Source organism: Microcaecilia unicolor, chromosome 9 (genome assembly GCF_901765095.1).
Source record: "Microcaecilia unicolor chromosome 9, aMicUni1.1, whole genome shotgun sequence".
In the NCBI taxonomy this organism is placed as follows: Eukaryota; Metazoa; Chordata; class Amphibia; order Gymnophiona; family Siphonopidae; genus Microcaecilia; species Microcaecilia unicolor.
The window spans coordinates 203205613-203493970 of record NC_044039.1 but is presented as its reverse complement, the minus strand read 5'-3'; the positions used below and the strand labels follow the sequence as shown (position 1 = coordinate 203493970).

Genomic DNA, 288358 nt, shown 5'->3' with positions numbered 1-288358 from the left:
GAAAGGAGGGCCACTGGGTATGGGGACAGGGGACAGGAGGGTCACTGCTGGACTGAGTGAATGGAGGGAAGGGGAAAGGAGGGCCACTGGGCATGGGGGCAGGGGAGAGGAGGGTCACTGCTGGACTGAGTGGATGGCGGGAAGGGGAAAGGAGGGCCACTGGGCATGGGAGCAGGGGAGAGGAGGGTCACTGCTGGACTGAGTGGATGGCGGGAAGGGGAAAGGAAGGCCACTGGGCATGGGGGCAGGGGAGAGGAGGGTCACTGCTGGACTGAGTGGATGGAGGGCAGGGGAAAGGAGGGGCATGGGGACAGGGGAGAGGAGGGTCACTGCTGGACTGGGTGGATGGAGGGAAGGGGAAAGGAGGGCCACTGGGTATGGGGACAGGGGAGAGGAGGGTCACTGCTGGACTGAGTGGATGGAGGGCAGGGGATAGGAGGGCCATTGGGCATGGGGACAGGGGAGAGGAGGGTCACTGCTGGACTGAGTGGATGGAGGGCAGGGGAAAGGAGGGCCACTGGGTATGGGGACAGGGGAGAGGAGGGTCACTGCTGGACTGAGTGGATGGAGGGCAGGGGAAAGGAGGGCCATTGGGCATGGGGACAGGGGAGAGGAGGGTCACTGCTGGACTGAGTGGATGGAGGGCAGGGGAAAGGAGGGCCACTGGGTATGGGGACAGGGGAGAGGAGGGTCACTGCTGGACTGAGTGGATGGAGGGCAGGGGAGAGGAGGGTCACTGCTGGACATGGGTGGATGGAGGGCAGGGGAAAGGAGAGCCACTGGGCATGGGGGAAGGGGAAAGGAGGGTCGCTGGGTATAGGTGCTTGCAGGGCAAAGGGAGAGAAGGGTCGCTGGACATGGGTGGATGGAGGGCAGGGGAGAGAAAAGAAATGCTGGACATGGATGGAGGGGATGAAAGAGTGAGGAAGGAGATGAGATGAGGGAAAAGGAAGAGAGGAGAAAAACTGCACATGGATGAAGAAAATAGGCAGAAGCTGAGGACCAGAAATGAAGAAGATTTCTTTCTGTATCACAAATCATTTATACTTTATCAAGGAATCTATTGGTTCAATTTAAATGAACATTCTACTACTATTTGGGTCAGAATTGAGCAAATATCAAGGGACCCTATTCCCACCCATCTAAATTGACCTACCCACCTAAAAGGTAGATCCTGAAGAAAGAGAGACCATCCCCGCCTACAGCCTCTCTTCTGCAGTCGCCAAAAGAACCTCCTGTTATTCCAGTATTTTGTCAGTGTTACCCAATTCCGTTTAACCCACAAACCTTGAACCCCCCCCCACTACCATAATTCCCAGAAACATCCTGTCCCCTAGTCCCATTCCCCCCCCCCTCGTCCCCCCTCATCCCTCTCCTTGCCCTTATCCCCAAGGCGTTCCCCGATGGAACCATCACGCTAACCACGCCTCCCCCTCCAACCTCCCTAGCAAAATAACGTAAATTCCTTGCCCGCCCCCTTACCTACCTTTTACCCCGCAATATTCCCACCCATCTAACAATACCCACTATATTGCCGCAGTGACTAAAACTTAACCTAATCATACATATCACCCATCAATGCCTCTCTGAGGCCCCCTTTTACTAAGGCGTGCTCACGTTTTCAGCACCTGCTAAAATTCTGGGCACTCTAAATGTTAGAGACGCCCATTGGCATCTCTAACGTTTAGCGTGCCCACAATATTAGCACACGCTAAAAACACGAGCGCACCTTAGTAAAAGGGGGCCTGAGTTTGGCAAACACTCGACACTCCTTGGCATAAGTCCTCGCACATGTCTATATAGTCAACTTTTCAAAACTTACAGCAACATTTCCAAATTCCTTTTTTTTCATTATTTTAGGTGGCTACTAATGCAACATTGTTTTAATTCATCTCGCATGCTATACGATATAAAAAGTGAAGTGCCATCCTTTCCTGGCCGTATGGCTTCTTCCATATAAAAAATCTTCTTTCTCCCTTAGAAGTCCTTTTACTAAGGTTCTCCGAAAAGTGGCCTGCGCTGGTGTGGACACGTGTATTGGATGTGCACAGGTCCATTTTAAGTACTCCTGCAAAAAAGGCCTTTTTTGGGCCGAACATGGACGTGTGGCAAAATAAAAATTGGCACGTGTCCATTTTGGGCCTGAGATCTTACCGCCAGGCTTTGACTAGTGGTAAAGTCTCACGCGTTAACCAGGCGTGATAGGCTGCAGAGAATACCTTCTCCTGCTTTAGACTCAGCCTGGCCTCAGAATGACATCCTATAGTATATCTCCTATCAAACTGAGCTCTCTTTTTCATCAAGCACTGCCATTTCCTCCCCTCACCCTCCCTCAGACAGTTTGAACTTTGTGGGTGTGGCTTGTATCTCTTTCAGGGAGAGAAAACTAACAGCTTATAGCAGCAGCTTCAGAGAGCATTTTCCATCTCACAGATAGGCTGCAGAGAATACCTTCTCCTGCTTTAGTCTTAGTCCCGCCCACCCTACCCCTCTACCCACCCACCCACCCCTACAGTGACATGTCTTATATAACCTCCCTATCAACCCACTCATTACTTTTACCTCACCCATTTCTATTCTTCTATCACCGTCTCCCACTATTCCAAAAAGAGTTACACCTAATCACACTGACCACCCTTCAACATCTTCAGTCCTTCTGTGACTGTTCTCTTGTGCTTGACTGCTTAAATATTAAATGCTTTACTTTTTGTCTATTTAGATTGTAAGCTCTTTGAGCAGGGACTGTCTTTCTTCTGTGTTTGTACAGCGCTGCGTACACTTTGTAGCGCTCTAGAAATGTTAAATAGTAGTAGTAATGGTCTACATGCATGCAATGCTGATTACTGCCCGGTTAGCGATGCACACCATCAAATTTCCAGCGTGATTAGTGGTCGCACGTAAAAAATGAAATTAGCGCCCGAGCCACGCGGTAGCTGGGCGGTAATTCAAAATTGATGCTCCTAGGCACCTACATCTATCTTATCTGTCCCCTTCTCCTCTACTGCTAATTCCAGACTCTGTTCCTTTTATCGTGCTGTACCTCATGCCTGCAATAAACTTCCCGAGCCTGTACGTCTAGCCCCCCTCTTTGGCCGTTTTCAAGTCCAAACTTAAAACCCACCTCTTTACCACTGCTTTTGACTCCTAACCACTACTCACTTGCCCTGTCCTTTAACCTCACCTTTTATTCCCTTACCCTTAATTGTTCTGTCTGTCTGACTGTCTTATCTAGATTGTAAGCTCTTTGAGCAGGGACTGTCTTTTTTGTGTATGGTGTACAGCGCTGCGTATGCCTTGTAGCGCTATAGAAATGATAAGTAGTAGTAGTACGCAGCTTAGTAGAAGGGCTCCTTAATCTTGGTCTACAAGAAACATGGGATCTTGAATTGAACTGCAACTTATCCACTGAACATTGGTCAGAATTTTGGACCAGTTCTAGAAAAGCACTCTGTTCAGCTAGCTACATCCAGTCAATGTTCTTCCGATAACACATAATCGTATGGACTCCACAAAAAATGTATGCTGCAAACTTAGCCATTACAAATCTCCGTTTGTCATACTCATCAATACAAGGTGCCCTTAAACACGTGGAGGTGACATTTCAATCCCAAAAGAAACGTCTATTGGAAAACATCCCAAAATAGTGACACCATAGTAGGTGGCCGAAAGGAATGGTGGGGGTTGGGTCCTCCACTAACTGCTTCTGCTCTTCCTCCCCTGCAGGTGGTTCCACCCTTGTGGCCTCTCCTCCCTCTGCTGCAGCCATGGTGCTCTCCCTGACCCCTCTGCTGTCACAGACTCGCCCTCCTCTGGCTGAGCTTGTCTGACATTGCTGTCTGGATGTCTCAATGCCACCTGAAATTAAACATGACCAAAACCAAGCTTCTCATTTTTCCCCCCAAACCCACCTCCCCGCTCCCCCCGTTTTCTATTTCTGTTGATGGCTCTCTCATTCTCCCTGTCTCCTCAGCTCGAAACCTTGGGGTCACCTTTGACTCTTCTCTCTCCTTCTCTGCTCATATCCAGCAGATTGCCAAGACCTGTCGTTTCTTTCTTTACAACATCCATAAAATCTGCCTCTTTCTTTCCGAGCACTCTACCAAAACCCTCATCCACACCCTTGTCACCTCTCGTTTAGACTACTGCAATCTGCTTCTTGCTGGCCTCCCACTTAGTCACCTCTCCCCTCTCCAATCGGTTCAAAACTCTGCTGCCCGTCTCGTCTTCCGCCAGGGTCGCTTTACTCATACTACCCCTCTCCTCAAGTCGCTTCACTGGCTCCCTATCCGTTTTCGCATCCTGTTCAAACTTCTTCTACTAACCTATAAATGTACTCACTCTGCTGCTCCCCAGTATCTCTCCACACTCGTCCTTCCCTACACCCCTTCCCGTGCACTCTGCTCCATGGATAAATCCTTCTTATCTGTTCCCTTCTTCACTACTGCCAACTCCAGACTTCGCGCCTTCTGTCTCGCTGCACCCTACGCCTGGAATAAACTTCCTGAGCCCCTACGTCTTGCCCCATCCTTGGCCACCTTTAAATCTAGACTGAAAGCCCACCTCTTTAACATTGCTTTTGACTCGTAACCACTCGCCTCCACCTACCCTCCTCTCCTCCTTCCTGTACACATTAATTGATTTGATTTGCTTACTTTATTTTTTGTCTATTAGATTGTAAGCTCTTTGAGCAGGGACTGTCTTTCTTCTATGTTTGTGCAGCGCTGCGTACGCCTTGTAGCGCTATAGAAATGCTAAATAGTAGTAGTAGTAGTAGTAGAGCTGACTGGCCTGGTGGCTGCCTACTGAGTCCCTCATCCCCATTGGAATCAGAGTCAGTCTGTTGTACCCTTCTTGATCAGATCCATCCATGTGTACTTTATGTTTACTTGATTGAGTCTGCGACCGAAAGATTGCGTTTGTTCAATCAAAATGTCTTTTTATTTTATTTCTCAAAATTGAATTGTTCTCACAATACTGCCGCATGCTGTCAGCTATTACTCGCGACCCCTGACGCAGGCGCTGGGCGCCAAAACACGGACCGTATTGGGTCCATTCAAGCATTGTGTCATCGACGTATATGATTAAAGACTTTATCCCCCTTTTTTTGAAGGCCCTTGGTGCTTTTTGTTTTGGTTTCTGTTTTTTTGTGCTTATACTACAGTTGTGAGGACTGCCATTGTCTGCCACCACATCCCACAGTAAACGAGAGGGGAGGTATTGTACACTGTGAACCTCAGCAGGATGCCAGACAGCCACAAAGGCAGGTGGGTAACTGAAAGGACAGTGGGAATGTAGTACAGGCCAGAGTGAGTGGCCTGCAGTGCATCATTCGGTGATTACTGGCTGCCAAATGATCATCCAACGTAACACCAGAAACACTCTCCCCGTTTGTAAGCACCAGGTCCAGAATAGCGCCATACTAGTACTACTACTATTACTAATCATTTCTGTAGCGCTACTAGATGTACGCAGTGCTGTAAACATTAACATAGTAACATAGTAACATAGTAGATGACGACAGAAAAAGACCTGCACGGTCCATCCAGTCTGCCCAACAAGACAACTCATGTGTGCTACTTTTGTGTATACCCTACTTTGATTTGTACCTGTGCTCTTCAGGGCACAGACCGTATAAGTCTGCCCAGCACTATCCCCGCCTCCCACCACCGGCTCTGGCACAGACCGTATAAGTCTGCCCAGCGCTATCCCTGCCTCCCAACCTCCAGTCCCGCCTCCCACCACTGGCTCTGGCACAGACCGTATAAGTCTGCCCCGCACTATCCCCGCCTCCCAACCTCCAGCCCCGCCTCCCACTACCGGCTCTGCTATCCAATCTCGGTTAAGCTCCTGAGGATCCTTTCCTTCTGAACAGGATTCCTTTATGTTTATCCCATGCATGTTTGAATTCCGTTACCGTTTTCCTCTCCACCACCTCCTGCGGGAGGGCATTCCAAGCATCCACCACTCTCTCCGTGAAGAAATACTTCCTGACATTTTTCTTGAGTCTGCCCCCCTTCAATCTCATTTCATGTCCTCTCGTTCTACCGCCTTCGTATCTCCGGAAAAGGTTCGTTTGCGGATTAATACCTTTCAAATATTTGAACGTCTGTGTCATATCACCCCTGTTTCTCCTTTCCTCCAGGGTATACATGTTCAGGTCAGCAAGTCTCTCCTCATACGTCTTGTTACGCAAATCCCATACCATTCTCGTAGCTTTTCTTTGCACCGCTTTGATTCTTTTTACATCCTTAGCAAGATACGGCCTCCAAAACTGAACACAATACTCTAGATGGGGCCTCACCAACGACTTATACAGAGGCATCAACACCCCCTTTCTTCTGCTGGTCACACCTCTCTCTATACAGCCCAACAACCTTCTAGATACAGCCACCTCCTTGTCACACTGTTTTGTCACCTTCAAATCCTCAGATACTATCACCCCAAGGTCCCTCTCCCCGTCTGAACCTATCAGACTCTCGCCACCTAACACATACGTCTCCCGTGGATTTCTATTCCCTAAGTGCATCACTTTGCATTTCTTCGCATTGAATTTTAATTGCCAGACCTTAGACCATTGTTCTAGCTTCTTCAAATCCTTTTTCATGTTTTCCACTCCCTCCGGGGTGTCCACTCTGTTACAGATCTTAGTATCATCCGCAAATAGGCAAACTTTACCTTCTAACCCTTCGGCAAGGTCACTCACAAACATATTGAACAGAATCGGCCCCAGCACCGATCCTTGAGGCACTCCACTACTCACCTTTCCCTCCTCCGAGCTAACTCCATTCACCACCACCCTCTGGTGTCTGTCCGTCAACCACTTCCTAATCCAGTTCACCACTTTAGGTCCTATCTTCAGCCCATCCAGTTTATTTAAAAGCCTCCTGTGGGGAACCGTGTCAAAAGCTTTGCTGAAATCTAAGTAGATTACGTCCATAGCTCGTCCCTGATTCAATTCTCCTGTCACCCAATCAAAAAACTCAATGAGATTCATTTGGCACAATTTCCCTTTGGTAAAACCATGTTGTCTCGGATCTTGCAACTTATTGGCTTCCAGGAAATTCACTATCCTTTCCCTCAGCATCGCTTCCATTACTTTTCCAATAACCGAAGTGAGGCTTACTGGCCTGTAGTTTCCAGCTACTTCCCTATCACCACTTTTGTGAAGAGGGACCACCTCCGCCGTTCTCCAATCCCTCGGAACATCTCCCGTCTCCAAGGATTTATAAGCAGGTACTGTTATGGTATTCTCTCCTGACCTGAAGAAGGAAGGGTTGAAGGCTAATCAAAAATGTATTAAAATCAGTCCAATATAAAGGTATCACCTTATTTTCTATTTTGTTTCTTATGTGCATTAATTAACCTTTATTAACACAGCTACCACATTACTTTATCCTAAATTAAAAATAAAATTATTTTCTGTACTTTTGTTGTCTGGCCATTTACTTTTTCTAATTGTGTTAGTTCTAGTCTCTTGATTCTGCTTTCCTTCATCTTCTCTTAACTCTCTTGTCAGAGTTTCCTGTCCATTTGTCATTTTTCTCTCTCTTTTTTCTTTGTTTTCTTCAATTTATTTTTCATCTCTCTCTCTATCCAGATTTAGTTCATTCTTACTATTGTCTTTAATTTCCCTCTTTTTACTTCAGCTACCTATGGCTTTTAATCTTTTCCTCTTCCTTCTCCCCATTCCCCTTCCTCTTATTCTCCAGTCTTTCACTAACTCTATCCTCTCCCCCTTTCTATCCAGCAGCCCCCCTCTTTCTCTCCCTACCCTTCCATCCAGTATCTCTCCTCTTTCTCGCCCTATCCTTCCATCTAGCATCTTCCTTTTTCTCTCCTACCCTTCCATCCAGTGTCTTCTCTCTTTCTCTCCCCATCCTACCCATCTACCGTCTCCCAATCCTTCCATCCAGTGTCATCCTCTATCCCCCTTCCTTCTAGTCAGTTCTCTTTCTACTGTTTTCCATTCAATGCCCCCCCCCTCTCTCTCTCTCTCTCTCTCCCCATCCTTCCAGTGTCTCCCTCTTTCTCTGCATCCTTCAATATCTTCCCCCTCTCTCTCTCCCAACCCTTCCATCCAGCGTCTTCCCTCTTTCTCTCCCAATCCTTCCATCCAGCCTCTCTCTCTCTCTCCTCCTTCCCATTCAGCAAGTCCCCTCTCTCCCCATCCTTCCAGTGTCTTTTCTCTTTCTCTCCCTATCCTTCCATCCAGCATCTTCCCTCTTTCTGCCCGCTCCTTCTAGCATTTTCCCTCTTTCTCTCATGCTTTTCATCCAGCATTTCTCCCCCTTTCTCCCCATTCTTCTCCCCAGCAGCTTCTCTTTGTCCTGCCTTTTTCCATGGCCCCTCTTTCTCTCCCCATCTTTCCACTCATCTATCTCTCTATATCCCTCTTCCATCCAGCATCCCTACTTTAATTTTCTCCCCGCTGATCGCTCCATTTAGAACCTCCTGCCTCCCTCTTCATGCCCTTTCCCCCTTCCCCTTCTTTCTCTTCCCATCCAGTGTGCAGAGTTTCCTGGCCACTGCTGCTTCTCCCGATGAGCAGCAGAGGCCGCGGTAAAACAAAAAAAGAGCGGGACCGCAGCAGCCTTCAGGCATGCGATGTCGGCTGTGCCGTTCTCTGCCTCCGCTGATGTCAGCTTCCCGTTCCGGGGACAGAGGTCTGACAGAGCTGACCGCGCATGCCTGAAGGCTACTGCGGCCCCACGCTTGCTTTTCTCGTTTTGCCATGGCCGCTGCTGCTCAAGAGAAGCACACATTAGAACATTCAAATAACAGAGATATGATGGTAATGATTTTCTGCAATATAGCTTACCATGTAAGCTTGGTAATTCCAGGCTACCCCAAACTCAGCCCCTGGACTGGCCTGGTACTGTTTGGATAGTGTTGAGGTGGTCTAACTGGATTTTCCACAGCAGTGCCTAGGCAAGCACTATTTGAAATACAGTTATGTCCTGATAAGGAGGACTATTTTTTTGGGTAAGAGTCGCTCCTGCCTGGATAATTCCCACTGAATATCAGACCCACGTTATTTAACTGTCTTTGGATCATTAAAGATACGTGCATCTTGTAGATGAAATTGACTTTTCTGTAACACTATTATTTTCCTGCTCCTGTGATCTGTGCTGGAGCATAAACAAATCTTGTCTAAAGCATTTCTGGGTATGAAAAAAATACTAAACAGAACATAATTTCTATCCTTTACAAAAATGATCTTGTATGTAAAGATCTGGAAGATTCTGCATTGTAAGGGCAGTAGAGACCTCTAGTGGTGTTACTGAAATACTGGACTTTGACTTGTGAATACCCCCTATCATTTGTAGAACAAGGGAAGGGCTCTCCTGACCGGTGGACTATTGGTAGGAAACCTCTATTTGAAAGAAAATGTGTCTGGAATAAAACCCCAGCTCTGTTTGAATTCTTCGACGTCTGCTTCCCTAGCCATTGTACCACTCAGTAAAGGGAAGAAGTTCTTTGGTTTATTTATTTGGGTTTATTTGCCACCTTTTTGAAGGAATTCACTCAAGACAGTGTACAGTAAGAATAAATCAAACATGAGCAATAAAAATATTCATATAACAATACAAAGTATGGCAAAGAGGCTTATTTTCAAAGCACTTAGCCTCCCAAAGTTCCATAGAAACATATGGAACTTAGCCTCCCAAAGTGCTTTGAAAATATGCCTCATAGTATACTACTTACAATGTCAACACAATACATAATAGAACATTTTAATTGACAGTGAAGGGTATAAGCAAAGATGGAACATACAGGGGCCCTGTTACTAAGCCGCATAAGCGTCTGCAAGAGCCCAAATGGAGTTACCGCCCAGCTACTGCGTGGCTCTTGCGGTAATTTCATTTTTGGTGCATGGCCGATATGCGCGGCCAAAAATTTTTTTTTTAATTTTCGGACGCGCATATCGGATGCGCACCAAGTGGAATTTGATGCGCTTAAGTCATTACTGCCCGGTTACCGCGTGAGACTTTACTGCTAGGTCAATGGCTGGCGGTAAAGTCGCAGACCCAAAATGGATGTGCGGCAATTTTGATTTTGCCACACGTCCATTTTTGGCAAAAATTTTTAAAAGGCCCTTTTTACAGGCACTCTAAAAAATGGATCGGCGTACGCCCAAAACCCGCGACTACACCGCTGCTAGCCATTTTTCAGCGCATCTTAGTAAAAGGACCCCATTGATAGGTAAGAGAGTAAAAGAAGTTAGAAAGTAAGGTGACTAATTTAAAGACAGATGCACATGAGGTCAGAGAGAGGGTTAAATATCATCTCAGCTAGGGTAGGAGTGGATAAACATGTCCCGCTGCAGTATGTGCAGCCCGAGTCAATCCTTGTGTGTGTGAGTGAGACTAACAAGTTAGTTACTTCTTCCATTAAAGGCCTGGTTGAAGAGGCAAGCTTTAACCTGCTTCCTGAAGTAGAGATAGTCTTGTGTTAAGCAAAAGCCTTTCAGGGAGTACATTCCAGAGTGTGGGGGCTACTCCAGAGAAGGCTCGCTTGCAGGTATCACCTCGTGTAATGTCTTTTGGAGAGGGTGTGATTAGTGAGAGGACCTTAGCAGTGGCGTTCCTAGCGTGGATGGCACCCGGGGTGGATCGCCTATGCGCCTTCCCCCCCCCGGGTGCAGCGCGCCCCCCCCCCCCCGCCTGCGAAATGACACCTTCCCCCCTCCCTGGTGAAATGACACCCCCTGGGTGCACGCTGCTGGGGGGGGGTGCTGCGGCGCGCGCCTGTGAGCTCCGACTTCGCGAACTTCGCTCATTCGCTGCAGCTCCCTCTGCCCCGGAACAGGAAGTAACCTGTTCCGGGGCAGAGGGAGCTGCAGCGAACGAGCGAAGTTCGCAAAGTCGGAGCCCACAAGCGCACGCCGCAGCACCCCCTTCCCAGCGGCGTGCACCCGGGGCGGACCGCCCACACCGCCCCCACCCCCCCCTTGGTACGCCACTGGACCTTAGTGTCCTTGGCGGTGTGTACAGGATCATCCTATTCTTCAGGTACTTGGGGCCATTTCCTTTAAGGGTCTTAAAGATCAGACCCAGAGTTTTAAATTTAGCCCTGTATTGTACTGGTAGCCAGTGAAGTTTTTGCAAAAAATGATGTGATATGGTCACGTCGCTTGCAACCTTCTATTAATCTTGCTGCAGCATTCTGAATCAATTGGAGCTAGTGCAGGTCCTTTGTAGTCAGACCTGTGTAGCGTGCATTACAGTAATCTAGTCTTGATGTTACCATGGCATGCACAACTGAGATAAGATTTACCTTCTTGATGTAAGGAGAGTGGCAGCGTAGCTGTCGCAAATGGTAGAAGCAGCTCTTGAAGGTTGCTTGGATTTGGGGAATCAGAGTTAAGTGTTGAATCTAACTGTTTTCCAAGGCTCCTGACTTGTGATTTGAGGGGGAAGTTCGTTCTTCCCAAAAGAGATTTTGATGTCAGGTATATATCCACTTGTGTTAGGGACCCAGAGAAGCTCGGATTTGCTTGGGTTCAGGCAAGGTTTGTTGCGTTTAGCCTATTCTTGAATTGATGTTAGACAGTTAATAAGTTTATTCAGGACTGTAGGTAAGTCAGGTTCAATGGGTATGAGTAGCTGCACATCATCCGTGTAAACGTAGAACTGAGTATCCATTGACTGAATCAGCTTCAGGGCCGCCGAGAGGGGGGGGGGCAGGGGGGACAAAATTCTCTGGGCCCTGGCCTCCAAGGGGGGCCCGGCCCCGCAGTCCCTGGTCTCACATGCCCACCCTCGGCTCCGTCGACTGTCCATTCAAATCATAGCGCCTCACCTCCATGTTAAAGCGCAGCAGCGGCAGATTGCCTCCCTTCAGGCCTTCCCTCCCTGTGTCATGCCCTCATCTGATGTAACTTCCGCGAGGGCGGGACACAGGGAGGGAAGGCCCGAAAGGAGGCGATCTGCCACTGCTGCGCTTTCACATGGAGGTGGGGCGCTACGATTTGAATGCAGGGGGCCGGCCCGGTGGCGGACCGAGGGAGGCTGTCAATGGGGCCGGGGGTGGCTTTGCCTCGGCCCGGCCTCTCGGCAGCCCTGATAAGCTTGAGGTAGATATTTAACAGAATAGGTGACAGTATCGATCCTTGCGGTACCCCACAGGTCAGTGCCCATGGTGGCAATGAAATGCTGCCAAACATTATAGATCGTTGCCTGTCAGATAGGATCTAAACCAAATAACTGTTCCATTGATACCTGTTTCTGTCAGTCGTGCTAGCATGATATCATGATCCACAGTGTCAAAAGCTGCTGAGAAATCTAGCAGTACTAACACAGATGTGAATCCTCTGTCTTGGTTACGCTAGGTACCAGACACTGTAGCAGAAGGAGAAAAGGAATGGCTTGCAATGATAGGACTGCTGGATCTACAAAGACAGACTGACCAGTGGTGCTCCAATCTGGGTTAAACCAACTCAGAGAAATTACAGCAGAGTCTCATAGGAGCTGATAGTGCTGAATAAACAAATAAGAAACTGTAACTGTCTGATATTATTTTTGCTTTCCGCCTATTTCTGTAATATTTTGCTATTGTGTGAATTTGTTCCTTTGTGCAGTGCACTAAGCTTTTGCCCAAAATAAAAATATAATTTTAGATCCCTGACTAGAAATATCTAACTGAAATCAATATTCAGAATACTGCTGCTGTTTATTGTTACTGGCGATCGTTATCCAGAGGACCAGGAAACCCTAACTAAACATGAAGTTTCTGATGGTTGTCAGCAGTTGTCACACTCCTTTCAGCTCCAGCACTCCAGATCTGTAAACCACTCCTTTTCTTGATAGTTGTTTTTAATTTCAATACTGAAGAACAGTTTTATTTTTAACTAGTAAAAAAGGCCCGTTTCTGTAGGCAAGGAAACGGGCCTTAGGCAGGCTATCCCCCCCCCCCCGTGCTACGGCCCCCTCGAACCCACCCCCTCCCGCGAACCTGTCGATCCCCCCCCACCCCGTAACGCCGAAAACTGTCGCCGCCGTTGTTGTGCTACCTTCCCTTCCCATAGGTTGTTCAATCATCTTCTTAGAAAGTTTAACTCCGTGCGTCTGACGTCAGACGCACGGAGTTAAACTTTCTAAGAAGATGATTGAACAACCTACGGGAAGGGAAGGTAGCACAACAACGGCGGCGGCAGTTTTCGGCGTTCCGGCGGGGGGGGGGGGATCGACAGGTTCGCAGGAGGGGGTGGGTTTCGAGGGGGCCATAGCGCGGGGGGGGGGGGTGACAGCTGATTCCAAGGCAGTAGTAGGAGTAGGGAAACACCTCCCCTTGCCTTGGAATCAGCTGTGTTGACGTCAGTGACGTCCCTGCGTGTCTGCCTCGCAGACCACTTGCAGCCAGGGACCCATGGTCCCAAGCATGGAACGTTGGAGGTGAGAATTATTATATAGGATCAGGTTCTGGATAATGGCCAATAAGAATCCAATCACTAAATAGCCCCAGTCTTATTGAATACAAAATATCTTTATTAAACACGTGTGCTTCAAAACCTGCTCACGTGTATTTAAAACCTTTATTCACAAACAATTCTCTTATATCTTTCATGCTCATTCACACCTTATAGTACCTGCATAGAAAATCTATAACAAGGAGGATTTATATATACATAACTTTCTTGAATATCATTACACACTGTGTCAAAGTTCATGATATCTCGTCTCTCAAAGAGGCATCACAGAATTAGAAATAAGAAACCTTTGCATATGTCCATTCACTCTGCTCTTCCGGTTTCCGGTTTCACATGAAGTGAGCAGGTTTTGAAGCACACGTGTTTAATAAAGATATTTTGTATTCAATAAGACTGGGGCTATTTAGTGATTGACAATACGAGTGCTCCAGCAGCTCTATTGAGTCCCTAATTGTAAAATATTATCAATAAGAATCCAGCCAGAACCCCAAAATTATTTTCCTCCCAGGTACTGGCACAGTAAAGTTAGCTCTGTAGCACTAGAAGTGTGACTTCAATTAGTAGCAGCACTTCTCTTCAAACCAGATAAAATATTATTTTAATTCAATGCCTGGCAACAGCCTCTCAAATTATTTTAAACTGCCTTTAGCTGGGCAGCTTCAGACTCCTTCTCACTTTAAAATGAGAAGTGAATTTTTTTTCCTCTCAGAGGATTGTCAAAATTACTTTTTCAGAATCTATTTCTGTACTTCCTGAATTATTTCAAGAGAACAATTTAGACTTCTCCTCTAATACACTGACTAGAAGTCAAATAAATCAAATCGCTCTCTCATCAGAAGCTTTCTAGCGGTTAACTAGCTTCTGTATACTGTAAGCCCAGAAATGATTTAAAAATTCAGTTCTGGACAAAAATTTCAATTGATTTCGTTTATATTTCCTCACAACTTATTTAGATCAAGTCAATTAACTATTTTACTTACAGCGGGGGGGGGGGGGGGGGGAAATGAGGGGGGCCTATGCTAAATCTGTAGGGGCCCATGCCCCTGTGGTCCCACCTAGCTATGCCCCTGGTCTATACTCACCTCTCTGGACTTTGTAAGCCACATTGAGCCTACTAATATGCGGGAAAATGTGGGATACAAATGTAACAAATAAAAAAATAGAGCCTGCATAAAGAGTGTCTTTGACCGATGAAGAGGCAAGCAAGTCATGGGCTGATAGCTCAAGTGTAAAGAGTTGCCACTGAGGTCATGGATATATATATAAAATATTTAAAAATGATGAAAGAGTGTTGAGCGGCTGTGTGATCATATAACCAGCCAGCATATCTCAGGGAGCACGAGCCACCTCTGCCTTGGCTTTAAAATCTTTCCAGACCTCAAAAATGTTTACTTTATATAACTTTATCCAGGAGCCGGTATCCTTACCTGTCTCTTTTATTCAAATGTGCCTGCATGAAAAATCATGCCGTTTCCAGTCTCTCTTGGCCTCCTGCTTCCCTGTAGCCATAGGGGCAAAAATGCAGGCTTTCCCATGCGTGTGCAATCGCGCTTTATTGCGATTTGTGCCCAAATTTGTGACCACTTTCAAGGGACCCCCTCTGGGTCCTTACCAGCAGAGATGGAGTCGTTACTTTTGAAAAGCACTGGCTTCAAAAGTAGTGATGAAAAAGTAGAAAGACTTATCCAAAAAAATACTCAAGTGAAAGTAATCAAGTACAGCTCTTAAAACTACTTTTTTTTTTACTACAAAGTAAAAAGTATTTTCAACCAGTTGGACCACTAAATCTAGTATGTTTACAAGCAGACTTCCAGGTGGGGTCACAGAAGGCCCTTCCTAGAAAAAACAACAACACCCTGAGAATTCCAGTGGACTGAAGAACATTAATACACCAAAACATGCTGGATTTGCACAGATCAGTCCCGCACAGACACTTGATGCTAACAGAATACTCAGCCTATTTATTTATTAATTATATTTGTATCCCACACTTTCCCACTAAAAGCAGGCTCAATGCGGCTTACATAGTAATAGGTAACACAGAACTTTGTTATGTAAAGCAGGAAATTAAGTATAACATAATAGAAGGATGGATGGGTAGGTAGGTAGAGACAGGTGATAAAGAGAGGAGGGTAAGGTAGGAGATAGAGTCTGGGTCAATGTCGTTTTCTCTTCAGTATATGTAATGTAGATGGGTTCAAGAGATTAATCTGGGTCTTTTGGGTAGGCTTGTTTGAATAGATGGGTTTTTAGTGCTTTTCTGAATGGTAGGTGGTCATGGATTGCTCGGATAGGTCTAGGGAGAGCGTTCCATAGACGGTTGCCCAGGAAGGAGAAATTGGATCCATAATAAGTTTTGCACACATTTTAATGATATGTGTATCATGTAGATGCAACTGGCTTACCAGCAGAGATGTTTAGAATAAGTAACCACAAACTAAAACTAGAAATATGTAGACAAATTAAACTGAACCCCTGAGATGCCATATTCTGCACACAGTGTAAAACCAAACAAAACAGAAACAGTGACACATCCCTTTGTATGCAAAATACAAAGAAAGCAGACGTAAATTAAAAAAAAAAACTTACATATTTCAATTGGTACATTAAAATTTAACAAAGAAAACAAACAAAAAAGAAAACCGCACACTCAGCCTTCCTGCTTCAGTTATACGGTCTGTGCCGGGACTGGTGGTTGGGAGGCGAGGATAGTGCTGGGCAGACTTATACGGTCTGTGCCAGAGCCAGTGGTGGGAAGCGGGACTGGTGGTTGGGAGGCGGGGATAGTGCTGGGCAGACTTATACGGTCTGTGCCAGAGCCGGTGGTGGGAGGCGGGGCTGGTGGTTGGGAGGCGGGGATAGTGCTGGGCAGACTTATACGGTCTGTGCCAGAGCTGGTGGTGGGAGGCGGGGCTGGTGGTTGGGAGGCAGGGATAGTGTTGGGCAGACTTATACGGTCTGTGCCAGAGCCGGTGGTGGGAGGTGGGGCTGGTGGTTGGGAGGTGGGGATAGTGCTGGGCAGACTTACATGGTCTGTGCCCTGAAAAGGACAGGTACAAATCAAGGTAAGGTATACACAAAAAGTAGCACATATGAGTTATCTTGTTGGGCAGACTGGATGGACCGTGCAGGTCTTTTTCTGCCATCATCTACTATGTTACATTGTTATTGGACTAAGGGGTCCTTTTACTAAGTGGAGGAGTGGTCTAGTGGTTAGGGTGGTGGACTCTGGTCCTGAGGAACTGAGTTCAATTCCAACTTCAGGCTCAGGCAGCTCCTTGTGACTCTGGGCAAGTCACTTAACCCTCCGTTGCCCCATGTAAGCCGCATTGAGCCTGCCATGAGTGGGAAAGTGCAGGGTACAAATGTAACAACAACAAAAAAAAGCTACAGCAAAAAGTGGATCACAGTAGTGTGGGTGCATGTTTTTGGCGCACGCCGGGTCAGTTTTTACCGCGTATGGGGAAAAAGGGCTTTGTTTCAATGGGCCTGGAAAAGGGCCTGTGGTAAAATTGAAACCAGCAAGAGCTTATTTACAGCCTGAGCATATTCATTGTGGATATCCTGAAAACCTGACTGGCAAGGGGTACTCCAGGACTAGACTAGAGCAGGTCTAACCGAATCCTTCAACTCACAAAATGGAAGCAGGATCTTCCTCAACACCTTGCCGGTGACTTACTGCAGTTTCCTCTTCTTTGAAACATCTCCATCCTGAGGAGGTCCTCCCAAATACAACAGTACTCCTTCTAGACACTGATCCACCGCTGCGGTTCTGCTTCCAGGTGAAAGGGAAGCTGTGTGTTCAATAGGGTTCAGTTTCCGGCACGTTGCGCTAACCGGGCGGTAATCTGCAGTGTACACGCGCTTATGATTCCCACTCGGTTAACGCTTGAGACTTTTTCCAGCCTCTATGCCAACCTCAAATATCATACCCAGCTCCATGACAGCAGTATGCAGGTCCCTGGAACAGTTTTAGTGGGTACTGCAGTGCACTTCAGGCAGGCGGACCCAGGCCCATCCCCCCCTACCTGTTAAACTTGTGGTGGTAAATGTGAGCCTTCCAAAACCCACCACAAACCCACTTCTAGGTGCCCCCCTTCATCCCTAAGGGCTATGGTAGTGGTGTACAGTTGTGGGTAGTGGGATTTGGGGAGGGGGGTTTGGGGGGCTCAGCACACAAGGTAAGGGAGCTGTGCACCTGGGAGCTTTTTCTGAAGTCCACTGCAGTGCCCCCTAGGGTGCCCGGTTGGTGTTCTGGCATGAGGGGGACCAGTGCATTACGAATGCTGGCTCCTCCCACAATCAAATGGCTTGGATTTGGTCGTTTCTGAGATGGGCGTCCTCGGTTTCCATTATCGCCGAAAATCAGGGACGACCATCTCTAAGGTCCACCTAAATGTTGAGATTTGGGCATCCCCGACTGTATTATCGAAATGAAAGATGGACGCCCATCTTGTTTCGATAATACGGGTTTCCCCGCCCTTTCGCAGGGACGTCCTGCGAGGACGCCCTCAGGAAAACTTGGGCGCCCCGTTCGATTATGCTCCTCCATGTTACTATGTAAAGGCAGACAGGAAGTAACAGACATATGTGTGTGTACGCAATTTTTGCGAGACTCATATGTAGGTGCAGAAAAAGAGGCACCACTGATATGTGCTGACACTTCCAACTTTGTATGGACATGCACACAAAACATATACTTATCATGAAACCTCTGTGTGCACATGCCCAGCATACTTTCTCATTACCCACAAGTTTTCCGTGCATAAAATTTGCATGCCATCAGCTTTTTGCATGGTGCAGTATTAGTCTCCTTTTATCTGAGGCGTACTGCAATAACCCTGTGCCTCTGCTGTTAGACAAGGTCTTTACTGACAGTCTAAAAACCATCCTGCTCATAGGCTTCTCTGGCACTTCAATGTCTCTTCAACTGAGAGCAGAAACCACAAATACACAGTTGCACACTTGTTATGTTAAATCCTAACCAGGGATCCACAAGCTTCAGGAGCCTAGAGATTACTTCGGTCAGGTGCTGGGTCCTAAGTTTATCTGTTTACCCCAGGTTTATCCCTTTAATAAGGACAGCAAACACTAACTCCCCCTTTCAGCAAGGGCTTGATTGTCTGGATGAGTCAAAATAATTATGCAAACAAGAAGGAAATTATATGTTACAGAACCTTTATTTCAGCCCAGTGGGAGGTTGATGGATAAGCATGCAAAACAAATGACCTCGCTGTGGATTCCACTAAGAAGCTCCTGGGACCAGTATTTACTTATTATACAGTTGGTTCAGTACTCAGGTGGAGGATCTCCCCCACTAATTAGCAAACTGAAATCGGCTGGGAATAATATGGACAATTTACATGCTTCGAAAGAGAGTTACCCTTTCTGTAGAAATCCCGGTTAATCCTAGGCTGTCCAAGTTTTTCTGCGGGTGCTACATGAACACCTAGGGACCTGAAGCAGAAAGATGCTGCAGTGTGCCGCGTAGGCGCCTACACGTGCCCAACGCATGCCAATTTGGAACTACTGCGTGGCCCAGGCGCTAATTTCATTTCGTACACGTGTCCACTACACATGCCGGAAAATTTCCGGCACGTGGTGCTAACCGAGTGGTAATTGGCAGTGTACGCGTGCTTATGATTACCGCTCGGTTAATGCGGGAGACTTTACTGCTAAGTCAAAGGGTGGCGGTAAGGTCTCAGGCCCAAAATGGACGCACGACAATTTTAATTTTGCTGCATGTCCATTTTCAGCCAAAAAAAGAGGCCTTTTTGAAGGCACACTGAAAAATGGACCTGCGCGCGTCCAATACACGCGTCTACACCAGCACAGGCCATTTTTCAGCACGCCTTAGTAAAAGGACCAGGGGCTTAGCTACGTGGGGCCACAGGCCCCTGTAGATTTGGCCCTGGCCCCCCACCGTCAACCCCTTCGACCCCCCTCCCCCCCCGGTCGGGTACCTTTGCTGGCGGGGGTCCCCAACCCCCGCCAGCCAAAGTCCTCTTCTCCAGTGCAGCCACGTTGCTGATCTGCAAGACTTCTGTGAGTCTGACATCCTGCACAACAAGGGACACAGAGCATTTTATTGTATTTTTTATTTTTTGTTACATTTGTACCCTGCGCTTTCCCACTCATGGCAGGCTCAGTACGGCTTACATGGGGCAATGGAGGGTTAAGTGACTTGCCCAGAGTCACAAGGAGCTGCCTGTGCCTGAAGTGGGAATCGAACTCAGTTCCCCAGGACCAAAGTCCACCACCCTAACCACTAGGCCACTCCTCCACTGTTGCTACTGTTTGAGATTCTACATGTTATTCCACTAGCAACATTCCATGTAGAAGTCGGCCCTTGCAGATCACCAATGTGGCCGCGCAGGCTTCTGCTTCTGTGAGTCTGACGTCCTGCACATACGTGCAGGACGTCAGGCTCACAGAAACAGAAGCCTGCGCGGCTGATCTGCAAGGGCAGGCTTCTACATGGAATGTTGCTAGTGGAATAGCAACGTTCCATGTAGAATCTCCAATAGTAGCAACAGAATCTCAATAGTAGCAACATTCCATCTAGAATCTCCAATAGTATCTATTTTATTTTTGTTACATTTGTACCCTGCGCTTTCCCACTCATGGCAGGCTCAATGCGGCTTACATGGGGCAATGGAGGGTTAAGTGACTTGCCCAGAGTCACAAGGAGCTGCCTGTGCCTGAGGTGGGAATTGAACTCAGTTCCTCAGTTCCCTAGGACCAAAGTCCACCACCCTAACCACTAGGCCACTCCTCCACTGTTGCTACTATTTGAGATTCTACATGGAATGTTGCTATTCCACTAGCAACATTCCATGTAGAAGTCGGCCCTTGCAGATCACCAATGTGGCCGCGCAGGCTTCTGCTTCTGTGAGTCTGACGTCCTGCACGTACGTGCAGGACGTCAGACTCACAGAAACAGAAGCCTGCGCAGCCTTCTACATGGAATAGCAACATTCCATGTAGAATCTCCAATAGTAGCAACATTCCATGTAGAATCTCCAATAGTATCTATTTTATTTTTGTTACATTTGTACCCTGCGCTTTCCCACTCATGGCAGGCTCAATGCGGCTTACATGGGGCAATGGAGGGTTAAGTGACTTGCCCAGAGTCACAAGGAGCTGCCTGTGCCTGAAGTGGGAATCGAACTCAGTTCCCCAGGACCAAAGTCCACCACCCTAACCACTAGGCCACTCCTCCACTGTTGCTACTATTTGAGATTCTACATGGAATGTTGCTATTCCACTAGCAACATTCCATGTAGAAGTCGGCCCTTGCAGATCACCAATGTGGCCGCGCAGGCTTCTACATGGAATGTTGCACTGGCAACATTCCATGTAGAATCTCCAATAGTATCTATGTTATTTTTGTTAAGTGACTTGCCCAGGCTCAATGCGGCTTACATGGGGCAATGGAGGGTTAAGTGACTTGCCCAGAGTCACAAGGAGCTGCCTGTGCCTGAAGTGGGAATCGAACTCAGTTCCTCAGTTCCCCAGGACCAAAGTCCACCACCCTAACCACTAGGCCACTCCTCCATGAGGCTTCAGCAAGCACCACTGCACAGGATTGAATATAAGCAGTATCAAGAGAGAATTATTCAAACTACAGCTATACAATGCTGGGTTTCACAATCGAGGTGGAGACACAAGATCTGCTACGAACAAGACAAAGTCAAAGAAAAGGAGGATTAGCGTGATCAACAGGACTCTTCCAAAGAACCAAGGAGACGTAATGATGAAGTAAAAGTCTTTAATAAAAAAAGGACTCAACACGGCCCATCTCTTCTCCCTTGCTTTTGGCGCCTAACCACCTTCCCCATTCATGATACCTACACTGACTATATAGTTTGTAACCTTTAGATTGTAAGCTCTCTTGAGCAGGGACTGTCCTTCCCCATGTTTAAACTTGTACAGCGCTGCGTAACCCTAGCAGCGCTATAGAAATGCTAAGTAGTAGTAGTAGTAGCTCAGTGTGTGCTGATGGGCAAAAAAGCAATTAGAATATTAGGAAAGGAATGGAGAATAAAATGGAAAATATCATAATGCCTCTGTATCACTCCATGGTGAGACCACACCTTTGAGTATTGCGTGCAGTTCTGATCATAGTAACATAGTAGATGACGGCAGAAAAAAGACCTGCATGGTCCATCCAGTCTGCCCAAGAAGACAACTCATGTGTGCTACTTTTTGTGTATACCCTACTTTGATTTGTACCTGTGCTCGTCAAGGCACAGACCATATAAGTCTGCCCAGCGCTATCCCCGCCTCCCAACCACCGGCTCTGGCACAGACCTTATAAGTCTACCCAGCACTATCCCTGCCTCCCAACCCCCAGTCCCGCCTCCCACCACCGGTGCTGGCACAGACCGTATAAGTCTGCCCAGCACTATCCCTGCCTCCCAACCTCCAGTCCTGCCTCCCACCACCGGCTCTGGCACAGACATTATAAGTCTGCCCAGCACTATCCCCGCCTCCCAACCACCAGCCACGCCTCCCACCACCAGCTCTGGCACAGACCATATAAGTCTGCACAGCACTATCCCCGCCTCCCAACCACCAGCCCCGCCTCCCAACCACCAGCTCTGGCACAGACTGTATAAGTCTGCCCAGCACTATCCTTGCCTCCCAACCTCCAGTCCTGCCTCCCACCACCGGCTCTGGCACAGACATTATAAGTCTGCCCAGCACTATCCCCGCCTCCCAACCACCAGCCCCGCCTCCCAACCACCGGCTCTGGCACAGACCGTATAAGTCTGCCCAGCACTATCCCTGCCTCCCAACCTCCAGTCCTGCCTCCCACCACCGGCTCTGGCACAGACATTATAAGTCTGCCCAGCACTATCCCCGCCTCCCAACCTCCAACCCCGCCTCCCACTACCGGCTCTGCTATCCAATCTCGGTTAAGCTCCTCAGGATCCATTCCTTCTGAACAGGATTCCTTTATGTTTATCCCACGCATGTTTGAATTCCGTTACCGTTTTCATCTCCACCACCTCGTATCTCAAAAAAGATATAGGGGAATTAGAAAAGGTACAAGGAAGGGGGACCAAAATCATAAAGCAGATGGAACAATTCCTCTATAAGAAAGGCTAAAAAGTTGGAGCAGTTGAGCTTAGAGAAACAATGGCTAAGGTGAGATACGATAAAGGTTTATAAAATCATGAGTAAACTGAAAACAGGTAAATGCAAATTGGCTGTATACTCTTTTGAAAAGTACAAAGAATAGGAGACCATGAAATTACTAAATAGTATATTTAAAAAGAAGTCAGAGAAAATATTTTTTTCACTTAAACAACAATTCAGTTCTGGAATTTGTTGCTGGAGGGTGTGATAAAAGAAATTAGCATAGGTTGGTTTAAAGAGGTTTGAACAAGTTTCTTGAGGAAAAGTCGATAAATTGTTATTAACTATCTAGTCTCTGGGATCTTGTCGGGCACTTTTGAACTGAATAGACTACTGTTGGAAACAGGATACTGGGCTTGATGGATGTTCATTCTGACCCAGAATGTCAGTTATAATGTCAGTTACCAGGCCCAGGACCACACTGTTTTGGCTCCAACCTATTCCTATCCTGCGCTCAGGTTTCTTGCCTGCATTTCCAGCTTGCTATAAGCAGTGGGCCATCTTCAAAAGCTTTGTCCACACACCAGCTAAATTTTGACCAGGTAGATTGTTGTCTCTATAGTACCTGGTTAAAAGGGAAAGGGAAATGGGACTTGATATACCACCTTTCTGTGGTATTTTGCAGCTACATTCAAAGCGGTTTACATATATTCAGGTACTTATTTTGTACTGGGGCAATGGAGGGTTAAGTGACTTGCCCACAGTCACAAGGAGCTGCAGTGGGAATCATACCCAGTTCCCCAGGATCAAAGTCCACTGCACTAACCACTAGGCCATGGTTTAACTTTGGTCACTCATCAGCAGTGATACTCAATGCCAACCAACCATATACCGTGGTATCAGGTGAGTTCCTACCCAGACAGTTCACGCCGAACAGTTCACACCCACTAATTCCCCCTGAGACAATTCCCATTAAGAACTCTCCCTCCCCCCCCCCCTCCCCCCGGACATGTCCCACCCTTCCTCGCCTGTAGTTTCTTTCTTGTATCGGGTCCCATAAGTCTTGGCGGTGCTTTTTTTTTTTTACGGCATCTGAAACAAGGACGTTAGAGCAGCTTACAGTTGTACACAGAGAACGTATAATAATAACTTTTCATAGGTAAAGTAGTAATTTGTTATAAATCACATTGTGTCATTTTGAGGGGCTGAATTAGGTTCAAACCTAGTTTGGGGGGTGTGGGGGGACATTGCCCCCCCCCCCCACATGAACTGCATGTCTGGAAGGGGAAAGGGATGTGTAAAAGATAATATTGTGTGTGTGTGGGGGGGGGGGGGGGTGAGGGTGTACTGCCCCCCCCCCCCCCAACGATTTGGAAGAGAAAAGGGAAGGAGATTATTTGTCGTAGTGTTTTTTTTGCGTATGGTGGGAATTGGTTCAGTGGGAACTATCCTAGGTGGGAATTGTCCAGATGGGAATTGGTCGGTGGGAACTGTCCAGGCGGGAACTGACCTAGAACCTATACCCTGATAATTCTGGCTGTCCAAATAGCTGCACTAAAGCGAAGTGATTAACTTATCCAGCAACCACATTAGGGTAAGCAGGGCTCTTTTTGAGGGGGTACTTGGGGGTACTGAGTACCGGCACCTTTTCCATTGTCTGCTAAAATTGACCCATGGTCCCCAAGATTTAGTGAAAGAGCTCAGGCTCTACGCACCAATTCCGCCTTGCCGTAGATTCTGTGACTGGTTGCAGGGGGCCTGGCTATTGTGGGGTGGGTCCCTCAGTGATCACCCCACCCTTGAATGGTGGCCTAGCATTTGAGTACCATCACCTTTTTTGCTAGAAAAAAAACACACTGAGGGTAACAAGTTAAGTGGCTGAATACTGCACTGATATAAATCAGTAGGTTCGTGTTGTTTTAATGAATAAATCTGAGCTGATTCTATATGCCCCTATTAATTCGGTCATTGTGTAGGCACCCTCTTGAACTGTATGTTTATTTAACTTGCATTTTTATCCTTGTATTACTGTACCTGACCTAGGATATTTTAGGGGGTTGACAAGTAAAAAAAAAGTTCCCAAAGTACATAAATTGAAGAAATAAAAATAATTCCTTAATTTTACAAATACTCTTGTATGAGAGAGATGCCTTCAGATCACCGGTTTTTCTATGCTTTCAACAAAGAAGAAATTCCGTCTTTCTTTCCTTGACCTTTGTGCCAACAATCTCAGTGTCAGACCTTGTCTTCCTGACAATGCCTGAAGAACTACCTCTGCCCTATTTCCAGATGTGATGATGTCATCGAGCAGTGACACTATCCTATTAGGGATAATGAAGGGTAGAGCAAAGTAGGTAATGTATTCCACAGCTGTTAGCAGGGGCACAGGTCTTAGAAGCCACACACTGAGCATGGAACTGTGGAGATCCCAAGGAGCCTCAGACTCAGGTCGAGCGCTAGAAAATCTCTGTTAGTATCATAGCAATATAGTAGATGAGGGCAGATAAAGACCTCCATGGTCCATCCAGTCTGCCCAACAAGATAAACTCATAGCATAAGGTATGATGTGATACTACATAAGCATACTTGATCTTCATTTGTCCTTGCCATTTTTGGGGTACAGACCATAGAAGTCAGCCCAGCACTGGCTTTCCTTCCCAAGGGAAACCTTTCAAAACCTATTACAAACAATGGTCCTAAGTCATGCAGATTACTGCAACGGAATCTATGCGGGATGCAATGAACAACTCATAAAAAAACTCCAGACCACCCAAAATACAGCAGCCAGGTTGATATTCAGCAAAACACGCTTTGAAAGTGCCAAACCCCTTCGAGAAAAATTGCATTGGCTCCCAATCAAAGAACGGATCATCTTCAAAATCTGCACTCTAGTCCACAAAATTATATATGACGTAGTCCAAGGATATATGATAGACCTCATAGTTCTACCAATAAGAAACAGAGTCGGGTCTGCAAGATCATACCCTAAACCTACACTACCCAAATTGCAAAGGACTGAAATACAAAACAACCTACGCATCTGGCTTCTCCTACATAAGCGCACAACTATGGAATGGCCTCCCAAAAGCTGTGAAAACAATCCACGACCACTCGAACTTCAGGAAATCACTAAAAACCAACCTCTTCAAAAAGGCCTGCCCCAACGATCCTACGTAAACCTCGTCACCCAAAACACAGCATGCCTAATGATCTTACTGGACAACATACAATCTTCATCCCTTCCGACCCTCCACATATACCTCATTCGATCACTATACAACCTTTTTATTTGCTATCAACCGACTAGGCAAATGCCTTAACGGTACTTTGTAAGCCACATTGAGCCTGCAAATAGGTGGGAAAATATGGGATACAAATGCATCAAATAAATAAATAAATTACTGTTGTTGCTATCTAGTCATTGCAAAGTGTGTTTGGTTCCATGCCTTCCATACATGAATCTTCTGTGTTTATCCCAAGCATGTTTGAATTCCGTTACTGTTTTCATCTCCACCACCTCCTGTGGGAGGGCATTCCAGGCACTCTATCCGTGAAATAGTACTTCCTGATGTTATTCCTGAGTCAGATCCCCTGCCATCTAAATTCATGTCCTCTAGTTCTACCACCTTCCTGTCTCTGGAATGGGTTTATTTGTATATTAATACCGTTCAAATATTTGAATGTCGGTTTCATATCACCCCTGTCTCTCCTTTCTTGCAGGGTATACATCTTCAGGTCATCAAGTCTCTCCTCATACGTCTCATGGCACCAACCCATTTTCGTCACTTTCTCTGAATCGCTTTAAGTCTTTTTACGTCCTTAGCAAGATAAGACCTCCAAAACTTAATGCAATACTCCAACTGAGGGCTCACCAATGACTCGTAAAGGAGCATCAATATGTCCTTTCTTCTGCTGGTTATACCTCTCTCTATGGTCCCCAGCATCCTTCTGGCCCTAGCCACTGCCTTGTCACATTGTTTCATCACCTCGAGATCCTCAGACATCATCACCCCAAGGTCCCTCTCCTGAGCCGAGCTTATCAATGTCTCTCCTCCTAGCTGGTACATATCCTTTGGATTTCTGCACCCCAAGTGCATCACTCTGAACTTCTTTGCATCAAATTTTAACTGCCAGACCTTTTACCATTCTTCAAAAGGTCTTTGGCTGAATAGAATCCTGGAACAATAAATAGCATACATTGATTGGATCATGTGTAATGCCTATTTAATGGTATATTTATGTAAGGCTTTAAGCCTAATGTTAGAGCATTGGGCTGGGAACCAGATGGCCCAGGTTCAAATCCCCACAGCAGCTCCTTGTGGCTTTGGCTAAATCACATGAAAGCAATTTATAAGGTGCACCAAAATGTAAGCACCATTTATAGAATAGGTGCACTTATGCACATATATGACATCAGTAATTAGCATTTACACATGTATTTATTTATTTATTTTATTTATTTATTTATTTATTTATTGCATTTGTATCCCACATTTTCCCACCTATTTGCGGGTTCAGTGTGGCTTACAATACATTGTGAATGGTGGAAATACAGTTTGTTACAACTCGGTTATGGATTACATTGTGAGTGGTTATGCGAAAACAAAGTTAAAGTGTCGTTAAGGGAACAGAACAATGGAGAAGAACAATGGAACAATGGAAAAGAAACAACGGGAACTAATAGGGCAACTGAACAGTAGTAGAAGAACAATTCGGTATAACATTTTTCTATGAGTAGAGGTATAAATGTGATAAAAATTTACGGGGGATGGGAATTCAGAAGAGAATGTATTGTTGCATTACTAATAGTGTGTGCGGACTTAGTGTTTTGATTCTTTCAGTAAATTTTATCAAAGAGATGGGTTTTCAATGATTTGCGGAAGTTGGTTAGTTCATAGATCATAAATGCTAGGCACTAAAATTGCTTAGCACATTAGCAAGGATGGATCATGGGCATGTCTCTGAGATACACGCATAACCCAGTGGCGTCCCTAGGGCGGCTGACACCCTGAGCGGATCGCCGATGCGCCCCCCCCGAGTGCAGCGCCTCCCCCCCCCCCCCCCCCCGGCGATACGAACCCCCCCCCTCGGGTGCATTTTTACCTGCTGGAGGGGTGCCGCGCACCTGTCTGCTTCGTTCCATGCTCCCTCTGCCCCGGAACAGGACCGCACCCACCGCCCCCCCCCTAAGAACACCACTGGCATAACCTATAGAATACAATAGGTTACACACATTTCAGGGTACGCTTAGGCACCAACAGCTACAAGCACCTTTGACCTAGAGTAACTGTTGATACCTACCTTTAGGCATGCCAGTGCTGACTTATGCTACTATTCAGTAATGGAATATACACAGGATGCAAAGAACAACTTCTAAAGAAATTCCAAACCGCCCAGAATACAGCAGCCAGATTAATTTATGAAAAATCAAAATTTGACAGTTCTAGACCCCTTGGTGAGAAACTACACTGGCTTCCAGTAAAGGAACGAATCACTTTTAAAATTTGCACCCTGGTCCATAAAATTCTTTATGGTGAAGCCCCAGGTTACATGGATACCCTTATCAATCTGCCATCGAGGAATTCTTGCAGATCATCCCGTTCATATTTAAACCTACATCATCCTACCTGTAATGGTCTCAAATATAAATCTACTTATGCTTCCCCCTTTTCCTTTATTAGCACTCAACTGTGGAATGCATTACCTAAATCTATGAAGATCATTCAAGATCATCTGAACTTCAGAAAATCTCTTAAAACCAGCTTATTTGGAAAGGCTTACCCTAATGGACCCGTCTCAAATCCATAATTCCTGGAACATGACTAATTTATGGACCTCGTGGACTCTATTACCCTTCCCCTCTTTTCCCTCATCCCTTGTAATTACTATCTTTCCTATTCACCTTACTATACTTTGTCTGTTTGTTTACCGGATTGGCGATTGCCTATACGAACTGATGTTTTTTTTGTTGTTGTTGTTACATTTGTACCCCGCGCTTTCCCACTCATGGCAGGCTCAATGCGGCTTACATGGGGCAATGGAGGGTTAAGTGACTTGCCCAGAGTCACAAGGAGCTGCCTGTGCCTGAAGTGGGAATCGAACTCAGTTCCTCAGTTCCCCAGGACCAAAGTCCACCACCCTAACCACTAGGCCACTCCTCCACTGTTGCTACTATTTGAAGTCGGCCCTTGCAGATCACCAATGTGGCCGCGCAGGCTTCTGCTTCTGTGAGTCTGACGTCCTGCACGTACGTGCAGGACGTCAGACTCACAGAAACAGAAGCCTGCGCAGCCTTCTACATGGAATGTTGCTAGTGGAATAGCAACATTCCATGTAGAATCTCCAATAGTATCTATTTTATTTTTGTTACATTTGTACCCCGCGCTTTCCCACTCATGGCAGGCTCAATGCGGCTTACATGGGGCAATGGAGGGTTAAGTGACTTGCCCAGAGTCCCAAGGAGCTGCCTGTGCCTCAAGTGGGAATCGAACTCAGTTCCTCAGTTCCCCAGGACCAAAGTCCACCACCCTAACCACTAGGCCACTCCTCCACTCCCATAGCCACATTGAGCCTGCCAATGGGTGGGAAAATGCGGGGTATAAATGTTATAAATAAATAAATAAATTCTATAATGGCATCTTGGCCCCACGATGCTATTATTGAATTGCCACTTAATGCATGGCATTGGGATACCTAAATCTTGGCGCCAACTTACCTATTGCTGTTCAATTGTTCTTCCTATCTTGCTCTAAATTTGCAAAATTGCACTTCTTGCATTGTAACTTTACTACAGTATTATTGTAAGCCACTTTGAGCCTGCAATCAGTGGGAAAATGTGGGATACAAATGTGACAAATAAATAAACTTATACAATTGCCACCGTAACCCTCCATATCTTGGGTGCAATACTGGGCGTATTGGCCAGCATCATCATAGTGGTTCCTCACACCGTGCAGGAGAAGACAATGGCAAACCACCCCATGAAATGGGGCTCTTCATTGTGGAGCTACCAGGAATCAACTCTGACTCAAGGACACATCATAGTAACATAGTAACATAGTAGATGACGGCAGAAAAAGACCTGCACGGTCCATCCAGTCTGCCCAAGACAAACTCATATGTGTATACCTTACCTTGAATTTGTACCTGTCCTTTTCAGGGCACAGACCGTATAAGTCTGCCCAGCAGTATTTCCCGCCTCCCAACCACCAGTCCCGCCTCCCATCACCGGCTCTGGTACAGACCGTATAAGTCTGCCCTCCCCTATCCTCGCCTCCCAACCACCACCCCCTCTTCCCCCCCACCTGCTCTAGATCTGGATGTGGCATATATGCATAAGTAGTAATTTTAGCAAAATCCACTGCTTTTAGAGAAACGATGGCAGCAGGTGCAGATCTGAAAGAATAGCATTCTGGTCATGGTTTGGATGGACCTTTATGAGGGAGCAGGTGTAAATACACATGATTGCATGTATTTTATAATCTACACATACAATTACACCTCCACTCATGCTCCTCTGATTCCATCCGAAAACTTGCCTCCACCAAACAAATATACAAGTACGTGAAATCTTGCCATTGCGTGTACTTTTACGCAATGATTACTGGCACTTATTACATAAAATTTAAACCATAAACCATATGCCATTAATCTCTTCATTTACGTATCTAATTGGCTCACAAATGTTAGCACCTGCTTTACAGAATTATCCTCTAACCCCCCCCCCCCCCCCCAAGATTATATACATGGCACCCAAAAGTACACAGGATCCTGAGATCTGCAAGCAAATATATTAGTTAACAATCACTAACTGGTTAACAATCAATTATTTATGTTAATTGTTCTAATTTGGATTTGCACATTGATCTGGCTGTGCACAATTCTATAACGGTCTGCATCCAAATCCTCTCATGTGCAGCCCAAAAGGGGGTGTGGCTATGGGAGGGGCATGGATGGCTCAGGGGCATTCCAAAGAATTACGTGCAGTGTTAAGTTTTGCACCAGGCTTTACACCAGGTTTCACTTGATGTAAGTCCTCATGCCCCAAGGAGCCCTTTTACTAAGCAGAGGTAAGCCCACCACGGACTTACCATAAGCCAATCTGGAGTTACCGCTGGCTCAACGTGGGCGCCAGTGGTAGTTCCACCCCCAGCGCGTGGCATTTCTGGCGCTAGTGGAAATGTTCAAAAAATATTTCCATAGAGGGTTACCTGGCAGTAATCGAGCATGGTTGATTAGTTTAATGATGTTGAGTGCTGTTTAAAGGCACAGACGGTGTAATAAAAGCATTTTGATATAAAGAAATATGTTGGAGTCTTGTGTTAGTGGAAGAGTAATCGAGCAGCACCGCTTGCTACCTGGTTACCGCCAGGTTAGCGTGGAAGCCCTTACCACCAGTGCTCCCCCCCCCCCCACACACACACATGGCCGTTTCATATGATCAATCTTACCGTATAGCCATGTCTTCTTTCAGCCTTTATACCCGCTGTGGTAAAAAGGGCCTCAGCGTGCGGCAGAAATGGCCCTCACTGCTAGTTCAGGGCCCTTTTTACCACAGTTTAGTAAAAGGGCCCAAAAATTGGATGCTGGAATACACGGTAAGTGCTAATCTATAAAGAGTGCATAACCCGCAGCACCATTTATAGAATAGCACTCAGCGTAAATTTTTTCCCCGCGCCATTTATAGAATAGCACTGAGCATAAATTCTTTCCCAGTGCCTACTTTTTGGTGCCATTTACTGAATCTGGCCATAAGGGGAAGGGAAATGGGACTTGATATACCACCTTTCTGAGGTTTTTGCAACTACATTCAAAGCAGTTTACATATATTCAGGTACTTATTTTGTACCAGGGGAAATGAAGGGTTAAGTGACTTTCCCAGAGTCACAAGGAGCTGCAGTGGGAATTGAACTCAGTTCCCCAGGATCAAAGTCCACTGCACTAACCACTAGGCTACTCCTCCACTCATTCCACCAATAAGAGTCAACCTCACCAGTGATGTCACAATGGCTTGATTGCCCAATACTTGACTCACTTCTGATATTGTGATGTCATAAGGGAAAGGGTGAAAGGGAAAATGGAACTTGATATACTGCCTTTCTGAGGTTTTTGCAACTACATTCAAAGCAAAGTTTACATATATTCAGGTACTTATTTTGTACCAGGGGCAATGGAGGGTTAAGTGACTTACCCAGAGTCACAAGGAGCTGCAGTGGGAATTGAACTCAGTTCCCCAGGATCAAAGTCCACTGCATTAACCACTAGGCTACTCCTCATAAGTGCCAACAGTGTACAGTTCTGAGGAGTCTTTGTAGTAGTCGGAGATTAAACTAAGCTAAATCCTAATTATGCAAACCACACATCCCCAGATGTATTTTAGTCAAAAGATGCAGTACAGCAGCATAGAGAACTTTCTTAAGGAAACCTAACTAACAGGAGAAAATTTGTTTTTAATCTGGTGTTTACAATTCAAATTGGTGTACAATTTCCTGGGGGTTAATGTTTCATTTGATTGACATTTCTGCAGGAATGAGTGGCTTTGTAAATTGAGAAGTGAAAATCACTTTTGGTCATCCCTGGCGTACATGGGTTATACTATTCTGCATCAAGGGGGTCATTTTAGAAGGCACTTCAGCATTCAGAACTGCATTTTATGCACTCAAGTGGAACTGCACCAGTTTACATATGTAAAAATAGGCACAGAAAACTCAAAGCTGCTACTTTTATGCAATATACATGTAGCTGTTCCCGGTGTGGGGGGAGGGGGAGGAAGCGCACATATGTTGTCTTTATAAATACATCCAAAATTCCAATCATCACACCAGGGGCGTAGCCAGACGGACAATTTTGGGTGGGCCTGAGTCTAAGGTGGGTGGGTATGGAATTCATGCCCCCCTGTCCCTAGCCCCCTTCTGCTCTGCTTTGCTTCTCTCGCTGCTCCACCTGCAAGTCCAAAATATTAGATACCTGAGCAGGAGGGGATCTACAAACCCTGCCAGATGAAGGTTTCCTCCTGCTCAGGCAGTCAACGCACTTCCAGACAGCAGCCAGGAGCACTTTCCTCGAGCTGATGCCACAGCCAGCAGGCTGTGCGTGCATGAAAACTAAGCACGCGCAGAGGGGCTGGTGTTGGTTTCAGCTCGAGGCAAGTGCTGCCAGCTGCCATTTGGAAGAGCACTGGCCGCCTGAGGAGGAGGGAATCTTCAGCTGGCGGGGTTTGAGGATCTCTGCCAGCCATAGCAAGAGTGGCACAATTTTGGGTGGGCCTGAGTCCAAATAGGGTGGGCCCTGGCCCAGCCAAGCCCATCCATGGCTATGCCACTGCATCACACGCTGAAATTCTACAGTGACTGGACATATTTCCCCAGATTCTATACATGGCACCTATATTTGGGCACGCTGCCAAGTCGCACACATATCTTAATTGGCTAACAAGCCATCAACGAGCAATTATAAGAACATAAGAATAGCCATACTGGGTGAAATTAATGGCCCATCTAGCCCAGTATTCTGCTTCCAACAGTGGTCAATCCAGTCACAAGTACCTGGCAGAAACTCAAAGAGTAGCAAGATTCCGGAATCCCAAAGAGTAGCAAGATTCTATACGGAATCCCAAAGAGTAGCAAGATTCCAGAATCCTAAAGAGTAACAAGATTCCAGAATCCCAAGAAGAGTAGCAAGATTCCATTCTACCAATCTCAGGGCAAGTGGTGGCTTCCCCCATGCCCATCTCAATAACAGACTATGGACATTTCCTTCAGGAACTTGTCCAAATCTTTTTTAAACCCAGATATGCTGTTACCACGTCTTCCGGCAGCACTTAACTATTCTTGATTGAAAAAATATTTCCTCCTATTTGTCTTAAAAGTATTTCCATGTGGTTTCATTGAGTGTCCCTGGGTCTTTGTAGTTTTTGAAATGGTGAAAAATCGATTCACTTCTACCCATTCTACACCACTTAGGATTTTGTAGACCTCAACAGTATCCCCCCTCAGCCGTCTCTTTTCCAAGCTGAAGAGACATTAATTGGCACCAATTAGGATTTGCATGCGCATCTGGCTGATCACTATTCTATAAGCCGGGTGCCCAACTCCCATAGTGTGCAACTTAAAAGGGGATTTGGCCATGGATGGGACATGGGTGAGTTGGGGAGGGGGGCTCTGAAAAGTTGCATGCATTGTTACTGAATAATGGGCCAGCATGCCCAACTCGGGCGCCAGCATTTACACCAGGCTTCAGCAGGTGTAAGTCTGGCACCCAAAGTTAGGGAGTGGGACTCTACGCTAAGCACGATTCTATAAGGGGCAAATGCCCTGTATAGAATTGCGCTTAGTGCCAGTCTTTTCCAGTGCCCAAATATGGGTGCTATATATAAAATGTGGCCCATTAAGTTGATCTGTGATATTAAGTAAGATGCTGACGCCATCTTTCTCTCTTTAGAGTTAATGGAAGATGGACCAAAAAGTTGAGAGTTCTCGGACATAGATCTCAAACAAGGGCAGCTGAGGGGGGAGCGGGGGGGGGGGGGGGGCAAGATTCCCTGGGCCCGGCCTCTCAGGGGGACCTGGCACTGGGGTCTGTCTCTCTCCTGCTCCTGTGTGTCAGGACCCGGGTGATTGCATTAACGCGATAACCCGGGTCCCAGCACACAGGAGCAGCAAGAGTGACAGACCAAGGGAGGAAAAGAGAAGACGCAGGAAGGTAAGGTGGTAGCAGCCTGAGTGTAGGGTGGGGAGAGTGGAGAGCGGGGAGCGGGGAGCAGCTTCAAAAAGAGACAGATGAGGGGAGATATGACTGAGGTCTACAAAATCCTGAGTGGTGTGGAATAAATAGAAGTAAATCGATTTTTTTACTTGTTCCAAAAGTATAAAGACTAGGGGACACTCGAAGAAGTTACATGGAAATACTTTTACAACAAATAGGAGGCAATATTTTTTCATTCAACGAATAATTAAGCTCTGGAACTGTTTGCCAGAGGATATGGTAACAGCGGTTAGCGTATCTGGGTTTGAAAAAAGGTTTGGACAAATTCCTGGAGGAAAAGTCCATAGTCTGCTATTGAGACAGACATGAGAACCAACTGCTTGCCCTGGGATTTGTAGTGTGGAATGTTGTTACTCGGAGATTCTGCATGGAATCTTGTCATTCTTTAGGGTTCCAGAATCTTGCTATTCTTTGGGGTTCTACATGGAATGTGGCTACTCTTTGAGATTCTGCATGGAATCTTGTCACTCTTTAGGATTCCAGAATCTTGCTATTCTTTGGGGTTCTACATGGAATGTTGCCACAATTTGGGTTTCTGCCAGGTACTTGTGACCTGGCTTGGTCACTGTTTGGAAAACAGGATACTGTGCTAAATGGACCATTGGTCTGACCCAGTATTGGTAAAGTAAAGTAAGCAGATAAAGTTATGACAGCATAAAGCAATATCCACTAACTGAGCAGCAGTCTGAATATCAGCCAGTGCCCTGTTAACTTCTGGGTGAGCCCACTTACCTGGAAATACCAAAGCCTGGACATGGCCTGGCATTGAAAATCCAGTTTTAATTCAGCCTGTTGCTGTCAGTCATTTAAAAACTGCTGACAGCCATGGGTTGACTATCACCCCCTAAAGTTGATTTTCTGAATCCAATTTTGGACGTTTTTCCACAAAACGTCCAACAATCCAGTAGCGAACATGGCCGTTTTCAAACCAGAAAAATGACCAATTTTTTTTGTTTAGAAAATGGCCATTTGTTAGACCTTTTTGTGCTCATGCGTAATCTTTTAGGAGCATTTTTGTAAAAAAAAAAAAAATCCACAAAAAATGCACAAAAACAACCATTGCAATGTCAGAGTGGGGGTGGGGGCAGCATTCTTAGTAGACTGGTCACCTAGACATCCCAGCATAGCATTGCGGCACCCTAGGGGGCGCTGCAGTGGACTCAGGGCCGTGCCAACACGGTAAGCGAGGTAAGCATGGCAGGAGGGCGCCATCCTCTGGGGGGCGCACCGTCGCACCATGCTTACCTCGCCCTCTTCTCCCCAGATCCTTTTCCTTTTTTTTTTGTTTAAATTTACCTCTGTCCGGCGGCGTAGCGTCAGTGAGAAGGAGGCAGCGCTCCCACGCCCCAACATGTCTACTAGTCTTCCCTTCGCTGTGTTCTGCCTTCTTCTGACATCAGAAATGACATCAGAAGAAGGCGGGACACTTAGCGAAGGGAGGAAGACTAGTAGACACGTCGGGGCGGGGGAGTGCCGCCTCCTTCTCACTGACGCTACGCCGCCGGACAGAGGTAAATTTAAACAAAAAGAAAAGAAAAAGGATCTGTGGAGAAGAGGGCGGGCAGTGTAGTGATCGTTTTCGGGGGGAGCGGCGGCGGCGCGGTGCCAACAGGGGGGGGGGGCGCCGGAGACCCTAGGCACGGCCCTGAGTGGACTTCATGGAAAAGGTCCCAGGTACACATCTCACCGTTACCTCCTTATGTTATATTATGATCCCTCCAAAACCCACCAAAAACCTACTGTATCCAACTGTACACCACTACAATAGCCCTTATGCACTGCTAACTCCAGACTCCGTTCCTTTTATCTTGCTGCACCATATGCCTGAAATAGACTTCCTGAGCCCGTATGTCAAGCTCCATCTCTGGCCGACTTCAAATCTAAGCTAAAAGCCCACCTTTTTGATGTTGCTTTTAACTCCTAACCCTTATTCACTTGTTCAGAACCCTTATTTTATCATCCTCACTTTAATATTCCCTTATCTCTTGTTTGTCCTGTTTGTCTGTCCTAATTAGATTGTAAGCTCTGTCGAGCAGGGACTGTCTCTTCATGTTCAAGTGTACAGCGCTGCGTACGTCTAGTAGCGCTTTAGAAATGATAAGTAGTAGTAGTAGTCTTGGGATTCCGGAATCTTGTTACTGTTTGGGATTCTGCACAGAATCTTGCTACTATGGGATTCCAGAATCTTGTTACTGTTTGGGATTCTGCACAGAATCTTGCTACTATGGGATTCCGGAATCTTGCTACTCTTTAGGATTCTGCATGGAATCTTGCTACTCTTTGTACTTATCCCTTATTTGTTCTGTTTGTCTGTCCTAATTAGATTATAAGCTCTGTCGAGCAGGGACTGTCTCTTCATGTTCAAGTGTACAGCGCTGCGTACGTCTAGTAGCGCTTTAGAAATGATAAGTAGTAGTAGTAGTCTTGGGATTCCGGAATCTTGTTACTGTTTGGGATTCTGCACAGAATCTTGCTACTATGGGATTCCGGAATCTTGCTACTCTTTAGGATTCTGCATGGAATCTTGCTACTCTTTGTACTTATCCCTTATTTGTTCTGTTTGTCTGTCCTAATTAGATTATAAGCTCTGTCGAGCAGGGACTGTCTCTTCATGTTCAAGTGTACAGCGCTGCGTACATCTAGTAGCGCTATAGAAATGATAAGTAGTAGTAGTAGTTATGCCTGCAGATGTCACCTATATATAGGTATAGTAGGATTTTGGTGGGTTTGGGAGGGCTCACACTTTCCACCACAAGTGTGACAATTAGAGAGGGCTTTGGGCCTGGGTCCCCTTCTCTACAGTCCGCTGCACTGACCATTAGACTACTCCAAGGACCTGCATGCTGCTCTAATAGGACTGGCCATAGCATCTGAAGCTGTCATAGAGACTGGTATGTACTGTTTCTTTCACATCTTTGGGGGCTGGGAGGGGGTCAATGACCACTTGGGGAATAAAGGGGGTTATGCCTTAATCCCTCCAGTGGTCATTTAGGACACCTTTTGGGCACTTAGCTGTGATTGAAACAGGTCTAGCCCAGATGTCTTAATTTTGGCCCCAGACATTTTCAGTTTGTTCCATTTCTGCAGAAAAACATATCCTTTGGTGGCACCACCCCTGTCCCACCCAAAACACGCCCCTTGAAATTTGGACGAACTGTGGACCAAAACGTCTAAAATCAGGGTGTTGAAAATTGCAACTTGGACATTTTTGAGAGAAAAATGTCCATTTGCCACCTTATGATGTTTTTTTGTACATTTTTTTTTGTTTTTAAAATGAGCCCCTAAATGTACATAAATTGTAAGCAGGACTTTGTTTTTCAAAAAGCCTCTTTAAATCACTGGAGCATTTGGATTTGAAAGTTTTGTTTTCTGATGTTAAAATTAGTTGGCGCTCTTTGTGGGATGTGTTTGCTAGAGACCTATCTGCTGCCCCTCACTATCTTTCTACCCTCATCTCCCCTTACGTTCCCGCCCGTAACCTCCGTTCACAGGATAAATCTCTCCTCTCAGTACCCTTCTCCACCACCGCCAACTCCAGGCTCCGCTCATTCTGCCTGGCCTCACCCTATGCTTGGAACAACCTTCCTGAGCCCTTACGCCAAGCCCCCTCCCTGCCCGTCTTCAAGTCTTTGTTTAAAGCCCACCTCTTCAATGCTGCGTTCGGCACCTAACCCTTACCGTTCAGTGAATCCAGACTGCCCCAATTTGACTGCCCCTATCGGACCGACCGTTCACTTGTCTATTAGATTGTAAGCTCTTTGAGCAGGGACTGTCTCTCTTTGTTAAATTGTACAGCGCTGCGTAACCCTAGTAGCGCTCTAGAAATGTTAAGTAGTAGTAGTAATATATTTTCAGATAAATGTGAGCAGGATGGATCCAGGCATGAAAAATACTGTTTATGATAGCACTAGAAGACGGCACTTATGGACTGCATCTGTATTTAAGACACAGATACCTTTACACATTTAGATTAAAAAGTCCCCACACGTTGACTGTAATGAGATTTGACAAAGGCATTTGGAGGTTGTAATTCAAATGTATTCTTTTAAAAAAAGATTTAAAAAAATAAAAAAAAAACTTCCAACCTTTATTTATATGTTACAGGGCTGGAGCAGAAAACGAACAGGCAGCTATTTGGTCTCAAACCATAATTATGATTTTAATTTGCTGAGCGTCTGAAATCTAAAAGGCCTGCTCTTTAATCCTGTGAGTCCTTTTCCCACTTTTCCAGAGGACCCTAGATTAGTTTAGTATGCTTGAAAGAACCTGTAATTGCAACCTCTCTTGTTGACACATCAGCTTGATGCCACACAGAGCCACGGATCGGGGACCACATCCTCAGCTTCATGTGCCTGACAGGTCCGGCGTTAAGATGTTCTGAATTAGATTTGAATTACAACCGCTAAATGCCCTTGTCAAAGTTTGTTATCCCTGACATTAGCCATATGCATTTAACTGACTCTTCCTATGGAAGGGGGTAGAGCTTAAGTAAAGGCATACTCTCCGAAGCGTCACACAAAATTGTCAAAATATAATTGAGTTAAAAAGTAAATAAGGCAGAAGGACACCGATCTTTGCTTCTTCTTTTGCTTTGAAAGAAAGCCAAAGGACAATTTAGTGGAATTTTAAAAGGAGAACGCATGTTCCCTGGAAGGAGCTTCTGATTACAAAGCAGAACTGTCCAGTTGTAGGAGAGGCAAGACGCCTGTCTTTGTGTTACAAATCTGTGCTTGTGATTTATTTTTCTTCTGTTACTCAGCTCTTCTGAAATCCTGGCATGGAGAATGAGTCATACGATATCATATGATATAACACGATGTAATTAAGGGATAATATAAAAGGAACGGCAAGTTGTGGTAGGATGATGGTCGCCCATTGTAATATATAGAGCTGGGGTTTCCATAGGAAATTAGTGCCAAGAGGAAGCCAAGACAGTTATCGAGAAAACAAAAGGCCATCCTGCTACAGTTCGGCCTTTCCAGTTTCCACAGATGACTGGAAAGAGAAACCCAACAAGAAGCAAGCCAACTGCAGTTCGAAAACCAACACCACCTAGAGAAAGTGTTGTCCCACGGCAGAAGCTCTACGTTGTCCATGAAGAATAGGTGCAATATCATCGTTCGATAAATTGTATATCACTGAAAGAGCTCACAGCCTGCAAAAAATATATGGCTGTTGTTACTGGAAAACTGATTTTTTATTGATTCTGAATAAATCATGGCCTGATGGCAATGCTTTCTCTGTTCTCTCTGTTTCCCATGCTTAGAACTCCCACGGTAAAGCTAACGGCACAGAACCCACATCACTGGAACAGTGCAGAAACCTAGGTCGCCACGCTGAAACGAAATGGTATTCAAATTATATGTGCGCTGTAAAAGTTGAAAGCAGGGGGGGGGGGAAGTGCTTGGCACATGGGCGCAGGCCAGGGGCGTAGCCAGACCTCACGGTGGGGGGGGGGGCAGAGCCCGAGGTTGGGGGCACATTTTGAGTGCTGCCCCCCACGCCACGCCTCACCTCCTCGCCTCCTCGTCGCTCCCCCTCACCTCCTTGCCATTTCCCTTCACCGCCTCGTCACTCCCCCCGCAAAAACAAATACTTCTTCAGCGCCGGTCTCCGGTGCAGCCGCTGTCGCAGCCCTGCTCTTCTTTCTTCTTGCTCCTCCTGTGCACGCTGATGCTCCTTTACATGACGTAAAGGAACGTCAGCGTGCACAGAAGGAGCAAGAAGAAAGAAAAGCAGGGCAGCGAACGCGGCTGCGCAAGAGACCGGCGCTGAAGAAGGCTTCGGCTGGCGTGGGTTGGGGACCCCCGCCAGCCAAACCAGGGGCCCGGCCGAAATTTGCGGCGGCCCAGGCCCCCGTGGCCCCCCATAACTACCAGAAAGTGAAGCACACATTAGAACCTGTTTTCTGTGCCTTTAAATATAAGCTTTTCAATTTTTTCTTTCACTTGGAAGGCTTATATTTAAGCGCAGGAAACAGGCACCAATGTGTGCTTTCACTTTCGAGTTTGCTCTGACTCGTACACATTCATCTCTCACTACTGGCGCTTAGGGGATTGCACGGGCTTCCTTCTGGTTCCAAATTAAATAAAAACTCACAGATTTTAATTAAAATCTTGTGAGAAATCCTCTCTTCAAACACCCTAATGCCTGCTGTGAGCTGGTGTTATTTTTTTCAGCAGTAAGGGCAGCTTTGTTTTCTGCGCTGTTCTCCGAGCATTGGGAGGGAATAGGAAATGGCGCCATTAACTTCCGTTTCACTACATTTGCATGCTATTTGGCATGCAATCCTTGGCACGCATATTGTCTCCCGCACTGAGTATTCTGCACTCACTAACACCGGTGCTAGTCTGGCACTAATCACTTTTAGCGCTGATGTTACGTTTTGAGCATCGGCTTGCTGCAGTTCTATAACCCCCCTACCATTGCCACAGAATATGGCTCTTGCTGTGGAATGTGATCAACACAGGACTGCCCTACCCTGAGGATGCCGCCAGAGGGCGCTGTCCTAGGGAAAAGACTGGAAAATGCCCTGATCTGGTCACTAGAGGGAGCCAAAAGGGGTACACCAGTGGAATGAGCTGAAGGGACAGCTAGGGGGTGCTCATGGTATAGGACTTGCCCTTCCCTGAAGAGACCACCAGGGGGAGCTCTCAGAGTAGGTGAGGGAAAGGTGGAGACAGTTCTGGGCCTGGACCTTTCTGGAACCAGGGGGAGGGGCCTAAAGAGGTGGGGAGGATTATTAGCCACCCTATAAAAAAGAGAGACAGACAGACCGACCTGGACCTTGACAACCTAGCTCCTGGAGGAGGAGGAGGAGGAGGAGGAGGAAGAAAAAAAAAGAGAGCAAGACAAAAAAAAGAGAAAAAGATCCCAAGGTACTTACCTGGTATGCCTTTTGGTAGTAATGGAACTGGGTATTATTGGAAGTTGAATGATATGCTGGAAAGAAGTTGTTCCCCACAACACTGGAGCAGGGTACTAATAAAGGGGATTTGCATCTGGTATAGAATGAATTTGCATATTGATGAAAGCTGAGAAACTAGGGTTATATTCCCAAGAAGGGTGACAGGTGGCCCATCAGGGGTACCGGAAAAGTGACCTGTTACCAGAGGATACAGCAGGGAGGCATGTTCACAAACTGGTGGTAAATGAGGGAGTCACCCTAAGTTAAAGGGGAAGTCCAAACATTGAGACCAAATTTACAGGCTACCATAGAAGAGCCTTGGCTTTAGTTCTTTCTCAGAAACAAAGTAGTAGTGAGCCCTGGCTGAGGGCTTGTAATGGTGGTTAGGAATCACCAGAGGGCCCTCAGCACATGAGTACCCCCAGGTACAGGGAATACAGAAAACTTTCTCTGCCACTTTCCCCCTCCCTGTGCAGATCATGGCTGACAACATTTTGTCTTCCCCCACAACCAGTATCACTGCTACAAAGGTAACTTTCTTATACCTCAGGGCCTTCTATCTTCCACTCCTGCTGTGATGAAGCAAGTGGAGCAAAATCTTAGAAGGCAATTCGGTCAGTGGGTGCCTCTTTTTAGGCATGCCGATGCCGCTTTGGTTGTGCAATACATCAAATCCCTGACACTATGCCCTATGCCCTAATGCAAGGAGCGCTTATTTGATAGTGTCATCTGGGCAAGCAGATTCCTTTATAAAACACTAGTGTAAGTCGGCATTGTCGTGCTTACACCGGCCATAGATCTGTGGTGCATAAGTGGAAGACATGCAAAACAAAACACAGAAGAACAAATCTCCACACAAAAAAAGCAAAAACAAAAACACAGCCGAGAAGGCAACAAAGCTGTACTGTTGTTGCCTTTGTTATTCTTTCTTGCTGTAGAAATTTCTTATTCTGTGAACCGCTGTGAATTCTTTTTTTGTTTGAAAGAACAATCGGTATACAAGACTCAGATAGAATAGAATAGAAAAGGCACCTCTAGATAAGTCGACACGGGCCGTGTTTCGGCAATGATGCCTGCTTCAGGAGTCTCTGAGATCATGAAGAAACGAGAATCCAAAATGGCACTCAATACAGAGATAGCATATGAGGGCAATAATGACCCTCTCATCGAAAGTCCCTTTGCTCCACTTCCTTTGGTCAACTTGCACTCCCGCCACCCTCTCGTATCAGTCTGGACATTACTTGTTCCTCTGCCATTAGCTGTGATGGTCCCAACCTTTGGAACTCACTCCCTCCACATCTGTGGCTGGAACCCTCCTACCCCAAATTTAGGGTTACCCTTAAAACCTTTTTATTTATTCAAGCTTTTCTGACGACTACATAACATAGTAACATAGTAGATGACAGCAGAAAAAGACCTGCACGGTCCATCCAGTCTGCCCAACAAGATAACTCATATGTGCTACTTTTTGTGTATACCCTACCTTGATTTGTACCTGTGCTCTTCAGGGCACAGATCGTATAAGTCTGCCCAGCACTATCCCCGCCTCCCAACCACCAGCCCCTTGATTTGTATCTGTCTTTTTCAGGGCACAGACCGTATAAGTCTGCCCAGCACTAGCCCCGCCTCCCAACCACCAGCCCCTTGATTTGTATCTGTCTTTTTCAGGGCACAGACCGTATAAGTCTGCCCAGCACTAGCCCCGCCTCCCAACCACCAGCCCCTTGATTTGTATCTGTCTTTTTCAGGGCACAGACCGTATAAGTCTGCCCAGCACTAGCCCCGCCTCCCAACCACCAGCCCCTTGATTTGTGTCTGTTTTTTTCAGGGCACAGACTGTATAAGTCTGCCCAGCACTAACCCCGCCTCCCAACCACCAGTCCTGCCTCTGTTCACTTCCTGTCCTCTTCCTGTTTCTGTAAATCTTACTGATATTCATAAATTACACAGAAGTCAGTTCTGACCTTTGCAGTATATCAAGCACTTGTGTAAATAATAAGTTGCTTAATCTTGTCTCACAGTAGTCTGAGCTCCCAATAGATTTCTCCCTAGTACATTTGGTTAAAGCCTTCAGTTGTGTCCATTGTCCTTTCAGCGCTCACGACCCATACTGGAGGCAGACGGTAGACGTGCCCAGCGCTAAGCAGCTAGCGCAGCTACATCACCATGTGTTAACCAATTAGCGTGTGGATAGCCCTTCCTTACTGCCTAGAAAATAGGTGTCGGTAAGGGCCACGTGCTAAAGGGCCACTCGCTAATGGGGAAATTAGCGTGTGGCCATTAATTTTAAAAATGGGGAAATGTGGCCATTTTACAGTCATAAGAACATAAGAATTGCCATACAGGGATAGACCGAAGGTCCATCAAGCCCAGTATCCTGTTTATAACAGTGGCCAATTCAGGTTACAAGTACCTAGCAAGATCCCAGAACAGCAAAACAGAATATGCAGTGGATTTTCCCAAGTCCATCTTAATAATGGCTTATGGACTTTTCTTTTAGGAAATTATCCAAAGCTTTTTTAAACCCCACTAAGCTAATTGCTTTTACCACATTCTCCGGCAATGAATTCCAGAGTTTAATTACTTGTTAAGTGAAGAAATATTTTCTCCGATTCATTTAAAATTTACTACTTGGTAGCTTCATTGCATGCCCCCTGGTCCTAGTATTTTTGGAAAGAGTAAACAAGGAATTCACTCCACTCATTATTTTACAGACCTTTACCATATCTCCCCTCAGCCATCTTTTATCCAAGCTGAAGAGCCCTAGCCACTTTAGCCTTTCCTCATAGGGAAGTCGCCCCATCCCCTTTATCATTTTCGTTGCCCTTCTCTGTACCTTTTCTAATACCACAGTCATTCTAAAAGTGGCCTCAGCATGTGGGGAAAGTCTCCCGCTAGTGATGGTGCTGTCCACTTTTTAGCGCAGCTTAGTCAAAGGGTTCTACCACAAGGCATGGCTTTTTGTGGCTGCATTTTGGGAGATAATGGGCTGATGCTGAACAATGTTTCTTATAATTTATAATATAATGAGGACATTATATTATAAATTGTCTCAGCTTCTTAGGAGTAGCCTAATGGTTAGTGCAGTGGGCTTTGATCCTGCCAACCTGGGTTCAATTCCCACTGTAGCTCCTTATGACCTTGGCCAAGTCTCTTAACCCTTCATTGCCCCAGGTATAAAAACTTAGATTGTGAGCCCTCTAGGGACAGAGAGAGTACCTGCATATAATGTGTACATCTAGTAGTGCTATACAAATGATTAGTAGTAGTAAACATTATCCTATATAATAATTTGCACCTCCAACGTTCCATGTCTGGCTGCCTGGGTTCATAACATCTCCTGACGTCAGCCAGCCTCCAGTGTTTCATTTCTCCTCACTGTCCCGCCCTCGCGTCAAGATGTAATGACATCAGAGGGCGGGACAGTGAGAGGGAAGGGAACGCTGGAGGCGAGCTGATGTCAGGAGGGATGTTACGAATGGAAGCCAGCGCCAGCCAGCCAGAGAATGTTCAGATACATAACGAGAGGAGAAGAGAATCGCGGGACATCGAGGGAGGAAGGGAAGGGGAGGGCAGAGGAGATTTGATGGACATGGATGGGATGGGAGGACAGTAGAGGAGAGAATCGCGGGACACGGATGGGAGGGCAGGGAAGAAGAGAATCGCTGGACATGGAGGGGAGGGCAGGGGAGAGAGAAACACAAAGCTTACATGACAGCCTTCCTAGGGCCTGTTTTATTGTTGAGGAAACGGGCATGGTTCCGCTAGTATACAAATAATAAATAAAGAAGGACATACATCTATTTCAGAATGAGTGTTTATGGACATTTTGCAGAAAAAGGAACCACCTATCTGGAAACAAGTGAGATTTACCATGAATCTGATGTGGCAGATGCTCCATTACTAAAGTCTACCAAAGTATATCATGCCAACCAGATAGATGAGAAAGGGAAAAGAGAGGGACACACTATTTAATTGAATAATGAGCTAATTAGCGCAGATAATTGGCTTAACAACCAATTATTGGCATTAATTAAATTTAATTGAAATACACATGTGTAAATATAGGTGTGGAATCTGTGCCTAAATTTTAAGTGTGAGTTCAAAAAGGGGGCATGGAAATGGGAGGGTCATGGGCGGAACGGGGGTGTTTCTAACATTTAAGTGCGTTGCTATAGAATGGGGGGGGGGGGGGGATATGCGACTACCATGTTTCAATTGGTGCAAATGGTCATGCCTAAAGTTAGCCACGATTCCTGGGCAGAAGCGCAATTCTATAAACCACACCTAACTTTAAGTGCGGTTTATAGAATAGCGCATTTTCGGCGCCAGTTGTTTTGGCACCATATATAGAATTCACCCCTTACTGCCTCCTAAGTAGGAGGCGGTAAATGCTCCTGCATTCATATTTTTGCAGGTCTCGCGTGCTGATGGCAAAATTAGCAGGGGACCAGCAAAAATAAAACTGAAAAAAGCTTTATTTTAGGGACTTGCTAGAAATGGACAGGGCAGGGGAAAGTCCTGCATTAATACGTGCTAAGCCCATTTTAAAACATATTTTTAGTAAGAGGACCTCTTAATTAGCAATATCGTGCATTATTTGCAAAGAACACAGCTGAATTTTGGATTTTATTTTTACCACTACACATCTAAAATATCAGTGAGCAGCAAAGCAGGCAGATGCATGCAAAGTAGCTCGCTATTATGCAAAATGAATATGACAGGTTATAATAAACCTCTCAAGCTGCATATGTTCATGAAAAGTGAACACCGTGTCAAGAGCTATTGTTAACTTTCCTCCCTGTGAGCATCGTGCAGCTAATGTATAGCCCTGAAAATAAAATGAAAGGAGCCAGTGGTGTAGCACGAATAGCCCTGCACCTCACAACCTCTTTCCAAAATGTGGGCCTCCTCCTGCTCCCATCCACCCTCATGATCCTTTAGCAAGTATTCAAGTCTAACCACAGTCCCTATTAAAGATAAGGAAAAGGAACTTGATTTACCACCTTTCTGTGTTTTTTTGCAACTACATTCAAAGCGGTGTCAGGAAGTATTTTTTCACGGAGAGAGTAGTGGATGCTTGGAATGCCCTCCCGCGGGAGGTGGTGGAGATGAAAACGATAACGGAATTCAAACATGCGTGGGATAAGCATAAAAGGAATCCTGTGCAGAAGGAATGGATCCTCAGGAGCTTAGTCGAGATCGGGAGGCGGGGCTGGTGGTTGGGAGGCGGGGATAGTGCTGGGCAGACTTATACGGCCTGTGCCAGAGCCGGTGGTGGGAGGCGGGACTGGTGGTGGGAGGCGGGGATAGTGCTGGGCAGACTTATACGGTCTGTGCCAGAGCCGGTGGTTGGGAGGCGGGGCTGGTGGTTGGGAGGCGGGGATAGTGCTGTGCAGACTTACATGGTCTGTGCCAGAGCCGGTGGTGGGAGGCGGGGCTGGTAGTTGGGAGGCGGGGATAGTGCTGGGCAGACTTATACGGTCTGTGCCCTGAAGAGCACAGGTACAAATCAAAGTAGGGTATACACAAAAAGTAGCACACATGAGTTTTCTTGTTGGGCAGACTGGATGGACCGTGCAGGTCTTTTTCTGCCGTCATCTACTATGTTTACATCGTATATACAGGTACTTATTTGTACCTAGAGCAATGGAGGGTTAAGTGACTTGCCCAGAGTCACAAAGAGGTACAGTGGGAATTAAACCCAGTTCCCCAGGATCAAAGACCATTGCACTAACCACTAGGCTACTCCTCCACTGGTTGATGAAAGAATCATCTTGTTTTTAACTATTTCTAAGACCACAGCCTGTTGAATTGCAGGTTGTACTTATCATCGTAACATTGTACCGATGGTATTGGGTTGCTGGCTGCTAATGTTTGATTTTTTAAAAATATTTAGGGGTGCTAATAGATTTCCAACTAACATTTTCAGATCAGATTTCTAGTGAATTGAAAAAGGGATACGTTATATGGTGCCAGCTTCAGGCCATTAGGAGTTTTGGGGGTTTTTTAGGTGTTGTGGCACTTTGTTCTCTTATTCATGCTTTATTAATTTCTGTGAATGACTGTGGCAATATCGTGCATGCAGGTGTTTCTGCAACTAATATAGAAAGGCTTCAAAGTTACTTTGCAGAATGCAGCACTACAGCTACTGGGTAGGGCATGTTGTAGAGATTATATACCCCTATTTAACATAGTAACATAGTAGATGACGGCAGAAAAAGACCTGCACAGTCCATCCAGTCTGCCCAACAAGACAACTCATGTGTGCTACTTTTCCAGGGGCATATCTGAGATTCGGCGGTAGGGGGGGCAGGGGCTAGAGTGAGGGGGCACATTATAACCCCCCCTACCGCCGCCGCCCCCCCCGCCGCCGTCGTCGTCGTCATCGTCAACCCTCCCCCCTACCGCTGTTAACCCTCCCCCGCCTACCGCCAACCCTTTCCCCGCCTACCGCCGTCACCTACCCCGAGGTCCGCTCCTGCCGTTTTTTTTAACTATTACTTCAGCTGAAGCCCAGCCGAGGTCTTCTTTAACTTCATCTTCATCCTCGTGCTGTTAAAGCTGCATGATGCATCCTTCCAGTTGGACGGAGTTTGACGTCGCAGCAGGTTGACGTCCGTACAACGTGCTGCGACGTCAAACTCCGTCCAACTGGAAGGATGCATCATGCAGCTTTAACAGCACGAGGATGAAGATGAAGTTAAAGAAGACCTCGGCTGGGCTGGCGGGGGTTGGGGTCCCCCGCCAGCTGAAGTAATAGTTTAAAAAAACGGCAGGAGCGGACCTCGGGGTAGGTGACGGCGGTAGGCGGGGAAAGGGTTGGCGGTAGGCGGGGGAGGGTTAACGGCGGTAGGGGGTCCAGGGCGAAATCTGCGGGGGCCCAGGCCCCTGTGGCCCCACACAGATACGCCCCTGGTGTATACCCTACTTTGATTTGTACCTGTGCTCTTCAGGGCACAGACCGTATAAGTCTGCCCAGCACTATCCCCGCCTCCCAACCACCAGCCCCGCCTCCCAACCACCGGCTCTGGCACAGACCATATAAGTATGCCCAGCACTATCCCCGCCTCCCACCACCGGCTCTGGCACAGACCGTATAAGTCTGCCCAGCGCTATCTCTGCCTCCGAACCTCCAGTCCTGCCTCCCACCACTGGCTCTGGCACAGACCGTATAAGTCTGCCCCGCACTATCCCCGCCTCCCAACCTCCAGCCCCGCCTCCCACTACCGGCTCTGCTATCCAATCTCGGTTAAGCTCCTGAGGATCCTTTCCTTCTGAGCAGGATTCCTTTATGTTTATCCCACGCATGTTTGAATTCCGTTACCGTTTTCCTCTCCACCACCTCCCGTTGGCTTCCAGTAAGGTTTCGTGTTGAGTTTAAAATATTAGTGTTGGCCCATAAAGCTCTTTATGAGAATGTTCTATCCTATCCAGTGCATTTTATCTAGCAAAAAAGGTGCCGGTACTCAAATGCTAGGCCACCCTTCAGGGGTGGGGTGATCACTGAAGGACCCACCCCACAATAGCCAGGCCTCCTGCAACCAGTCACAGAATCTATGACAAGGCAGAATTGGTGTGTTGAGCCTGAGCTCTTTCATTAAAACTTGTGGTCCATGGGTCAATTTTAGCAGACACTGGAAAAGGTGCCGGTACTCAGTACCCCCCCCCCCCCCCCCCAACAGAGCCTTGTTTTTATCACATGTAGCAGTGATTTTGATTTCTACAGGCATTTCTTTTTTCTTTCATTTAGGGGGCTTATCAACATGAGCTATTGTTAAGACATGTTATTTTACTGTTAAGCCCTGTAATTTGCTTGATTGTTCTATACTTGGCTCACTTTTGATAATGTGATGTCATAATGCCTCATTCCACCAATGGCTAACAGCCAACCTCATCAGTGATGTCACAATGGCCTACACGTGGGTCCCTTTTATCCAGTGCATTTGTTCTAGCAAAAGAGGTGCCGATACTCAAATGCTAGGCCACCCTTCAGGGGTGGGGTGATCACTGAGGGACCCACCCCACAATAGCCAGACCCCCTGCAACCAGTCACAGAATCAATGACAAGGCAGAATCGGTGTGTTGAGCCTGAGCTCTTTCATTAAAACTTGCAATGCATGGGTCAATTTTAGCAGACAACGAAAAAGGTGCCGGTACTCAGTACCCCCAAGTACCCCCTCAAAAAAAAGCCCTGATCCTATCTTGCATCAATGGCACTTTTATACTTGTCAGGAAGACTTCATTTGAGATAGAGGTTTTTTTTTTTGTTGGCACCAGCATTATGGAATAAGTTACCAATTTCAATATGAAATGAAGAATCTTTTAAGAAATTTAAGATATTATTAAAATGTATTTTGGGGGGTGGCTTCTGGTCTTTCTGATCAGGGAGAGGTGCCTGATTTCACTAGGGGTAGGTCTGTTTGTATCTATTTGATGTTAGTATGTCTACCTTTCCTTTCCTTCTTATGTGATTTTTAAGTTTTGGAAAGGGAAAAGTTACAATCAAAGCAGTTTACATATCATGTTTCATTAATTTTTATTGATAAATAACCGTTAAGCACAATTCAAATGAACAGTACGTTCAGCAACCACCATATGAACATTCAGCACGCACAATCGTAAGCAACAGCATTGTCATCCTATTTTATATTTTATTCCCCCCCCCCCGTTACAATACCTTCCCATACCTCCCTTCCCCCATATCCCCCAACCACCCACCTCCCTCCCCCCTCCCAGTGCTACCAAGTGGATTAACAGTTCAAAATGGAGCTTCTCCCCTTAGGAGGTAGAGTAGCCCAAAGGGGCTCCCATTTAGCCCAAAAACGAGTCGCAGGAACACTATCCCAAACCTTAATCTCACATCTGTCTATTCTCGTCTGTTGAATCAGCTGAATCCTTCATGCTTGCAATGAGGGGCCCGAAGGGGAGAGCCAGGACCTCAGTATGGAATTAATCCCAAAGAATGCAGTTTACATATTATATACAGTTACTTATTTTTTTACCTGGGGCAATGGAGCCTAAAAATTCCACGTGCCGACTAAGCGTATTCTATAAGTGGCACCTAGATTTAGGTGTGGTATATAGAATATGATTAGTTAATATTACAGTGCCTAAAACTACACGCCCCCATGTACACCAAGAAAAACATGGCGTAAACATGGCGTAAATCCCGGCACGTCGATTTACAAACACTGGGCCATATTCTATAACTACGCATGTAAATTTCAGAACGCCCATGGGACATCCATTTCCCCACCCATAACCACGCCCCTTTTTGCCTGCGAGCATTAGAATTTAGGCATAGTACGTTATAGAATACGCTTAGTGAGTTGTGTGCGTAAATTCTAATTATTACCAATTACTGCTCAGTATTGCTTGTGAAGTGCTGTTAACAGCGCTTATTGACTTGTTAAGCCAATTGACTTACTCATGCTGTTACAGAATACGACTGGATTTCGGCGCAGATCTCTAGGTACGCTACATAGAATACGGAGATTACTGACTTGTCCAGAGTCACAAGGAGCTGCTGCTGATCAGGCCTCTGCACTAACCATTAGGCTTCTCCTCCACTTCTAAACCACTGCGATCTAATTTTAAGCCTAGTATTGTAAATCCCTTCAAGCTGCGCTAGCAGCTCCATAGTAATGTAGTAACATAGTAAATTAAGGCAGATAAAAACCTGAACGGTCCATCCAGTCTGCCCAACAAGATAAACTCATTTTACATGGTATGTGACACTTTAAACACGAGTTTGATTTGTCCCTGCCTTTCTCAGGGCACAGACTGTAAAAGTCTGCCCAGCACTGTTCTTGTACTAAGTTCTGAAGCTAACATCGAAGCCCCTTAAAATTTACACTCCAGCCCATCCCTATCTATTCAGTCACGATCAGGGCACAGACCGTAGAAGTCTGCCCAGCACTGTTCTTGTACTAAAAGTTCTGAAGATTCTGGAATCCTAAAGAGTTACAAGATTCCGGAATCCCAATTAGTAGCAACATTCCATGTAGAACCCCAAACAGTAACATAGTAAATTAAGGCAGATAAAAACCTGAACGGTCCATCCAGTCTGCCCAACAAGATAAACTCATTTTACATGGCATGTGACACTTTATACCCGAGTTTGATTTGTCCCTGCCTTTCTCAGGGCACAGACCGTAAAAGTCTGCCCAGCACTGTTCTTGTACTAAGTTCTGAAGCTAACGCCAAAACCCCTTAAAATTTACACTCCAGCCCACCCATATCTATGGGCATTATCGGCTCCTGTGCGATAATGCTGATAAAGCTCATTCACTTTGAATGGGATCCATCAGCACTGCTGCATGGGAACCACTAGTATGGCTTGATAAAAGAGAATAAAAATAAATAAACAATAACCCTCCTCCATCCCCTCCATTCCACCCTATCTTACGTCCCACCCTCCAGATTCCCAGCTGAATCGCTCCATGGTGCGACCGCACCTCGAATATTATGTTCAATTCTGGTCGCCGCATCTCAAAAAAGATATAGTGGAATTAGAAAAGATGCAGAGAAGGGCGACAAAAATGATAAAGGGGATGGGACGACTTCCCTATGAGGAAAGGCTAAAGCAGCTAGAGCTCTTCAGCTTGGAGAAAATGCGGCTGAGGGGAGATATGATAGAGATGTATAAAATAATGAGTGGAGTTGAACGGGTAGAGGTGAAGCGTCTGTTCATGCTTTCCAAAAATACTAGGACTAGGGGGTATGCGATGAAGCTACAATGTAGTAAATTTAAAACGAATCGGAGAAACGTTTTCTTCACTCAATGTGTAATTAAACTCTGGAATTCGTTGCCAGAGAATGTGGTAAAGGCGGTTAGCTTAGCGGAGTTTTAAAATGGTTTGGATGGCTTCCTAAAGGAAAAGTCCATAGACTGTTATTAAATGGACTTGGGGAAAATCCACTATTTCTGGGATAAGCAGTATAAAATGTTTTGCACATTTTTGGGATCTTGCCGGGTATTTGTGACCTGGATTGGCCACTGTTGGAAACAGGATGCTGGGCTCGATGGACCTTTGGTCTTTCCCAGTATGGCAATACTTATGTACTTATGTAATCTAGGTTGTGGCCATAACCTGGTTACCTTTGACCAGGGGCATAGCCAGACCTTGCGGTGGGAGGGGGTCAGAGCCCGAGGTGGGGGGGGGCACATTTTGGTCTGTTGGCCCCCCGCTGCTTCACCGCCCTGATGCTCCCCACCCACTGCCGCAGCAAATACCTTGGTTGGCGGGGGTCCCCAACCCCCGCCAGCTGAAGCTTTGTCCAACGCCGGTCTCCAGCACTGCCGCATTGCCTGCCCTGCTTTATCTTCCCCTCACGTCCTGCATGCTCCTTTTAGTGAAATTGAGCATGCCCCCACCAGCAAAACTAGGGGCCCAGAGGAAATTTTGGGGGGCCCCAGGGCAGATAGCTTTGCCACTGCCTTTGACTACTAGAATACAGTCCAGCGGCCTCCCCACATTCTCAAAGATTAAGTTCTAGATGTCAGTTTCTGCCTTTACTGCAAGTTTCTTAACATTCTTAACAAATGGAAGGCAAGTTCTTGCTGGCTTTATTTATGGCCCAGAAAGAAATGAGTGACCGAATCGCACTTATTTGCAACCTGAAGATGATAGGCCCTGGTAACGTGTGGATTAAACGTGATCAAATCCACCAATTACTTTCCGTCCCCAAGGATCTTCAGACTAAGAATTTCCACATTGCAGCTAAATCCCAGGCATTCCTCTCCACCTATAAGCGCGGCTGGATACGCTTTTGAAGTAGTGACTGTTGTGCCCCCATCTTTCAGGAGTAATACACGAGGAAGACTTGCAGAGTCACAAAACGCTCAGCCGAGCCCAAAAATGTGTTTGCATTCATTTCTCTTTTAGAAACTGGAACAAAAATTTAAAAAAAGCCTTTGATAACTGCTGCCATCTTCCAATATTTCAGAACATGTGAAATAATAAAAACCAGGAAAATAATCTGGCAGACTAACAATAGATAGCTTTTAGTCTTTGGTCTCTACCCATATATTGGATCCAGATATGGACTAAGGTAGTGCTTTTGTTGGAAATGAAATAGAGAATTTCAACCAAATTTCTTGTTTTGCTCCCTTTCAATTTTACAATGAAATAAAAGTTTGTTTGTTTTCATTCTGTTGGAAAGACGCAGGTCCCATCCACACTGCAAATCCCTTCATAGACACGCTGAACATCTATATTCTGTAAAGGGAGCGAGAGTGATCTTTAATTGTTCCTACCCCAAGGGTCCTGTATAGAAAAATGGCTGAACTGTGGTTGGTGCCATTTTGGTTTCAGTTTGTATCATTTTCCTATGGTATGAAACTCGTGGGGCAAGAACAACTAAGGATTGCTTCTGCCCTCTTTACAGAGAAACAGTGGCGTTCCTTGGTTGGCTGCCACCCGGGGCAGATCGCCGCTGCGCACCCCCCTGGGTGCAGCGTCCCCCCCCCCTGGCGCATCACCTCCAAGCCCCCCCCCCCCCCGGGTGCATTCTTCTTACCTGCTGGGGTGCTGGGAGCAGCCGGCCAGCTGTCGGCTCTGCTGGTTCCCTCCCTCTGCCCCGGAACAGGAAGTACAGCAGAGGGAGCAGGGAACCGGCGGAGCCGAGAGCCGCACGGCTGCTGCCTGCACCCCTCCTGCAGCGTACACCCAGGGCGGACCGCCCCCTCCGCCCCGCTCTCGGTACGCCACTGAAGAGAGCAGATGGAGTATGTTGCTGAAGGGGGAAGGGGCCTAGTTCCGTAACAAGCCTTTGGAGCAAGAGGGGGCTTTTTATTAATTTTGGAAGCATGCTTTTGTTTGTAGAGCAGGGATTCTCAATCCCAATCCTTGGAACACACCCAGCCTGACAGGTTTTCAGGATAAAAGCAGACCGAAAAAGAGGCACTAAGTGTCTTGCATCAATAGACTAAAGCAACACCAAAGCAGACACTATGAAGTCCAAAAGAGTCTTTATTCAAACAAATCCCGATGTGGCCACGTTTTGCCAAATAGGCTGCATCAGGGGTAAACAAACTAAGCAGGGACAGACGAGACTTTGCCCTGCCTGCACAGACATGTGAAGCTTTTGCTCTGCCATCTGTGACTAAGAAACTGCTGAAGTCATCTTGGATGCGTGGCCACATCACGACTTACATTGTGCGTGCAAATACAGTCATAGTCTGTATTTGTGTGCACAACTTAATTAGTTAACAAGCCAATCAGTGGCAATAATTGCCAGTGTTGATTGGGCACAGGCACCTACGAGGCTTAGTAAAAAAGGCCCCTAAAGCAGATAAAAAAATGTTCTGCACACCCATAATAAGGACCTTTGCTTACTACCACACAGGGGCGTAGCCAGACACCCAATTTTGGGTGGGCCTGGGCCCAAGATGGGTGGGCAGAAGAATTCTACCCTGTCCCACAAATGATTTCATCTCTCCCTCTCTCGCCTGCATGCCATATGGACTCTCTAACAACCCCCTCCCCCACATACCTTTTAAATAGCCAACTTTCACTGGCAGCAAGCAGCAACTAATACACACTGCTCGTGTTGGCCCCACAGCCTTCCCTCTGATGCAACTTCCTGTTTCCGCATAGGCGGAAATACATCAGAGGGAAGGCTGTGGGGCCGGTGCGAACAGTATGTATCAGTCGCTGCTCGCTGTAGGTGAAGATCTGCTATTTACAAGGTATGCCGGAGGTACAGTTGTTGAGAGTTTTCGGCTGGTGGGGCTTAGGGATCCCTGCCAGCCACATCACAGGTGTGCTGCTACTGGGTGGGCCTGGGCCCACCCGGGTTCATCCTTGGCTATGCCACTGCTACCACATCCACATTAACACAAAAAAACAGAATGCAGTCTTACCTTTTATAAACCCTAGGATCATATGAACCCGAGGTCAAAGTATCAATTGAATATTTTTAAGTTGTTGCAATTAGAAGTCAAATCATATCAAGTGCATCTTCACAGATGCTAAATGTTAGTTAAACTAAGGGGCTGCTGGAATACCCTAGTCCTTGTAAAAATGTTATTCAACTAAGAGTTGCATACCTACTGATTACTTTTAGCGGCGCTCTCCTGATATAATTCAGATCCAAATCACATTTCTGCAGTCAGTGGCTGCTGTTTAAGCTGGAATATTTTGACACGATAATTACAGGGTTGAAGCTGTGCTTTGCATTAGTGTATAAAACACTCATTAAATTAAAATTCTTCCATGAAATCATGAAAATAAACAGTCCATCCGAGCTGGCATCAGCAAATTCACAGGATGCCTCTGTGTTTTCTCATTGCTGGCCTTCGAGTGCCTGAATTACAAGGCCTTATTTAACTGAGAAGTGTTAAAGGTTCACATTCTTTTGAAGGCCCCATTCTGCTTATTTTTAAAATCGTTGCCTTTAATTGTTTTTACAACTTGTAAAATTTTAAAGCTATTAAACCTCAAAGTTGTGTGTGTGTGGGGGGGGGGGGGGGGGGGGGGGAATGATAATGGTGATTATTGGAACTTTCGCGAGGTTGAGAAGGTTCACATCACAAGCATTGTGGTGGGTTATAATTACGGCTTGTTTGGTACCAGATGGCATTTTAATGCATTGAGATCGCAGGATCTCTGTTACTAAGCTTAAACAAGAATTGCAGTCTTGGAAATTATATCCACGTTGAGAAGGAAAAATAGTTTAAAATAATAGCCCGTGTTGGTCAGAAATATGTTTTGACTTAAAGAGAATCCAAGCATATATACGCACTGCTGCCAAGGAGAATTCTGCACTTGATTTTAACATTAAAAATAGTAAGGTCAAGCCAATGGTCTACTGGCTGCTCTGCCATACCAGAGAGCTAGGTTCCATTCTCAGAATCCTTTTTCTGCTACTCAGGATGGCAAGGGCCTAGAGTGGCAGCTTCTAGGGGTTGGTAGCTGTCATCTAAATATAACGATAAGTTTTATCCATACTAACTTAAAAATCATCACACAAAGGGGGAGGGGGAGGCCCAGTTACATATGCACACACAAAACAAAGTTAGATATTTAAAAGTAGCGAAGTCCAATTATGCATTTTTAAAGGATTGTTCTGGAAGGGGAGGGCTTTAATGATCATGATTGTTCAGTTCAATTATCAGCATTTCAGGAGGATGGAAAAGCTAGGGACCAAAATTGAGGGGAGGGACACCAGGCTAAAGATTCAAAGGGTGCCTAATATCTTTGCACTGGCCCTGCTACTGAGACAGTGATGGAAGCCACCCAGAGGTAGTTCAGTCATCAATTTTATTTATTTATTTATTTATTTATTTGTATCCCATATTTTCCCACCTATTTGCAGGCTCAATGTAGCTTACGTTCCAAGACGTATGAAGAGAGGCTTGCTGACCTGAACATGTACACCCTGGAGGAAAGGAGGAACAGGGGTGATATGATACAGACGTTCAAATATTTGAAAGGTATTAATCCGCAAACGAATCTTTTCCGGAGATGGGAAGGCGGTAGAACGAGAGGACATGAAATGAGATTGAAGGGGGGCAGACTCAGGAAAGATGTCAGGAAGTATTTCTTCACGGAGAGGGTGGTGGACGCTTGGAATGCCCTCCCGCAGGAGGTGGTGGAGATGAAAACGGTAACGGAGTTCAAACATGCGTGGGACATGCATAGAGGAATCCTGTGCAGAAGGAATGGATCCTCAGAAGCTTAGCTGAAATTGGGTGGCGGAGCAGTTGGGGGGAAGAGGGGGTGGTGGTTGGGACGCGAGGATAGGGGAGGGCAGACTTATACGGTCTGTACCAGAGCCGGTGATGGGAGGCGGGAAATACTGCTGGGCAGACTTATATGGTCTGTGCCCTGAAAAGGACAGGTACAAATTCAAGGTAAGGTATACACATATGAGTTTGTCTTGGGCAGACTGGATGGACCATGCAGGTCTTTTTCTGCCGTCATCTACTATGTTACATAGTACCGTAAAGGCGTTCGCCAATTCCGGTATAAACAGTTACACGGTGATGTTATGGTAGAATAAGGTTCATGTGGAACAAACATATTAGGGAATCGTATAGAGGAAGAGTTAACTATTAGTACATTCAGCAACACCCGAGGAAGGGTATTGCGCCTCTACAATGCCTACAGGCAGCCCAGGCATCGTAGTGGATGCATGTGATGTTCCTGCCACCAAAGGACTACCTGTGTGAACATGACTACACTCCTGACTGGTCTCTGAAGAACAGCGCCATCTACTGGTTGACTTGAGTGCCCTTGTATTCCAGAATGAACCGTAGTCCTTCTGAGCCAGGGGACAGGGAACTATCGCTGCAGGGTGGTGGTTGGGAGGCGAGGATAGGGGAGGGCAGACTTATACGGTCTGTACCAGAGCCGGTGATGGGAGGTGGGACTGGTGGTTGGGAGGCGGGAAATACTGCTGGGCAGACTTATATGGTCTGTGCCCTGAAAAGGACAGGTACAAATTCAAGGTAAGGTATACATATATGAGTTTGTCTTGGGCAGACTGGATGGACCATGCAGGTCTTTTTCTGCCGTCATCTACTATGTTACTATGCTGGACTAGATAAGATAGGAATAGAAAATGAAAAGAAGGGGTAAAGTCCAAATAGCTGCAGCTTCCAGGTCACTTCTAAACTGAACTGCAAACCTTAAAGAGAGCAGCATTTTGAACAGGGGATTGCTCCTGCTCCCCACCAGGGACAGCCCTGGTAAGAGCCAAGGGGAGGGTTCAGGGCTTAAGGCTTGTGCTTGATGTCAGGGTGAGGGGGGTCTGAGGGAGGGGGTATACTGGACATTGGGGGGGGGACAGGGAGGGTGGGAGTGGATACGCTGGTTGTTGGAGGGTCCAGGGTAAGGTGGGAGGTGATACGATGGATATCAGGAGGCAGGGATGTGGAAGTGCTTGTGACTAATGTCATGGGGACTGGGGAAACCTTGATCCCCCCCCCATCAGCCTCTTTCAAAAGCTTGGGCTCCACTGTCTCACTGCTGCAACCGTGACCCCACGATGTTCTTGGCTGCGGCAATGCTAACTTTAAGAATTTCAGATTCTCCTTCTATGTGTTTATTTTAAAATTGATGCTCCGTAGATACATGTGTGCGCTGGCAGGTCCTCATGCGTATTGTACAGGAGACTCCACATTCAATAGAGCCTTTTGAAAAATACAGGGGGACCTGAGCACATCCTGACCTGAATGCTTCAATTGCTCCCTCCACCTCCTGTGCAAACTGAGACTTTTTTTTATAATTTAAATTTTTGAGCAGTGGGTGACATGTGCCCTCAAGGGTAATCAATCAATCAGTCAATAATCACCTCATGAACACAGATTCTGAGTTTATGCTCTTCTCGCGCGCCTCTGAAGCTACTTTTCCCTATTCTAATAGGTAACAGGGATTGACCTTCAAGTGCCTGTGTTTGTAAAGATGCTAATCCTTTTAAATCCCAAATTCTTTCTTTTTTTTTTTTTTTTGCTTCATCTGGTTAATGTCAGCGATCTTTAAAATAAAATGAATAAAAACAACGATGCAGCAAGATGTGGTTTCTGGGCTTGGGAGTGAAGAATGTGGCATCTCCAAGTCACAGATGATGTAATGCAAGTGGTCAGAAGCATTTGGAGTTTTATATTTTCTCCATCTCTTTATTTCAGTCCAGACCCACAATTTTGGTTGCCCGTTCTTCAACTGAAGAGAGTCCAAGTAACAGTCTGCCCGCTTTATCCTGAGATCAAACTCTACAGGTTTATATAAGCTATAGTCAACATGTTATTTTCTCCAGTTTTATAAAGCAAACACCTGATAATTATGCAGTAATGTGTGTAACGGTTTTAACTTCCCACCATATGCATCCCTGGCGACTGCAGAAGAACCGGCAAGTAGCAACCAGTTTCAGCTAGTGCAGTCACTGACTAAGATTTGTATATGATCTATTTCCAAGCTGAGAGCTGGCGAAATTCAAGGGACGGGTCTGTTTGCTCCATTTGCTCCTGCTAAGTCACCTCTCTCCATCTTGATCCCCATCCCCTGTATTCCAAGTATTTGCCCCCATCCAGCCCCAACACAAACACAAACCAGGATTCTGTCTGTTTCTGGAACCCCCCCCCCCACCACCACCACCTGTCCTCACCAGTCTCTCTCTCTGTTAATTCCAATGATTGTCCCCTTCACCCTACCCCCCCCCCCCCCCCCCACAGGAAAAGCCATGGTGAACCCAGCATCCTGTTTCTGTAAGTGGCCAATCCATACCACAAGTACCTGGCAAATTCTAAATTATAGCTCATTTCCAGGCAGGGCCGGTCAAACCCAGTAAGCGGGGTAAGCGCCGCAGGGGGGCGCCTGCCTTCAAGGGCGCCACTGCAGCGCTGTGCCACCATACCGCGCCGCCCTTGGGGGTTTAAATCTTTTATTTACCTCTGTCCCAGCGGCCGTGTCATTTCAAAGCCCTGCCCATCTCTAGCCTTCCCTCCCTTCGTGAGTTCGTTCCTGCTGACGTCATTTCCTCAAGGGCGGGACTCTGCGGGAACAAACTCACGAAGGGAGGGAAGGCTAGAGACAGGCAGGGCTTTGAAATGACGTGGCCGCTGGGACAGAGGTAAATTATAAAAGACTTAAACCACGCAGGGTGGCAAGAAGAAAAAGGGGGAAGTTGGGGGGAGAAGAGGGCGGGCAAGTAGCCATAAATGGGAAGGGGATGGGGCGAAGGAGAATCGCTGGACAGGGGCAGGGTGGGAGAAGAGAGAAAGGAGATGGGGGGGGGGGCGCAAACTGATAGTCTGCAGGGGGGCGCCAGAGACCTTAGGACTGGCCCTGTTTCCAGGGATAAGTGATGGTTTTCCTCAAGTCGATCTGTCTCTACTAGTCACTTTCTCTCTCTTTCTCCACCCCAGGTTCTAGCCCAGCACTGTCCCCCTTCCAGGCTCCAGGTCCAACCCAACCAGCCTCTAATATTCCAACCTGTTCATCCACAACTGTTTTGTCTGTCGCCCATTCCATGTGGACCAGAGCAACTCTGCCTCCTCCTTCTATCCCATGTGGGCCAATGTGAATCCCAGCCTCAGAGATGCTAATTCCTCCTCCAGGGTCCATAGGGCAGATCCACAACCAAAACCCAGCATGCAGACATACCTCCTTCCTCCCCAGCTTGTGCTAGGTTTCTTAGTTGTACACCCCAGGAGAAGGACATCCCCAGGGTAGGGTTCATGTGCATGCTGACACGGACAGGTGCACAACACCCTCCAATAACAGACAGACCCAATGTGCTCTATCCTTATTGTATACATAGAGAAACTGGTATATACCCTTAACTGGCAGAGCTGACCCTAGGGTTGGGTGTCAAACTCAATAATAAACGTACTTTAAGCAGGTCAACTGGATTTCCCATAAGGCATAGTGAACAGGGACATGTGCACAGGCCTTTCTTAAGGGCACAAGCACTGTAAACTGTTACAGGCAATGCAATCTGATATGAATAGTGTGCAACATCCTATATAATAATTCTCACCTCCAACATTCTGAGGCTGCCTGGAACCGTGGATCCCTTGGAGGTGGTCTGGAGTTGGAGTAGATAATAGTGACGTCACACAACCCACACCAGATTGGCCAGTAGAAGGGAGAGGGGCGGAGCCACGATACAGGGAGCAGCGAATAAGCACAACACGGGGAATGCACAGCAGCAGGAACAGAAGCCTCTCTCACACAGTCACTCTTTCAAACATACACACTCAGAGGAAAAACTTGCTAGCGCCCGTTTCCTTTCAAACAGAAACCGGCTATTTTTACTGGTATACATATAAACAACAAGCAACCTGTCTCTATGCAGATGGGGGCAGAAGAACAATCTGCCTTACTGAACTTAGGTTTCTCTCTCGTCCTTCTTTCTGTCAAAGGTTCTATTCTTTGTGGGCTAAGATTCCTTTTTATAACATGGAATATTTTCTTTTTTTTTCCTTTATGGTATAGGAAGTTTCTTTGCTTCAAGGTTATCTTGACTCAGTATTGTAAACTTTTACAAACATATTTATTTTATTTTTTGTTACATTTGTACCCCGCGCTTTCCCACTCATGGCAGGCTCAATGCGGCTTACATGGTGCAATGGAGGGTTAAGTGACTTGCCCAGAGTCACAAGGAGCTGCCTGTGCCTGAAGTGGGAATCGAACTCAGTTCCTCAGGACCAAAGTCCACCACCCTAACCACTAGGCCACTCCTCCACTGTTGCTACTATTGGAGATTCTACATGGAATGTTGCTATTCCACTAGCAACATTCCATGTAGAAGTCGGCCCTTGCAGATCACCAATGTGGCCGCGCAGGCTTCTACATGGAATGTTGCTAGTGGAATAGCAACATTCCATGTAGAATCTCCAATAGTAGCAACATTCCATGTAGAATCTCCAATAGTATCTATGTTATTTTTGTTACATTTGTACCCTGCGCTTTCCCACTCATGGCAGGCTCAATGCGGCTTACATGGTGCAGTGGAGGGTTAAGTGACATATACCTTCAACTTCTTGTTCCAGACATCTGCTTCTTCTGCTCGATTTATACCCCTGAGACATCTGAATGCCTCTGTTATTAGCTATCCCTGTCTTCACTGCTAAGGATATGTTCAAAACTGCCAGTCACCGAGCAGAAATTGATGGTAAGATCTGTCTCCTTTATCTTTCCTCCACTCTACCCCACAATCTTTTTTTTTTTGTTTTTGTTTTTTTTGTTACATTTGTACCCCGCACTTTCCCACTCATGGCAGGCTCAATGCAGCTTACATGGGGCAATGGAGGATTAAGTGACTTGCCCAGAGTCACAAGGAGCTGCCTGTGCCTGAAGTGGGAATCAAACTCCGTTCCTCAGTTCCCCAGGACCAAAGTCCACCACCCTAACCACTAGGCCACTCCTCCACTCTTGAGTTAGTGAACCTGCAAGAACCTCTCTTGTTCACACCCAGCACCTCTCCTTTCCTTTGTCTGACCACAAGGGCTGATAATAATTGAAATGATGAAATATTTGCGCACACCTGCGCAGAAATACAGAGACCTCCTACTCTCCTTCAATCCCAGCACGTGCTGTGCATTTAACAGTGGGATCTTTCTTGAAGTTTCATTTTCTTTTCCATTTCCCACACATCTATATCATTATGGGCAGTTTTTCTAGTGTTATGCTCACTCCGCCCTTGCAATCCTTCTCTGTTAGTGATGGCAGTTTACATTCACATTTGCAGAACTTTGAGTTTTTCTTAAAGAGACAGAGCAGACTCTGTCATGTATCCAGATCATTCTGCACCTGGACTAGCTTGCTACACACACTGTAACTTAGATCAGTTCCTTATCTCTTGCTTAACTGTACAATGAACTTGCCTTGAGTTTAACTAACCATTAAATTATTCCAACTGATTCTGTACAACACATCTTGTTCCCATCATATATCTGCTCCTGGTCCCTCAGCTATATGGTAAGCCATATTGCAGAAAATCATTAGCATCATATCTATGCTAGTTGAATGTTCTAATTCATGCTTATTAGGTGTATCATTAGTATTATGCAAACATCTCTCTATATAAAAGGCAACACCAACGTTCTATGAAGCCTCCAGCCGGAAGTGTGAAGGGGGCGAGATATCCGGTTTCCCTATGAGTGTCTGCCCCGCCCTCTCTGTAACACAGTCAGTGAAGGAAAACAGCAGAGCACGAAATCAAATCGCTGGCTCTGTAACAGTGAAGTACTCAGAGGGGGGAGGGGAGAGAGGCCAGGGACACACACACTCCCACATGCACACAGAAGAAAACATTGCTAGCCCCCGTTTCATTTGCATCAGAAACGGGGCTTTTTTACTAGTTGTATTATATCTCTGGTATTTGAATTCCAGTGCTGTTAAGTGTATATATTTTTGATACTGTCTCATGGTAGTTCTATTATTAGATTTCATAAGTACATAAGTATTGCCATACTGGGAAAGACCAAAGGTCCATTGAGCCCAGCATCCTGTTTCCAAAAGTGGCGAATCCAGGTTACAAATACCCGGCAAGATCTCAAAAAAGTACAAAACATTTTATACTGCTTATCTCAGAAATAGTGGATTTTCCCCACGGTCTATGGACTTTTCCTTTAGGAAGCCATCCAAACCTTTTAAAACTCTGCTAAGCTAACCGCCTTTACCACATTCTCTGGAAACGAATTCCAGAGTTTAATTACACCTTGTGTGAAGAAACATTTTCTCCGATTCGTTTTAAATTTACTACATTGTAGCTTCATCGTATGCCCCCTAGTCCTAGTATTTTTGGAAAGCGTGAAACATTTCAATTTACCATTTTCATGTTTACGTCATTTATTGTATTTATGTTTATTCTTGGTTATTTTACTCTTGTTATGCTGTTAACGAAATTATAAGTTTTATGTTAAACTGTAACTACTGTACACTGCCTTGGGTGAATCTCTTCATAAAGGCGGCTAATAAATCCCAATAAATAAATAAATAAATAATCCACGTACTAAGATCAGTAATCTTGCTGCCTCCCCAACCCCCAACCAGTACTACTAAACTAGATGTGATTACAAAAAACTGTGCTCGAGTGGATATAAAAACTTATGAAAAACAGAGGAAATTTGTTGCTTTTGTATCCCACATTTTCCCACCTATTTGCAGGCTCAATGTGGCTTACATAGTACCGTGATGGCGATCGCCATTTCCAGTATGAGAAATACAAGGTGGTATTGCGTTAAAGTTCATGAGTGACAGAGTACATTAGGTTGTCAGGAGAAAGAGTTACGTTTTGTCCAGATCTGGTTTGAGTTTCATTGCAGGGTTCAGGCGTTTAAGTTGGATCATTAGGGTATGCCTTTTTGAACAAGTTGGTTTTTAATGATTTCCCGAAGTTTGTTAGGTCGTGCTTTGTTTTCATGACGTTTGGAAGCGCATTCCATAGTTGCGTGCTTATATAAGAGAAGCTGGATGCATATGTTGATTTATGACATATATTTATTAAAGACATTCCTCTTTGCTAAGACTTACCCCCCCCAACTTACCATGTTGATTGATGCATTCCTTGTCCCTTATCCTGCCTAGTTCACGCTGTTAGTTTCTCCCCTCCTATTTGCTTCTCTTATGCTTGCCTAAGCTTTTAACTTTGTACTCTTCTTTAATTCTCTGTAAGCCACATTGCGCCTGCATGAGTGGGAAAATGTGGGATATAAGTACAAATAAATAAAATAAAATAAATAAATATGTTGATTTATATTTTTGTCCTTTGCAGCTACGGTAGTGGAGGGTTAGGTATGTGTGTGCTGACGTTTTTGAGTTCCTGGTTGGTAAGTCTATTTTTTATTTATTTATTTATTTGCTGCACTTGTATCCCACATTTTCCCACCTATTTGCAGGCTCAATGTGGCTTACAAAATGTTACGACGACATATACAGATTATAGAATTAGAATTCCAGAATATAGATACAGATAGGTACATAAGAATATCATAGCAATCGTATTAACGGAATAATAATTTTACAATTGTTACAAATAAGAGTGCATAAGTAAATCACATTGGAATAGAAGTGGATTGATAAATAAACATAACATAATGATATAATATTCAGTCATGAGGATGTAATTAAGATGAATATGAGGGCTCCATAATAGTTGTAATAGGAATATTTTGGGAGGTCTGTCATGTATACCGGGGCCTCGCCGTGAATGATTTTATGAACCAGGGTACAGAGTTTGAACGCAATTCATTCTTTGATTGGGAGCCAGTGTAATTTTTCTCTCAAGGGATACATGAGGGATTACGGGAATAACTCTCCTTAATCCACTGCTTTAATTTCCATCTTCAAATATTTAAAAAAATGTGACTTCACTAGTTAATTAGCTGCTCATTTGGTGCATGCATATTTTTGCAAAATGGCTGCTCCCACTGTATATTCCAGCAAATACACATTTATTGCTGAATGTCCTTATGTGTATTTTACAAAAGGCTCCTCATTTGGCAGGGCCTTTTGTAAATACAGGGTGACTGAGCTTATCTGAGCTGGATACCTCAATTCTGATCTTAACAATGTATCTAAAACAGGCCTTCGAATATGTTGGGTGGGGGTGGGGGGATAGCAGTTGCAAGTTCCGATTGAGGTGGAAAAAATGTATTAAAAACTTTCAACAGTCATCTCTCCATGGATTAACTCAGACCATCAAAAAAGTGACACTGACTCTCCCGCTAACCGAGAGGAAAGAGTTGGCAGTTGGACAACATTTGAACGAGCACATCAAAAGTGCTTCCCAAGGCTGTTCTTGGCAATTTGTCTAGAATCTGTTTAGCAGAAAATGAGAGAGAGAGAGAGAACGTGCCAGGCCCTGCTTCATCTCTTTTTCATGAACCACATATAACGTTTGGGTTACTGGGGAAAACCTTAAGTAATAGGCTGAACATGTTGATGCAAAACGTAAAGTATTAATATTGGTAATTGATATTCCTCTAGTACACTTCTCCTTTTAATATTCCGTGGATGAAACTTAAAACTTATGGGGGGTTTTGCTTTTTTTTTTCAGCTCCCTCTGATTTTTAAGTGGAATCCAGCTTCTTCTGCGTTTGATTCTTTGAAATTATAGCCTGCAGAGCTGAGATCCTGTGCACATTATGTATTTCTAGATGGCTGAATTTTAATAAGAGCCCTGAAACCAGAAAAGGTTCCTGAATGGAACGGGAGAACTCAACTTTCGGTGTTCATTTGAGTTTTACGTTTAGCCAGGCCGTGTCGTCCTTTGCATTGGACTAGCAGGTCATTCACAGGCTCCCCAGGATTTCATATTAAATATTGGACACCAATGCTTAGACTAAAGCATGTTTATAGAGGATTTTTCAAAATGTCTGTGCCTATAATCTTACAAGTATGTATATACAGTATTCTATTTTATATTCTATGTGGTCAATATTCAAAGTGATTTAACTAGACAGGAGAAGTTCCTGCTTGGTTAAATCTGACTGGATGACCCAGAATATGATATTTAGTGGTACTTAACCAGACACTACCTCTGAATATTGGCTCTGACCCAGAGGCGTAACTGGGGGAGGGGTGGTGGTGAGGGAAGTGGCCACTCCCCCCAAACAGATTTCGAATGGAATGGTGCCTGTGCGGATTGGCCCTTCAGCCTTGCACCAGCACCTATTTTGCAAAAGGTCTGCTCTCCTTGATGTCAAAGCCTGGTTACACTTCTGTTCTGACCAATGCTGCACTCACCGGTTAGTTCCAGAGAGGTCCAGGGGCTGAGTCGAGAAGGAGCCAGGAGTTATGCAGGCATTGGCAATATCACAGCACAACAAAAAAAACATTTTCGTGTGCTACTGGGCAAAAACCATTTATCCTATACTAAATTCAGTGTGCGTATTCCAAATCCGAAGTCAGAATTGTGGTAACACGTCAGGAAATTTTGTTATGCATAAGTTTGCCCAAATGAATTAAGCAATTGGAAAGCATTGAATAATTTTTTACAGAACGAGTTTTAATCCAACAATTACCTGATCCATATCAAAGTTTTCGTAGTAAACAGTATATGAAAATGTAATGGAATAACAAAATTTCAAAAATGTCTTGTATTCCAGTTTAAAAGTCTTACTTCAGCAAGGCCCAGTACTGTTAAAAGTGCTTCAGGCATCTACTTTTGCATTGTCATATTTTCCCGTTGCAAAACCCAACAGTAGTTCCCCATCATGTTGGGATTCCAGCGGCCTTGATATCTGTTCTCCATTGTAGAAATGTCTTTATGGAACCTCTCTCCATGTTCGTCACTTACGTGTCCAAAATTGGGTGGGAAAAAGTCAAGATGGGAATGTAAGAAATGCATTTTCAATGACATTCGGCAGCCAAGTTGTTCGTATGCTTTAAGCATGTTGTCTACTAGTTCAGCATAGTTTTCAGCTCGTCTGTTCCCAAGGAAGTTCTGCACTACTAGCACAAATGCATCCCAAGCATTAATATTATAAGTGAATAGGCTTTGCATGTATAACTTAAAATCTAGACGTGTCAGGCAAATTCGGAGTTCATATTTGGAATCGGCGGGTTCAATTTAGTATAAATCACATGTTTTTCTCTCAGTAGCAAAATCATTGTTGCGTTGTGCATTCGGTGTCAGTGCCCTCGCAGCTTACCGGACATGTAGGACCACATGAAAAGAAGACCAACTATGCCCCATTAGTTATGCAGGTACGTCACTGAACACCAATTGTACCCACATAACTTCCCGGTGCTGCCAAAGTCCCAGGTGTTCATTAGCGCTGTTTGATTCAGTCAAAAACCTTTCAATTCGGTACAATTCGATTCTTTCAAAAAAAATTGTTTTTTTTTTATTCGATTTAACTTGATTGAAATAGTGAGGCCCACATGCTAATATTATAACACAAAGGTAAAAAAAAAACAAAACCAGGCAGCAGCAATTGAACAAAGGCAAACAAAGCCAGTGCTACATCATGTGAAAAGTGAAGTTTGATTAAGTCCTACATCTTCTAGTTTTTATTAAGACAAATCATTTTGTCCACTTTGGCTGGCTTCAGACAACTGCGTCTTGCAGCTATAATTTGTCCAGCAGCAGAAAAAATTCTTTCTGAGAGCACAGAGGTGGCTGGCGTACACAGAAACATACTGTTCTCCAGCTGCCATTGTTGTGGCTTCCTCAAAAGCCTGCAAAACATCAACGGGTTTTGGGGCAAGATCATAGTCACATTCGGCAGGTGCACCTTTCTTTGTGATTTTATTGCTACTACTACTACTACTACTATTTAGCATTTCTATAGCGCTACAAGGCGTACGCAGCGCTGCACAAACATAGAAGAAAGACAGTCCCTGCTCAAAGAGCTTACAATCTAATAGACAGAAAATAAATAAAGTAAGCAAATCAAATCAATTAATATGAACGGGAAGGAAGAGAGGAGGGTAGGTGGAGGCGAGTGGTTACAAGTGGTTACGAGTCAAAAGCAATGTTAAAGAGGTGGGCTTTCAGTCTAGATTTAAAGGTGGCCAAGGAAGGGGCAAGACGTAGGGGCTCAGGAAGTTTATTCCAGGTGTAGGGTGCAGCGAGACAGAAGGTGCGAAGTCTGGAGTTGGCAGTAGTGGAGAAGGGAACAGATAAGAAGGATTTATCCATGGAGCGGAGTGCACGGGAAGGGGTGTAGGGAAGGACGAGTGTGGAGAGATACTGGGGAGCAGCAGAGTGAGTACATTTATAGGTTAGTAGAAGAAGTTTGAACAGGATGCGAAAACGGATAGGGAGCCAGTGAAGGGTCTTGAGGAGAGGGGTAGTATGAGTAAAGCGACCCTGGCGGAAGACGAGACGGGCAGCAGAGTTTTGAACCGACTGGAGAGGGGAGAGGTGACTAAGTGGGAGGCCAGCAAGAAGCAGATTGCAGTAGTCTAAACGAGAGGTGACAAGGGTGTGGATGAGGGTTTTGGTAGAGTGCTCGGAAAGAAAGGGGCGGATTTTACGGATGTTGTAAAGAAAGAAACGACAGGTCTTGGGAATCTGCTGCTGCTCAAAGCTAAACCAATGGGTTGCTTGCCCATGAAACATGTTCAAAACAGAATAATCCATTTGTGTATCTAAAAGGTAAACCTCTACAAGACAGATGAAGATGTGATTCCATGTGCCCTAATGGAAGGAGAGTTTAATTCTATTTCCATTTAATTTCAATATATTCTATCATCTTTATAACACCAGGCTTCCCAAGGCAGATTACAACAACACTTAAGATGAACCCATCAGGAAACAGGAACCCATCACTGAAATCTGTCCATCTGTATTGTACAATGTAAGCAACATTGAGCCTGCAAATAGGTGGGAAAATGTGGGATACAAATTCAACAAATAAAATAAAATAAAATATAAAAGAACAGTGAAGAAAAATGGGCACAAACTACGGAGTTTATAATTGCTGTTTCTACCAGCTACAATACTTTTTAAAGCTGTTTTAATGATATTCAATTGTTATTTATTTTCTCCTCCACGTTTTAAGGCACTGCCTATCCAACTGAAACAGCTTTAGACTTGTTACAGATGGACCAACAATAAAGAACGACAACGTGGAAGCAGCAGCTCATAAGTTTGCTTGCTTTGTTTTGAGTGTATAGCAATGACAGCTGCGTGGGGGAGTGGAAACAGTGATTAACCAAATTGGCTTCCTTGCTTACAGTGGACTAGATAGGCTCACTTCCACTCCTGTCTATTAAACCTCCTTGCTTGGCTCGGCTGCCGGTCCCGCCCCCTGATGTCCGTTCCTGTTCCGCCTGCGCACCAATAGAGAGATTTCCTTGCCTACCCTGCACCAACAATAGAGATCTTGGGCCCCCCGCTATGGTTAGTTTATCTTCTTGTCACTGCTGCTGGCCTCCCTCAGCAGCTGCAGTGGCTTGGGTGACAGCCTGAGGGAAAAAGGGAGGGAAGCAGCGACAGTGGCTTAGGTGACAGCGGGAGGGAGGGAAGCAGCGGCTTGGGTGACAGCAGGTGGGAAAATCCCAAATTGGGATTCCCGATTTTTTTTTCCAAAACGAATCAAATCGAATCGTGAATTGGACAGCACTACTGTACACCACTACAATAGCCCTTATGGCTGAAAGTGTCACCTGTATGTAGGTACAGTAGATTTTTGGTGGGTTTTGGAAGGCTTACACTTTCCACCACAAGTGTATCATTTAGAGTGGGATATGGGCCTGGGTCCCCTTCTCTACAGTGCACTGCACTGACCACTAGGCTATTCCAGAAACTTGCTTGCTGCTCTAATAGGATTGTTAATAACATCTGAAGATGTCATAGAGGCTAATATGTACTGTTTCTTTCAATTCTTTGGGGGTGGAGGGGGTGGGAGGAGGTCAATGATCACTGGAAGAGTTGGGGGGGGGGGGGGACATGCCTTAATCTCTCCAGTGGTCATTTAGGGAACCTTTTTGTGACTTAGTCATGACTGAAACAGGTTTAGACCATTATCGCCGAAAATCAGAAACGACCAAGTCTAAGGATGACCATCTCTAGGGATGACCTAAATGTCAAGATTTGGGCGTCCCCGACCATATTATCGAAACTAAAGATGGATGCCCATCTTGTTTCGATAATACGGTTGTCCCGCTCCTTTGCCGGGATGTCCTGCTAGGAGGTCCTCAGGAAAACTTGGGTGCCCCTTTCGATTATGCCCCTCCATAACATCTAAATTATAGTCTGGATGTTTTTGCTTTGTTCCATTATGGCCGAAAAACATTCAAGTTTTGGGAACACCCCAGTTGGTAATACAGGTAATTGACAGCTGGCAGTACACGCCGAGATGCTCATAGGAATATAATGGACATCTTGGTGTTTACTAAGCCGCGGTAATATTTTTAGCTTGCGGTAGAAATCAGCTGGCGGTAAAAGCCGAGACACCCATAGGTCTATAATGGCCCTCTCGGCGTTTACCACCAGCTGGTTTCTACCGTGAGTAAAAATGCTACCACGGCTTAGTATAAGACCCCCTAAATGATGAGGAATTTAAAAAAAACCTTTTTAATCTTTGTTCTTCTTGTTTCTAGGAATGCGGCCTACGTAGATCAAAATCTTCAGTATTTCCAACCAGATTTCTGGCTCTTTAATTCCTCCTCATAGTTCTGGAAATAATTTGGATTGTGCATTACATATGCCAAACAAAATAGATGTGATCACTAGACAAAGGCATAGAAAAGCCTATAAGAAGGATTTTAAAAATTCTGTGGGTAACCGTGTTGACAGTAATTTGATAATAGTAGAACTCTCACATAGCTCTTCTGTTTCACCTTAACATAGTAGCGTAGTAGATGTTGGCAGATAAAGACTTGTACAGTCCATCCAGTCTGCCCAACAAGATAAACTCATAACATATGGTATCAGAGCCGTAGCGAGGGGAGCTGACACCCAGGGTGGGTCGCCGCTGCGCACCCCCCCCCCGGGTGCAGCACGGCGCACCCTCCTCCCGCTGGAGCGCACCCCCCTCCCCGGAGCGCATACCTCCCCCCGGGAGCGCATACCTGCGGCGAGGGACGGGCAGGAGGGCCGATCCGCCCCGACTGCACGTTGCTGGGGTGTGTCGGTTCCGCGCTGATTCACTGCTCTCTCTGTCCCGGAACAGGAAGTAACCTGTTCCGGGGCAGAGAGGGCAGTGCACCAGCGCGGAGCCGACATCCCCCAGTGGCGTGCACCCAGGGCGGACCGCCCCCCCGCCCCCCCCCTTCCTACGCCACTGTATGGTATTTATACCTGTTCTTGATTTATCCTTGCCATTTTGGGGGAATAGATCGTAGACGTCTGACCAGGCATTGGCCTAAAATTGCTGAAGTTGTTGTCAAAGCCCCCGAAAAGCTCCACTCTGGCCCATCCAAATCTAATTCAGCCTCCATAAGGGCACGGACCATACAGACCCATCTCTTCAACAAGGCATACCACAATGATCAATAACAGAAATTGTAACACATCACCACTCTACCTCATAGTCTGAATGTTTTCTTACTATATCTGTTTGCTTAATTCAATTATGTCATCCATGTTCTCTATGTAACACCAATGGTATATTTTACTCTGGAATGGCGAATGCCATGACGGAACATTGTAAGCCACATTGAGCCTGCAAATAGGTGGGAAAATGTGGGATACAAATGCAAGAATTAAATAAGTCAGCCCAGCACTGGCTTTCCTACCTAATATCACCTACTCTTCTTTGGATCGGATTTTTTCCAAACAAGATTCCTTTGTGTTTGTCCCATGTATTTTTGAATTCCGTTACCATTTTCATCTCCACCACCTCCCGCGGCAGGGCATTCCATGCATCTACCACCCTCTCAGTGAAAAAATACTTCCTGATATTATTCCAGAGTCTGCCCCCTTTCAACTTCAATTCATGCCCTCTAGTTCTACCACCTTTCCATCTCTGGAAAAGGTTTATTTGTGAATTAATATCTTTCAAATATTTGAACGTCTGTATCATATCACCCCTGTTTCTCCTTTCCTCCAGGGTATACATATTCAGGTCAGCAAGTCTCTCCATGTATTTCTTGTTACGTAAACCCCCTACCATTTTCGTCTCTTTTCTCTGAACCGCTTCAAGTCTTTTTACATCTTTAGAAAGATAAGGCCTAACCAATGACTTCTACAGGGGCATCAACATCTCCTTTCTTCTGCTGGTTATACCCCTCTTTATACAGCCTAACATCCTTCTGGCTGCGGCCACCACTTTGTTACACTGTTTCATCGCCCTCAGATCTTCAGACACCATCACCCCAAGGGCTCCCGCGCTAACTCGGAGGTAACCCGGCAGCGTGCGGCACTGCCAGATTACTGACGGTTACGTTCTGGCACTATAAAAATCGAAACAATTACTGTAGTGCCAGAAATGGCGTGCACAGGGGGTGGGAAGTACCGCTGGGCTCCTGTGGTAGTTGGCGGTAGTTCCGGATTGGTGTGCAGCAAGCCTGTTGCCGTTCGTCAACCCTTTAGTTAAAGAGTCCCTTTATGTACTTTTACAAGTGGAGGAGTGGCCTAGTGGTTAGAGCACCGGTCTTGCAACCCAGAGGTGGCCAGTTCTAATCCCACTGCTGCTCCTTGTGATCTTGGGCAAGTCACTTAACCTTCCATTGCCTCAGGTACAAAGTTAGATTGTGAGCCCTCCTGGGACAGAGAAATATCCAGTGTACCTGAATGTAACTCACCTGGAGCTACTACTGAAAAAGGTGTGAGCAAAATCTAAATAAATAAATATTTGAGATTCTACATGAAATGTTAATGTTGCTATTCCACTAGCAACATTCCATGTAGAAGCCTGCCCTTGCAGATCAGCAACGTGGCTGCGCAGGCTTCTGTTTCTGTGAGTCTGACATCCTGCACGTACATGCAGGACGTCAGACTAACAGAAGCCTGTGCTGTTGATCTGCAAGGGCAGGCTTCTACATGGAATGTTGCTAGTGTAGTGGAGTAGCCTAGTGGTTAGAGCACCAGTCTTGCAATCCAGAGGTGGCTAGTTCAAACCCCACTGCTGCTCCATGTGATCTTGGGCAAGTCACTAAACCCTCCATTTCCTCAGGTACAAACTGAGATTGTGAGCCCTCCTGGGACAGAGAAATATCCAGTGTACCTGAATGTAACTCACCTTGAGCTACTACTGAAAAAGGTGTGAGCAAAATCTAAATAATTGATTAGTGCAGACATACCCATTCTCTGCCCCAGAAACACTCCCTCAGTGAAAACCTATATTTTATTTTTTAGTGCACTCATAGCATGTGCACATGTCAAAAGTACCATGTGGTCACCTCAGTGTACCCCACGATACATCATTTTAAGCTGCGGTAAGCATGCATTAGTGTTTACTGCAGCTTGGCAAAAGGGCCGCTTAGTGTGTAGTAAGAGCAGCATGCGACCGGGATAACACTTCCATACCCTTCTCCGCCCATGCCATGCCCCCTAACACAAAAACCACTTGAAAGGCATTTCTTCAAATTTGCACCCATGGGTGGGCACTACGAAGGAGATTCTATATATGGCCAGTGGCGTAGCTACATGGGGCCCCCATAGATTTGGCCCTGGCCCCCTTGCCAACGACACTCTCGACCACCCCTTCCCGCTGCCAACCCGCCGTTGCTGTCACCAGCCTTTGCTGGTAGGGGACCCCAGCCCCCGCCAGCCGAGGTCCTCTTCTTCCGGCGCAAGGCTTAGTTCTGTTTCTGAGTCTGACATCCTGCAGGACGTCAGACTCAGAAACAGAACAAAGCCTTGGCCAGAAGAAGAGGGCCTCGGCTGGCAGGAGTTGGGGTCCCCCGCCAGCAAAGGTAGGCGACGGTGGATTGGCGGTGGGAGGGAGGGTTGAGAGGTTCATCGGCGGGGGGGGGGGGGGTCAAAGTTGGTGGTAGTGTAGGCGCTGGGGGGGGGGGGGTCGGCGGCACCGGGAGGGAGCTAAAATGTGCCCCCTCACCTTGGGCTCTGGACCCCCCCTCCCACCAAAGTCTGGCTACGCCCCAATATGGCACCTAAAAAAATCAGCGCTGGAATCAGTTACAACTATGCGTATTCTATAATCAGTGCCTAGATTGATTATAGAATACACTTAGTTGATATCTCAGTGCCTAAAACTACACACATCCACTTACACCAATGAAAATGTGGTGTAAATCCTGGCACGTAGATTTACGCACACTGGTTCATATTCTATAACTACGCACATAACTTTCAGAACACCCATTTCCTCACCCATAACCACGCCCTTTTATGCCTGCTCACGTTAGAAGTTCGGCTCACTTCGTTACAGAATACTCTTAGCAAGTTGTGCATGTAAATTCTATTCAGTGCCAATTAGTCCTCACTTGAAGTCACTTCACTGGCTTCCTATCCGTTTCTGCATACAGTTCAAACTCCTCTTATTGACCTATAAGTGCATTCACTCTGCAGCTCCTCAGTACCTCTCCACTCTCATCTCTCCCTACATTCCTCCCTGGGAACTCCATTCACTGGGTAAATCTCTCTTATCTGCACCCTTCTCCTCCACTGCTAACTCCAGACTCCGTTCCTTTTATCTTGCTGCACCATATGCCTGGAATAGACTTCCTGAGCTGGTACGTCAAGCTCCATCTCTGACCGTCTTCAAATCTAAGCTAAAAGCCCACCTTTTTGATGCTGCTTTTAACTCCTAACCCTTATTCACTTGTTCAGAACCCTTATTTTATCATCCTCACTTTAATATTCCCTTATCTCTTGTTTGTCCTGTTTGTCTGTCCTAATTAGATTGTAAGCTCTGTCGAGCAGGGACTGTCTCTTCATGTTCAAGTGTACAGCGCTGCGTACGTCTAGTAACGCTTTAGAAATGATAAGTAGTAGTAGTAGTCTTGGGATTCCAGAATCTTGTTACTATTTGGGATTCTGCACAGAATCTTGCTACTATGGGATTCCGGAATCTTGTTACTGTTTGGGATTCTGCACAGAATCTTGCTACTATGGGATTCCGGAATCTTGCTACTCTTTAGGATTCTGCATGGAATCTTGCTACTCTTTGGGATTCTTTATAGAATCTTACGACTCTTTGGGATTCCGGAATCTTACTACTCTTTGTCCTTGTCCCTTATTTGCCTTATTTGTCTGTCTTGATTAGATTGTAAGCTCTGTCGAGGAGGGACTGTCTCTTCATGTTCAAGTGTACAGCACTGCGTACGTCTAGTAGCGCTTTAGAAATGATAAGTAGTAGTAGTAGTGCTCATTATTGCCTGTTGAGAGCTGTTATCAATGCTGATTAACTTGTTAAGCTAATTGTTACGTGCGCTGTTATAGATTCTGTGCCATTTTTGGCACAGATCTCTAGGTGCACCGTATAAAATACGGGGGGTAAATACCTGTGTATGTTATGGTTTGTGAGGTTTTTAAAAATTTATTTCAAGCAATTTACACAAGCATAAAACTTGTTAAAGTAATATGGAACATACAAGAATGAGGACAAATATAAAGAAAAATTATTAAATTCTTCTTAGACCACTACAAAAAGGGGGCTGAGTCACAAAGCATAAGGAGAAGTGGCGTAGGAAGGGGGGGCAGTGGGGCGGTCCACCCCGGGTGCACGCCGCTGGTGGGGTGTCGTCTCCGTTGGTGCTTTGCTCCCTCTGCCCCGGGGGGGAGGGTGCACGCCGAGGGTGGGGTGCTGTGCTGCACCCGGGGGGGGGGGTGCGCAGCGGCGACCCACCCCGGGTGTCAGCCGCCCTCGCTACGGCACTGATAATGCGATCCAATGGGAAACAAATTCACAAGAAAGGCTATTAATGTGAAAATAAACTTTTTCAAACTCTCTATATTACAGCCACAAAATATCAGATATCTCCAGCTCTGATCTTCTTTAAGTCCAGGAAGGCTCTTAACTGCTCAGGAAGAAAAAAATGTATTTTACATCAAGATATTTAATCATACATTTACTTGGATAGGCTAACAAAAAAGATGCACCCAAAGCCACCACTTCTTCTCTTAAAGCCATGAAAGTTTTTATATAAGTACATAAGTAATGCCACACTGGGAAAAGACCAAGGGTCCATCGAGCCCAGCATCCTGTCCCCGACAGTGGCCAATCCAGGCCAAGGGCACCTGGCAAGCTTCCCAAACGTACAAACATTCTATACATGTTATTCCCGGAATCGTGGATTTTTCCCAAGTCCATTTAGTAGTGGTTTCTACATACTACATTCTTGAGTTTGCTTAGTTACATCCGGGTACATCCAGATCTTTTTATTGCCGAAAAGTGCTTGGGAGTTCCAAAAAAACAACAACCTTATAATTGGATTAAGATCATGTTCAAAAACACATGAAACTATTAAAAGTTGACCTTTCAGAATCCTCAGTCAAAGATGCTTCCAAAATTTCAACTATATTTATAATCTCAGTCTTTTGTACCTGAACCAAAGTTCCAGGTTTATTACCCAATGAAATTGTTGATGGTGTATAATAAATCCTATTGAGAAGAGGAATAGCTTCTGGGGAAATTTTAATATTTCAATCAAATATTTTTTTTAAGGCATCTATGGGCAAAATCCCAGGAGACCTTGGAAAATTCAACAAATAAGATTTGAGTCTCCGATTATAATTTTCAATGCTTTCAATCTTTCTGTGTAATATAGTCTTGTCCTTCACTGTAGCTGTTGTAAGCGCCTGTAATGATTTAACATCTTCTTTAACATTTTGAATTTGAGCTGCAAATTCCTGCTTTGTACCTTCTAAGTTTTTAGATAACAAATCCTCTTTATGCACGAGCCTAGCGACCTCCACTGTCTGGAAAGCAATCCAAATGCTCTGCAGAGAAAACGCCTCTGCACCTCCACTCCCTGCTGTCGACACAGCAGAGGCTCCGCTGATGCTAAACTCTCCGCCATGTCTTGCAACCATTTTGCCCTCGTTAGGGGCCTCAACAACAGCATCTTCCGCTCCAGGAAGTCCCTCATAAGTACTTAAGTATTGCCACACTGTTACCTGCTTTGAACTACTAATTAAGTGGGAGTTAATGGGATATAAGAACCACATCACATCACCACACTCACCCAAAAGTTCCATCTAGGTGCATGTTTCTAAGCAAGGGGATCTCAACCCAGACCTCAGAACATACCCAGCCAGTCATAAGTACGTAAGTATTGCCATACTGGGACAGACCAAAGGTCCATCAAGCCTAGCATCCTGTTTCCAACAGTGGCCAATCCAGGTCACAAATACCTGGCAAGATCCCCAAAAGGTTCAATACATTTTATGCTGCTTATCCCAGAAATAAGCAGTGGATTTTCCCCGTCAATTTCTTAATGGTCTATGGACTTTTCCTTTAGGAAGCCGCCCAGACCTTTTTTAAACTCTGCTAAGCCTCCAGTGTCACAAGGTCAGATGGACTCAGAGGTGGGTTGTAATCTGGGGGTGAAACCGTGACCTCCAGCACCAACGCTCTCCTCCACCCACAGCAACTGTGAGGACAACCCTATCGGTATCTTGCAAAAGAATCTCAGTTTATGGTTTATTTAAAACTTTCTATACCGTCCAATCTGAATTTAGGTCTGGGCAATGTACAAGTAAAATTAAGTGAAAATATTAGAAAAGGACTCTATAGGAAATGCAATCACACTAGAACAGACATATATTAAAATAGATAGATAGATAGATAGATATTTCCACCTAGGCATATTCTGTAAACTGCGCCTATATTTAGGCGCAGTTCAGTTTATAGAATACGCCTAGTGGCCATGTCTGCATCTAACTCTAGGTGCGTCCATTTACGCTAAGTAAAACTTGATGTAAATACCGGCACCTAAGTTAGGCGCAGAGCAGGTGTATTCTATAACCATGCATGTAGATTTTTGGAGCACCCACGGTCCACCCATTCCATGCCCCTTTTTTTTGGCAGCGCAATTAGAATTTACGCACACCACTTTACAGAATACATCTAGCAAATTGTGAACATAAATTCTCATTAATGCCAATTAGTATCAATAATTGCTTGTTAAGTGGCAATTATTGGTGCTGATTGGCTTGCTAAGTATTTAAATTGTACACACAAATCCAGAATATCACCGAATTTGTGCACACAATTTCAGTCACGCTATATAGAATCCAGGGGATATTGCCTTAATTGAGTACCATTTGGTGCTATTTATTTATTGGGATTTATTAACTACCTTTATGAAGAGATTCACCCAAGGTGGTGTACAGTATGATTTTTGGCGATAATTTCATGGCACCCGGTTGGCCGCCTTTTACTGAATTGCCTCCTTAATGCGCAGTAACTGCTAGAATTCTGCAAAACTTCTCACTGTGGTTGTGCGCTAGCTGTTACCACTGCAAAATGAGAGTTTAACACACTTGGAGGGGCATAATCGAACGAAAACGTCTATCTCCATGGGCATTTATCTCCAAGAACGGGTCCGTGAAGGGGCGGACCAAACCGTATTTTCGCAAAAAATAGACGTCCATGTTTTATTCGACAATTTGTGAGCTGGGCGTTTTTGTTTTTCAGCGATAATGGAAAATGAAAGCGCCCAGCTCAAAAATGAATAAATCCAAGGCATTTGTTCGTGGGAGGGGCCAGGATTCGTAGTGCACTGGTCCCCCTCACATGCCAGGACACCAACCGGGCACCCTAGGGGGCACTTTTACAAAAACAAAAAAAAAGGTAAAAGAGCTCCCAGGTGCAGAGCACCCTTCCCTTGTGTGTTGAGCCCCCCAAATCCCCCTCAAAACCCACTGCCCACAAGTCTACACCATTACTATAGCCCTAAGGGGTGAAGGGGGACACCTACATGTGGGTACAGTGGGTTTGGGGGGCAGTTTGGAGGGCTCCCATTTACCAGCACAAGTGTAACAGGTGGGGGGGGATGGGCCTGGGTCCACCTGCCTGAAGTCCACTGCACCCCCTAACAACTGCTCCAGTGACCTGCATACTGCTGCCAGGGAGGTGGGTATGACATTTGAGGGTGAAAAAAAAAGTTGTGAAACGGCATATTTTGTGGTGGGAGGGGGTTTGTGACCACTGGGGAAGTCAGGGGAGGTCATCCCTGATTCCCTCCAGTGGTCATCTGGTCATTTAGGGCACTTTTTGGTGCCTTATTCGTGGAAAAACAGGGTCCAGGAAAAGTGCCCTAAATTCTCGCTAAAAACGCATATTTTTCTTCCATTATCGGCGAAAGGCGCCCATCTCTGATCGCCCGATAACCACGCCCCAGTTCCGCCTTCACCACACCTTCGACACGCCCCATCAACTTTGTCCGCATCCGCGACAGAGTGCAGTTGAAAACGTCCAAATTTGGCTTTCGGTTATACCGCTTTATTCGTTTTTGTGAGATAAACGTCTATCTCCCGATTTGGGTCGCAATATAGGCGTTTTTCTTTTTCAATTATAAGCTGGTTGATGTCACAACTATCAGGAAGTCCGGAGTAGTGAGCCCTTGGGCCACTGCCAGGGACCAGCAGCAGCAGCAGGAGAACCACCCAAACAGGAAACGAGGCTGAACACAGATAGGCTAGTACAAGCAGGACCGGAGCTAGCAAGATTGGAACTGAAGCTGTTGGTAGGCAGGACTGGAATAAGCAGGACTGGAACAGGATTCAGGATTCTCGAACAGGCTTGGCTGGAACTGGATGCTGGAATGGACTTGGCTTGGCCCAGCTGGAACCGGATGCTGGAACGGACTTGGCTTAGCTGGAATCGGATGCTGGAACGGACTTGGCTTGGCTGGAACTGGATTCAGGATTCTCAAACAGGGTTCAGGATTCTCAAACAAGCTTGGCTGGAACAGGATTCAAGATTCTCAAGCAAACAGGATTCAGGATTCTCACACAAACTTGGCTGGAACAGGATTCAGGATTCTCAAACAAACAGCATTCAAGATTCCTACACAAGCTTGGCTGAAACAGGATTCAGGATTCTCCAACAAACAGGATTCAGGATTCTCAAACAGGGCGGACACCAGCAGGGTCAGAACCAAAGCTGAAGGCTTGCAGGGCAGAGACAAGCAGGATGGGAACTGAAGCTAAAAGACAAACAGGGCAGACACAAGCATTGTCAGAACCAAAGCTGAAGGCTTGCAGGGCAGAGACAAGCAGGATGGGAACTGAAGCTAAAGACAAACAGGGCAGCCACAAGCAAGGTAGAACTGAAGCAGAAGGCTTGCACGACAAGAACTAGCAGGGCTGGAACTGCAACCAACACACACAGACGAAAGCTCCTCGGAAGACCTCTGTTGCAAAGGCAAGCCTGAAAGTTCCCAGGTGCTTAATAAAGGCAATTACAGATGAGGTCACAGGTGAGGCTTGGCAGCAGGAACACCAGAACTGGAATGAACTCTGGAACATGTCTGGGAAACAGGAAGAAGACAGTCCACAGCAGCCATAGGGCCTGGTCACCCGGAGGCGAGGTAAGTGTAGGCATGGGATACAGTCACAACCGTGACACTTGAGTAAAAGGGTCCCTAAGTTACGCGTGAAACAAACTGGAAAACACTCCAAAATGATGTCTAAACTGTGTTCTATGATTTTCTTAATTGTGCATGGTCTTGCTCTTAGTTATATATCATCACTTATTCATATTTCAGCCAGAAATTCTGGTCCTGACTCAAGGGGGTTCTTAATGCTTCATTATCCCACTCCTAAAAAGATTATGTACACAACATTTTTTACATTTGCATATCAAGCCGCTAGACAATGGAATGAGCTGCCACATGCAATAAGAAGTCAAGATAATTATAGCCAATTTCAAAGGGGCCCTTTTACTAAGCTGCGTAGGTGCCTACGTGCGCCCAACAAGCGCCAATTTGGCACTACCACCCGGCTACCGCGTGGCCCGGGCAGCAATTTCATGTTGTATGCACGTCCAGTAGGCATGCCGGAAATTTCCCAGCGTGCAGCACTAACTAGACAGTAATCGGCATTGTACGTGCGCTGAAGATTACCGCCCGGTTAATGCATGAGAACTTACCACTAAGTCAATGGGTGGCAGTAAGATTTCAGGCCCAAAATGGACACGTGACAATTTTTATTTTGCCATATGCCCATTATCGGCCAAAAAAAAGGCCTTTTTTGCAGGTGCGCTGAAAAATGAACCTGCGCACATCCAATATACACATCTACACCAGCGCAGCCCACTTTTCGGCATACCTTAGTAAAAGGACCCCAAAAATGATTGAAGGCTTTCTTATTTAGGAAATATCTGGCCCAGCGATTCTAATTGTTTGATTTTCTTTTTTAAAAGGGATTTTATGTGCATTTTATTCATGGATATGCCTAGTTTTCTTGAACTGTGAGACACACCGAACTCTGTAAGTATATGTGGGCTATAAATGTCATGTAATAATAACAATAAAATCAAGAAAAAGATTTGGAAAAATCCTGAAGCAACGTGAACATTTTTGACCCATGTACATCCTTGATAGAAATAAATGTTCATTTTTTTATCATGGCGGATGCCTTCCCTAAGCTAGTAAAAGCAGCAGTGTGTTTTTATCGCCAGAGCTAAAGAGAAAAAAGATTTAGAATAGTGGCAAGGCAAAAAAGAGCCAGGTGGAATATTTGAAGTTCAGTAAATGGGATTTAAAGTATTCAGCATCAGCTTGTAATTGACACAGTCTCAATACCTCTGGGTGGAAGGGAAAATAAAGCTACAAGACTCAAGTGGCAGTTTGACAAAGAATGAAAAGAAGGGTTCTGGCCACAATATTCACGTCTTGGAGTTCAAGCAGCTTGGCACGTTCTAAGTACATCACTGGTTGTAATATAGCATCATTCAGAGCCAAACCACCCAAATAATAACAGGGTATGTACCTAGAAAGCTATTTTGGGAACAAATAGGTTTGACTCTTGGTGAGATACGTAATTTTGAAGGACTCGTTACAATGGAAAGCAACAGAAAGTGCTGTATAGGATTCCCATATAATTACTGTGGGCAACACCCAAATCAGATCTTGTCATCAATCATATTTCTCAGGAATTTATAGAGGTTTATTTTTATTAAAGCAAAAATTAAGCGAAAATAAGTGAGGTTTATAGGATTATTTTGGAGAAAAATATCGTATTACTTGAGAAATGTTTTCCTTGAGAACTCTTCAATGATTTTTTTTTCAGGGATTCTTGGGCTCTGCAGATGGTTTTCTGAAGCAGTTCTTTAGATCTGGCCACCCTGAGACCTGCCTTGCTGGCGGAACACCATTCGGATATGTTTCTGTTGGTCTTCGTCTTTCCAAGACTTCTTCTAAAGAAATCAGTTTGTCCTTGGCTTTCAGCTTTAGGCTTGCTGCCCCTGGTTATGGGAACAGGTGCTGAGCGTTGGATGCTGCTGGGATGCTTCAGCAGTATTGGGAGATTTTTGAAAAGTGCTATAAACCATCTGCAGGTCCCTGTTTTAGGCAGACAGAAAGAAAAAGCATCTTTGCTTCATGCAGGGAGTGCAAAGAAAATGTTGGAAAGACATTATTCATAGGGAATGGCAAATATGTCTGTCCAGGAGCAAAATACAACACCCAAAATTAATCTCAACAATGAAGTGATCAGACAAAAGGGTGTGGTAGCTGTGTTAGTCTGCTTTTAAAGGCAGTGGCATACCAAGGGGGGGGGGGCAGTGGGGGCGGTCCGCCCCGGGTGCACGCCGCTGGGGGGGGTGCCGCGCGCCTGTCGGCTCTTTGTTTTCATGCTCCCTTTGCCCCGGAACAGGTTACTTCCTGTTCCGGGGCAGAGGGAGCATGAAAACGAAGAGCTGGCAGGAGCGCGGCACCCCCCCCCCCCCAGCGGCGTGCACCTGGGGGGTTCTTTCACCGGGGGATCAGGGGTTCTTTCGCCAGGGGGGCATTGCGCTGTTCCGGGGGGGCGCTGCACCCGGGGGGGTTCTTTCACCGGAGGATTGGGGGGGTTCTTTCGCCGGGGGGGGCGTCGCGTTGTTCCAGGGGGCGCTGCACCCGGGGAGGCGGGGCGCATCAGCGATCCACCCCGGGTGTCAGCCCCCCTAGGAACGCCACTGTTTAAAGGTAATAAATAGAAGTTAAAAAAACATAAAAAAGAAAATACAAAGATATCTTTTTTTGTTGGACTAACTAAATACATTTTTTGATTAGCTTTCAAAGGCAACAGCACTTTACAAAACCAGGACACTGCATTAACGATTCTATGGTGAGAATACTAAAAAGACATTTTAAGACAATCCGGGAACATAAGACCTTTGAAGTCAAAATGATAAAATATTTTGACACCCACCAGACAGGACTTAAATCTGGGTTTTCTAGCCCATTATAACCCATAACATTTTACTGCTTTTGCCACCCTCTTATCAGTCATCCATCGCTCCCTGCCTTTCACCCACCCAGCTCTCCCTGTTTCTCACCTCACCCCACCCCATCCTCTTCCTATGAGACTGTCATTGGATTACTTTTGTGCTTCACTTATATATTCTGATATCTGTCAACATTTACTCATTTTTTTATCTGAAGAAGAAGGGTTACCTGCAAAAGCTAGTCAAAAATGTATTAAGTTAGTCCAATAAAAAAGGTATCATCTTATTTTCTTTTCTCTGTTTTGTTTTATTTGTATTTATTACCAGACAAAAGGAGTAATTTCATAAGGAAGCACCTAGTTATACGCGCTAAGAACTTACACAAATGTCGGTATTTTAGTAATTTTATCTTGACACAACTAGGAAACAAGTATTCTTAGTAAGCTTACAATTAATTGAATTTATAAGGAGGAAAAAAGCCTCGAGAAGCACTTTCACCCCGCATAAAACTAGCGGGTGGAGGGCTGGGACTTCTTCGGCATCGGCAAAAACCTCCTGTTTATTCTTAACTGCCTTTCTTGTCTATATCAATTTATGACACTCTGATAATTTGTCAAGCTTGTATTCTGTTTGATTGACATAAGAGGTACTTAGCTTCAGAGATCATTCTTTTCTCTCTGGCTCTTTCGTGCTTCTGACCGTGGCCGACGTCGGCCTCCGTTTCGCAACTGCTGCCTCAGAACCACCAGCCAAAAATTCTGCCAAACAAACAAAACAAAACTCAGGCTTGAAACATTCGTGTACCCAACTTTCGACTTAGCGGGTGCAAACCTCTGCTTACTTCCCGTCCAGTCTGCCGACGGACGCATAAAGAGCCAGCTTTCAATTCAAACATGGCGGCTATTTCTACTCACTGTGACGTCACACGCTGTCAATTCTCCTCCAATCAGAACTCAACTTACATAGGTAAGTGGTCCCTTGCCTCTTATCAAATACTATTTATTTATTTATTTATTTATTTGATAATTATTGGGATTATTATCCACCTTTATGAAGAGATTTGCCCAAGGCAGTGTACAGCAGTTTAACATAAAACTTATAATTCTGTTAACAGCATAACAATAGTAAAATGACCAAATAAAAACATAAATATAATCAATGAGGTAAACTTGGAAATGAGGAACTGAAATCTAGTGACAGGACTAACATGAAAAATTATCAGAAATATAGGGGTCCATTTACTAAGGTGCACTGAAAAATGGCCTGCGGTAGTGTAGACGCGTGTTTTGGGCGTGCGCAGAATTATTTTTTTAGCGCACCTACAAAAAATGCCTTTTAAACATTTTTGCCGAAAATGGATGTGCGGCAAAATGAAAATTGCCGCGTGTCCATTTTGGGTCTGAGACCTTACCGCCAGCCATTGACCTAGCGGTAAAGTCTCACGCGGTAACCGGGCGGTAATGACCTACACACGTCAAATGCCACTTGGCGTGCGTCCAATACACGCGTCCAAAAATAAAAATTATTTTTCGGATGTGTGTATCGGATGCACACCAAAAATGAAATTACCGCAAAAGACACATGGTAGCCGGGCGGTAACTCCACTTTGGCGCAAGTTGGGCGCACATAGACGCTTATGTGTCTTAGTAAAAGGGCCCAATAACTTTCTAAAAGGGCCCTGTGGCGAATCAGGGGGTTTCAAACCAGTGAATTGTATTAATCTTTTCATGCAGTGTATTTCTCTTGTTTGGCCAGCAGGTGGTGTTTGTTTTCTGGTTTAAAGCTGTTGCAGAAAAGACTTGTTTTCTTTTCAGTTTAAGCCCTGTGGGAAGGCAACCTGCAGAGCCATTGGACAAATACTTTCAAAGTTGGTGCTCTAGGCTCTGATTGTCCCTGAAGTTCAAATCCAGCCAGGAGATACTGTATTTTCTCCGGTCTCAGCTAGGGAGCGCAGAGGGTAAACATCTCTGCCATGTGACCCTGTTCAGACCTATAAGCAGTTATTTTTCTGAAACTTCCCAGGTGCTACCCAGGTAGTGACTAGATACCTTTAATATTGATCCTTTTTCAGTTACCTGTTATTGCTTGCTGATTTCACCTTTATTTTTTTCCTTGTTCACTGTTCCACTTTGATAATAAACCTGTTAGTTTATTAACTCTATTGTCCTGGACTGACTAATAATCATGGTGGTTTGTGGCTTTAGGTCTGTGGGTGCTTTCTAGGAACTGTGAGACCCCTGGGAGTGTGGCCCAAGTGTCCTAGAAATCACCGGGGAATAAGTTGAGAGTGGAAGACTCGCCCAGAGGCAAGCAGGATCCAGTCGGTGGGAGGAGGGTGTCAGTATAGAGCACGTGCATGGGTGCAGGTGGACCTGAGCAGTGCTGGGTCAGACCCTCTAAGTGACTGCAAGGTTAGCCCTAGGTGGGTGCTAGGTGTTCTGTGACAGGCCCCTTTATAAAATAGGTGTGTGAAAATACGTTATAAAATTACTCTCCACATGTCTAACCATAAAGGTTTTTATAAGAACATTTTTTCATATAATCACCCTTTAGTGCTTGCTTTTGATTTTGAATCTTGTTTTTTATCCTTATAGTCAAACATCCTTATTATATATGAGGAATTCTTATCAAGGAGGAAAACCACCTCAGAAAGATTCTCCCCACACTTTCAAGTTGTGGTTACCAGTCCAAAAGGTTTTCCTTTAGAGTCACTGGTCAAAAACACCTTAACTTAATACCTTAACTTAATCTTAAATAATCTTCTTGCAAAAAACAAAACAAAAGAAATCAAAACATGTTTACTTCCTTTATGGAGTGCCTTCTGCAATAATGAATTAAAATACTTGGAGGAAGAACTGGCGAAAAAAAACAGGTGACATAGAGTTTGAAAATGGGCCAGAGCAGACCTAAAAAATATGAAGTATATTTCTACAAGAGAGGAAATTACAGCAGTCAGAGAATTTATTGACAGTGACATCTAATGGTTAAATAAATAATCACACTTGGTTAAATTGTTACTTCCAAACAGAGGGGTCCTTTTACCAAGCTGCGGGAAAAAGGGAACTGCAGTAGCGGCAGGGGTTGATTTTTCCCACACGCCAGGGCCCTTTTTACTGCAGAAGTAAGGGCTCCCGCGATAATGTGGTAACTGGGCAGCGCTCGCCGATGCCCATTTACCGCTGGGTTACCGCCACGCAAGCCATTTCTAGGGTTTTTCTTTTTCCCCTGGAAATGGCACACGCTCGGGGTTGAGCAACTGCTGGTGGCCACGTTGGGCCGGTGGTAGTCTCGATGTAGCATTCGGTAAAGACCCCCAGAATGTTGTGAAGAAATTATACATAGAGGCTTAAAAATGACTGATACACACACGCATGCTTAGATACTCATCCATATACACACAGAAGTATACACACCTACCCACAGACAACACACCTACTCTCAAAGGTTCTTCAACATGCAGTACTTCTTATATTCAACTGGACCCTTTGTGACTGCTAATGGTCACTCCTTGAGGGATTGGGCATAGGTAACAGTATATATGGTGGAGATTCAGTTAGCAAAAATACGTGTTTGATATATACAGCGTTTGGAATTACATGTTGTGGATTTCACAAGTTCTTCAGTCTTCAGGTGGACTCCTTTATGATTTGAGTATTTTGAGTTGATTGGCTGTTTTCCGGTGGCCGATCTTCATTTGACCATTGCCTTTAAGACTCGAGGACTACTGAAGGACTGTTGAGATTAGTTATATAACAACTTGCCTTATTATATACAGTATAATATAAGACATTGGATGTATGGTTCCGTCAAGGACAATATGTTGCTATTACAATAAGTGTTGTGAGCTTGTTGAGTGATTGAGTGTTGTTGGTATGTTTGATGAGATTGAATATGGTGATGAGGTGTTTGTATGAAAGTTTTTTTTAGGTTTTAATAGTATATGAATCTTGGAACATTTGATATGTGAAATAATAAAGATTTTGAATAATTTATAGTCGTGATTGGTAGAGTGTCATACAACAGTTGATACAGCTATATTGGAATATAGATACCCTGGATTTTGTATTTTATTTATGCACATTCATTGGGGAAATCCTGAAAACCGGACTGGGTTGTGGCTCTCATAGACCAAGGTTGCCAACACCTGGCTTACAGTGTGAACCCCCTTATAAAAGTGCCTTCCAGGGGGGGGGGGGGGAATTCTGTATATACTGCCAAATGTTAGATGCCAGAATGAACCACACTAAGTTAGTATAATATAAAGACTGATCTACTGATCACAAATAGAGAGAAAAGGAGTGGGATGATACCTTCTGCAAACCTTGCTGTTCCCAACTAAAACTGGGTATTTTTTTAATAACACCTAGAGGAAACCCATGCACTGTGTGAAGCAGATAGCTAAAATGGACATTAGGGACATTAGAGACCATTAAGATGTCTCATTCCACTGGCAACTGGCAACCGATGGAGGCTAAGGCAAACTAATGCCCCCATGCACCTTAGGGATTTGTAGCTTCTCCATGGACAAACGGGGCTCCTTGCCTTGCCAGAGAAAAAGCTGTAACACCCTATTAAGATGTTTCTCACCCCTATGATATAAATATAAGGACAGCATCTGAAATACATACAACCATTTCGGGACTAAAATCATGTTATAAGGCTTTATCCAGCCCCATAATGAAAGGGGATAATGCTTCCACGCTTGTAGTTTCAGCTGGGTTTCCTCCAATAACGGAACCACATCCCCAACACCCAAATATTGTATAGCATGATCTTCCCACTGGAGAGGAGCAGAGCGCTATTGTATAAAGATCACTCTGAGTTGGGCGCTGTTTATCAAATAGCACTTAGAGCCGATTTCCATGCCAAACTTTGGGTGCAAGGATTTACACGTAATTTAAGCATAGATCCTTGGCAGTCAGTAATACTGTGCACATTTTTAATGAATACCCCTGACCACACCCCTTTTAAGTTACGTACTATAACACAGAATAGCGCTTAGCAAGATGTGCGTGCAAATCCAAATTGTTGCCCATTAGCACAATAATTGATGGTTAGTGTACCCAATTATTGGGGCTAATTGGCTCATTAGCCAATTTATTTATTTGGATTTTGCTCACAACTTTTTATAGTAATAGCTCAAGGTAAGTCACATTCAGGTACACTGGATATTTCTCTGTCCCTGTCGGGCTCACAATCTAAGTTTGTACCTGAGGCAATGGAGGGTTAAGTGACTTGCCCAAGATCACAAGGCACAGCAGTGGGATTTGAACCGGCCACCTCTGGATATCAGACCTGTGCTCTAACCGCTAGGCCACTCCTCTCCTCCACTCCATTTAATTGCACGCACTTCTCAAGATAGTTTGCAATTGTGCATGTCGAAATTTGCATGCCATTTATTGAATCCAGGGGCAAATGTGCATTGCACACAATGAAGAAAAGGATAAAGGGATGAGGAACAGAAAAGGAGGAAAGAAATATGGGAAAGCAGCATTATGGGAAAGAGAAGGGCCAAACGCAGCCCACTTCGTGATTGGCTGTGATGTGCTTTTATACAGAAAGGCACAATAACTTAGCACAGCTCATCACGGCAAACTGTTTAAACACTGTATAAGTGCAGCACTAGATAAACAATGACACCATCAGAATCACGATAAAATTGCACAGCCTGAAGAAGTTGTGATCACCGGGGACTTTCCCACAACATAAAACCAGATACTGTGCATAAGAATAAAAATACAAGAACAGCATTGCTAATATTTACTTATTTATCTAACTTGATGTATTACTTCCAACCAGAAGGCCCTTTAGTGGTTTACAGTCAATAAATCACATATAAATATACAGATATATGGCCATATAAAATCAACCATAAAACAAACAGAGCAAAACTCACAGCCCACACTACTAAATAAATATTTTTACAGTTTTGCTCTGTTTATTTATAGACAGTGTAATACCAAGCAGTAGTTCTGTACGGCATAAGGAGAGGCAGAAGATCATAAAGTACAGTTTACAATTTATCCGAATATTTGACATACCACCATTTGAAGTCGAGGCCGACTGAATCCAGGCTTTTCAGTTGTAGTTAAAACCAAATCTACGGCCAAAATCTGCTGCTCAGTTTTGGCCAAAACCAAAACTGACCAGGCCCTGCCCCCCAACCTCAAGGGGGGTCATCCCCGATTCCCTCCAGTGGTCATCTGGTCATTTTGGGCACCTTTTTGTGCCTTATTCGTAATAAAAACACATTTCTTGTGAAAACGTCCAAGTTTTAGTGCTGGACGTCTCTGCCTTTTTCCATTATGGCTCAAAGACATCCAAGTCTTAGGCACGCCCAAGTCCCTCTTTCACCATGCCTCCAATACGCCCCCTTGAGATTTGGACGTCCTTGCAACGGACTTCAGCTAGAGATGTCCAAAATTGGGTTTCGATTATACAGATTCCTGGATGTCTCTGAGAGATGGACATCGAACTGCCGATTTATGTCGCTTTTTGGACGTCCATCTCTTTCGAAAATGAGCCTCACAGTCTCCTATTTTAGTACAGTTACTAGCACAGGCCAGGGCCCCATAATGAGGGCAGTTTCCAAGAGCCTTTTATCCAGGTAAATGGGCTATTTGAAAACTGATCTTTAAAAACTAAAAATTGTTTAAATGTGATGCATTTTAAGAAGTGGAGGAGTGACCTAGTGGTTAGGGTGGTGGACTTTGGTCCTGAGGAACTGAGTTTGATTCCCACTTCAGGCACGGGCAGCTCCTTGTGACTCTGGGCAAGTCACTTAACCCTCCATTGCCCCATGTAAGCCACATTGAGCCTGCCATAAGTGGGAAAGCGTGGGGTACAAATGTAACAAAAATAAAAAAATAGATACTATTGGAGATTCTACATGGAATGTTGCTACTATTGGAGATTCTACATGGAATGTTGCTATTCCACTAGCAACATTCCATGTAGAAGGCTGCGCAGGCTTCTTTTTCTGTGAGTCTGACGTCGTGCAGGACGTCAGACTCGCAGAAGCAGAAGCCTGTGCGGCCACGTTGGTGATCTGCAAGGGCCAACTTCTACATGGAATGTTGCTAGTGGAGGAGTGGCCTAGTGGTAAGAGTGGTGGACTTTTGTCCTGAGGAACTGAGTTTGATTCCCACTTCAGGCACAGGCAGCTCCTTGTGACTCTGGGCAAGTCACTTAACCCTCTATTGCCCCATGTAAGCCGCATTGAGCCTGCCATGAGTGGGAAAGCGCTAGGTACAAATGTAACAAAAATAAAATAGATACTATTGGCGATTCTACATGGAACACTAGCAACATTCCATGTAGAAGGCTGCGCAGGCTTCTGTTTCTGTGAGTCTGACGTCCTGCACGTACGTGAAGGATGTCAGACTCACAGAAGCAGAAGCCTGTGCGGCCACATTGGTGATCTGCAAGGGCCGACTTCTACATGGAATGTTGCTAGTGGAATAGCAACATTCCATGTAGAATCTCAAATAGTAGCAACAGTGGAGGAGTGGCCTAGTGGTTAGGGTGGTGGACTTTGGTCCTGAGGAACTGAGTTTGATTCCCAGCACAGGCAGCTCCTTGTGACTCTGGGCGAGTCACTTAACCCTCCATGCCCCATGTAAGCCACATTGAGCCAAAATAAAATAAAAATACTGGGTTTGCTTGGAATATATGTAAGCCCTGACCTCACTGTAAATTTGCTGTTTTGAATGGTGAATGAGAATCTAATATATTAAGTGATTGGATTTTAATAACGCTTCACTTCTAATTTAAGATAGATCTGGGGGAAGCCACTGCTTGCCCCTGGGATCAGTAGCACGGAACCTTGATACTCTTGGAATTCCGGAATGTTGCTACTATTTGGGATTCCAGAATCTCGCTACTCTTCAGGATTTTGGCAGGAACTTGTGACCTGGTCTGACCTCTGTTAGAAACAGGATACTGGGCTAGATGGACCTTTGGTCTGACCCGTTATGGCTATTCTTATGTTCTTAATTTGTTTTTGTTTTTTTAAATCATGGTATATGTTCCCAAGCTTCTAGACAAAATGCTGGCCATCATTGAATTCTATTTTTGAATGAGAATCATTGCCGTGTTAATTTGTTCATTATGATATCTTCATCATTCGCATTTATTGTCATTGCATTGGAAAGTATTATCACATTGTGGACGTGTTAAAATGCATCATACTGAAACATTTCTAGGAGGTTTCTTAAAACCTGTGATTAAATGGGCCCAGCAAGCAAGATTTTCTGCTTATTTATGGTTATAAGGTTCTAAGATGGTTTTCTTCCTTTCTATTATGCAGTGTTCTTCTGATTGGGATGTGCAAACAAACCAATTTGAAGACACTGACCCTAGAGAGAAAAGAAAGATGTAAAGATGAGACAAGCGAGTGGAACGAGTTATTAAAGAGAAAAGTGTAAATGAAGAAGGCAGTTAGAAGAATAAAAAGCTGTTTTATGACTATTATAAAGATGACTCTCGGCCTTATTTTCTAAAGTGATGGGCGCCCATATTTCGACCCAAATCGGGAGATGGGCGCCCATCTCGCAAAGGCGCCCAAATCGGTATAATCAAAAGCCGATTTTGGGCGTCTTCAACTGCACTCTGTCGCAGGAGTGAACAAAGTTGACGGGGGGGGGGGGGGTGTCTGAGGTGTGGTGAAGGCGGGACTGGGGCGTGTTTATCGGCCGAGGAGAGATGGGTGCCCTTGGCCGATAATCGAAAAAAGAAAGGCGTTTTTACCGTGAATTTGGGTCACTTTTTTTGGACCCTTTTTTTTCACGAACAAGTCCCAAAAAAGTGCCCTAAATAACCAGATGACCACCGGAGGGAATCGGGGATGACCACCCCTGACTCCCCCAGTGGTCACTAACCCCCTCCCACCAAAAAAAAAACAACTTTAACAACTTTTTTTTCCAGCCTGTATGCCAGCCTCAAATGCCATACCCAGCTCCATCACAGCAGTATGCAGGTCCCAGGAGCAGTTGTTAGTGGGTGCAGTGCACTTCAGGCAGGTGGACTCAGGCCCACCCCCCCCCCCACCTGTTACACTTGTGGTGGTAAATGGGAGCACTCCAAACTGCCCCCAAAACCCACTGTACCCACACCTAGGTGCCCCCCTTCAGCCATAAGTGCTATGGTAATGGTGTAGAGTTGTGGGCAGTGGGTTTTGGGGGGGATTTGGGGGGCTCAGCACCCAAGGGAAGGGAGCTATGGACTTAGGAGGTATTTAACTCTTTTTTAATTGTTACAAGTGCCCCCTAGGGTGCCCGGTTGGTGTCCTGGCATGTGAGAGGGACCAGTGCACTACGAATCCTGGCCCCTCCCACGACCCAATGCCTTGAATTTGTTCATTTTTGAGCTGGGCGCCTTCGGTTTCCATTATCGCTGAAAAAAGAAAACCGCCCAGCTCAAATCCGCACAAATCCGATGCATTTGCCCGGCACAAACTGTATTATCCAAAACAAAGATGGGCGCCCATTTGTTTTTCAAAAATATGGTCTGTCCCGCCCCTTCACGTACCCATTCTCGGACATAGACGCCCATGGAGATGGGCGTTCGCGTTTGATTATGCCCCTCCACGCCTTTATAAATTAAGCTCCTACAATAATCGCCAACAGCATGCAAATGCTCTTGCACAGGGTCTATTTTAGCGCCAGCTCAGCTTCTAAGCAACTCTGCAGAGCTGGCACTAAAAAGATTTCAGGGGGAGTGTCCTTGAGACAGCTCGCTTTCCAGCGAAACATGCACGTCGGACAATAAAACCCCTGGGTCCGACTGAAAAAGAGTCTCTAAAAAGATAAGTTCAATAACCTAATAAGTGTGTGTTTAAATGAAAGTGAATAACTCGTTTGGGTGAACCTGTGAAGAGGTTGACGTTGTTGACACCATCATAAAAAACCTTCGGGTGGTTGGCGGTGAACATCACTGAGGTCACCAGAAAACGTATATATATAATAATGTTATAAAAATGATTTGACCTTTATATAACGCTATTGAAGTAGATTCTGAAGGATGTGCTATGAACATTATCCACTGAATCTTTGAATTTCGACTGGATACCTAGAAATTGTACAGTGTTATTCATTCTAAAAACAGGCCTAGCTCAAAACGTCTTAGATTTAGTCCTGGACTGTTTTGTTTTGCTCCATTATGGCTGCAAAACATCCAAGCCTTAGGAATGCCCAAATCCCGCCCTTAACACACCCTCGACATGCCCTTTGAGATTTGGACGCACTGCAGAAGAACAGCGTAGAAAAACGTCTAAAAAAATAGGTTTCAACAATACTGATTTGGACGTTTTTGTGAGAAAAATATCAAAATGCTTCTGTATGCCACTTTTTAGATGTTTTTCTCTTTCGAAAATGAGCCCCAAAGTATCTCCAAAAGATATTTTCTAAACATTTCCTGTGCAGAAACACCAGGAATCCTATGAAAATTTATTCAATGAAGATTACTCCTGCACTCTTGGCTCTCCAAGTTTCTCATTTAAGTTCCAAACTTGTTTGATCTTTAACCAAAGAAGGAACTAAATTGTCCATTCATTGGACTGAGGTAGCAAAAGACTCCACAGAATTCTGTAATGCGGTCAACAGTGAATTTTGAACCTCAACCGTCTGTTCCAGTCCCACCTACCTTTTGCTCAAGAGAATACATTTTTCCCTGCTTGATTAGAGACCTGAGCTGTAATAGCCTGACCCAGAAACACAATTCTTTTCCAGATTTCCTCCAAGATAAAGGATGTTGGTCTTACCGACTCAGAACCAGTGGATTGGGAAACTTTGGGCCGTGCTTCTATTTCCAAGGAACCAGGAAGCTCCATATAAAATCCCCTGAGATGGTTACAATGCCGTCCAACTCTCTAGCCGGTAGTGCGGACGCCGTGTCCCGCTGGTCAGACACCATCACAGCTGACGACTCTAGCCCCTGGAAAACCCCAACACAGCTCCCGTCGCACAACTGACCACCCTTCTCCAAAAGCTCCACCCACTGCAGTGCCAGATCGATGGAGGCACTCTCTCTCTCTTTGGAGATGAGCGACATGCTACTGCCCAAAAATGAGGATGTCCGAGCACCGCCATGCCACTATCCATTACATTACATTACATACCTTGAAAGTTCTGGGTGGCTCACAAAAAGAGAAAGAAAACTGTAATATCTCCAGGAATTACATGTTTAACAATGTTTGCATGCAGGCTTACCCCGGTAGATGTACATGCTTGGTAAACTCGTCAATTTTCCACTGAGTGAGCACTGGAGTACTAGTTACCTTCCCAAATCTCGTGGGGGCAACTTTCCTTGGCCTCTTCTTAGACATTTTCACCAAAGAAACAAAGAGCCCTGAGCACATGTCAACTCTCTAGGGCGCCATCTTGCTCCCTCCATCCTGTTTATATCTTTTTGGAAGTGCGGTCTCCAGAATTATACGCAATATTCTAAATGAGATTTCACCAGAGTCTTATACTGGGGCATCATCACCTCCTTTTTCCTACTGGCAATTCTTTTCCTCATGCACCCAATCATCCTTCTAGCTTTCGCCGTCACCTTTTCTACCTGTTTGGCCACCTTAAGATCATCATATACGATCACACCTAAGTCTCGCTCCTCTTTCGTGCACAAAAGTATACTATTTCCCTTGGGTTTTGGTAGACCAAATGCATGAACCTGCATTTCTTATCATTAAATCTAAGCTGCCAAATTCCAGGCTTTGCTAAGTCCTTCCTCATGTAAACCTCCTAACTAACTTAGCCCTGTCATCACTGTAACAATCCACAGCAGGGGAGACAAATTCCAGAGGTCATTCTGAAATCCTGCAGTCGGGAGCCTTAAGTCTGCCATTACTTAGTGATGTGGACTCTGCCCCATCACCATCCTCCAGGGACTGTGAACATGTCTTCTGCAGTAAGCCCTGCTTTGGTCAAGCCTGGAATGAAATCCAGGTCCTCTACATAGCAGCACCTAGGAATTTTGTTTCAGACTTTAGCTCTCTAGAGCTCGATCATGAGAAAGGGGAGAAAGATGACCGCATATCATATCCATACTGGTCAGAAATGCCTAGAGCTATCACCTGCTGCATTGCTAGATTACTGAGACCCCCAAGCCATTCAGAGAACTTGTCTACAGCTTGCATAATCCAGAGGCAATAGGTGAATTTAATTTTCTTAAAAATAACAAGGTTCCATGTTAGGAGTCACCGACCAAGAAAAGGATCTAGGAGTCACCGTTGATGATACTTTGAAACCCTCTACTTAGTGTGCTGCTGCGGCGGCTAAGAAAGCAAATAGAATGTTAGGTATTATTAGGAAAGGAATGGAAAACAAAAATGAGGATGTTATAATGCCTTTGTATCACTCCATGGTGCAACCACACCTTGAATATTGTGTGCAATTCTGGTCACCGCATCTCAAAAAAGACATAGTGGAATTAGAAAAGGTGCAGAGAAGGGCGACGAAAATGATAAAGGGGATGGGACAACTTCCCTATGAGGAAAGGCTGAGATGGCTTGGGCTCTTCAGCTTGGAGAAAAGGCGGCTGAGGGGAGATATGATAGAGGTCTATAAAATACTGAGTAGAGTGGAACGGATAGACGTTAATCGCTTGTTTACGCTTTCCAAAAATACTAGGACTAGGGGGCACGCAATGAAGCTACAAAGTAGTGAATTTAAAACAAATCAGAGAAAATATTTCTTCACTCAACATGTAATTAAACTCCGGAATTCGTTGCCAGAGAATGTGGTAAAAGAAGTTAGCTTAGTGGGGTTTAAAAAAGGTTTGGATGGCTTCCTAAAAGAAAAGTCCATAAGCCATTATTAAAATGGACTTGGGAAAATCCACTGCTTAATTCTGGGATAAGCGGCATTAAATGTATTGTACTGTTTTGGGATCTTGCCAGGTACTTGTGACCTGGATTGGCCACTGTTGGAAACAGGATACTGGGCTTGATGGACCTTTGGTCTGACCCAGTATGGCAACACTTAATGTACTTATGTACTCTAATACAGAATCGGTGTGCATTTGTGCCCACATGGCACAAATGAAAACCTTTTTTGATGCATTGCAGCAGCAAGAAAGGAACGTGAGTGAGCGACCCAGGCAAGTGGTCAGTGAGTGAGGAATGCTGCAGTCAAAACAACAGGCTGTAATACGTTGCATATGCCCATCTATTGGGCACGTCTTAAAAGCTGGATATTAGAAAAATGATGATCACAGCCTCTGCTTTACTCTTGCCAGATAACTTTCGCAACCTCTGTTTTCACCTTTTATCCCAGTTTCCCAATCACTCCATCTTAAGTTTTTTTTTTGTTTTGTTTGTTTTGTTTTCATAGCTGTGAGGACTAATGTAAAGAGAAATAGCATCTGTCAGAGTTTGGAGCAGAGCTGAGATACAGCTGCAAGATTTCTTTCAGGAATCCCACTGGTGCCAATTGTAAGCACAGCAGTCTGTGCAATGTACCAGCAGACAATTGTCTTTGGCTGTCTGAAGCAGACGAACCTTCCTTCCACCCGTACGTACCTCCTTGTGGATCTACTTTCCAGAGAGATATTCTGATGATGATGAATTACTCGGATGATGACATCACCCAGAAAGAACGGGCCTAGAAGCAAATTCAGCAATGGAAGAAAATCAGCAGAGGCCTGCTTCCCAGATGAAGGCAGATATCCTGGCCTGACCTGAACCTCCTTCTCTGGCTGGCTCCGTAGCGCCAGACTGGGAGGAGATGTGATCTAAGACACAGCAATGAGCTATGAATTAGAAGGAAAGATGGTACGTTAAATCCAGTAAACCATAAACCTTGTGACCGTATACCATATCCATACTAGTCAGAGATGCCTGGAGCTATCACATGGTGCATCCCAAGCAGGGGTGTGCTGGTAAATTTTTAACAACAGGCTCTTTCTCCGGACGTAGCCAGCTCTGCAGTTGGAAGGGCCAAGGGTGGCCGGGGGGGAGGGGGGAGCAACACTTGCCTCTCTCTCCTCCCTTCCTTCGTGCAGGCACGCTAGGCATACCTTTGTGGCAGCCAATAAATGGACTGCCACCACTCCCAACGTCTTGCTCTGAGCAGCATGCTGAAACTTCTCACACATGCTGGAGAAGTCCCAGCCTGCTGCTCAGAGCTGGAAACAAGGAGCGGGGAGCAGCAGCAGTCTATTTACTTGGCTGGCAGGGCTCAGCATCCCCACCAGCAAAGTAAAAGAGAATTCAGCAGGGGGCCCAAGCCCACATTTTGGGAGCCAGTTGTTAAAGTAGCCATGGAGGGCCCTACTTTAACAACCGGCTCCCAAAATTCTTAAAAACTTAACAACCGGCTCTTGCGAGCCTGTGAGAGCCTGCTCCAGCACACCACTGATCCCAAGCCACTCAGCTTACACAATTCAGAGGCAATATTTAAATTGTATTTATGGATTCTGTGCTTAAAAAGAACAAAGGTATTCTAATAGAGAATGGATGTGCTCTTGTGCTGGCATGCCAGAAATGAGAACCATTTTTGGTGCATTGGGTGACCTTGTACCAGTCACTTTATTTTCTTTTCATCTATTTACTCAACTATAATTGGGTAAAAATCATTTAAAAAAAAAATGGCCATAGATTAAAATAACCTCATTTCCCCGGTTTGTTTTTAAATAAGGTCTAATGGTCAGACATAGGTACTTAGGGTCAAGGACAAGGGCCAATCTCAGTGGCTTGTTGCCCACTCTCCACCTGAAATACAGGGAAATGTGTGGAGGCTACAGTAAAGGAACAGCGTTGGCTGAAAGGAAGGGAGGACAACGAAGAGATGTCCCCAAAGGTCAGGTTTTGGCACAATTGCCTGCATCCGGGTCTATAAACATCAATATAAACATACAAGCATGCAGAAAAATAATATAAAAATCATAAAAACCTAACAAAAATATACTATGAATGAAAATAAATTATGACCAACATTTTTGTACAATGAATCAAAATAATACATCATGAATCTCAAAAAAAACATTAATAATAAACAAACAAAAAATGCAAGCCTTCCAAAACAAGCAATAAATCAATGAAAATTAAAATGAGAGGCAAATGTAGCTACCACACAAATTTTCAAAAGTTATATTATGACAGAGGATACACATCAGTGTGCAGAGCAAAATCAGGAATAGTGCCAAAACCCAGCCAAGTTGGGTCATCTCCTTAATAAGACTTTTGATGAAATCTCTTGGCTGCCCTCCCCTCTTTTCAGTCACTTCCACTCCTTCAGTGTGGTTTGTATGTGCAGAGGTTCCCTTTCTGTTGCTTTTTGCCCAAAATTGTGGGGCTCACAGTGACTCTGCAATCTTTGAAAGGAAGAAATTCACCTTTTTGCAATTGAGCTGGTCTGGAGCCAAATGCAACGGAGACAAGAGGAAACGTTGTGCCTTGAGCTGGGCTTTCTTGGTGTTTCACTGCTGGTAGGAAAAGAGGTCAGGTGCTGGGAAGTCAGAAGAGAGAATTACAGTGATACCTCGGTTTTTGTTGATAATCCGTCCGAAACAGACGAAAACTGAGGCAATTATTTCCATAAGAATCAATGTAAATCCAATTAATTCATTCTAGACACTCCAAAATACATACCAAAAACACATTTTATAGAGAATAAATATAGTCCCATGATGGAGCTAAAGGGAAAGGGTTAACCTATTAGCAAGGGAAAATGAGATTTGAGCACATGTGATTTTATCTTGCGTGAGTTGCATTAGACGCGTGGGGTGATGCTCACACAACGAGAAACAACGCCACAATGAGCAGGAGAACGCATGGGTCGCCCTTTGTTTTCGCAAAATTAGCAGTGAAAACCGAGGCAACCAATGAAATCCGAGACAAATTTTTCACTGAAAAAATCAACGAAAATCGAAACCGACGATAACCGAAGTCAACAAAAACCGAGGTTTCACTGTTTCACTGTATGTGCATATGGAACAGATGAGATAGATCCAGTCAAAGACAGCAGAAAAGGTCCGGTGTGATACAAAGAACCTCAGGCTGAAGAAACGACACAGAGTTTCTGGAGCCCAGAGAAAGAGTAATGAGAATCTAGGGAAGGTGAAACTGTAAGGATAGTTACCTGCAGATAGAGCTTGCTGAAGCCACTGACATTCGGAAAAATAAACTGCACTGGTGGGACAATTGCGTTTATGTGCTAGTATAGTGTAATTTAAGCAGCTCCAGCTCCTAAAAACTTAGGGTCCTTTTGCAAAGGCACACTGAAAAATAGCTTGCAGTCGTGTAGGCAAGGGGTTTGGGCGCACGCCGATCCATTTTTCAGTGCGCCTGTAAAAAAGGCCTTTTTTTTTTTTGCAGAAAATGGACGTGCCGCATTATCCCTTTTGGGTCTGAGACCTTACCGTCAGCCACTGATCTAACGGTAAAGATGCATGCGGTAACCAGGCGGTGATGACCTACGCTCGCCAAATGCCACTTGGCGTGCGTTCGTTCCGCGCGTCCAAAAATAAAAAATATTTTTCAGACGCGAGTATTGGACGCTCGCCAAAAATGAAATTACCGCAACAGCTGTGCAGGCCTCTAAGACTTGTTGCTATAAGTCCTATATCCCGCCGTACAACCTTGGCACACCAGTTCACACCTGGAGACTCTATCTTTCTGAAAAAGTCCTTTATTGAATAACAATGTTCACTCACAGTTAACTGCCGATCAGAGGTTCTGCTCCACTGGCACAGAGTCTCCGTGGCACTGAGATTAGCAGTAGCTCAGAGCTGGCAGAATGGTGTACAATGCCCTCTTTCAGCAACATACAAGGTAAAAACTAAGTGCACTAACCAAGGGTAAGACAAGAAAGGGTTCTGAACTGTCTTACAAGATGGCAACTACCTCATGACTAGAGGGAATAAAACAGGGGGACGTTCTGACCCAGTAAGCAGGGGGGAAAACCCACCAATGGGAACAGAGCTTACCAACTGGCAACCGCTTAACCAATCATTTAACAGTTCTAAACAGTCAGGCAAGTGGAATCACATTGCCCTATAACTACACCCACCATAATGCATTGCTGATGTGACTCTGCAGTGAGCATAACAGAAAAAGTGTCACACTCACCCCAGAGCCACATCACAACCAAGGAAAGGCTGTCAGAGGACAGAACAACAGCCATGCGGTAGCCTTGCTTTAACTCCATTTTGGCACGCGTAGACGCTTACGCAGCTTAGTAAAAGGGCCCCTTATTTATTTTGTAGAAGCCTTGTGTAAAGAAAGCTTTGATGTAGTATGAGCAGCAGTTGTATTAGCTGTGAGATGTCTAAGAGTAATCTGTTGCATGAGTAGCATTTTGCGATATGTTTAAGAGAATGTTGCATTTTTTATATTTTTTATATCATTTTAATTTTTGTTTGAATTTTATGCTATGTTTGTATTTTGTAAACCACCTAGTTTATAAGCGGTATAAAAATTTGGAAAATAAAGAAACGTGGTAACATAGTAGATGATGGCAGAAAAAGACCTGTACGGTCCATCCAGTCTGCCCAACAAGATAAACTCATATGTGCTACTTTTTGTGTATACCTTACCTTGATTTGTATCTGTCATTTTCAGGGCACAGACCGTAGAAGTCTGCCCAGCACTAGCCCCGCCTCCCAACCACCAGCCCCGTCTCCCACCACCGGCTCCACCACCCAATCTCAGCTAAGCTTCTGAGGATCCATTCCTTCTGAACAGGATTCCTTTATGTTTATCCCACGCATGTTTGATGTCCGTTACCGTTTTCATCTCCACCACCTCCCGCGGAGGGCATTCCAAGCATCCACCACTCTCTCTGTGAAAAAATACTTCCTGACATTTTTCTTGAGTCTGCCCCCCTTCAACCTCATTTCATGTCCTCTTGTTCTACCACCTTCCCATCTCTGACCCTATGCACCTTCTTAAGCTGACATTGCTGCACATCGGGCACAAAGTAGCCCCTGATTAAAGTATTAAGTCGGCAGGGTAGGGAGGGAAAACGCACAGAGTCTGTCCAGGTATGTTTTTCTGAATCTGCAAGCCTGCCCATCAAGTCCACAGAAAAGCCTGGACAATCAGGGCAAAGCAATGAGAAGTTGCTACTACAGTGTTCTTCATGGGTAATAGAAGGAAGCTGGACACAACCATTCCATGGTAATTTGAGGATGAGTTTAGTAGTGAACCTTCTCAAGAAAAGATAATAGATATTGAAGTTACAGTTGATCCCTCAGACTTCCTACTCCTAAAACAGCCGTCATTCGAACACTGAAACTTGGCACAAACTATAGGTGAAAGTGCCGTGAAAATAACAGATAGCTCTCCGGGAACGTTTTTAAAAGTAAAAAGCGTTTTATTTGACAAATCGGACAGATTCTATCCCGTAGCTACCTATATGTCCCTAATAGCGTTCACTGTGTGACGTGAAATTTTACCCCCTCAGGAAATGGATCTCTTCAAACTGTTCCTCTATACAACTTGATTAAAGTTGCTTGACTCTAAAGCACCTGCAATCGAAAAAATACTCCGTTTTATAGAAATAGAATATATAAACAGACCTGCACGTTGGATAAAAATCCTTTGATGGGTGTGGAGAATGGAAGATTTCAAATCAATTCTAAACATTTGTGAAATATTTAAGAAAGCAAACCCTCTGCATCTCCGGAGATAGTCTGCAACCCCCATGCCTCGAGACTTGACTTTGAATGGCAGGGTTCGCTCTTCACTGACTGCTGGAAATTATGAGTCTGCATGTTGTCCAGAAGGCCCTGTGTTTTCAATTTCATGGAACTGCACCTAGTTCTGTAGAAACCAGAGAGCTCCTCCGAAATTGAAGATTATCAGTAAACAAATAACACAGGCAGCTGTGATTTGTTCAATTGCTTTTTTCCTCCTCTGCAAAGTTATAATGCTGGGAAGTGAAAGCCATAATAGCAGGTTGGAGAGCTGCCCAATATATATGTAGAACCAAAGATTTATGGGGTCTTACAGAAGCACCAGGTCATGTGCACACAAAGATCAGCTTGAGGAGACCAAAGGGCAAAAATGTCCTCTAAGACGTTAACTATGGCAACGTTTCATTTCATGCAATTTGAGCTATATTTTAGGTGAAAATTAAACAAGAGTGTGAAGACTATAGCAACTTAGAAAATGATAGCAGGTAAAGGCCAAATGGTCTAATCCCAGGGTTTACTTTGAGGGGGTACTGAGTACCGGCACCTTTTCCATTGTCTGCTAAAATTGAACCATGGACCCCAAGTTTTAATGAAAGAGCTCAGGCTCTCCCCACCAATTCTGCCTTGTCATAGATTCTGTGGCTGGGTGCAGGGGGCCTGACTATTATGGGGTGGGTCCCTCAGTGATCACCCCACCCATGAAGGGTGGCTTGGCATTTGAGTACCGGCAACTTTTTTGCTAGAAAAAACGCACTGCCTGATCCTGTCTGTCAATCCACACAATCTACTAATCTCTACACTACTCTTCCTTCTTCTCCCTTTAGAGACCCTCTGTGCTTGGCGCAAGCTTTCTTGAAGTCAGATACAATCTTCATCTCCACCACCTTCACTGGGAGGTCATTCCAAGAATCATTCCTTAAATTATTCTAGGGTCTATCCTGTTTCACCTTCATCCTATACCCCTTCATTCCAGAGCTTCCTTTCAATAGCTACTAGATAGGTACAGATATATGATGACTTTGGCGGAAAATGAGTCGCGCAGCAGAGTTTTGGACTGACTGAAGGGCTCACATGCTACACGCACAGTACTCATGCAGCACGCGCCAATGTGGCCACGTTCCCGATTACTTCGCAATTACTGCCGGGTAGGTGCGCTAACCGGGTGGTAGTGTCGATTGGCATGCGGAAGCCCAACTGCCACTTTATAAAAGGGCCCCCTAAGTTTCTATGCTACAGAAGCTGGAACTATTTTTCCCATAAAAATGCATCGGGTCATTTATGTATTCACTAGTAAAAAAGGCCCGTTTCTGACACAAATGAAACGGGCGCTAGCAAGGTTTTCCTCGGCTCCCCTGCAGCCACCCATGTCCAGCGACCCTCCTCTCCCCCTGCACCCACTGCAGCCACCCATGTCCAGCAAACCTCCTCTCCCCCTGCGCCCACTGCAGCCACCCATGTCCAGCGAACCTCCTCTCTCCCCTGCCCCCCTCCAGCCACCCATGTCCAGCGACCCTCCTCTGGACATGGATCAGCTATGAGACATGTTTTTCCCCCCCGGTTCTGAAGTTGACATCATAATGGCTACAGTGATGTCAGCCTGATCTACGGAGCCTAGCAGACCAATTCAGAATGAGCCACGGTCCCAGGCAGCAAGTCAGAACGTTGGAGGTAAGAATTATTATATAGGATTTGTGAATATTTGTTAGACAGTACGATCATGGAGCTCATGTCTCTGGAACTCCCGGTCCAGTTTGGTGAAGTTTGACCTTTTCCAGGCAGGTCATAAATTAGCAGAGAAAGGTGTTTGACAGTTTCTTTCATTGCAACTCGGAGGCGAAGTGCTGCTACTGCAACTTTTCAATACAGTTGTCTGTGAGTAGGTTATTTTTTTTTCAATAAGGATATTTCCTCACATAAAATTTTGTTACCCTTGATATTTTTTTCTTCCATTTTTAATCACACACAGGTTTTTGGATTGTTTCCACATCAGTAGAGGTAGACACAGTGTTTGTCTCCTGTGGGTATGTGTCCTTTAAAGTCTATTTTGTTTATTCATAAATCACAATTTACATATTTTCTTAGACTATAGATTTACAACACTGGTTTGTTTTCTATGGGAATTTATATCTTTTATAAGAAATAAGTGTTGCCATACTGGGACAGATCAAAGGTCCATCAAGCCCAGTATCCTATTTCCAGCAGTGGCCAATCCAGGTCACAAGTACCTGGCAAGATACCAGAACAGTAAAACAGATTTTATGCTGCTTATCCTAGAAATAAGCAGTGGATTTTCCAAAGTCCATCTTAATAATGGCTCATGGACTTTTCTTTTTGGAAATTATCCAAACCTTTTTTAAACCATGCAAAGCTAAGCTAACTGCTTTTAATACCACATGTAGAGGGGCATTTTCGAAAGAAACGTCTAAGTTGGAATTGAGACGTCTTTGCAGAACGTCCAAATTCGGAGGCAGGGAAAAGGTCATTTTCAAAAAAAGATGGACGTCCATCTTTGTGTTCGAAAATACCTTGGATGTCCTTGGATTTGGACGTCTTTGATTTTCAGCTATTTTCGAAACCAAAGACATCCAAGTCTAGAACTTCCAAATTCAAGCCATTTGGACGTGGGAGGAGCCAGCATTTTTAGTACACTGGTCCTCCTGATATGCCAGGACAGCAATCGGGCACCCTAGGGGGCACTGCAGTGGACTTCATAAACTGCTCCCAGGTACACAGCTCTCTTACCTTGTCTGTTGAGCCCCCCCAAAACCCACTACCCCCAACTGTACACCATTTACATAGCCCTTACGGGTGAAGGGGGGCACCTATATGTGGGTACAGAGGGTTTGTGGTGGGTTTTGGAGGGCTCGCTGTTTCCTCCACAAATGTAACAGGTAGGGGGGTGTGGGCCTGGGTTCACCTGTCTGAAGTGCACTGCACCTACTACTAAACTACTCCAGGGACCTGCATGCACTGTGATGGACCTACGTATGACATCTGAGGCTGATATAGAGGCTGGCAAGTAATATTTTTAATCATGTTTTTTTTAGGGTGGGAGGGGGTTAGTGACCACTGGGGGAGTAATGGGAGGTCATCCCTGATTCCCTCCAGTGGTCATTTCAGGCACCTTTTTGTGCTTTATTTGTAATAAAAACAGGTCTGGGTGAAAGCGTCCAAGTTTTAGTCCTGGACATCTTTGCTTTTTTCCATTATGGCTCAGATGTCCAAGTCCCGCCTCGACCACGCCTCCGATACACCCCCTTGAGATTTGGACATCCTTGCGACGGACTTCTGAGAAAGATGTCCAAAATCGGGTTTCAATTGTACCGATTTGGACATCCCTGTGAGATGGACGTCGAAGTGCCGATTTAGGTCACTTTTTGGACGTCCATCTCTTTCGAAAATGAGCCAAATAGTTACATAGTAGAAGATGGCAGAGATAGACCTGTATGGTCCATCCAGTCTGCCCAATAAGATAAACTCATATGTGCTGCTTTATATGTATACCTGACCTTGATTTGTATCTGCCATTTTCAGGGCACAGACCATAGACGTCTGCCCAGTATTAGCCCCACTTCCCAACCACTAGCCCCGCCTCCCAATCTCCACTATCTTTTGTTTTTTTTTTTCATGTTCTTATTATTGTGTTTATTTGCCCTTAGATTGTTTTTTAGACTCCTGATTCAGGCAATGTAGCCGAAACACGATCCATTGAGGTGGCGGTAAGGGGTCCCACTCGGCAGTAACCAGGCAGCGAGTGACACTGCCCGATTACTGCTAGGTACACACTAGCGCTACAAAAATAAAAATATGTTTGTAGCGCCAGATATGACAGCGTGCTGGGGGTGGGAACTACCTTTTTACAAGTGGTAAGCCCGCTTTGTAAAAGTGCCCCTGACTTTGTACCTAAGGGTTAAGTGAGATCACAAGGAGCAGCAGTGGGATTTAAACTGGCCACCTCTGGATGTGAAGACCAGTGCTCTAACCACTAAGCTACTCCTCCTCCACTCTTGCATACAATCCTCCAAATTCTATACAGGTCGCCCAAAGTTAAGTATGCAATTTTGGGCGCAGATTGCAGAAATGCATGTAAAATAATTAGCTAAAATGGAACTGATTACTGGTTACGCACAAATCTGCTCTGCACCCCTATTCTATATCCTGCATGCCTAATTCATCTCATGCACAACTTCAAAGGGGGCGTGGCCAAGGGAGGGGCATGGGCATGCCCAAGATTTAGGTACAGAGTTATGGAATACTTCCATTTCCACGCCTAACTGACAGGCTCAAGCATTTACACCAGCTTTTGGCAGGCATAAATGCTTGAGTGGAGGAGTAGCCTAGTGGTTAGTGCAGTGGACTTTGATCCTAGGGAACTGAGTTCAATTCCCACTGCAGCTCCTTGTGACTCTGGGCAAGTCACTTAACCCTCCATTGCCCCTGGTACAAAATAAGTACCTGAATATATGTAAACTGCTTTGAATGTAGTTGCAAAAACCTCAGAAAGGCAGTATATCAAGTCCCATTTCACTTTCATCTCGCGTCAGGCACTAAGAGCCAGATTCTATATAAATTTCCACCTGAGAATATTCTGTAAGCAGCACCTATATTTAGGAATGGTATATAGAATACACTTAGTTGATATCACAGCGCTTAAAACTACGTGCATCCATTTACACCAAGGGAAACGTGGCATAAATGCCAGCACGTGGATTTAGGCGCACAGGGGCATATTCTATAACAACGCGCGTAAATTTTGGAACACCCAGGAAATGCCCCTTTCCCCTCCCATAACCACAACCCTTTTTGGCTGCACACATTAGAATTTTGACGCAGTGCATTACAGAATACACTTAGCGAGCTGTGCAGGTAAATTCGAATTATCGCCAATTACTGCTCATTATTGCTCATTAAGACCTATTATCAACACTGACTAGCTTAAGCCAATTAAGTTACACACATTGTTAAAGAATACGCCTGGATTTCGGTGTGAAACACTAGGTGTGATATATAGAATCCAAGGGTAAATGACTTAAGCTAGTATTCTATAAAGACAGTTCCATGCAGGATTAGCGTATAGTAAGCGAAACACTACCACGGAACCAGAAGTGTAGCCAGACTCAGTATTTTAGATGGGCCCAGAGGTAACTTGGATGGGCCCTTCCCCCCCCCCCCCAATATCTTCCTGGAGATATTTTTTCTCCAATAAAGTCTTATTAATACCACCTAGTGATCTGCTTTTTTGTTTGCTTCCACGTTGGATTTTGCGGATCATTGGCCTTCTTGTTTTCTTGGATGATATTTTTTTAAATACAGATTCTTTTTCACCTACCCTACCCCGCATCTCCCCTCCTCTTCTCCGTGGTGTCCTGGCTTCTGTTTCTGTCTGTGAACCCCGTCCATCCCCCGTCTCGTCTTCCACCAGGGTCGCTTTACTCATACTACCCCTCTCCTCAAGTCGCTTCACTGGCTCCCTATCCATTTTCGCATCCTGTTCAAACTTCTTCTACTAACCTATAAATGTACTCACTCTGCTGCTCCCCAGTATCTCTCCACACTCGTCCTTCCCTACACCCCTTCTCGTGCACTCCGCTCCATGGATAAATCCTTCTTGGTCCCTTCTCCACTACTGCCAACACCAGATTTCGCGCCTTCTGTCTCGCTGCACCCTACGCCTGGAATAAACTTCCTGAGCCCCTACGTCTTGCCCCATCTTTGGCCACCTTTAAATCTAAACTGAAAGCCCACCTCTTTAACATTGCTTTTGACTCGTAACCACTCGCCTCCACCTACCCTCCTCTCTTCCTTCTTGTACACATTAATTGATTTGATTTGCTTACTTTATTTTTTGTCTATTAGATTGTAAGCTCTTTGAGCAGGGACTGTCTTTCTTCTATGTTTATGCAGCGCTTCGTACGCCTTGTAGCGCTATAAAAATGCTAAGTAGTAGTAGTAGTAGTAGTAGTGGTGTACCACAAGCATCCTCAGCACCTGCAGTGATTCATTCTTGCTGCTTGCGCCGGCCCTGCAGGCTTCCATCTGCCGCGTGCCCATGTCCTGCCCTCACTGACGTCATTGACACAGCAGATGGGAGCCTGCAGGGTTGGCGCAAGCAGCAAGAATGAATTGCTGCAGGCGCCAAAGGTGCCTGTATGGTATAGCAGGAAAGGATGGGTTCAGAGACAGAAGCACAGATGCCGGGATGCCGCGGAGGAAAGAGGGGAGAGAGCAGTGTGGTGCTGCCGCTGGGTGGGCCTGTGCCCACCAAGGCCCACCCGTAGCTACGCCAGTGCATGGGACGCCTCAGTGCATCCAACAGTAGTGCTTCTTTTATCGCACAGTAGGCCTACTGCGGCTTAATACATGGACCTCATAATGCAGACCTGGCTATGCCCGATTAGTTATCTGGGTACGGAACTGAATATCAGCCACACTTGGATAAATTCTGGGCACAGCCAAAGACCTGAAGATACAGTGCCAGTACCCCAATGGGGGCTGGCACCGATTATCTGGGTCTAATTCGGCCTGTGCTGGGCAGCGTTTCCAAAACCACCGGCTTCCTATCTCTCACCAGATTACTTTTACAATTCTCACCGTAGTTCATAAAGTACATTACTTTGGTACACTATTATACCTTTTATGACATATTGAAAATTGCAGACTGTCTAGAATACTGCTGGTAAGATTTATTATTTTTTTTTTTTTTTGCAAAAATATGATAACATTTCTACGTGGTTACCTGTAGAAGCAAGGATTTTGTTTAAATTTTCATGTGTACTGTGTCGGATCATAAATGGTGAATGCCATCTTTTGCTATTCATGATTTCTATTAGATCTAGACGATCATTGCATAATTCTTCCTTTGCTTTTCCTATTTCAAGAGGTGTTAAAAGATTTAGGGGTCCTTTTACTAAAGTGCGCTGAAAAATGGCCTGCAGTAGTGTAGACGCGTGTTTTGGGTGCATGCAGAATTATTTTTCAGCGCACCTACAAAAAAATGCCTTTCTTAACATTTTTGCAGAAAATGAACGTGCGGGAAAATGAAAATTTCCACCCGTCCATTTTAAGTCTGAGACCTTACCACAAGCCATTGACCTAGCAGAAAGGTCTCACGCGGTAACCGGGCAGTAATGGTTTACATGTTGTGAGAAGGAAGAGGCTGTCCTACCCTGGTTAGGCCCCTAAAATGTCCAGGGAGAAGGACTGGGTGAATCACTAAAGGGAGCCAGTAAGGGATGTATAGCAGGAGGTCGCTAGGACCGAGGAGAGTCCTGGAGATAGAAACAGGTGCAGCAGGTTATGGGCTGGGTCCTGTTTGGTCATTAACCACTTAATACCCCACTGGAGTGTGAGGGAAAGGAGAGCTAGCTGCTGCAGAAGAAGAGAGCTGGTAGCTGAAGCAGGAAGGATCCCCATGAGAAGTACTGGCTGTGCCCTAAAGACTGTGTGTCTAGAATAAGAACTGTGTGTTCAAAGAGGTACTGTGTGTCCAAGATGAAAAGACTGTGTGTCTAGAGCTGGGTGCTACAAGGAGGGACTGTGTGTCCAGGACTGAGTTAGTACTGAGCCCAAATGCCGGTGTGAGAGGGCTCAGGGGGAAGAAATCTGTTGGGTTTGAACTGTGCAAGAAGAAGTGTTTTAAGCTAAAAGAAGTGTGCCCCAGAGGCAGGAATAAAGATTTGTATGAGAAAAATCCTGTTGATAAGACCTGACTATGTTTGCCGTTTTGAGAACCAGGTCACCCCGAGTAGAAAGGGGTAGGATACTAATTTGCATAAAATCTGCATACTGAGAACCAGCTCACCCTGAGTGTAAGAGGGACCTGGAATCCTGAGGTGGGAGCTTCCTCTTCACAATAGCCTCATCATTTTCACAATGTGTCAAATGCCACTTGATGCGCTTAGCTGCTGTGCGCTCGAAAATAAAAAATATTTTTTGGGCACGTGTAGCGGACGCGCACCAAAATTGAAATTACCACAAGGATCATGCAGTAACCGGGCGGTAACTCCAATTTGGCACATGTGGGCACCAATGCGGCTTAGTGGAAGGGCCCCTTAAACTCTATGAGAAATTGCTTGCTTATCAGGATCCCAGAATTTAGAAAGAATGGAGTCATGCTTTAATACGTTGTCTAATTTCCCTTTATTTAAGAGAAATTTGAAGACAATGCTTTTTAAGAAGTTTGTTTCGATGTGATTTCCAAGTGTATGACTTGCCTGCTTAGTTTCGAAAGAGATCGCCGGCCATCTTTCGACACAAGAACCCGGCCAAATTGGTATAATGGAAAGCCAATTTTGTCCAGCTCCAACTGCTTTCCGTTGCAAAGCCGGCCAAAGGTAAATGGGGCATTTCGGAAGGGTATGGAAGGCAGGATGGGGACGTGGTTATGAGATGGCTGCCTTCGGCCGATAATGGAAAAAAGATGGCCGGCTCTGACGAGCATTTGGTTGGCTTCACTTGGTCCATTTATTTTTAGGACCAACTTGGCCTCAAAAAAGTGCCCCAATTGACCAGATGACCACCGGAGGGAATTGGAGATCACCTCCCTTTACTCCCCCAGTGGTCACCAACCCCCTCCCATCCCAAAAAAAAAAATTAAAAAACATTTTTTTGCCACCCTCTATGTCAGCCTCAAATGTCATACCCAGCTCCATGACAGCAGTATGCAGGTCCCTGGTGCAGTATTTTGTGGGTGCAGTGCACTTCAGGCTGGTGGACCCAGGCCCATCCCTCCCCTACCTGTTACACTTGTGGTGGTAAATGGGAGCCCTCCAACCCCCCCCCCCCCAAACCCACTGTACCCACATGTAGATGCCCCCTTCACCCCTTAGGGCTATGGTAGTGGTGTAGAGTTGTGGAGAGTGGGTTTTGGTGGGGGGGGGGGGATTTGGGGGCTCACCACCCAAGGTAAGGGAGCTATGCACCTGGGAGCTATTTTTGAAGTCCACTTCAGTGCCCCCTAGGATGCCCGGTTGGTGTCCTGGCATTTGAGGGGGACCAGTTTGAGATTGTCAGCATTCGTTTCCATTATCACCGGAAACCAATGCCGGCCATCTCTAAAGCCGGCCCAAATGCTGAGATTTGGCCGGCTCCAACCGTATTATCGAAACGAAAGATAGCTGGCTATCTTTTTTCGATAATACGGTCGGGGCGCCGGCCAAATAGATGGCCGGTGCTGTTCGATTATGCCCCTCTTGGTTACCCTTTTTAGTTTTGTAAACCACTTTGAACTTTTATTAGCGGTATAGAAATACAATATAGGGTAATGTAATGTAATATCCTTCATGCTCCTTCCAGAACTCTCTGATCTTATCAATCCAACATTTTAGTCATCCCCTCTTTCTACCACCTCTGTTTCGACTCAATTTGGTCAAAAGCTTTAGTATTATTGATCCTACCCTTTGGAACACACTTTCCTTTACCTCTTGGACTAGAAAGAACCTACCAAACCTTCTGTACTGATCTAAAACCTTTATATTTCGTGATGCATTTGGCTCGTAAGATCATGAAGAATTGTCAGGTGTCAGGCCTGTGATGTCTGTACTGCAATTACAAGGCAGATTATTTGAAGTTTATGCAAAGTTCTGCTGGCCAGTAGGTGTCACTATAGGAGCAGTGCTGGCTGTCCCTCTCCATAAATCATCGGTGCAATGCTTCTGATATTGCTGAAGTAGTGACTTAGTCTTACTTCCCAAGATTCTGTGGGGCTGTTTTACAAAAGCGCGTAAGGGCCTATGTGTGTCCAGCGCATGCCAGATTATTTAATTATTATTATTATTTATTAGGATTTATTTACCGCCTTTTTGAAGGAGTTCATTCAAGGCGGTGTACAGTAAGAATAGATCAAACATGAGCAATAGGCAATTACAGCAGTAAAAATATTTGAAAACAATACAAAGTATGGCATGGTTATACTAGCAATGTCAACACAATACGTAATAGAACATTATAATTGGTAGTGAAGGGTAAGGCAAAGTTGTAACATATAGATGGGTAAGAAAGTAGGAAGAATTAGAAAGTAAGGTGATTGATTTGAAGAAAGTTGCACATGAGGTCAAAGAGATGGTTAAATATTATCTCAGCTAGGGTAGGAGTGGATAAACATGTCCCGCTGCAGTATGTGCAGCCCGAGTCAATCCTTGTGTATGTGAGTGAGACTAATAAGTTAGTTACTTCTTCCATTAAAGGCTTGGTTGAAGAGCCAAGCTTTCACCTGCTTCCTGAAGTAGAAATAGTCTTGTGTTAAGCGGAGCCTTTCAGGCAATGCATTCCAGAGTGTGGGTTGCTACTCCGGAGAAGGCTCGCTTGCGGGTATCACATTGTGTAATGTCTTTTGGAGAGGGTGTAGTTAGTGAAAGTCCTTGGGAGGACCTTAGTGTCCTTGGTGGTGTGTGAAGGATCATCCTATTCTTTAGATACTCGGGGCCATTTCCTTTCAGGGCCTTGAAGATCAGACATAGAGTTTTAAATTTAGCCCTGTATTGTACTGGTAGCCAATGAAGATTTTGCAAAAATGGTGTGACATGGTCACGTCGCTTGCAACCTTCTACCGTGTTTCCCCGAAAATAAGACAGTGTCTTATATTAATTTTTGCTCCCAAAGATGCGCTAGGTCTTATTTTCGGGGGATGTCTTATTCGGAAGTAGTAGGGGGAACAGTATTGAAGTGGGGGGCGGTATCCTGCAGGAGTAGGCCGTGGCTCGCCTATCTGCCCACAGTGACCGCAGGACTCGAGTAGAGCAGAGCCACCCTGGCTGGGCTGGGAATGGAGGAGGGGTATGAACTAGGGAAGGTAATGGAATGTGGGGCCGGGCTGCTCTGGCTGGGGGGTCTCAGGAGGTTGTGAGAGGTCTTAGGGCGCAGGATCATCCCTACCGTATTACAAACATTAAAAAATTTTTTTTACGGTAGCTCCGTTCCCCGTTGGTGGCGCTTTATGCGCTCCTCCTGTACATTCGCAACACTTTCCATCCTTCTAGTCTGACTTAGCCCTTGGGCAATGGAGCAGCGCCAAAAGGGCTTGGTTACTCATTTTCTTTTATTATTTCTGCAAGGGGGATGTTTCTTTTCTTTCCAGGCTCACTTACCGGTAGTTGATCTTCACAAAAGCATGAAAGAGGATGGTAGGAGTCCGCTGGACGATAGATTTTCCACCTCAGTCTTGTTTTTTGCATTTCTTTTATGGTATTTTGTCTTTGGGTTGCAGCGAAAAAAATTAAGGTTTCTGTGTCCATGTCCCATCGGGGCCAAACAAAAACTTTGCTAGGTCTTACTTTTGGGGGAGGCCTTATATTTAGCAATTCAGCAAAACCTCTACTAGGTCTTATTTTCAGGGAAACAGGGTATGAGTCTTGCTGCTGCATTCTGAATCAACTGGAGCTGGTACAGGCCCTTTGTAGTCAGACCATTGTATAGTGCATTGTAGTAATCCAGTCTTGATGTTACCATGGCATGCACAACTGGGATAAGATTTACCTTCTCGAAGTAAGGAGAGAGGCATTACTGCCCTGCTATTAAGTGACCCGAGAGGTAATTCCGAATTTGGCGCGTGCTGAAAACAAGCGGTAGAAAATATTTTCTATTTTATACCACGAGGTGCTTACCCAGCAGTAAACGGCAGTTGATGCATGCTGGATGCTTACTGTCTGGGTAGTGCGTGAGACCTTACCACTAAGTCAGTGGGTGGCGGTAAGGTCTCAGGCCGAAAATGAACGCGCGCTGGTTTTTATTTTGCCACATGTCCAGACTACAAATGTTTATTTGATGTAACTAATGATGTAGTTGTATTCTCCCAGCCATAAGTCAGCACTAGTGAGTGGAAAATTAACTAAGGAGCCTGTAAGGGACCTTCTGGACTTCCTCAGGATCAGGTCCAACACCTCAGAACTGGGCAGTGATCGATAGAGACAAGGCCAGGTCCAAAGCAGAGCTGAAAGAATTACAGTTGCCAAAGGAGGCTAGGATACAGAAAGAGCAATGTTTAAGCAACTCTGGCCGTTTTTTTTTTTTAAATATGTAGTTTATAAAACTGAATGTAAAAGAATCGTGTATGTTCCCCCTTCCCCGGGTATTCGATTCTTTTCACTTACAGCCCCTCATAGCACTTTACAGAGCCTCAATAGCCTCTAGCTGAATCTTCAAATTAAGCCGCACCCAGCGTTTAATTTATCAGTGTGATGGCAAGTGTTACGCGCTCTGGAAAATGTTTTTCATAGGAGTAATTTGAAAAAGAAAAAAAAAAAAGCCTTCCTCGCTAGTTTGCATTTGTCAAACGTAATTTATGCCTGCACATAATTCATTCTTTAAGATAAATATTGAAACCCAAGAGGGACGAAGCTCGCACACACAGTAAGGAAAGACATGGTTACATTTTGCATTCACTAGGAGCCCTGCAGCAGCAGCATCCAGCTCTACAGGCCTCTATTGTGTCTGCTAAGCCATGACAATCCTCTATTAGAACCACCTGCAGGGGCCTTTCTCAGCCGAACTGGATGCTGTCAAAGAACTTGGCTTCTTCAGGCAATACAAGTCATTAAGCAAAAGGTGAATTAGCGATTTAGACACAGCAGATAGGAGCTCTCTATGATCAATTGATATCTTCCTCAGATAGAGTGGAGCTCCCTCCATGACCTTCCCCCCCACATCATCCCTCAACCACTGGATCTAATTATGGCTGAGGAATAGCAGGCCTGAGCCAGCGCTGAAAGGCCATCGGTAGGCCTGGCCATTAATAACTCTCCAGTGCGCTGTACATTGTAATTGTCAGACTGCAATTTACAGTAATCCTCCAATGAAAAAAAAAAAACACAACTTAAATAGCTGCAGCTGATTTGAAATTCAGTCAAGCAGTTGAAAGAGAGAAAAACAAGATGCGAGGGTTACAAGGCCAAATGTTAAGTGTGTGCGCCGAGTGACATGCATTTTAGTATCAGCTAGGGACCATTATTTTAAAAGGTCACTGAAAACTTTTGGCTTGGGCCCTCTGACAAACAATGAACTTTCCATATATATATATATATTTTTTTTTTTTTAACCATCGCTTTGTTTTTACAGCGAGCAGAATAAATGAGTTAAGTGACGTTGCACGAGGCCTGCACATTGTCAGCACAGGTTATAAGTCATTATTAAACTCCATCAAATCAAACCCAACCTGGTCCAGGCAAAAGTTATTTGCATTCTTTTTGTCATAAAAAATCATATCTCCTTATCCGGGACTTTCGTTTCTTTATTAAATGCAGGCCACAGGAGTATTTTAGGCCTGGCAGGATAAGCTCAGGAAAACCTACTCGTCTAACGCAGTGTAACAGCTTTAGAACCGATTCCACTGAACAGCCCCAGTTGAGTGTATCTGGGCATTCAATCAAGACACACATATTATTTTTTAAATAAGATTAGCCTTCATATTTTGCCACTTAACTTACAACTGCTCATGTCATTCTCTCATTTTATGTAAACTCCTGCATAATTCCATTTCAGGGACTACTTCAAACCAATTAAACACCTCAAGTTTAGAATGTGTTTTCCACACACAGAAATTCCTTTCCACTGACAAGTGATATGTTTGATGACATTTAAATGGTCTTAAAGATGATTTGCTTATGTTTCCAGCTACAGCAGGGGAACCCGTGGTGGTTTGAGACAATAGCAAAAGTGGTATGTAAAGACTTGAACTATTTCAGAATTATTCTGCAGCTTTTTCTTTTGGCTCTATTAGATTATGGAAATTCTTTGTATTCGGGCATAACCTCTAAGTTGCTTTCTAAAATTAAATTCAACCAACATTCAGCTGCAAGATTAGTTTTTTTGTGTAAATCTTGAATAGATCATGTGACTCCTTTATTGGGGAAGGGTCCTTTTACTAAGGTGCACTGAAAAGTGGCCTGCACGGGTGTAGATGCATATACTGGGCGTGCGCAGGTCCATTTTTCAGTGCACGTGCAAAAAAGGCCTTTTGTTTTTGGCTGAAAATGGACGTGTGGCAAAATGAAAATTGACGGCCGTCCATTTTGGGCCTGAGATCTTACCGGCACCCATTCACTTAGTGGTAAGGTCTCACACGTTAACTGGGTGGTAATCGTCAGCGCATGTTGGGCGCCTATGCGCCTTTGTAAAAGGGCCCCTGAAGGAGTTACATTGGATACTGATACAGACTCGGATTCATTTTAAAGTGTTATGCTTAGTTTTTAAGACCTTAATGGGTGGAACGATTGATGAGAATGTTAAATTTTAATGCAACCTCTAGAAAGTGTAATCAGTTACTTCTGGCCTTTACCACCAGGGGCGTAGCTAGGTGGGGCCATGGGGGCCTAGGCTCCCACAGATTTAGCCCTGGCCCCCCTCTACTTTCAACCCCCTGCCGCTGACCCTCCCCCGCCACTTTCGACCCCCTCCTCCCGCCACCAACCCACCTTTGCCGCCACTGCTGCCAGGTACCTTTGCTGGCGGGGTTCCCAACCCCCACCAGCCGAAGTCCTCTTCTGCGCCGGTCTCTTACGTGTTTGCTGATCTGTTTCTGTGAGTCTTGACTCCTGACGTCCTGCACAGAATGAAGACTCACAGAAACAGATCAGCAAACGCGCCGGAGACTGGCGCTGAATGGGTTTGGGGACCCCCACCAGCAAAGGTACCTAGCAGCAGTGGTGGCGGGGGAGGGGCAGCGGCAGAGGTGGTCAAAAGTGGCAGGGGAGGGGTCAGTGGCACAGGGGGGGCTAAAATGTGCCCCCTCACCTCGGGCTCTGGACCCCCCTCCCACCAAGGCTATGCCCCTGTTTACCACAATAAAGAATGTGAGATTTAAGACTTTATTTTCTGATTCTTTTCTATTTTTAGCTGTTTGATTATGGAATGAGCTCCCGGTGGAATTGCACTCAATGAGTTATTACTCTTTTCGTAAAGCGTTGAAAACGTATTTGTATAAGTTTAAGTAAAATATGATGCTATGCTTTTTTTTTTTTAATAATGTTATTCCTGTTATATTTTGTAATTCCTGATGTGTGTCTCAGCCTCTTTTGATATTGTACTCTCGCCTTGAATCTCAGTTTGAGAGCGCTGGCAGGTGATATCTCATATAACATAACATTTGCTTTTATTTAAAAACTTGCCCTCCTGTTTACTAAGCCGCACCAGTGGCTGTCATGCAGCAATGCCGACACAGCCTACTGAAAGTGAATGGGCTGGGTCGGCATTAGCGCACGACTAAGTAAATGGGGGGGGGGGGGGGGGGGGGTTACATTTTTCAACACTTAGCAAACTTTATGGGGCAGCTTCTTTCTTTGTTCTGATAGTTAAAGGCAGAGTTTTTTAACTTCTGCAATTCCCTTTGACTAAGCTGTGATAAGCTTAGTCAAAGAGCGGGACCAGAGGCAGAGCTGAGACAGAAGGGAAGGCAGGCTGAAGTGCCATGCCTGCTCGCATTTCACTGCTGCCGCCAGACCCCAAGGTAAGAACTTTTAAATTCTGAGTGGCACACAGGAAGGCGAGGGGCAGGCAGAGGACTGGGAGAAGAGGGTGGGCCACGCAGGTCGGGCTGCCACTCGGAGGAGAGAGAGAGGGAGGGAGGTGTGGGGGTCTGGAACTCAGAGGAGAGGGGGGCATGGAACTCAGAGGGGAAGGGGGCGATTCTCCCACGATTCTATCCTCACCTCCAACATTCTGTGGCTGGCTGGTGCTGGTTTCCCTCCCCTCTCACTGATCTGCCCTCTGAAGTCATCACGTTTAGACGCGAGGGCGGACCAATGGGAATTGTGTCACAAACCCAGGCATCCAGACATAGAACGTTGGAGGTGCAAATTATTATATAGGATTAATTTACACTTGTTCTTCAATAATTAATGTGTACTGAGTGGAGTGGAACAGGTAGATGTGAATTGTTTTACTTTTCCAAAAATACTAGGACTAGGGAGGCACGCAATGAAGCTATAAAGTCATAAATTTAAAACTAATCAGAAAAAAATATTTCTTCACTCAACGTGTAATTAAACTCTGGAATTTGTTGCCAGAGAATGTGGTAAAGCAGGGTTTAAAAAGTTTGGATGGCTTAGTGGCTTCCTAAAGGTAAAGTCCATAGACCGGGGGGGGGGGGGGGCAAGGGGAAAGGTAACTCCTGTTTGGAGGGGAGGGGGAGGGAGTCAGACAGGACAAAGCACACGTTTTTTGGCTTCTATCAAAAGCACACAAAACCATGGACACAGCCTTTTGGCCAATACCAAAACTGGGCAGAAAAAGGATTTGGAGTCAGTTTTGGCACCCTAAACAAAACTAAAATTTGGTTGCGCTGTAGTGTAAATCCTGCAGAGATCATGCCTACATTGCAAGTGTGGGTAGTCCCCCTGATATTCAGCGCTATTTAACCAGTCAGAAATGGCCACTGACCAGTTATACCGGTTTTGTGGCTAACCGCTAATATTCAGGGGAGATAACCTGTTATCTCTCGCTAAACATTCCCGGTTACCATCTACCGCTAAACTGGGTATGTTGCGCAATTTTTCCAATTAGGCGCAGATATTCAGCACCAGACCACATAAGATTAGCGGTTAACTCAGACTGCATAAATAGCACTCCTGTCTCTAAACACTATAACTTAACCGGTCAGCTGCTGAATATCAGCTTAACTGGTTATGTTTTTAGTGCCCCCCCCCCCCCCACACACATATTCAATGCCAGAGGATCGTGCTCTCCTCAGTTTAATAAAAAACAAAAGAGAGAATCAGAACTCCAAAGGGGAGGAGGGTGGGTTTGTGAGAACAATCAGGCTGCTGTCCTCAGAGAATACCTGCTACAGGTATGTATCTACACTTGGTCTCCGAGGACAAGCAGGCTGCTTATTCTCACGATTGGGATATCCCTAACCCCCAGGCTCACTCAAAACAAGAAACATTGGTCAATTGGGCCTCGCAACGGTGAGGACATAATAAAGATTGACCTGAAAAGAAGCAGAACTAAGTGACAGTGCAGCCTGGAACAGAACAGAAATGGGCCCAGGAGGGTGGAGTTGGATTCTAAACCCTGAACAGATTCTGCAGCACCGACTGCCCAAACCGACGGTCACGTCAGGTATCCTGCTGAAGGCAGTATTGAGATGTGATTGTGTGGACTGATGACCACGTTGCAGCCTTACAAATCTCTTCAATAGAAGCTGACTTTAAGTGAGCCACTGACGCCATGGCTCTGACATTATGAGCCGTGACATGGCCCTCCATAGTCAGCCCAGCTTGGGCATAAGTAAAAGATATGCAATCTGCTAGCTAATTAGATATTGTGCGTTTTCCAATGGCGACTCCCCTCCTGTTGGGATCAAAAGAAACAAACAACTGCGCGGACTGTCTATAGGGCTTTGTCCGCGCCACGTAAAAGGCCAATGCTCTCTTACAGTCCAAGGTGTGCAACTTGTCCTCAGCAGGGCAGGTGTGTGGACGGGGAAAAAAATGTTCAGATGTAACTTCGACACCACCTTCGGCAAGAACTTAGGGTGAGTGCGGAGGACTACTCTGTTATGATGAAACTTGATATAAGGTGCATGCACTACCAGGTTTGGAGCTCACTGACTCTACGAACTGAAGTAACAGCCACCAAGAAAATGACCTTCCAGGTCAAGTACTTCAGATGGCAGGAATTCAGTAGCTCAAAAGGAGCTTTCATCAGCTGGGCAAGAACAACATTGACATCCCATGACACTGGTGGTTTGACAGGAGGCTTTGAACTACTAAAGGCTGTCCAGAGATAGACTTACCCTCTACACGTTGATGATAAGCACTAATTGCACTAAGGTGAACTCTTACGGAGTTGGTCTTGAGACCAGACTCTGATAAGTGTAGAAGGTAGTCAAGCAGGGTCCGAGTAGGACAAGAAAAAGGATCTAGGGCTTGGCTGTCACACCAGACGGCAAACCTCCTCCATTTGAAAGAATAACACTGTTTCGTGGAATTTTTCCTGGAAGCAAGCAAGACTCGGGAGACACCCTCTGAAAGACCCAAGGAGGCAATTTCTAAGCTCTCAACATCCAGGCCGTGACAGCCAGAGACTGGAGGTTGGGATGTAGAAGCGACCCCTCGTTCTGAGTGATGATGGTCGGAAAACACTCCAATCTCCACGGTTCTTTGGAGGACAACTCCAGGAGAAGAGGGAACCAGATCTGACGGGGCTAAAAGGGCACAATCAGAATCATGGTTCCACAGTCTTGCTTGAGTTTCAGCAAAGTCTTCCCTACTAGAGGTATGGGAGGATACGCATACAGAAGGCCTGTCCCCCCCCCCCCCCCCCCCAATGTAGGAGAAAGGCGTCTGTCATGGGGCTGAAGTCTGGAGCAAAACTGAGGGACTTTGTGATTGATCTGAGTGGCAAAAAGATCCACCGAGGGGGGTGCCCCACTCTCAGAAGATCTTGAGGACAACGGCCATGTTTAGCAACCACTCGTGAGGTTGCATGATCCTGCTCAAACTGTCAGCCAGACTGTTGTTTACACCTGCCAGATACGTGGCCTGGAGAAACATGGCGTGATGGTGCACCCAAAGCCACATCCGGACGGCTTCCTGACACAGAGGGCAAGATCCGGTGCCCCCCTGCTTGTTGGTGTAATACATAGCAACCTGATTGTCTGTCTGAATTAGAATGATTTGGTTGGACAGCCAATCTCTGAAAGCCTTGAGAGCATTTCAGATCACTCGTAATTCCAGGAGATTGATCGGAAGATCCTTTTCCTGAAAGGACCAAGCTCCTTGAGTGTGAAGTCCATCTACATGAGCTCCCCACCTCAGGAGGGATGCGTCCGTCGTCAGCACTTTTTGTGGCTTAGGAATTTGGAATGGATGTCCCAAGGTCAAATTGGATCGAATGGTCCACTACTGAAGGGAACTGCAAAAGTCGGTGGAGAGATGAATCATATCCTCTAGATCCCCTATGGCCTGGCACCAGTGGGAAGCTAGGGTCCATTGAGCTGATCTCATATATAGGCGTGCCATGGGAGTTACATGAACTGTGGAAGCCATGTGCCCTAAGAGTCTCAACATCTGCCGAGCTGTGATCTGTTGAGACGCTTGAGCGGACACTAGGGCCAGGAGATTGTCTGCTCTTGCCTGGGGAAGATAAGCTTGAGACGTCCGTGTGCCCAACAGAGCTCCAATGAACTCCAATTTCTGAATCGGGACAAGGTTGGACTTGGGATAATTGATTATGAACCCCAGTAGCTCTAGCACTCGAATAGTCATCCGCATGGACTGTAGAGCGCCTGCCACCGAGGTGCTCTTCACCAGCCAATCGTCGAGATAAGGGAAGACATGCACTCCCAGTCTGTGTAGCGATGCTGCGACAACTGCCAGGCACTTTGTGAAGACCCTGGGCGCAAATGCGAGGCCAAAGGGCAGTACACAGTACTGAAAGTGCCGAGTTCCCAACCAAAATCGAAGATACTTTCTGTGAGCTGGGAGTATCAAGATGTGTGTATAGGCATCCTTCAAGTCCAGAGAGCATAGCCTATCATTTTCTTGAATCATGAGAAGGGTGCCCAGGGAAACCATCCTGAACTTTTCTCGGACTAGGAATTTGTTCAGGACCCTTAGGTCTAGGATGGGATGCATCCCCCCTGTTTTCTTTTGAAGGAAGTACCTGGAATAGAACCCCAGCCCTTCTTCCCCTGGTGGAACGGGTTTGACCGCATTGGCATTTAGAAGGGCGGAGAGTTCCTCTGCAAGTACCTGCTTGTGCTGGGAGCTGAAGGACTGAGCTCCCGGTGGAAAATTTGGAGGCATGGATTCCAGATTGAGAGTGTATCCTAACTGGATTATTTGAAGAGCACACCTGTCGGAGGTTATGAAAGGCCACCTTTGGTGAAAAAATATCAACCTCCCTCCAACCAGCAAGTCATCCAGCATGGACACTTTTTCTGAGGCTATGCTGCACTAGAGTCAGTCAAAAGCCCATCCCTTGCTTTTGCTGGGGAGCCGCAGGGGCCTTAAACGCCGTTGACGGGGATGAGTGTGCTGGGACTGAGCCTGGACAGGCTGCCGAGAAGCAGGAGTATACCTATGCCTATTGTAGAAGTAGGGAGCACTCCTCTTCCCTCCAAAAAACCTCCCAGATGAGGAGGCGGTAGCAGAAGACGCCCGGCGGGAGACAGAATCCATAGAATCATGGTGCTTTTTGAGCTGATCGACCATATCCTCTACTTTTTCGCCAAAAAGATTATATCCCCAGCCAGGAACATCCGCCATTCGCTGCTGTGTCTTATAATCCAGGTCAGAGACACGCAGCCATGAGAGTCTGTGCATCACTATACCTTGAGCAGCTACTCGGGGTGCCACATAAAATGTGTCTAAGTACCCCTGGCCAGGAATTTGCGACACGCCTTCTGCTGCCTGAATACCTGGTGAAAAGGTTCGGCGAGCTCCGGAGAAAGTGCTTCGACCAAACTGGACAGTTGCCTTACCGAGTTCCGCAAGTGGATGCTCGTGTAGAGCTGGTATGTTTAGATCTTGGCTGCGAGCATAGCAGCCTGATACGTCTTTCTCCAAAAAGACCTGGGTGGCGGCAGACGCCGATGCCGCAAGTGGCACCAAGGACAGGGACCTCACCACAGGCAAAGGCCCAGATGCCGCTTCCACAGTCGATGCAGAAGGCGCAAGCACCCCTGGCACCGAAGCAGACTGGCACAGCAATCCCTCCAGAAGCTCTGGAAGAAGGGCCCTGATGCACGGGGCCAGTGCAGGAGCTGGTGGCAGAATCTGAGGGGGCTCGAGAGCTGGTACCAAGCTGCCATAAGACCGATGCATCGGCACCTCCTGTATAGAGGGTGAACGGTCCTCCCAGCGCGGACGCTTCTCGGGTGCCGAATCCCTCGGCTCCCTGGAGCTCTCGGTACTGCGCATGGAAGGAGAACGATGACAGTGCTTCTTAACCTTCGCTCGATGCCCGTCATCGAGACACCTCGGGGCCGGGTCCAACGGTCAGTCCCAGGGGGCCTGCATAGCAGTAGGCCTCGAGACAGGTGGAGACCCACTCGATGCCTCGCTGTTCTCAGCGCGATGTGGTCATTCAGCAGCCATTACCTGCGCTCTCGAAGTTGATGCTTCCCTCGACGATGACGACCTCGGTACTGATGTCGATGCCAAAGGATTGGACCGATCAGCAAAACGTTTTTCACGTTGTGCATCCTGAGACACTTGGGTCCGCTTTTTCATTAAAGAGCACAGCTTACAAGCAGCTGGCAAATGGTCGTGCTCAAGGCACTGGAGACACCACATGTGGGGGTCGGTACCTGAGATGGTCCGGTTGCAGTGAGTACAGCGCTTAAAGCTGCTGGGAGTCCCTGATGACAAGGACGGAAAAACGGCGGCTGCAAAATTAAAAGACTCGATTGTGCCAATTAAAAAGGCACAAAAAGAGGAAAATAAAACCCGGCCGAGCAGCCTAAAAGCCGGCCGTGACGAAAAAAGAAGGAAACTTAAACAAGTGTATAAAAAACTAAGAAAATAACGGAAACATTTAAAAAAAAATATTTTTAATAAAATACAAAAACGAAGAAAAAGGGGAGTGGTAAACGCTAGACGAAGTCTCCTGGACAAAAATGAGCACAGTGAAAAAACGTTGTCACCTCAAGACGCGGATAAAAAGAACTGAGAGCACACTCGTGCCGTGGGCGGGAAGTCATTTGCGCAAATGCAGTTCGCTCTGCCCGCGCACCGCTGCGTTCTAGAAGTTTTTTGTTTTCTTAGGGATTTGCTGGTCTCCTGGGCCATCGCGGACAATGACCCAATCGAGAGAACAAGCAACCTGCTTGTCCTCGGAGAAACAGAGACCACTGACCTACTGGCTTCAACTTTTTGACTTCATCCCGTCTCCTGTTTTCATCTAACCTCCTTGGAAGTCATCTATGCGAGTCCCAAAGGCTATCTGCTCCCTGTCCCCAGTGGCTGTGACAAAAAAAAAAAAAAGCAAGCAAGCACAGGGCCGCAGCAGCCTTCAGGCATGCGCTGTTGGCTCTGCTGGTCTTCTGCCCCCGCTGACATCAACTTCCAGTTCTGGGGGTAGAGGACCAGCAGAACTGACAACACATGCTTGAAGGCTGCTGCAGACCTGAGCTTCCTTTTTGTTTTTCTGCCACTGCTGTCTGAGTAGCGGTTCGGGTGAGAGTTTTGGAAAAGCTGACCTAAAATGTGCTAACAGGATAATGTTTCCACGCCCATGCCATGCCTTCTCCCAGAAAAGTACATAACCACAAAACGCTTTAATGCCATCATGCAGTACGCCTATTAGTGCTTGTTAAGGGCTTAATGCCCTTTAGTAAACATACCCCTTAGTTGTTAAACAGAAACAACTTACTCTTTGTTTCGTAAACATCTAAAGACTTATCTTCCAAAAATATTTTGTGTAATGTTTGATATATTAAAGGACCTTTGCTTAGTTGTAAAGCTGATATTTGCAATATTTGATTGTAAGTTGCTTTGAAACAAATTTCTGGCATTAAGCGAGTTATAAAAGGTTGAGACTGTGATATCTTTCCAGATCACTGACTCAGCGCATCTCTAACACAAGTCAACCATGCGACGAGCTATGCCACATTGCATCCATCTACATCCGATGAGGACTTGGTGGTCAGACCAGTTAGATCTGTACGAGAGCTGACCTGATTTTCTCTGTGGAGGTTCACTTAAAGACATATTATAATCAAACCCTTACCTGCACTCTTGTTCATCATTTCTGTGAGTTTTGCCATGTTTTCAGGATTTTCAACCCAGTACTAGGAACATTAATTATACTGTTTACCAGAGTTAAATCATTTTTGGTAGTACAACTTCCTAATCAAATTTAAATATTCAATAATATGGGATGATTTCAGGAATAAAAGTTTCCACTCAAATTTCACTAGGCCACTAAATATTAAACTTCGATAGTTCATAAGGAATGTAAAAATGGGCCTAGGAAAAACTAAATCAATAGCCTACTATGTAACTACTGATACTTATGGCAAGGCATATGTTATCAGGTGCAGACTGTACACATACGTACCCTCCAAGTCAATGGTGAAAATGCATAATTTAAACCAAGCTCTTTCCCTGCCACTGTAGACTATAAAAGCTGGATGTAATTAGTGATGGACCCAAAAGTGATGCATATCCCCATCTTCAACATCAGCTTGTATCAACTTGACCTGCACTTTAGAGCAGTGGGGTACCTAACATATTAGCAATTTATGGGCTCCTTTTACTAAGTGGCAGTAAGCCCAACGTGGGCTTACCGCTTGCTGTACAGGAAGTATCGCCAGGCTACCGCAGCAGCCCAGCGGTACTTCCCACCCCCAGCACGATGTCATTTCCGGCGCTACAAAAAGTATTTTTTTTGCATCGTTATATATCCAGGGGTAATCGGGCAGTGCCACACGCTGCCCAGTTACCGCCAGGTTAACATGGGAGCCCTTACCGCCACCTCAATGGATGGCGATGAGGGATCTTCCCCCCCCCCCCCCCGAAATGGCTGCGCAAGTGCTTTACTTGCCACCCGGCTAGTTCCTGCAGGAAAACAAGACTTCCTTTTTACCAGTAAAAGGGGGGCCTTGGAGCGCATGTAAAACACACGCCAACGCTAGCACCGGCCTTGCCACAGCTTAGCAAAAAGGGACCCTATAATATTTAAAAGCAGCAGGACACCTGAGCTTCTCCAGCTTTTACTTTGAGGGTAGTTTACAAGCTCTTTGCAATTTCCAAGAATCCTACAAAGAAGTCTGAAATTTACGAGGGATGAATACTAAAACAGTAAAGGGTAAATACTGTCAACACTGCTGGATTAACCTATCATGCAATATTTTTCACAGCAGGAGGAAAAAAAAAATCACACCGTGAACAACCAGACAATAACTTTATTGGAGATATATTCAAGCTACAATTATTACAAGGAAAAAAAAACCCCTATTAAAGGTAATTGGGATCCATAAGGTGCAGACTGCAAATTTCTGCACCATGATTACAGTATGAATGAATTACATTTTATGTCCCTTGAAGACAGCTGCAGCATGTGACAGTGAAAACTCTTTGTTGTCCATTCATTATACTTGATTTTATCCATCATCTTTTCAGGTGAAAATACTTTATAAAAGGAAACCTTATAACTTTTCAACCTTGCTCACGTGTTTTTTTTTTTTCCTCTGGGTTTTGCTACAATACCTACTTTGCTGCTGGAATGAAATTCATGAGTGCACCTACAAAGCAATTTAAGTTGTCTGTGGTAGTAACCCAAATTAAAACGGCATTGTGAAAACTAAGAATTAACACACTAAATAAAACACAGCACAGAAACCTTTGCTTTGCAAACTAACTTTGAAAGACAAATCGTAGGACTGCCAGCGATGCGCTCTACGGACATCGACTATTCTGATCTCTCTAGCAGCTCGCTTCCTTTAACACAAGGACACACTGCTAAAATGTGGGAATGTGTGGCACAAAAATCCTGAAGTCTTTGACTTCTAGAATGCAAACACATTCTGATTTTAAAATGCCACAGTACATCTCCGAAAAGCGTGTAAAAGCACTGTTTAAGAGGCTGGTGTTGAAATTTGAGGTATTTGCTTCTTAATACTTTTTGACTAAGATTGGTTGCTGGTTCTACAATCAAAAAATGAAGAGGAGATCTAGGTTGGTGCTTACACATTACGCATACCAAGTCGGCCCTTCATTTTACTCCCCCCCAAAAGGCTGGTGGAAAATACTTCTGAAACTCAGCCAGCTTGGTCACAAAAGAGCAAAGCAGTAGGGCATTTTCTTGCCATGTCAGCAGCTTTTTATTTCCTGAAGAAATCAAGTGGAAGCCACCACCCCTTGCTTCCTATATACTTCAAGGAAGGGGATTCCCAATATATAAATAGGTAGCGAGCTTTCAAATTCTACATGTACATTCTGATAATTGAGTTTACTCAAAGGAATGTTAGAGGCCATTTCAATTTAGTTCATAATAGTGTGAAGATGGAGACAAAAACAGCATACAGTGTACTGTGTTTGTTATACAGTAACAAAACACAATACCACAGACATTACCGATGACCTATTTGAGTTGTGCAAAGAAATGGTATGCTGTAGGCATTAAAAATTATCTTTTTTTTTTTCCCTCTCTTTTCAAACAGCAGCAAGGCCACACCACATTTTTTCCTCTTGGCTAAGCACATTTTTTCCTTGAAATGAGGTAAAGCATGGTAACAAGTGCAATGCTTATTTATGCTACATGAAAAAAACATTAACAGCGGGGAGGGGGAGGGGGACAACAAAGAAGCCTTAAAATACAAACGCAGCATAGATAAACAGAACTGTTTATAATACAGTACCATAAAATTAATATCATGCCAACTAACCCCCATATTTAGATACTTGACAATTCTCCTGGACTGCTTTCGAAAATGGGCAGCAGAATTCTTTTTCACTCCAAGGTATTTGAAAGTGCTCAGAGCACCATTAGCCTGGAATCAAATTCCACTGGATTTATATCTTTAAAACACTGTCCAATGTTACAATTATGTTTAAAAAGGGGGTGGATATTGTGTAAAGCATGGTTTTACTATCCTGGAGGGTACAAATATATCTGAATGAGGTTGTGTCAGGGGGTAAAAAAAGAAAGACGAATTTGTTTGTAAAAAGCAGCAAAATAATTTATCACCAACTACTCACATATGTAGGCTTTGTCTAGTAACAAAGGGATCACTGAACACTTAGAAAATATAGACTATACAAATACAATTTATATTTTCTTCCTTTCACAGTGGTGAAAAATCCCATATTTTATGAGTACTTTGTGCTGCTGGGGCTAGTGGTAGCAGTTCAACACTCAATCAATGGAACAGTAAAAAATACAGTTAAAATTTGCTGTTAGTTCAGGGAAAGTGAGATCTTGGGAAAGGAATATAAGGAACAGAGGACATGTCACTTCTGCCACACACTGGATTACATATGATGATTAGGAACAGACCATCACTGCTGTGAGCAATATTTCCCTTTAGCTGCACTAGAGTTGGTACTAGGGGCGTATCTACTATGGGGCCACGGGGGCCAGGGCCCCTGTAGATTTGGCCCTACAGACGACCCTCGCAACCCCCCTCCCGCCGCCAACCTGCTGTCAACGTCCTTTGCTGCCGGGGGACCCCAACCCCCGCCAGCCGAAGTAGTCTTCCTTCATTCGTTTGGGTTTCTTCTTTCTGAGTCTGACTCTGACGTCCTGCAAGTACACAACGTTCTGTTTCTGCGAGTCTGACGTCCTGCACGTTGTGTACTTGCAGGACGTCAGAGTCAGACTCAGAAAGAAGAAACCCAAACGAACGAAGGAAGACGACTCCGGCTGGCGGAGATTGGGGTCCCCCGCCAGCAAAGGTAGGCAACAGCGGGCGGGGGGTCGAGAGGGTCATCAGCGGTCGAGAGGGTCGTCGGGCAGGCCACAGTTGTTGGAGGTGGTTCTGGCGGCGGCGCCGGGGGGGGTGCTAAAATGTGCTCCCTCACCTCGGCTCTGGACCCCCTACTGGCGAAGTCTAGATACGCCCCTGGTTGGTACAGAAGTGTGGATATGGGACAGCTTGAGGCACATCATATTCTCTTGACCCTTTTAATTTCTGGTCAAGCAGATTCCTAGACAATGGAAATGTTACATGGCATTCACCTTTTTTTTTTCTTCTTCTTCTTCTTTTAAATTATTTCATTAAGAACAATTTTAAACCCCGAAAATATATGGCCTTTTGAAATCAAGACGAATAATACAACCCACATTTCTGAGTAAGTTTTAACGTGGGCTGCTGATCAATGCTTCTCTGTATTGTATGAATGCCCCGAGAGGAGGGGATCGGTGATAAGAGGGTTCCTTCCCTACTCATCACCAATACACTGATATCTTATATCAGGAAAAAATATACCGTGAAGTTAGCACTTTAGGGAAATTAAAAAATAGAAGCAATCAACATGAATGCCTGACACAATCCTCACATAAGCAAAAGAAAATGATTCTTGTTACCTAAACAGACATACCAAGCAATTAAACTCTAAGACATAAAATGATTAAAAATATTCCTCTGAGGATCCAGAGTCACGGTAATTGATTTAAAAAAAAAAAAATCAACAGATATGCCTCAAAATATTGAACTATTAAAACTGTACTATCAAAATAAATGTAATTTTGTTTGCACGACTGCACAGGAACTTTGAGGAGTGAACAAAGTTTTAGAGTATAAAATTTCTTGTTTTCTATTCAGTGAAGTATTCAATATTCCAGCTGAATGAAGTAGAGCTGGGGGAGAGGGCTGGATATGAATGGGTAGGGGTGGGGTATGGTAATCATTTGCAATTAAACACAGCATTACAAGAAGGAAACTTTAAAATGCCTTGGTCAGCTCTTTCGACCCTTCAAGCGCTACCAATGGGGCAAACCTAAAGCAAAACATCTAATATTGGTGGGAGTACAAGGCTGACCCCCGACTAAAAAAAAAAAAAAAATTGGTAAATTAAGAGGTATTATAGTTACAGTGCAAAAAATTAAAACACTTCAAGCATCATACATACAACATAGCACCAAAACAGAAAGAAAAACAATGCTTGCAAAAAAGGAAAACAAACAAATTGAGGTATTCAAGTGAAGAGTGACTACAAGGTCTAAATCAAAGAAAAACTTAGGCAAAGCCTAAAAACAGCTGATTTTTTTTTTTTCTCTCAGATATTTTTTGAGCAGTTGCTCTGAATGAATGACCTAAATCACAGATATACCAAAGTATGGCAGCTTTTCTTGAACAGCAAGTCCCATGGCGTATATAACAGTACAGCTTTGGTTGGTGACATTGTGAAAAGTACAGTAAGAAACTCCCGGGAGAAATCTCCTAAGTATAAAGGTGCTCCATTAGTTAAAGAAGTAACCAATTGATATAAAATCATCTGCAGCATGTTTTAGGTGCGATATGTCCAAGGTTATTTTCTGGCAAATAAAAGTTTTGAGCTGAGAAATTAACCGTCATGGCACTGCTCCGACGGGTGGGGGTGGGAAGTTTAGTGCAGGCTTCACTGGAAAACTGGAAAGTCTGACCACAGACCACTATATGCTTATGGTTTCAATATCCATTGTCACCTTCTCCAAACTGTTAAAATAACCTTAATATATATATAAGTACATATGAAGACTATTTTTCACTAGGATCTTGGAATAATTTAAAATCACAACCATACTAAAATGTTGAAAATCTAGAGCTTCTCTCATCACACGATGCATAATAAAAATGAAGGGAATGTAAAACAGTTTGATCAAAAGGGTGATGCGGGAAGGTTACAATTTAAAGAATTAACAATGAGGGTCTTCTTAAGGCAAGAACCTTTCTAAACAATACGATGTGGCATCAGAAAACTGGAGTTTCTGGCTCGCCAGTCATTTCACGTTAAGTTTTCGCTATCCGTAACAGGTAAGTGCAATAGTGACTGGGGAAAGTCATCTGAATAGAAAGATGACGCAGAACAAGGGGACAATACTGGGATTAGCTTTCTCTCCTGCCAGATCATCCGCCAGAGTCTCTCAACTGTTTTGTGAATGCCACTAGTGCACAGATTCAGGACAAGTACTACATTATCATATATATGTGTGTCTGCTCTTATAGCTATATCTAGATACATATATGTGTATACATCTAGAAACTGATTTCAGCATAAGCTCTCTTGCCTACTAACACTTAAGCACAGCTGTTCTAACAAGTCAAACAAAAAATAAAAATCTGGCCTGACAAAATACTTGCTAAAAGTTATTAATAAAGCACTCCTGTGATTAAACAAAGCAGAAAGTGAGTAAAGAAGATTGTGCTTGCGTCAAAAAAAATTATTAAACTACAATTAGTTAAAAAAACAAACAAACCCCAAAACTGTACATACGAATGCTTACTTTTCCCCTCTCTATTTTGTTACTAAACTTTGCATTCTCTTTTTCATTTGTTGTGTTAGGCATTGGCTCCCGGTTTCATGGTTTGCAGAGCAGTCTCAGATGCTGACCGCTTGAGGTTGGTTTGCCTTGAGGCTTCGTAGTGCTCGTCTGGCAGCTGCTGATTTGGCGATCCGGTAGCTTCTACCAACGCCTTTAAACTTTCCTTTCCCTACAACTTCCACGGTCACTCTGACCTTGCCGTCGTAGGTTCTTTCTGCAGGACTGAGAACGAAAAGAAAATAAGATACCTTTTTTTTTTTTTATTGGACTAACTGGATACATTTTTGGATTAGGTTTCAAAGGCAATAAGTACTTCTTCAGATCAGAATTTAGAAAATGATGAGATACATCCGATTATATACGTGAAACATAAAAGCATTCCAAAGACAGTCTCATGGGAAAGGTAGAAGTGAGAAACAGAGACGGATGGGAGATCAGAGGGTGACAAAGCACTATAATTTTATGGTTTATAATGCGATTGGAAACCTAGATCTTTGTTAAGTTCTGTCTGCTGGGTGTCAAAGTATTTCATCATTTTAGCTTCAAAGGTCTTACACTCTTGGATGGTTTTAAAATTTTCTTTTAGTATTCTCAGTACAGGCCATAAAAGCAGAACACATGTCTTCTAATAGTTAAAAAGGCTTTTATTCTTGCCACTTTAAAACACAACTCGACATGGCCACGTTTCGCCTCTCTAGATGCTGCGTCAGGGATTACCAAATATTAGGGTCCCAAAGGGCACAAACACCTAGGGGCCCTTTTACTAAGCTGCGTAGGCGCGTACACGCATCCTATGCGCATCAATTTTGAACTACCGCCAGGCCCTAGCAGTAATTTCATTTTTTATGACGCCCACTATGCGCGCAGGAAAATTTTTCGGAGTGCAGCACTAACCTGGCGGTAATTGGCATTGTACGCGCATAGATCCTTACCGCCCAGTTAACGCTAGGTCAATGGGTGGCAGTAAGATCTCAGGCCCAAAATGGACACGTGCGATTTTTAATTTTGCCGCACGTCCATTTTTGGCAAAAAAAAAAAGCTTTTTTTGCAGGCGCGCTGAAAAATGGACCTACGCGCATCCAATATATGCGTCTACACCAGCGTAGGCCATTTTTTGGTAAAAGGACCCCCTAGTATGCTATTGAGAAAGGAGGAGACACTCCTTTTATCCTGTTGCAAGCTGCTGAGCTATTTTCATTGCTTCATCTACTAACTATTAGGTGTTTTAACTATTAGAAGGCGTGTGTTCTGCTTTTGTGGACTGTACTGCTCAAGTCGGTCATTCCATGTCAAGTGGTCTGGTGGTCCCTGCGCGAAGGCTGCAGTATGGGGTCAAACAGATTACTATCTCTCAGCAAGTATTGCATCGGTGAACGTAAAACTTTACCAATGTTCATTGGGGACATGTATGAATGTTCACAGAAAATTTCATCGAAATCCATGATGGTCGCGCAGGGACCACCAGACCACTTGACATGGAATGTCCATTTCTGCAGAACTTTTGTTTTCCTTCTTCTGGACTTCCTTTTAGTATTCTCACCACCAAGTCATTAATGCAGTGCTCTGGTCTTACAAAACGCTGTCCTACAGAGATGTCACCCTGGTTAGAACCGGATTGTTTAATATAGTCTATTCAAACTTTGTATGGTACTTGCTAGTAAACTCGAGTTCTATTTCTGAATGAGCAAGTATGTCTCTCTATAATGGAGGATAAAGACCTCCATTATAGAGATATACTTGCTCGTTAATATAGTCTATGTAAGTTCAGTCTTGTCTTAAGCAACTGGCCTCTCTCTCCAACATAGCATCTTTCTTCACATTTTTTTGCCTTGAATAATATACAGTATATTAACAGCTTTAAGAGCAACCTCTGTCCTCTTGCTCTGTTGCTGAACTATATAGACTGTGTCAAGTGGTCCCAAGCAAGGGCCACATTTCAGCCTGGCTTTCATGATAACCATAAAACGTTTGCAAACGTATTTCCATAGGTATGAGCTAAAAAGACTGATTTGTTTGTCTCAATTTTATGCTATGTTTGTATTTTGTAAACTGCCTAGTTTATAAGCAGTATAGACATTTGGAAAAGAAATAAAAATAAAAATAAATAGCTCAGTTACTCTGAAAACTAGATCCGCTTGTAGCTGTTGCTGAGAAAGCCTGCTATGGATATCTAGGCAAAGAAATACCTTATTTGACACACCTGTTTATCTCTTCCCCATTAACCCACTCAAGAGGCCTAAATGTATCCACTTTCATAAATATCCATTAGTGTTGTGGGATCTGTCTACATTTTACACCAATAAATCAGCAATATATTGAATACGTTAAAGTTAATCAGCAGGCTGAAAAATTCTGCCTTAAAAAAAAAAAAACAACCCCACCCTTCAATGCATTAATCTCATTAACGATGTCCCAATATCATGTACAGTACCAAGTACTTAATGGCCCTTTTACTAAACTGTGTGGGCGCCTACACGTGCCCAATGCGTACCACTTCAGAGCTACTGCCAGCTACCGCGTGGCCCGGGCAGTAATTTTATTTTATTTTTTTTTACACGCGACGGCAAATTTCCAGCGCACGGCGCTAACCGGGCAGTAATCGGTATTGTACGCGCGCCAACAATTACCACCCAGTTAACGCATGAGACCTTACTGCTAAGTGAATAGGTGGTGGTAAGATCTCAGGCCCAAAATGGGCGTGTGCCAATTTTCATTTTGCCACACATCCATTTTGGGCCAAAAAAAAACAAAGAGAGAGGCCTTGTTTGCAGGTGCGCTGAAAAACGGAACTGCGCACGTCCAATATACGTCTATACCAGCGCAGACTACTTTTCGGTGCACCTTAGTAAAAGAACCCCTAAATTAACAGATGTTGCTATTGGTATGTTTACTGTTTCAGCCTTTCACTTTGTGCAACCTGGTACAATCAATGGTACTCAGTGATCTAGATTACTGCAACGCACTCTACGCTGGCTGCAAAGAGCAAATAATCAAGAAACTCCAGACAGCTCAGAACACTGCAGCTAGACTCATATTTGGTAAAACAAAATATGAAAGTGCCGGACCCCTGCGAGAAAAGCTACACTGGCTCCCACTCAAAGAACGCGTCACGTTCAAGATATGCACCCTAGTTCACAAAATCATTCATGGAGATGCCCCAGCCTACATGTCAGACCTGATAGACTTACCACCCAGAAATGCTAAAATATCATCCCGCACATTCCTTAATCTTCACTTCCCCAACTGTAAAGGTTTAAAATACAAGTTAACGCATGCGTCAACCTTTCCCTACCTGAGCGCACAATTCTGGAAAGCGCTGCCGCGCAACTTAAAAACGATCTACGAACTAATTTCCGCAAACTACTGAAGACCCATCTCTTTAACAAGGTATACCACAAAGATCAACAAATATGAACTCCTATACATATATTCAGAACTGCCTTAAAATATTTACTTGTTAAACTGCCATCATGTTTTATCGTTAACATGTTACCCAAGATCCTTCTGTCACACTAAATGTAAATTTTCTTATATATTTCCACCATTCATGATGTATTGTAAGCCACATTGAGCCTGCAAAGAGGTGGGAAAATGTGGGACACAAATGCAATAAATAAACAAACAATGTCTTAAATCGATGTCTCTCTCCTTCTCTGATCATATCCAGCAGATCGCCAAGACCTGTCCTTTCTTTCTTTACAACATCCGTAAAATCCGCCCCTTTCTTTCCGAGCACTCTACCAAAACCCTCATCCACACCCTTGTCACCTCTCGTTTAGACTACTGCAATCTGCTTCTTGCTGGCCTCCCACTTAGTCACCTCTCCCCTCTCCAGTCGGTTCAAAACTCTGCTGCCCGTCTCGTCTTCCGCCAGGGTCGCTTTACTCATACTACCCCTCTCCTCAAGTTGCTTCACTGGCTCCCTATCCGTTTTCACATCCTGTTCAAACTTCTTCTACTAACCTATAAATGTACTCACTCTGCTGCTCCCCAGTATCTCTCCACACTCGTCCTTCCCCTACACCCCTTCCCGTGCACTCCGCTCCATGGATAAATCCTTCTTATCTGTTCCCTTCTCCACTACTGCCAACTCCAGACTTCGCGCCTTCTGTCTCGCTGCACCCTACGCCTGGAATAAACTTCCTGAGCCCCTACGTCTTGCCCCATCCTTGGCCACCTTTAAATCTAGACTGAAAGCCCACCTCTTTAACATTGCTTTTGACTCGTAACCACTTGCCTCCACCTACCCTCCTCTCTTCCTTCCCATTCACATTAATTGATTTGATTTGCTTACTTTATTTATTTTTTGTCTATTAGATTGTAAGCTCTTTGAGCAGGGACTGTCTTTCTTCTATGTTTGTGCAGCGCTGCGTATGCCTTGTAGCGCTATAGAAGTGATAAATAGTAGTAGTAGTAGTCTCTTGTAACCAGAGCTAATATTGTGATGTCATAATGCCTCAGGAAACCAATAAGAGCAAACCTCATCAGTGATGTCACAATGGCTTGATTGTCCTATACTTGGCTTACTTTTATTACATAGCTCTTTGAGCAGGGACTGTCTTTCTTCTATGTTTGTGCAGCACTGCGTACGCCTTGTAGCGCTATAGAAATGCTAAATAGTAGTAGTAATAGTAGTAGTGCTGGCACAGTTGCACACTACTTCTCAACGTTTATGTACTTCTCTAACAGTGCTTTGCAGCCCAAACCTTGTGGCAGCTTTTTGTTATATCCATAGTGAATACACACTTCTCATCGATTGGGGACTCAGTAGTTGTACATCATATCATGTAAAACATTTCAGGGATAGATTGGGAATTATTGCTTTGTAACAAGTATAGTTTTAAATATTTGTTTAGGAACTGGAAAACAAAATCCAGAAGTGGGAGTAGATTCCTCTGTAGTTAATTGGTTCAGCTACAATTTTATTTTGCATGTTCATAAAGCAACAGAAATAGACTTTTGTAGGAGGGTGAGCATAATCAATCTTGCCGCAAAGGTGAACACCCTTCTGCCTCCCAGTGCTTTATAATTTAGAAATCATATATGCATTCTGAAGCAAAAATTCTCACCTGAATTTTGCTGTCTCAGGTTCCATCTCCAACAACTCTCGCACTGGGGAACGAGGCACATTTGCAGAGAATTTTTCTGTTGAGGAAAGAAATCCATTTAAGATTCTTTCTTGAAGACTAATTACCTATAATAGTGATTTTCAACCTTTTTCATCTCCCAGCGCACTGACAAGGTGCTAAAATTGTCAAGGCACACCATCAGTTTTTTTAAGGATATATTTTTATCATTAAAAAAACCCCCACACAAATATTAAGATGAAGAATTGTTTTTTTTACAAAAGAAATCATTTTAACCTACAATTATAAGAGCTCATCAGATGAGCCACATTTACAACCTACACCTCAGCTCCGAAATTGAAAATTCAGCAAATGGATTAAGGTAAATGCTGGGAAAATGTATCTCTGTTCTGTGGGTTGTTTGCACCTGCAGCATGTGTCAAGTGACAGCACACACATACCTTCTCTTTGAATCTTGGTATAAAGACCCCAGATACTTGTCCCAAAATAGTCTGAGAATTTCCCTCAAAGCATTGTTCCTATCAGACGGCAAATTAATTCTCATCCCTAAACATTAATAGTAAAAGGATTATAAAGGAAGTTCACACATTTGAAATGTAGAAGTAGAGAAGATTTCTGGAGATGAGCTGGAAGGACATAGTTATTGTAGGGCCCAGTGAGGATAACCAAAAAGCTTGTATTCCCCTCTTATACTCCTCCCTACTGCCCCCCCCCCCCAAAAAAAAAAAAATAACCGCTTCTCTCCTCCTCCCCAGCTCTTCACAAATATACAGAGCACAAGAACTAATTTTCTCCCAAACATATCCAATATTTGCATACATGTGCTGAAATAGTCAAAGGGGATACAACAATTATTTTTTGGATGTTACACATCTCTGTTGTATAATGCACACCTGTATCTAAATATGTGCATTATACAGCAGAGATTTCTTTTTTTTTTTTTTTAACCGTTAAACAATAATTCAGAGTATCTTTTATGTCTATTTTAGCACAAGTGTGCTTTTATATTTTTAAAACAGCATAAAAATATCCAAAAGAGAACTCAATCGGCTTGAAATACCATACATAGTCTCTGAAAATCATGAAAATCCTAATTTAATCAGCTATAGCCTGAACAGGCAAAATACAAACTTCAATGAAAAAATTAAAAAATTAACTTGCAGAAAAAGCTATAGCTGTTTAATTTGAACACGTTTAATATTGTAGTGATCATATAATGAGTGAGATGTTAAATTTTTTCAATGTGGATTGATAATTTTAATTTTGATAAATCTGTGATTTTATTACAGACACTTCACTTTATTACAGAAGCTTCTCTCCTTCCCCCCCCCCCCGCCCCCAAGCTCCTCACCTGCCCAATCAGTCCTCCAAAGGCTGCAGCAGGTCGCGTCTACACCAGCTCTTAGGGGCCATTTTATTAAGGTGCACAGGTGCCTACACGCATCAAATTGGAACTACCGCGTTCCACAGGCGATAATTCCAGTTTTGACGCACGTCCAAAACACGCGGTAGAAAATATTTTCTATTTTCTACCGCGTGGTGCTTACCCGGTGGTAATCAGCAGTGTACATGGGCTGACGCTTACCGTCCGGTTAGTGCGCGAGACCTTACCACTAATTCAGTAGGTGGCGGTAATATCTCAGGCTGAAAATGGACGCGCGTTCGTTTGAGTTTTGCCGCACGTCCATTTTCGGCCACAAAAAAATGCCTTTTTTTCCAGGCGCGCTGATAAATGGACCTGCGCGTGTCCAATTCACGCACCTACACCAGCTCAGGCCACTTTTGGGGCGCACCTTAGTAAAAGAGCCCCCTAACATCTCCCACCGTCCAGGCCCGGTTTCCAGCATCACTTCCCCTAGCTCCTTACCTGCCTGACGGGTCCTCCAAAGGCTGCAGCAGGTTGCGGCCAAGACAGCGCTGAAAGTTGCCTCTCTGACCTGCAGGGCCATTCCTCTGCTGCATCCCATTTGGAGAACCCAGCGGGCATCAAAGTAGCTGAGGAGAGGAGATGCTGAACCGGACCCGAGCACGAGGGGGAGCGATGCTAAGTGCTGCTCGTTCTATGACCCTCCCCCACCACTCCTGCGGCACACTTGCTGACCATTCTGCCGCGGCACAGTGGTTGAAAATCGCTGACCTATAAAATAATTCTTCCAATGAAGGTTAATTACCTATCAGTGGCCGCATCATAGGATAGTACACGTGCCAAACCATTTCCAAAGACATCCCGCTATCTATATAGATGGCACCAGCAAGTGACTCGAATATGTCTCCCATGGCCTTTGGTACTTCAATATCTTCTTCCTTTTCTTCATCTTCTTCTGACCTTCTGAGCTGTTTACAGGTAAAACAAAGAGGTTAAGTGCCTAGGGGTAGGAATGAGCCCTGATCACTCCTGCCCTGCCTGTGTTGTCATTCAGAATGGCACCAACTGATGACTTTAGCCGGTGGCAGTGGGAGGGGAGCAACTTCTATCACCTTCTCCCACTACTCCAACCAGAGTTACACCTAATCACACTGACCACCCTTCAACATCTTCAGTCCTTCTGTGACTGCTCTCTTGTGCTTGACTGCTTAAATATTTTTTAATTTAAATGCTTTACTTTTTGTCTATTAGATTGTAAGCTCTTTGAGCAGGGACTGTCTTTCTTCTGTGTTTGTACAGCGCTGCGTACGCTTTGTAGCGCTCTAGAAATGTTAAATAGTAGTATAGTAGCAACTGAGGATGCCCTTAGTAGGACCCAAAACTTAATTTAGGGAAAGGAGTCCTGAGGTGGGGATGGGGGGGGGGGGGGGGGGGTTGGAGGTCTCAGAAAAGAGGCAAGGCCTTGTGATAGATATCATGGCGGGTGAAGCAGGAGACAAAAGAAAGCAGACCATTAACTTTATGAGGGAGATAACAGGGTTTATGCAAACACTTCTCAAATTAATCGAAATATTAAATAAAAGTAAACAACTTCATACTACTGCACTTATAAATGTTCAACTATCAAGTATGAAATATGCTGAAAAACCCATGCACTGTATTTTCATACTGTTTGATGTTCACAGACTGACATTCAAGAAGGAATACAGCTGAAGCAAGGAAGGAAATCTCCATTTTCATCACAGTAATTACATTTGTAGGGGCCAATTTATCCTGAGCATGTCTGCCCCTGAATGTGTGCGTGAAACAAGGAAAAATAAAGCAATAAAGAAAGCTGTCCTGTTTTAGAGCTGAACTCATCACATTGTATGTAGAATTAACCAAGGTATTTATCCCTTCAGACATGCACTAAAGAACTGGAAAGGTGACTATATTACATTGTGAGCATTTCCACATAACCCATGTGCTGGTGCTTCAGTATTTAAAAAGTATGCTATCCTCATTATGCTCCGGTAAAAATATGATTACAGTCGAACAAAAATATTCTCCTATTGCAGGGGTTAAGACAATTGTATCCATAACTCTCTGCTTTTGTATGCAAACTCAACATTTTTTACTCACTGCTCGATCTCTCTCCCTCTCCGCATTTTAAACCTTATAGAACATGTATTTTATTAGTAAATATTTTTTTAATCACTTAAAAGTCACTTGGCAGGTTTCCTTTATTTGTATTTGTCTATTCCCCATATCTAGTGCCACAGCCCACAACTCTGATCTTTTACGTATTTGTGTTTGTATAGCAGAAAAATCATTATCATCCCTTAGAACCGTGATCCAATTAAAAGCATCAGAACTGGTAAAAACTCTGGGTTTCTACAGGACTCATTCGGATTTTGTGCAATGAAAAGCTGGAGTGAAAACATCAGGGCCCATCTTAGACCTTTATACATGACACCGTAGACTGTATAAATTTTATTTCCCTGAAATGCTCTGCTCTTAGGTTAAGGGTAATACATTTAACATACTGCCTTTCTGTGGTTACAATCAAAGCAGTTTACATATTATATACAGGTACTTTCTCTGTCCCTACTGGGCTCACAATCTAAGTTTTGTACCCGGGGCAATGGAGGGTTAATTGATACGCCCAGGGTCACAGTGTGACCCGAAACTGATTTCCTGGGTTCTCGGCCCACCACACTCAACCATTAGGCTACTCCTCCACCTCCATTTAGAACTATGGTTTTGGTTACACCCAATTTCATCCTGTAATACTCTCATTTTTTTTTTATTTTTAGCTACATTTGTACCCCGCACTTTCCCACTCATGGAAGGCTCAATGTGGCTTACATATACAGGTACTTATTTGTACCTGGGGCAATGGAGGGTTAAGTGACTTGCCCAGAGTCACAAGGAGCTGCCTGTGCCTGAAGTGGGAATCGAACTCAGTTCCTCAGGACCAAAGTCCACCACCCTAACCACTACACTAGGCCACTCCTCCACTGTTGCTACTATTGGAGATTCTACATGGAATGTTGCTAATGGAATAGGAACATTCCATGTAGAATCTCCAATAGTCTCTATTTTATTTTTGTTACATTTGTACCCTGCGCTTTCCCACTCATGGCAGGCTCAATGCGGCTTACATGGGGCAATGGAGGGTTAAGTGACTTGCCCAGAGTCACAAGGAGCTGCCTGTGCCTGAAGTGGGAATCGAATTCAGTTCCCCAGGACCAAAGTCCACCACCCTAACCACTAGGCCACTCCTCCACTGTTGCTACTATTTGAGATTCTACATGGAATGTTACTATTCCACTATCAACATTCCATGTAGAAGTCGGCCCTTGCAGATCACCAATGTGGCCGCACAGGCTTCTGCGAGTCTGACGTCCTGCACGTACGTGCAGGACGTCAGACTCACAGAAACAGAAGCCTGCGCAGCCTTCTACATGGAATGTTGCTAGTGGAATAGCACCATTCCATGTAGAATCTCCAATAGTAGCAACATTCCATGTAGAATCTCCAATAGTAGCAACATTCCATGTAGAATCTCCAATAGTATCTATTTTATTTTGGTTACATTTGTACCTTGCGCTTTCCCACTCATGGCAGGCTCAATGCAGCAATGGAGGGTTAAGTGACTTGCCCAGAGTCACAAGGAGCTGCCTGTGCCTGAAATGGGAATTGAACTCAGTTCCTCAGGACCAAAGTCCACCACCCTAACCCACTAGGCCACTCCTCCACTGTTGCTACTATTGGAGATTCTACATGGAATGTTGCTATTCCATTAGCAACATTCCATGTAGAAGTCGGCCCTTGCAGATCACCAATGTGGCTGCACAGACTTCTGCGAGTCTGACGTCCTGCACGTACGTGCAGGACATCAGACTCACAGAAACAGAAGCCTGCGCAGCCTTCTACATGGAATGTTGCTAGTGGAATAGCAACATTCCATGTAGAATCTCCAATAGTAGCAACATTCCATGTAGAATCTCCAATAGTATCTGTTTTATTTTTGTTACATTTGTACCCCGTGCTTTCCCACTCATGGCAGGCTCAATGCGGCTTACATATTGTATACAGGTACTTATTTGTACCTGGGGCAATGGAGGGTTAAGTGACTTGCCCAGAGTCACAAGGAGCTGCCTGTGCCTGAAGTGGGAATCAAACTCAGTTCCTCAGGACCAGAGTCCACCACCCTAACCACTAGGCCACTCCTCCACTCTATATACTACCAAACTATCAAAGGCAACCTGAGGCACGTATAGGGTGTCCTGTGCAGATATACAATGCAAAACACACAGAACAGAAGCCAACAAGATTACAACCCCCCCCCCCCCCCCCCACAAACATGTCAAGAAGGAGAGTGAAATAAAATGAGGACACGTTTTTGCTTGTGTGCACAGAGAACGTTTAGAAGAGTACATACCTCAGAATCCATTCCTTGCATTTCGTTCTTCTCAAGCTGGAACTGAACAAAGTCGTCAATGACATGGAAGAGCTCGGGAGAAACAGCCTTAAAATACTTGTGGTAGTCATACTTCACAGCTAGTGACGCGAAGATGGTGTTGTTGACAAGAGCTGACCTCAGGTCAGTCAGAACACCTGGAGAATGCTGCCGTGGGTCTTCATAAAGGTGCTTGGTTATGAGGTAGTCCAAAATGGCATCTCCCAGGAATTCTAAACGCTGGTAACAATCTTGGAAATGAACACCAACCAATGTCAAAAGGAAGATGAAAAAAAAAAACATTAAGCTTACTCGAAACGCTTTTCTTTCCATTTCTGTTCCGCTTACAATTTAATAAAAATAATATTTTCTTTACAATTGCAAGAGTTTGCGTGCCGTGTTCTCAGCTGCCCTCAAAGCCCTTGAAGGATCTACCGGGAATTATGAAAGCTCCACAGGGAGCAAAGCATAACTAGGAAAGGGAAAGAATTCATGGCATGCATTAACCCCTGAAAACGCTGAAAATTTTTATCACAAAGGGTTTCTTCCTCCTCTATATTTTAACAATATCAAAACTGGGAAAGCACTTTAAAGAAGCAAAGAAACTTGACCAACGACAAAGTCAGCCACAGTGAATTGTCCTAGTTGATTTAGAATGCTAATCTGTAGTCAAAATAGTGAAAATAACTTTCAAATAAAAGTTAAACCTGTCTATTCTGGGTGTACAGATGCCAGACTTTAAAATAAAGCCACAGCCAATGCATATGGGCTAATGGCCAGCTTATGGAGGAAGCTCCAAAATAGCGTTTTATTTTTTTTCGCTTTCTACAGAGCATTTTCAAATGGGCCAACTTTTAAATTAACCAATAAGAATCACCTTCTTATGTTAAATCACTGCTTGGCCAGATATGATGGATACAAACAGCATGCATTTCAAAGTAGGAACCTATTAATTTACCCAGCAATTCTTGAAACCACAATCGAGTGACCACCTGTAGCTATAGTCATTTTACACAATTTATCTGCCTATGCTTTAAGATTTAAAAAAAAACCACAACAAAATCAAGAACAGAACTTCGTATTTTATCCTGTATATTACATTCCAGCAATTAAATCTCAGTATAAATAAGCAGCAGCTATGTTGTGCTTTTAAACACTAAAAGGCCTCTACTCAGCAAATTATGATGTGATCATGTGGATAAAAAAAATGCTGGATGGGTCAGTCCAATAGTTTAGGTGGCAGTGTTCCTCCATGTTCAATTTCTGAATCAGGTCTTCGGCACCCTGGGTTGGATAGACATGCCGGAGAGAAAGAAGTCCATCACTGCCAAAGATGACATGTTATGGCCAAACTAAAGCCCATGATACTGTGTTCTGGAAGGAGCCAAAACAGGCCCAAAGTGTTGCTAAACAAAGAACTCTGCTAATGTTTCATGTATCCAGTTTGCTGAACAAATGAGTGTTTGAAGGTGGCCCATTTTTCTCATGTAACTAAGAAGGCTACATGGACCTTGATAGTGAACAATAGTCACTGCTGAACTATTTTGAGAAATCCATTTGAGCTTAAGTTAATTTCTATTCAAGTAAAAACTGCATACTTGATAGCTTAAAGGTGCTATTTAGCTTTGCATCTACTGAGAATTTTTGCTCTAATATTAGTACATGTACATGCCTACAAGCATATGAATAAAGATGAATCCGTGGGACGATTAAAAAAAAAATAAAGACAGGAGAATGCATATATGGAAGGGAGGTGTGAGGGGAAAATGACTGGCAATAAGACTGAATTTTCTACAAGGTAAAATTTCTCTTAGGTCACTCATGGTGGTTCTGGAGTGAAGAGGGATTGGCCGGGGCAAATCGGGTGTGTTAAGAGGAATGCTTTATACCAGTTGCAGCTAATCCACCCCTTCTTAAGAGGATTCAGCTCTGTGCATTGCTAGTCCCTGGTGTTAGCTCCCTTTAATAGTAGATGACGGCAGAAAAAGACCTGCATGGTCCATCCAATCTGCCCAACAAGATAAACTCATATGTGCTACTTTTTGTGTATACCTTACCTTGATTTGTATCTGTCATTTTCAGGGCACAGACCGTATAAGTCTGCCAAGCACTATCCCCGCCTCCCAACCACCAGCCCCGCCTCCCACCACCAGCTATGCCACCCAATCTCAGCTAAGCTTCTGAGGATTCATTCCCTCTGAACAGGATTCCTTTATGTTTATCCCACGCATGTTTGAATTCCGTTACCGTTTTCATCTCCACCACCTCCCGTGGGAGGGCATTCCAAGCATCCACCACTGTTCTCCGTGAAAAAATACTTCCTGACATTTTTCTTGAGTCTATCTGCCTATTATATTATAATAGTATAATATCTTGTTTTAGGCTTATCAGCTAGGCTGAAGCAGCCAGAATGTTAACAGGGGCAAAAAGGCTCTGTTAACATTCTCACCCTTCTCTGAGAAAATTGCACTTGCTTCCGTTTAAGGCATGATGTCTGTTTAAAATGCTCATAGTGACTTTTAAGTTGTTTAAAGATCAGAGGCATGATTATTTAAGGGACCAGATAAGGAATTATGCATCCAGGAAAAGGTTGCTTCAAAGACATTTTCTTGTACTTCTTGGAAAGCAGGGGCAAGAGCCAACATGTTCAAAGCAGAAATGTGGAAAATTGGAACGGCTGAACGTTTAAGGGAGATGGCATCTCTTGTTAGCGATCTGGGAAGGGCAGAAGACATCCGTTTCTTAGGGGAGTGGGAATTGAGTTAAATAGCTTGGTGGAGGGAGAGTTAGTTGGGGAGGGGGTAGATGAAGATTGTATTGGTTTGCTGCTGGGGGGGCCTGCTTTTTGGAGATACTTTCATCTTATCACTGATTCTTTCATTACTTTGATTCTTTCATTACTTTGTAAACTATCTTGAATAGTGTTGGTCAGACGGATGATATATAAATATTTTATAAATAAATAAATGACTAGAATCCGTTAACAGGTAAACATTCATAAGAGCTTATTTGATTTGTATGGGCACCTTAAAATTTAAAGTGTGTGCAAATCACTTTTGCATACATAGGGCTGGATCCAGTAAATGGCGCTCAAACTTCGGCGCCGAAAAAAAATCAGAACTAAGCGCGACTCTATAAAGGACCCTCGACATGGCCCCCTTTTGAGTTAGGCGCCTTACAGAATAGCACGTAACCAGATGTGCGTGCCAGTTATCAATAATTGATTATTAGCACATAATTATTGATAGTTAATTTGAGCGTGCATCTTGGGCACATGCCCAAATCTGGGTGCCATATATAGAATGCAGGGGATACTATCGGGTGGCTAGGTGTTTCGTGACACTGTACACTTACGAATTAACATGAGGACAATCGATTTGTGAGGGCCAATAGGTTCTTGAGTAAACACAATGCACATGAAAACCACAGATGTGCATAAAACCATAAAAAACACACACTAAAATTACAAAAAAAACCATTTAAAATGAATACTAACCAAATATTTTTCTATGGCCATCAACATGGATGTTTTGGGTTTGTTTGTTTTTTTAAACAGAAACAAAGTTGTATTGGTTTTATATAAGACAATGGTTTAGATTTTATACTGTAGCCTGCATACTTGTAAAGAACATGGTCACATTACCAAGCAGTTAATACAAAAAAAATTAACCAAGTCTTTCTTCTTTGACAACTGGTTAGCATAAAGTGCAAGCCTACAAGTGCCTGTATATTCCCTACCTGCTACCTGAGCAGCTGGCTGGTTGAAAGAAGGGGTAAGCAGGGCCCATACTTTTGAAAATTTGATAAACACGTGCTGCTTTCCCAAAACTCTAGCTGCAGGTATGCATGCCTTAGAAATGTTTAGCAGCACAAAGGCAGGCAAATTTCAGTCAGGCCTATTTAACTTCAGAACCTCTATAAATAACCACACAAAACTATAGATGCCCCTCCACTTTGCAGAACATCGAATGTAAACTGTAAGCCACTTTGAACTGAAATTTGTTTTTGGATAAGTGGGATACAAGAATACATAAATAAATAGCTGAACAGTTTTGGAAATTACCCTCCACGTGTGAAGAGATATATTTTTTTATATGTACTTATACCGTAATTGATCATACCTGCGTATGTTCTTGAGGAACAAGGAGTGCTAAACTGTAAACTTTTAAGAGCAAAGATTTAAAAAAAAAATGAGAGATGTAAGACTACATACCTGTAATTGTATTGTAGTGGTAAGAGGCATGTGTAAAGGCCTGCAGAAGATAAGCCTTGTTCTTAAACCTGTAGCTAATTTTCTCCTCAAAGTTCTCAAAGCCAGATATAAGGTGACTAAGTGTTTTTTCTGCGTCTGGATGATCGAACATACATCTTGGAGGAATCTTTAAAGAGCCATATTCCATATCTTTATTGAGAGGAGGCTCTGAAGGAGGTACAGGGGTGACAGCAGAGTTTCCTGAAAGATTTTTTCTATGACTGTCAGAGGTTTCCCTGCTAGAACTCAAAGGACTGCAGCTTCCAGCCACTTTAACCACAGGGAGCACCTTCAGGCCCAGATAACACAGAAACAGCTGGGCAGCTCTTTCGCCGCAGCTTGTTAGGTAGCAGCCCAGCAGCGCTTCTACGCAATCCGCAATGCTTTTATCCGCAATGCACTGCTCTGTGTGCAAGTCATAAGAGATAGACTGTTTCCCTGTGTCAACACCACAGTTTTCTTCTGATGGGTTCCAGAAGCCGACTACAAAATCGTCGTCTTCAACAGCCTTGCTTGGATCCAGATAACACATTGCATCCCACGAACTGTAATCAAAGTCATCCAAATCCGAGGACAATTGTTCAGTACCCAGGGATGATTTTTTGGGCATTTTCCACATATTGAATGGATCGGTGGTGGAAAAGGGTGAGAGAGGAATCTTCTTGACAAATGCCCCTGATCCTATTAACATACTGTCAATGAACCTGATGTGCTCCTGATCATACTCCAACAGATCATCATCGAGGTCCATTTCTTCCTTTGGTGACCTCCACATTAAATCTTCATCTTCTTCGTAATCGTCATCTTCATCAAATTTACCATTTGCCATGGAATTCTCCTTTGACTAAGGGAAGAAAAAAAACACAATGTATTAGAAATGCCGATTTACAGGAACAAAATCCCATTGCATGAGGGCAACCTTCACCAAAAGGAAGGTCTTTTTCGCTTAAGTACTTTGGCCATGTCTTTACAACAATTTACCCTTACAGTAAAATATCTTAACTTTTTATTTGATTGGAGATCATTTGAGAATGCCGCCCTATAAAGTTCCCAAGGCAGCCTGTTTCTGATTGCTGTAGCCATCAGTGGCGTCTGCCATTAGTTCAAAAAAATTAGTTAAGCAAACAGTAGGACGAATGACAGTGTCTGCCCACACAGAGGCATACAGCTGATTTCCTTAATCTGGTACAGTAATGCTCAGACTGTCTGATTAATTCTGCCTATCTTCATTGAGATTTCTACATCAGAAGAAGCTTATTATGATTTTTATTAAAAATTACATCGACGCAATGTCATTAACCCAAATGGATGCCTAAGCCTGGGGCTCCACTCCCAATTCTAAATTCAAAAACAAAACAGTAATTCATTCTATCAGCCAGGCAAATCCATCACAGGTATGGTTGTGTTCCAGTGTTCTGAGACATGAGGAACACTGGGAATATGGAAACGGCCGCTAAACAAAAAACGACAGATTTCCGCAAATATGCTTATATAGGAGTGACGATGTGCCCGAGTAGAGCTGAGCACGAGGAGCAGGGAGAGCAATGGCGAAACCTACCTCGTAGTGGGACAATGCTAAGCCCAGGGACAGAAGCAGTCAAACCCTCAGACATTAGACGGGAACAGCTGCGCAGCAGCTATAATTATTTACAACAGGACGGCACAGATGCAAAATTAAGTTAAGGGAGGAGCTTCGGAGAAGTTGCAGAGCTGGGAAGCAGGCCGGAAAAATTGGAAAATACAATTACTGAACACAGCGAGGCACTGCAAAGCAATAGGGCCAACATTAACGAACTTCAGAAAATTCAAGAACGACTGCTGGAGAAAATTAGGGATCTGGAGAATAGGTTCCATATAAGGGGAATTCCTGAGAGTGAAACCTAAATGGATTGCACCCAGGTGGCAGTTTGTGCTTGCAAGGCTGTTCTCCAGGATGAAGAACCTGGTATGCAGACACTGGACATTACAACAGATTGGACACAAAGAGCCCTGAAACAGGGAGGGGGAAATTATGCTCCAAGATATCATAATATGCATTTTGGCTAAATCAAAAGTCATCAGGCCATAAAGCATGCATCTATGCAGATTTATCAGTGGCAACCTTTCAGAGAAGGACTTTAGTTGTGTGGCAGCTAAGCTCCAGGACAATAATGTATACTTCCATTGGCTTTTTCTATATGCTTCTGGATTTCTCAGTTCAAAGAAGATTACTGGTGGCTGAGACTAACTCCGGAAGAAGTCATCCAGAAGCTGGAGGAGGTAGGCCACATCTCTTCCTCTTGTCCTACTCTGTACAACTATGTTATCTCAGGGATACTTTGTAACCAGACATTGTAAGCCGCACTGAACCTGCTATTGAGCAGGAAAGAGCGGGGTATAAATGCTACAAATTAATAGAGACACTGGAGCTTCCTCTGCAAGCAAAGAGTACATATCATGAGGTGAATGGCTGGCGATGTGTAAAAAGAAAGGGAGTGTGACTACAGAGGGAAAAGAGCCACAAACTTGAGGGAGCAGCCAAAAAAACTCTTGCAGACCCACTGGAGAGGCAAGGAGACTGCTTTACTATTGGATGGCAGATGAAGATAAACTCTAGAAACAATGGACTCAACTTGAGAGTTGACGAGACGAGAGTGTGTGATTGATGGATGATTATAACATGAAAATTAGTGTGTGGTGGTATGAGTGCGATGGCTGTGGGAGGGCGTAAGGAGTAAAAGGGAGGAGCGATGCGAGGAGGGCTGCAGAATCAAGGTGAAAAGGCTCCAAAAGAAGATGAAGTAGGAGGGATGGGGAAAGGGAGAAGGGTAGGACCAGCTCCTGAGACTGGGGGGCAAAAGAAAAAAAAAACAAAAAAAAACTTAGGTTGAAGATGATATCAATGAATGTAAAAGGCCTACAACTGGGGTATAACAGGAGCTTAACTATTAAGGAAGGACCGAGGATAAAATCAGATAAACTACTATTGCAGGAGACACACCTGAGGAGTAAGAGCATGCCCAAAGGACTTCTTAACGGGAGATAAGAGTAATCACAGAAGAGGTGGTATTCAGATTATAACTGCAAAAGGCAGAAGTGTGGAGGTTGCCGACTCTATAAAAGACCCGAAGGGAAGATGTATAATACTAAAAGCTAGGATGGAAGGAGTTTGGGTGGGGATAGTGTGCATTCATACTCCCAATAACAATCAAGGCCAATTCCTGGAAGAGACAAGAGGGAAAAGGACCTGGGATTTGGTACAGAACACTTAATTTTGGGAGGTGACTAACCTGACATGGACACCATTCTGGATAATCCAAGAGGAACAGAGGTGCCACTTACGAGCATGCTTGCGCAAAGTGCTATTCTGTAAGTTCATGAATAAGAGGCACAGCGTGCAAATGAAAAAGGGACAGGATGTGGGAGGAGCACGGGCAGGATGTGGGAGTGTCACCCTACAACACGCACATCTTATAGAATACTATCAGATATGCATGCTGATTGATAAATCTAAATGCACCCTCCTACGCCTGCCACTGGCTTCGTATAAGCAGGTGTGACCCCTTTTTTGTGCTAGCATTCTGTAATGGCATTATGGTGTTCTGATGCCATTATAGTACTAACATAGTAGATGACGGCAGAAAAAGACCTGCACGGTCCATCTAGTCTGCCCACGATAAACTCATATGTGTATACCTTACCTTGATTTGTACCTGTCTTTTTCAGGGCACAGACCGTATAAGTCTGTCCAGCAGTATTTCCCGCCTCCCAACCACCAGTCCCGCCTCCCATCACTGGCTCCGGCACAGACCCCGTATAAGTCTGCCCTCCCCCATCCTAGCCTCTCAACCACCAACCCCTCTTCCCCCCGCCACCCAATTTCAGCTAAGCTTCTGTGGATCCATTCGCTTAGCTGAAATTGGGTGGCGGGGGGAAGAGGGGTTGGTGGTTGAGAGGCTAGGATGGGGGAGGGCAGACTTATACGGGGTCTGTGCCGGAGCCAGTGATGGGAGGCGGGACTGGTGGTTGGGAGGCGGGAAATACTGCTGGACAGACTTATACGGTCTGTACTGATACTCCCCGCATTGCATTGGAATGACAAAAAAGAGGAGCCAATTTAAAGAATTGCCACCAAAGAGTTCAAAGAGTTTCTCATTATATACCATTGAATTTAAAAGTCTTGTAATGAAGAATTGCACTGGCCTTAAGATTCTGTCAAAGGACTGAGATATTGGGATGTTATATTGGTGAAGGCACACATTATATATGGAAAAATCAACTAAAAATCAAAATTGGTGGGGTGAATGATCAAAATAATCAAGGCTGGTCTACACTGAGATGGTATATTCCCATATAAATGTCCTAGAACCTCACACTGCTTGGATGATACCCCATTAAAAAAAAAAAAATTAAAGTTCAAAAGATTTGAGAAAACTGAATGCTATATCTGGACTATTTATTAGAATGTAGATGTGGTGATTACAAGTCAAGTTCTACTTTATAGTCTTCGGGCACATTATTGTATTACCATACTAGGGTGCCTACATACTAAATCGTGTCAAGTATAAAACCTCCAAGTAATATTTGGGGCATTCCTGGCACTTAAGGAATACATACCTCAATACTGCCTTTTCCACTCAACAATGCTGAAAATGGTACAAAAATCAGTGATTATAGTTTATTCTATTGATTATAAATTAGGAAAAAAGAGCCTCACAGAGCTCTTAGACTATATAACCGTCTATTGGAGCTAAAACGGATGCAAACATCCTCTGTTCATCACTGGCTCAAAAAAAATCATTGGCTCAATTTATAATCAATAGAATAAACTAGAATCACTGATTTTTGCACCATTTTCGGCATTGCTGAGTGGAAAAGGCAGTATTGAGGTATAAATTTAAAGTGATTTTTCCACACCCTATTAGTCGGTATTTAGTGGATACTTACAGGAATACAGCCATGATGTTAACCTATGGCAATACATATTAACACTGCAGAAGATAATGAGGAGAATAACTGCCCTATACCTCTAAAGATGTAATTAACTCTTCAGTGACTTGTAGTTAACAGTACACTGCTGAGCCCCCCTAGCCACCTCTTTCCCATCCCTTCCCCTCATGTCAATAAAGTCTCATGTTAACTGTTAATGCAGGAATTAACATAGATTAACCGTATTTACCAAGTATTAGGTTTTTTTTAACATGTGAGAATTCCCATGTTGAACAGCTAAAGCAGCTTAGTAAACAGGCCCCTATGTGCAAATGGACGACAACAAATTTGTTTATGTTGCTCCCTAAGCTTTCTGACTAGCATATATAAACATGCCAAGGAGAAACTGAACAGATTCCTATCAATTAAGGGATTTTTTTTTAAAATCTGAAGTTAACTGAGCGAATAACAAAGGATTCATTCAGGATTATGAGCTGTATTCTTTCGAGTCAATGCTGTAAGATTTTTGAAGGAAAATTTTGCCTGAGGCACCCTGTCTCATACTGCACCGACATTTTACTGCTGAAGATTTGATTGAGTTTCAAACAGTTATGTGACTGGAAGGACTCCTTTTGGTAATGTATTACTATACTGTCACTTAGACAGGCATGATCCTAAAATAAAATGTGTCTAAATTAAAACTGATAGGGTTTCTAGGATGTGTGCATTCAATGTGCTTTTTGTTAGAAATGGAATCGTGGATTGACAACTCTAAACGGAGAACCAATGAGATACCCAAAATATTTTGTCTTAAATATGAGACTTTTCAGAACTCTTGAGACGACCCTGGAAGTAGAGGATTTCAGTATGCAGTAATATTTAACTTAATACTTTTTTGCGATAGAAATATGAAAGAAGGCACCTTGTAAATTTAGAGCAAAAATTATTTCCTGGTCGGATATCATGCTCTTAGGTATTCGATTCCAAAATTCTTCTCTTGTTAAATGACAAACATATTCAATCTTAGCCTCAATGCTCTATCACTGGAGTGGAGGAGTGGCCTAGTGGTTAGAGCACTGGTCTTGCCATCCAGAGGTGGTTGGTTCAAATCCCGCTGCTGCTCCTTGTGATCTTGGGCAAGTCACTTAACCCTCCATTGCCTCAGGTACAAACTTAGATTGTGAGCCCCCCTGGGACAGAGAAATATCCAGAGTACCTGAATGTAACTCACCTTGAGCTACTACTGAAAAAGGTGTGAGCAAAATCTAAATAAATTATCTATACTGTAACCTGTTTGAACCCCAATGCTTTATCACTGACTATACTGCAATATATAAGAACCTCTATTACTGCCTATTCTACATTGTAATCTGATTGCAGCTCTCCATGTATTGTTTTACTGACGTTTTTTACACTGTCATCGGTTTGCACTTCACTTCTGTACTGTATTCCCAGTGATCTGTTGCTTGTCTCTTTGCAATGTAATCTGCTTTGAAACCTTTCAAGGTGTGAGCGGAATATAAGCACCTGGTAAAGTCAAGTCAAGTAAACCTAATACTGGATATCCTTCTGACGTTTTGGAGACAATGAAGGAAAGAGTAAATCCCTTGAAATTGTTCCCGAGAACAGGAACTATAGCTTGAATTCTGATTAGGTGTTAAAATGAATTTAGATGTCTCTACTACTTTTTTTTTATCTTCTCTTGGGGACTTTGGAAAGGAAGAAAAATAATCTGAATTGCTTGGAATTCTATTAGGCACCCAGATATGTCATCTATTACCCAAGAATCCAAGTCAGAAATTTTCCAGATGTACTGGTATCTTTGTAGTCTTCCTTTTAAGACACACACTTGGGAAGACTTTTCATCATCATTATTCACAGAAATTCTTTCCTGGAGTAAACTCTAGTGTGCGAGTTTGACCCAGAGAAAGATCTATTGGAGATGGATGAACATGTGAATAGATTTTTTAAAAATCTGTTTCTTTTTAAAATCTCCCAAAATCTGAAATACTAGTAAAAAAGGCCCGTTTCTGGAACGAACGAAACGGGCGCTAGCAAGGTTTTCCTGGGAGTGTGTATGTTTGAGAGAGAGAGAGCCAGAGTGAATGTGCAGGTGTGTGACAGAGTGAGACTGTCTGTGTGACAGTGTGTGTGTGAGAATGAGAGTGTGTGACAGGGCCCCCTCCCCTGTTCCCTCCTCTCCTTTTCCTCCTCCTTCCCACACTTGGGTTCCTTAAGGCTTTCAAAAGTCTATGTACCCCCGTGGCCCTAATGCCCAGTATCCGGATACTCCACCGCTTTCCTCCTCACCCCTCCCCCAAGATGTAATACTTTCACGTCCTTCATTTTTAAAAAAAGTGTCCTATCTACCCTGTGTACAAATGCCCGGCATTCAGATTGTGTTCCTCTCGTAAATTTTCATTTCTTTCATTCATGCAGAACTCCCCCCCCCCCCCCCCCCCGAACACTTTTGGTTCCTTCAGTCTTTTAAAACTGTCCTATGTACCCTGTGTGCTAATGGCCAGCATTGAGATTGTTTTCCTGTCCCAAATTTGCATGTCTTTCAGTCATTCACAACTCCCCCCCTCCTTCTCCAGTTTAACACTTTCGTTTCCTTCAGTGTTTTAAAACTCTCCTATCTACCCTGTGTCCTAATGGCCAGCATTCAGATTGTTTTCCTTTCCCAAATGTTCATGTCTTTCAGTCCTTCAGAACTCCCCCCTCCCCCCATTTAACACTTTCGGTTCCTTCAGTCTTTTAAAACTCTCCTATCAACCCTGTGTCCTAATGGCCAGCACTCAGATTGTTTTGCTTTGCCAAATTGTCTGTCACTGATGTCACTGAGGTCAGTGCGTGCCTGCCTAGCAGACCACTTCCGGCAGGCACGGTCCCAAGCACATCCTGTTGGAGGTGAGAATTATTATATAGGATCTTTTGCTTTATTTTTGCCCTTGGTGAAAGAAAATCTCTTCTCCTTCAGCCTAAATCCTTGACTCTCTTATCAAGTCAAGAACCAAAAAACACTTGCAGCCCTTGCAAGGAATAGCCAAAACATGTGCCTTATGAATACTGTCTTTTCAGTCTGGGTGTGACCGCACTTTTTAAATCATTCCTTCCATTGCTGAGTAAATCAGACGTGCAACCCAGCTTGCGCTGAAGAACTGTCCTTTCTAATATCTTCTGTCTGAAGTTTCAAAGTTATTGCAATTTGATGACTCAAATATACATTTTCTTACAAAACAGAGTAAAGTCTTTCAATCTGACTGCATCCTGTGTATAAGCCCAATAAATCTGGTTCTTCTGGAAAGAAAGCCTGAAAAGCAGGCCTGCTCTTTTTCAAGTACAACAGACTCCCTTGAGGAAGAACTGGCTCTGTTTTAGGAAATGAAAGGAAAAATTGAGGGCTCTCCAGAAACCTTTTATTTAGCCATGAAATAAGTGCAGAGCCTAAAGCAGCAGCAGCGTGGTCTTTAGAATTGTTGAGGTGGTCCAGCAACTTATTTGACATCTGCAAAATTATCCTGAACGTTAAGAGTTTCCTTCTGGAGTCACATCTTTAAAAAGGTTCCTGTTCTCACAAAAAAAACACATAAAGAACCTGCCCTTAATGGCTGAATATAAAACTCATGCTTGGAGCAATACCACCCTCTTGAGGTTCTAGTTTTTAAAGTCATTATGGAACAGATCACGACGTTGTCTTGCCATGTCCTGGTCACAATAGTAGTTACTCAACTGCGTTCTCTAGCCCTGACTGCACTACCATGCTGCTGACTTCTTTCTGTAGTAATAACCAGCAACTGTAGGCCCAATATTTAAAACGATTTAAATAGCCAGGAGAGGCTTCTCACCGTTTAAAATGCTTGTCTGTGGCTAGCCAGGCATTTTCAGTGGCACATAACTGGACAATGCCACTGAAAATGCCCAGTTAGTGCCCAAAATGAAACCGGCTATTTAGGGGGCATTCCAGTGGAAGAGTCAGTACTTAACCGGTTAAGTGTTGATTTTCACCACTTAACTTTTGAGTGGAGGAGTGGCCTAGTGGTTAGTGCAGTGGAACACAGAATGTTGCTAGTGGAGGAGTGGCCTAGTGGTTAGAGCACCGGTCTTGCAATCCAGAGGTGGCCGGTTCAAATCCCACTGCTGCTCCTTGTGATCTTGGGCAAGTCACTTAACCCTCCATTGCCTCAGGTACAACTTAGATTGTGAGGCTTCCTGGGACAGAGAAATATCCAGAGTACCTGAATGTAACTCACCTTAAGCTACTACTAAAAAAGGCGTGAGCAAAATCTAAATAAATAACTGGCTAAGATAACCATAAAAAGCAGTCCTATCTTCATGTGGTTCTTCATAGCCGGTTAAGTCCTGAAAACGGCACTTAACCGGTAATGTTTTTGTCGGCTCTGTATACCTGGGAATTCAATGACAGAGCCTGGACAAGACTCAGCATTGAATTTCCAGGTATAACGCTAGAGGCGGTCAGCAAAACACCGATTGCTGCCACTTGAAGATCAGGCCCTGTATCTTTAGACTTCTCAATGTCATGAGATCTTTCAATTGCAGTACTTCTACTGAAGACATTTCTGTAAGAAGTGAGGCACAAATAATTCAACCAACCACTACGAATAATGAGGAACTAGGCACCAACAACATTCCCTTGAAGCCTTTTCATAATGCAAAACAACACAGAGAAAAGGTAATTGGTTTAGACCATGAGCTGAAGATAATCCCAAGTTCAAGAAACCTTCTGCATATAAAAAGTCATCTTCTGGAACTGCAGCTTGTCCAGGTGTTTCTGAGTGAGGAACACCGTTCCTTAGATGGTGTCAAACTGCACATCAAAATACTCCAAGCTCTGTGAGGGAATCACCTGATTCTTAGCATAGTTCACCACCCAGCCAAGGTGCTTGAACAAGGAAACAACCTGAGAAGTAGCCTCCATGGATTCTACCTGGGAGTTGGCCCAAATCAGCCAATCCAAATATACATGGACCCGAATGTCCTGCTTGCACAAAAAGGCCACTACAACCACCTGACCTTGGAGAAGGTCCTTGGAGCTGTGGCCAGACCAACAGATGGGCCTGAAACTGAAAAATTTGACGGAGAATACAGAAATACATGAAACATTTGTGCTCAGCCTAAGCTGCAATGTGAAAGTACGCCTCAGAGATTTAGAGAATCAGGAATTCCCCCCGGCCAAACTGCCACAATAACTGATCTTAAAGTCTCCATACGAGAGTAAAGGATATGGAGCGATGCATTGACAGCCTTTAGGTCCAGAATGGGTCAAAAGGAGCCTCCCTTCTTGGGTATGGCAAACTAGATGGAATACAAGCCCTTGCCTAGCTCCTGGCTTGGGACTAGCTCCACTGCCTCAAGCGAGTACAACTGCTGAAGTGTGGATTGTACCACTTGATCGTGGTATGAGAGAGCATAGGATGGTGTTAAAAGATTTTAGGCTCAGGAATAATCTAAGGAAATACTTTTTTACAGAGTGATGGATATGTAGAATGGCCTCAATGTGGAGGTGGAGACAAAGACTGTATTTGAATTCAAGAAAGTGTGGGATAAGCATGTGTGGTCTCTTAGGGAGAGGAGAAGATAGTGGATGGTATGGCTGGGCAGACTGGATGGGCCATGTGGCCTTTATCTGCTAATATGTTTCTATATTTCTATCCTTGTGGGGACAACCACAGACGGACATCATAAGAGTGCTGGAACCTGGCTCCACTAGGTCTAAAGCATACCCCTGCTGGATCACATCAAGCTCTCACTGGTCTGAGGTAATAAGGGCCCAAACTAAATGGAACAAGAAGAGACGGCCATATGACATGACCTCATTTTGGGTACTGTGCACAATTCTGGTCATCACATCTCAAAAAAAGATAGTGGAATTAGAAAAGGTACAAAAAAGGGTGATCAAAATGATTAAGGGGATGGAATAACTTTAATATGAGGAAAGGCTAAAGAGAACTGGAGAACAACTATTGCTCACCACTCTCCGAGACTGACCTCTTTTGCATTTGCCTGTCAACTTACATAGTCTGCCTGCCCCAACCCCCAACATCTGGACCCTAAGTCTGTGGGCTAGCATCTGGGGCTCTGGAGGAATTGGGCCTCTACCAGTGGAAGGCCCATGAATCAGTCCCTGGGAGCTATAGCTTGAAGAAAGTGCATTTCTTGTCTTGAAGTAGACCTATCTGCTGGTGGCAGAAAATACAAGTGTTTACACTACCACTCTCTATATGGATGATGTCACTGAAGCAGTTCAGATTCTCCACCTCTCATCAGTCTAGACTGGTCTAGCAGGCTAAGACTTGCATTTTAAATATATTTGATTTACATCAAATACAACCAAATGGAAGGGGTAAGTGCATTTGGTGCTGTTGAGATCTCCATGAATTGTTACAAACAATGCCACAAGCTTATTGCTGCAATCAAGGTCTGCTCGCAAGGCTACAGTGCCAATTCCGTGCCTTCTCTAATCCATGTCACACTATGCAACCTCCGCAGAAATCCACACAATGGTCTGCTTGCAAACCACCTTTTGACAACATTTGGATCTTTATAGAATTGCCCTCCATGTCATTAAAATTTCTAACAAACCTAGTAATCAGAAAATACTAGCGTTCATTACAGAACTAGGCTCTTACGTTCCCTTATATAATGCTACTGAAACCAGGTATTCACAGGTCACACGTATGTGGTTAGGTACAAACTCTTATGCCTATACGTCTAGCTCCATCTCTACCTGTTTTCAAATCTATGCTGAAAACCCGCCTTTTCACTGCTGCTTTTTATCTCCCATTACTCCTTCATCCGTAACTGTCTTGTCTGTCTGTATTATTTAGATTGTAAGCTCTTTTGAGCAGGGACTGTCTCCTTGTATCAGGTGTTCAGCGCTGCATGCGTCTGGTAGCACTATACAAATGCTAATAATAGATGTTGAAGTTACGTGTGCAATTTATATTCCTGTTGCCTCGATATACCATACCTCTGCTGCTACAAGAAAAGACAATTACAAAAAAATAAATCCTTCTGCACTCTCCCCCGCTTTCAATGAGACTGTATGTAAATGCAGACCAATGAAAACATACCAATTCATCTGGATCCAATCTGTCACCGCTGTTCTTGTCTTGATTTACTATGTAACCAGGAGGAAGCCAGTTGACAGGCGGATCAAAAATTGATACTACCATACGACTGGGTAGTCCCTTCTTCTTGCCAAGTCGATACAAATTGCAGTTGCTGACCTTTTAAGAAAAATATCACAATGCTTAAGTAATAACACTCTGCACATCTTTATTCTTGCAACATTACCAGAGGCACAGAGGTAAAAATACTGACACATACAGGGTCACTATGTTATCTACACCTGTTTCTATATGTACTAAATCAAAATACCTGCTTGCATGGCTGGCCCATGATTGCTGTGGGCAGAATTGATTCTATCTTTCTGGTATGATATCTATCCTGTTTTTATTGGCGTTGTTATTCTGGTTTCTAATTTTTAAGTATGTACATTGTCTTGATTTGGCCTTGGCCAAGATTGTTTATTTAAAACTTGATGAATCACCAAACATAAAATTTAGCATCTACCACCAGAGGGAAGCAGAGTCACAGGAGGAAGAACTGGCTGCTGGGACCAGAAAAGGCAGAAGGCATCTAGGTAGGGAATAGAAGTGGTGAATCCAGGCCAGAAAAAGCAGAAACATGGTCAGCTCAGAGCTGAAAAGAACTGTGGCAACCTCAGACCAAGAGGGAGAAAGGTAGATTCAAGAGCGAGCTGCAGAAGATGTCTAGGCCTGAGAAATGCAACTGAAACGGTGGGGAGAAATAGTGGCAGTCAAGGACTGTGAGGAAGGGCTGGAAACCACCACTGTTGCTGGGGGGTCAAGAGCAAGTGGCACTTCTGGGAGAATTCTGAGCAAAAAGTTTTTAAATTCTATGCAAATATTTTCATAATTCTGCACACAATATTTTGAAATTCTATATTCTCTCATCATAAGAGCTGAAACCTTCACCAGGCCTGAAATGCCCTTTACCTTTTCCCTTCTTAGGCTCTAGGCTGCAGACTCCCAAGCTCCCCCTTATACTCCAGCTACAAGTTCTTTCACCTTCTAACTTCCAGCAAGACCCCTAATTCTGACTATAAGGTATCCCTCCCCCTCATTCTTTCTCCTTCCTTTAACCCCGCCCCCCTCCCCACCAGCTTTCACTGTTTCTCTCTCTTCCTCCCCTCCCAAGGCACTCTCAGTTTTCTCTTCATCCCCATCCCCCCAACCCTACTACACACACTCAAGCTTGCTTTTCCCCTTCTACTCCCCACAACACACTCTCAGCTTGCTCTGCCCCTCCCCATGACACACAATCAAACTTCCTGCATCCCCCCACCACTCCCCATGGCTCATACTCAACTTACTCTGCCCTCCCCACCCCCATGGCACACTCTCAGCTTGCGCTGCCTATGCAGCTTTGCCCTCATGGCACACACACAACTTATTCTCTTGCCCTCCCCTCCACAGTTCCGTGGCATAACTCAAGCTTGCTCTGCCTCCACTACCCCCCATGCTTGCTCCTCCCCATGACACTTCCCAGCCTGCTCCAACAACCCCCACCCCTGCAATATTGATCCTTCATCCCTCCCTGCCCCAATCAGGCAGCAAGAGGTGGTGGTGGTAAATGGCTGCACATTGTGCCCCAAACTCCTCCTCTGCCATCTTGGGGCCGACTGAATTGGGCAGACCTCTATACAGCCCCACAGTTCACATAAACAGTTGGCCTAAGGACAAGAGGAGGAGGACCTGGTACAATTTGCAACCTTTTACCTTCTTGTGGGAAGGGGGAAAGAGAATGAGAGCCAGCAATGCCGGTTCCCACACAGATGGGGAATTCTGCGCAAAATTTACGCTGTACAGAGTGGCAGAGGATGAGAAAGCCAGCTGCTGATGGTCAGGAGCAGCTGCCAAGGTGTAGAAGGGAAGAAGTAGGGGAGAAAGCCTGGAGGGGAGCAAAAGTCAAAAGAAAGCCAAAAATAATTAGATTTTAAAAAATGAGAACAGTTAAAGATTTTCCTCCTCTAGCACCAAGGAATTTTGGCTGAAGCCTAAGTTTCCAAATTTTTCTGAACCCTGTCTGCTTAACATTCCCTTCAAAACCTTACAAACTATTTTACAAAACTTATCAGCTTTCAAAAGACAGTATGATGATATGTCTGACTCGTATAACAAAAACTTAAAACAAGCAATTTTGTAAAAAAAAAAAAAAAAAAAAAAAGTAAATACTGACATAAAACACTGAGGTGTGTTGCATATATACATTCTAAAAAAATTCTCTCTCTCTCTCTCTAGAAACAGACAGATATAAATAAAAATATATATCCTGACTAAAGGAGCATGTGCAAAAAAGCAGCCACAAGGCAATTCTGGGAGCATTTTAAGTTTGTTTTATTTTAAATTAATGTGTGAAATAAATATTTTAAAATGCCTGTGCTTAGTAATAAAACAAATAAGAGTCATTCAACACCAAATCTATTTCAGTAATATCAAGTTATTAACAATCATCAGCTTCACAATTGGAGAACAAGTATCGCATTACTTGGCAGAACTGAATTCTGGCTCGAAGATATGAAAAAGGCTTGATAACAGGTTATAAGAACATTGTTCATAAATATGATTTCAATTATATCACTCAAAATGTAATTTTGAGCATCAGTTTGAAGGTCTCTGAAAGATTTTTCTTTTTTTGGCATGGAGTAAGGTGGTGAAAAAGTACTTGTTTATCCATGCCCAAACAAAAGTGTCCTTTTTCCATTCACTTCTGTTTCCAATGTACAGATTCTTCAGCTCCATTTCATTTTCCTTTGGTCTTTAATTTCTTCCTTACGGTCTGTATTTGTCACTTTTTAACACTGCTTTTCAAGTAATTTCCCTCAGATTCCTCAAGTCCATTGTTTATTTTCCTTGTCTAAGTGTCTTCTGCTGGTTGAAAGTTCTAGAACTGGCTGGATTCCTCCAGCAACTTGGTTTTTTTCCTAGTTGGATTGTTTGCTTTATTTGGTCTCATCCCTCCAATCTCCTTCCCTGTACTGCAGTTTAATACTATATATTTTTTATTTATTGTATTTTGTACCCCACATTTTCCCACCTTTTTGCAGGCTCAATGTGGATTACAGGGTATGGAAATGAAAACGTCGTTACATGATTTGAAAGAACGAAAACAGTCAATCATAAGCTGAGGTGAAAGAGGAATTCAGATGGAAAGGTGTTAGGTAAGGTCGTGTGAGAGGTGTTGTAGAGGTGCCTTATGTAGTTTAAGGAATGATATGTTTCATTGAGGGTGACTTTTGTAGGCTCTGTTGAAGAGATGTGTTTTCAGAGCTTTGCGAAAGCTTGTTAGATTGGTTATGGTTTTCAGGGTCATGGGTAGTACGTTCCAATATTGTGTGCTTTTGTACGCAAAGGTAGTAGCATACGCCTGTTTGTATTTCATTCCTTTACAGCTGGGGAAGTTCAGGTTGAGGAATTTGCGGGCCGATCTTTTGGCATTCCTGGGCGGTAGGTCCACTAGGTTTAGCATATAGAGTGGGGCATCTGCATGAATGATTTTGTGTACAGTCGTGCAGATCTTGAACTCAATTCGTTCCTTGAGCGGGAGCCAGTGCAGTTTCTCTCTGAGGGGTTTCGCACTTTCATATTTAGGTGTTCCAAAAATGAGTCTGGCTGCGGTGTTCTGGGCTGTCTGGAGTTTCTTGATGGTCTGTTCTTTGCAGCCTGCGTACAGAGCCTTACAGTAGTCCAAGTGGCTTATTACTAGTGACTGTACTAGGGTGCGGAAGATGTTTCTTGGGAAGAAAGGTTTTATTCTTTTGAGTTTCCACATCGATTGGAACATTTTTTTCGTCGTGTTCTTCGCGTGAGTGTCGAGAGTGAGGTTTCGGTCAATGGTGACTCCAAGGATTTTCAGATTTTCTGAGATAGGAAGTGTGCAGTAGGGTGTGGTTATTGTAGGGTGTACACTTGCTATTACTCTTTTACGTGACAGTTTTGTGCTGTATCCATCCTTTACCTAGAACTGAGGTGGGGGCGGGGTGCCTAAAGATCTGCAGTACCATTCAAAGTGATTTAAACAGGTAGAAACAGCTTCTGGTTCTTTAAATCGCTTCTCTGGGGCTAAATGGGCATATTCATAACCAGACAAATCCGCTGAATATGTCAAGTTAGCGTCTAAGCCAAAACCAGCTAGTTTGTGGGAGTTCCCGGGACAGAGTCGGCACTTACCCAGTTAAGTGCTGATATTCAGTGCTTAAGCGATTAGGATAGTCGTATAAATAGAATAGTCCTGTCTTTATGCAGTTCACCATAGCCACTTGTCATGAAATGCCTAGCCATTTGCCTGGGGTTACCCTGCGGCCACTTAAGAGGGTCTTTCTCCAATACACTCATGTCCGCCTGCACTCTACACTAGGACCCTCCTCCCATCGACTGGGTCAGAACCACCTCTGGGTGAGTCTCCTGCTCTCAAATTATTCCAGTGAGACGCTCGAGCCATGGACACCAGGGACAGGAGGTTGTCTGCCCTTGCCTCAGGAAGATAAGCTTGAACTGTGTGTTCAACAGGGCTCCAATGAATTCCAACTTTTGGATCGGAGTGAGATGGGACTTGGGCTAATTGATTACGAACCCCAGTAGTTCTAGCACCTGAATAGTCATTCGCATGGACTGCTGAGCACCTGCCTTTGGAGGTGCTCTTCACCAGCCAATCGTCGAGATAAGGGAACACATGTATTCCCAGTCTGCATAGCGACGTTGCGACTACCGCTAGACACTTTGTGAATACTCTGGGTGCAGACGCCAGACCAAAAGGCAGCACACAGTACTGAAAGTGCTGAGTTCCCAGACGAAATCGAAGATACTTCCTGTGAGCTGGAAGTATCGAGATGGGTGTGTAAGCATCCTTTAAGTCCAGAGAGCATAGCCAATCGTTCTCTTGAATCATGGGAAGAAGGGTGCCCAGGGAAACCATCCTGAACTTTTCTCAAACTAGAAATTTGTTCAGGCCCCTTAAGTCTAGGATGGGACGCATCCCCCCTGTTTTCTTTTGAACAAGGAAGTACCTGGAATAGAATCCCAGCCCTTCTTCCCCTGGTGGAATGGGTTCAACCGCTTGGGCCTGTAGAAGGGTGGAGAGTTCCTCTGCAAGTATCTGCTTGTTCTAGGAACTGTAAGATTGAGCTCCCGGTGGGCAATTTGGAGGTTCGGATTCCAGATTGAGAGTGTATCCTAGCCGGACTATTTGAAGAACCCACCGGTCGGAGGTTATGAGAGGCCACCTTCGGTGAAAAAACATCAGCCTCCCTTCTACTGGTGAGTCGTCCAGAATGGACACTTTTACTGAGGCCAGTCAAAAGCCCGTCCCTTGATTTTGCTGGGGAGCAGAATGGGCCTTAGCCGCACGCTGCTGATGAGAACGAGCGTGCTGGGGTTGAGCTTGGGCAGACTGCCGAGAAGCAGGAGTGTACCTACGCCTAAAGTAGGTATAGGGGGCACTCCTTCTCCCTCCAAAAAACCTCCTAGATGAGGAGGCAGTAGCAGAAGACGCCGGGTGGGAGAGAGAATCCATAGCATCATTATGCTTCTTGATTTGATCAATTAGATCATCTACCTTTTCTCCAAAAAGATTGTCCCCCCAGCAAGGAACATCCGCTGCTGGACAGAATAATCCAGGTCAGAGATATGCAGCCATGAGAGTCTGCGCATCACTATACCTTGAGCAGCGATTCTGGATGTCACCTCAAAAGTACCCCTGGCCAGGAACTTGCAACATGCCTTCTGCTGCCTGACCACCTGGTGAAAAGGCTTGGCCAGCTCCATAGGGATTGTGTCAACCAAGCTGGACAGTTGACGAATTGAGTCCCACAAGTGTATGCTCATGAAGAGCTGGTATGATTAGATCTTGGCAGCGAGCATAGCAGCCTGATACGTCTTCCTCCCAAAAGAATCAAGAGTCCTAGCTTCTCTGCCTGGGGGCGCTGAAGCAAAGTCTCTAGTACTCCTGGCTCTCTTGAGGGCGGAGTCCACCACAATGGAATTGTGGGGTAACTGAGACCTCATCAACCCATATTCACTGTGGATCCGATACTGGGATTCAGCTTTTTTCGGGACCATGGGGTCAGACAGAGGGGCTGGCCAGTTTCGCATAAGGACTTCCTTCAGTACCTTATGCAGAGGAACTGTCACAGCCTCTTTAGGTGGAGAAGAATAATCCAAGACCTTGAGCATCTCAGTCCTGGGCTCATCCTCAACCTCCATAGGGAAGGGAATAGCCGTAGCCATTTCCCGGACAAAAGAGGAAAAGGACAGACTCTCCGGTGGAAACAGTCTCTTTTCTAGTGGAGGGGAAGGATCAGAGAGAATCCCAAAGGACTCATCAGAAGATAAGTACCTGAGATCCTCATCTGACTCCCACGAACGCTCCTGCTCAGTGTTGGATAAAACCTGAGTTAAGGTGCTTCGACGCCAAGGAACGATGTCCTCTATGGCGATGTCGAGAGGTCGATGCCCTGTCCGACTGCGGTGAAGCTCCCTCCACCAATGCTGAAGGGGAGTCAACCTGGGTGGCAGCCGATGCCGCAGGTGGCATCACAGTCGGGGACCTCACCACAGGTAAAGGGCCAGACAAAGCTGCAGCAGATGGTACAGAAGGCACAAGCACTCCTGACATCGAAGCTGACTTATGTAGCAGTCCCTCCAGAAGTTCTGGAAACAAGGCCCGGATGCGCTTGTCGAGAGCCGCCAACGGAGAAGGCTGCAGGGTCAGTGGGACAGGCGGTGTCAGAATCCATGGAGGCTCAGAAGCAGGCATTGGGCTGCCAGGAGACCGACGCATCGGCACCTCCTGTATCGAGGGTGAGCGATTAGCTTGGCGCCGACGCTTCTTGGTACCGATGAGGACGTGGAATCCTCACGCCTCCTCGGGGCCGGGTCCAACAAAGGCCGGTCCCAGGGGGCCTGCATAACAGGAGGCCTCGAGGCAGGTGGAGACCCACGCCACGCCTCACTGCTCCCAGCACGAGTTGGTCTCATAGCAGTCATTACCTGTCTCCCCGACGTCGATGCTCCCTTCGATGTCAACGCCACCAACCTCGGTACCGATGTTGATGTCGAAGGACTGGACTGAGCCCAAAAGGTTTTTCACATTGGGCCTCTCGAGATGCTTGGGTCCATTTCTTCATACACAGACACAGACTACAAGTGGCTGGGCTATGGTTGGGCCCAAGGCACTGAATACACCAGGCGTGGGTATCGGTACCTGATATAGTCTGGTTGCATCGCGTACAACGCACTGGGAGTCTTCGATGACATGGATGGAAATGCGGCTTCAGCGAAATCAAAAGACGCGACTGTTCCCAAAAATTAGAAAAAGGCACAAAAGAGAAAGGGGAGAACCCGGCCATGACAAAAAAGAAAGAAAACTTGAAATAGGGAAAAAAAACTAAAGGGAAAACTATGGGAACCTTATTTTTTTGTTTTTTATCTTGTGAAGAAAAAACAAAACAGAAACTAACAAAATTGCAATGAAGAAGACTCTTCCTGTGCCTGAGAGGAGCAGAAACAAACGCTGAGAAAGAAAAACTGAGAAGTGCTCATTCGACGGGCGGGAAATCAGTCCGCACATGCGTGGTGCGCGCTGCACATGCACCAGAAGACTCTGGCAAAACTTTACTTTTTTGCTTGCAAAAATTTGCCGATTCCTGGGCTGACGTGGACATCGACCCACATGTGAGAACAAGCAGTCTGCTTGTCCTCGGAGAAATATAATTGCTCATTGAGGGGTCCTTTTCTAAGCCGCGTAGGCGACTACGAGTGCCCAACGCACGTCAAATTGGAGTTACCGCCCAGTTACCACATGGCCCTTGCGGTAATTTCAATTGTGGCGCGCATCCACTATGCGCATTTGAAAAATATTTTTTATTTTCTGGCACGTGGCAGCTACATGCATCAAGTGACATTTGACGCACGTAGCCCAATACCGCCATCGGAAAACGCAGTCTCCAATTGGCTAACAGATTGCATTTCCTTCACTTATACCCAAGTTGGGCTGATTCTAGAGGGCCATGTCATGGCTCATAATATTAGAGCCATGGCTGTGTCAGTGGCTCACTTAAAGCCAGCCTCCATTGAGGAGATTTGCAAGGCTGCAACGTGGTCATCAGTCCACACATTCACATCTCACTACTACCTTCAGCAGGATACCCGACACGACAGTTGGTTTGGGCAGTCGGTGCTGCAGAACCTGTTCAGGGTTTAGGATCCAACTCCACCCCCCCCCCCCCCCCGACCCATTTTTGTTCTGTTCCAGGCTGCACTCTCAGTTAGTTGTTTATAGTTTCAGGTCAATCTATGTTATGTCCTCGCTGTTGCAAGGCCCAATTGACCAATGTTCGTTGTTTTGAGTGAGCCTGGGTTCTAGGGATACCCCACATGTGAGAACAAGCAGCCTGCTTGTCCTCGGAGAAAGCAAAGATACTTACCTGTAGCAGGTATTCTCCGAGGACAGCAGGCTGATTGTTCTCACAAACCCGCCCACCTCCCCTTTGGAGTTATTTATTTCTCTATATGCTTTTGGATTTAACTGAGAAGTGCTCACGCGACAGGTGGGAAATCAGTCCACGCACGCCAAAAGACTCTGGCAAAACTTTACTTTTTTGCTTGCAAAAATTTGCCGATTCCTGGCCTGACGCGGACGTCAACCCACATGTGAGAACAAGCAGTCTGCTTGTCCTCGGAGAAATATAATTGCTCATCGAGGGGTCCTTTTCTAAGCCACGTAGGCGACTATGAGTGCCCAACGCACTCCAAATTGGAGTTACTGCCCAGTTACCACGTGGCCCTTGCAGTAATTTCAATTTTGGTGCGTGTCCCCTTCTAAACTGGGGTAACTGAAATCACCCATTATTATATTGTTGCCAAATCTATGAGCTTTCCTAATTTTTTTTTTAAACATTTTATCACCCGTCTTTTCATTCTGGCCATGCGGTAGTATATCACCACTACTATTCTCTTTCCCTTCACATATGGAATTTCTATTAAAGATTCTAGGTTGCAATCTGTTTTCTGATTTTTTTTTTTTGTACTCCGCGCTTTCCCACTCATGGCAGGCTCAATGCGGCTTAGGTACTTATTTGTACCTGGGGCAATGGAGGGTTAAGTGACTTGCCCAGAGTCATAAGGAGCTGCCTGTGCCTGCAGTGGGAATCGAACCCAGTTCTCCAAGACCAAAGTCCACCACTCTAACCACTAGGCCACTCCTCCACTCTATTTAACTTGATGTCCTCTTTAAACACAGCGCCACGTCTCCTCCAATCTGAACCACCCTTTCTGATATAATTTGTACCCTGGTATTACAGTATCCTACTGCTCATCCTCCTTTCACCAGATCTCTGAGATGTCTATTATATCTGTCTCTTCATTTACTGCGCTATACCATAATTCTCCCATGTTCATTTTTAGGCTTCTAGTGCAGACATTTGTTTTGTAACTGCAACCTGCTTAGCAGTTGGCAGGGATAATTTGGAATCTTTAATCTCTGCTCGTCCTTTAACATTTGGGTTACTTTTGCCTTTATTACAATCCATTGGAAACTTCTCTGTTTTGATAGTATCTTTCTAAGATATCTTTCTTTGAATCATCCACTCCTGAGAGACTGTCTGTGTTCTCCCAGGTTCTAGTTAAAAAGCTCATCTACCTCCTTTTTAAATGTAAACATCGGCAGACTGGTGCCCCAGTTAAGACGGAGTCCATCTTTTCAGAACAGGCTCCCCCTTCCCCAGAATGTTGCCCAGCTTCTAACAAATCTACATCCCTCTTCCTTCCCAATTCCATTTTATTAGCATCTTTAGTAAGCAAAGTGAAACCAAATTATAAGAATTAATTTGGTTCACTGATTGTAATAAGAATAAGTGAAAGGCTAAAGAACAAAGGAGAATGAAAAGGAATACGTTAAGAGGTGCAAAGGGATACAGCGGTGATGGGTAGGGAAAGATGAAGGAGAGAAGATACAAACATGGAAAAAGGTGCGTTTAGGGGGACACAGATTCAGGATAACCCAACCGGAAAAAAATGCACAATTATGACTGCAGCCAAAATAGTGACTAGCTCATAAACCCCTAAAAGTGATAAATACCACTTTCAAATGATAATAAATTCCATACAATCCCTAGAAAGTTAGCTTTTTAAGCAACTCAGTATATTTTATTGACTTTATTTGATGATAACTTAGATAAAACTTATCTTTTGAACTGGAAGTTCACCAATACCTGAAGGTAAATAATCACTCACCTTCTTGCTTCTCATATATGACAAACGTCCCTCATGAGCATCTGGATAGGTACAGAACAGGTATGTGGTGATCGCGTGTTTCAGGAAGGAATCGCCAAGCATTTCAAGCCGCTCCAGATTAAATCCATCACTGGCATTTGAAAGTGTCAGAGCCTGAAGGATCAGACCAGGGTTTGGGCCAAGGGTTTTTGAGGAGTACCCGCTGGAAGGGCTGTTTTCATTATCCTTTCGGTCTTCTGAAATGTGAAAACCTTTCAAAGTACTGGCTTCCACTGCCAGCCTGGGACATTCATCTGAGGTAGATTTAAGATCAATTCCATCAAGGTAATTGTTACTCAGTACAATACATTCATTGCTGGCCTTAGGCTGGTTGTCACTACTATGCAAATTCTGAATCAGAAATGAGGTAGTTGATTGTACAGGCATTTCCTGTTGGCAGCAATCCAGCTGATTTTCTTGGTAGATGTCTCTGCTAACCAAATCACAGTTGTTACTGGCAAAACATTTAGTACAAGAAACACCATTAACAGCTGCAAGCTCTACTGAGACATCATCAGTTTGGCGCTTATTGGGTGACTCGTTGAGCAAGGATACGCAGTTCACAGAGGTTTGGTCATGAAAGCCTTTAGAGGTTTGAACAGCATTTTGATGTGCAGCATTTTCAGGGACAACAGCTGTGTTCAGCTTACTGTCATTTTCATTCTCGGCCAAAGAGGAGCTGGGAATCGAGATAAAGGTTTTGCTGTCAATAGATTTTTTCCATCCAAAGTCCAGGTTGGGGTACCTGCAAAGACATTTTTCTTAATTAAATTTCCTTTTTAAACTTTCACTTGTGTGTATTCAGGTTTGAGAAGTGAGATTTGCATTATATGCATGGCTTTTGTTTTTTTGACAGCTCAATAAAGTACTATAGGGTTGCTACCCACAAATGAGATGTGTGGAGGGGCATTTTTGTTAAACATCTAAGTCCAATTTTGAACATTTTGCTAAAATCATTCAAAAATCAAGTGGTGAACATAGCCATTTTCAAACCTGAAAAAGGTCTATCTTTTTGGTTTGAAAATGGCCTTTTTCTAGACATTTTATGCTCATTGTGTTTTTCTATTAGGTCCATTTTGAGGAAGAAAAAAAACAAACAAATATCCAAGAGAAAAACGCCCAAAAACCAGCCATTGGGATGTCTGGGGGGTCATTATTCTAAGTGGACTGGCCACACAGACATGCCAGCAGAGCAGTCTAGGGGGTGCTGCAGTGGATCACATAAAAGGTCCCAGGTACACATCTCACCATAACCCCCTTATATTGTATGGTCAGCCTTCTAGGAACAGAGAAGAACCTACTGTATAGCACTACAATAGCCTTCAAGCTTGCAGAAGTCACCTATACATAGGGTACAGTAGGTATTCGGTGAATTTTGGACGGCTCCCACGCTCCACCACAAGTGTACCAGTTAGAGTAGGATATGGGCCTGGGTTCCCTTCTCTACAGTCCACTGCACTGTCCAGTATTCCTGGGACTTGCCTGCTGCTCTAACAAGAATGGCCATCATATCTGAAGCTGTCATAGAGCCTGGGGGTAGGAGGGGGTCTGTGATCACTGGAAGAGTAAGGAGGGGGGGGGGGACAGGTTGTGCCTTAATCTCTTCAGTGGTCATTTAGGGTACCTTTTGGTCACTTGTGACTGAAACAGGTCTAGCCAAAAATGTCAGTTTTGGCCCTACACATTTTCGTGTTGTTTCATTATTCATCTATCTTTTGGTGCCACCCATGTCTCACCAAAAACACGCCCCCAACATGTCCCCTTGAAATTTGGACAACCCGTGGAGAAAAACGTCTAAAATCAGAGTGCTGAAAATCACAACTTAGACTTTTGAAAGAAAAGCGTCCATCTACCACCTTATGACGTTTTCTGTAGCTTTTCTTTGCACCGCTTCAATTCTTTTTACATCCTTAGCAAGGTACGGCTTCCAAAACTGAACACAATACTCCAGGTGGGGCCTCACCAACGACTTATACAGGGGCATCAACACCTCCTTTCTTCTGCTAGTCACACCTCTCTCTATACAGCCTAGCAATCTTCTAGCTACAGCCACCGCCTTGTCACACTGTTTCGTCGCCTGGGTCATGAATATTGCAGTGACATGTTGACGTTTATTTACAAGGGACTGGAAGGTTAATTACCTACTTGAAGTAAATATAAATCTACGGCAGCACTGGAAATTAAAAGTTTTGGTCTTGATGATTCCCCCCTGCTGAAGATAAGCAGAATTTGTTTTTTCCCCACTTAAAACTGTTGAAATTACTAAAATTGTCTTGGGTTATATAAATTATTTGAGTTACTGAGCAAAATGTTTTCAACACAATAACAGGAGGCGATTTAAATGGAATTTTTTCAGGACCAGTGATGGTTTGTCTGGTCCATTTTTAAAGTGTACTTAATAACTAATTAAAGGCTCAAACAGTCTCAACCAACTTCAAAGTAATCTCAACAAAAAGTAGACCGTGAACTTGCTGTGTTCTTTTATGGAAAAATAATTGATGGCTGGTGACAATGCAGGGCAGGAGTTAAGCCATTGCACTCAGGCTTGTTTCCCTTGACAAAGCAACGGTGAAACGGATGTCAGTCAGGACACAAAGAGGCAAAGATAAGTGCAGTCCTGCTGAATATATATATTATGTGCTGTTTTTGTTTACCACCTAACAAATCATTCCACTGCAAATTTGACATTGTTTAAAATATCACGTACAAGTGAATTACTTTTGAGTCACTTTATTATATCAATCACCGAAAAGGTTTTTCAACAAATCCCCTTATGATGGGGGATAGAACATGACCTGGTCATCCACGAGACTTTTACACATTTTTCTATAAAAGAACACAGTGAGTTTTCGATCCATTTTAAAAAAAAAGTAACATAGTAGATGACGGCAGAGAAAGACCTGCAAGGTCCATCCAGTCTGCCCAACAAGATAACTCATTTGTGCTACTTTTTGTGTATACCTGACCTTGAAAAGTATCTGCCATTTTCACGGCACAGACCATAGAAGTCTGCCCAACACTAGCCCCGCCTCCCAACCACCAGCCCCGCCACCCAATCTCCGCTAAGCTTCTGAGGATCCACTCCTTCTGAACAGGATTCCTTTATTGAACAGGCTAAACAACATATTTTGAAAACAGACTGGGCCTCCATGGCAACCAATGAAGAGCACGTAACAGTGGAGTAGCACTCTCAAACTTGGACTTCCTACAAATCCTCCTTGCTGTGTTTTGCACTGTCTGTAACTGTCGATGAATACCTTTGCTACAGCCAACGTAAATGACGGTGAAGTAATCTAAATGTCCCATCAACAATGTCTGGGCAATCAACTGGAAAACCTTAGAATCAAAGAAGGATTTTTTTCATCTTAATTTCCACAGCAGTAGCCAAGATTTGTATATGGGGCTCAAAACTTTAAAAACTGTCTAAAGTCGCACCAAGAATCTTCAGTTGAGATTCCAGTTGATAGGTGATGCCGTCAACTGAAAATTACTTGTCAGAACTACTCAAACGAGGATGACTATCAGAAGAATTTTGTTTTATCTGTATTCAGTTTTAATCTGACTGACTGTGCCCAGGATTCTAAACAACTTAAGACCCTGTCTGATGATAGAGACTATCCAGCTTATTTTCGAAAGAGAAAACGCCTATAGTGCGACCTAAATCGGGAGTCTCGCAAAGGCGCCCAAATCAGTATAATCGAAAGCCGATTTTGGGCGTTTCCAACTGCACTCTGTCGCGGAAACGAATAAAGTTGACGGGGGCGTGTCGGAGGCGGAACTGGGGCGTGGTTATCAGCCGAGGAGAGATGGGCATCTTTAGCTGATAATCGAAAAAAAAAAAAAAAAAGGCGTTTTGACCACGATTTTGGGTCACTTTTTTTGGACCCCTTTTTTTTCACGAAGTCCCAAAAAAGTGCTCCAACTGCCCAGATGACCACTGGAGGGAATCGGGGATGACCTCCCCGGACTCCCCCAGTGGTCACTAACCCCCTCCCACCAAAAAAACCCCACTTTAAAAACTTTTTTCCCAGCCTGTATGCCAGCCTCAAATGCCGTACCCACCTCCATGACAGCAGAATGTGTTCGATCCTGTCACAGCCTTTCCCTGGGTCAGATGTGGCTCTCGGGTGCAGTACAGGGTCACATCAGCATTGCATTGTGGTGGGTGTAGGGTATTGGGCTCCGTGATTTCATTAGCTTGTGTTACAGTCTCACGATGTTGGTAGTTGGTAGGCTCTTCTCCCATGGTGCTTTTCCCCCTGCCTACTGGGTCAGAGTGTGCCCTGTTGTGTTTCCTGTTGTAGTCCATGCGGTAGTGGCCATTTTTGTAAGCCAGTTTTAGTTCCCTTCCCTGTGTTAGCCACGTTAGACAACTTAGTTCTTACCTTGAATGTGGCTGAAAGAGGGCATTGTACAGCATTCTGCCAGCTCTAACCTACTGCTCATCTCAGTACCAGGGAGACTCGTTGCCAGTGGGGCACAACCTCTGATCTGCAGTTAACTGTGAGTAAAGGCGGTTATTCCAATAAAGGACGTTTTGGAGAGATTAGTCTTCAGGTGTCAACTGGTGTGCCAATGTTATATAGCAGCAACCAGTCCTAGAGGCCTGCGTGTATGCAGGTCCCTGGAGCACTTTTATTGGGTCCTGCAGTGCACTTCAGCCAGGTGGCCCCAGGCCCATCCCCCCCCCCCCCCCCACCTTTAACACTTGTGCTGGTAAATGGGAGGCCTGCAAAACCCACTGTACCCACATGTAGGTGCCCCCTTCACCTCTAAGAGCTATGGTAGTGTTGTACATTTGTGGGTAGTGGGTTTTGGGGGAGGGGGGTTGGGAGCTCAGCACCCGTGGTAAGGGAGCTATGCATGTGGGAGCTTTTTCTGAAGCCCACCGCACTGACCTAGAGTGCCCAGTTGGTGTCCTGGCATATCAGGGGGGCGAGTGTACTACGAATCCTGGCCCCTCCCACGACCAAATGGCTCGGATTAGGACTTTTTTGAACTGGGCGTTTTTAGTTTCCATTATCAATAAAAAAACAAATGCCCAGCTCAAAAACGTCCATTTTTTCGAAAATACGGTTCGGCCAGCCCCTTCACAGACCCGTTCTCGGAGATAAACGCCCATGGAGATAGGCGTTTCCGTTCGATTATGCCCCTCTATCTCATCTAATTCTCCCATAAATGAAACAGCGGTGTTTGTTCCTTTTCTATTCTAGTAATCTTTTGTCTGTATGACACATAGAAGTCATTAGCTCAGAAAAGGCACAAAAAAAATGAATGGAGAATACAATCCAATCAGAGGAAGGTGAGAAAAGCAGAGGAGGTGGTGTTTTTCAGCTGTTTATCCAACACACACCTATTTTCATTTTTTTGCATCAAGCAGGGGATTTGGATGGCTCCCTCTGCTTCCTCACCCACCAGATGTGGATTCTCTTCACAAAGTGGGGAATACAAGCTGATTACTCTGACCTTGGTGGTGAGAATTAATTGAATTGCTGTTAAAACAGAAAATAGGACAGTTTTCCAGTGGACTGCAGGATCCTAGGCAGCATGGTTCTATTCAAGGTATGTCTTGTGAAAAAGATCTGATAATTTCTTTGACCGAGTGGCCCAGAGTTAGACCGAGAGAAAGTGCTAGATGTGGTGGATTTCAGATTTCAGTAAGGCTTTTGACACAGTTCATCATAGAAGACTTTTAAATACATTGAGAGACAACAGGGTGGGCCCTAAAGTGACTGACTGGGTTAGAAACTAGTTGAATGAAAGGAGACAAAGGATAGTGGCATATGGCGTTTACTTTGAAGAAAGGGTGTTATTCAATGACATGCTTGCCTAACCTTTAAGTTTGTACTCTTAATTTAATTCTCTGTAAGCCACATTGCGCCTGCATGAGTGGGAAAATGTGGGATATAAGCAACAAATAAATAAATAAAATAAATAAACTGTCCTTGGTCTAGTTTTTTTCAACATTTTTGCAAACAATATTACAAAAGGATCATTGGGGGGGGGAAAATGCCATTTTGCTGATGATCTGCAACAGGGTTGACAAAGTGGAAGGTGTGAGAGACAAGAGGAGGAATCTATAGCAAAGGTTAAGGAACAGTTTTAAGATTTAGCAGCAAAGATTTAATGCTAAAAAATGAAAGCAAGGGGACTACCTGCACAGAAAGACAGTTACAACAATAACCACCTTACTGGACAGACCGGATGAGTCATTTCAGTCTTTATCTGCCATTATCTACTATGTTACTGTGAGCCAATGACTACCTGGTGGTAATGACTTTGGTAACTATGGACTTGACTTGGATTTGAACTAGTGATCTAGAAGCTGAGAAGACTCTGCTAACTCATGCTATCCAGCACCTCAAAGAAAAGAAATAGTTGTTTTGTAATCTTAGTCTTCTTAGACAATTTTTTCAAGAACATAACATAGTAACATAGTAGATGACGGCAGAAAAAGACCTGCACGGTCCATCCAGTCTGCCCAAGATAAACTCATGTGTATACCTTACCTTGATTTGTACCTGTCTTTTTCAGGGCAAAGACCGTATAAGTCTGCCCAGCACTATCCCCGCCTCCCAACCACCAGCCCCGCCTCCCACCACCAGCTCTGGCACAGACCGTATAAGTCTGCCCAGCACTATCCCCACCTCCCAACCTCCAGCCCCGCCTCCCACCACCGGCTCTGACATAGACCGTATAAGTCTGCCCAGCACTAGCCCCGCCTCCCAACCACCAGCCCCGCCTCCCACCACCGGCTCTGGCATAGACCGTATAAGTCTGCCCAGCACTATCCCCGCCTCCCAACCTCCAGCCCCGCCTCCCACCACCGGCTCTGACACAGACCGTATAAGTCTGCCCAGCACTAGCCCCGCCTCCCAACCACCAGCTCTGCCACCCATTCTAGGCTAAGCTCCTGAGGATCCCTTCCTTCTGAACAGGATTCCTTTATGTTTATCCCACGCATGTTTGAATTCCGTTACAGTTTTCATTTCCACCACCTCCCGCGGGAGGGCATTCCAAGCATCCACCACCCTCTCCGTCTTAAGAGTTTTATAAATATCATAACTGTCCAAGTTATACATATTATTAATAAAATGTATGTCTCACCTATCCTTAACGTACCTGAAATCTGCAGGAAGTGATTTAATCCCTACGCCAGCATCAACGGCCGTTTGGGCTCTTAGTTCCTCTGCTGTTAACAAGCAATGCAAACGATAGAGGATGCTGGGGAGACACACAGCTTTTCTCCACAGTGAAGCTGGAATAGGATGAATAGCACACAGCTCTGGTACCAGTATCTTCACAGAAGAAATACAGATTACGTTAATATTGGAAAGCTGCAGCGCTTTTTGTCATGATAATGTTAAGTTTAACCACTAAGCTAAAGACAAAATGGCCTACCTATTTTTACTCAACAGCATTGATTATAACACAATTGTCTGTAGTTTGGTGGTAGTAATTCCAAAGAAACAGTTTTATAATCATATATGGAGAAACTATTCAGTGACGTACATTTGAGAGAAAGAACATAATACCTTCATGAAAAGGGCACTGAAGGACAGGCTAGGTAACTCAGTGGCAGTGATACAAGCTACTACGTGGGGGACCCAGGTTTGATCCCAGGTCAGATGTTTTGCTTCACAGGCTGGCACGACCTGGAGATGCTCCAGAGGCACTGCTTATAGTCCTCAGGAGGATGATATCCCAGGGATTGTGCACTCATGACACCTAGTAGATGGTATTAGGGCCCATACTGGAGAACTACCTTGCTATAATGGATTCTATTATTAAAGAACTGATTTACTATGTGCAATATAATCCACCCACTAGTGCATGTTAATGGGCCGATTTAAGACAGCTTTCATTAATCTTAGTGCAATCTATTTACATTTGCAGTTCAAATTTATTTAATAAACCACAAAATCATGACAGCTAAGTGGTTTACAATTTTTAAATAAGGTAATATAAAATAAGAAACAAGGGATGGATGGCCTAAGTTACAAAGTCTTTTGTCTCATGCAGGTCACTTTGACCAGGTTACCCCCCTTTTGTCTAAACACCATTGGTTACCGGTCTCCTATTGCATTCAGCACAAAATCTTGACACTCATGCATAAGGTTCTTCACACAGGTTCTCCATGAAATCTATGCTTTCTTGTTACACCTCATGTCCCCTGTTGGTCTCTCTGCACCCCAAGTATGCATCGCTTGGTCATTCTTTTGATTCACTGCTCTAAGCTTGAATCTACCAGACAGTGCTTTCTTCTGCACTGCCCTGCCTCTTTCAAGTCATGCTGAACCTGTTTAAAGTTTTGGGTGCTTCTGAAAACTTATCTATTTTCTAAAGCCTTTCTGGGTGCTTCAGTGTGATGCAGTTGTTAGTTGAGCAGATGGATGTTCTTTGATTTTTTTTTTTTTTTTAATCTTTTCTTTCCTACCTTTTGCATTGTACTTTGGAGTTCTTTTCTTTTCAATTTTAATTTGTATTATAGTTGTCAAAAGCGGTATATCAAATGATCAATAAACACAAACATAGTATTATAAACATCAATTAAGAAAGATTTAAAATTAAAACATTCATATCATAATTAACTACATGATAATACACATAAGAAATGTGAAGGGGGAAGGATGTGCAAAAGATGACAAAAAGTAAATAGACAAACAGAGGGTGTATAAAACATAGGGAAAAGCCTCAGGTAAATGAGAATGAAGACTTGTGGTATTACATCCCAGCCCTGGTTTTGATTAAGCTAGAAGCCCAAAGGAGCTAAGGAGTGGAGGAGTGGTCTAGTGGTTAGGGTGGGGGACTTTGGTCCTGGGGAACTGGGTTCGATTCCCACTTCAGGCACAGGCAGCTCCTTGTGACTCTGGGCAAGTCACTTAACCCTCCATTGCCCCATGTAAGCCGCATTGAGCCTGCCATGAGTGGGAAAGCGCAGGGTACAAATGTAACAAAAATAAAATAGATACTATTGGAGATTCTACATGGAACACTAGCAACATTCCATGTAGAAGGCTGCGCAGGCTTCTGTTTCTGTGAGTCTACTCACAGAAGCAGAAGCCTGCGTGGCCACATTGGTGATCTGCAAGGGCCGACTTCTACATTCCATGTAGAATCTCAAATAGTAACAACAGTGGAGGAGGAGTGGCCTAGTGGTTAGGGTGGTGGACTTTGGTCCTGGGGAACTGAGGAACTGAGTTCAATTCCCACTTCAGGCACAGGCAGCTCCTTGTGACCCTGGGCAAGTCACTTAACCCTCCATTGCCCCATGTAAGCCGCATTGAGCCTGCCATGAGTGGGAAAGCGCAGGGTACAAATGTAAGAAAAATAAAATAGATACTATTGGAGATTCTACATGGAATGTTGCTACTATTGGAGATTCTACATGGAATGTTGCTATTCCACTAGCAACATTCCATGTAGAAGGCTGCGCAGGCTTCTGTTTCTGTGAGTCTGACGTCAGACTCACAGAAGCAGAAGCCTGCGTGGCCACATTGGTGATCTGCAAGGGCCGACTTCTACATTCCATGTAGAATCTCAAATAGTAGCAACAGTGGAGGAGTGGCCTGGTGGTGGACTTTGGTCCTGGGGAACTGAGGAACTGAGTTTGATTCCCACTTCAGGCACAGGCAGCTCCTTGTGACTCTGGGCAAGTCACTTAACCCTCCATTGCCCCATGTAAGCCGCATTGAGCCTGCCATGAGTGGGAAAGCGCGGGGTACAAATGTAAAACCAAAAAAAAAGGAAACTGCTACATTAAAACTAAATGTCTTAGGAGCTCTAGAGTTAAGGTAAATAAATGACCTGTTTGTTCTGTAGACTTTCCCATTTGGCTTTCCTTTTTTCAGCACTGCTTAATGGAAGAGCTTTCCCCTTCTGATTCAGATGACGAGGAGTCAACAGATTAAGCCTAAAAACAGTTTAACAACAAATATTCTATTTAACACTACAAAGGTTTAGTTGGCAGAAGTTCCACAATAATTATTTTAAATGAGAAAAAGTTAATTCACCATGAAAGTCATCACTATTAGTGCAAAATAGACCTTACGTTAATAAAACACCAAAAAGCTCCTTTAATAGGTTGCCCTTACCGTGAAGATGTGTGGTCTACATCTAGAAGTGGCTGGTTAAGGTTGGTCAGGTCGAGATTATATTTTGTTTTATAATATTCAGCAAATGTTTCATATTCAGGGGAAGGGAATTTACTAAGAGGAGTAAGATCAGTGTACACGTCGGCAACATAAAATCGATGAGGCTGATCAAAATTGCGATACCTAGAGCAAAGAAAAGGATCTTAATTACTGTTCATCAATGAATTATTAGGCTACAGCAGGGGATCTTAACCAGTGGTGTCCGCACCTCCCAAGTGTGGGAAGAGGTCAAATGCGGTGTAGAAAAAGGTTGCAATCAGAGGCAATTTATTGAAACTTTCTAAACAGAGTGAAGGCAGTTATTAGGATAGTTTTCAAAAGAATTTGCCCAGAAAAACAACAGACTGAATATGCATGTGATAATCTGTGTGTTGCACTATTGAAAACTGAACTACAGTTTTGAGCGTTGGTCAAGGGTAAGCAACCGCAACGCTCTCACTAATGGTGACTTTTTTTTTAAACTTCATTTGCATACTTCTCCAGTTGCACAATCATGTCTTTGCGACAAAGGCTGTGACAAATTATTGAATTGTTGTTGCAATGCTTATGAACGTGTTTTCTAGTATGTATCATTTGTAAAACAGTCATTTTATTCAACATCATTATGTACAATTTATGTAGCAATGGAGCTTTAAGTGTGACTTCCTTACAAAACAATTCAGTATTTCTAACCCGCAATAACCTCGAAGAGGTTCACTGCGGTTTGCAATCAAGAGTCTAGGCATACCTAGGAAGAGAACATAATCAAGGGAGAAGAAAGGCTGTTAATAAGCTAGTCAAACACTACCTGCAACACTTGCCTACGAAAGAACTTAAAAGAACCCAGCGTCTAGTACTCAGCAATGATTCTTTTCATACCGATTGTGTTCCTCTCGTAAATTTTCATTTCTTTCATTCATTCAGAACTTGCCCCCCCCCCCCCCCCCCCCCCCCCGAACACTTTTGGTTCCTTCAGTCTTTTAAAACTCTCCTATGTACCCTGTGTGCTAATGGCCAGCATTGAGATTGTTTTCCTGTCCCAAATTTGCATGTCTTTCGGTCATTCACAACTCCCACCCCCCCCCCCTTCTCCAGTTTAACACTTTTGTTTCCTTCAGTCTTTTAAAACTCTCCTACCTAACCTGTGTCCTAATGGCCAGCATTCAGATTGTTTTGCTTTGCCAAATTGTCTGTCACTGAGGTCAGTGCGTGCCTGCCTAGCAGACCACTTCCGGCAGGCACGGTCCCAAGCACATCCTGTTGGAGGTGAGAATTATTATATAGGATTTTCTTTCCTTTAGTCCCCTCTAGACCAGCACATGGAGACTGAGAACTATTGGCTTCAGAGTATCCTGTGCAGTTCATAGGTAGCCAGTATTTCTACCCAGCTAGACCTCTCTCATCATTCCAATTTATCTTTTTTTTTTTTTTTTTTAAAGAACACAAACCCCTATTTAATAGGAAATGAAACCTCCTGGTACAATAATAATCTGCATCAGGGAAAATAACTGTACCTTCTATTACTTTCAACATTTCCCTGCACTCTTCAGCATCTTTCTGTCAACCTTTCTAACCACATAGTTGAACACATACCTATTTTCAATCCCAGGTGCATTCTGGAATGTTCTAGAGTGACTAAGGAAGAGAAAATTAGCAAGTAAGATCAAATTAATCTTTCCTTAGCATCTCTCTAGACAAGGAATGCAGGAGTTCAGGCCTCAAGTGCAGCAAACAGGTCAGGTTTTCATGATATCCTTAATGAATGTGCATAAGATAGAGTTGCATAAATACTCTCTCTATTGTACGCAAATCTATCATGAATATTTATTAAGGATATCCTAAAAATTTTGCCTGTCTGTGGCACTTGAGGCCTGATCTCCTGGATCCATATTCTAGACCAGTCCAGATGCATAGGAAGTACCAAAGCAGTGACCCCTATGGATGGGCTACCAGTAGTCCCCCAGACTCCAAATTCTATATCCTGTCGAGCTTGGACACCTAGTTGATAATGCTTCACAAAGGAATGCAGGGATGATCCAAGTCACCACCTTGCACATATCCTGTAGAGGAATAAGACTACATTCCACTCAGGAAGCCACCTATGCCATGGTTGAATGTGCCTTGAGAGACAAAGTGCCCCTGAGAATATAGGCTGAAGCAGCAGCCTCCTTGAACCCATCATGCTTTTCTTGCCTTTGAAGTTACTTTGCCCTTTTTCTGCCCAATGTGACCAATGAAATTCTTCCATTTACTTTAGGTACATTTGCAATGTTCTTCTGGCATCCAAATGGTGTAACTGCTTCTGTTCCTCATTCTTTCCTGCCTCCCCCCAAAATGGAAGAGAATAAGAGGTGGAAACCATCTTCGAGAGGAAAAAGTGAACCAGCCAGATTAGGAAAGGTTCCCTGCATAACAACACCTGCAACTCCAAAACCTCTCTCGTTGCCCAAATTGCCACTAAAAAAAAAAAAAAAAAAAATGTCTTGTCATAACCTTCAACGTGGCGTCCCCCTCTACATCTCAAAGGGTGAACATAAGAATAGCCATACTGGGTCAGACCAATTATGGTCCATCTAGCCCAGTATTCTGTTTCCAACAGTGGCCAAGCCAGGTCACAAGTACCTGGCAGAAACCCAAACAGTGGCAACATTCCATGCTACCAATCCCAGGGCAAGCAGTACCTTCCCCATGTCTGTCTCAATAAGACTATGGACTTTTTCTCCAAGAACTTGTCCAAACCTTTTTTAAAACCCAGATCCGCTAACCTCTGTTACTACATCCTCTGGCAAAGAGTTCCACAGCTTAACTATTCGTTGAGTGAAAAACATTTCCTATTTGTTTTAAAAGTATTTCTATGTGACTTCTTTGAGTGTCCCTTAGTCTTTGTACTGGTGATGATTACTTTAATGGAATATCCTTCTCCTTTGCATCTTGTCATAAGAGAGTAAGGATCAAGATCCTGAATTTGTACTAGTCTCTGCAACTCCGACACTGGAAGATGCAGCAGAATCCCCCCCACCCCCAAACAGGCAAACTAGATCTCCATAATAGGGTGTCTGTCCACTAGGCCTCTGTGACCCTCTATTCTTTAAACTGTTCTGCCAAGTAAGGACCACGACAAGAATATGTACAGCAGGCTGAAGGGGGGCCATGATTACACTAACACATCTCCTCCACTTGATGCTCCTTCTGCAACTGAAGAACCTCAGGGCGCTTCTGTTGGGTGCTGATGCCATCAGATCCTTGACCAGTTGGCCACAGTGCAGTCCTATGTTTAAAAAGCTCCCTCTCGCATACTCCATTCTTCTGGGCATAAACAATGTCTGCTTAGAAAATCTGCCTGGGTGTTTTCCATTCCAGTGACATGAGACACTGAAAGGTCCAAGAGATACTTCTCTGCCTAAACCTTCAACACTACCACTTCTGTTGCCACTGGGAGACTCTTCATGCCTCCCTGATGATTCATGTCTGTGACTGCTCTTGCACTATCAGAGTACCCAAACCACCTTATTCTGAACTAGAGGTTGGAAGGCCTACAGCATCAGGCAAATTGCTCTGGTCTGCAGCCTTTTTACTGACCAGGTACCTCTTCTGCCAACCAGAGATCCTGTGCTACTTGAACCAGGCAATGACAGGTGTTTGAGCCTCATCCTCATCTCCAGACTGGTTCCCTGAAGCCACCAAGTTAGACTCTTTCTGGCTTCCCCTTGAATGGGGAGTCACACATACAGTTCCGGAGCCTGCAGCGACCATCTGGACAACCAAGCACTTTCTAGTGGACACAAGTGAGCCCTGGCCCAGGGGACCATTTCCAGCATCACTTCCATGGATCCCAAAATCTGAAACTAGGCCCAAGCCAGAGGCCTCTCATTGATGAGCAGATTGCAGACTTGGCAACATAACTTCTTCACTCAATCTTCTGTTAGGAAAACTAGCCCCCGACAAGTATTGAAATGCACTTCCAAGTATTCTATCACCTTTGAAGGATTCCGCTTGCTCTTGGCTGGACTGACCACCCAAGCCCATTGCTCACTTGCATCAACCAATCCTCCAGACAGGGATCCCCTCCTTACGCACAGCTGCCACCGCCACTACCATCCCTCTGGAGAAAGTCCTTGGGACAGTTGCCAACCCAAATGGTAGGGAACAAAACTGGAAATGCTTCCCCTAAACTGCAAAACAAAACTCCAGCAAGCATGGAACCTTGGATTCCCCCAAACTCTTAACCAACATCCAGATCCTCCCCAAACAGCAGCTTATTGAGCTTCATCTCAGAGGCAATATTACTGACCAGATGTGCAACAACAAAACCTATAGGCTGCCACAAATAGCACCATTCCTTTCATTGAAGCCCCAGTGAGATCGTACAAGGCATCCACTAGAAAGGCAAATTCCATTTCTCTCATTCACTTCCAAGTAAACTGAAACCAACGCCTCAAATCACTTGCCCAACACCTGCTCTGCCCTCCTGAAGCATACCCTGGCTCCATAGCCCGTGCAAATTGCAGCCTGAAGAGCTAAGGCTAATATACTGAAGGCCTGCTTCAGAAAGGATTCCTTCCGACTGTCCTGAGGATCTCTCGTCTGCTTCCCCTTCCACTGAATTGGTGGTTTTCTTAGCGGCCACTGAAACCACTGTGTCCACTCTCAGGAGCTTGAAGTTTAAATCTTGTCTTCCACTTGCAGTAGAGAAAACGTCACTATAAACCTGCTCACCTTAAAGCCCACATCCGGAATGTCTCATTCAGCTGAGATCATATCCTTGTTCACCTGATGAATGTGGAAGGCCTGGGAAAGTATCCAGATTAGGGTATGATACATACCTGTAGCAGTTGTTCTCCGAGGACAGCAGGCTGATTGTTCTCACGACTGGGTGACGTCCGCGGCAGCCCCCACCAACCGGAAAAAAGCTTCGCGGGACGGTCGGCACGCAGGGCACGCCCACCGCGCATGCGCGGCCGTCTTCCCGCCCGTGCGCGACCGCTCCCGCCAGTTGAATAACTAGCAAAAGATGAAACACACAACTCCAAAGGGGAGGAGGGAGGGTAGGTGAGAACAATCAGCCTGCTGTCCTCGGAGAACAACTGCTACAGGTATGTATCATACCCTTTCTCCGAGGACAAGCAGGCTGCTTGTTCTCACGACTGGGGTATCCCTAGCTCTCAGGCTCACTCAAAACAAGAACCCAGGTCAATTGAAGCTCGCAACGGCGAGGGTACAACAGAAATTGACCTACGAAGAACAACTAACTGAGAGTGCAGCCTGACCAGAATAAATTCGGGTCCTGGAGGGTGGAGTTGGATTTACACCCCAAACAGATTCTGCAGCACCGACTGCCCGAACCGACTGTCGCGTCGGGTATCCTGCTGGAGGCAGTAATGTGATGTGAAAGTGTGGACAGATGACCACGTCGCAGCCTTGCAAATCTCTTCAATAGTGGCTGACTTCAAGTGGGCCACTGACGCTGCCATGGCTCTAACACTATGAGCCGTGACATGACCCTCAAGAGCCAGCCCAGCCTGGGCGTAAGTGAAGGAAATGCAATCTGCTAGCCAATTGGAGATGGTGCGTTTCCTGACAGCGACCCCTAGCCTGTTAGGGTCGAAAGAAATAAACAATTGGGCGGACTGTCTGTGGGGCTGTGTCCGCTCCAAGTAGAAGGCCAATGCTCTCTTGCAGTCCAATGTGTGCAACTGACGTTCAGCAGGGCGGGTATGCGGCCTGGGGAAGAATGTTGGCAAGACAATTGACTGGTTAAGATGGAACTCCGACACCACCTTCGGCAGGAACTTTGGGTGAGTGCGGAGCACTACTCTGTTGTGATGAAATTTGGTATATGGAGCATGAGCTACTAGGGCTTGAAGCTCACTGACCCTACGAGCTGAAGTAACTGCCACCAAGAAAATGACCTTCCAGGTCAAGTACTTCAGATGGCAGGTATTCAGTGGCTCAAAAGGAGGTTTCATCAGCTGGGTGAGGACGACGTTGAGATCCCACGACACAGTAGGAGGCTTGATAGGGGGCTTTGACAAAAGCAAACCTCTCATGAATCGAACGACTAAAGGCTCTCCAGAGATGGCTTTACCTTCCACACGATAATGGTAAGCACTAATCGCACTAAGGTGATTCCTTACTGAGTTGGTCTTGAGGCCAGACTCCGATAAGTGCAGAAGGTATTCAAGCAGGTTTTGTGCAGGACAAGAACGAGGTTCTAGGGCCTTGCTCTCACACCAAACGACAAACCTCCTCCACTTGAAAAAGTAACTCTTCTTAGTGGAATCCTTCCTAGAGGCAAGCAAGACCCGGGAGACACCCTCAGACAGACCCAACGCAGCGAAGTCTACGCCCTCAACATCCAGGCCGTGAGAGCCAGGGATTGAAGGTTGGGGTGCAGCAACGCTCCGTCGTTCTGCGAAATGAGAGTCGGAAAACACTCCAATCTCCACGGTTCTTCGGAGGACAACTCCAGAAGAAGAGGGAACCAGATCTGACGGGGCCAAAAGGGCGCTATCAGAATCATGGTGCCGCGGTCTTGCTTGAGCTTCAGTAAGGTCTTCCCCACCAAAGGTATGGGAGGATAAGCATACAGGAGGCCGGTCCCCCAATGAAGGAGAAAGGCATCTGACGCTAGCCTGCCGTGTGTCTGAAGTCTGGAACAGAACAGAGGCAGCTTGTGGTTGGTCTGAGAGGCGAAAAGATCCACCGAGGGGGTGCCCCACTCTCGGAAGATCTTACGTACCACTCTGGAATGGAGCGACCACTCGTGCGGTTGCATGACTCTGCTCAGTCTGTCGGCCAGACTGTTGTTTACGCCTGCCAGGTATGTGGCTTGGAGAAGCATGCTGTGCTGGCATGCCCAGCGCCACATCCCGACGGCTTCCTGACACAGGGGGCGAGATCCGGTGCCCCCCTGCTTGTTGACGTAAAACATTGCAACCTGATTGTCTGTCCGAATTTGGATAATTTGGTAGGACAGCCGATCTCTGAAAGCCTTCAGTGCGTTCCAGATCGCTCGGAGCTCCAGGAGGTTGATCTGCAGATCCTTTTCCTGGAGGGACCACATACCCTGGGTGTGCAGCCCATCGACATGAGCTCCCCACCCCAGGCGAGAGGCATCCGTCGTCAGCACTTTCGTGGGCTGTGGAATTTGAAACGGACGTCCCAGTGTCAAATTGGTCCGAACGGTCCACCAGCGCAGTGAAGTGCGGCAGCTGGTGGAGAGGCGGATGACATCTTCTAGATTCCCGGTGGCTTGGAACCACTGGGAAGCTAGGGTCCATTGAGCAGATCTCATGTGAAGACGAGCCATGGGAGTCACATGAACTGTGGAGGCCATATGACCCAGAAGTCTCAACGTCTGCCGAGCTGTGATCTGCTGGGACGCTCTGGTCTGCGAAGCCAGGGCCAGGAGATTGGCGGCCCTCGCTTCGGGAAGATAGGCCTGAGCCGTCTGGGTATTCAGCAGCGCTCCTATGAATTCTAGAGACTGGGACGGTTGGAGATGGGACTTTGGGTAATTTATCACAAACCCCAGCAGCTCCAGAAGTTGAATAGTGCACTGCATGGACCGGAGGGCTCCTGCCTCCGAGGTGTTCTTGACCAGCCAATCGTCGAGATATGGGAACACGTGCACTCCCAGCTTGCGTAGGTAGGCCGCTACCACCACGAGGCACTTGGTAAACACTCGTGGGGCAGAGGCGAGCCCAAATGGCAGCACACAATACTGAAAGTGGCGTGCGCCCAGGCGGAATCTGAGATACTGTCTGTGAGCTGGCAGTATCGGTATGTGAGTATATGCGTCCTTTAAATCCAGGGAACATAGCCAATCGTTTTTCTGAATCATTGGCAGAAGGGTGCCCAAGGAAAGCATCCTGAACTTTTCTTTGACCAGGAATTTGTTCAGGCCTCTCAGGTCTAGGATGGGACGCATCCCCCCTGTTTTCTTTTCCACAAGGAAGTACCTGGAATAGAACCCCTGCCCTTCCTGCCCGGGTGGTACGGGCTCGACCGCATTGGCGCTGAGAAGGGCGGAGAGTTCCTCTGCAAGTACCTGCTTGTGATGGGAGCTGAAAGACTGAGCTCCCGGAGGACAATTTGGAGGCAGGGAGGCCAAATTCAGGGCGTATCCGCACCGCACTATTTGGAGAACCCACTGGTCGGAGGTTATGAGAGGCCACCTTTGGTGAAAAAATTTTAACCTCCCTCCGACCGGCAGATCGTCCGGTACGGACACTTGTAGGGCGGCTATGTTCCCGTGGATCCAGTCAAAAGCTCGTCCCCGGCTTTTGCTGTGGAGGCGCAGGGGGCTGCTTAGGCGCACGCTGTTGACGAGAACGAGCGCGCTGGGGCTGTCCCTGTGCCTGACGAGGCCTTCGGGCCGGCTGGTTGTACCTACGCTTTGCAAAAGAATAGGGTGCAGCCTGCCGTGCCCGGGAAAAACGCCCACCAGTGGGGGCGGATGCTGAAGGCGCCCGGTGGGAGAGCTTGTCGAGAGCGGTTTCCCGCTGATGCAGTTGGTCCACCATCTGCTCGACCTTCTCACCGAAAATGTTATCCCCCCGGCAAGGGACGTCGGCCAGTCTCTGCTGGGTGCGGTTGTCCAGGTCAGAGGCGCGCAGCCATGAGAGCCTGCGCATCACTATACCTTGGGCCGCAGCACGAGATGCCACGTCACAGGTGTCAAAAATACCCCTGGACAGGAACTTTCTGCATGCCTTCAGCTGCCTGACCACCTCCTGATAAGGCCTGGACTGCTCCGGCGGGAGCTTCTCGACCAGGTCCGCCAGCTGTTGCACATTGGTCCGCATGTGGATGCTCATATAGAGCAGGTATGACTGGATGCGGGTCACGAGCATGGAGGATTGGTAGGCCTTCCTCCCAAACGAGTCCAGAGTGCGAGACTCCCGCCCCGGGGGCGCCGAGGCGGTATCCCTCGAACTCCGTGCCCTCTTGAGAGCAGAATCCACGACCGCTGAGTCATGGGGCAATTGGGGCCGCATGAGCTCTGGGTCGGAGTGGATCCTGTACTGGGACTCTGCTTTCTTGGGAATGGTGGGGTTAGTTAACGGTCTCACCCAGTTCCGGAGCAGCGTCTCCTTCAGGACATTGTGCAGCGGCACCGTGGAGGACTCTCTAGGTGGTGATGGATAGTCGAGGACCTCGAGCATCTCGGCCCTCGGCTCTTCCACAGAGACCACGGGGAAGGGAATGGTGATCGACATATCCCGCACAAAGGAGGCAAAGGAGAGGCTCTCAGGAGGTGAGAGCTTCCTCTCCGGTGAAGGCGTGGGGTCCGAGGGAAGGCCCGTAGACTCCTCTGAGGAGCAATATCTAGGGTCCTCCTCTTCCCCCCACGAGTCCTCATCCTCGGTATCGGACATTAGCTCATGTAGCTGAGTCCTGTACCGGGCCCGGCTCGACGTCGAGGCACCGAGGTCTCGGTGTCGTCGAGCGGTGGACTCCCGCGCCGGCGGGGACGGAGCTCCCTCCATCGACGTCGACTCCACCTGCGTAGCAGTCGAGACCGGCACCGCAAGCGGCGGCGGTGTCGACAGCTCCGGCACCGGGCTAGAGCTCGCCGGCGCCACAGTCATCGGCGCCGAGGGCGCAAGCACCCCCGGCGCCGGCACAGCCTGGCGCATCAGCCCTTCCAGGATCCCCGGAAGGATGGCTCTGAGGCACTCGTCCAGGCCCGCTGCCGGGAAAGGCGGTGGGGCCGGTAAGGGTGTCGGTGCCGGAAGCTGCTGGGAGCCAGGAGACGGCACCGAGGTGCCGGAACCCCGACGCGTCGGTACCTCCACAACCGACGGGGACCTCTCCTCTCGACGATGACGCTTCGGCGTCGACTCCTCTTCAGGATGCACCGAGGGCGTCCGGTGACGACGCTTTTTGTCCTTCTTTCGATGCACGTCACCGGCGCCGGAGGGCATGGAGGAGGAGGAGGTCGATCCCCCTCGGTCTCGAGGCACCGGGTCAGACAGGGTTCGGTCCCGTGGCTCACGAGCTGAGGGAGTGACCGGGGCCGACTGCCCACGCGGCCTCTCAACCCCACTCTCACCGGCGGACCGGCGGGCCGACGGGACCTGTTCTCCTGGGGTCGCTGCCATCGGTGCCGATGTCTCGGGCATCGATACCGGTACCGAAGAACCGGCCTTCGATACCGATGCCGTCGAGGTCGACGTCGAGGGGCCGGCGCAAGTTCCAAAAAGACGGTCCCGCAGAACTTGCCTCGCAACCTGAGTCCGTTTCCGGAGACCGAGACACAAAGCACACGACTTGAGATTGTGCTCCGGCCCGAGGCACTGGAGGCACCAAGCGTGGGTGTCGGTCTGCGAGATCGGCCGGCCGCAGCGACCACACTTTTTAAATCCACTCGGGACCTTCGAGGACATCGACGGAAAAATCGCGTCGGCGAAGTCAAAGTCGTCAATGGTGGCTAAAATCACACCACGAAAAAACAAACGACCGAGCGACCACTAGGCCGCAATGTAGCGTCCCCGCTGGAAGCGAGGGAAAAGGGGAGCGCGTGCTCCACACGCGCAGTCTTTTTTTTTTTTTTTTTTGTAAAAAGAAAAGATAAAAGGAAATTAAATTAAATTAACGAAGCGCGATCCGCGTATACGCGATCGCAAGAATCCGGCGGCTGAAGTAGAGAGAGCGGCAAGGCACGACTCTCTCCAGGCGCGGAAAAAAAGGAACTGGCGGGAGCGGTCGCGCACGGGCGGGAAGACGGCCGCGCATGCGCGGTGGGCGTGCCCTGCGTGCCGACCGTCCCGCGAAGCTTTTTTCCGGTTGGTGGGGGCTGCCGCGGACGTCACCCAGTCGTGAGAACAAGCAGCCTGCTTGTCCTCAGAGAACCCTCTAGTAAAGGGTCCACCTTTACACACATGTGATTTAAAGTCTTGCAGTTCATTCCTGTTTAAAATCCTCACCACACGTGGAGGACGTGACTCTTTCAATACTTTCGTTGTGAAAAGCCTGTTTGATAGCAAAACATTGTATACTGTTGATTGAGACAGACCCACCTACAGTGGCCCAATGGCGTAACCATATGTTTGAACTGCTCCGGATGGAGAAGATGATGGCAGTCCTTAGGGGACGAGCTGCAAAAAAGATTCTTGAAGATCTGGGATCCTTACTTGGCAATCTTGCAATTAGAATTTGCCCTGTGTTTTTGAATGACTTGGACACTTCGTAAAGGGTGGGGGCACAGAAGGAACTGAATCCTTTAGTAGTGTAGCACGCATGGGTGGTTCACTAAATAGAGGGTTGAGGAGGGTTTTGGGTCAGGTCACACTGGAAAAATTTGACAACAACTATCATTCTCTCTTTATTGTAGACGCTTTGATATTTGAATCTCTGTATACTCATATTGTTGGATGTGTTTACTTTGCACTGTCGTCAATAAAAGAAAACTTAAAATAAAATCCTCACCACAGACAGGTCTTCTCCAGGGGCAACTCCTCCTCCCAGTCATCTTATTCTTGGACTCTCAGATCTCCAATTCCTCCTCTGTTGGTCCAAATTCTTCCAGGGAGTCCACTGATCTACTGTCTTCCAAATCTGCCTCCCAATCCACTCTCTCTCTCTCTTAGGGACAATCGCGCCCTCAACATGACCTTCCTGCCCCTCAGCCTGTTTTCCTCTAACCTGTCTTATACAAAAAGCTTTATACACCGAGATCAAAAACTCCAGAGGAAACCGAACCCCATGGGAAGAGTCCTTATCTTTGTTAGCATGTCTCCCAGCAGGCAACAGCTCCCTAGCTTCTAGGTGCTTGGGAACCTAAGGCACGCTGGCAGAGTCTTGCCAAAATCAGGTCCGCAGCCATCTCTGAGCTTAGGCCTGCATTGCTCACCCAGGTCTCAGCCTGTGCTGACAACTCCTCCACTGACCTGATCTCAACTGATGCCACTCCTCCCCCCGATATGACACACAACATAGCAGCTACACACTGTCTGACACTGTGCCAACTACAGGTTCAGTAGCACAATGGCCTCTCCAAGTGAGCCATACGAGATCTCTGGAGGCCTGACCCAACTCACACCTGGTACTACAGAATTTCTCTTCACCTCCCCGAGAACTCACACAGTAGTAAGTAAAGGAGCACTGTAACAAGTTGCAGTGGGAAGCAAGCTCTTCCCTTACAGTCAAACTAGACTGCTGGTAGGAGTGTGTATACCCATGGGTCTGGACTGGTCTACAGGGATGTTAAGGAAAGGTACAACTCCTTAATCACAATGTTACAGTGAATCAATGTATATATTATGTAGCTGTTAGAGCTCCTTCTTCTATAGAAATATACTTTGAAATTTTTTGAAGGAGATTCATTTAATTTCTACCTCCCACCTGATGCAGGAACTTCACTTGTAAAGGGAAAGGGGAAAGGGAAGTGGGACTTGATAAACCGCCTTTCTGAGGTTTTTGCAACTACATTCAAAGCGGTTTACATATGTTCAGGTACTTATTTTGTACCAGGGGCAATGGAGGGTTAAGTGACTTGCCCAGAGTCACAAGGAGCTGCAGTGGGAATCGAACTCAGTTCCCCATAAACTTTCTCCAAATGGAGTAGCCATCTAATGGTTAGTGCAGTAGCCTGAGAACCAGGGGAACTAGGTTCAATTCTCACTGCAGCTCCTTGTGACTCTAGGAAACTCACTTAACCTTCCATTGCCTCAGGTACAAAACAAGTACCTGTATATAATATACAAATCGCTTCGATTGTAACCACAGAGAGGTGGTATATCAAATTCTATCCCCTTTTCCTTTCCATTTTTTTCCCATCCCTTCCTATGTCTACAGTAGCTAGTTACAATGGACAAAGGCAGGGCAGGCTCAATCACAAAGGGGTGGGAACTACAGAACTTAGAGTTTTACCCATCCTTCTATGTTCTGGGTATTAACATAAAATTTTTCTCACATTTGAAAAATGCCAGATAACTGGCCATCCTACCATTGAGGCGCCAATGCACAGTCAGCCGTAAAATACGACTGCCTCGGTAAAATTTAGCAACTCACAAACAGCAAGCGAAGCACAAAAGGGGATCGCATGCAAATCAGCTGCATGGATCCCCCCTTTTTGAATCACTCTCTGTTTGTGAGTCTGAGCTGTCAAATGCATTTGATAGCTCTGATGCACCAGACCCTGCCCCCCCCCAACATACAGACAAAATTCCCTGGTGATCCGGTAGACCACAGACTCCCCCAACAAAACTCCCTGGTGGTCCAGTGGACCCCCCCCCCCCCAACAACTAACCCTGGGGGGGTCTAGCAAGCCCACCCTCCCTCTTCCCCTCCCTGGTACCTTAAAAAAAAGTTAGGCAGGAGCAACATCTCTTCCCTCGGCGCCACCTCTTCCAAAATGGTGGCGCTCAGCCCCTGCCCAGTGCATTCTGGGATGCCCTGGGTGGGGCTAAACACCACAAGTGGAGGAGTGGCCTAGTGGTTAGGGTGGTGGACTTTGGTCCTGGGGAACTGAGTTCGATTCCCACCTCCAGCACAGGCAGCTCCTTGTGACTCTGGGCAAGTCACTTAACCCTCCATTGCCCCATGTAAGCTGCATTGAGCCTGCCATGAGTGGGAAAGCGCGGGGTACAAATGTAACTAAAATAAAATTGGTCAACACAGTTTCTTGTTATTTTCCTAAGAGTTCATTTTGTTTAATCAAAAACTTCCAATTTCCCTTCCTTACTCTAGCTCAGCTGAACTTACATGATATCTAAACATTGTTTACCTCCAATAGTGATTCAATTATTTTCAAATCCAATATTTAAACTTGTTTACAGTGATAAGCACATGACATGGAAACAGGTATTAGCGACAGAATGAAACTAGCAGCTGGGTCTATCTGGCAGGTCAGAAGTACAGTAAATTAGAAGTCCTACCAAAAATGCAAATGTTCATATACCAATATACCTAGATCTAGCAGGCTGTGAAGTGGAAATGGGAGTACGAATTAAGGGATTCTGTATGCTCAGGGGGAGATATCTAACAAATTGATCATGACCTATAGCTGCCAACTGAGATATGTCCTTAGTGTGGCTAGAGATAACTGGGCAGGCTGGTAGGCCTACTGGCCTTTCTGCCATCTATTGCACCATGTTCTACTTGAAACTCACCTTGGAATGATAACTGCATCCTGGTAATCTTCTAATCTGAAAATAAAAGGATTTTCTTTTGTATACTGTGTACTGGGAATGCCTGTATGTGCTTCAGATTTTTCAATATCTTCCATAAACATAAAGTCAATGTCCAAAGTGCTGGAGCTGTCAACTGAAAAAGGAGAGCTTCTTTTAAACATTTAGTAAGGAAAAAAACAACAATTCTTTCAATTTTTTGGGCAGGTCTTTTTCACAGACACTTTGTGGTTACACAATAGCAATTAGCATTAAAACAAAGAAATAAAAAAAATTAAAAAGATAAAAATACAAACATAAAACTCCAAGTCCTCCCATAACCCCGTCCATAATATTTTCATATGTCAAACGGTCAGAAATAGCTAATTCTATTTTCAACAATGTGTCAGTATATGTCCATAAACTGAGTAATAAATGACCCAAAAATATAAGCAAAAATTATTTTCTCTTTTAAACACTGGCTGCTGTAGTAAGTATCTGGTTATTGGCAACATTCAATCTGTTATCAGTGTTTCCTCTAAGCTGTGTGCGCACATGGGTCAGAAAGGAAGTACACAACATCTTTGCTGGCTATACCGCACATATTGAGTCAAGGCTGAAAACTTGTGCACAAACCCTGGGATTCTATACGTCGTGTCTTAATTTCCTCATGGAAATCAAAGCGTATTCTATAACCGTGCACCTAACAACTAGCTAATCAGGGCTGTCAATTGGATGTTAACAAGCCATTATCAGCACTAATTGGCATTAAGTACACGCACCACTCGCTAAGTGTATTCTGTAATATGGTGTGCTTAAATTCTAAGTCGCATAGTTAAAAAAGGGGCGCGGCATGGGCATTTCTAAAATCTATGCGCCTTGTTACAGAAGACACCTTTTCTGCGCCTAGTTTAGGTGTCAGGATTTATGCCAAGTAAAGTAAAATATGGTGTAAATGGCTGCGACTAAATTTGGTCACGTGGAGATGCGCTTGGCGTATTCTATATACCGCGCAGAAATTTATGCCTTTTCTATAAAATATAGGCGTGCTTTAGAGTATATGCCTAGGCATATTTTTTTCCGTGTGGAATTTTCAGGCGCTGTATATAGTATCTAGCCCAAAATGTTTTTCATGTGCATATGAGCCAGCAAAAATTAGAAAGAACACTATCTGGATATCTTACTGTAGGACAGCCTCCTATTTGTCCTAAGTTACCCGGATCGCAGACTGAATACTGCCACTACATGGATAAATTCTGTGACCACCCTGGCTCCACCAAAGTTCTATCCAGCACTGCCAGGACACTGCCAAGGCAATCCGTAAGGATACTCAGAGGCACTATCTGAATAGTGCTGCTGAATATCCTGGTCAGCAGGTGCTGCTACTCATAAGTGCTCTTGGCTACTGACCCACAAGTTTTCAAAAGCTGTCTAAAACTATTAACCGATTTTGCTTTCTGAATTTCTGCTTTGGATTTTGCTAACAATTGACTTCACCAAGTTTCAGCCTAGAGTTCCCAATAGGAGAAATGACTGGCAACATAATAAACTGGGAGGTTTGTGAACCCTCCACTCCTCTCTCGGATATTGTGGACCCTGGTTATGTAACACTCTAAAGACTTGAGAAAAGGCCTTAAAGCAAATAAGAACAGCCACTGGCAATCAATGTAATTCTGCCAGAATCGGGGAAATGTGTTCTATCCAGCTTACTCAGGTCAACAGATGAGTGGCTGCACTTTGTATCAACTGTTACTTGAGACTGTGTAGCAGTAGGGTTCAAGTCGGTAAGTTACTAAAGACATATTTGTTTGAACACGCATGCGACCGATTTGTTTGTTTTATTCTGAATATTGTATAATTCAGTGTCTGTTACTGTTTTTATTATGTATGTTGATTTGTGATTCCACCTAGTTAAAGGTGGACTAGAAATTTTTAAATAAATAAAAATAAAAAACCTCCCCCTCACAAAAAAAAGGAACTGAAGTGCTTTTTATAAAAAAAAAAAAAAAAAAAAAAGAGGGAAGTGGACCAATGACTCTAGAGACTGGGTCAGTTGGATCAAGTACGGGAGACTTTATTATAGATGACACTGATCTGCGTTTCGGCCACAGGCCTGCCTCAGGAGTCTCTGTAGTGTGTACGATCAACAAACGTGCCACAGGAAAAAGGAAATAATGGTCTTGAAAAAGATCTTGATCCAGATGTCCCAGTCTCTAGAGTCATTGGTCCACTTCCCATCTCAATTTATTTGTTCTGTGGGATTTTGTCGTTCATCCACCTAGGTGGATTTCCCGTCCCTATCTTTGATTAAAAAAAAAAAAAAGACCATTACATACAACCAAAGCAATCTGTTTTTCCCCCATAGATAGTCCACAACATAACATTACATCCAAACTTTTCACCTGTCCTTTTAATTGCAGGGCATATTCCCCTAGATTTATGGTTGGACTTAGAAATAGAATTATTCTTCTGCAACCACATTACTTCAGTCTTAGATGGATTCACCTTCAAACTATTTGAGTCATCCACCCCAAGGTTTGTTTAAACAATTGTTCAGTCTCAGCAACCCCAAGTCACCATCATGACCCAATTCAACATACAACTGGACATCAAGAGCAAAAAGGAAATATATTTCACCTATCTTTTGAATATCTGCATAATAAGTCTTACATATGCAGTGCTGTATACTGAACATAAATAGACAGTCCCTGCTTGAAAGAGCTTACAATCTAATCAGGACAGACAAACAGAACAAATAAGGGCTACAGGAATTACTAAGGTGGGAATGATAAAACACACATGGGTACTGTACAAGTGAATAAGGGTTAGGAGTTAAAAGCAGCATCAAAAAGGTGGGTTTTTAGCCTAGATTTGAAGACTGCCAGAGAAGGAGCTTCACGTATGGCTCAGGAAGTCTATTCCAGCCATATGGAGCAGCAACATAAAAGGAACAGAGTCTGGAGTTGGCAGTGGAAGAGAATGGTACAGCTAGAGATTTACCCGATGAACGGTGTTCCCAGGGAGGAGTGTAGAGAGAGATAAGAGTGGAGAGGTACTGAGCAGCTGCAGAGTGAATGCACTTGTAAGTCAATAAGAGGAGTTTAAACTGTATACGGAAATGGATAAGGAGCCAACGAAGTGACTTGAGAAGAGAGCTAATATGAGCATAGCGACACTGGCGGAATATAAGTCGTGCAGCATAATTTTGAACAGATGAAAGGGGAGAGAGATGGCTTAGTGGGAGACCTGTGAGAAGCAATTTGCAATACTGTAAATCGAGAGGTGATAAGAGCGTGGATACGGGTTTTGCTGGACGAATTTTGGTGATATTATAGAGAAAGAATATCCAGGCCAAAGTATCAGCCTGCCTGTCTGACATTGCTGCCTGGATGTCTCAGAGCCACCGGAAACTAAACATGACCAAGACTGAGCTTCTTATCTTTCTCCCTAAACCAACCTCTCCTCCTCCCCCACTCTCTATTTCTGTGGATAAACACTCCCATCCTTCTTGTCTCATCAGCTCGTAACCTTGGGGTCATCTTCGACTCCTCCCTCTCCTTCTCTGCACATATTCAACAGACTGTTAAAACCTGTTGTTTCTTTCTCTATAATATCACCAAAATTCGCCCTTTCCTTTCTGAGCACACTACCAGAACCCTCATCCACACTCTTATCACCTCTCGCTTAGACTATTGCAACTTGCTTCTTACAGGTCTCCCACTTAGCCATCTCTCTCCTCTTCAATCTGTTCAAAATTCTGCTGCACGACTAATATTCAGCCAGTGTCGTTATGCTCATATTAGCCCTCTCCGCAAGTCACTTCACTGGCTTCCTATCCGTTTCCGCATACAGTTCAAACTCCTCTTATTGACCTATAAGTGCATTCACTCTGCAGCTCCTCAGTACCTGGGTGGAGCTACAGCACTGAATATCGACGGCACCTACCTGCAGAAATTCCAGATGCCGCCAAAGACCCTCATTATTCAGTGCTGGTGCCCGGAGAGGGCCCTATTAAAAGCTCATTTCTTTAAAGCAGCCTTTGGTTGACTAGGTGAGGGAGGCAAATTTTTGCAGTTATGGACCTGAAGTATTAATATTATTATTGTTATTATTATACCTATTATTATTTTTTAAATTAGATATATTATAGTTCTATTAATCTCCTACTCTTCTGTTGTATGACTATCTGTCCTATTTTTAATTGTAGCTCTTTTCTTTTTTCATTTTATATTTGGTTTTATACTGTAAACCGCTCTGGTCTGTTCGTAAGTGAAGGGCTGTATATAAAATAAAGATAATCTATCCTAACCCAGTACTGAATATCTGAATCTATTCTTTTCAACGTGCATTACTTTGCAGTTGTCCACATTAAATTCCATCTGCCATCTGGATGCTCAGTCCTTCATCTCCCATGAACCTCCTGTGCTTCTCAACTTTGAATAGTTTTCTGTCATCTGCAAATCTGATGAATTCACTTCTTGTTCCCATGTCTGGATCATGTATAAATATGTTAAAAAGTACTAGTCTTAATACAGATCCCTGTGGCACTCCACTGTTCATCTTCCTCCACTGAGAGGACTATCTATTTCTCTTTAAGAAAGACAAAGCGATTCGTGTATGAGCCCAAACTAAGGTACCGGAAGGGCGACTGTGGTGTGAAGGTGGTGTATTTCGAATTCATTGTGGAGAGGGGCTATCCATGGCTGCAGTGGCAACCTCTGCTGGTGCACAGACAGTGAGGTCCAGAGTTTGTATAAATCACACTAGATGTACACAGCATTGTGCAGACACACATAATGGACAGTACATGCTTCTTGGAGTTTACAAACTAGTCAGGATGAACACAAAAGGCTCACAATAGAAGAAAGGAAATAGGAGACTTTGAATTAAGATAGCATGGCCACAACAAGTCAGGGGAACTTCTGACCCACTGAAAGACACTCTGGGACGGGAAAGAGGAGGTAAAGAAAATGAAAAAAAAATGTTCATCAATTCCTTTCTTGGAACATGCTAAGGAGGAAACCAACCACTTAGGTGCTTTTAAAAAGTGTAAGATTTCTTTCTGAAGCATTAAAGATAATATTCTGTAAGAAGTAATAATATCTTAAAGGTCCAAAACACTTTTAAAGAAATGCAGTTTGAAATCACACGATTTATAGGAAGAATTGGTATCCTTACCAATATTAAGAGGTAGAACACAGTAAGCTGAATCAGCTGCTGTAGGTTTGAATTCTAGTGCAGGTTTCTCAAGCCGAAGAATATGAGAAAAAATGTACTGATGCAGTCTTGTGATGAGCTCAAGCTGCTGCAAAGACAGCATAAAATCAGCCTTCTTCAGCTCAATAGATATAGTAACCTCTCCAGAACGGGTGTACACAGGAAAATGAGGGATCTAGGGTAGAAGATGTCACAAAGATTAGTTAAATTCCAGATTTAATATAGCCACATGTGAAAAGTGACAACAGGAAGGCTCTAGGTATCCTCAGAAAACGCTACCACAGCATAGTGCAAGAAAAAATGAGCTTTTTCAACAACAGATACCGAGAAATTAACAGCAGATAAAAACCAGTCTGCCCATCTATATCAATTATATCTACTAACCTATAAATGTACTCACTCTGCTGCTCCCCAGTATCTCTCCACACTCGTCCATCCCTACACCCCTTCCCGTGCACTCCGCTCCATGGATAAATCCTTCTTATCTGTTCCCTTCTCCACTACTGCCAACTCCAGACTTCGCGCCTTCTGTCTCGCTGCACCCTACGCCTGGAATAAACTTCCTGAGCCCCTACGTCTTGCCCCATCCTTGGCCACCTTTAAATCTAGACTGAAAGCTCACCTCTTTAACATTGCTTTTGACTCGTAACCACTTGTAACCACTCGCCTCCACCTACCCTCCTCTCTTCCTTCCCGTTCACATTAATTGATTTGATTTGCTTACTTTATTTATTTTTTTGTCTATTAGATTGTAAGCTCTTTGAGCAGGTACTTTCTTCTATGTTTGTGCAGCGCTGCGTATGCCTTGTAGCGCTATAGAAATACTAAATAGTAGTAGTAGTAGTTAATCTCTACAATTGCTTCCTCTCCCTTACAGACCTCCTCTATGCTTATCCCATGTTTTACTACTACTTAACATTTCTAAAGTGCTACTAGGGTTACGCAACGCTGTACAGTTTCACAAAAAAGGACAGTCCCTGCTCAAAGGAGCTATGTTTTCTTGAATTCAGATGCAGTCCTCATCTCCATCACCTCTGCTTTTCATGCATCCACCACCCTTTCCATATAGAAATCTTTCCTTATATTAATTATGAATCTACCACCTTTTACTTTCATCTCCTCTTGTTCCAGAGTTTTATTTCAATTGAGGAAAGCTGAGATAGACTGCACTATGAAGCCAACTGAGTTTGACCTGCAGGAGACCGTTTGCCCTGAGGCAGAGTTCAAAATAGAGCTACGTCAGAATCTGGCTCTCCAGAGCGTTTCAGCTAACTTTCGGATAAGTCTCAATTTATTCAAAGACTTTGTTGTGAGCTCTTTAAGAAGATATTTTGGTTATTTAAAAGTTTGAAGATAAAAGTGAAAGTAAAAAAAAGACAGATGAGGGATTTTAGCGGGCTGTGGTTCCTATTGGGACCTGATGGCCTACATAAAATTTATTTATTTAATTTTCAAATTTGTTTATTAGGTGTTGTCGTTCATCTTACATGTGGTAAAGATAGTTTTACATGTTAAATGAAACATTGTTACTTTGTACAAACATAATAACTCGTCCAATGATTAGTCTATTGCCGATCTCATCTATTCATATGCTGGACAACAAAATTGTTAGGAAATAAGGTGAAATTAGATCTTACCTGCTAATTTTCTTTCCTCTAGACCCTCCAGACCGGTCAAGACGCGTGGGTTATGTCCTCCTACCAGCAGAGGGAGACTGAGAAAACACTAAGCTTTTGAAGCCTGTATATATAACCTGTGCAGAACCTCCACTAGCCAGTATACCCCTGACAAAGCAGAGAAACAAAAAACACTAACAACAACTAGCAACCCTGTACGTGGTCACAGTAAACTGCAAAAACAAGAAACATCTTCCGCTTGCTCTTACGGAAACATGTTCCTTTGCCTTTGATAAAACAGTTGGGCTTCTACAGGTGGACTATCAAAGAAGAGCCCCACCTGTCCCGGACTCCTATCACAAAACAGAAATAAACAGTCTGCAATTAGAGAAACAACAATTTACAGCAGCCAAGAATTATCCAACAAACACACCTCCTGGCCTCCAATACAGACAGGGCGGGCTCTTGACCGGTCTGGAGGGTCTAGAGGAAAGAAAATTAGCAGGTAAGATCTAATTTCACCTTCCTCAGCGACCCTCCAGACCGGTCAAGACGCGTGGGACGTACCAGAGCAGTAACTAACTTATGGGAGGGACCTACTAAGGCCAGAGGTCAAAATTGCTGCCCCAAAGCGCACCTCGTCCTTTGCATGCACAGGAATCCTATAATGCTTCACAAAGGAATGCAACTAAAACCAAACCGCAGCCCGACAAATATCTAACAGAGAAATCATACTATTCTCCGCCACGAGGCTGCCATTCCCCTAGTGGAATGAGCAGACCAGCCCCTAGGCACCACAGGACCCTTCACCAAGTAAGCAGATGCAACCGCCTCCTTCAACCACCGTGCTATGGTCACCTTAGGAGCCGCTGCACCCTTCTTTGGGCCACCATGAAGAACGAACAAACGGTCAGAGGCTCTGAAGTCCTGAGTTCCAGAGAGATAACAACTCAAAACTCTCCTGACATCCAGCTTGGCAATACCACGCTGCTCCGAATCTCCAGCCATATCACCCAACACTGGCAGAGAGATGACCTGATTAACATGGAACTCGGAAACCACCTTGGGCAAAAAAGGAAAGCACCGTCCGCAACAAAACCTTTCCCTCAGAAAGGACAAAAATGGTTCCCTAAAAGACAAAGCCTGAAGCTCTGAAACACTCCGTGCTGAAGTAATCGCCACCAACAAGACCGCCTTTAAAGATAAATCCTTACAAGATGCCGATACCAGAGGCACAAACGGAGGCCTGATCAAAGCATCCAAAACTAGCTTCAAATCCCACGGAGGCACCATCCGTCACTGAGGCGGACGCAGCAACTTAACACCCTTCAAAAAACGCACTACCTCAGGCACAGACGCGAAGGACTTTCACTGAAGCTTCCCACGAAAACATGACAAAGCTGCCACCTGAACCTTCAGTGTAGACAAGGCCAGACCTCTATCAACACCATCGTGCAAAAATTCCAAAACTTCCGCCACCGAAGAGTGAAACGGCCGAACTCGATGGTCTTCACACCAGTGCTCAAAGATTCTCCAAACCCGGACATACGCCAAGGAAGTGGATCGTCTACGGCAACTCAACATCGTAGCAAAGCCACTGGACGAAAGCCCCTTCTTCTTCAACTTGTGCAGCTCAAGAGCCAAGCCATAAGCGAAAACCGAGCCGGATCCGGCATGATTATCGGGCCTTGACACAGAACTGATCCCAACAAAGGCAGGGCCGCCGCCCCTGCCAACCGCACCAGGTCTCCATACCATGGTCGACGCTGCCAATCCGAAGCTACCCACCCGACCGGAGTGATGTTCGATGCGCTATATTACTCGACCGACTAACAGCCACAGAGGAAACACATACAGTCACTCCCGAAGCCAAGGCAACAGAAGAGTGTCGATTTCCTCCGCTCAAGGGTCTCTTCAGCGACTGAAAAAAAAAAAATCTCTGAACTTGCGCATAGCGAGCCGTTGCCCTAAGATCACCGAAAGTCCCCAGACCGACACAACTCACTGGAACACTGACCGAAGAAAAGACCACTCTCTGGGATCTAGAGTGTGCCTGCTGAGATAATCTGCATCTATGTGACCTACCCCGGCCACATGCGCTGCCAAGAGAGCCTGAAGATGAGTTCAACTGCGCCGCCAAGGCTCTTTGTTCCCCCCTTGACGGTTGACATATGCTACTGCCATGGCATTGTCACAGAGCACTCGGACTGCCTTGTGGCGAACCACCGACGTCAAGGCCTGGAGCGCCACCCGAATGGCCCGAGTTTCCAGCCGGTTGATGGACCACTCTGCTTCTGCCCGAGACCACCGGCCTTGAGCTACCTGACTGAGACAATGTGCCCCCCAACCTTGCAGACTGGCATCCGTGACCATTACCAGCCCCTGTGGGGACTCCAACGGCATTCCTTTCCCAAATTGCGCGGACTGAGCCACCAGCGGAGACTGAGACGAGGGGCCACCGACAGCGGACAACACATTTCCAAGTCCTGCGACAGAGGGGACCAACGACTGAGCAGAGCTGACTGTACCTGACGCATGTGCGCCCTGGCCCACGGAACTACCTCTATGGTCGCCGCCATCAGGCCCAGGACCTGACGATAAGTACGGGCCGTCGGCGCCTTCTCTGCAAGGAACCGACGAATCGGACCCTGTAACTTGGAACCAAAAGGCTGCACAAAGGAAAGTGAAGATAAGCTTCCGTCAAATCCAGGGAAGTGAGAAACTCTCCTTTCCTGACCGCACCAGTGACCGACCGCAACGTCTCCATCCGGAAAGAGGGCACCTTGAGTGCTGCATTGACCCTTTTGAGATCTAAAATGTGACGAAAAGTGTCCTCTTTCTTGTGGACCACAAAATAGATCAAATAGCACCCTGAGCGTTGCTGATCTGAAGGAACAGGAACCACGGCTCCCAACGCGAGCAGCCACCGCAGAGTGTCCCTCACTGCTGCCCTCTTGCTCCAAGACCGACAGAGGGATTCCAGAAACAGTTCGGGAGAACAGCTTTCGAATTCCAGCGCACATCCGCCTCGAAACACCTTGAGAACCCACTGATCTGACCTGATTTGGGCCCAACTCTGGTAAAACAGACTCAGCCGAGCCCCAACATGCACCAGAGCCTGAGCCCGCACACCTTCATTGGGAATTGTGGCCTGAATACTAACCTCCCGCGGAAAAGCCACGCCCTCCGCGACGACTCTCACGAAAGAACTGTGTGCGCTGGAAAAACCGACCCCTAGAGGTCCTACTACTATTAAACATTTCTATAGCACTACTAGACTTATGCAGCGCTGTACAAATTAACATGAAAAGACAGTCCCTGCTCAACAGAGCTTACAATCTAAATTGGACAAACAGACAGCTAGGGGTAGGTCCCACTCGATCTGCCCGGCCTATACCGCTGAGCCTCCCTAAACCGTCCCCGAGAGGAACTAGTTCTGGCCCCTGCCTTGAACCGAAAATCTGGAAGCCATAGAACCTTGGTATCACTAAGACCTCACACTAACTTGTCCAAATCTTCTCCAAAGAGCATAGCTCCCTTAAGTGGCAGAGACCCACAACCATAGCCATATTTTTTGTCTGAAGTAGGCAACAAATCATAAAAGCCTCAGACAAAAAGGATGAACCCATGTCCAAGTCGGCTAACTCCTGACCCCCAGAAGAACCAACATCTACCGAATCATCCAGGAGCTTCTCGGCCCAACGAAAACATGCCCGAGCTACCAGACCCCCACAAACCGAGGCCTGCAGGGCTAGAGCCGACAAAACAAAACTACGCTTGAGAAAAGATCCCAACTTCCTATCCTGAGGATCACGGAGAGCCGTTCCTCCATCAACCGGGATAGCCGTAGCTATAATTACTGCCGTCACTACTGCATCTACCGTGGGAGCCTTAAAGGAATCCCTATCGTCCTGAGGGAGGGGATAAAGCCTCGCCATTGCCTTTGCCACCTTACACGGCAAATCCCATTCCTGACAAATCATCTCCCGGAGATCCTTGTTCATAGGGAAGGATCACGCCTGACGCTGAATGCCCTTCACCAACGGATCCTGGACAGTTTCCCCCAACGCCACCTCAGGACCAAACTGAAGGGTGGACGACACCTGATCTATGAGTTCTGACAGCTCATCTCTATGGAAAATCCGCACTACTGAAGGATCCTCTCCAGGAATCCAACAATCCTGCTCCTGAGAGCCGTCAATTCCATCTGACTCCCCCAGATCACTAAGCGCAGCTTCTGCAGCTACAGGAGAAAAACATTGCCTGTCCTCTGACCACTCTAACCGTGGTCTCTCAGCCAAGATGGAAATAGCCCCCTCTTCCAATTGGGGGGGGGAGGGGGGGGGTCCCGATCTCCAGGCCTGATACCGCGTCCAGACAAAATCTGGAGGAAAACCCACCATTCCTGGACCGTCATTAGGCCCTTTTGTGCCAAAAACGGAGGCCGCAGGCCCAAAACCAGCCGGCTCCATGGGCCGCGTCAGACTCAAGATGGCGGCTGTTCCCGCCGAAACTGTTCCCGCTGACAGCGGCCCTGCCTACGCTCCCGCTGACCCGGAGACTCCCGACACCATCGATCCCTCCGCGGTCAAGTCGGGGGGTGCCGCAGCCACCTTTATAGGTGCACCGCAAAGCTACACTGAGCGCCCGGCGCCTCTACCCCTCGCCACGAGCACGCGCGACATCGGAGGAGCTGGGCCGCCATAAACCACGAGGGAAGGGAAAAGCTGTTCCGCAAACGCGCCAAACCAAAAACTCACTCACACTGCAAAAGCACTGGAGAAAGCGCTGCTCTCTCGTTCCAGCAAGGAATCAAAACCCCCGTTCGGTCCGCTGAAATAAAGAAATAAATGCCCTTAAAGGCACAGTACTCCAACTCTGGCAGCTGGAAATTGTAAGGCACTCAAGGCTACAATACTGAGAAAGCAGCCGAGGCACAAAGCTGCCAAGCAAAACGAAATAGAATAACTGACCTTAAAGGCACAGTACTCTAATTCTGGCATCTGGAAATTGTAAGGCACTCAAGGCTACAATACTGAGAAAGCAGCCGAGGCACAAAGCTGGCAAGCAAAATGACATAGAATAACTGACCTTAAAGGCATCGTACTCTAACTCTGGCATCTGGAAATTGTAAGGCACTCAAGGCTACAATACTGAGAAAGCAGCCGAGGCACAAAGCTGCCAAGCCAACAGGGGGAGGGACCCAAACATAGGTGTAACACCCCAGGGGAAAAAACTGGGCCCCACCAGACCCAGGGCCCCAAAGCACTTTTTTTTTTTTTTTTTTTCACACACACGTACAGGGTACTGCAACAGAATAAAGTTTGGAAGGAAAAAATCCTACGACCCAATGACAAACTACCTCACCAGATTATTGGAGACTGCACAGGCTGTCAACTGCTACCTCTGCTGAGACTGAGAAAATACTGGCTAGTGGAGGTTCTGCACAGGTTATATATACAGGCTTCAAAAGCTTAGTGTTTTCTCAGTCTCCCTCTGCTGGTAGGAGGACATAACCCACGCGTCTTGACCGGTCTGGAGGGTCGCTGAGGAATCTACCTTATCTAACCTATATTGTAACCTATTAAACTAAACTGTGTACAACCATTACCCACATCAATAACCTCCTACCCCCCTCCCTATTTCTTACCCCCCCCCCCCCAAAAAAAAAAAAAACCCATCCCTCTATCTACGCCACCCCGGGAGATTGCTTAGGCTAACTCATTGTTAATGTCTCTAGTCGTCAGTCATTAGAGGTTGAGAATACGATTTCTGCCCCCCTTAGGTATTGTCTGCCAGAATGGGTGCCAAACTCTGAAGAAATCTCTCTCTGTGAAATTGGAGTGCAGTGCCTACATAAAATTTAAAATTAACATTAAGATGTATTTTGCAGTGTTCGACGTGAAGTTGAGTGACTATATAAATGCATCTTTAGGTTTTTTTATAGTGTGGAGGCTGCTCCAATTGACTACTGAGTATCCCTCCGTTTAAAGAAGTGTTTTTGGCGTACACCTCCTTCAACAGAACATCTCAATAACTATCAGCAGAATTAAAGACTCTAATTATAAAGCTGCTAAATTACTTTTCTCCAGTACAAAGTTACTTTTGTTTCAACCATATAATTTGACAAAGGGAAAAGATGTAATTTAAACAATGAATGGAAGGATTCAGGAGTACATAGCTGCCTAACACAGACTCGAGACAACCCTTCTAAGGCCCCCACATTTTCTACGTTTGCATAATACCACTGCTCCTCTTTCCTATCTCCTTTGGAGCCAATCGTAAAGATTTGCAAACCAAACCAACAGTTAGATCTGCACCCCAAAAATGGTTTTATGTACCCATATATGTTTTTTTATTGTTTGCATTGCAATCGACAGAGAACCTAGGATACCAGATATATGAGAAATTAGGTCTTACCGCATAATTTTCTTTTTAATTAGTCTTTCCCACTATTCCAGAACCTGTGGGATAGTTGTGAACACCAACCAGCAGGTGGCAATAGAGAACTGAAAACTAAGCTGAGACATATCTCTTTGAATCCAGTCCAGCTCGCCAGTATTTACATAGACAAGCAGTAAGAAAAAAAAAAAACTCAGAACACACGCAACAACCTTAAACAACTCACTAATCTAAACACTAACCAGATGAGCAAACATATGTGAACCTCTCTCATCTCTGGACAACTTGTAGAGAACATGAGATAAAAAAACAAAGCAGTGGAATCAAATGCATTTATTGGAACAATACCCGACGTGGCCACGTTTCGCCCTCAGGCTGCGTCAGGGGTACAAACTATCAAAAGTGTATGTAAATATATCATACACACTAGTAGCTAATGCATATCAGTTTAGTTGGAAGTAGCAGATAAGTGGAACTAGATTTTTGGAACTACTAGTGTGTATGATATATTTATATACACTTTTGATAGTTTGTACCCCTGACGCAGCCTGAGGGCGAAACGTGGCCACGTCGGGTATTGTTCCAATAAATGCATTTGATTCCACTGCTTTGTTGTTTTTTTATCTACTGTTTTGTAAGCAATTGTGTGCCTTTTTGTTTTTTTTGTTTTGTACCTGTGAGAGAACATGAGATATGCAGAAAGCACATGCAAGGCGACAGTTTATTTATTAGGATTTATTTACCGCCTTTTTGAAGGAATTCACTCAAGGCGGTGTACAGTAAGAATAGATCAAACATGAACAATAGGCAATTACAGCAGTAAAAATATTCAAGTAACAATACAGTTGTTATCTGGCACATACCTTCTTACCGACTAAACATCTCAGAAACCTTGGGTGGGTCTCTGGAATAGTGAGAAGGACTAACAGAAAGAAAATGATCAGGTAAGATCTAATTTCTCCTTCCATTATGTAGCTTCCCACTATTCTAGAACCTGTGGAATGTTGAAAAGCAATCCCTAAAGTGGGTGTGATCCTGGTGCTGCTGCCCCGAGGACTGAAGCCACAAAACTGGCTTCCGAGTGCACTATAACATCCACCCTGTACTGCTTGACAAAAGGTATGCAGCATCGACCACGCTGCCATCTTGCAAATATCCACTGGAGACAGTAAGGTAGTCTCTGCCCAAGATGTCACTGCACATCTCATAAATGAGCTAGCAAAGCATGAGGACCTTGCTTCCAGGCAAGCAATAGTCTCCTTCAGCCATCTAGCAACTGAGAGCTTCGAAGCCATGAGGCCAAGCCTCTGTTTACTAAAAAGCACAGTCTGTCCGATTCGCAAAAATCATTCGTGGCTTCCAGATATCTAATGAGGACTCTATGCACATTGACAAGCTTCAAGGAAGAAAACTGAACCTCTTCATCCTCTCTGCAAAAGGATGGAAGCTCTACAGATTAGTTGAGATGAAATGTTGATACCACTTTCGGAAGAAAGGAAGGAACTGTGAACAGGAAGACCCCCCCCCCCCCCCACCTCTGAAAAGCAAAGAAAGAGATCCCGACAAGAGCTCCAAAACCCTACATGCCAACACAACAGCCACTAAGAATGCTGTCTTTAGGGTAAAATCTTTCCAGGCGGTCTTCCGGAGTGGCTCAAAAGGAGGCTTCTGAAGAGCATGAAGCACAATGGTGTACAAAAGGGAGGCTGCACGTGGCCCATTCCCACAAGAAATCAAACGATATCCAGGTGAGCCACAACAGACCTCTTCTGTAGTCAGCACCTGAAACAGACCAAAGCTGCAACCTAAACATTTAGAGAACCCAATGCCCATTCTTCCTGAAGATCTGCCGGGAGAAACACTAGGATGTGCGTGATCTGAGCAGAGAAGAGATAGTCCTGGTTTTAACACCAACCCTCAACTGTCCTCCACACCCTCGCATACGCCATGGCTGTAGAGCATTTCTGAGCCTGAAACAAGGTTACTGAATCAGAATAACCTTTTCGTCTCAACCAAGCCCTTTCAATGGCCAAGCCATAAGACCAAAGGGGAACGGATCCACCCTGAGCAACGGACCTCGCTTCAGTAGGTCGTGTACCTGTGGAAGATGGAGAGGACCCTGGTCCAGCACTCAAATCAGGTTCCGCGAACCATGGCCTCCTACTTCACCAGAGGCTATGACTGCTCTGTGTCTCCATGCAACAGCAGAATGCTAGTAGGCAGTGGTTAAGACCATTTGAAAGCTAAGACAAGATGAAAGGTGCCTTCCTTCTTTGGGACAATGAAGTAGACGGAGTATCTTCCTTGTCCCTGTTCCAATATAGCTTAATGCTGTCAGGCCCCGAGGCTGTAAAATGGTGGCTGTGCTCTGCACATTCTCAGATAGGGGCTGCTCCTCACTGCCAGTCAGCCCTGAAAAAATGGTGCCTGTTCCCACGCTCTCCTGCATCAAACTGTGCACCAGCCCTGCTGGAGAGCCCGAAGACCACAGTATATTCAGTTGATGTGCGAAGTCCAACGTGCTGCTGCTTAAGGTTTCCTTTACGTCCCAAGGGATTCCTGGCTTGCATGCACTGCAATACCCCAATGCCGGCTGGCAGGTCCCACAGAAGGAGCACCACTTAAATGCCTCTGCAGGAGTCGCCATGTACCAAAGTGGTTCTTACTCAAACTTTAGTCAGACTTACCACTGTCGGCTGTTCCCCCCCCCCCCCCCCCCCCCCCCCCAAGTTCACAGTCTCCACAAGTCTTATCCTAGATATGAAAGGATCAGCACTGATACTCTGCCCCACACTCTCCAGCAAACCTCTTTCCTTCTGCCTTTTTTAAGACTTTTGTGCTGGAAAAGGAAAGCTCCAGAGGAAGCAAGGGGGCGGTGAAGGGAGGGAAGAAGTAAATTTGCGGGGCACCAGAGACAGGGATCTGAAGACCTCCAGATGTGACTCTGCAGATTCAAGCCACCCACAAAGTTCAACTGCGGAGCAAAGCACTCAGAACCAGAGGCTGAAAAGAGTGTCCATCCTCCTCCTGGAGATAGAAAATATTGAGGAGCTGGACTGGATGCCAAGAGAGATATAGTTTTCAGTTCTCTATCTCCACCCACTGCTTGATGGGCACAACTATCCCACAGGTTCTGGAATAGTGGGAAGCTATGTAATGGAAAGGGCAATTCTATAAACTAGGCCCTATCATTTACGTACTCACTGTGCACACAAATATTTAGAATACTAATATATGTGCATGTAGGCATGTATATACCAGTAAACAAAGTAAGCACTATTCTGTAAATATGTGACTATCTTCACATTTGCAAGAAGGGAGTACAGAGGGGCGAAGCATGTGTGGAGTTTTATACACATTTAGTTTCCTGCAGTTATGCAGCTCTATGGCTGGTGTTAAGTGCAGGTGACTAAGTGTTAGGTGTATTGATAAAATAGACTGTGCTAGACTTCTATAATGGAACTTAGTCATCTAGGTCCCATTATAGAACAGGTTCCAACTGACCACCCTTGAAGTGCCTAAATAGAGGTGTGCAGTTATAGGTTTGCCCCTTAAATGCCAAATTTAATTATGAGAAAGGGGAAGGGACTTGATATACTACCTTTCTGTGGTTACAACCAAAATGGAGGAGTAGCCTAGTGGTTAGTGCAGTGGACTTTGATCCTGGGGAACTGAGTTCAATTCCCACTGCAGCTCCTTGTGACTCTGGGCAAGTCACTTAACCCTCCATTGCCCCTGGTACAAAATAAGTACCTGAATATATGTAAACCGCTTTGAATGTAGTTGCAAAAACCTCAGAAAGGCAGTATATCAAGCCCCATTTCCCTTTCCCATTATATACAGGCACTTATTTTGTACCTGGGGCAATGGAGGGTTAAGTGACTTGCCCAGAGTTACACAAATAAAAGCATTCAGCCTGCCTATCATAAATTTCAAGTGATAGCATGTCAAAGTGTTTTGAGACCCCCACTTGTATTGAGGACACTATGGGCTAGAATCAATAAATGGCGCTCAAAAATCTGCGCTGACAAAGCTTGATGCTCAATGCTATTCTATAATGGGCACTCAAAGATGAGCACTCATAATAGCACTGAGTGCCAGGATTTCCGCCTATGGAAAACCAGATGTAATTTCTGATATTCAATTTGGGCGCACATCCCCAGTACTGTATGACACTGTGTGCACATTTTTAAAACGCAGCTAACCCACTCATGCACCTCCCATGGCCACTCCCCCTTTCGTGTTGTAGGCTATAGGATTTGGGCGTACATTACTATAGAATAGCGGGTAGCAAAATGTGTGTACAAATTCAAATTGGTAATTACTGCCAATTAGCACCCAATTATTGGCACTAACTTGCTCATTAGCCAATTAAGTTGGGCATATATCTTGGATCGGCACCCAAATATCAGCACTCAATTTTGGGCACCATTTTATAATGTACTCTGCCTATTTTGATTCTTATTTATTGAGATTTATTAAAATTCTAGTTATCTGAAAATAAAAAAAATAAAAAATCAGGTGTTTGGGACAACTGAAAACAGTTGTCTGTAAGGGACAAATGTTTTGTCAGACTAAAACTAACGAAGCATTTGTGCAGAACAAGGTGCATGGAGTATAAAGTAGCGGAAGAGTGGTCTTGTCTATTTACAGCAGTGTTTCCCAAGTCCGGTCCTGGAGTACCCCTTGCCAGTCAGGTTTTCAGGATACCCACAATAAATATGCATGAAAGAGATTTGCATATTCATTGTGGATATCCTGAAAACCTGACTAGCAAGGGGTACTCCAGGACCGGACTTGGAAAATACTGATTTACAGCATCTGATGGTGCATGCTCTTCAAAGCTTCTGCTTTAATAGATCTGTTAATAAGGTGCCATCAGTCTGTGTCATCGTCACTTTACAGAGTAACAGCCCTCTTGAGGTTTTGTTACTTTTGACAGCTTAATCTATACTCGTGACGGGACATTCTCCTGGGCCGTGCAAAGCTCCTTTTCTAACAGAACCTTTGATTAGCAGACTTTATACCAAAGTTGAACTCCTTGTTAAGTGACTACATGAAAGAGTGCCTAGTACAGGATTAAAACAAGTTTCTCCCTCACACTGCTTTACAGTTGCTGTTGATGCTAATAGTTCAGAACGGGTTGAAGAAGAGGGCGGCAATGCACCTGAGGTATGGGTTTGGCTGTTAAGATTCCGAAGCATCTGGTGGAATCTTCGGGAGGATACAATTTCCGTCTTCTGAAGTTAAGCTCATCAGGCAGAGGAGTACTTAATACCATTCCTATTACATACAAGTAACAGGGCTGATCAGGCTTGGGATAGCTAGCCCGCAAGCATTCTGGAATCTAGAGAGAGAAGTACAGCACAATAACAAAGTTACTACAACAGCCAGTTAATACCCAATTTATTTAACACATCGTGCAAACTAACATCTATTTATATATAATAGTACTTGGAGATGCAAGTTGTCTGCTGCTGGGTGGTGTGCGTGTGTTGCTCCAGCCAATTTAAAGGGCACCTGGGTCCCACCATGACACTCAGTTTGATGAGGGAAGCAAAAGTGTGGCACTCGGAAGAGCAATTATTGCCAAGAAAAGGAAAGAGACAGAGAGAAGAGTGTACCGGGGGGTGGTATGGGGGAAAAATATACCTGGGCCAGGTTGGGTGAATGTTTTGAGGGTACTTGCCAACATAATAAACATTATTCTATGTATGTCATGCATCCTTCAGCGAAGGTGGCAAATAAACTGTTGTAATAATATACTAGTTTGATCTATATGAAGTGCTTGTGTTGATATTGAAATTACCCTTACCCAACACAGAATCTATGGGAAACTATGAAGTCTACCCATCCTAGCCCCATACAGTAAGTCTTCCGGGCACATAAAAGACAGTGCTCAGATGTTGCTGGATACTCACTGCTTTGGTATAGCACTGCCTTCGTTTGGAGGAGCCTGGTCTTCCGGGAACACTAGTTTCTTCCTCATCATGTAAATCAAGTTCCTCCTCATACTTCACGGTTTCTTTGCCAACTGGCATCAAGTGATCATCAAGTTCACCTATTAAAAAAAAAAAACCCAAAAACCCACAAATAACACCAAACACAGACAAACACAATTCGTTACATTAGAAAAACTATATTAGTCCAAACCATCCTGAGATACAGCTCTCAGAAATTTACTGATTATTTTCTGGCTAGTTCTTACCTATAAAATCCCACAATCCCCTGAACACATGAAAAAACAATCCTAACAGGAAATTACAGTAATAGAGTGACTAAATACGCATTTTATAATTTAAAAAATTGATTAGTCTTAAAATGAAAACAACAACAACAACAACAACATACCTTCTGCTTTTCAAATAAATTTGTTGTTTTATATAAGTACATAAGTACATAAGTACATAAGTAGTGCCATACTGGGAAAGACCAAAGGTCCATCTAGCCCAGCATCCTGTCACCGACAGTGGCCAATCCAGGTCAAGGGCACCTGGCACGCTCCCCAAACGTAAAAACATTCCAGACAAGTTATACCTAAAAATGCGGAATTTTTCCAAGTCCATTTAATAGCGGTCTATGGACTTGTCCTTTAGGAATCTATCTAACCCCTTTTTAAACTCCGTCAAGCTAACCGCCCGTACCACGTTCTCCGGCAATGAATTCCAGAGTCTAATTACACGTTGGGTGAAGAAAAATTTTCTCCGATTCGTTTTAAATTTACCACACTGTAGCTTCAACTCATGCCCTCTAGTCCTAGTATTTTTGGATAGCGTGAACAGTCGCTTCACATCCACCCGATCCATTCCACTCATTATTTTATACACTTCTATCATATCTCCCCTCAGCCGTCTCTTCTCCAAGCTGAAAAGCCCTAGCCTTCTCAGCCTCTCTTCATAGGAAAAAAGGGGGGGGGAAAAATCAAATACACCTTACTCTATAGTATCAACCCAAAATATACGCAAGGCAAAAACAGGCAACCTAGTAATCAATATACTGAAAAACAAGACCAAGGGAGAAAAGACGTCCAACTCCAATGAGGTAAGTCTCTTCTAGCGCCAGCTGAATCAAACCCGTGCCATTTCAAACCAAGTTCTAATCACGTGTTTAAACTCCTGATGGACCTGTATAGGCTCGCTAAAAACAATTTTAGTATTCGCACACAATCACAAACAAAACTAAATACAAACTCTTCAAAAAAATATATCCTGAATAAATCAAAAGGCAGTAAACAGCACTGAACTTCAACATAACACCCAACGCCCACACAAAGTAAGAAGGCATTTCAGTTAGCCGCCTGCTTCCAAGGTATAAGGTAGGTCACAGCACCTCAAATTAACCAGGCATGATACCTCTGCATGTCTTAGAAAGAAGTGGCATCATGCCCAGTTAAGTCCAGTGCTGTGTACTGCTTTTTGAAGATAAGTGGTCACTTTTGATATATATTTTTTGAAGAGTTTATATTTAGTTTTGTTTGTGATTGTGTGCGAATAATAAAATTGTTTTTAGCAAGGCTATACAGGTCCACTGGGAGTTTCAGACACGTGATAACTTGGCTTGAAAGGGCATGAGTTTGAAATAGCTGACACTATAAGAGACCCTATACCTTGCCTCATTTGAGTTTGATGTCTTCTCCCTTGGTCTAGTTTTTTTTTTTTTTTTTAGTATATTGATTACTAGGTTGCCTATTTTTGCCTTACTAATACCTTTGTGTAATTGTATGTGTAGTATTAGCGATGATCATGTTTCAGTTGAATATGAGCGTTACTGTTGTTCATTGGGGTCCTTTACTAAAGTGCACTGTTTTCATACTTAGCACACCTTAATAGCAAATGTTAAAAGTGCGAGAGGTGCAAAGACTGTGCTAATTGTTGGAGGCGTGCCCAACATGTCCTTAGCAATTACCACATTAAAAGGTTTATTAACACACATTTGTCAATTAGAGCCTTCAATCTAGGAGGGCGTAAATGGTCCCACACTAAGAGCAAACATTACTGTGCAGTAAGTCCTATTCACCGCCTGTAACAAAATCCCCTTCCACTTTCCACCTACTCCCTGGCCCTTATATCATGTAACAGGTGAATGTGCACATGCAAGCTTGCATGATACAGCGCCGACGGTGCACTTTTGCAGTAGCTGTTAGTGCATGCAAATGTGCATGTTAACAGCTTAACGCACCTAGTGGAAGGGCCCCTATGTGATTTAAGTTAGAAAACAAAAATAAAAGAAACATTAGCACCTGAGAAAGAAAATTGGGAAAAGTCGAGAACATAAGAACTTAAGAGTAGCCATACTGGGTCAGACCAATGGTCCATCTAGCCCAGTATCCTGTTTCCAACAGTGGCAAAGCCAGATCACAAGTACCTGGCAGAAACCCAAATCGTGGCAACACTCCATGCTACCAATCCCAGGGCAAGCAGTTGCTTCTCCGTGTCTTCTCAATAGCAGACTATGGACTTTTCCTCCAGGAACTTGTCCAAACCTTTTTTTAAACCCTGATACACTAACCACTGTTACTACATCCTCCGGCAAAGAGTTCCAGAGCTTAACTATTTGTTAAGTGAACAAATATTTCCTCCTATTTGTTTTAAAAATATTTTCACGTAATTTTTCCTTGAGCATCCCCTAGTCTTTGTACTTTTGGAACATGTAAAAAATTGATTTACTTCCACTCGTTCTACACCACTCAGGATTTTGTAGACCTCAATCATATCTTCCCTCATCCATCTCTTATCCAAATTGAAGAGCCCTAACCTCTTTAGCCTTTCCTCATATGAGAGGAATATGAGTGGAATGAATTATACAGGTTACCTCATTTAGAATTTCATAAGCTGTTATATCTTTGGATTCCCTTTCTTCTTTCTCAGGGCATGTTTCCTATCAGTGAAATTGTGATTACTTGATCATATTAGACTATTTCTTATTGAAAGGAAGAGGGCCTTGGTTCTCCAATTTGATCTGCCTTTGACCAGGTCATGGAAAATGTGGGAATTGCTGGAAAGGTACTTTGCAGGTTTAAAAGATTTCTAACTATTAGATCTTACAAGGTGAGGATGAGCGATGCTCTATCTTGCAGTTGACAAAATCCAAGTGGTGCCCCTCAGGGATCTCTACTATCCCAGACACTTTTCTATCTATTTCTACATTCATTAGGTACCCGATTGGAAGGTCAAGGCTTTCTTTCATATAGCTATGCAGACGATATTACAGTTCTTATTCCGTTGGGTTCTACTGTAGAAACCAAAAAACCTAGAATTCATAGCTGTATTCACCTGACAGAATCTTGGATGGTAGAGTACAAATTAAAACTAAATATGGATAAAACACATTTTTAACATTGATATTTTACTTATTGATACTAAAATAGATTCTATTCCAGACTCTTATCAATATTAATACAGTGACTTATAAATTCTCTCCAATAATTAAAATTCTGGGCATTCTAATAGATTGTACCCTCGACCCACAAATATTTTTCAGTTGAACAATTTAGACTTCTGGTTCAGGCTTTGATCCTGCCCAAAATGGATTACTTTAACATCATCATGTATTTGGGATGTTCTCGTCAACAACTGAAAAAACTGCAATCAATTCGGAACACAGCGGTTTGCTCGATTTTCTCCTTGAAAAAGTCAGACAGAATATCAGTTTATTTTAACCATCTTCAATGACTTCCAATAAGATCCAGGATTCAGTTTAAACTGGCTTGTTTTAATTTTTAAGCTGTTACAAGGTTAAATATCTGTGTGTTTTTATGATCACATCCTCTTTTCCATTTGAATAGAAAATTGTAGGTCCAAGAATCCTGGTTTGTTTTATTTTCCTTCAGTAAGGGGTAGAAAATCATTTAAAACAGGTAGAGATTACTCTGGGTTTTTAAGTGGCAAAATTTTGGAAAGATCTTTCTTTTATCTATCAGATATTATGTTCATATTTAGATTTTAGGAAAAATCAAATCTTTGTTATTTCAAAAATTTGTATTAGGAAGTAGCCATTTTTTGAATGGTTTTGTAGAATTTCAAATCCTGATATGTTTAAGTATAATTTTTTTTCTTTTATGTTTATATTATTCACTGTTTCAAATTTAATTTGACTATTCCAGGAGTTTGCGCCTGCTCTTGTTCTGTTAACCGCTTAGAACTACAGAGCATTAGCAGTCTACAAGACTTTTTGTTATATTATGTAGATAACCCACTGGGAATTTCAGGATTGGCAGGTTAGAAATCTTATGAAAGAAAGACAGACAGACAGACAGACATGTGGCATGGAACAAATAAAACAATTTCTCTCTTTACTTTGTAGTATTTATTTTATAGAGAGTTCAAGGGCACTTTTTTGTGAATGCTCTTACCAATTTTGTGCAGTTTTTCACAGCAAATAAGGGCCACTACTCTTTCTGCTAGGGTGGCAGAGCTCATTGGAGGACCCTGGAAACAGAGTTGTAAACCTTTTAACACAGTCACACACACAAAAAAAATCCATACGTTTCACTGCTTCACATTACAGCACTAAAGTCCAAAACAACTGCATAAATTCCTGATATCTATTTCTCGCTTACTAATCCAGAGACCCTAAAAAAAAAATCCCTCAAAAATACTTGATGCATTTTCTTAATTTAAAGGAGCTTTCACCTGTTTTCACAGGTCATCCCTAAATGAATTCATAAAAGACTGCATGTGCTAAAGAAAATGAAACACACACCACTGTATTTGCGGGTCCACTGTCTCTTCTCCTTCCATCGAGACAAAACCTGTTTGTTGATTTCTAGCATGCAAGGTAAGTGTGGTCTGGCAGCTAAGAGGCCCTTTTACTAAGGAGCATCCAAACGCACGTCAAATTGGAACTAGCACCCAGCAACTGCATGCCCCGGGGCGGTAATTCTATTTTTGACATGCGTCCAAAACATGTAGTAGAAATTTTCTACCGCATGGTGCTTACCCGGCAGTAATCGGCACTGTACACACGCTGATGATTACCACCGGTTAACACGTGAGATCTTACCGCTAAGTCAATGGGTGGCGGTAAGGTCCCAGGCCGAATATGGACATGCGCTGGTTTTTATTTTACCACGTGTCCATTTTTGGCCCCCTCCACCTCCCCAAAGACCATTCTTGCAGGCACGCTGAAAAATAGACCCGCGCGCGCGTCCAAAACACGTGCCTACACCAGAGAAGGCCATTTTCTGGCACGCCTTAGTAAAAGGGACCCTAACAGCAGCACGTACTGGCTGATCCCTTTACTACAACAAAATTAAAACTGCTCAGAGCAGAAACAATCAGGTAAAATACCCAAAGCATTCTTGCCTTCGTTGTGGTTCACAAACAACCTTGTGTTAAATAAGTTACTGCATTATCATCGTGCTATTGAGGAGAACTGCTTTTCTTCTCATCACCTACTTACAATGACTGGGGCTCGAAGAGGAGAGTTAATAGGCAGATACAGGGTTGAGGAAAACGTCCCATCAGGCAGCTGCTGAGTTTTACATTTGGGAGCTAGATGAGTAAATGGATCACTTGGTAATCTAGCACAGTATCTGTGAAGGAATAAAAACACCCAACATATGAAACAGATGAAACAAACAAATGATAAAGGAGGAAAAAGACAGATTTGAAAATATTTTTTTAAAAAGTGGCTCTATAAGAACTAATAATTCCTATAAACAGGGAGAAAAATGTTCAAAGTTATTGTATAGCTAAACAGTGATTTGTCCAGGTGAAATGATTTGGCTGAAAACTGCCCTCCTATAAGCATCCAAGTATGTGCAGATTTTCATAGTGCAACTAGAGAGATTCCTATGGCCATGTGAAAGTCAAGGTAGCAAAAGAGCACAGGTACATAACAGGCATAATTTCTTGCCCCTGCCCACTGAAGGTGCAGAATACACACACACTTTCAACATGCATACTTAGAAAGTCTGCAAACAGCACACGTGTGGTTTACACAGACTATTTGAAAATACACCAAAAAAAAAAACAAAAAACCTTTGGGGGTCGATATTGAAAGCATTTTAACTGGTGTAGAAATATGCTGTCCCTTGCTCTCAGTGAAATACAGGCCAATGGCTCAAGCTAAGAACTAGGCCTGTAGAAATCAAAGATCATCTCTGACACAAAATACATTTCATTGCAGCAAAAGCTGAAGTGAGTTCCCAGAGAGATAACAGGGGAGGGGGGGGGGGGGGGTCTGCTCTGTCAACAATGCTGGGGGGGGGGGGGGGGGTCTGCTCTGTCAACAATGCTGGGACTGGCACCTGTGAGAAGCCATGAGCGAAGATGTTTTGGCTAATGGAAGATAGCAGTAGGTCAGCAAGTAGGATGAGAACATCCAAAAGGGGGGGTTAAAGGAAGGCTTGGGAACATGTGAAGTCAATCTTATCAACTGATAAGGGCCAAAGAGTTCTGGTGAGAAAGCTAGGGTCCATTGGAATGAATAGAGCCAGAAGGGTATAAAAAGGGCAGTCTGAAGGGTATCAAGGCAGAAGGCTGAAGAGAGAGGACAGACTGCACCTGCTGTGTGAAGCGTTGTCCCATCACGTTCCAGAGATGAACGCCTAATTGCCTGTACTACTTTGGGTGAGATGGTTTAATAAAGACTACATTATATCATCCACTTAATCCTGGGTGTCTTACTGATCATGTAGCTTGTTAGTTCTCAGACTGTGTAAAGCAGTCATGAGAGAATACACGGTCAGAGTAATTAAGTATTTTATGGGAATATGCAATCCTTTTCAGGGTAGGAGAAATCCCATTGCTTCCGCTGCCCAAACCACTCAGACAGACCCAACTATATTCACTGGTCAGAAAATGGCTCCCGGCCAGTTAAACTGTTTGTTTGGGGCTAACCAGTGATTTTCAGCAGCATTTAACCAGTTAGTGCCTAACTCAAAACCAGCTATTTTGGGGGCATTCCAGGGGCTGAGTAGGCCAGTTAAGGACCAATATTCAGCACTTAACGTAACCACATAAATAGGACCGTATAAAAGTCAGTCCTATCTTTATGTGATGCCCCGTAGCCGGTTAAGTGCTAAATATCGCATCTAGGGGCCCTTTTAATAAGGCGCGTAGGCGCCTACACGAATACAACACGTGTCAAGTTGGAACTACCACCAGGCTACTGCGTGCTCCAGGCGGTAATTCTGTTTTTGATGCATGTCGAAAACACGCGGTAGAAATTTTCTACCGTGTGACGCTTACCCAGCGGTAATCGGCAGTGAACGTGCACTAAGACCTTACCGATAAGTCGATGGGTTGCAGTAAGGTCTCATGCTGAAAATGGACGCACGCTGGTTTTAATCTTGCCGCATGTCCATTTCCGCCCCCCCCCCCCCCCACCACCAAAAAAAGGCCTTTTTTGCAGGTGCACTGAAAAATGGACTTGCACGCGTCCAAAACATGCGCCTACATCAGCACAGGCCATTTTTCGGCACGCCTTAGTAAAAGGGCCCTTAAACAAAGGTGCAGTAGGGTTACTGCACAGCAAAACAGAACTACCGCATGGCATGCTGAGCGCCCTGCAGTAGTTCTGTGTTTGCTGTGCAACATTTCCCGCACCAGAAAATATTTTTCTATTTTCTAGTATGGGAGGTATGGAGTAGGAGTGGGCAGTAATCAGCCATTGGTGTGTGCTGTCCGATTACCACTGGGTTAGTGCGTGAGCCCTTACAGCCTTCTAAATAGGAGGTGGTAAGGGCTCAGACAGTAAATTGCTGCACACCAAATTCTTTTTTTTAAATTAGCACACAGCCATTTACGACTTCCTTTAAAAATAATGGAAATTAAGTGAGGGAAGGTGGGAGGGAGGGTCCTATATTTAACAAAATTTTAAACTGTATAAAAACAGGAGGTTCCATTGTTACTTGTTGCGGCATTGATAAATGTATTGCTGGATTTTTGCTTATGATGATCCAGAGGGTTGGTGTAAGTTTCGTACTATTTTATGCTTTATCTATGTTGATGTTTGGATTGATATGTATTTATGTCAATGCTCAATAAAAGACCTTTATACAATTAAAAAAAAAAAATAATGGAAATTCCTGTTAAGGTAAAAGCGACCTCTACACGTGGGAATTTTCACACACCCACACTACCGCAGGCCACTTTTTTACCACAGCTTTGGCCTCTTAACCGGCTATGGCATAGCCGGCTCCACAAACCCGGAAATTCAATGCCAAAGCCAGGACATGACCCCGCTATTCAATTTCCAGGTATAATGCCAGTGTCGGTCAGAAAAACGCCAAGCACCACTGACTGAACATCAACCCCTGGGTAATCAAAAATTACTGCAACACTGCTCCAGGGCCTCTTCAAGAAATAAGCCACTGTATAAATTTAACCAGCATATAGAGAGAGGTCACTTTTTACAGAAATGGTGCTCAAGTATTGAAAGATGGGTTGGGTGACTGTTTGGCTCAAGAGTGAAGGCCATGCTTTTGTCTTTATGGTTTCCCCTAAAGCAAAGTCAGAAAATAAGATTTTGAACGTATAAAACAGCTTAAACCAAACTAAAACCAAATATTCAGTTTATTAGATTTACTAACTTCTTTTCCTGAGGCTAAAGGTGAAACTCTCATTAAATAAAACAAACAAATAAATAAATATAGTTTGTATGGTAAGAATAAAATTTAATGTGTATCAGATAAACAACTGCTTCAGAGGAACATTTTCACTGCCATTTGTGTGTGCAAATATAGGTAAATTGCGTGTCTGAAAACTGTACACGTGTGGCCTCAGTAATATAAGTATAGATAAAACAGGAGGACAAAGTCCTCAGTCATCAAAAACAGCACAAGGAGGCTCTGAAAGTGAGCACCACAGTCACTCAAAATAGCATCTGTGGTCAAAAAAATTCCTCTTTAAATAAAAACCACATCAAAATAATGTGAACCAATTTATCTGAAAAGCTTTCCATTTTTGCTTTTAGAATTACACTCTGATATAGATAACTGTGGCCAAACAGTGGCCATTGTTGGTGTTTCATGTTTTCATACGCTGGGGAGAAGAGAAAGGCAATATGGATTTAGTGAAGGGAAATCTTGCCTCACCAATCTTTTACATTTCTTTGAAGGGGTGAACAAACATGTGGATAAAAGGTGAGCCGGTCAATATTGTGCACTGGATTTTCAAAAGGCATTTGACAAAATACCTCATGAAAGACTCCAGAAGAAATTGGAGAGTCATGGGATAGGAGGAAGTGTTCTATTGTGGATTAAAAATTGGTTAAAAGATAGGGGTTAAATGGTCAGTATTTTCAATGGAGAAGGGTAGATAGTGGGGCTCCCCAGGGGTCTGTGCTGGGACCGCAGCTTTTTAACATATTTATAAAAGATCTAGAGATGGGAATAACTAGTGAGGTAATTAAATTTGCTGATAACATATGGAGGTGTATTTTCAAAGTACTTAGATCTTGGGTGGGAGCAAAGCCAAGAAGGGGGGCACATCACTGGGTGGGGGGGCCATGAGGGTGATCATAGGGGATTAGAATCAGGGGAAGGGCTGGGGAATTGGGGCATGGGTGGGAGTGGCCAGTGCCAGACAATATTCAGTGCCAGGACAGCTCAACAGGCATAGTTAGGACTGTTTCAGAATACTGCCAGTGCCCACATAACTGCCAGCTCCTCCCCAACTCTGCTCCTGTAACGCCCCTCTCCTGCTCAGTGCCAATATCTAGCAGAACTGACTGAGTGCCACTGAATATTGGCAGATGGCCGGCTGAGTGCAATTTAAATGAGTAGAAGCCTCTCTTGCCCGCTTAAATCTCTTTGAATACTCAAGCCCACATACCATACCAAATTAAAGGAAAGGTATATGCAAACTCCCTCTCTGAACACTAGTGGAATCCTTGCAAGTAAGAAGCACATGGGGTCATTTTGCAAAAGACAATTTGGAAACTGCCCTTTTAGAGCTAATGTCTGTGTGAAATCAAAAAAGTGCCTGTTTAATACAGTTCACAAGATGAGACAAAGCATCCAAAGTCAGAGATGCAGATACAGTGGGGGAAATAAGTATTTGATCCCTTGCTGATTTTGTAAGTTTGCCCACTGACAAAGACATGAGCAGCCCATAATTGAAGGGTAGGTTATTGGTAACAGTGAGAAATAGCACATCACAAATTAAATCCGGAAAATCACATTGTGGAAAGTATATGAATTTATTTGCATTCTGCAGAGGGAAATAAGTATTTGATCCCTCTGGCAAACAAGACCTAATACTTGGTGGCAAAACCCTTGTTGGCAAGCACAGCGGTCAGACGTCTTCTGTAGTTGATGATGAGGTTTGCACACATGTCAGGAGGAATTTTGGTCCACTCCTCTTTGCAGATCATCTCTAAATCATTAAGAGTTCTGGGCTGTCGCTTGGCAACTCGCAGCTTCAGCTCCCTCCATAAGTTTTCAATGGGATTAAGGTCTGGTGACTGGCTAGGCCACTCCATGACCCTAATGTGCTTCTTCCTGAGCCACTCCTTTGTTGCCTTGGCTGTATGTTTTGGGTCATTGTCGTGCTGGAAGACCCAGCCACGACCCATTTTTAAGGCCCTGGCGGAGGGAAGGAGGTTGTCACTCAGAATTGTACGGTACATGGCCCCATCCATTCTCCCATTGATGCGGTGAAGTAGTCCTGTGCCCTTAGCAGAGAAACACCCCCAAAACATAACATTTCCACCTCCATGCTTGACAGTGGGGACGGTGTTCTTTGGGTCATAGGCAGCATTTCTCTTCCTCCAAACACGGCGAGTTGAGTTCATGCCAAAGAGCTCAATTTTTGTCTCATCTGACCACAGCACCTTCTCCCAATCACTCTCGGCATCATTCAGGTGTTCACTGGCAAACTTCAGACGGGCCGTCACATGTGCCTTCCGGAGCAGGGGGACCTTGCGGGCACTGCAGGATTGCAATCCGTTATGTCGTAATGTGTTACCAATGGTTTTCGTGGTGACAGTGGTCCCAGCTGCCTTGAGATCATTGACAAGTTCCCCCCTTGTAGTTGTAGGCTGATTTCTAACCTTCCTCATGATCAAGGATACCCCACGAGGTGAGATTTTGCGTGGAGCCCCAGATCTTTGTCAATTGACAGTCATTTTGTACTTCTTCCATTTTCTTACTATGGCACCAACAGTTGTCTCCTTCTCGCCCAGCGTCTTACTGATGGTTTTGTAGCCCATTCCAGCCTTGTGCAGGTGTATGATCTTGTCCCTGACATCCTTAGACAGCTCCTTGCTTTTGGCCATTTTGTAGAGGTTAGAGTCTGACTGATTCACTGAGTCTGTGGACAGGTGTCTTTCATACAGGTGACCATTGCCGACAGCTGTCTGTCATGCAGGTAACGAGTTGATTTGGAGCATCTACCTGGTCTGTAGGGGCCAGATCTCTTACTGGTTGGTGGGGGATCAAATACTTATTTCCCTCTGCAGAATGCAAATAAATTCATATACTTTCCACAATGTGATTTTCCGGATTTAATTTGTGATGTGCTATCTCTCACTGTTACCAATAACCTACCCTTCAATTATGGGCTGCTCATGTCTTTGTCAGTGGGCAAACTTACAAAATCAGCAAGGGATCAAATACTTATTTCCCCCACTGTAAATACAATATTGTCAAAGCAACCTCTCCAACAATTATACACCATCAATGTGGTAGATATTTCTTAAATAGAAACATCAGCGTAATATGATATAAATGTGTACAAGAGGACCATGAGAACAGGCATGAGGAGAGTCTACGTCCTCCTTCCTCAAACATTTTCCTGTAATATAATCATCAGTCCCAAACCGTGAAAATTGTGTTAATTGCATCAAAATAAATTTCCAAACATTAGTAATGTAAAAAGACTACAATACTTAACTTATGGGCCAAGATCACTAATGTGATTACGTTTAAAGCCACAAGTTCTGCATCGTTGAAGAAAATGTTGAGATCAAACAACTGAATTCTTCTATAAGTTCAAAAACCTACCAGGTTTAATAGGTACACATCCTATATAATAATTCTCACCACCAACGTTCTAACCTGGGACTGCCTGTTTCTGTGGCTCCTGGAGTTGCTGAGCTAGGCTCCGTAGCCAGGATGACGTCATTAACAGCTGATTCCCAGGCAGGGGGAGGAGTAGGGAAACGTTTCCCTACTCCTCCCCCTGCCTGGGAATCAGCTGTCAGTGCGCCGCTCCCTGCCACTTCAGAGCAAGTGGCAGGGAGCGGCGCATCAAAAAACTACAAGCGCGGCACCACAGAACCCCCCCCCCCCCGGCACATCAAACACCCCTCCTCCCACCCGAAGCGTATCAACATCCCCCCCCCCCCCCAGCGCATCAAACCCCATCGCCACCCACAGATGCCAGTAGTAACGCTGTCCGGCCGCTGCTGCTTCTCCTGTTGAGCAGCAGCGGCCGCTACAAAAAGAAAAGAAGCGATAAATGTTTTTAAACCCAGCCCAAATCATTCGCAAATGCCAGAGTCTCGCCTCCACGTCACTGCCCCTGGAGTAAGACCCCGGAGGAGTGCAGTGACATGACACGCGAGAGGAGGAGCGGCTTCAGAGACTGCGTTGTAAGACTCGGGCATTTGCGAACAGGGGAAGCAGCAGCGGCCAGACAGCGTTACCACTGGCAGCTGAGGGTGGCGAGGGGGCTTGATGCGCCGGGGGGGGGGGGGGGGGGGGGGAGGTCCGCTGGACATGGGTAGCTGGAGGGGGAAGGGGGAGAGGAGGATCGCTGGACATGGATGGCTGGAGGCGGGGCAGGGGAGAGGGAGGTGGGGAGGGGTCCTAAGACCAGAGAGGTGGGGGTCGGGAGGGGGGACCTGTGAGGGGGGGGTGGGGGCTCACACTCACTCACTGTCTCTCACATACACTCTCTCTGACACACTCCCTGTCTATCACACTCTCTCTGTCACACACAGACACTCTGTCTCTCTCTCATTCTTTCTATGACACACACACTCCATCTCTCACACACACTCTCTCAAACATACACAATCCGAGGAAAACCTTGCTAGCGCCCATTTCATGTGTGTCAGAAACGGGCCTTTTTTACTAGTTTTGTCATATTACTCTGCTACATTTTTCTATTTCTGGTATTGCACAATATTGTTGATTATCTCGTTATCTTCCATCAAGCCTCTAGGAAAAAAAAGAACTATTACCAGCATAGGAATACAGTTCTATTACAGAAATCACCATGATGGAAAACCTGAGTTTACCTATTGATGTGTCCAATAGCAGTATTAATTGTAACTCTTGGACTATTTTCATCAGGTCTCAGGACATATGGTGGGTAAACATCATCCACAATGGGTTCTGCTTCTGTCTCACTGGGATCAATGGACTTCGAGCATTTGTTTCTCAAGATCTTAATGTTTTAAAACAAAATTTGGAGAAAACAAAATGTGTATGACAGACTTCTCATGATAAGCTATACAGAAAATTTAATAACCTAGGTCAATTTTTGATACATACTTTTTCAATCGCTTTATATGTTTTCAGATCTTCTTCAAAACTTTTCATTTTGTCAGAATCAGCTAGCATGATGTAATTTGAAATTGGGGCCCGTGCTCTTCCTTTGGATTGTACATAGGAGCGGTATTCTGTAGGAAGGTCAAAATGGACCACCAAGTTGCATTTCGGTATGTCAACACCCTCTTCCACAATATTAGTTGCAATGAGTAAGTTGGTCTCATGTGCTCGAAATTTTCTAAGCACCTACGAGATAAAAGTAATAATGAGCAATCTCATACAAAAAATTAGAAATTGTTATTATTACAAGTACATGAGCATTACATATGTATTTTAACTACACAGAATGAAGAATTTCAAATCATAAAGCGTTCAGAACGGGAACAAATTATCAACAGAGTTAGTTGAACATCGATCACTGGAGGATTTTTAGGGAGCATATCTGTCTTACAATGACTCCACTGTGCATATGCACTTTCAATTTCAAAATTTAGAGTTTCTTCGGAACAAGTTTCATATATTTCCTGATGTCAAAACAGCCAAGAGTGTAAAAAGATATTTCTTACTATGAGCAGGAAACCCTAGCTCCAGGAGCAAAATGTTCTCTTAGATTTCCGTGCAAATGCACAATACAAATGAAAGAGGCTTCTTTTATATTTTATGAACCAGCTCAGTTGTAGCTTCTCCTTCTAACCTACAAATGCACTCGATCTGCTGCCCCTCCTTACCTCTCTACCCTCATCTCCACTTACGTTCCTACCTGTAACCTCTGCTCTCAAGATAAATCCCTCCTCTCAGTACCCTTCTCCACCACCACCAACTCCAGGCTCCGCCCTTTCTGCCTCGCCTCACCCCATGCCTGGAATAAACTCCCTGAGCCCATACGCCAGGCCCCCTCCCTGCCCATCTTCAAATCCTTGCTCAAAGCCCATCTCTTCAATGTCGCCTTTGGCACCTAACCACTATTCAAGAAATCTAGACTGCCCCAACTTGTCATTTCGTCCTTTAGATTGTAAGCTCCTTTGAGCAGGGACTGTCCTTTTTGTTAAACTGTACAGCGCTGCGTAAACCTAGTAGCGCTATAGAAATGTCAAGTAGTAGTAGTTGTGAACTTTCATTCAGAGTAGAACTTCCAATATGCCAATTGCTAGTACTGCAGCTAGTGTTTGAGGATAGGTAGTAGCTTTTTCTTTTATATATTTGTTTAATTTCTCTGTTACGTTTCCAATTCTTGGATCTCCTTCATCGTGGTCTAAAATTTTCATTACTCATTATGTCATGTTTGATGATTTTTGTTTGGATTTTCTTGAATATGAAAAATTGCCTATCAAGATTGTATTGTCTTGTTTTACAATTGTAAATTTAATAAATATAAAATTAAAATTAGCATCTGCCTGGGAATATTTTAGGCACAAGGACAGACAAAATGATTTTGAGGGCTCTCAAGTTTTATCTTTGCACAAGTTTTGAAGACGGAATTTTATTTTCTCTACTTAAATTTCTCTTCATTGGTTTTCTCTAGTTATATTCTAACCCCAACATGTATTATTTAAAAAGGAAAACGAAAAGAAAAAGGAAAAAAAAAAAAAAAAAACCACCCGAGCGCCTGCTTTTCCTGCCAGGGATCCATTTTTGATCTGAGGCTGTGTTTTGAAGAAACAGAACCCTGGTAAGATTATTGTGCACAATGAGTTTTATGCAATACCGTATGAACACCTACTGTATTCCTGTTTGTTCATTTACATTTACAGCACTTTCTTTATTCTGAATCTCATTCTTAGATCCAGTTGCAGTTCTGCTGTCTTGAGACATGGGGCTCTGCTTGATTCTGCTGTCTTGATTTCTGCTTCACACGGTACTGTTACTGACTGGAGTTGACGACAACTTGAGTGAGGCTGAACATGCAGTGATCTTGAGAAATAGGGCTCTGCTTGGTTCTGTACTTCTGTATATGCAGTTGATAAATATGGTTTCCCTTGCTCGGTTCTGTACCTCTACAGTATTTGTTCACACTGCCTGCTGTACAATTGTTGTGCTGTGTATTCTGCTCTGTATTTATGCTCAAATTGCATGCTGTATAATTTTCTCATTGATGATTAGTGTTAACAAATAATATTTTAATTAAAGATACCCTACGCCTGTTTTTCATGCATATAGTATTTCTTCCATGCATTGTTTGAGGGGATCCCAATGTTTTCCGTATTATCCGACTTTGGGCTGGTCCCATTTAAGTCGGATAATCGAGACTCTACTGTACTTCCCTCTTCTCTTATCTCCCCTCTTAAAGTAGCTCTTCTCTCACGCTCTTCCAGTTTCCCCTTCCCTCCCATGTGTTTATCCGCTTCAGGGCTTGCTCCCTTCTCCTGCAGTCATGAAGTGGCTGGGTTTCTCCAGTAGTCTTTCCTCGCTCTGAAGGCAGAATATGCTGGGAGTACAATATCACTCTCTCAAAAAGTACTGCTAGTGCTCATCTTAACACATACATTTTGCCAGAGAGCTTCCTTCTGAAGATCGCAGGGTGAAATAGGGTATGATACATACCTGTAGCAGTTGTTCTCCGAGGACAGCAGGCTGATTGTTCTCACGACTGGGTGACGTCCGCGGCAGCCCCCACCAACCGGAAAGAAGCTTCGCGGGACGGTCGGCACGCAGGGCACGCCCACCGCGCATGCGCGGCCGTCTTCCCGCCCGTGCGCGACCGCTCCCGCCAGTTGAATGACTAGCAAAAGATGAAACACACAACTCCAAAGGGGAGGAGGGAGGGTAGGTGAGAACAATCAGCCTGCTGTCCTCGGAGAACAACTGCTACAGGTATGTATCATACCCTTTCTCCGAGGACAAGCAGGCTGCTTGTTCTCACGACTGGGGTATCCCTAGCTCTCAGGCTCACTCAAAACAAGAACCCAGGTCAATGGAACCTCGCAACGGCGAGGAAACAACAGGAAATTGACCTACGAAGAACAACTAAGTGAGAGTGCAGCCTGACCAGAATAAATTCGGGTCCTGGAGGGTGGAGTTGGATTTACACCCCAAACAGATTCTGCAGCACCGACTGCCCGAACCGACTGTCGCGTCGGGTATCCTGCTGGAGGCAGTAATGTGATGTGAATGTGTGAACAGATGACCACGTCGCAGCCTTGCAAATCTCTTCAATAGTGGCTGACTTCAAGTGGGCCACTGACGCTGCCATGGCTCTGACACTATGAGCCGTGACATGACCCTCAAGAGTCAGCCCAGCCTGGGCGTAAGTGAAGGAAATGCAATCTGCTAGCCAATTGGAGATGGTGCGTTTCCCGACAGCGACCCCTAGCCTGTTAGGGTCGAAAGAAATAAACAATTGGGCGGACTGTCTGTTGGGCTGTGTCCGCTCCAAGTAGAAGGCCAATGCTCTCTTGCAGTCCAATGTGTGCAACTGACGTTCAGCAGGGCGGGTATGCGGCCTGGGGAAGAATGTTGGCAAGACAATTGACTGGTTAAGATGGAACTCCGACACCACCTTCGGCAGGAACTTGGGTGAGTGCGGAGCACTACTCTGTTGTGATGAAATTTAGTATATGGAGCATGAGCTACTAGGGCTTGAAGCTCACTGACCCTACGAGCTGAAGTAACTGCCACCAAGAAAATGACCTTCCAGGTCAAGTACTTCAGATGGCAGGAATTCAGTGGCTCAAAAGGAGGTTTCATCAGCTGGGTGAGGACGACGTTGAGATCCCATGACACAGTAGGAGGCTTGATAGGGGGCTTTGACAAAAACAAGCCTCTCATGAATCGAACGACTAAAGGCTCTCCAGAGATGGCTTTACCTTCCACACGATAATGGTAAGCACTAATCGCACTAAGGTGATTCCTTACTGAGTTGGTCTTGAGGCCAGACTCTGATAAGTGCAGAAGGTATTCAAGCAGGTTCTGTGCAGGGCAAGAACGAGGTTCTAGGGCCTTGCTCTCACACCACACGACAAACCTCCTCCACTTGAAAAAGTAACTCTTTTTAGTGGAATCCTTCCTAGAGGCAAGCAAGACCCGGGAGACACCCTCAGACAGACCCAACGCAGCGAAGTCTACGCCCTCAACATCCAGGCCGTGAGAGCCAGGGATTGAAGGTTGGGGTGCAGCAACGCTCCGTCGTTCTGCGAAATGAGAGTCGGAAAACACTCCAATCTCCACGGTTCTTCTGAGGACAACTCCAGAAGAAGAGGGAACCAGATCTGACGGGGCCAAAAGGGCGCTATCAGAATCATGGTGCCGCGGTCTTGCTTGAGCTTCAGTAAGGTCTTCCCCACCAAAGGTATGGGAGGATAAGCATACAGGAGGCCGGTCCCCCAATGAAGGAGAAAGGCATCTGACGCTAGCCTGCCGTGTGTCTGAAGTCTGGAACAGAACAGAGGCAGCTTGTGGTTGGTCTGAGAGGCGAAAAGATCCACCGAGGGGGTGCCCCACTCTCGGAAGATCTTGCGTACCACTCTGGAATGGAGCGACCACTCGTGCGGTTGCATGACTCTGCTCAGTCTGTCGGCCAGACTGTTGTTTACGCCTGCCAGGTACGTGGCTTGGAGAAGCATGCCGAACCGACACGCCCAACGCCACATACCGACGGCTTCCTGACACAGGGGGCGAGATCCGGTGCCCCCCTGCTTGTTGACGTAATACATTGCAACCTGATTGTCTGTCCGAATTTGGATAATTTGGCAGGACAGCCGATCTCTGAAAGCCTTCAGTGCGTTCCAGATCGCTCGGAGCTCCAGGAGGTTGATCTGCAGATCCTTTTCCTGGAGGGACCACAGACCCTGGGTGTGAAGCCCATCGACATGGGCTCCCCACCCCAGGCGAGATGCATCCGTCGTCAGCACTTTCGTGGGCTGCGGAATTTGGAATGGACGTCCCAGGGTCAAATTGGTCCGTATGGTCCACCAGAGCAGTGAAGTGCGGCAACTGGTGGAGAGGCGGATGACATCCTCTAGATTCCCGGTGGCTTGGCACCACTGGGAAGCTAGGGTCCATTGAGCAGATCTCATATGAAGACGAGCCATGGGAGTCACATGAACTGTGGAGGCCATATGACCCAGAAGTCTCAACATCTGCCGAGCTGTGATCTGCTGAGACGCTCTGGTCCGCGAAGCCAGGGCCAAGAGATTGGTGGCCCTCGCTTCGGGAAGGTAGGCCTGAGCCATCTGGGAATTCAGCAGCGCTCCTATGAATTCCAGAGACTGAGTTGGCTGGAGATGGGACTTTGGGTAATTTATCACAAACCCCAGCAGCTCCAGAAGTTGAATAGTGCACTGCATCGACCGGAGGGCTCCTGCCTCCGAGGTGTTCTTGACCAGCCAATCGTCGAGATAAGGGAACACGTGCACTCCCAGCTTGCGTAGGTAGGCCGCTACCACCACGAGGCACTTTGTAAACACTCGTGGGGCAGAGGCGAGCCCAAAGGGCAGCACACAATACTGAAAGTGCCGTGCGCCCAGGCGGAATCTGAGATACTGTCTGTGAGCTGGCAGTATCGGGATGTGAGTGTATGCGTCCTTTAAATCCAGGGAACATAGCCAATCGTTTTTCTGAATCATTGGCAGAAGGGTGCCCAAGGAAAGCATCCTGAACTTTTCTTTGACCAGGAATTTCTTCAGGCCTCTCAGGTCTAGGATGGGACGCATCCCCCCTGTTTTCTTTTCCACAAGGAAGTACCTGGAATAGAATCCCTGCCCTTCCTGCCCGGGTGGTACGGGCTCGACCGCATTGGCGCTGAGAAGGGCGGAGAGTTCCTCTGCAAGTACCTGCTTGTGATGGGAGCTGAAAGACTGAGCTCCCGGAGGACAATTTGGAGGCAGGGAGGCCAAATTCAGGGCGTATCCGTACCGCACTATTTGGAGAACCCACTGGTCGGAGGTTATGAGAGGCCACCTTTGGTGAAAAAATTTTAACCTCCCTCCGACCGGCAGGTCGTCCGGTACGGACACTTGTAGGGCGGCTATGTTCCCATGGATCCAGTCAAAAGCCCGTCCCCGGCTTTTGCTGTGGAGGCGCAGGGGGCTGCTTAGGCGCACGCTGTTGACGGGAACGAGCGCGCTGGGGCTGTCCCTGTGCCTGACGAGGCCTTCGGGCCGGCTGGTTGTACCTACGCTTCGCAAAAGAATAGGGTGCAGCCTGCCGGGCCCGGGAAAAACGCCCGCCCGCGGGGGCGGGTGCTGAAGGCGCCCGGTGGGAGAGCTTGTCGAGAGCGGTTTCCCGCTGATGCAGTTGGTCAACCATCTGCTCGACCTTCTCGCCAAAAATATTATCCCCCCGGCAAGGGACGTCAGCCAGTCTCTGCTGGGTGCGGTTGTCCAGGTCAGAGGCACGCAGCCATGAGAGCCTGCGCATCACTATACCTTGGGCCGCAGCACGAGATGCCACGTCACAGGTGTCAAAAATCCCCCTGGACAGGAACTTTCTGCACGCCTTCAGCTGCCTGACCACCTCCTGATAAGGCCTGGACTGCTCCGGCGGGAGCTTATCGACCAGGTCCGCCAGCTGTTGCACATTGGTCCGCATGTGGATGCTCATATAGAGCAGGTAAGATTGGATGCGGGTCACGAGCATGGAGGATTGGTAGGCCTTCCTCCCAAATGAGTCCAGAGTGCGAGACTCCCGCCCCGGGGGCGCCGAGGCGGTATCCCTCGAACTCCGTGCCCTCTTGAGAGCAGAATCCACGACCGCTGAGTCATGGGGCAACTGGGGCCGCATGAGCTCTGGGTCAGAGTGGATCCTGTACTGGGACTCTGCTTTCTTGGGAATGGTGGGGTTAGTTAGTGGTCGCACCCAGTTCCGAAGCAGCGTCTCCTTCAGGACATTGTGCAGCGGTACCGTGGAGGACTCTCTAGGTGGTGATGGATAGTCGAGGACCTCGAGCATCTCGGCCCTCGGCTCTTCCACAGAGACCACGGGAAAGGGAATGCTTATGGACATATCCCGCACAAAGGAGGCAAAGGAGAGACTCTCAGGAGGTGAGAGCTTCCTCTCCGGTGATGGCGTGGGGTCCGAGGGAAGGCCCGTAGACTCCTCTGAGGAGAAATATCTCGGGTCTTCCTCTTCCCCCCACGAGTCCTCATCCTCGGTATCGGACATTAGCTCATGTAGCTGAGTCCGGTACCGGGCCCGGCTCGACGTCGAGGCACCAAGGCCTCGGTGTCGTCGAGCGGTGGACTCCCGCGCCGGCGGGGACGGAGCTCCCTCCATCGACGTCGACGGGGACTCCACCTGCGTGGCGGTCGAGACCGGCACCGCAAGCGGCGGCGGTGTCGACAGCCCCGGCGCCGGGCTAGAGCTCGCCGGCGCCACAGTCATCGGCGCCGGGGGCGCAAGCACCCCCGACGCCGGCACAGCCTGGCGCATCAGCCCTTCCAGGATCCCCGGAAGGATGGCTCTGAGGCACTCGTCCAGGCCCGCTGCCGGGAAAGGCGGTGGGGCCGGTAAGGGTGTCGGTGCCAGAAGCTGCTGGGGGCCAGGAGACGGCACCGAGGTGCCGGAACCCCGACGCGTCGGTACCTCCACCACCGACGGAGATCTCTCCTCTCTACGATGACGCTTCGGCGTCGACTCCCCTTCAGGGTGCACCGAGGGCTCCCGGTGACGGCGCTTCTTGTCCTTTTTCCGGTGCACGTCACCGGCGCCGGAGGGCATGGAGGAGGAGGAGGTCGATCCCCCTCGGTCTCGAGGTACCGGGTCCGACAGGGTTCGGTCCCGTGGCTCACGAGCTGAGGGAGTGACCGGGGCCGACAGCCCACGCGGCCTCTCAACCCCACTCTCACCGGCGGACCGGCGGGCCGACGGGACCTGTTCTCCTGGGGTCGCTGCCATCGGTGCCGATGTCTCGGGCATCGATACCGGTACCGAAGATCCGGCCTTCGATACCGATGCCGTCGAGGTCGACGTCGAGGGGCCGGCGCAAGTTCCAAAAAGACGGTCCCGCAGAACTTGCCTCGCAACCTGAGTCCGTTTCCGGAGACCGAGACACAGCGCACACGACTTGAGATTGTGCTCCGGCCCGAGGCACTGGAGGCACCAAGCGTGGGTGTCGGTCTGCGAGATCGGCCGGCCGCAGCGACCACACTTTTTAAATCCACTCGGGACCTTCGAGGACATCGACGGAAAAATCGCGTCGGCGAAGTCAAAGTCGGCAATGGTGGCTAAAATCACACCACGAAAAAACTAGCCGACCGAGCGGCCACTAGGCCGCAACAAGGCGTCCCCGCTGGAAGCGAGGGAAAAAGGGGAGCGCGTGCTCCACACGCGCAGTCTTTTTTCTTTTTTTTTTTCGTAACAGAGAAATACTAAAAGGAAATTAAACGAAGCGCGATCCGCGTATACGCGATCGCAAGAATCCGGCGGCTGAAGTAGAGAGAGCGGCAAAGCACGACTCTCTCCAGGCGCGGAAAAAAAGGAACTGGCGGGAGCGGTCGCGCACGGGCGGGAAGACGGCCGCGCATGCGCGGTGGGCGTGCCCTGCGTGCCGACCGTCCCGCGAAGCTTCTTTCCGGTTGGTGGGGGCTGCCGCGGACGTCACCCAGTCGTGAGAACAAGCAGCCTGCTTGTCCTCGGAGAAATACAGGCTACATATCAATGTGCAGTTCTAGGCTCTTTTTTTTTTAAATTTTTTATTTATAACCATTCAAATTTTTATAAGCGACAAAACAACTTGCTAGAAATACAGAGAAAGCAATATGTAGGAATTATTTCAGTCACGTAACTCTATTCTCTTCCTTAGACCACTAAATAGGGAGAGTGAAACAAGGTAAGGAGATCAATTAAACAGTAAACAGAAAAAAAGAAAACGTGGTATTAACCTGATTATCCCCAGATATTACTCATCTAATTCATTATTCCACATTGATCATCTGATTGGCTTCTTCAAGGCCAATACGGTGTATAGTCAAATCATTTCATTGAAAAACATACTTATTGTCCAATATTAGTTAGAAATAATACATTTGATTACATTCTTTCTCTTTTAAAAACCAGAAGTTATTTAACAATACATATACTTAAGTCTCTAATTCAAATCCCACTGATTAAAGTAATCCCAGTTTTCACAGGCTTCACTCCTTTTAAAGTAATAATTTGAGGAAATATTTCTAGGCTCTTTTAATCAGCTCTCTCTCTCACACACATTTTTTGGTCTCTCATTGCATCTCTCGATACCTGATGATCACACACTCTCCACAGTCAATTTATACTGGTAGGTCTATTGATAATGCAACTCTTGTGGGGGGAGGGGGGGTCCCTTTACCTGTGCAAATATGGTGTTGACAAGAGTTTTTGCTGTTTATACTACAAGAGGATGGACCTAAGCTGTATTACTTACATCAAAAAATACAAAAAAAAACCCCAGTCAGTCATCAGATGGGTGACAGTGATAGCAATGGGAAAAATGCACTGCAATGGCAAGCAAAGGGTATCTAGGTTGCTCCAAGTTTAGTAATGATTTACTATACTACCCCATGGCAGCCTTCGGAGTGGTTTACAATCTAGTACATGTAGAAAATGAACGAGACAGACTATTAAGAATATAAGAACATAAGTATTGCCATACTGGGACACACTAAAGGTCCATCAAGCCCAGCATCCCATTTCCAACAGTGGACAATCCAGGTTACAAGTAACTGGCAAGATCCCAAAACAGTTCAATACATTTTATGCTGCTTATCCTAGAAATAAGCCATGGCTTTTCCCCAAGTCCATTTTAATAACGGCGTATGGACTTTTCTTTTAGGAAGCCATCCAAACCTTTTTTAAACCCCGCTAAGCTAACTGTTTTTAATACATTCTCTGGCAACAAAATCCAGAGTTTAATTACCCGCTGAGTTGAGAAATATTTTCTGATTCATTTTAAATTTACTAATTTGTAGCTTCATTGCTGCCCCCTAATCCTAGTATTTTTGGAAAGAGTAAATAAGCGATTCACCTCTACCCGTTCCACTCCACTCATTATTTTAGACCTCTATCATATCTCCCCCTCAGCCATCTTTTCTCCAAGCTAATGAGCCCTAGCTGCTTTAGCCTCTCTCATAGGGAAGTAATCCCATCCCCTTTATCATTTTCGTCGCCCTGCTCTGTACTTTTTCTAATTCCACTATATCTTTTTTGAGCTGCGGTGACCAGAATTCCATACAATATTCGAGGTGCGGTCGCAACATGGAGCGATACAAAGGCATTATAAAATGTCCTAGTTTTTGTTTTCCATTCCTTTCCTAATAATACCTATCATTCTACCTCTGTCTCTTCTTCCTGGCCAGGTGGACGGTAGTATACTTCGTTTCCTGCAGAATTTTCAATCTATTTGATTCAAGGCCCTCCTTAACATACAATGCTACTCCTCCACCAATTCGATCCACCCTAACACTACGATATAATTTGTACATTAGACGAACAGATTTAAAGGGTGGAATAGAACTACAATAGTGATAGGAAAGAAACCTACTGATACACAAGGGGGTGGGGGGGATGGGTTCTGTGAGGTTAGCTGGGTCCCTGGCCGAAAGTCAGAAGAAAAACAAATTCTGGGACTTTACTACAGAATTACAGCAAATGAGATATTCTGCCTATGGGGGGAAGAACATAAGTATTGCCATAATGGAACAGATCCAGGTCACATGTAACTGGCAAGATTCCAGAACGGTAAAACAGATTTTGCTTTTCCTAGAAATAAACAGTGGATTTTTCCGAGTCCATCTTTTTTTTTTTGTTTGTTACATTTGTACCCAGCACTTTCCCACTCATGGCAGGCTCAATGTGGCTTACATATTATATACAGGTACTTATTTGTACCTGGGGCAATGGAGGGTTAAGTGACTTGTCCAGAGTCACAAGGAGCTGCCTGTGCCTGAAGTGGGAATCAAACTCAGTTCCTCAGTTCCCCAGGACCAAAGTCCACCACCCTAACCACTAGGCCACTCCTCCACTCCTTAATAGTGACTTATGCAAGTTTGAAGCAAATAGACATACGTAAAAGAACAAGCAGATTATATAAATGATTTGATCTGTCTTCAGCATATTTATAAATAAGATTAAAGCCTTGCTGCCCAGAGACTGTTTCAAAGCACTCTTGAAGCACTCATATGATCCTGATGCACTGCAGAAACACTGGCACTAGGTGGAGGATCTGGATTTAGCTCAAACCTTCCTCAGAAGCAGCTCACGGCGAGTTACATTTAGGTACCGTAGTCATTACCTCGTCCCCAGAGGGCTTGCAATCTAAATTTGCACCTGAGCAATGGAGGGCTAAGGGCTCTTTTACTAAGCCAAACAGGTGCCTACGCACGCCCAACACGTGTCAATTTTGAGTTACTGCCCGGCTACTGCGTGGCCCTTACGATAATTTAATTTTTGGTGGGCATCTGCTACGCACACCAACAAATATTTTTTTTCTGGCACGCAGGCGGTAATCAGGCAGTAATCGGCATTTTACACGTGTAGACCATTACCGCACAGTTACCGCGTGAGTCCTTACCGCTAGATCAATGGCTGGCGGTAAGGTCTCAGACCCAAAATGGACACGCAGCAATTTTCATTTTGCTGCATGTCCATTTTTGGCAAAAATTTTAAAAAAGCATTTTTATATGTGAGCTGAAAAATGATTCTGTGCGCGCCCAAAACACGCGTCCACTCCACCGCAGGCCATTTTTCAGTGGACCTTTGTAAAAGGGCCCCTAGGTGACTTGCCTAAAATCACAAGGCGCAGTCCTTATGAACTATCAGATGTCCAATGATTGAGAACCACATACGATACGAAATAAGTCTGGGAAATGCCCTAGGGTGGTATGTAATTGGACACAGGGCCCATCCAAGTGAATCATCTAAAATGCTAACTTCTGGAAAGTAAAAGCTGTTCACTAGTACAGTATCATCAGTACTTTAAAAAAAAGCACACAATGTTGGTTATTACAGTTGGTACTAGTCCAATATATTTGGATAAACAATCTTCTAAAATAATTGTAGAAAAGATTGAATATCTATGTTTGCCAATAAATTTTAAAATAGCGCTTAATCATATTTAAAATAGTAATTTATTTTGTTCTTTTAATGTAACCAGTCTTAATACTGTGCAAAATAAAGAGCTTTTTTAAATCTTTAATGGCATTAGCTCTGAAACTGGTCACATCCAAACGGAAACAGGATAACTTTCATTTCAGATGGAATACAGTACATTCGACAGCAAAATATGATGCTGTGAGTAGCATGATACAAGAAATAAAAATAAAAGGAGATGGAGTGTATTTCTTGTTGTTTCCAATCTTAGGGGCCCATTTACCAAGCTGCGCTAAAAAGGGGCCATGCGCTATGATTAGCGCGTAGGTTTCCCCATGTAAAATGGCTGCTTTTCCATTTTCTCCAATAAATGGCCATGCGTGGCCATTAACGTGTGAGCCATTACCGACACCTATTTAAGTAGGCACAAAGGGCTCACGCGCTACTGATTTAGCAAGCAGAAATGTAGCTGCACTAACCGATTAGTGCTGGGCATGCCTACTCTCCGACTCCCCCCCCCCCCCCCCCCCCAGTATTTTTTTTTTTTTTTAATTACCGGGAAAGCGTGCACAGACCTCTGAACTACCGGTGGGTGCCTTAGTGCACCCCATGGTAGTGCATTTTGGTGAACAGGAAGCACGCATTAATGTTTGCCACCGCTTAGTAAAAGGACCCCTTAGTACTTTATTGGGAGAATTTGTTCTGTTAACTTTCACCCAAAAATGAATACAATTTTTAGTTTTTGGTTTTTTTTTAAACAAAGGCCTAAAAAGGCCTAATAATTCTGCATCATTACTCTCCAATTCTAGGAAAACAAAAACAAGTGATAAGATGGCACAGTAAAAGTGGGAAAAAAAAAAAGTCCTACTCATTTTTTTGTTCTGATTACAAATGCTGGATACAATTCAGCTTCAGCAGATACACATTCTTTGGGCACCTCAGAAACACTGACAGTACCAATACATTTCCAGCTCTACCAAGAGGTACTGGAATAGGTGGTACACTTAATACCCCCCTCCAGATCCTTATTTTCACAAAAATTACCTCTTCCTGTTTTCTGAATTCCACTTCCATCTGTTTATTACGCGGCTGATTTTTTCCAATGCCATGTCCAGTTATGAAGTTGCTGCTGATGTAAACCAGTTCTGGATCTTGTTTGCCAATCTCTTTTATTAATCTAAGAATACAAAAATATGTTTTGAAATTCAAACTTAACACTGCAAATGAAAGCAAATCTTGTGTTGGCTGAGCTTGCATTATAAATGGAAATTAAGAAATCAGTGTTTTCTGAGCCTTTTTCCTTAAGGGGAAAAAATCCATATGTACCAGCTGAAGGACAGACTTTGACTTCTCTTCCTTTTACCCCTCGGTCATCTAGCAGTCCAACTGATTCGTTCTGTCCTCTGAGTCTGACGTCCTGCACGTACAATGTGCAGGACGTCAGCATGCAACAGAACAAAGACTTTTTTGACTGCAGGACGAAGAGGACGTCGGCTGGCGGGGATTGGGGTCCCCCGCCAGCAAAAGCGAAGGTAGGCGGCAACGGGGGAGGGTCATCGGGAGGGGGGTCCAGGACATCTACGGGGCCCCAGGCCCCCTCAGGCCCCACGTAGCTATGCCACTGATTTATGCACAGTGTGAAGTACCTTGTACTCCCATGACTGTAACATCACCACAACGTGATACTAGAGAAACTGGCAAAAATGACACCTACAGATTGGAATAGGAATACGATCAAAGGGGTAGTAGAAGGTTCACGCCAACTGTTTCTAAACCTGGTCCTCTAGCACCCCTAACAAATCTATAACCAATAACCACCATGGATGTGTGTCAATTTTATTTATATATTTGGTCTATGAACCAGGTTAATCCATTAGTGCCCAATGTTCCCATATTTGTAACATTGGGCACTAATGGGTTGATTTATATTCATCAGTTGGCTGAGGTGGGGAAGGTGTTAAGAGGATTGGACTTAGAGAACCATCATCTTACATTTATTAGCCCTAGAGAAAACCGAATTCTCGTCGTGCTGTAGTACTTTTGTTGGGCCTGTCAAAGAGTATTCAAAGAACGACGTGAATGAGCTTCCAGGGACACAACGTTCCAACCTTCAGACGGGACATTTTATAAATATTTTTTAATGTACTTTACCTGTTCAGAACTACAGCTGTGTATCTTCTCTCCACAAATACAATCCCGCACAGAATGTTAGTGAAAGGGGAAGGGAAATTTGTCTCCGGCTTCTCTTTTTCCTCAATTTCTTCTTCTTCTTCTTCGTCATCTTCAGAATCGCTCCACGATACGTAATTATCTTGATTCCTATTATTATACCACTCAATGCTTTCAAACTGCTGTCTTTCATAGGGTTTGTACTTGCGCAAGATTTCAAGCAGTTTTATGACTTTGGGGGTTACAAATTTTAAGTCCAATGAGGCAGGTGAGAAGTGCTCTTCGCAAAGTGCATGTATTTTCCTTAGAAAAGTGTCTGTAAGAAGTAAAAATTTCCTGTGCAACTCATCTTGCTCATGTTTGATGTACTTCTGGAGTTCTCGCACCATCATCCCAGCCACTTTATCCGTACACCAAGGGCCCAAAACCATCAGCACTGCACGACAGTCTGACAGGATCTAGAACACATGAAATTCAGCATCACTCGATATGGGGACTTAATAAGAGAGGTGTTATGATACAAAGACATTGATTATACTCATCCTGAACACACGAATATTCACTGCTCTTTGCTACACACCAAATGTGAGGTTCATACTCTGCAGAGCACCTGGATTTTCTCGTGGGGACAATGCCTCCAAACGCGTTAAGGCTTCAAGGGGCTATCCACAGAAGCAATATCAGAAAACAATCACAGAAAGCACAGTAGATACATTTTTAGTTCCTTTCCTTTACCAGAATTTAAAGGAAGCCCAAAATAAGAACAGAGGATCCCTAGTTTTGAAGAAGTGGGTGAGAGAAGCTAGAGATCAACTAGTGCACCAGGAATGGAAGTGGGTGGACTAGAGGGGTCTAATGACCTTTTCCTGTGCCATAGTCAACGTCTCTATTCTATGTAATGTGCACTGCAGCCCTGGAGAGGGTACTGCTTTTGCACCACAAAGGAGATCAAATTTGATTTTTGTTTCTCAAACAGGTGCACACAGGAATATAGGATAACTGTAATGGAATTCTAAATTGCATATTGTATTTGGATATAAATGTCTCAAACACAGATACAAAAGATGGGGGCAGACCAATGCGTCTTACCTAGTCCTGTAAAACAGTAAGAAACCACCAGCATGCCAAAATTTGTTTTAACAGCCAGAGAATTATTTTCCCATTATTTGTTCTGCATTTTCCAGTTAAATTTTATTACTTTATTTTTCTTAATTTGCTCTTTACTGTTTTGTTCCTTTTGATTTTATGCTTCTTTCTTTTCATACATTGCTGTTCTATGTTCTCTCTTTCTTCTTCACTTCTCCCCAGTTCTTCCACTCCCTCCAGGCATTTTCCCTCTCTTCCGAGTACTCGTCCCCATTTCCCCTCCAATCTCCCATTATTTCTGGGTCACTTCCCTCACCAATAAAATAGAGGAAATAACAATAGGGCATTGGGCCTCGCCTCCAACAACTGACATTTTCTTTACCCGAGACTGGCCCTAGCAACAGGCTTCAAATTTTAAGTATTTAGCCAATTCAGCACTGTTTTTTTTCCCAGACACTTGACATTTAAATTCAAGGTTAAATATTTATTTATTAGGATTTATTTACCACCTTTTTGTAGCTCAAATGCCTATTAACGCTGCATCAAAATTTTGAAGATACTGATGACTGACGAGCTTTTGATTTTTCATATACATTGTAATAAATATAAATAAAACAAATCATTGAAAAGAAAATAAGATAATACATTTTTTGATTAGTGCTCAACAGCTCTCAGACAACACATACTATATAGGAAACTGAGAAACCCACAACACAGGATTATACAAAACAGTTTGGCCACTATTGGAAGCAGGATACTGGGCTAGATGGACCATTGGTCTGACCCAGTATGGCTATTCTTACGTTCTATGGGCACATTCTACATGCTACCCAAAACCCACAAACCTGGAAATACTGGCAGACCAATCATATCTGGTACTGGCACACTTATAGAGGAAATATATAGAGGGGATTCTTAAATCCTTCGTGCGTACAAAAACAGACTTTCTGACAAATTAAAAAACATCAAGCAGTTACCACCAGGTGCACTTCTGGTCACAATGAATGTAGAATCACTATCCAGCAACATTCCCCATGCAGATGAGGAATGTTGCTGTATAAATTCCCCTGGACCAACCAACGTTGCTGTATAAATTCCCCTGGACCACCAATACTCACCGGAAACCATTACAAAATTAATCAAATTCATTCTAACTCACAACTATTTCTGCATTAACAGTGATATATATCTGCCAATCCTGGGCACCAGGATGGCATCAAATATGTTAATCTCGTCATGGCAGAACTGAGATATTTTTGAATACATATCAGACTAAACCCCTAAAATACTACCAGTATATTGATGACATTTTTATGATTTGGACTGAGGGAGAAAAGACTCTCAAACAATTTCACAGTTCTTTCAATACATACAGTCCTACAATCAAATTGAAAATTGACTACTTCCCAGAAAAAGTCATTTTAGACACCACAATTTCCATCAGCAATAGCTATATACACACACATCTATATACAGGAAACCTACAGACAGATGTAGTTACCTCCACAACTCCAGCTTCCACCCTTCACATACAAAAAAGTCCATTATACACAGCCAAGCCACAAGATTCCACTGGTTCTGCTCTGACCCAAGAGACAGAGAAACACCTCAAAATCCCAACAGAATCCTTCAAACAAAAAGGCTACAACTCCAAAATAATCTACAATAATGTCGTCTCTTCCCTTAAAACACCCAGGGAAAAAACCTATTGCAGTAAAAGGAAAAGAAAGCCACAAGAGAGAATCCCCTCTTGTAGTAACGTACAATCCAGAGCTAGAAACATTGAAAAGAATCATGAAAGATCTACAGCCACTGTTCCAGGAGGATGAATTACTGAAGAAAAAAAAAAAAAAAAAAGAAGATATTCCCAGCCCCACCAAAACTGGCCTTCTGACAGTCACCCAATTTAAAACACAAATTAGTGAAAAGCAAGCTCCCTATAGAAGCTCAAAAAGAAGAGTGGCACACATCCCTGCAATATCTCTAGCTGCAAACCACAGTCATTCACATGGGAAAAACATTCAGCACAAGGGGATCCTTCACATGCTCATCTTCAAATGTAGTATATATCATTCAATGTATAAAGTATAAAGAAGGGTGCTATATTGGAGAAAGAAGCCAGATGCTAACGACGAGATTTAATCTACATAGACATCATATGAAACATGACAATACCAACCTGGATGTCACCTCTGTGGGACAGCACTTTACAAAACCAGAATACTACAACAATGATTTTTATAGTGAGAATACTTTAAAACAATCCAGGAACATAAGACCTTTGAAGTCAAAATGATTAAATATTTTGACATCCACCAGAAAGAACTTAAAGATCTGGGTTTTCTAGCCCATTACAAACCATAACATTTTACTGCTTTGGTCACCCTCTTATCAGTCATCCATCTCTCTCTCTCTCTCTCTCATCTACCCAGCTCTCCCTGTTTCTCACTAACCCAACCCACCCTCTTGCTGTGAGACTCATTGGAATACTTATATTTTCTGATATTTGTCAACATTTGCTTATTTCTGATCTGAAGAAGGGGTACCTTCAAAAGCTAATCAAAGAGTTAGTCCAATAAAAAAGGTATCATATTTTCTTTTCTACATTTTATTTCTACTTATTACCGTTAAAAGTGTTCTACCAGGGCTACCACATCACTTTTCTCATACACATTGAGGGGCATAATTGAACGAAAACGTCTATCTCCATGGGCGTTTATCTCCGAGAACGGGTCCTTGAAGGGGCGGGCGGACCGAACCGTATTTTCGAAAAAAATAGACGCCCATGTTTTATTCGACAATTTGTGAGCTGGGCGTTTTTGTTTTTCAGTGATAATGGAAAATGAAAGCGCCCAGCTCAAAAACGAATAAATCCAAGGCATTTGTTTGTGGGAGGGGCCAGGATTCGTAGTGCACTGGTCCCCCTCACATGCCAGGACACCAACCGGGCACCCTAGGGGGCACTTTTATAAAAAAAAAAAAAAAAAAGGTAAAAGAGCTCCCAGGTGCATAGCACCCTTCCCTTGTGTGTTGAGCCCCCCAAATCCCCCTCAAAACCCACTGCCCACAAGTCTACACCATTATTATAGCCCTAAGGGGTGAAGGGGGGCACCTACATGTGGGTACAGTGGGTTTGGGGGGGTTGGACGACTAATAAGCATTAAGTAGCACAATTGTAACAGGTAGGGGGGGGATGGGCCTGGGTCCACCTGCCTGAAGTCCACTGCACCCCCTAACAACTGCTCCAGGGACCTGCATACTGCTGCCAGGGAGGTGGGTATGACATTTGATGGTGAAAATAAGAAGTTGTGAAACATCATTTTTTGTGGTGAGAGGGGGTTAGTGACCACTGGGGGAGTCAGGGGAGGTCATCCCTGATTCCTTCTGGGGGTAATCTGGTCATTTAGGGCACTTTTTGGGGCCTTATTCGTCCAGGAACAGTGCCCTAAATTCTAGCTACAAACGCATACTTATTTCCATTATCGGCGAAAGGCGCCCATCTCTCCTCGGTCGATAACCACGCCCCAGTCCCACCTTCGCCATGCCTCCGACACGCCCCCGTCAACTTTGTACGCTTCCGCGATGGAGTGCAGTTGAAAACGTCCAAAATCGCCTTTCCATTATACCGATTTATTCGTTTTTGTGAGATAAACGTCTATCTCCCGATTTGGGTCGAAATCTAGGCATTTTTCTCTTTCAATTATAAGGTGGATTGTAAACTAAAGATCACATGGGCCATTACTGAAAGAGACTTTTACACATAGCAGCCACCACTAAACATATTAAGTCCCTTAATATGGCAGTGTCACCAAAAATTCCCTTTACAACACTTTGGCACTATCCTGATAGTGCTATGACAGCCAAGAGATTGCACTTAGGTATATGAATAGAGGGTGAGATTCAGTCACTATTCATAGAGCAAAACAGCTGTGCTAAATACTCAGCTATAGATATTGCTATCGGCAGCAATTGGTTTTCATGTATATTCAGCACCACCACCTTTTCACATAGTGGCACTGAATCAATGTTTTGTTTTGTTTTTTTTAAATACGCTTACCAATGGCTTTGATCATTGACCTGAGTGTTCGATACTGGTATATGCCTTTGAAATCCGATTTGGACATTTATCTAAAATAAATAAATAAATGCACAGAAGGAAGAATTCTTTTAATGTTGGCATTGGTGAATGACTATTTTCTTACCTGTTTTGAAATTAAGGTAGAATCTCTTTCCTTAGAATGTGTACTTATGTTGCAGTCATTTAGAAAATTAAGTGCGTCATCCAATTCTTTTAACAGCGTGTCATACAGCCCACTTTTATCCACATAGGGGCCACAGTCCACTACTATCTCACATGGCTGGGACGAATACCTTTCCATGTAAAACAAACACTTTGTTAGGCATAATTTTATTCCATATTTCACAGCTGACAAGACAATTTTTGTGGTTTCATTTATTAAGAGACTGCTTCAATAAAACTCCTCTAGCTTTTCTGCCCATCCCAGATAGAAATGTTGAATACTGTATAGTGCTTTTTGTACATGTAAAGCAAACCACAGAGACTCTTCTATCAAAATGGAAATGCAGCCTTAATTTATTATACTTGTTATAGTATGCTGAACCCTAAAGAGTTCAGTTTCAAGTATAACATAATATATACATTTAAAACAAAATATCAACTGCATATATCAAAGCTCCTCATTGCCCATTACAGGCCAATAAGTCAATACAACCAATCTTACAGCACATAAGCCCTCTCTACTCCTTGCGCTAACTCACTATTGTGGCAGAAATTTTCCAAACAGCTATTATTCCCGTAATATCATTCCCGTAATATCACATCTCTCATACATTTACTCACAGAAAGATATATATATATATACCATATGTCCTCATGCCTTTTTATCGCCCTCCAAGCTCCCAGTGTTTCCTTCCAAAGTTTCAATGTTTATGTTCCATTGTTACATTCCCTAACGACACCTCAATTGTTTCGCATAACTCTGCACAATGTAATCCATAACAAATCTGTAACAAATTGTATTTCTAACATTTAACTCATATTGTAAGCCACACTGAACCCGCAAAAAGGTGGGAAAATGTGGGATACAAATGCAATAAATAAATTATGTTCCATCCATTGGCAACTGATTCTAATAATACGCTGTCTTTAACTCTCATGTTGTCATCAATCTACAATGTCTTGCTCCTGGAATCTTTAAAACCAACCTTTATAAACAAGCAGCAGGGTTTTTCAATCTAAACATAAAAACTGCCTTGTACAGAATACTTTCAAAACATTACAGATGACATTTACCACATTCTGCATTCACAAATTTATTCCCTCAGTCTGAAATATTCCAATCTATTTAGCATGAAGACCCAGAATCCAGGAAACCAGCGGACACCATACAAGGTTTAAGTGTTCTAACCCTCAGCTTCACACGATGCATAAGCTGAATATACTATAAAGTCTGCAGTCAGATATTAGTTTTGGGCAAAAGAGGAGCAAACCAAGAAATTAAAAGGATCAAAAATAACATTTCACATTCCATATTATTTTATGTATTTATTTATTTGTTGCATTTGTACCCCACATTTTCCCACCTAGTTGCAGGCTCAATGTGGCTTACATAGTACCGTCAAAGGCGTTTGCCCAGTCAGTGGATAACAAATACAAAGTTGTATAGTGATCGTATGAGGTATAAGTGGAGGGTCGGAATGGATGAAGATTGTGTGATGTCCTGTTCGATCATAATTACACCACTGGATGAAAAAAAAAGTAAAACTAAAGAATTCAATTTATCATCACACACTTACATAAAAGGCGCAAATACACAAACAGATCTTAAAGAATAAAAGAGGTTTTCTACTGACGGATTTTACAGTTTTAAGACATCTCCAAACTGAATTTAGCATGCGTAGGAATTCACCTGTCTAAAACCACCAAGTCTGTTGCAGTTTCAGCACTGCTCTTTAAGATCTTCTCTAATTTCTGAATCTTTTCCTCTAACTCAGAGGGGTCACACTTCCCATTTAAGATGGAGGCCGTCAGTCCCAGGATCCGAGGACAGGAGGAACAACTGTCGCATATCTGCAAAAGCAAATCAGAAAATGGAATTGTCTTGTCTATGTTTTGTAAATATCTAAAGGCCTATAGAGTGGTACAACAACCTTGGCATAAGCTTCTGAAACACAGGTAGGATAAGGATTATCAAAGAACCTGGACTCAATATGTAAAACAATGTAGCTTACCCGGATCAAGTGTTTATTTATCCCGTTGAACTTTGGGGAGTCCAGCTTTCTATGAAGCATCTCCCTCTCCCCCTTTCCTATTATAAACATTGCAGTTCCTCTCTCCTGTTCCTGTCTTCCTTTGTCCGTTATTTGTCTTCTACTTTTCATTCTCTCTTCTCTTTAGCTTCAGCATTGTTAAGACTATAAGCCACCCTGACGGTTTCCCAGAGGGCGGGATAGGAAATTTTGAATAAATTTGGAAAACTTGGAATTACTTTGCACCAACTAAACAACATCTTAGAAACCTTAGGCAGGCCTCTGGAATAGTGGGAAGGAATAATGGAAATCAAATTATCAGATAAGACAGACAATCTCTCCTTCCATTATGTAGATTCCTACTATTCCAGAACCTGTGGGATGCATAAAAACAACTCGTAAAGTGGGTGGGACCATGGCACTGCCGCCCTCAGGACTGAAGCCCCAAAACTGCTTCCAAGTGCAACAAAACATCCACCCTGTCTATCCAAGCCTCTGCTTACCAATAAATACAAACTGTCTGATCTGCAAAACTCATTCGTGACATCCAGATATCTAATGAGGACTCCTACGCACATCGAGAAGCTTCAAGGAAGAATACTGATTTTCTTCACACTCTCTGAGAAAGGAAGTAAGCTCCACAGATTTGGCGAGATGAAATGATGCTACCACTTTTGGAGGAAAGGAAGGAACCATGCATAGGGAGACCCAAGGGATCTAGACAAGAGACAACCTGAAGTTCTAAAACCCTACGTGTTGACACAACCGCCACCAAGAACACTGCCCTTAGCATAAGATCTTTCAAGGAGGCATTCCAGAGTGGCTCAAAAGGAGGCTTCTGAAGAGCCAGAAGGACTAAATTAAGATTCCACTCTGGACACAGTGTACAAAATGAAGGCTACAAGTGGCCCACTCCTCGTCAAGAATCGAACAAATATACAGATAAGCCTCAAGAGCTGTCTTCTAGAGAGACAGCCTTTGAAACAGACCAAAGCTGCAATCTGAACTTTTAGAGAATATGCCACAAATCCTTTCTGAAGACCAACCTGTTCTGAGCAGAGAAGGAAGAAAGTCCATGCTCACAACACCATCTCTCGAATGTTCTCCACACCGTCGCATGCACAATGGATATAGAGCATTAAGAACATAAAGATTGTCATACTGGGACAGACCGAAGGTCCACCAAGGCCAGTATCCTGTTTCCAACAGTGGCCAATCCAGGTCACAAGTACCTGACAAAATCCCAGAACAGTAAGACAGATTTTATGTTGCTTATCCTGGAATATGCAGTGGATTTTCCCAAGTCTACCCGAGCCTCAAGAAAAGTAGCAATAGCTGAATTAGAATAACCTTTTTTTATTTTTTTTTTGTCTCTAAGACCAAAGGGTACACAGATCCCCCATGAGCACCGGACCTCGCTTCAGTAGGCCTTGTACCTGTGGAAGATGATGGAGAGGATTCCAGTCCAGCAGTTGAATCAGGTCTGCATAGCACAGCCTCCGTGGCAAATCCAGGGCAAGGAGAATTATTCAACCTTGGTGCAATGTGAACCTTTTCAACACAAGGCCTAATAAGGGCCGAGGAGGAAAGACATACAGTAGATGTGTCTCCGGCCAGGGCTGCAGTATGGCATCGATCCCCATAGAGCCTGGTTCTTTCTAACGGCTGAAGAACTTGGGTTCTTAGGCATTACTTTTTGTCGCCATCTCCAGAAGCAGAGACCACCATCAGCCCACTATCAGCTGAAAACTATGTCTGGATATTTCCCATTCTCCCAGGTCCAAGGGGTACCTGCTGACAAAGCACACCTCCACATTCAAGGACTCTCTGATATCAGTCAGCTGCCAACAAGCAGAGAAGATTTTTCTTTGCCCAACTCATGAGGAAGGCCACCTCCATCGCCACTGGACAGCTGGGGGTCCCGCCTTCCTTGTAGATATAAGCCACCGTCTTCGCATTTTCAGAGAAAACTTAGACCAGGGCTCCTGTCAGAAAGGGGGCAAAATTGCAAAAGGCATTTTGCACTACCTGAGTTCCAAGCGATTTATCAGTCACTGAGACTCTTGTTCCATGAAGGTGCCCTGTACCAGATGGAACTTGTAATGAGCTCCCCAATCCGACTTGCTGGCATCTGTTCTCATCGCCTCCTATTGTGTTATCAGAAAGGGAGCTCCGATGGTCAAATTCCTGAGTGACAATTACCACTGCATAATCTGTCACCAAAGGAAGATGAAGATTGTACTTCAGTGACACTGGAGACCAGCGGCTGAGAAGAGACTCCTATAATGGCTGCATATGAGCCCTTGCCCATGGCACCATTTCCATCACAGCCGTCATTAACCCCAGAACCTGGACGTAGTCCCAGACCCTGAGCCTGCCTTGAATGAGGAGAAGACAAATCTGTTGAACCAGCTTTGACCTCTTGCATTCCATGAGGAAGATCTTTTTCCTGGTTGTATTAAATAGAATGCCGAGATACTCCAGCATCTGTAATGGAGTTAGTCTATTCTTCCAAAAATTGATCACTCAACCTGACTACAGAAGACAGACAACTTGTCCATCGCCAACACGCTGTCCGAACAGGATGACGCACGAATGAACCAGTCATTGAGATATGGGTGGACTCCGATTCCCTAGTGCCAAAGGAAGACTGCCACCACCACCATTACCTTCATACATGTTTTTGGTGCTGTGGCGAGACCGAAGGCCAAAGCCCTGAACTGGAAGTGACTGCCCAGCACCGCAAAACATAGAAACCTCTGGTGCGGTGTGTATATGTAAATACGCCTCCTTGAGATCGGGAGCAGTGAGAAATTCTCCTACTTGAACCGAGGTATGACTGCTCTTAGTGTTCCCATATAAAAGCGGAACACTGAGGAATTTAGACCTTTGATATCTAAGATCAGATGAAAAATGACTTCCTTCCTTTGGACAATGAAGTAGACGGAGTTTCTGCCTTGTCTCTGTTCGGACTGGAGAACTGGAACAATGGCCCAGAGTGCCAGCAAGGAATCTAAGGTGGCCTGAACCTTGACTGCCTTGGTTCCCTTTCAACAAAGAGGCTTCAAGAAGAGAGGAGCTACTGGACAAAAGAACGCCAACTTTTACCCTTCTGTAAAAATATCCAGAACCCACTGGTCTGACATGATTGTGGCCCACACTTCCCGAAACACCTGAAGATGTTGTCCCACCAGAGGAAGGGAAGAGTGGACCAGCCTTGCATCACTGCAAAACTCAGAGGAGGATTTTCTGCCCGCACGAAAGGAAGACTGGTTTCCCTGAAAGCAGGGCTTCTGATCATATTGCTGATGATCAGGTCAGTACCATTTGCTGTCTCGAAATCAAGATCAAGAGCCCCCCTACAGATGAACAACCAGAGGATTTGGGCTTATCCTCCGACAACTGCTGTGGCTTAAGTTTCTCCCAGTTATTTCACCAAGTTACTGAGATCTTCTCCAAATACACACTTGCCTCAAAAGGGACGTTTAACTAAACTTTGATGCTGCACCCACTGCCTAATGCCGCAACCAGAGTTGCTAAATTACTATGACAGCCAAAGACATGCTGCAGGCCGTAACCGATAATATGTTATAAATAGCATCTGCCAAGGTGGCCAACCCTGCTTTCAGATGGGTGTTATGGCGCCCATCTTGTGTTGCCAACTGCTAATGCCACTTCAGGAATGCCCTTGCCACACACTATTTATTTTATTTATTAGGATTTATTTACCGCCTTTTTGAAGGATTCACTCAAGGCGGTGTACAGTAAGAATAGATCAAACATAAGCAGGAGGCAATTAGAGCAGTAAAAATATTCGAACAATACAAAGTATGGCACTGTTGCTTGAAGGCCCAAAGAGGCCACTTGAAAGGCTTGTTTCAGTGGGTCTTCTAGCTTCCTAGTCAGTAGGTCATTTAGGGACATGCCCCTTCCCCATCCGTAAAATCGGCCCCTTTCTTTCCGAGCACTCTACCAAAACCCTCATCCACACCCTTGTCACCTCTCGTTTAGACTACTGCAATCTGCTTCTTGCTGGCCTCCCACTTAGTCACCTCTCCCTTCTCCAATCAGTTCAAAAGTCTGCTGCCCGTCTCGTCTTCCGCCAGGGTCGCTTTACTCATACTACCCCTCTCCTCAAGTCGCTTCACTGGCTCCCTATCCGTTTTCACATCCTGTTCAAGCTTCTTCTACTAACCTATAAATGTACTCACTCTGCTGCTCCCCAGTATCTCTCCACACTCGTCCTTCCCTACACCCCTTCCCGTGCACTCCGCTCCATGGATAAATCCTTCTTATCTGTTCCCTTCTCCACTACTGCCAACTCCAGACTTCGCGCCTTTTGTCTCGCTGCACCCTACGCCTGGAACAAACTTCCTGAGCCCCTACGTCTTGCCCCATCCTTGGCCACCTTTAAATCTAGACTGAAAGCCCACCTCTTTAACATTGCTTTTGACTCGTAACCACTCGCCTCCACCTAGCCTCCTCTCCTCCTTCCTGTACACATTGATTTGATTACTTTATTTTTTTGTCTATTAGATTGTAAGCTCTTTGAGCAGGGACTTCTATGTGTGTGCAGCGCTGCGTACACCTTGTAGCGCTATAGAAATGCTAAATAGTAGTAGTAGCAGCAAGGTGGTCATCTTAGTCATTGCGGTAACAAGGAAGTCCACCCTAGGAAGTTGCAATTTCCCTTTCTCCTCTGGAACCAAAAGGTAGAGCCGAACCACGGCTCTTCCCACTCTCAGCCCTGCATCTAGTGAGACCCATTCTGCTGTAACCAGATCCTGAATGTCTGAATGCATCGAGAAGGAATGAGAAGGACCTCTAAGCCCACACATGATCAACGAAGATGGATCTCCTCATGCTGCAGCAGAAGGCTCCTCAATGGAAAGTACTGCCAATGCCTCAGAAATAAGAGTACTGAGCTCCTCTTTATGAAACCACCTCAGTACTTTTGGGTCATCTTCCTCCTCAGGATGGAGCTTTCCTTTCTTTAACAGCTCCTTAAATGATAGAAGAAAACGAGACCACATCAGATAAGGAGGGAGAAGCAGAGCTAGACCTCCAGGAGTAGACAGATGAGGCTAAACAAAATCTCTTAGGAGCCAGAGGGGCAGCAGGGCAAGAAACAGAAGCACCTTGCAGCAACACTGACTGTCCCCTTAACGCCAGAGAAAATAAAGATCCCAACGCAGCTGATTGCTCTGTTGGGCCCCGAGGTTGTAAAATGGAGGCTGTACTCTGCGTGTGATCAGACAGGCTGTCCTGTACTGTCAGTCAACCCAGACAAAACTGCACCTGTTCCCACATTCTCCTGAATGAAACTGCGCACCGGCCCTGCCGGAGAGCCCGAAGACCCTGGCATATTTGGATGCTGCACCAAATCTAAAGACGTGTTGCTGCTGCCGCCCATTTCCCCCCCCAAGTCTTGCAGGATACCTAGCTGGCACGCACTGCAATACCCAGACACTGGCTGATGGGTCCCACAGCAGCAAAACTGCTTAACTGCTTCTGCAGGAGACGTCATTTACCCCGACTGGCACAAATGCAGCACAACGCAGTCTTAAGCAATGAGTCAGGATCCCTCCCCTGCAACAAGAAGAACTTGGAGCCCTTCAAGTGGTTCTGAATCAAAAGTTAGTTATCACTTTTGGCTGCTGCCCCCAAGCTCACAGTCTCCACAAGTCTTACCACAGCAAAGAATCAGGACTAATACTCTGTCCCACGCTCTCCAGTAAACCTTTCCTTCTACTTTTTTTATTTTTTTTAAAGGTTGTTGTGCTGGAAAATGAGAGCTCCACATGAAACATGGGAGAGGTGAAGGGAAGGGAGACGTAAATTTGCGGGGCACCAAATACAAGGATATGAACACCTCCAGACATGACTATGCAGACTGAAGCCACCCTCAAAGCTCAACTGGGAACCAGTTGATCAACTGGACCAGAAGCAAAGCACTCAGAACCAGAGGCTGAAAAGTGTCTCCATTCACCTGCTGGAGACAGAAAATGCTGACGAGCTGAACTGGATGGCAAGAGAGATATGTCTCAGCTCAGTTTTAGTTCTCTATCTTCACCTGCTGGTTGATGTACACAACTATCTCACAGGTTCTGGAACAGTGGAAAGTAATGGAAAGAACTGGACATTACCCTTTCAAATCCATGCTGTAAGCGCCAGGAATCTGATGATGGGATGTAACAAGAGTTCCCCAATTCTGAATGAACCGGAGAATTTCTCAACTTAACTGGATTACTGATGAATAGCTCCCATAGCAGCAGAAACCAAATCTGTCTTGGCCAAGGAGCCTTTATTTTCTGGTCTCTTCTGAGTTTTAAAGTCTTTGTGACTACAGCAATCTGTAGAATTGCATATCAGGCCCTCTCACTGGTCCATGGATAAAGAGAACACAAATAATAGTGGATCAGATTCTGAGAGCAATGAGGAGTATTTGCATAACCCAAGCATTTTGGATAGCGACAACAATGACAGTACTTTGGACAGTAAGGGATATGATTCAAGGCCCTCATTGTTGAGAATGGAACATGAGCCAAAGAAAGTATTTATGTCGCATTCATTGTTGGTTTAATCATGAATTGATAATGAGTGTGACTGTTCGGCAGACTGGATGGACTATTCAGGTCTTTATCTACTATTTTGTTTTGGGGTTTTTTTTTTTACTATGAGTGCAGATGCGGCCTTCCATCTCATGCATCTAAGAGAACCAGTCAGGGAAGACCTTCACATCCCTGGATAGGCTGGAAGAGGATGGAATGACAAAATGTCAGTTGGTGCTAACAAAACTGTATGAGAAATCATTGATCGCACTTCTGCTCTGGGAATGTGGGCTCAACAAAATGTACTTCAAGAAACTCCTGGGCAGATGCCCTATGCGAAATAAAAGATACAGTGGATTGGACGGTATTTGTGTCTGTGTTTTCTTAGGAGAGATCACCGAGTGGAGACTTTGTTTGATAACTAATCTGGGAATATGCATGACATGACACATTCCTAGACCCCTACCCCTGATGCAGGTTGGTAAGGCTAAAACACGAGTCGTGTCATATCTCCCTTAGTTTTCTGAAGATTTTTGTTAATAAAGACTTTTTTGGACACTATCTGCGAGAGGTTCCATTTTGTTTCCCTACTGTTGGCATTTTTCCTTCAGTGGAGTTCTTTTCTTCTGTTGGTGACCTAAATAAAAGAAAGCACCATGGAAAGAGCATGGCAGTTGCTCATCAACGAAACTATTTTTTGTCATACAAAAAAGTGTACTGAAACTGAAGGAGACAGCGCCAAGATGACAACTGGACATCTTCTTTCAAGGAACTCGATGTCTTCATTATGATTTTATACGCCTGTGGCACCTGCAACCCAAATGGTCTTTCTGTGGAAAGTCTTTGATCAACTTTATGAAGACCCAGATTTTTCACTACTACACCACAAAACAGATTCCAGGAAATGTTACAATATGTGTTGTTTCATTATATCTCAATTCTTACATTCTGTAACTTCTTATTACAGTTCTATGTGGATCACAAGCAAAGAACTAGAAAACCCTAGGAAATACAATCATTTTGGTTAACAATTAGACAGCGCATAGCTTCAGAATAAAAAAAAAGTTTTCACAGCTTTCCTAAAAGATAGTTAATTAACTGCCTTAAGATAGTTAATTAACTGCCTTTTTCCAGATAGTAACAAATTCCAGAACTTACCATCCTGATAAGGACAAGGCGGACAGGTGAACATAACATGATAAAGCAATATAATTTTATGTATTCTGACCTCTGTGGGAGAGCACTTTGCAAGACTATAACACTGGAAATACTAAAACAATCCAAGAATATAAAGACCTTTGGTTAAAATGATGAAATTCTTGACACCCAGCAGACAGAAAACCTAGATCTTTGTTAAGTCCTATCACATTATAAACCATAAAATTAAAGATGCTTTATCACTCTCTGATCTCCCAGCCATCTCTCTTTTTTTGTTTTTTATTTGTTGGTTTTTTTTGTTTTCTATTTATTACCAGAGTGAAGGGCTGTATTTTTGTGAAGAACTAATCTATCTTTGTAAGTTAATTTTAGGATCCTAGGATCTCTTATATTCCTGATTAACAGGGAGGGTATATTAAATCCCAGCCCCCTTTACCCCTAGGTGTATGCAGCATGGAAACTATCTACAATCCCCTGCTTACTGAAGCAGACCCAGGGGAGGAGTTACTGGTCTCAAGAACTAGGATGGACTCCACTTTAGGTTCCCCTTTCCTCTAAGTTCTTTCCAGGAGAAGTGAGAGTGGGGAACATGCATTTGAAGGAGAGAGAGGAATCACTGGCTACAGGGTTATGCAAACCCAGTTAGGATTCTTTTACTTAGTTATCTTGGCTGCACAGCAGCTGTTTGAAAAAGAACCTTAATGTGGTTACCATGATACAGCTACTCTACAAATATGACCTCAAACATTGAATTCTTTTACAAAGCAATAAAGTGATTAATCTGTTAGTTACATTTTTTCAACAAAGATCCTTTGTTTACTTAAAAATGAAGTCTAACATAATGCAGTACTTGCAAAGTCAGGAAACTGGAATCAATGTGTGTTTTCCCATATAGTAAATAAAACCCAGTCCTCAAACTGGAAATATAATAAACATAGTTTTAACACATTGATAGTGGAAGCACGAATGACAATTTATTATCTAGCGCACTGTTGGAGGCAAAAGTAAAAGCTGTTATAAGGAGCAGAATGGCCTACACTACAGTGAAGACGCAGGACTATGATTTCTGAAGCCATCCCAGTTTAAAGAACAAGCTTACAACTTGGGAGAGGAGAAATTGGCCCCTGGCAACTTATTAGGTGCTTATAAGGTAATTAAAACCGAACTTGTCCTAAGAAAGAGAAAGAGAGAGAGACGGACGAACTAGAACTATGAAAGGAAAAGATGGCACGCACCTTCATAATTTCTCGATGAGGGTGATCCAGAATGGCAAGATGGCACTCATCAAACACAAGAAGGTTAATATCCGAGAGGGACAAGTATTCATTTCTCAAAATATTTAAGAAGATTTGACATGTCATAACCAGAGCCTTAAAGAAAAAAAACAAACCCACATGAAATATAGTACTAAAAAGTGCTTTAATACACTGCATATTATAGCTTAAAACATTTGCATCTTAAATGTGCGAGTCCCCCTCCCCACTCATTTTAATACTGGTTAAACCCACACAAAGGAAAATCAGCAGTCCTGATGCATTGTGCTTAGTTTTCTATCATTAACAGACATCACTTGAAGACAACACACAAACCTTAGATAACAAAATTATACCAGGGTTCAAATCCCACTGACACTCCTTGTGATGTTGGGCAAGTCAATTAACTCTTCAATGCCTCAGGTACAACTTTAGGTCCGTGTTTACTAAAGCTAAGTGCGTGCAGCCCGTTTTATTCCTATAGGCCATACAACACTTAAGGCACACTAAGCTTTAGTAAACATGGCCTTCAACTGTAAGCCCTTAGGTGACAAAGAAATACCTACAATACCTGAATGTAACTCGCCTTGAGCTACTACTGAGAAGTGTGAGTTAAATCCAAATCCACAATAATTAGGGCAAAAGAGGCATGCTAAAAAAATGCAGAAATAAAAATGCTTCTTTTATCCAATATAGTAACATAGTAAAAGACAGCAGATAAAGACCTGAATGGTCCATCCAGTCTGCCCAACAGTCACGCTCATTATCAATTCATGATTAAACAAACAATGAATGCAACATAAATACTTTATTTGGCATTTCTAGGACACAGACTGTAGAAGTCTGCCCGACACTGTCCTTACATTCCAACTACTAGAGTTGCTATTGAAGCCCACACCAGCCTACCCAACTCAGTCCTGAAATTTGCAGGAGAGAAACCATAAAAGTCTGCCTAATTCCTCACAGCCAGAGTGGCCATCTAAGCACCACTTGACAAATCCACACACATGCAGCCATTTAAGTTTTGTTAATTTTTGTTTGTTATGACATTTCTACCCCGCATTTTCCCACGAAAGCTCAGGTTCAATGTGACTTACATAGCAAATTAAGAAAAGGTATTACAAGACAATTAATATGAACACAAGAATACAGCTATTAGGGAAAAAAATCAATTTAAGAATACATTTTTTCATATTAGCTGAACACAGATCTAAAGAAGTGAGCTTTAAGTAAGATCTTTTTAATGTTTTTATCTCTACCACCTCCCTCGGGAGGGCATTTCAGGCATCAGCCACCCTCTCCGCACTAATATAGGTGGAAAAACAAACAAAAAGTTAGGGGTCAATATTCAAAGTGATTTAACCGGGCAAGACAGACACCTGCCCGGTTAAATCGCTTGTGCAGGACAATCTGCTAATAGACAACGGTACTTAACCTGCCAGTGTCACTGTATCAGCACTAACCATTAAAGCCATGAGTGGTCTGGGATATTCAGCACTCAGCTGGGTAAGTTAACTGGACAAATCGGACCACATAACACACAGTCCTATCTTTGTCCGGTTTCACTTAGGCAGTTAAGTGCCGAATATCGCACTTAACCGGATATGGGGCAGCCGGCTGCAAAAGCCTGGATATTCAATGCCGGTACCCAGACATGGATCGACATAGAATATCCAGACAAAATGCCAATCACTGCCGGCTGAATATTTACCCCTTAGAAAACAACCACGGTAAATAACATTAATGAAGCAATCAAGATCACGATAAATGATCCTCTGCTCATAAGAATTATTTCACTTAACCTTGAGGCAAAACACTCTCCCCCCCCCCCTTCAGCTGCTGGCGTTATTCCCAGATATTTAATGCCAGGCCTTGTCCAGGGTTCAGCACTGAATATCTGGGGGGTTTTGAACTGTCAATATTCAACCTTTGCCCACATAAGTCAAACCACTTAAAGATATAATTTATGTGGCTCGATTTAAGCAGTTTACTTACACGATGAGGGGCTGCATATACTGTTCCCTCTAAGCTGAGTGTGTGTGTGTGGGGGGGGGGGGGGGTCTCCAACTGCATAGCTACCAGTAGGGGGTGGTGCTTCAATATTGTGTTTTCAATTGCTAGGGACAGGAAGGTTCTCTAGAGTCCTGCAGAACTTGCCTGTCCCTCAATATTAACAATGTAATAGTGAAACAGCACCTCCCACTGGCAGGACTGTAGGTGAAGGCCTCCAGCTCAGCTTAGAGGGAACAGTGGCTGAATATCAGCACCTAATCCAGCTCCACCCCAGGAATCCCCAACAAGTTGGCTGCTTTTGAGTTTGGCGCTAACCAGTCATTTTCAGCGAAGATAACCAGTTAAATGTTGCTAAAAATGACCAGATAGCCACAAACAAGCGATTTATCCAGTCAGCAGCCATTTCCAGCTGGTTAAATCGTTATGAATATTAACCGATTTATTTTTGTTACATTTGTACCCCGCACTTTCCCACTCACGGCAGACTCAATGCGGCTTACATGGTTAGAATGTAAAACAAGGACTTACTTGATGTTTAACAAATTCTTCATGCCATCTCTCTTTAGTCCAAGATTCAGTTTTTTCCAAGCTTGAATATTCGCCCACCTGGATATCGGAGTGGGTCCTGACAGCTGACACTTGCTGAACAACTTGGTATGCTTTAAAGAAAACAAAAAGCCAGAATAACTTTAAACTCACCAGATTTTATATGGAGACATCCTGTATATATGGATGACTGTCTTTTGTGGCCACCAGCAGAAAAACACAACAGCGGCAGCTATACCTGCTTTCTGGGTCACAGGGAATAATCTAAACCATTACGATACAGCAATCTTCATAAAGATGAGAATTACACAACCTAAAATTCAGCAAAGCTGGTGAATTCTTATCTCTGAGGGGGAGAGAATAAATCTCATCTAGTCTGGAATTCGTTGTCAGAGAATGTAGCAGAGTTTTAAAAAGGTTTGGACGGCTTCCTACAGGAAAAGTCCATAGACCGTTATTAAATGGACTTGGGGAAAATCCACTATTTCTGGGATAAGCAGTATAAAATGTTTTGTACATTTTGGGGATCTTGCCGGGTATTTGTGACCTGGATTGGCCACTGTTGGAAACAGGATGCTGGACCAGATGCACATCATCCAAGATACCAAAGTGCTCATTCATAGCTTAAGCACTAGGGCTAATGCTGAAGGTAGAGACAGTGAAGACACTAAACATGAAAATAAAATCCTTCTGGCAGACACAGATTGTGGTGAACTTCTTCACGGACCCACTGCAGCAGATAAAGAGGAGATAAAATGTTCCGTGGTTCAATGAGAAATTTCAAGGGCTTAAACAAACATATAGGTGCAGATGTTCAAATATCCCACGCTGTTCCGAACAGCGCTCTAAAATTAGCACAGGGCAATAACCCTATGATCAAAGCTAATAGCATGCATATTTATGTATGCTATTAGCACTGATCACAGGGGTACTTCTGCAGGAGGATTGTCTTTAGCTGTCTTACACAACTGAGGGAACCCATGCTCGTGTGTCAGGTGGGAAGCACCAGCGCATGTGTGATGGGACACTGCTACAAAGCTCCAATAATCTTGCAAGTCAGCATCCGCATTGGGCTCCGTAGAATTACATTACCTATCTGTGAGAATACTCGGTCTGCTGTTCCTGGAGAGCATCTGCTACAGGTAAGTAACTTTGCTTTATAAGCAGTATATTAAATAAACTAACGGTATTTACCCAGTTTGTCAACTGAGTAGAAGGTATATTTTATACTTTCTTCCTCAATAAGTTATGCCAAGAGGCTCATATAGCTATTAAACAAAGTTTGAGACAACAGGGTTCTTGGAATACACCCGACTTCAGCTGTCAGGGATCCGAATGCACAGCATACCAGTGACTCCACTAAGAGTGGCTTACAAAGGAGGCAAACCATAAGCAAGCTGCTCCCTTGTGACCGTAATATGAGTAAATGAGTTAAGAAAATATCGTGGTCAAAGGCTTACCACCACTTTGTAAAAGGGGCCTTAAACTTTTTTCGTATTTTACTGTGTCAGTGCATCAGATTTGTATGCATGTACAATGATTATTTCTCCCCACCCCCCCATATATTACACTTTTTGGGGGGGAAAAGATGTTTTATTGGGGGAGACAAAGCATATACCTAAAAACAGAACTGAAACGTAACATATTGATAAGCCTCCACTTCTCCAAGTCAATATTTGGTGGAAACACATTTGGCAACAAGTACAGCTATGAACGCTAGGATACGTTTACACCACCCCAGCACACCTTGAACTGTCAACGTTGTTCAAGTTCCGATGTCCATCTATGTGCCCCAAGTAACGCTACTGATTTTTGATTGGACTGAGGTCAGGGCTTTGACTACGCTGGGCCATACAAGGGGCCTTACTTTTTGGATCCTTAGATATTCCACTGCAGCTTTGTGTGCGCACGCTTCAGGTTGCCGTCATGCTGAAAGGTGAACTTCCATCCCAGTTTCAGTTCTCTTGCAGGTTCTGTACAGTAGAAGGTTGCAGGCTTTTCTCAAGGATTTTCTTTTCTCCATTCCTCTCACCTCTATCTTGATAAGTGCACCAGTCCTTACCAATGGGAAACATCCTCATATCATGATCCTGCCATCACCAGATGGTATTCACTGGGCGATGCGTTTGGCTGGGTTCAAGTCAAATGTTAATACGTCACATTGATGCCAAAAAGTTCTCTTAATTTCATCGGACCACAACGCTTTTGCCACATAGCTCCACTATCTCCCGAGTGTTCCATTGGATTCATGGCAGGCTCTCTTTAACGTCTTCCTTCTTGCCACCATGCCATAGAGACCAAGTGTGTGGAATGCTTGGGATACATGTATGCTTTGATCAGTCTTGACCAGGAAAGCCTAAGGCTGTAGCTCTTTTTAAAGTTGCCACTTGCCCCTTGGTTGCCTCCCTAATCGTCTCCTTGCTTGGTCACTCAATTTCAGAGGACAGCCTGATCAAGACAGACTCTTCGTGCCATATACTTTCCACTTCTTAACAATTGCCCTAAGCATGCTCTGAGGAAATGTCAAAGACTTTGCAATTCTTTTGTTATCATTTACTCGATCAGTACCTTTTGCCAGCTTCTTACTACTAGCAGCTGGATGGTTGCTTTGAAATTCACCATCCAGTAGATGGAAATCAACAGAAACTGCTGAATTTATTCTCATCAAGTTAATCTGTAAAATCTAACACAGGTGGAGTCCATATACTTGGTATGCATTTTTGAAGGCAATTTGTTACGACAGAGTTAAAGTACTTAGGCCTGCTAAAGAAGTAAAAGAGGGGGTGGGGTGGACACTTACACAACCAAGCTATTCCATTTCCAAGGATTTCTAGAATATATATTGTGCTTAGCTGCTCTGCAGTAGGATGTGTTGATATAGGGAACAAGATACAGTTTTAATGCATTTTACTTCCAGGCTATAAGGCAACATAAGGTAAATATTTTGGAAGGGAGCGTAGACTTCCTACAGCCACCATATGCATATAAACCAGAAAACCTCACACCTACCTGAGTTGACCAAGAACACAGTTCTTTTTCCATTTTTGTTGAAGTCTCCCCTGATCTGATAAGATAGCTCTTTAGTGAGCAGTACTGCAATAAATGTCTTCCCTGAGCCAGTATTTAAACAAACTATTGTATTATGATCCAGAGCAGCTTCAAGCAGCTCAACCTAAGAGAAAAAAAACAAAGGCACAGCTTCAGTGTGGAAAGTGAAGAAAAAATGTGCAATGAATATAGAACATTCAAATTAAATTTTGTATACTGCCTTTCAAATGGAACATAATTTTTCCTACTTTAATGCTGATAAAATATCATAAAAAAAAGAAAAGGCCTGCGCACAGAAAAAGGTAAGACCTAGGAAAATATAAAGTCTTACTCACCAAAGTTATTTTACAAACAACTAAAATTTAAATTTTGATTTCATTTACCACATTTGATATTTCATTTTTAAACAAACAAGAGACACATCAAAGCAGATAACAACTAAAAATATACAATCCATTTCGAGCTCAGAAATAAAAGCCAACAAATAAAAAAATTTTAAAAAGCAATAGCTTTTGACCTACATTTTATTTGTTGACCTTTCTTTCCACACCTTCAAGTAGACTAACAGTGCTACCATTCTACTTTTATCTAAACGAAGAGGCGACATGAAATAACGAAAGAAGACGGTTCTGTCTTTGTTCCTGGTAACTACATCTACTTAGAGCAGCATGGTGATGGTAGTGGTGTTTCTTACCATGATTCCCATTGGGAGCAGTCTCAAAAATATGACTTCACCAGCCCTTTAAACCTGCTCCTTTCCTTTACCACATAGGCCCTGACGATCAAAATGTAAATGCAGGCGCTAGAGGCCACTAGTGACGGAATAGCGCTCGCATTTACCAGCACACATATGCTCAGAGGGGTCTGGCACAGCAAACAGCGCCCATGCGAAGGAATACCGCCCGCATGATCAGAGCACAGCCACATAAAGAAAAACGGGAAGCGCCAGAAATAAAACTGTTGTAACCGAGAGCACCTTGACCCTGTGGACATCATAACATCTTGACATGAACAGCAACACTGTTACGAGTACCTGATATTTTCTTGGTGTGTAAATGTTATCATGGATTGCTTCTTGTTGCCATGGCAGACCAAAAAATGGCCCCATCGGTGAGGAAGCAGGGGTCATAAGCTGCAGTCCAGCCATGCTGAGGGATTAGAAAGTAGGGCTCTCATTCATCCAGTGTTTCTTTCATCGCATTTTCCCCACTAGCATAGCTCACTAAGATGGGGAAAAATTCATTATGAGAATGCTAAATCAGAAATAAAACATCAAGAATTATTATTATTAATTGCATTTGTACCCCGCGCTTTCCCACACATAGCAGGTTCAATACGGCATATATAGTAAATAGAATTACAAAGTCTTGAAGGAGAATGTTACAAGTTGTAGTAAACATAGTAGTAGTGGGGTTTTGAGGATATGTAAATTGAGCATGGAGAGGGAAACAAAGGATGAGAAAAAGGAGAAGAGATTGGGAGGGGTAAGGTGTAGGAAGGATGGAGAGGAAGAGATTGAGAAATGAGCATAAGAAGATTGTGAGCCACGGTCAAAGTTATAATAATCGTCGGGGCAGGAATCATGTGGGTGGGCTTAAAAAGTTAAGTTGGGTCATTAAGGTAAGCTTTCTTGAAGAGATGGGTCTTCAACATTTTTCTGAAAGGTAGATGGTCGTTAATTGTTCAGATGGATCTTGGCAGAGCATTCCAAAGCTGGCTGCCCAAAAAGGAGAAACTGGATTCATAAATTAAAATATATGGTACAAACTTTGGATCAATTTACAACCTAGAGAAATCTACCTTTGCTCACCTTCCTGAGAAAATATTAAGAATGGCAAATTGGCAGCATAATAAGGTAAGGAAGAAATATTGTACTGTTTTAGTATTTGCCAGAACATGCTTCCAAAGGCAGTGATAGCCTAAAAGAAAACTGACAAGTTAAATATCAACAAGTGTGGCAATCAGTAGGCATCTATGTCGTAGGCTTCTAATCAGAGGGACTGTAATATATTCTTGGTATGTGTATCACATGACTTGATTGTGTACAACTGTTTATTATATTAGTACTTGAAAAAAATAACATGAAGATTTGAACTCACAGAATATGCCTCCATAATGTGTATTTGACACCTAAAAACACTTTGGGAGTGGCCTAATGGTTAGTGCAGTGGGCTTTGATCCTGGCAACCTGGGTTTTATTCCCACTGCAGCTCCTTGTGACCTTGGGCAAGTCACTTAACCTTCCACTGCCCCAGATACAAAAACTTAGATTGTGAGCCCTCTAAGGACAGAGAAAATACCTGCATATAATGTGTGTACAAACTACGTAGGTCTAGTAGCGCTATGGAAATGATTAGTAGTAGTAGTACTTTGCATCTTAAGAAATGAAGTGTAGGGAGGAAGTGATGCCACCGCAGCTAAATGGCCATACAGCCTGTTTTTGGTATTTTGCAGATTTTAGATCCTGGGCTTGAGAAGAGTCAGGAAGCTAATGCACAGAATGATCTGAGAGCTCCAGCAGAGGTTTGGCAACATCAAGCAAGACATCATGGTGATGTGGGAAGAAACAGCAGAGACGCTTGCTGAACTCAGTAGTGATGGAGACAGGAGAAGATGGCAAACAGGTCAGATAAACAGGCTGAGATAGTAAGTGTGCTGAAGTGATGGCGAAAAATAACGGAGAAGGTAAATTGGAAGATCTAGAAAACGTGGCAAGTCTTCATCTGAATGTGAGATAGTTGCACATCAGTTTCAAATGACCCAATTTCTTAATAATAATATTGCGATTACCCATGCTTTGCCTTCTACGTCCACTGAAAAGTCCTCAACAGTCTCGTCAGCACTACATGACTTAGATGGATGTGCCAAATATCCCATTAGATCATCATACGATGCCTATGACACAGCAACAAGAGTAGCACCTATAGCCATAGCATGTGGATATACAGCATCGCTGAAGGCTTCTGGAACTAGGGAGGATGTTCATGAGTAGTTGCAATGTAGATGGAGCCACATCCACGTAAACATTCATTCTATTAGCTTCCAAGGGCACTAGGCCTTGCCATCTAGCCTTAGTTGCTATCTTCTCTTTGGGAGGAAATCATGACAGTGCACTATATCACATGGTTGATTATTCCAGGTTGGGCTAATTGACCTGTGAGCCATATCAATCTTTATTTCTAGTGTATCTCTCTGCCCGTCCCCACTTGCCAAAATTGCCTGGGTGATCTTATCTACCTCCCCCTTACAGTTCATGTATTCTGGGCTCTCAGGAACGCCTCAAAACACTGTATTCTGAAAAATCCTCTTGCCAATTAAGTCAATTATGTAGGAATCTTTACCTGGAGGCGTATTTCAATGAGATCTTGAACTCTTGTATCTCTTCAAAGCAACTAAACTACAAATGAGTGATGCAGTAACTGTGGCTTATCAAGATCCATCACTGGCTGTACCTAGAGTAGTCTCCAGACTTTTCAAAGTAGGATGTGAGGTTTGCTAAATTTTCTCTTGTTCCTCAAGAAACCTTTCATGGATTGGAAGTGTGATTACTTCTCAAGGAGCATCCATATATTTTAGAGCACCCACAAATGTCCTGAACGATCAACAATTCTTTTGAAATTTTCTGTAGTAATCACTGGGCTCTCATTAATGTACAGGATGAGGCATGATGCCTGAGTGTGCGCTCCTGTACACAAAACCAACTTTAGAGGTCCATGTGTCAGTGGTAGTGAGAAAATCATGGTTTGTGCTTCACATAGAGGCATCTTTTCAAAGCACTTTGACTTACAAAGTTACATAGAAACCTATGGAACTTTGTAAGTCTAAGTGCTTTGAAAATAGGACCCACAGTGTGGCAGCTGTATTCCTGTTTGCACCTGCGAGAGTTTTAAATGGCTACACAGGTGATGTCCCTTATTCATGTGGACTATAGCAATGCTATTTATGTTGAGTTGGCAGAACAGATACACAGGTTACAAAAAGCACAAAACCTGGCTCGTATTCACTGTTTGCGGAGAAGGTCCAATGGTAAAATGGAGAGCAATTAGCTCAAGAATAGACTGATGACCTTCTAGGAACCTCAATTCAAGCAAAACATTGGTGAAAAAAAATCCACTGAACATCTAAAATAAAACAGTGGAATGCATAGCAATCTCCACTAAATGATATTTGATGTAATGGGAGAAAAGACCTCATATAGCCAGCATAACAGCTGTAGTACCAACTGGCTATTCAGTTAATATAACTGACACCCAGCTATCCGAGCAGGATTCTTATTCCAAAGGAGCTAGCCACCTTTCCCCTAAAGACGAAAAGAGCTTTGGTAGCAAATCCAGAGAAAGAGGATGTTTCAGCCTGCAAGGAGAAAACTCAGAGGCTGAAGAGGGAAGTCTTGATTTATCGGTGCCATAACATTCCTGGAGGAATTTGCAACACAGCTCAATTATGACCGGGTGAGACTGCAATGGAGACCTAGATGGCCCTAGATACTGGAGAAAGAGGTGGACTCAATCCATTTGTTTTATAAATTAGCCATTTTCTTTTCTAACAAAGGATCCCTACAAAATATCCTGCTTACAGTCTCTGACAGTTGATTACGTTTTTGGTGCTTGTCAGTTTCTGTTAGTTTAATTGGTTCTAAGTCTTTCAAGTCTAGTTGATGCCTTTTTGGTGGGGAATGAAACATCAAGAAGTCAAGCTCCATCTTTTCTGTGCTGCTAGAGCCAGTCTGGGAGGGCTTCCCTATGTGGATTCTCTATACTGAGGAATCCCTTTCCTCATTTGGGAGCAATGACATTTCTGAGGTAGAGTCATCATCAGCATCAAAGGTAGGGCCTCTGCGACACTGTGTAGGAAGAACCGAAGGGCTTTAAATTCTGTGCTCCTTTTTCTCATTTTGGTTCTGAACTTTTTGCAGGATTTGCCTTGTTCTTTGGAGGCTGATTAAGAGGTTTTATGATGCTTTTCTGAGTAAGACTTGGAATGGCACTCCAATGCTTTTTTTTTTTTTTTTTTTGGGGGGGGGGGGGGGGAGAATACTTGCTCTTTATCTAAATACTCCTGTAATTTCAGCTCTCCTACTTTCCTGGCTCTTGGAGGCATCAGTGTGCACTTAGAGCAGTCCTATGCCTGATTATTTTCTCCCATACAGCCAGCATATGCATTTATGGGTGTCTGTCACAGACATTTTCCTGTCACAAGAGGGGCACTGCTTAAATTCTGATTTTACTCGGACATGATGAAAATTCTGTCAACTGAACTGAATTTTGGTAAGTCAATGAACACCTCCGAGATTAAAACTTCATACATTTCTGACTGACAAAAGGAAGGTAATCAACTTTAATGCTATGGGGTGGGCAACCTCAGTTGGGTTTTCAGGATTTCTTCCATGAATATGCGAAAGATCTATTTGCATACATGCAAATGGATTTCACGCATATTCATAGGGGAAATCCTGAAAACCCGAATGTACTGCAGCCATCAAGGACTAAGGTTGAATACCCATTGTAAGACTCCTTTTTTCTACAAAATACTTCAGAATTAGATGCACGCCGTTTCTTAAAGCAACCACATTGGCAAGCAATCAGCACCCCTCATCTACCGAGCTTTCTTTCTAATACAGTCTAGTGTTTTGCTGCAGAGAACATGAATACAACTCAGGGATTTAACCTCTAATGCGTTTATACTTTGTCCAGCCTACTTACTTCCTTAATTCATCCCTCAGTCACACTCACTGCATTTTGTGGCTTATCAAGAGACACAGAGGGAAAAAAAATATGATATCTGGAGATCAGCTGATTAAATTGGGTCTACTTCACAAAGCTAAAAAGTACAAAGGTTTTTGGAGTGCGCTGTCATTCTGTGGTGGGGGCTAGAATTTTCTCCCACAAAAACAGGACAAATTTGTACATAAAGTCACGTCCAAAGCCCTGGACCAACATAATTCACCCCCCCCTTCCCCATTTACTGAATGAAAACATTTAATATACTATGATTAATTTTCCTGTGCTGTAGACACAGATACAAGGAGCTACTCTCCTCCATATTTCTGAAGAAAAATGTCAGGAAGTATTTTTTCACGGAGAGAGTAGTGGATGCTTGGAATGCCCTCCCGCGGGAGGTGGTGGAAACAAAAACGGTAAAGGAATTCAAACATGCGGGGGATAAACATAAAGGAATTCTGCTCAGAAGGAATGGATCCTAAGGAGCTTAGACGAGATTGGGTGGCAAAGCCAGTGGCGGGAGACGGAGATGGTGCTGGGCAGACTTATACGGTCTGTGCCCGGAAAAGGACAGGTACAAATCAAGGTAAGGTATACACAAAAAGTAGCACATGTGAGTTTATCTTGTTGGGCAGACTGGATGGACCGCGCAGGTCTTTTTCTGCCGTCATCTACTATGTTACTATGTTACCTAATTTCCAGTTAAGCCAGGAGATCTGGGAAACCTAAGGACCGCTGTTCATTCATCACTTATGACACTGGTTGGGCCTTGCGAACCACAGAGAGCAGTGATTACGTGGATATTATGCTAAGTTTTTAAATTATAACACAAAAATGTACAGACAGTATTAGAAATAGTTACATGACATTTTAGCACAGACAGCCAAGTTGACACACACAGAAGGGAATTCAATAAATGGCACTGAAAATTCGGCAACAAAAAAATTGAGCATTAAGCGCTATTCTATAAAGGGAGTGCACATTGTATAGAAAAGCGTTCAGTACCTCTCCACTCCAGAAATCTCAGCCAAAATCCAGGCCAAAGTATCAGCCTGCCTGTCTGACATGTGCCCTGGATGTCTCAGCTCCATCTGAAACTAAACATGACCAAGACTGAACTTCTCATCTTTCCCCCTAAACCAACCTCTCCTCCTCCCCCACTCTCTATTTCTGTGGATAACACTCTCATCTTCCTGTCTCATCAGCTTGTCACCTTGGGGTCATCTTTGACTCCTCCCTCTCCTTCTCTGCACATATTCAGCAGACTGCTAAAACCTGTTGTTTCTTTCTCTATAATATCAGCAAAATTCGCCCCTTTCTGAGCACACTACCAGAACCCTCATTCACACTCTTATCACCTCTCACTTAGACTATTGCAACTTGCTTCTCACAGGTCTCCCACTTAGCCATCTCGCTCCTCTTCAATCTGTTCAAAATTCTGCTGCACGACTAATATTTCGCCAGTGTCGTTATGCACATATTAGCCCTCTCCTCAAGTCACTTCACTGGCTTCCTATCCGTTTCCGCATACAGTTCAAACTCCTCTTATTGACCTATAAGTGCATTCACTCTGCAGCTCCTCAGTACCTCTTCACTCTCATCTCTCCCTACATTCCTCCCCGGGAACTCCATTCACTGGGCAAATCTCTCTTATCTGCACCCTTTTCCTCCACTGCTAACTCCAGACTCCGTTCATTTTATCTTGCTGCACCATATGCCTGAAATAGACTTCCTGAGACGGTAAGTCAAGCTCCATCTCTGGCCGTCTTCAAATCTAAGCTAAAAGCCCACCTTTCTGATGCTGCTTTTAACTCCTAACCTTTATTCACTTGTTCAGAACCCTTATTTTATCATCCTCACTTTAATATTCCCTTATCTCTTGTTTCTCCTGTTTGTCTGTCCTAATTAGATTGTAAGCTCTGTCAAGCAGGGACTGTCTCTTCATGTTCAAGTGTACAGCGCTGCGTACATCTAGTAGCGCTTTAGAAATGATAAGTAGTAGTAGTACTAGTAGTAGTAGCATGGATCTGGCACCTTACTTATGCCTGCTAAAAACAGGTGTAAATGCTGGCACCCAGCTCAGGCACGCTTCAGCTAAATTCTGTAAATCCGCATGCAACTTTCTGGAATGCCCCTGGCCACGCCCCTTTTCAGATACGCGCGATTGAAGCTAGGCGATGTGCAAGATGAGTGTGCAAATTTTTAAGTCTGACAATTGACATCAATAATTGGTTGAAAGCATCAATTATTGATGTTACAGAGATTGTTAGTCAATTTATTTACACACACAGCTCCGATGTGAACAGAAAGTTGTGCCTAGTTTTGAGAAGGGGAGCTGCAATGTGAACCCAGTGTTTCAGTTTCGAGCTTCTAGTCCAAACCATTAAACTACACCAGTAACAGCAAGCTATTGTTTTAAGCATATACAGAGTGGAATGGATCGGGTGGATGTGAAGCGACTGTTCACGCTATCCAAAAATACTAGGACTAGAGGGCATGAGTTGAAGCTACAGTGTGGTAAATTTAAAACGAATCAGAGAAAATTTTTCTTCACCCAACGTGTAATTAGACTCTGGAATTCGTTGCCGGAGAACGTGGTACGGGCGGTTAGCTTGACGGAGTTTAAAAAGGGGTTAGATAGATTCCTAAAGGACAAGTCCATAGACCGCTATTAAATGGACTTGGAAAAATTCTGCATTTTTAGGTATAACTTGTCTGGAATGTTTTTACGTTTGGGGAGCGTGCCAGGTGCCCTTGACCTGGATTGGCCACTGTCGGTGACAGGATGCTGGGCTAGATGGACCTTTGGTCTTTCCCAGTATGGCACTACTTATGTACTTATGTACTAATTGACCCTTTCCTGCTGTACATCCACAGAAAACATTACCTTGAAATATGAGATGATGATGAAACAAAGGCTACACCACATTCACCATTCATTAATGTCTTCAACACTCACATCTATAGCTTGACTGCCAGTAAGCAAAGAGAACTTACCATTTTAAACTTGGAGACCTGGGCACATACGTCTCCTCTGAAATGCATTTTGACATCATGCCATTACATCCTGTAGGATAATCACATCATTCCCAGACATCTACTCTGCAAATGAAAGAAAGCATTTTATCTCAGACCGAATTTGTATTGTCTTTACAAACCGATGCTTGAGGCAAGTTAAAAATTCAGGTACAGTAGGTCCACGCCTAAGAGGGCTCACAGTCATAGTTGGTACCTAAGGCAATGGAGGGTAAAATGACTAGCACAAGGTCAGAAAGAGCATCAGTGGATGAAGCATGATTTGAATCCTGGCTTCCCTAGTTCTCAGCTTGCTGTTCTAGTCAGACTACTTCTACTAGAAAAAGTGCAGTTGCGACAAGAACACTGTGCCCTGAAAATGGAAAGGAGAAATCAAGATCACGCATGCATATGTAGTATCACATTATACACTAACTGCAGCCATAATGGGACAGACCGAAGGTCCATCAAGCCCAGTATCCTGTTTCCAACAGTGGCCGAACCAGGTCACAAGTACCTGGCAAGATCCCAAAACAGTACAAGAAATTTTATACTGCTTATCCTAGAAATAAGCAGTGGATTTTCCCAAGTCCATTTTAATAATGGATGAACTTATCTTTTAGGAAGATATTCAAACTTTTTTTTTCAAACCCAGCTAAGCTAACTGCTTTTACCACATTGTCTGGCAACAAATTCTATAGTTTAATTACACAATGAGTGAAGAAATATTTTCTCCAATTTGTTTTAAAATTTACTACTTTGTAGCTTCATTGAGTGTCCCCTGGTCCTAGTATTTTTGGAAAACGTAAAACACATGATTCACATCTACACATTCCACTACATTCATTATTTTATATACCTCTTTCATATCTCCCCTCAGCCGCCTTTTCTCCAAGCTAAAGAGCCCCAGTTACTTCAGCCTTTCCCCACAGGTAAGTTGTCCCATCCCCTTTATCGTTTCTGTCACCCTTCTCTGTACTTTTTCTAATTTCACTTGTTTGAGATGCGGTTGCCCAGAATTACACAGAGTATTCATGGTGTGGTCGCACCATGGAGAGATACAAAGGCATAATAACATTCCCATTGTTATTTTCCATTCCTTTCCTAATAATACCTAACATTCTATTTGCTTTCTTCGTTGCCACCACACACTGAGTAGAGGGTTTCAATGCATCATCAACGATGACTCCTAGATCCTTTTCCTGGTCGGTGACTCCTAACATGGAACCTTGCATCACATAGCTATAGTTCAGGTTCCTCTTTCCCACATTCATCACTTTGCATTTGCTCACATTAAACGTCACCTGCCATTTGGATGCCCAGTCTCGTAAGGTCCTCTTGCAATTTTTCACAATCCTCTTGTGATTTAACAACTTTAACTTTGTGTCATCAGCAAATTTAATTACCTCAGTAGTTATTGACATATGTAGATTTATAAATATGTTAAAAAGCAGCGGTTCCAGCACAGGCCCTTGCGGAACCCCATTATCAACCCTTCTCCATTGACAATACTGACCATTTAACCCTACTCTCTGTTTTCTATCTTTTAACCAGTTTTTAATCCACAATAGAACATTAATTCCTATCCCATGGCTTTCCAATTTCCTCTTTCATAAAAGTACTCTGTAAAATGTCTTTTGAAAATCCAGATACACAATATCAACCGGCTCACCTTTACCCATATGTTTGTTCACCCTTTCAATGAAATATAATATAGACTGGTGGGGCAAGATTTCCCTTCACTAAATCCATGTTGGTTTTGTCTCATTAATCCATGCTTATGTATATGCTCTGTAATTTTGTTCTTCATAATAGTCTCTACCAGCCTGGCACCGACATCAAGCTCACCGGTCTGTAATTTCCCGGATCACCACTGGAACCCTTTTTTAAAAATCGGCGTTACATTGGCCACCCTCCAATCTTCCTGTACCATGCTTGATTTTAAAGATAAATTACATATTACTAAGAATAGTTTTGTAAGTTCATTTTTCAATTCTATCAATACTCTGAGATGTATACCATTCGGTCCTGATGATTTACTACTCTTCAATTTGTCAAATTGCTCCATTACATCTTCCAGGTTTCTAGAAACTGAATTCAGTTTCTCTAACTCGCCAACATTGAATACTATTTCTGGCACCGGTACCTCTCTCTCACATCTTCCTCGGTGAAGACCGAAGCAAATAATTCTTTTAATATCTCTCCGCTATGGCCTTGTCTTCCCCGAGTGCCCCTTTTACCCCTCGGTCATCCAGCGGTCCAACTGATTCTCTTTCTCCAGCTTCTTGCTTTTAATATAGCTAAAAAAAATTTACTATGTGTTTTTACCTCCAACACAATCTTTTCAAAGTACCTCTTTGCTTTTCTTATCAGCGCTTTGCATTTGACGCCATTTCTTGTGCTGTTTCGTATTATTTTTAGTCGGATCCTTCTTCCATGCTCTGAAGGATTTTCTTTTAGCTCTAATAGCTTTCTTTACCTCACTTTTTAACCATGCCAGCTGTTTGCTCTTCCTTCCTACTTTTTTAATACATGGAATATATTTGGCATGAACTTCCAGTATGATATTTTTGAAAAGCATCCAGACCTGATGTATATTCTTGACCTTTGCAGTTGCTCCTCTAAGGTTTTTTTTTTTCCACCGTTCTTCTCATTTTATCATAGTCTCCTTTTAGAAAGTTAAATGCCAACGTATTGGATTTCTTCTATGTATTTACTCCAGAGCTGATATCAAATCTAATCATGTTATGATCACTGTTATCAAGAGGTCCCTGCTCCATTACCTTTGCACCAGCTCATTCGCTCCACTAAGGACTCGGTTTGTAATTTAACTCTGGAATTTGTTGCCCGAGAACGTGCTAAAAGCAGTTTGTGTAGCAGAGTTTAAAAAAGGTTTGTAGTCCATAAGTCATTATTAAGGTGGACTTGGCAAAATCCACTGCTTATTCCTGGGATAAGCAGCATAAAAATCTGTTTTACTCTATTGGGATCTTGCCAGGTGCTTGGCCACTGCTGGAAAAAGGATACTGGGCCCTTCAGTCTGTCCCAGTATGGCAATGCTTATGTTCTCAAGTTCTTAATGACCACAAACCTGAACAGGATAAAAACCACAATAAGGAGTTTTTTTGTGATTTAAAAGTTGAACTAAGAAAATTTCAACATAAGCTAGAATCAAGACAAGACGCTACATGAACGAACACCTGAAATTTAATGTAGGCTACACTTTTGGCACGGATTCCTGACAGAAGACTTTCAATAGCAGAGTAGCTTCCTGGAACTTCTGCAAAACAAACACCACACAGGTATGTTATATGGCAGTGACAAAAGAGACCCATTATTGAAAGAGGAAAAGATCACAAGGCTCCGAAATCAGTACTGTTTATGCCTATTTTGTTTGCATAAATTACAGTGAAGGACTAGAATCACATATTAAAATAGATAGCAACCCTCCTAGTAAAGGTATTCCACACTTCTGTAGTGAACAAGCAACATGAAGAGAATCTGCAAGGAAAGAAGAGAAAGACCAACCTTCTGTGCCCTGGAATCTAAGCAGCCACCAAGCACTCATAAAACGTGTTTGAAGGACGGCAAAGCCGTAATACAATGCTCATGCGCAACCCCAAAAAAGAGATGAGGTATGGCATAACACTGAGTGATTTATTTATTGTATTTTATCTTGTAAAGAACTGTAAACTAGCACAGCAACTCCGTCGTAGGACTCTTAAAGAACTGTGTTCCGGAACTATGTACAAGTAACCACTGTTCAAATAACAGAGGAGGGACCTGGGCTGGTCCGGAGGGACTAAAGGAAAGCAAATTAGCAGGTAAGGTCTAATTTCTCCTTCTTTAGCGTCCCTCCAGACCAGCCCAGGATTGGACTGATGGGATGTAACAAAAGCAGTAGTCTCAAGGGAGAAACCCCAGTAAACCCGCTATGAGTTCTTGAGTTGCAAAGATCGCCACCTGACGACACTGGACATCCAGTCTATAGTGCTTAGAAAAGGAATGCAGAGAAGCACACGTTGCTGCCTTACAAATGTCTGCGGGCGGGACCGAAAACCGCTCTGCCCATGAAGCTGTAAGTCCCCTTGTGGAGTGAGCCTTAACCCCCTCAGGGACTGATCTGCCGGCGAGAATGTAGGCAGAAGCTATCGCCGCCTTGAGCCACCAAGATATAGTGGGCTTAGACGAGGCAAAGCCCTTCCGCGAACCGGTCAGGAGTACAAACAGATGGTCCGACCGCCGAAAGTCGGCAGTCATTCTCAGATAGTGCTTAAGAACCGTTTTAACGTCCAACTTACACAACTTCCTCTGACTCTCCGTGCCCGAGGAAGACCCAAGGACAGGTAGAAAGACCGACTGAGATAGATGAAACCTTGAAACTACTGTAGGCAAGAAAAAAGGTACTGGGCGCAAAACCACGCGCTCTTTAGAAAACTCCCAAAACAGAGGCCTATAGGAAAGGACTTGGAGTTCCGAGACTCTCCTAGCTGAAGAAATGGATGAAGGTCAAGAGAGTTAAGTCCTTAAGTGAACAAGAAGACAACGGCCTTGAGACAGAAGATCCCTGTGAAAAGGGAGACAAAGAGGAGGCGCAGACCGAAGACGCTGGAGGTCTGCGTACCACGGACGGCGAGGCCAATCCGGCACCACTAGGACTACTGGACCCCCATGAGCCTCGATCCTTTGTAAAAGACGACCCAGAGGGGCCAGGGAGGAAACGTGTACAGAAGACTGGGAGGCCACTGTTGTAAGAGGGCATCTATTCCCGCTGCTAAGTGTTTCCGACAACTGAAAAAGCGGGGCACCTTTGCGTTGAGACCGGAGGCAAAAAGATCCAGAACCGGAACTCCCCACTGTTCCACTATCAATTGAAATGCCCACGTGCTGAGAGACCATTCTCCCGGATCGAGCGTGTGACAGCTGAGAAAATCTGCCTGAACGCTTTCGACTCCTGCCACATGAGAAGTCAAGATGGCGGTCAGGTGAAGCTCCGTCCATGCCATGAGGCTTGCATGGCGCTGCCTGATAGGACTAGCACCGCCTGGCCTTTCAATAGGGGATAAAACTCGTCCAGAGCCAGCCGAATTGCCCTGGTCTCTAGCAAATTGATGGACTGGGATGCTTCCAGAGGAGACCACTGACCCAGAGCAAGCCTCCCCAGCCTTGGAGACTGGCATCCGTTGTTAACGCTATCCACTGGGGAGACTCCAGCGGCATCCCCCTGGTGAGATTGTCCACCCGCAGCCACCAGAAGAGGCTGCTGCTGCGCTCAGGAGAATGCAAAGGCAACCTCACCTAAAGGGAATCTGTCTGAGGAGACCATCTGGATAGAAGAGAAGATTAAGAGGCCACATGTGAGCCCTGGCCTAAGGGACAACCTCTATCGCTGCTGCCATGGCGCCCAGAACCTGAAGATAATCCCGAGCACATAGGATGCATCTATGAAGTAACTCCTGAACTTGAGACCGGAACTTGACCACTTTGCCCTGGGGAAGATAAACACGACCCCGTGCAGTGTCGAAGGTAACTCCTAAGTACTCTAGGGACTACGAATGAACCAGACGACTCTTGGCCAAGTTCACCACCCAACCGAGCGACTGCAGGAAACGAACCACCCGACCCGTGACCTGCACACTCTCCTGAAAAGATTTTGCCCTGATGAGCAGTCGTCCAAGTACGGGTGGACAAGGATACCTTCCCGCCTGAGGGGCACTGCCACTACAACCACGTTCGGTCCTAAGTTCAGCCCTTTCAGCTTATTCACAAGTCTTCTGTGGGGGACCGTATCAAAGGCTTTGCTGAAATCCAAGTAGATTACATCTAGCGCACGGCCTTCGTCCATTTCTTTTGTCACCAAAGAAGTCAATGAGATTAGTTTGACAGGATTTTCCTTTGGTAAAGCCATATTGCCTCGGGTCCTGTAACCCATTGTCTTCTAGAAAGTTAACTATCCTTTCTTTCAGCAGCGACTCCATTATTTTTCCTACCACAGACGTGAGACCCGGTCTGTAGTTTCCCACTTCTTCCGTCTCCACTTTTGTGACGAGGGACCACATCCGCTTGTCTCCAATTTCGTGGAAATTCTCCCATCTCTAAAGATCTATTAAATAAATCTTTAAGAGGTCCCGCCAGGACCTCTTAAAGATTAAAGATTTTCCTCCGTGAACACTGAAGAGAAGTAATTGTTTAGCACATTAGCTTTATCCTCCTCAACTTCCACATAACCATTCTCATTATCTTTCAGTCTCGCAATTCCATTCCTATCTTTTCTCCTTTCTCCAATATATCTGAAAAAGGTCTTGTCACCTCTCTTTACATCTTTAGCCATTTTTCTTTGGCTCACACGTTTGCTAGCCATATTTCTCTCTTCACTTCTTTAAGTTTAATCCGATAATCTTTTCCGTGATCCTCTCGTTACGTTCTTTTGTATTTCTTGAATAGAGGAGTGTGGTAGCCGTGTTAGTCCACTCTTAAGGTTATCAATAGAAATCAAACAAAATAAAACATGGAAAAGAAAATAAGATGATACCTTTTTTATTGGACATAACTTAATACATTTCTTGATTAGCTTTCGAAGGTTGCCCTTCTTCGTCAGATCGGAATTAAGCAAATGTGCTAGCTGACAGTGTATATAAGTGAAAACATTCAAGCATTACTATGACAGTCTGACAGGGTGGGAGGATGGGGGTGGGTCGGAGGTATGCATGGGGACATCAAAGCATATCATTGATATTCTAACAGGATGGGTGTGGGTAGGTGAGGGGAGGGTGATCAACAGAGACATACAGTTTTATGGTTTATAATGGGCTAGGAACCCCAGGTCCTTGTTAAGTCCTTTCTGTTGGGTGTTAAAATATTCAATCATTCTGACTTCAAAGGTCTTACGTTCTTGTATGGTTTTAAAGTTACCTTTCAGTATTCTCACTGTGAAATCACTGATACAGTGTCCTGGTTCTGTGAAGTGCTGTCCCACCGGGGTGGGGGCCCTACTGGCTGTATTGTTCATGTGATGTCTATGTAAATTGAATCTTGTCTTAAGCATCTGGCCTGTTTCTCCAATATAGCATCCTTCGTTACATTTTTTACACTGAATGATATATACCACATATATATTTCTTGAACAAAGCCTCTTTTGCTCTTATTTTTTCAGCTACTTGGTTGGAAAACCATATACGCTTCCGGTTTCTCTTGGTTTTGTTTACTTTCCTCGCGTAAAGATCAGACGCCATATTTATAGCAGCCTTCAGCTTTGACCACTGATGTTCCACTTCTCCTACGCCTTCCCACTTCAACAGCTCCTTTTTCATGTAGTCCCCCATTTTATCAAAATTAGTACATCTGAAATCCAGTACTTTTAGTTTTGTGCGTCTACACTGCACCTTCACCCTTATATCAAACCATACAGTGTGATGATCACTATTACATAGGTGGGCACCCACCCGGATATCAGAAACACTTCCTCCATTCATGAGCACTAGATCCAGCATCAACCCGTCACTATTTGTCTGAGCAAGGCACTTTGACATGTGTCCACAGTCTCCCTCTTTCCGATTCCTCAGACGGGATGTTCCAATCCACATCAGACAAGTTGAAATCTCCCAACAGTAGCACCTCCCCTTTCATACTAATCTTTTGAATATCCTCTATCAGATCCTTGTCTAGCTTCTCTATTTGTACCGGAGATCTGTAGATAACCCCCGTGTGGATACAGGTTCCATCTTCTCTTTCCAGGACAATCCATAAAGCTTCCTTTCCCCACGTGCCCTGCATTTCAGCCGCTCTGATATTGTCTCTCACATACAGCGCCACTCCTCCACCCCTTCGGCCCTCTCTATCCTTTCTAAAAAGATTATAGCCCGGTATAATCACATCCCATTCATGGGAATAATTGAACCATGTCTCTGTAATAGCAACAATATCCAAATTTTCTTCAAACATCAAGGCTTGCAAGTCTTGAACCTTTTTAGAGCATTTGTGCTCATTCTTTCCATCCGCGTAGAGAGTTTAGGTGGTTTTCTGTATTTAGATGACCTTGGCCAAGACCGAGTTTCTTATTTTTCCTCCTAAACTCACCTCTCCTCTTCCCCCGTTCTCTATCTCTGTGGATAATACGGTCATCCACCCTGTCTCATCAGCTAGTAACCTTGCGGTCATCTTTGACTCCTCTCTCTTTCTCTGAACATATCCAACAGACTGATAAAACCTGTTGTTTCTTTCTCTATAATATCTCCAAAATTTGTCCCTTCCTTCCGAGCATACCACCAAAACCCTTATCCACACTCTTATCACCTCTTGCTTAGACTACTGCAACTTACTTCTCAGAGGTCTCCCGCTGAGCCATCTTTCTCCCCTTCAATCTGTTCAAAATTCTGTACAACTTATATTCCGCCAGTGTTGCTATGCTCATATTAGCCAGACTCTCCTCAAGACACTTCATTGGCTCCCTATCCGTTTCCGCATACAATTCAAACTCCTCTTATTTACTTACAAGTGCATTCACTCTGCAGCTCCTCAGTACCTCTCCACTCTTATCTCTCCCTACACTCCTTCTTGGGAACTCCGTTCATCAGGTAAATCTCTCTTATCTGAACCCTTTTCCTCCACTGTACTCTACATTCCTTTTATCTTGAGGCACCATACGCCTGGAATAGACCCTGAATCTGTACGTCCAGTTCCAGCTCTGGCAATCTTCAAATCTAAGCTAAAAAACCCACCTTTTTGAGGCTGCTTTTAACTCCTAAGCCCTATTCACTACCCATATCTGTTTTATCATTCCCACCTTAAGCAATTCCCTTATCACTTATTTGTCCTGTTTTCTGTCCTACTTAGATTGTAAGCACTGTCTAGCAGGGACTGTCTTTTACATGCTCATGTGTACAGTGCTGCGCACGTCTAGCAGCACTATAGAAATGATTAAGTAGTAGTACTGACTCCACAGCCGTGGCTATGAGAGATTACTATACACACATACCCCCAAATTCTATAAGTGGTGCCCAGATTTGGGTACGATCATGAGATCCACATACAAATTAGTTAATGAGCCGTTAATTCCATTCTTAACTTATATTCCGCTATATCTCCACAGGATTCACTGCAGATTACAATAAAAGAAACATCTCAATCAGATGGAATTACAAAACAGCACCCTTAAAAGTACTACTATCTAAAAATTAAACAATCTCTATCTGAAAACAGAAAAGCCTTCAGCTGTTTTCTAAATAAAAAGTAAAATAAAATTCATCTAAGCTGGTGAAGAATATCACTCCAAATTTTTAAAGCTAAATATTGAAGAGTTGCTCAAATAGCTCTTAAGCTTAACACCTCTGGGATTTGGAAACACAAATGAGCAGATTGCAAAACCCTTCCTGTAAACAATAAAATCAAATACTTATAGGCAAACTGCATTCTGTCCCATTAGAGGTAATAGCTTCACAGCAAGTCCCACATATAAAGAATTACAGTAGTCATGATACCGCAGAACAGCATGGACTACACTTCTGAAGCAACGGGGATCTCTTATTGGGAAGCTTTGCTAGTTTCAGCCTTCAGATAAGTACATTTTCGGCTATGGAAGAACTACTTCTGACTTTGATTGCTGCATGGAAGTAGACGCTGAAACATTTTGCTGATTGGGGGTAAATATTGCCTATTTATGTGGTGCGTTTGACTGCCTTGGCATTGTTGGATCAGATGGGATTTTGTGAAGCTTTTTTTTCCCCCTTTGACCGAATGACTGAATGAGAGCTTTTACTATTTTCAACCTTTGTTGTTTGTTTTAAGCTCCAATGATTCTGAAGTCTTTTTTTCTCCACTATTATTGTGAGGGCAGTCATTCTGTACCCTTAATAGAAGAGAGGTGTTTGTGTATTTGAATACTACATTTATTTCACCTCTTGTCCTGTTGCAATTTTCTGGTAATTGAAATTACCCATTATTGTAGTAGTTGCCCAATATGCCAGCTTTCCTAATGTCTGTAAACATTTCTTCATCTGTCTGTCCGTTCTGGCCCAGCGGATGGTGGTACAGCCCTACAAGAACACTCCTTGCCTTCACACATGGAATTTCTATCCATAATGATTTCATGCTGCTGTTTCACGTGGAATGTTTATTTTATCTGACTCAATTCCCTCTAACATATAGCGCAAACTGCCCCCCCCCTCCAATTTGATCCTATCATTGTGATAAAATTTGTACCCTGTTAACACAGTGTTCCCATTCATTGTCCTCTTTCCACCAAGTCTATGAGATGCCAATTATTATCTACCTCATCATACAGTGCAATATACGCTAACTCTCCCATCTTATTTTTTAGGCTTCTAGCATTTGTATACAGGCACTTCAATTTTTTCCTTGCCATCTACAAGTTGCTTAGAGGTTGACGGGGATAATGTGCAGGAGTCCAAGTCAGTGAGAAATGAAGAAAGGGACATATCAGGGAGGCATCATTACCATGAAGTACGAGGTTCCAGATACAGAGAGTATAAAAAAAAGGGGGGGCGTAAATGTTGTAAAATTGATGATATAGTTAAGATGTACGTTAAGGCATATGTTGTGTCTTTACTAATTCTGTTTCATATATTTGATCATCAATAAAAATAGTTTCAAAATAAGAAGGGGAGAGAAGAGGAATAGAGATTGGAAACATTGTGGTATGACCTGCACGAATAAGATGAGACCTGATGTAGAGGACCAGGATTGGGACACACAACCCCAGCAGAGAACAGACAGAGCAAGAGAGTACAGAGAAGAGTAGGAGAGGCATTACGACAGTGACGAAGATGAGATGTACTCAGATAGAATGGAGATGGTTGAATGAAAGGAAGAAAATGTTGAAGATTGAGAGCTGAGAAGAGAGAAAACAAAAGGGATGGCGAGATGATGAAAGCAGAAAGTGGGCAATGTGTTCCTGAAGTATACAGTGGTCTCGGCTGGAGAAAGAGATTGGGAAGGGACATTACCAAGAAGAAAAATTATACTGGAGGCATTAGGAAGAGCAGAAATAAAATACAAACTGTAGAAATAAAATGTAGGAGCAGGCTGGGAGGATATGAAGATGGACTGCAAGTCCTCCACAGCACCTGGCAGGCAGCCAGAGGCCGAGGGAGCGCCAGGCACCTGCAGTGGAGACCCTGAATGTCACCCGAGAGTACTACTACTACTTGACATTTCTAAAGCGCTACTAGGGTTACGCAGCGCTGTACAATTTAACATAGAAGGACAGTCCCTGCTCAAAGGAGCTTACAATCTTTCAGGAAATCAGAGTAGGTTGGGAAGATATGCAGATGGAGTGCAAATCCTTCACAGCACCTGGCAGGCAGGCAGGGAGAACTAGGCACCTGGAGCGGAGGCCATGGGTGGATTAGGGTAGACCTGGGAGTCACTCTGAAGTTGGCTGAGAAGATATGCAAATGAGCTGCAAGTCCTCCGCAGCACCAAACCTTCAACTCCAATTCCTTTATTTTTGTCTGACTCCAGCTCCTAGTAGGTATAGTAAATCATAGAAAAATTTCATAGGATATTTCTTTATGTACAAAATTATGACTAATAGACCACAAAATATATTTAACGTATGAACAAAGAACCTGACAAAAAAATAATATAAATATAAAGTAAATGTACCATATGCTATAACATTGCAAGTTTTTATTTTGAAGCTGGAGTCCGAGTTGGTACTTTCTTACTAACTGACTCCACAGGCCTGCTCTTAATGGCATTAATTTGATGATTTAAAAAGAGAACAAGAAAATTAAAATTTGGGGGGGGGGGGGGGTACCTACTCCTAGAAAATAATGAGAGACAATATATGCATTTGTCACAAGCAGCCTCCAGTATTTGCAATTAGCACAAAATATGGCTGCATACTTGATAACTGGGTCCTGTATTTCATCACTGGCACCAATTGCCGGTTGCAGTCCACATTAGTGTTAAGTTATTGTGTTTGGTCTACAAATCATTCTATTTGAGACGCCCTGTCTACCTTTTTCCATCAATACTTTGAACAATTATAAACTTTATCTGCTGTGACTTAAATTCTGATGTAATTGCTATTTATGTATGTAGGTGGTATATTTTGTCATCTTTAAACATTGTGAACTGCTTTGGAACTATGGAATAAAGCGGCATATAAAACTGAATAAATCCAATCCAATAATAAAAACACGGCTCTTTATAACGTAGTGATCCACTACTGGAGGACCAGATATCTTGTTTGTAGATTGGAATATATCATCACCTATAGTATATATTCACAACTAAGTATATTATTTTATCTTGCATCTATGGGCCCTGTTTACTAAGGTGTACTACAGTTTTTAGCGTGCGCTAATGCTAGAGACACTCGTATATTCCTATTGGTATTTCTAGCATTAGCACTAATTTTTAGTGTGCACTAAAAACGCTAGCGTGCCTATAGTGCAGCTTAGTAAACAGGGTTCTATGTTTATTAACCTGATTTTATGCAAACTGCTTTGAACAAACATTTTTTGTTAGTAAATATGGTATATAAGAATTTTAATGCAATTGGTAGCTTTTACTCAATTTATGTCTATTCTGTATGTATCAGTGCAGTCTTAACCTGAGCTACAATTGGTGCTCAAAACCATCAGCCCAATGGAAACAGCAGCACACTTTACCAAAGATACAAGCTGGATTTACCAAATGGTGCACCACATTACCAAAAGCTAACATGAAATCACACGTTATTTTATTTACTGTAAGTTCCAATTTAGACAATGGGGCTTATTTACTAATAACATTCATTAATGATGTTAGCATGCATTAAACTGATAGTGTAACTTAGTAAATCGAGTAGCTCTGGCAACATTTTAGGGCTTTCCACAAATATGCAAAAACAATTTTTCAGAAGTTGACACAATTTAATATATACATGGCAGTGCTATCCACAGACTTCTGCTCAATTCCCCATTAATGCAACAGTACTATGTCCTCTGATCCAGTCCATAAATCTGCCAAGACCAAGAACTGCTTTGTTAGCTAGATATGTTTAGTACTTATTATTTTTAGATTATAGCTATATAAGTTGTCTCCTGCTTTCAGGTTATAGAGATAAAGATGTATCAAACACGTCCTCCAGCTTATAAATTGTTTTAAATGGAAAAAACAATTGCAAAATTGGAGCAATGTGATATTCTGATATTTTCTAACATGCCTGCACACTTTTGCACTGGAGCAAACAAAAAAAAAAAAAAAAAAAAACAAAGACACAGATCCATGCCCATTAGGGCTGGATTCATCAATATTTTCTCTCACGTCCCATCCTTGGAAGAAGAGTTGAGGGAATTAACACATAGGAAAAACATAGCTGATATCAGCTTTTGAGCTGAAATTTATATTTTTTATTAAGGTGTGCTTATGTTGTCAGGTGGCAATATTTAGCACAGTCTATAGCTTCTGTCTGATGCTAGCAAAAGTTTAAAACACACATTTAGATTTAAGGTAAGACCTTGGACACAGTCACAGTTCATCGCACTGCATATGCTGACTGGAGAATACCTTATATGGTTCATCTCTTTCATTTTAGACGCTCAGATTTACCTGTACTGTGGCGCACACACAAGCCGAAACACTAAAATAGCATTAACAACCAAAACATTAAGTTACATCATAGACGCTACGGGTAGTATGTGGTTTAGAATCTTGGTTTTTGGCACCCTGCTACTTAGTTTAATGGAGTAGATTAACCTGAGAAGTGAACAATTAACCTACAAAGCTGCATCCACATTTTAAAAAATTGAATCGCATCTCCATTTCTGAAAAGAGAAAGAATATTCAGTAATTCTGTGCCAATCCAGTGCCTAAGGGCTCCTTTTACCAAGGTGTGCTAATGATTAGTGTGTGCTAAATGCTAAAAAGTCCACTTTATTCCTACAGGCTTCTTAGCATTTAGCATGCACTTATCCTTACCCCACCTTAGTAATAGAAGCCCTACAAGTTTTGAGGGTATTTTTTCTTCATAACCTTCTCCTGAGCCAGTATGTAGACTGAGATATTAGGGGAACTGGAACCCTACCTCTTCCTTGGACCGCTTGCCTACTTTCTATCTAGCCAACTAGGTGACCACGTACCATCATACTCTTGATCAAGATCATCTATTTCATACATACCTGTGTCGTCAAGTTTCATAAACAATCGTGTATTCCCACCAAAGACCCTTCTGGAATTGATTTCCTGAATCCATTGTCAATAAATCATTGGCAATGGCAGGACAAGCTCCTTCACCAGCGAGCCTGGAAATTTTTTAAGTTTTGCTCACCTTGAGATCAGCACTGGCAGATAAAATATTTCGATTCAGCATTTTTCTAGTAAACATGCTGATGCAAAATGCTGGAATTTCTGCCACTGTTGCATATCCCAGATATATGAACATTTTATTAATGGTTAGCACATGATATCTGCTCAGAGCCTATTTTTTTTTCCTATGGGCTCTACAGTAGACAGCACATACTGTTAGTAAATGCGCCCCCCTCCAAAAAAAAAAAAATGTCTCCGATTACCCTGCCTCCCTGAACTTTACCTCCATTTCACCTTCCCCAGCATGACTGGCTCCAAATCCAAATGGGCTCTGCTCAACAGCTCCCGCTCTAAGCAATGGACTAAATCCACCAAACACTTCACATCATTGACACCGAGCTGCTCCTCACTCCAACTTTCATATACAATTCAACTTCAGTGGTGCTGCTTCTGGGCTGGAGTAGGCACCTTATCAAAGGTACAGCCCCCCATATAATCCATCAGAAACTACAGTCTGGGAATCACGGATACAAGACATGGAATAAATATTTAACTTAAAAACTGCCAGGGTAATTAAACTAAGGAACTCCAGCTGAATCCCTGTATAACAATTTAATATACACGTATTTTTGTGTACAAAGTACTGTATACCACAAACACATTTTTTTTTTACATGTGAACAGCATCAGAAACGGGCCATAAGTGAACTGGGTTATCTTCATTTTACAAACATCCATAGCCTACTTTTTGTTTGCACCACTGAACAGTAAAAAAAAAAAAGCATTGCATTTGCACAAGAAATGCAAAGAACAATATGCACATAACACGGAATAAGATCGAGAATCCAAAACACATGCTTCTCTAAAGCCTAGAAGCTTTATTTTTGTGAAAGATACTTTTGAGGAACTGAAGGATGTCTTGGGGTCCCAGAACAGGCTGAAGTTCTCAAATATCGGCATCCCCGACCTCATACGGCAGGTCTTTTTGAGACATAAAAAACAAAGACCCAACAATAAAGTTCTCGTGGCTTTGGTCAACAACTCTCTTTGCGCGCCAACCCCCTTCCCCACTAACATCAGCTTTGTGAACCCATCCCGTTATACCCCTGAACGTCAAAGACACCAAGTCCCACGCATTCGGCTGCACTCGCCACTCTCACAGGCCGAGCACCCCCTCCTCACATGCACTCGGGGCTCGGCCTCCCTCCCCTCCGCATGATCTGCCATCTCTCTCCCTCTCCCTCCCTCCCCCCCCATCAAACTCCTACCTGAGGTTGCCTCCAGCTTTCCTCCACCTCCGGTGCCCCGTCACCGTCCCCTTTGATCCACACAAGGCGCTTTTATTAAACCTCCGAGTCGATACACACCACACAAGCTCTCTCTTCCTCTACATCCCGCCTTGCCGGAAACAGGAAGTTGCGTCAGAGGAGGCGGCGCGCGACGCAACAACAGCAGGTCTGAAAGAGTCGCTTCACGAAGCAGCAGCAGCAGCAGCGTTGATGCAATTAATGCTCCTCGCGAGCGTGTAGCTGCTTTCTGAGCTCCGTGAAGAAGATGCGCTTTTGTACTAGCCGTTGTCCGAAGACCTTGAGCTCTGTCATGAGAAATCTGCATTTTCCTAGTAGAAAAAAAGATAGAAGCCGCGATCTGTTGCGACAAAGTATGGTTTTTTTGGGACTGGTGAGGCAAATGCCGCTCCCGTACAGAAAGCAATAAATGAGCGGCCTGGGCATGTTGTGCGAGTTAAATATACTGGCCATATTATGGATTGATTGAAATAAAATGGAGACACCACGGTAGGAAGAAATTTAGGGTGTGGTCAAAGGAGTATCTTATTACAGAGCTGGCAAAGGGGGGGGGGAGGTCCTAATTTTGAGAGGGAGATTTTAGTACATACAACCCCGCCCCACTCTCTTAGCTCCACCCACCTACCTCATAGCTCTGCCCCCTGGAATACCTCAATCCCATGGCCATTCCAGAAGCTATTTTATTTACCCCAGTGACAGCAGGGATGTGTAAGAGGGAGTGGATCAGTTCACTCTATTACATAAGTACATAAGTAGTGCCATACTGGGAAAGACCAAAGGTCCATCTAGCCCAGCATCCTGTCACCGACAGTGGCCAATCCAGGTCAAGGGCACCTGGCACGCTCCCCAAACGTAAAAACATTCCAGACAAGTTATACCTAAAAATGCGGAATTTTTCCAAGTCCATTTAATAGCGGTCTATGGACTTGTCCTTTAGGAATCTATCTAACCCCTTTTTAAACTCCGTCAAGCTAACCGCCCGTACCACGTTCTCCGGCAACGAATTCCAGAGTCTAATTACACGTTGGGTGAAGAAAAATTTTCTCCGATTCGTTTTAAATTTACCACACTGTAGCTTCAACTCATGCCCTCTAGTCCTAGTATTTTTGGATAGCGTGAACAGTCGCTTCACATCCACCCGATCCATTCCACTCATTATTTTATACACTTCTATCATATCTCCCCTCAGCCGTCTCTTCTCCAAGCTGAAAAGCCCTAGCCTTCTCAGCCTCTCTTCATAGGAAAGTCGTCCCATCCCCACTATCATTTTCGTCGCCCTTCGCTGTACCTTTTCCAATTCTACTATATCTTTTTTGAGATACGGAGACCAGTACTGAACACAATACTCCAGGTGCGGTCGCACCATGGAGCGATACAACGGCATTATAACATCCGCACACCTGGACTCCATACCCTTCCTAATAACACCCAACATTCTATTCGCTTTCCTAGCCGCAGCAGCACACTGAGCAGAAGGTTTCAGCGTATCATCGACGACGACACCCAGATCCCTTTCTTGGACGTAGCTATAATTCGGGTTCCTCTTACCCACATGCATCACTTTGCACTTGTCAACATTGAACTTCATCTGCCACTTGCACGCCCATTCTCCCAGTCTCGCAAGGTCCTCCTGTAATCGTTCACATTCCTCCTGCGACTTGACGACCCTGAATAATTTTGTGTCATCGGCGAATTTAATTACCTCACTAGTTATTCCCATCTCTAGGTCATTTATAAATACATTAAAAAGCAACGGACCCAGCACAGACCCCTGCGGGACCCCACTAACTACCCTCCTCCACTGAGAATACTGGCCACACCCCCCTATTCAGCATCTATTCCACCCAGGGACGTAACCACAAGGGGACCTTGTCCCCCACTTTGAGCTTAAGCCCACTCCAAAGTTGTGGCGCTGGTTGAATCGCTGGCGGAGCTGCCCAAGCCCCACTAGTTGAAGAGGTCCGCTTCATAAACCTCATACCATGCTGTTTGAGCCTTGCAGCAAGTGGCAGCGTGCTTCAGCCACCGATGCCAGCCCTCCCGCATATGCTCAGTTCAGGCACTTGAAAATGGAAAAAAGATGATACTTCTTTTATTATATTAGCCTAATACCCTTTTCAATTAAGCTTTCAGAGGCCAAAACCTCCTGCCTCTGGTCAGGTCAGGACAGTGTTGTGGTATCCTCTCCTGACCTGAGGAAGTAAGTGTTGATCTCTGAAGGCTAATCAAAAATGTATTAAAATCAGTCCAAGATAAAGGTATCACCTTATTTTCTATTTTGTGTTTTATTTGCATTTATTAACAGCTACCACATTACTTTTTCCTACATTAGAAATAAAATTATTTTCTGTACCTTTGTTGTCTGGCCATTTACTTTTTCTAATTGTGTTGGTCCCAGTCTCTTGATTCTGTTTTCCTTCGTCTTCTCTTAACTCTCTTGCCAGGGTTTCCTGTCCATTTGTCATTTTTCTCTCTTCAATTTATTTTTCTGCCCCTCTCTCTGTCCAGATTTAATTCATTCTTACTATCCATTCTTTAATTTCCTTCTTTTTACTTCATCTACCTATGACTTTCCATCGTTTCCTTACCTTTGTTCTCCCCGTGCCCCTTCCTCTTGTTCTCCACTTTTTCACTAACTTTATCCTCTCCCCCTTTCCATGCAGCATCTCCCCTCTTTCTTTCCCCATCCTTCCAGTGTCTC

The 288358-nt window shown here is 44.4% G+C and overlaps 1 protein-coding gene across 1 annotated transcript; it reads right to left on the bottom strand.

Annotated features, from left to right (window-relative positions):
• Positions 1-128454: 128454 nt before the first annotated feature.
• DICER1 (dicer 1, ribonuclease III) lies at positions 128455-285730 on the bottom strand. The gene is made up of 28 exons (XM_030213736.1): positions 285619-285730; positions 270081-270185; positions 262397-262585; positions 261325-261487; positions 258298-258428; positions 255739-255873; positions 246455-246615; positions 244727-244895; positions 239421-239896; positions 238314-238446; positions 225276-225518; positions 225020-225168; positions 217229-217361; positions 216180-216255; positions 211750-211889; positions 210996-211175; positions 197772-197985; positions 192597-192750; positions 178441-178623; positions 178154-178259; positions 175469-175644; positions 168308-169091; positions 158066-158221; positions 146025-146907; positions 141794-142062; positions 138173-138335; positions 135984-136059; positions 128455-131136 (listed from the first exon to the last, which is right to left on the bottom strand). Exons 3-28 carry the CDS (start codon positions 262508-262510, stop codon positions 130971-130973), a joined length of 5733 nt encoding a protein of 1910 aa, XP_030069596.1. The 5' UTR covers positions 262511-262585; positions 270081-270185; positions 285619-285730; the 3' UTR covers positions 128455-130970.
• Between the last annotated feature and the right edge of the window lie 2628 nt (positions 285731-288358).

Excerpts from the sequence above, each read along its gene's own strand:
- DICER1 (XM_030213736.1), bottom strand. The coding sequence starts at position 262,510 with ATGGCTGGACTGCAGCTTATGACCCCTGCTTCCTCACCGATGGGGCCA. Across the intron at positions 238,447-239,420 it reads ACAGCTGTAGTTCTGAACAG|ATTAATAAAAGAGATTGGCA; the intron begins GTAAAGTACATT and ends TTGTATTCTTAG. Across the intron at positions 217,362-225,019 it reads GCTATTGGACACATCAATAG|ATACTGTGCTAGATTACCAA; the intron begins GTAAACTCAGGT and ends ATTCCTTCACAG.